At 36.3% G+C, this 288358-nt stretch overlaps 1 protein-coding gene, 1 long non-coding RNA gene and 1 pseudogene across 3 annotated transcripts; 1 reads left to right on the top strand and 2 right to left on the bottom strand.

Annotated features, from left to right (window-relative positions):
- Positions 1–22720: 22720 nt before the first annotated feature.
- On the bottom strand, positions 22721–35908 carry LOC306670165. The gene is made up of 3 exons (XR_013766337.1): positions 35691–35908; positions 33954–34111; positions 22721–22849 (listed from the first exon to the last, which is right to left on the bottom strand). It is a non-coding gene; the product is annotated as an uncharacterized lncRNA (long non-coding RNA).
- A 49887-nt stretch (positions 35909–85795) lies between these two features.
- LOC306669789 (high mobility group protein B3-like) lies at positions 85796–87698 on the bottom strand (annotated as a pseudogene). The gene is made up of 2 exons: positions 87671–87698; positions 85796–86444 (listed from the first exon to the last, which is right to left on the bottom strand). The product of its transcript is annotated as a high mobility group protein B3-like (transcript).
- Positions 87699–105770: 18072 nt separating this feature from the next.
- TET2 (tet methylcytosine dioxygenase 2) lies at positions 105771–232106 on the top strand. Its single transcript, XM_079154728.1, is given in 32 exon segments — positions 105771–105984; positions 145300–145445; positions 188992–189530; positions 189533–190260; positions 190263–190398; positions 190401–190562; positions 190565–190732; positions 190735–190838; positions 190840–190867; positions 190870–190943; positions 190945–191075; positions 191077–191123; positions 191126–191157; positions 191159–191309; positions 191312–191547; positions 191549–191633; positions 191636–191704; positions 191707–191773; positions 191775–191914; positions 191917–192029; positions 192031–192178; positions 192181–192212; positions 192214–192431; positions 194226–194315; positions 195830–195923; positions 196712–196807; positions 196809–196921; positions 214303–214453; positions 215884–215973; positions 226586–226723; positions 228051–228405; positions 230462–232106. Coding segments are annotated over 30 exon segments (5976 nt in total). The 5' UTR covers positions 105771–105984; positions 145300–145445; positions 188992–189037; the 3' UTR covers positions 231949–232106.
- The last annotated feature ends 56252 nt before the right edge of the window (positions 232107–288358 follow it).

The raw sequence follows: 288358 nt of genomic DNA, 5'->3' as shown, positions 1-288358 counted from the left end.
CAGAACCACCAATTATATCAAGATTTTTCCTCTAGTCACCAAGAATCTAAGATAGAGACTAGAGGTTCATAAAAGACTGAATAGAGAAAGTAACCAAAAAGAACTGAGGCAATCAATGAGAGCGGATAACCAATGATAACTCATTGGTAATCAGGAGGAAGCACCCCATGTTACAGGGCACCAGCCTGCTGTAAAGCTGAGGCAACTGCAGAGGGCCCCACTTCACCCCAGGTCCTGCAATCATGCCAGAAAGATTTCAGGCATGTTATTCAGAGTGATAGACATGAGTTTATTACAGGGGATAGGAAAAGATAAAAGAGGACACTCCAAGGGAGAGAGTGGGTTCTCTCAGAAAGAAAAAGGACCGAATCTGGACTTTTTCTAAAAGGCGAAAAGGCATATGAAATTCAATTAATATAACAGATAAAGATGATTAGCCCAGCTCAACGTTAATCAGATCAAGGAGTTCACTTTAGTATCCTCCAACAGAAATTACCAAATCCTTCATTGGGTATATATTATTTATTTAAATGTCCATTAATGTTTTATACAAAATGTCTGGCATACATAAAGAATTGAGGCATTGGACCCATAACCACAAAAAATAAATAAATAAACATACTCAAAAAATATCACCAATAAAAATTAAGCCTCACAATCTAGAATTATAGACACAGTGAAATTTGTCTTCAAAAATTAAGGCAAAATCATAACATTTTCAGACAGACTGAAGCAAATAAAATGTATTTCCAGCCTACCTGCACTACAAATCTAATACTAAAGGAAGTTATTCAAGCTGGTGGAACATTATCCTAGATAGAAGAGTGGATATTCATGATGGAATTAAAAACATAAACAAGAGTTAATATCTGAGTTGATATAAAAAAAATTTCTTATTTATTTAAAAGAGGATTGAAGGACTGGGAATATAGCTTGGCGATATAGCACTTGCCTAACACACACAAGACCCTGAATTAAATCCCCAGCACTCAAATAATAAGTGAATAAAAATAAAAGAGCTTGAATGTTTAAATTAAAATGATAACAATAATGATCTGTTGTTGACTTTTAAACACAGAGAATTCAAATATATGACAAAAAAGCACAAAGAATTAGAGGTAGGATAAGTGGCACTATTCTGTATAAGGTTCTTATATTAGAGAAGTTGCATGACATTAATTCAAGGTTGATTATGTTAAATTAATAATTTATATTAAAATATCTATACTAATCTCTAAATATAGTCCAAAGACATAGAGCTAAAAGAATTTCAATGGAAAAGATGTAGTAGAAAAAAAGAATATACCCAATATAAAGTGTGAAGGAAAGAAGAAAAAAGGGGGGAGAAACAAATAGAAACCAAAATAGCAAGATGATATAGGTAAATCCATTAAACATAAATATACTAAAGATTCTAATTGAAATGTCATGATTGTCTACTGCCATAGCACCCTGAGAGCACCAATCGCATCTGATTTCAGAAGCTAAAATGTCATGGTACTACATAAAACTAATCATGTGTTATTTACTAAAGATAAAATTTAAATGGAATAGAACTGTATTAGTCAAGGTTCTCTAGAGGAACAGAAACAATAGGAAGTATGATTATAAAAAGGGAATTTATTAGATTGACTTATACAACCAGAAGCTGAATAGTCCACAATGGCTGTCTGCAGCTAGAGAGCTGGAGGAACCAGTAGCTGCGCAGTCCAAGAAGATGAAGCCTCAGAACAAAAGGGATCAATGGTGCTATCCCAAACGGAGACTGAAGGCTTCTGGAAACTTCCTGGAGAATCACTAGCTGAGTCTGCTTTGGAAGAGTGAAGGAGCGAGAGTCTGATATCCTTAGGCAATCACAATAGCAATTAAGAACCCATTCAAGGAGAATTTAGCTTGCATCTGCTGCTGCTTCCTTGTTCTTCCAACTTTTATTCCATCCAAGCCACCATACTCTTAGACGGTGCTGCCCACACTTAGGGAGAGTCTCCACTTCAGTTCATTTGCTATCCCACATGCCAATCATTCCTAGACACACCCTCATTAATACACCCTCTTTATCTTCAGCATCTCTTAATCCAATCAAGTTGACAATTCACATTAACCATTAAAAGAATAGAAAGGGGAAAAAAATATAGAATGGAAAGTGATATGCCATGCAAACCCTAATGAGGATAGTGTGGTTATATAAATGTCAAAATAGGCTTTAAGATAAAGACTTTTATATGACATAAAGAGAGGTGTTTCATAATGAAAAGTTAATTCATCAACAATACTTGAATGTGGGGAGATAGAGATCTATGTATGTGTCTAATAACATGATTTCAAAATTTATCAAACAAAAATTAATTTGAATTTGAAAGAAATAGATAACCCCAAAGGCATATTTGGCTATCTTAATACAATGCTTTCATAATTTATGTGTTAAACAAAGAAGAAATAATAAAGAAATAGAAGTAACTTAACACTATTTACCAATATTTAAACTTATGGAACACTATTCCAACACTATGTTCAAGTACACAAAGAATATACTGATAAGTTAAACAAGTCACAAAAAATTTTCATGTAATTAAATCATATAAAATATGTTTTTTGACTACACAGAGCTATGCTGAAAAATAATTTGTAAAGAAAATTAGGAAATCCCAAATTGCCCAAGCATAGTGGCACATGCCTATAATCTCAGTTACTCAGGAAAACTAAGAATTTCAAAACTAGCCTGGGTAAGCTAGTGAGATTATATCTCAAAACCAAAAATTTAACATCTGGTTATGTAGCTCAGTGGTGAAGGACCCCTGGGTTCCATCTTTAGCATTGCAAATATTTTTAAATAGATATGTATTGCATATATATGTGTGCGTATATATATGTAACATGTATATGTGTACAGATATGTATTACATATATATATATGTAAGAAATTAAGAATATCAACAAATTCACAAGTTGATCTTTGAAGGGAAAAAACATTGATAGATCCTGACAAGACCAATTACAAAGCAATCTAAGAACTGGGAGAATGGCTCAGTGTTAGAGTACTTGCCTAGCACGCATGAGGAATGGGGTTCAGTCCGAAGTACAAAAAAGAGATCAGGGGTGGGGATGACCCTGAATGTCTATAACAGAAGAGATAAGTTAATAAATCAATTCAGCTAAATTCAGACCTAAGAATACCATCACTAAGCAATAGCACATATTTATAAAGATAAGCATCCATGCAATGACATAGATAAATCTCATCATTATGTTTAGCAAAAGAAGCCAGACACAGCAGACTGTAAACTGTATGATTTCATTTATAGAGTTTAGTAACAGACAAAAATAACTTCTAAGTGAGAACAAGAATAGTGGTTTCCAGTGAGGAGAGGGAGGGATGGCTATTCACTGGAAAGAGCATAAGGGAACTTTCTAAAAGAAATAAAAGTATTATAAAACTTGATCTAGATGATTTTTGGCATTTACATGGGCTTATACATATGTGAAAATGTATCAAGCTGGACACTTATGATTTGTGAATTTTACAAATAAAAAGAAAATGGAACAACATTATTTAACATATATTAACTAATTCTTCTGTTACCAACTATGTTATGATGATTCTCTTCATTTTAAAATAAACTTCACTAGAAGAGGAATTTTTACTATTTCACAAATGTATCTTCAGTCAGTGACACACAATAAGTACCCAAACATTCAGGGAATGACCATTAAAAAAGAAAAAAAAAAAAAAACTGATGGGGTGTGGCATAGTGATAAAGCAATTATCAAGCATGCACAAGGTCCTGGTTTCAATTCTCAGCCCTGCAGGAAAAAAAAAATTTTGTTTTAAATAATGTAAGTGTCCATTTTAATCAACACTTCACACTATCTGATTACAAATTTTTTTTTTTTTAAGTACTGGGAACTGAACCCAGGACCTGGCAAAGGGTAGGTAACAACTCTTTCACTGACCTACATCCTCATCCTCCCTCAGTCCCAATAATTTTTTATTTTGTTTTATTTTGTTTTTTGACACAAGGTCTCACTAGGTTTTCCAGGCAGGCCTTGAACTTGGGATCAATCACTGGGATTACAAACATGTGCCACCACACCCAGTTTAAGCACAGTTTTTTCTTGAATTCTTTGTGTGATTGCTGTATCATTTTCCTCAAAGAAAGGTAGTTTCTAGAATTCCTTTTTCCACTTCTGGTTATACAATTTTAATCTTTTGAACCCTTGACTGGCAGATTTCACATCTAATTTTCTCTTTCCAAGTTGTGCTGTTTCCATTTTGAAGAGAATTTTGAAGCTGGATTTTATTTTTTAAGACATAGAACTTTTAGAACATGTAAACCTTTTTAACCAAATTGACTCATTAAATTAAAAATACTTAATAATAAATGACACTCTTGTACATCCTAATTTAAATGTGAAAAATTTTCTACCCGATTTGATTGTTATACGTACCTATAAATCAGTACTTGTTTAATCCACATACATACTATAAAAAGACTTCCTGTTCCTGTAAAGCAGTTAACACTATTTTTTCTTTGTGTTTTTGCTCTTTAATAGTTATGACAATGACTAGAGATAATATTTTGGAGCACTCTGTTAAGCACTGGGAGAAGAGTTTTACATACAGCTACCCAGTAACCTTACCTTACTACCACCCATCAGTGGTATCATGGAGTCTGCCCCATTAGTTCCTACAGGCAGGGCCTGCTTCATCACTGTCAGTGTCTAACACAAAATGAAAATGTGACCCACCAGTGACAGGGAATATTCCCTTCATACAGGCCTGACACCCAACCCACAGTAGATGAACAACCCCAAAAGATGTTCTCACTACCTGGATTAAGAGTAAGAGGCCCCAAGAGAATTACCCATTGAAAACTCAGGCTGGGAAGCAAATGGCCTACACTTTCCCTGCCTTGAAATGCCACAAGATGCACACCTGATCCTCACCAGCCATCGCGTGGCCAGTTGTTCTCCTCAAGGAACGATACCATATTGGAGGTTCACTGCTGGTATAGTTGCTGAAAGATCAAAAATTCGATGGTGACAGTAATAAGATTAGTTTTATGAAATGGGAATCCATTTTGCAGGTCTCAGGCAGAACCCCCATCCCTGTCACTGTGGCCACTTTTTTCACGTGCCTGCTGTTCTAGCACTGAGGTAGCTACTAACGAAATCCATTGGTATCAATCAGTCATTTTATTTGATCTGCTTCATTGGTTAGTCTCATGTGGTGATTGCTTTTTGGTAATTATTAATAAGTAATATGAAAGTTTTTAAACTTTGTGCCCACTTCCACGCTTCCATGCTCTACCTTTTTGTGCCTGAATATAGGATCTTTATCCTTAAGTTACTGACTTGACCATTCACCACTGTCTGTAGTTCCATATACTCCTCTAACTAAAGTAGAAGGCCAGGAACATCACCTGAACTTCTGCCTATTGGGAACATTTTCTCTCACCACTATCTTTCAAAACCAGCAAATAAGGCTAAACGAAGTTGCTATCTGTTTAAGCAGGAACTAACATAAAAACTAGATTGCTCATTCATCAACAAACTTAGGTTTTGTTTGCCTCAATTGTATTACTTTAGGGAATATGTCATTTAACTAAAATTGTGAGTTCAGGGATTTCTGAAATAATAATGGCAGATGAAATGAGAGTCTAGGCTACTTACATGACTGCATTTTGCCCTATGCTCATACTCAATTCCAGATGTACCATTCCATTTTACAATGAATTGCTGCTGGCCAACCAAACTGTACAGAGCCCTATTCGAGATGGACAATTTTGGACACATTAGATATCTCTTACATTGCCTAGTTGCATGTTTCTCAAAAGGCATAAAATTCCCTGGTTGACTTTGTTGTTCTTTGGTTTTACTGTGACACATTTAAATTGCCTCATTAAGGATTTGTTGAATTTGTTGAAGATATTCATCTCTTTCATTATTTCTAGAAAGATCTTGGCCATAATATCTTCAACTGTTTCTTCTGCTGTTTTTCTTTCTCTATTTCCCTCTCTCTTTTTTCTCTTGAAATTTCACTCATATATATAGACATACATACATGTTTGATCTTTTCTGTTTATCTGCCTATGTTTTGACCTATCTTGGATATTTTCTACCTTTCTGTCTCTATCTGGGCTGATTTCTAGATATTGTCTTCAGGTGTTTTTGTGAGTTTTTTGTTTGTTTTGTTGGTTTGGTTTTTGGTTTTTATTTCTTTGGTTTGTTTCCTTTTACCTGATTTACTTATTCTTTTTAGTTGTATAAAATCTGCTGTTTAACCAGTTCCTTAAATTTTAAGTTTTAATAATTAATTAAAGTTCTCATTTCTAGGAGTTCTGTTTTTGTTTTGTTCTTTTATAAATTTTTTAGATTTTATTCACTGAAATAAATGAGCATACTTTCATATTCTGTGTCCTGCTCTTCTAAAATGTTAACTTTGAGAATCTATTTCCTTTTTCAAATGGGATGTTTTCATTCCTTGTACTTACTGATATTTTCAAATTATAAGCTTCCCTGATACTTTGGAACTTCATAGAATATGTGCTGATGCCTGAAGGTGTTATTCCAGAAATAATTTCTCTTTGCTCCATTCAGGCATCTACAAATACTTCAAATTGAATTCTCAAATTAAGATTTTTGGTCATCCAGGTGGTATGAACTAAGTCACAAAACTGAATTGTGGTTACAAATATAAAGGATATGTTTTTTATTCTTCTTAATATCAAGGTTTGAATCTAATTATTTTTCATATAGTTTCCCAAAAAGAAAGGCAATCAGACTTACTTTTGGTTGATATGCATACTTAGTATAGAGTACTTTGTGATCCATTTTAGGTAAGGTTTTTGTTGGACTCTCATTTTAGATGGATTTCTGGATTTCTTTTTTCTCTTCTAGATTTCATAATCTCACAAAAATAGTGCTCAAATCCCCATGGTGTGGTTGATGCCCTCGGAGAAAAATAGCCTGTTTTGAATATTCTTTGCTCACTTATCTAGGTACCCTGGTACATCACAGGCTCTGACCTAAATAGTCCATACTTCTTGACAATTAGTAAATACAATTTTTCTATATTTTATCCAACATTTTATTCTGAAGAGGACAGGTAGTCTAGTCTTCCCTTTCTCTGGAAACTTCTTTTGTTTTGGATCCAGGCTCTTTTTGCCTCTCCGCTCAAATTAGAGTTTTGGTTTTTAATCTTCATTAGTCAACATGATTACATATTAACTACTGCCCCTTCAGAAGTTAGTACATTGTACAAGCAAAACAAAGCCACAAGGACAAAAGGCTGGGTCAACGAAGTTTGCCCCTTTTTATTAAGAAATAAAATTAACTTTGTTTTATTTCTCATTTTCAGAACTGAATTATGTGGCCACCCTAGAGCTTTTGATGGCAAGGGCACATAAGAATATCATGGCTGATTCAGACCAACCCAATCCATTTCCTGAAGCTAGGAGAGGGTTCTGCTTCACCTAATCAGTTCACCCTGGCTACCTGAATAAATGTGGATTCCATGAGCAGAAATTGTGGGTTAGAGAATGGACACTGGGTAGGCATTTGGTTACGTCTACATGACACGCCTTACTGTCTCAGCATCTTGTCTTTCCTATACAAAGGACCTTTTATGCCCCCTTCATCTTTTTACCCAGAGGACCTTTAAATCCAAGCTCAAGGCTACTTCCATTAAGGCTTTTGACACCATCCTCTGTCCATGGGGCTTGCTGCTTTCCATGTATCAACTGCAAATCTCTATTACATTTCCTCTGAGCACAATCATCTGCTGCTTTCATTATTCTTTTGTTATTCTTTCCACCTCCTAATCCAGAGTGTAAACTCCTTCAGGGTAGGAATCATGGTTCACATCACTAGCCTAGTGCATTGAATACACCATTCACACAATCGATCAGTGCTAATTCTAGAGAACTGACTGCCTCTATTACTCATGTTCTTCATAACTCCCTCTGCTTAATAATATCACACTGCGTTACCCTCAATCCTAATTCCCTGACCCTATGTCAAGTATTAATCTTACTGATCTTTTTGTTTTCAGATCCTAACTACTCTACCATAGAAACTGTTTTCTTCCTCATCCCTTGTTTCTGATGATGTGCTACCATTTACCTGCTTTTGTGATTCTGTATTATTCTAGGTATGCTTCTGTACTTCCAACTGTCACTTTTTTGATTCATTTGCTCTTTCCTCTTTCTATTTATTCTTTTTTTCATGTTATTCACTTTATATTTTTAACTATTTTTTTTTAATTTTACACACTGCATTTTGATTCATTGTACATAAATGGGGTACATCTTTTTGTTTCTATGGTTGTGCACAATGTAGATTCATACCATTTGTGTAATCATACATGTACATAGGGTAATGACGTCTGTCTCATTCCACCATTTTTCATACCCCCCCCCGCCTCCTCCCTCTCATTCTTCATCAGGGTTTTTGTTTTGCTGCCACTGTGCCTGTCTCTGATGTCACCCCTCTTTACCTTTTTTTTTTTTTTTTTTTAAGTTATGCAGTTAAAATTAGAAGATAAAAAGAGCTTGGTTAAAACCAGTTATCTAACTGGGGAATTGTTCATCTTTACATGATTCTAGTTTTTCTTTAAAAGAGAGCAGTAATTCCATCTGGATATTGTCCCTTTTGGGGGACTTTATGCCAGTGACAGGCCCCTAAATATGAAGAAAATTCTAATTATGTGCAGGTTGACTACCTCCAACAAAGCAGGTAATCTGGACTGATTTCTTTTTGGCATTCTAAACAAGTGTTCATATGAATCTTTTTCTTTCTTTTGAAGATTGTTTATTGTAAAAACAGGTTTGGTTTCTAAAAATCAGATTCATTTGATCCTAATTTATTTTCTTTCCCCATAGAGCAGAGATATTTCAAAACTGTTTTACTTTAATGGTTTTTTTTTTATCTAGACTAATCCCTTGTAAAAGTGCAAAGTGTCTGCATGCTAAAACAAATGTGCATTTGAATGCACAATTGATTAACCAATTTTCAAATAATTAACTTTTTAGATTTTGCATGTGCATTTGTTGCTCATTTGACCATATAATAATTAATTAGCCTTAATTATTATGGATTGCACTTTCAAATCCTGCACACATATTCTAATAGATGACAGCATTTCACATCACTTTTTATATTTTAGTCAAATAGACGAGCACTCACAAGTGAAATTTTAAGGTGGGGGGACATTTCACATCTGTGGAAGTCGACATTTTGATTAATGAAGTGTTACAATTGTTTTTAATGTATTTATTTGGTGGTGCATTCAGCAAAATTAATCCTGATAGATGAAATGTGTTTAAAGCACTGCTTACAAAATGAATGGTGTCTCTAAGCTAATAGAGTTATAAATGAACATAAGAAAAAATGAAGAAGACTTCAAAAATGAGTCAAGTGAAAATAAATGCCAGATTAAAAAACAATTTACTATGTGTGTCTAGAGAGCCAAAGGGAACTCAGCTGCGAAGAATTTGACTTATGGACTAAGTGAGCAGTTGAAATACTTAAATTTCAACCTGATGCTAATCAGACATAATGGTGGAAGCCTGCATTCAGTTGGGCTCCTTGCCTGCCTTTGTGGTATGTAAAGCTGAAAGGCAAAAACTGAAATCATGCCCCCTGGGGGTATATTAAGAGACAAGTCTTCTTTGCTGCTCATCAGTAATTACTAGAAGCCCCAGTGTAACTTGAAAAATCAGGGAAAATAGGAGCCACAAACAAAAAGTAGGCTCAGGCATCTGAAAAGCAACAGGGATAGTGCTACCAACGGGGCCAGCTCCTCCATGGGAATTTGTCCTCATCTCCCATTCTCGTTCAGAAAATTGAATAGGATTTCTTTAAAGCGGCCATCACAGAACAGACTATCTACAAAATTCTTTGTTAACAAACAGCTTCCATTTCATGAGTAATACCTTAAGTCTATGTCGGTAGTTCTCCCAAGATTTTCAAAATATATAAATAGCCATGTTCTCACTCTTGGGAAAGGTCAAATAAGTATAAATATTCTCCATAGAGGATACTGTAAGGCTTCAAAGAGAGCCATAAGTAGAAACTCCAACTGTATCACTCATTACCAGTTTGACCTTCAGCATGTTAAAAAGAAATCTCTGTGTTCTCTCATCTTTAAATAAAGATCAATAAAATGTTATTGTTTATTTTTAATAAACAATTACTAGAATTTACAACACCATTTTTATCGTGGTGTTTACTGATAGAACTCATGTGTTCAAAAAGTACGCGACACATAGTAGATGACCAGTAAATATTTACTCAATAAATAAATGGATATATACTTTCCACATTTTCTAATACATAAATGCTCTAAAAATAAATAATAAATTAAATATAATTTAGGAGAATATCTACTGATAAGTATAAACAAACTACAGCAGACCTACCCTTCAGCTAAAAGAAACTAAGATAATATCTAATGGCATTGAACAACTGCCAAAGCCACCAGACTTAAAAATGCAAGCATGGAGAAAAGAATTGCACAGAAGCAATGTGACATTCAGCATATACAGCTCTCCTATCTGTTATGGTTTGGATATGGTGTCCCCCCAAATCTCCAGTGTTTATACAGAAACATTAAGAGGTGAAATGAATAAGTTATGAGAGACCTTCCCTAATCAGCCCATCCTAGTTTGAACGGACAACTGGGTGGTAACTATGGACAGGTGGGATATGGCTGGAGGAGGTGGGTCACTGGGGTCATGCTCTGGAAGGGTGCCTCTTCCTTGCACTTGTACACCCCCACCCGGCTTCCTGGCTGCCATGAGCAGAGCAGCTTTACTCTACCTTGCCCTTCCTCCATGAAGATCCATCTTATCTCAGATCCAGAAGGATGGAACCCACCAACCACAGACTGAACCTCTGAAACCCTGAGCCAAAATCCAAAATAAGCCTTTTTTAATCTTAAGTTTTTCTTGTCAGGTATTTTGGTCACATAAGAAAAGATGAATAACAAATATCAAAGCCTGGAATGGTGCAATAAACTGGGGGTGAGAGGGGATGGTAAAAAGCCTTTTCTAAAAGGCAAAGAACCCAGCAGAGCTGAAGAAAATTCAAAGTACTAAAGAAACAAAGATCAAAGTCTGAGGTACCCAGAGTGATGAAAATCCCAGAGAGAGGTAAGGTTTAGAGCAGTGAGTTCAGTGTTCAATGGATTCCCTGAGAAACCAGGTAGAAAGTCACTGGAAAGGAGAGTGGACACATGGTCAGTCTTTCAATACTGAGGAAACAACCACTGGAGCTTAAAACTAACCTAGAGGGAGTTTTCAAGTAAATACCCAGGTCTTTAAGATGCGAACACTTCTGGGCTGCATTTTAGCAGTGGTGACAAGCCAAAGGCAAACCAAAACCTACCCAAATTGAATCTAACCTCCAGTCAATTCACCCACTGTCTTAAGGTGAGAGACCTTTATACTAGCTGCAAATGGATAAAGATAACACCTTCTACAAGGATGTGTTCTAAACATTCCACAATTTCTCAAATATGATGCCCATTATTAAATTTAAAACTTACCAGGAATTCTAAAAAACAAAACCAGCAGGTGAAAAGTATAATAGAAACAAACCCACAGATACTAGAGATATTGAAATTACATGTCCTTTAAAATAATTGGGATGAACATGTACAAGAAAATAGATAATAAGATGAAATTTCATCAGAGAAGTGGAATCCAGAAAAGAATCAAATGAATATTCTATAACTAAAATATTCAATAGCTGAAAGTAAAAACTGAGCAGAAACTCTTGGCAGAAGACAATGTAACTGAAAATAGGTCAGTAGAAAATACCCAAAGTATGGAGAAAGGCAAATGAAAAATTTTAATAGGGCATATGCAGAATATTCAACACATTGAAATATTATAAATAATGTGTCATTAGAATCTCATAGGATGAAAAGGAAGTATGATAGAAGGAAGTAATGTTTTAAAAAAGATTGTCAATCTGGGCATGATAGCACGTGCGTATAATCCCAGTGATTCCAGAGGCTGAGGTAGGAAGATCACAAGTTCAAAGTCAGCCTTAGCAAGTTAGTGATAGCCAGTCTCAAAGTAAAAAGTAAAAGGAATGAAGAGATAGCTCATTGGTTCCAATCTCTGGTACCAATACATAAATAAAATAGATTGTCAAGAATTTTACAAATCTAATGAAAGACATCAATTCACAGATTTAGAAAGTTTTATCAACTAAGCAATATAAAGACAAATAAATTCATCCCTAAACATCTCAGATTTTAACACACTAGAGCTGGGGTTATAGCTCACTAGTAAAGCACTTGCCCAGCATGTGCAAGATTCTGGGTTTTGTCCCCAAAACAAGAAGGAAAAAAATTAAATGCCAAAAACTAAACAAGAATATATTTAAAACAACTGGGAAGAGGGAACTATACATATCCTTTAAGAAAGAAATAATGATAGCTAAATTTTCAACAGAAACCATGGAAACCAGGAAACAGTGCCATGGTATTTTCAAAGTATTAAAAAATATATATAAACTAAAATTATACACACAGTGAAAATATACTTCAAAAGTGAAAATCAACAGTGTGGTGGTGCACATCTGTAATCCCAGTGGCTCAGAAGGCTGAAGCAGGAGGATCCCAAGTCCCAGCAACATAGTGAAGCCCTAAGCAAGTTAGCAAGACTCTGTCTCAAAATAAAATGTTTAAAAAAAGAGAGGGGACTGAGGGTGTGACTCAGAGGTTAAATGCTCCGGGGTTCAATCCCTGGTACCAAAAAAATAAAATAAAATAAAATAAGTAACAGTCCACATGGCGGGGGCAGGTTCCTTGCCAATAGACCCACACTATAATTAAAGTGCTAAGAAAATTTTTCCATCAAAAAAAAAAAAATTCCCATTGTAAACATGTGAAATGCTGGGAAGAATAAAATGCAACAGAAAGGTGTAAGGGTAGGTAAATTTCAGTAAATTTCAGTGAATTTAGGATTTTAAATACATGTAAAATTGACATAAATGATAGTAATTACACAAAAGATAGGAGAAGAGTAAAAGGAATTAAGGTTTTCCATTGTCCTACCATTGTTTGGAAAGTAAGATAACCATTATAAGAATTGGATGGATGCATATATGGTATATAAAATGCATTTCACATAGTATAAGAATATTAAATTTTGTGTATATAATATTTTAACACAACAATCAAAAAGGAAGCCACAGAGAAGGGAAAAAAATATAAAACATAATAGAAAACAAATAGCAAATGGCAGGTAATAACTAAATATGTGAGTAAATATATAAAACACAATAGACTAAGTGCTCCAATTAAAAGATAAAAGTTGACAATTCTCAGGAAAATTAAAACCCAAATACATTCTTCTTTTAAAACAGAAGCATTTTTAAATATAGAGATATAGAAAGTTGAATATAAGCGTTTTAGTTAGCTTTTTCGCTGCTATAACTTAAAGACCTGACTAGAACAACTGTTCAGGAGGAAGTTTATTTGGAGGCTTATGGTTTCACAGGTCTCAGTCCATAGACAGCCAGGTCCATTCCTTGGGGGTCAAGGTGAGTCTGAACATCATGGTGGAAGAGCATCATGGAGGGAAGCAACTCACATGATGATCAGAAAGCAGAAAGAGGGACTCCGCTTTCCAGATACAAAATATTTACCCCAAAGTCATACCCCTATTCCCACCTTCTCCAGTCACACCCCACTACTTCAGTTACCACTTATGTAATCCCTATCAAGGGAGTAAGTCACTGATTGGGTTAAGATTCTCACAACCCAATCATTTCTCCTTGGAAGCTTTTTGCATTTGTCTCACATGTGAGCTTTTGGGGATACCTCACGCACAAACCATAACAATAGGAAAATGAAAAAATGTTTATCATCTTAACATTAACAAGAGAAAGTTGATATAGCTCTACCGATATCAAAATAAGCAATGAAAAATATATTACTAGTTATAATTTACTAGTTATAGAGTAGAACATTTTAAAATAGTGTATTTCATGAAAGAGATAAAATTTCTAAATTTGGACTCTGAGGGGTGATTCAGTGATAGAGCACTTGCCTAGAATGTGTAAGCTCTAGCACCAAAAAAAATAAAATAAAATAACAAATTCTCAATCTATATGAACCCAATAACATTAAAATACATAAAGCAAGTTGGACATAGTAGCATACACGTGTAACTCTTACAATTCAGGAGGCTGAAGCAGGAAGATCATAAGTTTGGGCCAGCATAGACAACTTAGTGAGACCCCGTCTCAAAAAAATAGAACTGTAGCTCAGTAGTAAGGCACCCCTGGGTTCAAGCCCCAGTACCACACTCACACACACACACACACACACACATACACACATCTATACACATATATTTGTGTGTGTATGTGTATTATATACACACATGTGCATATATGTAAATATATATAAAAAACTATAGAACTTAATAGAGAAATAGACACATTCACAATCACAGTTGGTGTTTTTATAGCAAATTTTACAAAGATAAAAAAAAAAACCTGCCCTAATTTTATTTTCATTGTCAGATATCAAAACCAGGACTTGGTACATGCCAAGGAAAGTACAATTGAGCTGCACCCCAACCCATCCTTAATTAATATACCCAGAATAATAGATCTAACAACTGCAGAATATATATTCTTCCATATCTACATGTAAACTTTGGCAAAATTATCCTATAAATCATGTGTCAGAAATTTCAAAGTATTAAAATAATTCAGAATATGTTCCCTAACAACAGTAAAATAAACTAAATATCATAGAAAAATAATTAGAAAATTCCCCAAAGTTTGAAAAGTAAGCTATATACTTGAACATAAAATTATGTCTCAAAAAAAAAAAAAACCACAAAAATTTAAACTAGTTTAGCTAAAAGATAATGAAAAGTTGATATACTAAAACTTGTGGGATTGAGGTAAACAATTACGTAGCAATGGGTAAATTTAAGTATACGGTATTATAAAAGAAGAATGAAAGCAATGATTCTAAGTATTTATCTCAAGAAAATAGGAAATACAACAGTTAAATAAGTACAAAGGAAGCAAATGAAAAAGATAAGACTTTTAAAAATAGAAAACCTTAAAATACAAGAAATAAGCAATGTCCTGAGGTAAAAATTAAGAAAAGTTAGTTTGGGGGCTTCTGGTAATATTGTTCTTTTTGGTTTTATTTTTTTCTAATTACTGGTTATATGTGAGCAATTACTTTGTGAAAAATTATATTCAACACTATGGTTTGTGGCATCTTTATGTGGTCAAATTAAGAAGCACACACACACACACACACACACACACACACACACACACACACAATTCTGGCAAATGGCCAGAAATTACTTTTTTCAAGTTGCATCTAACCTATTCTGTGGCATATTTCCAGCACTTTCAAAAAGAATATAATGAGGCAGGCAAAGCCCATCTTTTCAGTCCTTGTCCTTCACCATTCTTTCTCCTTGCCTCTCCCATTCCCATATTTTCATCTCCCAAGACTTGCCTTCAAGGTACTCCAATAGCAAGGCTCCAAGAGCCCTCTGATATGCCTTACTACCACCAGAGGAAACCTCTTAGCCTATGCCTTATTTTGTCTCATCTTTGAAATGCTTATCTCATTACATAAGCACAATACTGCTGGGAAAAAAAAGAATGAGTTCTGAGATCAGAGATGTTGGAGGAAGGCAGAATATTTCCTATTTCCTCCCCATTTTTTTTTTTAAATATATAAATACTTTAATTTTAAAGGAGCTGGCATTATTTTCCTTTTTGTCCAACAAAAATACTCAAATATAGTTTGACCATACTCATAATTTCGATGTAATATTATCTCATTTTTCAGTATAGCAAATTACTGTGGCAGTTAGGGGACACTTTAGTATTATATCCTGGGCATTTTCAATGTCATTTTAAACTCAAAATATAGTTGCAATTAATGCATGTTGAGCACATACTTCAAAGTTCAAACTTAGCAGTATCTTGATTTTAATATTTTACCTTCAAAGAAATATTTTATAAAAAGAAGTGTTCACATCATGAACATAAGATTCATAATACACATTGTGTATTAAACTACCCAGTTAGTCCTGCAGAAGATAAACCTACTTATCTTTGTTTAACCCAGCATTTTCAAAATGAATTTTTTCACAGAAGTCTTTTTTTTCACATCATGACAATCCTTCATTTATTCAAATATTTATGGAGTGCCTAGTATAAGCCTAATACCATTTCTGCACTAGTGATAAAGCCATGAACTCCAGGAGTTTACACTACTAGTGATGAAGAGAGATAGTAAAGACAAAAATAAGATATGATTTCAGGAAATAATAAATGCCATTAACAGAAAGAAAGTAGGGCATGGAGATAAACAGTCGCATATAGGTGAGATTATAGGGTATAGGTGATAGAGGAATCCACAGGTTATAATTTAGGAACTTCCGCCTGAGGTGAGTACCCTTGTGCTGTCAGAGGTGATGAAGTTCTACGAAAAGAGAAAGTTTGAGAAAATCCTCAACATGTTCCTTCATTCCAATTAATAGATGAGAATAAGTGTGAAGATACTTATTATCTGATTCTGAAGATCAAAGTAATTGATGGGGATTAGATAATCCAGAAAAGAGGGAGGACAGTGTCATGGGAGGTATCCATGGGACTGAGAATCCCTCAATTATACTATGTAGATGGTACACAGTGAATGCACTCCTAAGGCAATTTTCCCTTCTTGTAAAATTAGAGAAATGTAATGTTTACAGGCTTTCTTGAATATCTCAGCTGCTTAATTTACCCTACACTGTTTCTCTTTAGTAGCTATTTGACTGGCATGATTTTTCCTTCCTACAGACATAGAAACGGGATCACTGTGGACCGTACTAGTCCTCATATCATAGAACAGGTTATTCCAAGAATTTTGTTTTGTTTGATACTGGGGATCAAATCCAGGGATACTTTACCACTGAACTACATCACCAGCCCTTTTAATTCTTTTTTTTTTTTTTTTTTTTTTTGAGACACGTTCTCACTAAGTTGCTTGGAGACTTGCTATGTTGCTGAGTCTGGCCTTGAACTGACTCCTCTTGCCTCTTTCTGAGTCTCTGGGATTACAGACATGTGCCACTGCATCTGGCCATACAGGAGATCCTGGGTTAGTACCCTAGCAGTGATTCAACCAAGCATTCAAGTTCAATTCATGTATTCTTCCATTCATTAGCTCACAACACAGATATGTATTATATGTACAACCCTGTGGTAAGAGCTAAGTATCACTGCATGCGTGGTACATGCCTGTAATCCCAGGTATTCAGGAGGCTGAGCCAGGAGGATTAGAAATTGAAGGCCAGCCTGGGTCACTTATCAAGACATTGTCTCAAAGTAAATTAAAAAGAGATATAGCTCAGTGATAGAGGACTGGCTAGCATGTGCCAGGCTTTGGGTTCAATCCCGAATAATGAAAAAAAAAAAAAAAGAAAGAGAGACTAAGTGTACAGAAGCAAATATGATCAAAGAATCTTATTCGCATATTGTAGTCAAAAGGTTAGGTATTTTCCCTTTGTATTTCCCAGCCTTTGTCTTAAGAAATCAGTAAAGGCTTCACGAAGAGAAGTAACTCGTTTGTTTGTGACTTTCTGAAGCCACAGAGAATACAATAATCAGGGTAAATGCCTGAGATATACTTAAAGTCTTCACCTGTGAAGCCCTTGGCACCTTTTAGGGTAATGATAAATAAAACTATCTCTTGCCAATCAATAGAAATACTATGTCATAAAAACAAACTTCTCCCCTTTCTTCTCACTGGGAAGGCACAATTCAGCAGCATAACTTCTGAACACTCATCAGACCCCAGAGGACACTCAGACCCAGTTAGGGCTATGAAAGCAGTGCTTCTAATTCACTACCTGAAAACATATGACTTATCTGAAGCAGAAGTAGCAAGGAACAGCTAGGCCATGATAATCTGAAATTATCATGAGCAGCAAAGAAAGTCATAATGATTGGGTGCATGAGTCATCTGCTAACTGTTTCTCAATCAGAAAAAAAAAAAATATGTCAAGGTACAGGTAACCAGGAGTAAAGCAATACCCAGAAATTAACAAGCAATAAACAATTTCCTTCTAGAATAATAGAAGGAAAGATGAAGCCTATGAGAAACTATCATAAGGAAACTGGGTTGATTCAGAACAACACTGAGCAGGCTGGGTGAAAACTGGTTTTACAAAACCAAAATATCTGCAGTAACTGATATGGGAAAGGAAAGGAAATCTATACTTTGGCCAAGCAAAGAATTGTAGGCTACTAATAGGTGAGTTCCAGTCAACCAATTTACTCTTTCCATTTGGCCTGCTGACTCAACTTGAAATGCCAAACGGCAGGAAAAGATCCTAAAGAGAAAATTCTAGTGAGGAAAGAGATACTGATAATGCATTTGAGGTACTCTCAATGCCTCCACACCCATTATTGCTTTCCTATGATCCACTCTGGTTACTAGAATAGAGAACTGGTCTGGATTCAATGGAACGCCCCCATCCACTGCTCTTGGTTGATACTGCTAGGTTAGTATTTTTCACTCTTGATTCATCTGTCTTTCTAGTAGATGGCAAACTCCTTGAGAGCAGAAGTATTAGCTTATCCAGTCCTGTCTCTCCAGCACCCAGCATCCTTTCTTGGACCAGAATAGGCATTTTAGAAGTCTTAATAAACCAAACCTACTTGAACAGCCTCTGATATTTCTTCTATAATTTGTCATCCTGTTTGAATATAAAGTTAAGACTTTGGTTACAATTCTTTTACAGAACCCTACAGAATTCCATTCAGATTCTACCTGCCTCGTTCAAAAATTCAGCTAACAGATGGACAATGAATGGATAGCCATTCATTCCATAGATCTTTACCAAGCACCTAATGTATGACACACATTGCTCTTGAGGCTTGGGCTATATTAGTCAACAAACTAGTACCTCTGTGTTTGTGGCATTACATTCCAGTGGGAAGCAGGAATAGAAAACAAGCGTAAGGAGATAAGCTGGTGAGTTACAAGATAAGTGCCATAGAAAAGGGGGAGGAGCAGAATAAGAAAGATCAGGAGTGATAGGATGTAGGACTGTGGGTGGGGCCGTTTGTAGCACTAAAGAGGATAATCAGGGTACTTCTCATTGAGAAGATTTGACCAAACTAGAGGAGGTGACAGGGTTAGCCACAGCCAGTTTTTCTCCCAGTTCCATAGAGCACTTTAAGCCATTGCCACCTGGGACTCAGAAGATGTGGTAAATTTGCCAAGCTGCCAGAGCTTGTGCTTTTGGCTCAGACAGTAATTTCAGTGAGTAAGATTTTGGTCATTTAGTGACTGCTGTGTGATGTGGGAGAGCAAGAACAGGAACAGAGAAAGGAGAAGAAGCACAGTACTTAATGGTGTGGGGGAAGGGGATAGGGACCTCCCCTCTAACCTGAGATCAAGGAAGTTTTTGGGTAGAATGAAATCAAAACCTAACCTAAATGTTCTTCTCTGTAATAAGTTTAAATTATTAAAACCTGACATAAACTCTACAGAATCTGTTTGCTGCCTCTGGTCTTTTAGGTGGTCTTTTTCCTTCTGTATATATTTCCACAGTGATCAAAAGAGAGCAATCCCAACTATAGTTTCTGATCTAGCAGAGAAAGTTCTGGTTTTATTGCTTTAATCCTAGCCCTGTAGTGCTCTTATTACATTGTATCCCTCTCTTCCTTGAGATTCTCTCAAAGAAGATATAACTAACCAAAACGTAGTCGAAAATTTATTCATCCAATTAAAAACATTTATTAAGTGACTGCTACCTTTCAGGTAGAGAGTATGTACCAAAGATACAAAGATGAGGAAGATACAATTAGACAGTAATGAGAAGTGATCTTTAATAACCTACTGGCACATTGCTATACCACAGCCCAGAATAGAATAACGGCAAGTTACGAGAAAATAGTAAAATAGGTTTGTCATCCTCTAGATACAATTCACGCAAAAATTAACTTTTTTCCCAGTGGCTTCTAAAGGGTGAAACTTAAGAAGAGTCATGTTCATTTTTTTTTTTTTTTTGAGTCATGTTCTTACTGATGATATTGTTTCATTGTTGTCATTGTCTTTCCCATAAAACTCTAAAACCCCAGAAAATTGAGCCCCTCCTTCTGGTTCCTGTTAATAAGTCTGTTTCACTGACATTTACCATACTACCATACTACCATTCTTCACGAAAGAGGAAGGGGGATGGAGACTTCGCAAAAATCAGTGAAGAAGAACTGGAAACAGTAAAGTCTTGAGGCAGCAACTAAGAACATGTCAAAGTACAGAGGATAATGGTGGTCAGGCTGATGGAGAAGACAGGACTTTATGGAGTGACTCATTTGGAGATCATGCTATTTCTGCTGTTGGCTCTCAATAAAACCTCACCATTTGGTGTCAGTGATGTTATTTTATGTAAGATGGAATTCGTTGCCAGAGAAATACATGTTTTCTTCATATGGTTAAAAGTACAACTTCTCCTAAAACTTAAATGAACACATAACATGTGAACCATATGTACCAGTGTTTCATGTCATATCTTGGAATGTTTTTGCATCAATGAACAAGTTGTTATCACTGTCTTTTCTGCAAAGAGAATGGCAGCTATGCAAATTCAGAAGAAAAAAAAATAAGCAAATCTCTCATAGACTACTTCATGTGTTTTATTTATTCACTAGACTCATCCTTCTAAGGAGGATTTTATACTGCTTTTGTTTGCTTGCTAGGCCTATCCTGTTTCCATTCCCAAATGAGGTGCTCCTGGAATTTAAGGTATCATTTCAGCAGCCTGGTCACAAATTTCCTGTTGTTTCCTCTGCTCGGCTTCCACCCTTGAATAATGCCTCTCCCTCTATATTAAATTCACTGTAGCTGTCTAGGACCCAGAGGAGAATACAGAGTTCTAAGCCCCTGCATATCTTCAAAATAGGAAAGACAGACCAGAAAAGCAATAAAATGACAGGCCCATTGTTTGAGACCAACGCTGGGACTTCCCCTTTTGTATAAGCTGAGTCATATTTTTCCTGTTGTCAACTTGAAGGCTGTCGGTTGATGGACGATAGGGCTATCTTGCTGATGTATAAAGCCTGGCAGACAGGTCCCCTTGCGTTTGTTTGCCTTACCTTGGACCCTTACCAATTAGAAGTTGTTCACTGGCCAAAAGAGATAAGAAATGGCTTATTAAAGCCTGGATACTACACTGAATGAACTAATTTCTGACATTTTTCTTCTGTTAAAATGCTATCCAAGGTTCCTGCCTTGTGCAATCTTACTGATTTTAACAGAGGTCTTTGGGGATGTATATGTGCATTTTATTCTTGATATCTATTCAGTTGACACATGCTTTAAAACCACAGATATATTTGATTGGCTGGCCAATTGTGAAAACAGGAAGTCAGAGGATGGAATCAACTGTGAAACAAACATAACAAGTGAAGCTTTCTACTTAAGTGCAAGGATGGGAATGCCATTATGAGAAACAAATAGATAAACAAAATGAAATGATAATATCAATATAATTCCAACAGGAAGAGCATCCAGATTGCACTAATTATCATATTTTCAGTGCCTTATAACCAATAAAATAGTTTTCAGATCTTAGTACATAATATTGTTGTTAGACATGATAAAATCTCCAAAATTAAGAGAGGGATGTGATGACATTTGCTAGCTAGGAAATATCTGAGATAATCTTTTTGCCTCATAGTCACCATCTGCATTGAACTTAAAAAACATGTCCAAATTGGTTGCTTCATTTACTCAGCAAACATCTACTGAGTGTTCGCTCTAGGACAGACACTTTTATAAGCATTAGTGTTAGGAAGATCATAGCAAATTCCCTTCTTGCACATAAGCAGTGCATGTTGCATCCAGACTCTTCATGTAATGGGTTTCCAAACCCAGTCCTCCTGTGATATTTATTTCTTCCCAGATGTATTTTCAAAAGAAGTTTGTTTATCAGCAGTGTGAAATTTTTTTTTTAAATACTCTCCTATCAGTGGATATGGGGAACACAGACAAATATTAGAATGAAATGCATGAGGTGAATTCTAAACAAATACCAGGAAATGCTAACTCTATAATGAATTTATGAAATTTATCACTTCAAAAATATCAGAAATGTAAATGGATTTTTAAAATGCTTGAGTAAATCTTGAAATGGGACCACTAAACAGTAGATGGGGAAGGACAGAGAAGGGAGTACACTCTGTACGGGAAATCTTTAAGAAATTTCTTTATTAGATTTACCATGTAAATGATGGCATGTGTCATCTATTCAGATAATTGAGTTTTTAAAATATGATCAATATCTCTCAAGGTCTGACTCTGCCACAAAATTTTTTAAAAATATTACAGTGGAACATTTTAATGTCATCTTATTGGAGAGAGAATAACAAATTAATAATGAAGACTTAGCACAATTCATAAAAGATTGTCATGATGCATATATCATCTATTTAACCTTCAAACAGAATTTTAAGAAACCATTTAGGAAGAAATACTTTTGAGGCAGTAGATACTCATTTCAGACAGTCTTAATTGGGTTCGAAAATCTGTTTCTAGAAATTTGGAATCAAAGCTAGGAAAAAACACAAAGACAACCTACTCTAACTTTCTCATCTTACAGATGAAGAAACTGAGGTACAAACCAACTGAATGACTTACAGAGGTCATAACATATGTACAGTGAAGGAGTCAGGCCAAACATAGGTCATGTAGATTTCAGAACTTGTCCCATGTCTTCACGTGAACTGGAAATGAAAAAAACTGCATCCAGCATGATCCAGTTGCCCTGTATCCCACATTGTCAAGTGATTGCCTCTGGAGAGAGAATCAGTCAATAATTAGAAAGGCACTACATTGACTTCAAGCTTATGAATTCACTTTAATAGGTGTGTTACTTGTCATCATACCCATGGAGCATTACAGAGCTGCTTACCAACCCTATATGAACACAAAGATCTTTTTTTATTGTTGTTGTGTAATAAAGGAGAAAGTGAAGAAAAATTCTAAGGAAAAAAGCCCTCCCAAAGAAAAATCCAGAGAAAATAGCAATAATAATGCAAAATATTCAACTATGTAATTTCCAAGACTTTCATTTATCTGGATAATCGAGTAACACTATTATTCATTTCACAGCTATAGATCAATTTGCTCATGTGTGAAACCTAAGAAATACAACCATTTTCTCTTCAGATGAGTGATCCTGGTTTGAGTTACCCATATAACTTGATCAAAATACATTATTCCAGATGGACTCCAGTTGCTGGGCAGATGGAAATATTTAAGTAAAAGTCTAAAAACTTTATTATCATAAATTAGGTGGTCTGGGATAAAAAAAATATGAGAATATATAACTGTAATCCAAATAATTTATAAGTTTCATGAATGTTTTAAAATTCTACTCTTAGTGGGGAAATTTCAAAAAAGAAAAAATGGAGACATATATAAGTTTAAAAAAATGTCCACTTTTAGTCAAATTGTAATCAATAGGTTGTAGCTATGATAAATATACTTGTCACACAGTCACTTTCTGTTCCACATCCTGAGTCAACCAGTTCATAAACCAAGCTCAGGTTTTTGCTTTCTCCTTCAGCTGACTGGTCAGGATCCTCCTACAGACACAGAAAGGTGTAGTCACTGGGGTGACTATAGTGTGTGACCTGCATTTCTGGGCTCGCTGTTCATGCCACTTATGTGTAATGTCAGTCATTTTGTGTGACATTTCTAGATGTACATTTCTATCTAATGATAGATTGCTGCTAGTCCTGTCCATATTTATGACTTGGCCAATTCAACAGAAAATAGCTCATAATGGTGACCCAGTTGACACCCCATGGTCAAGGGTTCCATCTCTAATAGAATTCAATGCTGCTCCAGGCCCTACTTTTCAAAGAGATGTCATGCTCTAGAACCTCAAAGTCCTGCCTTGACAGTCTCCCACCGGAGGTTGCCATAAACTCCAAACCACATCTTTTCCTACCATTATACATCTCCAAAACTACAGGGTCTGATGGATTGATAGCACTAGAACCCAGACCCCAATATATCCTAGATCTGTTACAGAGCCCTTTCCAGCTCTGGTAGCCACTCAAAGCTGCAGGGTAACCAGGTATATGTGGCAGTGTCTTGTGATCAGTATACAAGAAGTGGCAATTTAACTTTCACATTGGAGAGATATTCCATCATGTCCCTAACCATTGGAACTTCAAATACTTCACTAATATGGCAGGTTCCTGAAACTCACAAGGTGTATGTCCTATAGCCAAGGATTGGCAACTCTTACTATGGGGGAACATAATACCTTTAAATATTCAGGGATATCTATAGAACAAAATCCTCCAGTGACATCACCCCAGATGTCTCTATTTTGTGTTTTAAGACCTTAGACATTCCCAACCAGGATTCATAAGAGACTTGCCTTGGTTGAACATCTACATATCTCTGGAGCATCTGGAACTCTATTTATCAAGGCCTGAGTCTGTCCTTCACTATTCTATCTATTCACTATTTAACTTCAGGAGATAAGTGCCTCTTTGTAAGCTACCAAAGAGGTGCTCTGGCCCTCATGCTTAGGGTTTATGTGTTAATGATCCTCACTCATTTTCTCAGTATCCCACTGCAAAGTATCAATATAGCAGTAATAATCAGCCAACTGTTCTGTCTTTGTGCTCCCCACTCCAATATCTTTCAAATCCTTGACTCACTGCACTTGCAAGTGTGTTCTCCATGGAGGTGTTCCTGTATGTCATCATGGGTGAAACTTCCAATAATTAGACTGCCACCTTGCCTCAGGGATTATCTAAGCCCAATTTTCCTCTTGGGATGTGGTCCTCTTTGCCTGTCAGGCAGTGAGTAAGCCTGGCCCAAGCCCTATCTTACCACCTGATTTGTAAGAACACATTTGGTATCAACTGTGTCACTTCAGATCAATCCCAATACAGATGCCAAAATAAGATTACACATGGAAGATATTTACTGGGGAAAAACTCTTGCGAAAGATGAAAGTTGGGGGCAGTAGGAGTAGGGAGAACCTTCTGATCACAGTAAGGAATTGACACCTGAAAAGAAGAAACAAAGTTTATGATTCTGATTCATACAATTTATAACTCTGTACTGCTACCATTTCTATAACTTATGCTCATAACTTGTTAGTTGTTAGAAAAACTGGAAGTGGATATACATAGAAAAGCCTCGCTCAGCTCTCTACGGAGTAGGCCTTAGCAACTGTGAAGTTATATGTTCATTGCAAATAATAGAAAAATAATAAGCAAAGCCCCTGAGTGTCCTACAAAGAAATGCAGTGCCTCTTGTTTCCTGTGTTGACAGGTAGACAAGGAGGCTGCCCCCTCTGCATTTATAACAACCCCCACTTCTCATTAAAAGCAGGGTTAAGCACTCTAAATTTTAGAGAGCTCAAGGAAGGAAGCAGAATGCACTTATTACCTGTAGATATGGCCCCCAAATGTGTTGTGCCCTACAACTATTATTACTAACTAAAATGCTTCTCTCCCATTTGTTCTTCAGAAAAGAAGAAAAATAGGACTTATGACAGGAAGTAGGATAAAGCCAAGCTATGCTGCTCTGTGCCTACTATTTCAGCACTTTACAAATGTTTTCTACATCCTCACAACTCTTTGGGATAGTAATTATTACCCACCCTCAAATATGAAAAAAAATCAAGTTTATAGAGGTTAAATATTTTATCCATGATAATCCAGCTATCCAAAATGATCCTTGACTATAGAAACTTGAATATTTCATTTTTTCAGAACTTTATCTGTAAAGTGAACTTTACTTCAAGAATTCAAGAAACTTTCAAGTTGAAATAATTTTATTCCCCAAAAGAAAAAATCTTTTCTAGTGTTAAAAGTTTTAAATCTATAATGAATTTTATCCCTACCCTTATTACTACCGTATTGTTTTAGACAGTGAGTCGTTAGTAGATTTCTCTCTATTGAGGGCAGCTATCACGTCTAAATTGTCTCATCCCTAATCAATAAGAATGAGGCCTGAATGTCATATGCAGCTATATATGTTGAGCCAAATAAGAAAGACAAGCAACTTAGTTCATGGTTCTGCTAATTCTCCAATTATTCTGATATAACAACTTAGAATTCTACAGAGAAAAACACATTCTTGTTTTATCCCATGGGACCTACATCCTAGTGGAAAAGTCTTGCAAAATCTCTGAAGCTCTATTTGTTGAGCTTTTTCCTTGGTGAAAGATAGAGGTGGGTTATAGGAATCAGTAGGAAATCCTTACCTCATGATTTTCCCACTCCATGAAGAAATGACTATCAGAAACATAAATGTAAAGAGTGCATATTATTTGGGAAACAGATCATGAAAGATAACCTCAGGCAATATGACCTTGACAGCGACTTTCAAGGTTTACCTTGAGCATAGACTTTGGACAGTGATCAACCTTAGTTTGACTTCTGTTCATGACCCTAGAGCTGTGTGACCTTGAACAAGTTAACTAACCTCTCCAAACATGGTTTCCTTGTACATAAAACAGATACAATAACAGTGTGATTGTGAGAATTAAAAGCGAGAGCAAATATAAAATAGTTACAAGGCCAGCACATGATAAATACTCATTAAACAGGAATTCATCCTCATTATTATTTTTATTGTGCATGCAACTAGCTATTTCATGTGTCTGAGCTGAATGATGATAACATTTGGAAATCACAATTTCCAAAGGGAAAGCACCTTTCAGCTCAGAGGACCAAAGCACTGGAACATATTAATTCTTGTCTATTTTATTTATACTATTATAGGTAGGAGTACAAATAATGGCCTACCTATTTAAAAGAACTATGGTATAGAGCGTTAACTATACATGCACAAAATTGTAGATAAAACCTTAAAATCTAGGTCTCATTTTCTAAGATTCCTTGAATTAAATGGATCATATTATTTTTTTCCAGTGGCTAAATATTATTTATTGGAAGTGTAAATCAATGCTGCTGATATATTACTCTTTCGGGAAGTGTTTGGGGAATTTTTTTGTTGTTTTGTTTTTATGTTTTTTGTTTTTTGTTTTTTTGTCTTTTTTTTAAAGGCTCTCAAATTTTCTAAATGTGAATTTAAAAGTCTGTCAGTCTATGTGCCGATAACACAAAACAGATTGTAAATGTAACGGGATGCAATCAAGTCCAACAAATCCAATGAGAGCGCCAGAAGGCTTAATATTAGGACTGCTCCTGTTCACAGGCTTTGCTAATGACAGAACAATTGTTTGTGCTGATTTGTAGCTGGCATTGATATGCAGACCGCGACACTTTCATCTAAAATCCCTCTCCAAATTTTTTTAATCCTGTCAAAGAATTTGCTGTATCTGCAAAGAGCAACTCCAGAGAATCTTTCTAAATAATAAGAAATGGGAATCTTCAAGCAGTCTTTAATTCTAAAGCCAGACCGTTAGTTGAAATATACAATGGTTATTCTCTTTGTCATTGTTTTGTCATCTACCGGGAAGCCTGAATCTTATCCATCTGTATGAATTAATAACTAAACACAGTTTTAAAATATTGGAATTGGTCAGTGTGGAAGGGAAGTGGGTGCTGATCTGCAGAAGGATATTCCAAGATTCCAAACTTATCTAACATTTCCTTCACGAAACACAAAAATGTAAATGTGCTCTGACTGCTGCTGGCATTTACTGTGGGGACCTTTTTTTTTTTTTTTTTTTTTCAAGCAGCACCTGCCTCTCTATTCAGAGATGACTGCGTGTGAGGATTAGTGCAAACAACAAAGACTTGCACTGTGGCAGCGGCTGCATCATTTTCTTGGAACTTGCCATTATGTTTCAGGTCAGAGATTGAGGTTTGGTACAGGGAATGGAGCTTTCAATATCAGGTGAATAGATTTTTGTAAGAGGTTGGCAAGCTGTGGGTCTTACAGAGAAAAATGGTGCTTTAAAAATAGTCACATTTCTTTTGTACTCTAATTATCAGTGCATGACGAATCATTTTTTATATTCTGTTCGTGTGTGCAAAAGGAAGTATCTTCTATCCATCTCTGTGGGCTGGCCATTTTAAGAAATGAAAATGTTCCCATATTTAATCAGTTTTTTAAGAATATATAATTTACCTGGAAAATTGATCCCAAGACATTGCTTTTAAGGGAAGATGAAAAGGGGTTCAAATTCAGTAATTTATTTGGTAGGTCATTGTCACATTTCCTGTTTAAGCCTACCAGCTTAAATTTTGCATAAATTGGTGATTTTCTCATAATTTCTATTGGAAAAAAAGTTTCATACTGTATAAGTGAGCAAATGTCAGCTATAGGAATAATCACTCTTATTTTGAAAAATAGAAAAAAAAAATGATAAACTATAAAGAACAGTAACTTGAGTTGAGTGCAGCTCTGACATTGATGGCGAGAGTCCTGGCCAGTCACTTCATTCCGTTGAGTTTCCATTTCCTCATCTATAAAGTAGAAATGGTAAAGATTTCCTTCCCAGGGCTGTCACGAGCAGGAAATGGGAACATGTTTGTGAAGTACTTTACAAATGGTAAACATCATCAGAGCATCAGATAGAAAGGGAAGACCAAGAGGAATAATTGTGGTGATTACGATACATAACAACTATAATATTTAATATTAAATAAGACAATAATTATTATTAGCAAAAACAGTGAATCCTGCCCAGAAGAGCTGAAAATTGACAGATGATGCAGCTCAGACTATATTCTTCTTATGCTCTGGACTGGAGGTGAAGGAGACACACAGCCTGGGCCCTATTATCCCATACAAACAAGGGAGGTCTATTCTGAATGAAGTGGACCTTAGACTTACATTATACCTGTTCTTTGAAAGAATCTGCAGACCTTGAATTAAAGTCACATCTTTCCGAGAGCCTTTACAAAAAGCAAAAAGGTGGGCTGATACAGGATCATATTCTACAAAGAGCTTACAGGGTTTCAAATGACCTTTGCCCACAGAACAGGGGAGTCTTGTTGACTTGTCAAGGTCTTGTTTCTCTCTTAATACCTCAGTCACCCACATGTTTGTACAGCCTTCCTGAATTCACCAGTCAATGGCAAGTATTCACTACCATATCTGTGCTCCAGAATATACAGCTTTCCATTGTTAGAGGGTTTTAAGTAGGATCCTTAAAAAGTTATAGGAATTAAGGATGAAAAACTATTGTACATTTTTGCTTTTGGAACCAACCAACAACCCAGGACAATTAATCCATTGTTAACACTAGGTGCCCCACACATACAACTTCCCATACTCTGAATGTACTTTGTGAGGTGAGAAAGCCAGGCAACTTGTGGTCACTTCTGAGGAGTCCAGAAGCATTACATATCCTCTGATCAGAGATGGTAGAGAGATGCAACTGACATATAGAGTATCAATTCTTTCCTTCTTTAGTGGCTCTATGCCATTACTGCTTAGATAAGTTGGAACTACATTTTCCAGAATCTCTTCCCCTTTAGTCTCTTCCCTGGGTTAGTGTTGGTCACAAAAGAAGTTTGCATGAGATTTGGGAGAGGGAGTAAACCAGCAACCCTTATGCTCAGGAGATGATGGTTGCTCAAGACAGAGGTACCAGTAAGATCTGGTTTGTCCTACTCATTCTGATATACATTACTCCCACCTGACAGCCTGACCTGTGGACAAATAGCAACACCAGGCTACCACCAAACCCTGCTATGAATTCAGAGGTATTAACCAAAAAGACCCAGTAATGATCTGCAGACTTCTGTCCCCGTCCCATTTCTGATTCCATTCTAACAGCTGGATATGACTGGTTTCCTATAGATTCTAACTCGCTTACCCATTCTAGATCTCGTTTAAGTTGGGTTCACACATCAACACAATACAAGTCATTTGAAGGCATTTTGTATAAGGGAAATACACTGGCTTCAAAGTTCTCTAAATATCTGAACTCAGCTCTTCTAGTTTTATGACCCTAACCTTCATTTTGGAAGAAATGGGTAAGAAATACTGGCTCAACCTTAGGTAAAGAAAATGAAAATGTCTCCCATGAGAATTCTTAATCATAAATTAATCTTCATGTATTTTTGAGACTAGAATTCATGATACCTGGGTAAGGCATAAAAATTCCAAGCTGAGAATTTACTTTTAAATGACCCATGGTTTTTAGTGCCTCTGAGGTATCTGAAAAAAATAAATACAGAAAATTTCCAAAGGAACTTAAACACAGGACAAAAAGTTTTCCAAATAAAGTTCTAAGAAACATAGGCTGACCATAAAAGAAAAAAAAGGAAAGAAAGAACATCTCCCAAGGCATCAAGCCACCATTAGCAAGAGTCAGCAAAAACAATAACAGAACCTGATCTTCAAAGATTATAAATATTGAATTTAAAGTCAAATATTTATAGATTTCCTACTCTGTGCCAAACTCTATTTCTGAGTTTCTATGTATGGGTTCAGACTTATGAGTCAGCAAAACTGAATTTCTACCATTTGGGGGATATTTATTATCTATGTTTAAAAATATAAAGAATGTCTATATTTTTTTAAGAAATAAAGAGGGTGTTAAAATGCCCAGGCAGATTTGACAAAGAAACAAATAAACCCTGAAGAAAAAATAATCATCACTGAAACTAGAAACTCAGTGGAAAGGGTAAGCAATGGGTTTAAACAACCAGAGAAAATTCAATCATCATTTATTCGGAACACACACACACACACACACACACACACACACAGAAAGAAAGAGAGAGAGAGAGAGAGATGAGAGGGGATGGAGAACATGAATAAGAGGTTAAAGGATATGAAAAACAGAGTGAGAAGTTCTGACACACATCTAATCAGTGTGAGAAAGAGGCAATATTCTAAGAGATAGGTTGAGACTTTTCCAGAACTGAAAGGGAGCAATCCTCGAACTCAAGAAGCCCAGCAAAACATACCAGGATTAAGAACAAGAGAAAACAAGCTGTATTTGGCAAATAAATTTAATGGCGACACATTTCATAATATTGTGTTTAAGTAGAAATATATATTAAAAGATAGTATGAAATTTTAACTTCTGGGAATTCATCAGAAAGGGTGAGGCAAATGAGCCCTCACTCTTAGGGACAAGGGTGGGCTTGGTCCTCTCGGAAGCCTGGCAAGGAACACCTCCTTAGATCTGGTGCCCTGAGTGCCTCATTTACCTTGCCCTGGGCCTGGAACTTATACCAAAAAATCCACATTTATAACCTCATATCTGGAATTGTTAAATATTTTTTTAAATAAGCCAAGTTATATTAATACATTTTAATCTGTTATGATCTAATTTACATTCAATATAATGTACCCATGGTAAATGTATAGAGTTCATTAAATTTAACAATATAACCACCTTCACAATCAAGATGCAGAGCACCTCCATCACCCAAAAATTCCCCTTGGACTGCTTTGTTTCTACATGCCTCCCAAAGAACCACTGGTCTGCTTATTATTAGAGTTTAGGTTTCACTTTTCATAATTTTATATAAATGGAACAATATAGCATCTACATTTTGTTTTTAATCAAGATATGCAAAATATCAAAGGCAGCGCTTCTCTAAAAATGTCTCATAACAGATGTGGGTTATTGCTAAGCATGGAAGTGCATGCCTGTAATTCCAGCAGCTCAGGAGGCTGAGGTAGGAGGATCACAAGTTCTAAGTCAGCCTCAGTAACTTAGCGAGACCCTGTCTCAAAATTTAAAAAAATTAAAAAGGGCTGGGAAAGCCAATCCCAAAACACCAAAGGCCAATGTTCTCTCTGATATGCAGATGTTAACACATAATAAAGGGGGTAGAGAGGCAGGGAAGAATAGGAATACTATGGATAGACAAAGGGGAATGAAGGGAAGGGTGGGGGGATAGGAATAGGAAACCTAATAGAATGAATCAGACATTACTTTTCTGTGTTCATATATGAACACATGACCAGCATAACTCCACACCATGTGCAACCACAAGAATGGGAAGTTATGCTCCATGTGTGTATAATATGTTGAAATACATTCTACTTTCAAGTATAACTAAAATGAACAAATAAGAATTTTTTTAAAACAGTAAGAGTGAAGGGGGAGGGAAGAATAGAAGTTCAGTGGATTCAAGGGGAATGAAGGGAAGGGAGAGGGATGGGAATGGGAATGGGAAAGACAGTAGAATGAATTGGGCATAACTTTCCTAAGTTCATATGTGAATACTACAGTGAAACTCCACGTCGGGCACAACCACTAGAATGGGAACCTAATTAGAATAGGTTATACTCCATTTATGTATCATATGTCAAAATACACTCTACCAAAATGTATATATAAAAAACACATTTTTAAAGGGGGGGGCTGGGGATGTGGCTCAGTGACTGAGTGCTCCTGGGTTAAATCACAATGCCAAAAAAAAAAAAAGAAAGAAAGAAAGAAAGAAAGAAAAGAAAAACAGATATTTATATCATTAGCTGTGATAACTAAAAGAAATGAATTGGATATCTTTTGGGGTTTGTTTTCTTTTTTCACTTATTTTAGAAGTGCTAGAGAGATTTTGATGTGCTATAGTGAAACTGTGATTCTATTAACACAACTTTAAAATATTGTATAGAATAACTTTGAAGCAAATTAGCAGAATTATCATTTTTTTCATTCTTGATTAACTTGCATTTTACTTCAGTATTCATTTTGATTTTTGTCATGATCAACACTCTCATCATGGATAATAAACTTTAAAAATGCCTAAGAATAAAAAGAATTCTTTGCTCTGTGGTAATCAAAATCAACACCATGGCTAGAGATATTCAAGTAAGTGACTAAATTATAAATATAATCACCTCAAACCATAGATGTGCCCAGTAACTCAATACACTCTACATGACTCAAAGTAATCGGTTTTGAAAGGAAAAAAAATAATCACACCATTATTTAATTTAAACACTTATAAAACAGAATTAAATATTAATTTGTATTACCTCTAACTTTTTTAAAACAGAAACTTATTACCTTTGAAAAAAATCTGTGAACGTGACATCTAATAACGAGTTTTTTAGCTGAATGCAGTAGCACACAGCTATAATCAACTGGCTGAGGCAGGAGGATGGAAAGTTTGAGTTGACCCAGGCAACTTAGGAAGACCCTGTCTCAAAAATTTTTTAAAAAGGGGACAGGGGATGTAACTCAGTGGTAGTGTGCTCCTGGGCTTAATACCAGTAATACAAAAAAAAAAAAAAAAAAAGAAGAAGAGAATTGTGAACACTCAAGAAATCAAAACAGATACTACCGTTGCCATTTTTAATGTGGAATTCCCTGTAACATTTCTACAAACCTCTGAGGACATTCAAACCACAGATTGGGAAGGAAAAATTAATCTATGCTTGTAGGTCACTCATGGGTCACTAATTACTACATCTCATCAAACATAATCATCTCTTTTGTCAGTCACCCTCTTTGAACTCTGCAGTATTTTAGACCATTTATCAGACCTCTCCTTCTTCCTTGTAATTCTCTCATCTTTCATTTCAGGTCAACATAGTATTATCGCCACTCCAACTCATCTGGCTGATTTATTTCTGTACGCCCGTTGCTTCCTTCTGTAGAGCCACAACAGAGTGTAAGCCTCTGCTTTTCTCTCACGTCATGCTCACTTTCGTGTGTTTAATCCATTGTGCTGAGCATGGGGACATTTTCCCAGTTCCACTTTATCCTTCAGATTTATCCCGCCCCCCCTTCAGCTTACTCCATTTGCTTGATCCAAATGGAGACACTTGAGGAACAGAGAAGGCTCAGGAAGAAAGCTCTGAGGGAAGGTAGCGGGTAAAGAGCAGGGCAAGTCAGGATATTTCTCTCCCCTCCTCTTTCTGCCTGGGGTATCATCTCTGATGTCCTGACTGGAGCTGGATGTTCAAGATGGCTTCTCTTAAATGGTTGGCTGTTTATTCTATTGACTGGATTCTCCTCCCTGTGACTTCTCACACTTTAGCAGGCTAGACGGGGTTTCTTGACATCATGATGGTCTGAGGGTTTCATGAGAGCCAGACAGGAGCTGCAGGACCTCTTCTCTAGAGGTCCCAGAATTTACACAATGTCACATCTACACCTTCCATTGGTCAGAGAAAGTCATGAGGTCAGACCTTATTCCAAAAAATAAAATAAAAAGGAAAAGTAGACTTTGCTTCTTCATAAGAACTGCAATACGCCATTGTAAGGGGCATGGAGAAAAGAGATGTGGTTCTTTGTTTGTTGTTTGTTTTCCATCAGTAGTAGGGATTGAATCACAGAGCCATATCCCCAGCCCTACCTCACCCTTTGTTTCTTTTTTCTTTTCTTTTTTTTTTTTTTTTTTTTTTTTTTTTTTTGAGACAGGGTCTCACTAAGTTACTTGGGACCTTGCTAAATTGTTGTGACTGGCTTTGAACTTGTGATCCTCCTGCATCAGTCTCCAAGTTCCTGGGATTATAGCAACACCATGCCTGGCAAGATGTGGTTCTTTAGAAGCATATGTTTGTCCTGTTCCTAATCTCCACATTGTGTCCTATTTGTCTCTTTAGCTGTATTGCCCCCTATTTAACCCATTCCTTGCATTCGGTAGACTGCTGGATTCTATGTTCCTAGTTTGACCCTAGATATGCAGCTACTTTCTCATTTCCAGTGGCTCAAATCTGGATCTAAGGAGAATCTCTCTTCCAATTCAATCTCAAATCCGATCCTAAATTTCCAAAGGCCTTCAGGATATTTCCATTTGAATTTCTCTTTTATCACTTTAAACTTGGAATAACCAAAACTTAGAGTTCTCTCCCCACAAAAATAAACCTTCTCATTTTATCTATACTCATCAGAGGTCATATAACAATAGAAAGCAGCTGATGCACTACTGCCAGTCTTATTGAAACACAACCATGCTCTTTCATTTTTCTATCATCTGTGGCTGTTTTCACCTGGAGGAGCAGGACTGAATAATTGCAAAAGAGAGTGTATAATCCACGAAGTTCTAAATATTATTATGTGGTCCTTTATAGAAAAATCTGCTGACCCTTGCTCTAAACCTCTGATTCTTTCTCTTTCCTTTTCATGTAAAATCAGGGACAGTTCAATGCAGGCTCTCTTCATTTCTAAGTTATTTTTATATTATTTTATCTCTCTGTGTGTCTTCATATCTTTAGTCTGCATACCTCAGTTAAATTGATCAATGCAAAATACCATCTTAATTTTGCCACTCACCTAATAACAACTCCACAGTGACTTGTTATTATGTGTAAGATAATTACAAATGGAGTCTTCTACCAATGCACCTCAATTTACCTGCAAAGTTTACTTTGCACTTTTCCCAGACACCTTCTCCAGTCAGGTACATCTTCTCTTTCTTTCCTTACATGATTTCAGAGTCACTAATTATAGAAATACTGTCTCATTGCTTATAACTGTAGCATAGAGTGCAGTGCCTGGCATATTGGGAACAGGGAAGATGACAGAACGAACTTATTTTCACTTCTGTCACTTTCTCTACATAGGATACCCTCTTTATGTTTTTCCATCTATCCAGACCTTTCTGTTTTCTCTAATCCCAACTTCTCTCTGGACTGTCCTAAGATCTCTCCCTTAATTTAAATTCCTGACATTTAAACTCCCAATTTTCCATCTATTCATGGCCTCCATGCTTAGGAAGATACAGAGTTAGTCAAAATATTGATTCTTGAGACAGTAAGAACATACCTTCGATTTAAATATGCACTGTTTGTAGCATCCTTTCACAAATTTCACAGCTGTCCTTTGAGTTACTTCTTACCCTTGATTTGAGGAATTTCTTATTATTCTCTTTTTGGAATTTTTTCCAAAGTTACAGGTTTAATAAATACTAAGAGCCAGAATAACATGGCTGGGAGCACAGCTCAGTAGTAGAACATGCTTTGCATGCACAAGGCCCTGGATTAGATCCTTAGCACCAAAAGAAGAAGAAAAAAACAGAATAACAATCCAAATGCTAAATTTTTAAGTTCAAAGTACAAGCCAAATTTATAAGGCTTTATAGGAAATTTCAGGTGAATAGTGTAACATAAGGTTTTATTCCTTTTGGCAAATTCTACTCTTACAACAATATATTAATCTGTTCATAAGGTGGAGCACTTACGGCCTAACCGCCCATAAAGGTCCCTTTCTTGATACTGTTACAATGACAAATAAATTTCAACTTGAGTTTTGGAAGGGAAAACACATTTGAAGCACTGGCCCTCTCCCTGAAAACCAGAATTGTGAACAGTTCAATCACTTCCGTTTCTTAGAATCACGGTTTTGATCAGATAACACCCTTTGTACCACCAATAATTAGGCACTTCCTAAACCCAATCAGCTACAAAATATGACCTTGGACAAATGTAAAGGAAACTCGGATGCTAGTAAAGTAGGAAAGAGTGGGAGAAGGATAGCGGTGAAGGAGAGAATGAATAAGAAAGGAAATAAAAGAATGGCACCTTGGAGTGAATGAGTCTGTAAGAATTGAACTTCTGCTATAAATAGGGCTTCCTTGATGTTTTGAATCAAACCCAATACCTGCATTCGCCCACAATCCTTGTAGTATCTCAATGAGAAAATAGTGACACAAGGAAAATTATAAAAAGAATCTTTTATCACATATGCAGCAAAGGAAAAAAAAATTTCTATACATCTAGGCTCAGAAGAAGAAATTAATTTTTAATTCTAGTGTATCCTTCCTTTGGGAGAAGACCCACCCAGTGAATTTGCTAGCAGAAATAAAAATCCAAGAAACTGAAGGAGGAAAATGTAAACAATAACAAATGGTAAGTTATCCACCATAAACAACGCTTGCTGGGTCTTGAGAGTAGGAGAGGGAGGTGTACAGCTTAATTAAGAAGGGTCCTCCCAGAATACCAATGGCCTCCCAGATGCTCTGCTTAGTTTGTCATGGGCCATTGTCTTTCTCTGTAAATCTAAATTAGCATCTGCAGCCACTCTTTTAGAAATAAAGACTTCAGCTCTGTGCTTCATTTTAAACACCCACTGGTCTTGAACTAAATTTAAGTCGTGAATGGAGTATTATTTAAAGGTTGATAATCTTCATGCAACATCACTTCGGCAATGAAACTAAAACCCCTTGAACGGAATTCTGCTTTATAGCCAAGAGTGTCAAGCTTAGGTTCCATTTTAGTAAAATTGCCTTGCATTTGCAACTTTAAATGTCTTTAGGCATCTTTAATGTGCTATTGTAATCTATACAACACTGAGTGAAAGTGATTAGCTAATAAAACCTTGAGCTAATTTGTAGGTGGAGGGTGGATGATAGTGTCTCACGGGAAGTGCCATGGTCCTGCCCAAATTGGCGGAAGTGGGAGAGAGTCTTTTCTCTCTTCATCTCTAACTTCAAGCAAGAAGCAACTCTTCTGAAAGAAACACTAATTTCCCTGAGAAAATTCAGTACCAGTGTGACCACCATCCCAGAATCACACATCAGGGAGCAATCCAAAATGATGGCAGTTGGCAAGCTCTTGGTCATGTCTAACCAGCAGGGACAGCTGGTTATATAGGGTGTCACTGGGAAGGGATGGATAATCTTAATATTAGATAATCAAGTCTGCAGAGCCTTACCTAGAGATGGTATAGAATGTCCTTTTTTCAATTGTCCCCACCAAAGAAGCAAGGCAGGTTCTTGTAGTGTTTGGTTCCAGAAAGCTGTTGGGCCTACAGACCCGTCAGCAAAGGGCAAACACCTAGAATGTGAGACTATTGATGTTATCTGCTCTTGTGGGAGGGGAGAAAAAGAAGGGAATCTGTGGGTGGCAGGAGGACACACTCTGTCAACCTTTGGAAGACTAAGAACTATCTAGAGGGATCAAAGAAGGTTTAACAGAGAGGTTCTATTTCAGGTTTATTTTTTCCATTTGAAAATTTAGATAATGCAAATTGTATTAGTGGACAAATGAGCGGTAATGTCCTTGAAGCAAGAAGCAAACATCTCAACTCAGAGTAGACCTTGGGGCAGACAGAGGGGTTCACCTAACACGTTGTGCCAACCTGCTACCTGGTCCTGACATGTGAGCCTAACATGGTTGTCTCAAAAGTCTCCTCCAACAATCCCTGCATCTTCCAGATTGGGTACAAAGTAGATTGACTTTGTATCTAAACTTGTGAATATTAAATATCCTCAAACTACATTGTATCAAAAATTGAAGAGCTAGTGTGCAACATGGAATTTTCAAAAATATATGAAAAGTTACTGTGGTGATAACATCCCCATCAGCCAAAGACTCTATTGGCACAGCTAGGAAAAAAAGGGATCTTGCTTCTCTTTCAGCTTCAGTGGAAAGTGATAATTTAGTAACATAAATGAGTAGTATGGTGGCCACAGGGGCAATCCAGGAGCCAGTGTTGTCTTATATTCTAATAACTTTTAAGTAGGCCACCAAATTTTATAATAATTGAAACATTTGATAACAATCTAGACTCAGTCTTATGTTCTAAAATTCATTCCTTGCTGGTCATATTTAGCTTTGATCTTGTCTTTGTGGAAGTGTTGATTTTAAGGCTCAGTCACTAAACATTCAGCTAGTGTCTGTGACTGTTAGAAGTATATTTTTGCATGTATTAACATGGTGTTCCTCCTTTCTCCACTCTCTCTTTCCCTCTTCCATTTTACAGGCTTGGGTTTCAGTTAGATTTAATTTAGCTCACAGGTTATGGGATATCAAGATAGGATGTACTGAATCTGGAAAAATTAAAGTCCCCCAGATATAGATGAGGAACTTTTGTGAACTGGGGTTCCACATTTTAGGGAAATAGATAAAGCTTCACTAAGTGAGATATGTTAATTGGAAGCAATGGAATAGCATCATGTTTACAGATGTGGGTTAAGTGGGAGCAAATTTATATCTAAGGCCTAGGGGGAAAAATACTAAACAATATTACATAGAAAATATATATGTGAAAAGTGCATGCCTATAATCCCAGTGATACAGGAGGATTGTAAATTCAAGGCCAGCCTCAGCAATTTAGTGAGACCCTAAGTAACTTAGCAAGACCCAGTCTCAAAATTTAAGAATTAAAAATAAATAAATAAATAAATAAAAGAAGGCCTAGGGATGTGGCTTAGTGGTAAAGCATCTCTGAGTTCAATCCCCAGTACCAAAAAATTCACTATTCCTACTTCAGTTTCATGTGCAAGGTAGAAAAAAAGAAATATTGAAGTTAATTGCTGTGTTGCCTTCAGTGATATCATCTTTGATCTTCCCTCCAAAATAGCAAAGGAATGATCACTGTAATTGCAAAACAATACATTGGACTTTATGAAATTTAAAACTCTTATGTGCTATGAAATCTCATAATAACCCTGTGGGAAAATCAAGCTACCAGAGTAGAAATACTAACATTAAGAAGAGGAAGGATGACATGTCCAGCAAAGCTTCTCTTCACTAGATGACTTTGTTCTTTTTGTTTTTCTGTTTCCTGTAATGCCCGTAGTAGCTTTTAAAAGATAACAGCTATATCTAAAACATGAAGAAGAAAAAAAGAGAAAAGGAAGGATGAAAAAGAAAGAAAAGGGAGAGGAGAAAGTGGGGGAGAGAGAGGGAGGAAGGTGGAAAGCTGCCTACCCGATTCTTCCTGTAATACGATGTCAGTCTTAATCCTAATTATATCCCCAAATACCCCTATCAAGTGTTACAAAGGTTAAGATCTTTATACATAGTTCTTTAGATTCCCCAATAAGAATCATTCTACATATTCTAAGTAATAATATCATCATCACCAATCTCAGCTATAAACTCAAACATGAAGTGGAAGCTTTGGGAAAAAAAGTAAGAAGCAGTAGGATCACAGCAAAGCAAAAAGGAAAAGTTAGTGAGGAAAGACAGAAAAAAACTGCAAGTACTAACTTTCTCCAGCGCTTTCACGATCTTTCTACATGAAGCATGTGTAACTAAGTGGTAAACTTTCATTAAAAACAGGATGCGTAAAAAGTGAGTGTACTGTAAGAACACCTCTCCAAGCCTGGAAGGGAAATCCCTCCCATTTTGTCCTCAGTTCAACTCCCAAGATCCCCACCCTCAGCCTGTGAGTCACATTGCAATTGCCCATGATATGCATCTGCACCGATCCCTTCTGCTTCAGCAAGGAATTTCAAGCCCCCGCCTGCTATAATGAAGGAGAAAATCAGTGCAACAATGTGTCCGGATGCTGAAAAGCTGGCAGCCAGCAAAAACAGTAGTGCATTTGACTAATTTTCTTTTCTAGGGCTTTTTACTATAAAGAAAATTGGCCTCCCTCGGATTAAGGGAAATTCAACATTTGCATCCCTCTCTCGAATTTGATCTCTTTGTTTCCATTTTAATGTGTCGCGGGAAGTTTCCTGTGAATACGTAAACAAGCTTTGTGTTTATTTTAATCACTTTTTTTCCCCACCTATGTCCAGGCTCTAGACAACCCCTGCCTTCTTGCTTACACACTAGTGGTTAGAGTAGAACACAACCAAGTTGTGACCTTAGTCTCCTTTTGTAAGAGGAAGTGGAAGGATAAATAAAAGGTTGGCATTTCCTAAACTAGTGGAGACTCCTATTCAGTGGCCAAGGAACTAACTCCTCCATAAAAAACGAGTCAACTGAAGTAGCAATTTAGAGTTTTGGAACCTGAATACCCACCTAAGAAATCATCTCTCCAGCTGGGCGAGGTGGTGCATGTCTGTAATCCCAGCAACTTGGAAGCCTAAGGCAGAAGGATCCCAAGTTCAAAGCCAGCCTCAGCAAAAAAAACAAGGTGATAAACAACTCAGTGAGACTCTGTCTCTAACAAAATACGAAATAGGGCTGGGGAGGGATGTGGCTGAGTGGTCAAGTACCCCAAGTTCAATTCTAGTACCAAAAAAAAAAAAAAAAAAAAAAGAAAGAAAGAAAAAAAAAAATCTCTCCTTTCCTTATATTCCTGAATATTATATCTCTGCTTTGTTTCTTAGCAAATCACCTGGGAAGTGTTGCCTCTAAGTGTTTCTGCTTCCTCTCACCTGATTAATTAACCCACCGTAATCCAGCTGCCCTCCTTACTACCTTACTGGAATTTACCAACACACAGGTCCACGTTGACCTAATTATAAATACAGTGCATATTTCCTAGTGCACATTCTTCTGAATTTCTCTGGTATTTGAAGATGTAGATAACTCTCTCTCCTGAGAATTTTCTCTTCTTTCATTTTCATGACATCCTGCTCTCCTAATTCTCTATGTCTTAGACCATCAATTCTTCCTTGTTCTCTCAAGAACAGGTATTATTTTATTTTCTCCACCTCATCTTTGATGTTTTCTTTCATTCCCATGTTTTCAACATCACCTCCACATAATTTTTACATCTGTAACTCTGCACTAGACCTTCCTAAATCCTTTCTTCTTCATGTGAAAAATAGCATCTAAGATTCTTCCATGTCTTTTCGTGTCTTCATAGCTCATTTCTTTTTAGTGCTGAATAAAATCCACTGTGTAGATATGCCAATTTATTTATCCATTCACCTATTGAAAGACAGGTTGGTTGCTTCCATGTTTTGGAAATTACAAAGAAACCTGCCATAAACATCTATATGCAGATTTTTGTGTAGACACAAGTTTTCAAATCCTTTGGATAAATACCATGCATCATGATTGCAAGATTGTATAAGAGTGTATTTCGTTTTATAAGAAACTGCCAAACTGTCTTCCTCAGTAGCTATTTTTGCATTCCCACAAGCAATGAATGAGAGTTCCTTTTGCTTTGCGTCTTCACCAGCACTAGGCGTTGTCAATGTTTTGGATTTCAGACATCATAATAAGTACGTAGTTGAAGCTCACTGTTGTTTTAATTTGCATTTCCCCAATGATGTGTGAAGTGGGACATCTTTTCGTTTCTTATTGATATCTGAATTTTTTTCCTTGCTGTGTTGTCTACCCAGGCTGGCCTTGAACTTGCAACCCCCCTGCTTTAGCCTCCAAAGTAGCTGGAGATACAGATGTATGCCAGCACACTTGGCTATGTATATCTTCTTTAGAGAAGTGTCTCTTAAGACCTTAGACTTGCCAGGCATGATGATACACATCTGTAATCCCAGCAACTGGGTAGGCTGAGGCAGGAGGATCGCAAGTTCTAGGCCAGCCTTGGCAGCTTAGCAAAACCCTCTCTCAAAATAAAAAATAAAGCCAGGCTCAGTGGCACACACCTATAATTCCAATGGCTCAGGAGGCTGGGACATGAGGATCGCAAGTTTGAGGCCAGTTTCAGCAATTTATCAAGGCCCTAAGCAACTTACTGAGACCCTAACTCAAAATAAAAAGTAGAAAAGACTGGGAACATGGCTCAGTGGTAAAGCACTCCTGGATTAAATTCCCAGTACCAAAATAAATAAAAAGAGCTGAGGATGTAGCTCAATGGTAGAGTACCCCCACACCACCACCACCAAAACTCTAATTTTTTTCTTTTTTTCAGTGCTGTCAATTGAACAAAAGGCCTTTCACATACTAGGCAAGCAGCAATCAAGCTATCAACCACTGAGCCATGCTCCCAGTCCCTTACCCATTTTTTAATTGTGTTCAAGTTCTTGTTTCAGGCTTTGCCTTTAGGAAAACCAAAAGGTGATCAGTACCAAAAATGGTAGAGGAAAAAAAAAAAAAAACTTAAAATCAGATTTTACCACAGGATTGTCTTCATTCAGTTGATAACCAATAATGTAATTGCTGGTGAGAAGCAAGATGGTGAGAATACCGAGCAAGTTGTATCATTTGATTATTAATATTCTCACCTATAGTGGGTGTAATAAAGAGAAAGGGTAAGTCTTGCACTGACTGATCTTGGGCAATGGAATCCATGATCAAAGGATCATGGAATTTACTGACTTTTGTTAAATGCCTCAAAAGTTTTGAAAAAAATAGAGTATAGAATAGAAAGAGAATAATAGGCTTAGGTCTACTGTCAACTAATTGCACACTGTGAAGATCAGAAGGCCTCCACAGAAAGTTCAAAGTGATCTTCTCCTGTAATCAGGGCAGTGTCTGTGGAAAGCCAGGTCAAATATTAAACCTGTGAAGAAGCTGAACATGCAGCCTGGAGAGGCTTCAACCTGGAGACACAGCTTTTTAAGGAAGTAGCAGAACCCTGAGTCCTAACATGGGGATACCTGTGTTGAATTACTGAATACAATTGAACCTCTAAGTTCTCCTGGACCCACCAGGCTGGCATGAGCAACAGCTTTCCTCTGCAAGATAGAAGTCTCTTACTTGAAGATCTTTCAAGACCTTACATGAAGCAAATACCTCACAAGATGAGATTTTCTCCTCCAGACTCATCATCAGCTTTCCTTATAGACTCCAAGTCAATAACTGAGGTCACAACTCAGTTAGCTGAGTAGGGAAATCCTATCACCACTCCAGAAGGAAATAGCTTATGAACTGAAAATGTATCACCAGCTTGTATGCTCTGGAGGGAATGAATAGGATATGTGTGCAAGTGGATTTTGAAGGTTAAATCGAGGAGGTAGTACATAACCCTAAAAGGCAGAGAGAGTTGATATTGGACTCAGGATTGGTGTCCTGGCAAAATTACCTGGACCCCATTCTAATACAGAGTCAGGGACCTCCTTAAAGCTTAGTCACAATCATGGCTTATAGCAATAAAGGTAAATATGCTGGAATTGCCTCCAGAGTATTGGAGAAGGATTTGGAAGGCTCATGGAACTGAGAGAAAATTCATCTTGACTAGGTTCTTCAGGAAGGTCCAGAGGATACTGCTCTTACTAAAATGATAGGAAAAAAAAAAAAAAAAAAGCTTTTTGTAGAAGTGTAGCCAGTTATATCTTTAAGAGTATCAGTAGTAGGTCTTCTCTGTGGCCAGACTAGATAGAAGGAAATGATACTATGATGAAACTCATTTCCATTATGTCAGTGGGCATGACAGAATTCCAAAAACGTAGAGACCAGGTTGTAACATTCAACAGTCAGAAACAAGGTGAAAGTGATTACTCTAACAGGGAGCAAATCTAGAATGGCAATGAGACTACCTGGACCACCTTGTACTTAGGGGTAAGCCAGTTGGGCAGCTGACTACAGACAAAAATCAGTGACTGACCAACAGAAGGCTGACACCAGCCCCCACAGTTACACATCACAATTATTCTACCAGGTGTAAGATCTGATCCAGTTCTTAGACAAAGAGGCAACTATTAAAGATGAGAATGACCTCCTTTAAGGAAAGCATATTGTATATGCTGCTCCAACAAATATATGTAATAAACATATCCTAAATTTATTACCAAAATGACCAGTAGCCATATAATAGAGTAAATTTTGTGGTAGGGAAAGAAGAGGACTCTAACTTTTCAAGAACTTTTAGTTGCACTCCTAGGCCAACACAAATACAAAGAGTCATGGAATGCCCTCAGTCCCTGAGGATTCAGTTAGAGGGGGCTTTTAAAGTTCAGCTACATCCTGACCAAACACTATCTCGCAATGAGTCTAAACTAAGTCTCTTATTTCCCCATCACTGAGTGTAGAATTGGGATGGATACACTTAGCAATACCAAACACTCACATGATCTCCTGAAGTATGCAATCAGAACATTATGAAAGGCCAAAGATAAGTCTTTGAAACTACCCTTACCCAGCTAAGATACTAAATCAGAAGCAATATTGCACACCATGAAAATATAAGTTTTATGCTTCAATCAAGACCTAAAAGACATAGGTATTGTGGTCTTTGTCATAATCAATTATGATAGGTAACCATGAAATTATCAAATGAAAGTCACAATTATATGTCTGTATCAGATGTAGTATGTTTACAAGAGCTGATAAAAAAATCACTTGATCAAGTGGTGACATTTGGTATGTAGATGCTAATCTGGCGAGCATGTTCTTTTAAATCCCCATCAATAATGAGAATCAAAGCCTCGCACATTTGTACAGAAAGGACAGCAATGAACATCCACTCTCTCATCCCAGGCCTTTGTAATTCCTCCTGTTTTCTGTCAAAATCTAGTACAAAGAGACATGAATCATCTTGGCATTCTACAGAACATTATGTTGTTCTCCTATATTGATGACTAATGAACAGGAAGTAGTAAGTAGTTGTATTGCCACAGCAAGACCATCTATTCAGTGAGTCATAGATTAAAAAAAAAACTACAGAGATTCAGTACCTCTCACATATTTTGAAGATTTTTAGGGAGGCAATGATCTGGCAATGTTGGACATGTCCTTGTGCACTCTAAAATGAAGGACAAAACATTGTACCTTCCAACCTTGCTGCTAATTAAATGTCACAACATTTGGTTGTGGCTGCAACCATTGCTCTCAGTTCCTTGTACAGAACACTTTCCATTCATGTGCTTATAAGGCCTGACTTCTTATTACCAGCACTATGATTTTTGCTTGGGGGACCTCTTTCTGGAGGCCAGCTTACAGAGAAGGGCAGGTAATTAACATTTCCCAAGATTAACCTTCAACTAGTGACTAATAAGATTTGGTGAATACTCCTTTAGCTCTGGGATAAATTCTAAGCCCTGTGTTTCGCAAAATCTACATGACTTTTCTAATGAGATTTTTTTCAGTTGCCCTCAGTGATAACTTGCTTGAGAATTTCATCTTCATGGGATGCAATTCGCAGAATGTTTAGGAATTTGTAGCTGCAAACACCTACATTAAAAAAGAGAAAGATCTCAAATCAATAGCCTAATCACCCACCTTAAGAAACTAGAAAAAGAAGTACAAACTAAGTCCTAAGCAAGCAAAAGGAAGGAAGTAATAAAAGTTAGATGGAAATAAATGAATGAGAGAATAGAAAAACAATATATAAAATCAACAAAATATAAACTTGATTCTTGGAAAAAAACAATAAAATTGACAAAACCTTAGCTTCAAAAAAAAGGAATTACTGAAATGGAATAAAAGAGGAAACTTGCTATCAACCTTAGAAAACTAAGAAGGATGTTTAAGAGACTACTATGAACAAATGTGAATCAACAAATTAGATAACTTTAAATGATATCTACATCTTCTTAGGAAGACATAATACATAAACTGCTTCAATAAGAAAGAGTGAACAGACCTATAAGAAGAAATTGAATTAGCAATTTTTAAACTTCCCACAAAGAAAAGCCGAGATCCTGAGGACTTAGAAGAGAATTAATACCAATCCTTCAAAAATCTTCCAAAAAATATAGGAGAGAACATTTCCCATCTTATTTCATGAAGTCAGCATTACCATGATACCAAAACTAGACAAAAACAATTAAGGAAACTATTATTATAGATGCAGAAATCTTCAATAAAATACTAGTAGACTGATACCAAGAAACATTAAAAGAGATAATATACCATGAACAAATGAGATCTATTCCTGAGATACAAGACTATTTTATGTCTGAAGGAATTTAATTAATGTGTTACCCAATATTAATAGAATAAAAAACAAAACCAGGTCCGGGAGCATGGATGAAGCCCTGGGTTTGATCCCCAGCATCAAAAGAAATTTTTAAATAAAAATATTACCATCATCACCTCCCCCTAACCATCATTTTAATAACAGCAGAAAATGCATTTGACAAAAATCTTAACACCCTTTCATAATAAACATATTCAATAAATTGGAATAGAAGGGAATTCCCTTAACTTGATAAAGTGTATCTATGAAAAAAATACAGCAGCACACTTACTGTGAAAGAGTGAATGTTTTTCCCTTTGAGATCATGAACAAGACAATAATGTTTACTTCTGTCACTTCCATTCATCAAGTACTGGAGGTTTTAGCCAGGACAATTAGGCAATAAAAAGTAATAAAATGTGTTCAGATTGAAAAAGAAGAAGTAAATTTTATTTAAAGTTTATATGATTTTATGTATAGGAAATCAGAGCAAATAAAAAACTATTAAAAATAAAAAAGTTTAAGATTGCATGATATAAAATCAATATAGAAAAATCAATTATTAATTATTCTAGCAATGAACAATATGAAAGTGACATTATTAATTCCATTTACAATCACATCCAAAAAAATTAAATGCTTAGAAATAAATCTAGAAATACAAGACATGCACACTCAAAACTGAAAAATCTTATTGAAAAAATTAAAAATTAAATGAGAGACATTTTATGTTCCTTGGTCAGGAAACTTAATATGTTAAAATGGCAGTATTCCTCAAAGGTATCTACATATTTGGCAAAATATCTATTAAAATCCTAGTTGAATCTTTTGTAAAAATTGACAAACATTATCCTAAAATTTAAAGGTAATGCAAGAACTCCATAATAGAAAAAGTAATTTGGAAAAAGAACAAAACTGGAGGACTGACATTTCAGTTTCAAAACTTGTCATCATAGGGTTTGGGGATGTAGCTCAGTGGTAGTGTGTGAATTTAGCATGTGAGGCACTCTGGGTTCAATCCCCAGTATGCACATACGTGTGCACATATGCACACACACTTATCATAAAGCTACAGTAATAAAGACAGCATGGTTCTATGAGACTAGACATATAGATCAAGTGGACAGAATAGAGAGTCTAGAAATAAACTTCACATTTAAATTCAATAACTTTGTATCAAGGGTACAAGAAAATGTAATGTGGAAAGAACAATCTCCATCAAAAGGTGTTGGACAACTGGATATTCAAATGCTAAGGAATAAATTTGAACCCATACTTCATGCCATACATAACAATGAACTCAAAATGATTTAAAGATATAAATGTAAGGGCTAAAAATACAAAGGTCTTAATGACAATTGTGATGGTTAATTTTTTGTGTGATTCTGCTAGGATATGGTATTCTATTCAAGCATCAATCTAGATGTTACTGCAAAGGTATTTTTTAGATGTGATTGATATTTAAATCAGTAGATTTTGTGTAAAGCAGATCTCCCCCTTCATTTTGTGAACCTCATCCAATCAATTGAAGAAAGCTTTACACAAAATACACAGTCAAAGAGTGTGAAGGGATGACCTCCAAATGACCTTCCTATTCAAGACTGCAATAGTAGTTCCCGACAGGATTTTCAGCTTGACACAGCCTGCCCTACAGATTCCAGACTTGGTTGGCCCAGAATGATGAGAACCGATTCCTTAGAATCTCTAAGTCTGGCATGGTGGCGCACTTCTGTAGTCCCAGCTACTCAAGAGGCTGAGGCATGAGGATCATGTAAGCCCAGGTTTCAAGACTAGCCTGACGACACAGTGAGACCTAGTCTCAGAAAGAAAAACATTATTCTCTCTGATATGTGGGTGTTAACACATAAAGGTGCGGGAGTATAGAAGTTCAGTAGAATAGACAAAGGGGAATGAAGGGAAGGAAGGAAGGATAGGAATAGGAAAGACAGTGGAATGAATCAGACAAAACTTTCCTATGTTCATATATGAATACACAACAGTGAATCTCAATAATGTGTACATCCACATGACTTGGATCCTAATTAGAATACATTACACTCCATGTATGTATAATATGTCAAAATACACTCTACATTCATGAGTAGACATAAGCAAATAAAAAAAGGGATAAAAGAACTTCAAAAAAATCTCTCCATAAATATATTTTTCTTCCTCCATTTTGTGGAAGACCCTGACTAATACATCAATCTATGAAATGGAAGAAAAGTATTTTTAATTAAAATATTTTTTTATTTTTACAGATACATTTTGATTCATTGTACACAAATGGGGTACAACTTTTCATTTCTATGGTTGTACATGATGTAGATTCACACCATTCATGTAATCATACATATATCTAGGTTAATACTGTCTGTTTCATTTTACTGTTTTTCCATCCCCACCCCTCCTACCCCTTTTTCCTCTATATCATCCCAATTTCCTTCATTCTTCTCTTCCCCCCATCACCCCCACCTCATTATATATTGTCATGCACTTATCAGAGAGAACATTCAGCCTTTGGTTTTTTGGGCTTGGCCTATTTCACTTTCAAACTTCATCCATTTACCAGCAAATGTCATAATTTTATTCTTCTTCGTAGCTGAGTAATATTCCACTGTGTATATATACCACAGTTTCTTTATTCATTCATCAATTGAAGGGCATCTAGGTTGGTTCCACAATCTAGCTATTGTGAATTGAGCTATGACCATTGATGTGGCTGCATTACTGTAGTATGCTGATTTTAAGTCCTTTGGGTATAGGCCAAGGAGTGGGATAGCTGGGTCAAATGGTGGGTCCATTCCAAGTTTCCAAGTTTTCTGAGGAATCTCCACACTGTTTTCCAGAGTGGCTGCACAAATTTTCAACTCCACCAGCAATATATGAGTGTACCTTTTTCCCCACATCCATGCCAACACTTATTATTGCTTGTGTTCTTGATAATAGCCATTCTAATTGGAGGTAGATGAAATCTTAGGGTGGTTTTAATTTGCATTTCTCTAATTACTAGGGATGACAAGCACTTTTTCATATATTTGTTGATCATCTGTATATCTTCTTCTGTGAAGTGTCTGCTCATTTCCTTAGCCCATTTATTGATTGGGTTCTTTGTATTTTGGGTGTAAAGTATTTTAAGTTCTTTATAAACTTTGGAGATGAGTGCTCTGTCTGAAGTGTGTGTGGAAAAGATTTTCTCCCATTCTGTAGGCTCTCTTTTCACATTATTAAGAGTTTCCTGTGCTGAGAAAAAAACTTTTTAGTTTGAATCTATTCCATTTATTGATTCTTGCTTTTATTTCTTGTGCTATGGGGTTCTTGTTAAGGAAGTCTGGTCCTAAGCCAATGTGATGGAGATTCAGGCCTACTTTTTCTTCTATTTGGTGAAAGGTCTGAGGATTAATTCCTAGATCCTTGATCCATTTCATGTTGAGTTTTGTACAGGGTGAGAGATAGGGGTTTAATTTCATTTTACTGTGTATGGATTTCCAGTTCACCCAGCACCATTTGTTGAACAGGTTATCTTTTCTCTATTGTAAGTTTTTGGTATCTTTGTCTAGTATGAGGTTACTGTACTTATGTGGATACCTCTCTGTGTCTTCTATTCTGTATAGATTGTATAGAGCAATCTACCTGTCTATTTTGGTGTCAGTACCATGCTGTTTTGCTAATATTGCTCTATAGTAGAGTTTAAGGTCTGATATAGTGATACCTCCTGCAACACTCTTCCTGCCCAGGATTGCTTTGGCTATTCTGGGTCTTTTGTTCTTCCAGATGAATTTTGTGATTGCTTTTTCTGTTTCTATGAGAAATGTCATAGAGATATTAATTGGAATTGCATTAAATCTGTATAGTGCCTTTGGAAGTATGGTCATTTTGATAATATTAATTCTGCCTATCCAAGAACATGGGAGATCTTTCTATCTTCTAAGGTCTTCCTCAATTTCTTTCTTCAATGTTTTGTAGTTTTCATTGTAGAGATCTTTCACCTCTTTGGTGAGATCAATTCCCAAGTTTTTTTTTTTTTTTTTTTTTTTTTTTTTTTTTTTTTTGAGGCTATTGCGAATGAAGTTGTTCTCCTCATTTCTCTTTCAGATGTTTCATCACTTATGTATAAAAATGCTTTATATTTAAGTGTGTTGATTTTATATCCTGCTATTTTTCTGAATGCATTTATGAGGTCTGGAAGTTTTCTGGAGGAGTTTTTTTGGATCCTCTAAATAGAGAATCATGTCATCAGCAAATAGTGACAGCTAGAGTTCCTCTTTTCCTATTTGTATCCCTTTCATTTCTATAGTCTGTCTAATTGCTCTGGCTAGTATTTCAAGTATGATGTTGAATAGAAGTTGTTAAAGAGGGCATTTCTGTTTTGTTCCCATTTTAAAAGGGAATGCTTTCAGTTTTTCTCCATTAAAAATGACGTTGGCCATGGGCTTAGCATAAATAGCCTTTACAATGTTCAGGTATGTTCCTACTATCCCTATTTTTTCTGTGTTTTGAGCATGAAGGGGTATTGAATTTTGTCAAATGCTTTTTCTGAATCAATTGAAATAACCATATGATTCTTATCCTTAAGTCTATTGATATGATGGATTATATTTATTGATTTACAGATGTTGAACCAACCTTGCATTCCCAGGATGAACCCCACCTGATCATGGTGCACTATCTTCTTAATATGTTTTTGGATATGGTTTGCCAATATTTTGTTAAGGATCTTTGCATCTATATTCATCAAGGATATTGGTCTAAAATCTTCTTTCCTTGATGTGTCTCTGCCTGGTTTGGGTATGAGGGTGATATTAGATTCATAGAATGAGTTTGGGAGGGTCCCCTCCTTTTCTATTTCCTGGAATACTTTGAGAAGTAGTGGAATGAGTTCTTCTTTGAAGGTCTTGTAGAACTTAGCTGAGAATCCATCTGGTCCTGGGCTTTTCTTGGTTGGTAGGCTTTTGATGGCTTCTTCTATTTCATTGTTTGATATTGATCTGTTAAAATTGTGTATGTATCCTGGTTCAGTCTGGTAGAAGCATACGTCTCTAGAAATTTGTCGATGTCTTCAATATTTTCTATTCTGTTGGAATATAAATTTCCAAAGTAGCTTTTTATTATGTTATGTATTTCAGTGGTGTCTGTTGTGATATTTCCTTTTTCATCATGAATTTTAGTAATTTGAGTTTTCTCTCTCCTTCTCTTTGTTAGTGTGGCTAAGAGTCTGTCTATTTTGTTTACTTTTTCAAAGAACCAACTTTTCATTTTGTCAATTTTTTAAATTGTTTCCTTTATTTCAATTTCATTGATTTCAGCTCTGATTTTGATTATTTCCTGTCTTCCATTACTTTTGGTGTTGTTCTGTTCTTCTTTTTCTAGGGCTTTGAGCTGCTGTAATGTTAGGTCATTTAGTTGTTGACGTTTTATTCTTTTCTTGAATGCGCTCCTTGCAATGGATTTCCCTCTTAGTACTGCTTTCATAGTGTCCCAGAGATTTTGATATGTTGTATTGTCATTCTCATTTACCTCTAGGAATTTTTTTTTATCTCCTCCCTGATATTTTCTGTTATACATGCTTCATTCAATAGCATATTATTTAGTCTCCAGGTGTTAGAGTAATTTCTGTTTTTTATTTTGTGATTGATTTCCAATTTTATTCCATTATGATCTGATAAAACACAAGGCAGTATCTCTATTTTTTTGTGTGTGTTTACTAAGGGCTGCTTTGTGGCATAACATATGGTCTATTTTCGACAAGGTTCCAGGTGCTACTGAGAAGAAAGTGAATTCACTTTTTGATGGATGGAATATTCTATATATGTCTGTTAAGTCTAAGTTATTGATTGTGTTATTGAGTTCTATGGTTTATTTGTTTAGTTTTTGTTTGGAAGATCTATCCAGTGGTGACAGGGGTGTGTTAAAGTCACCCAGAGTTATTGTGTTGTGGTCTATTTGATTACTGGAATTGAGAAGGATTTGTTTGATGTACACGGATCCACCGTTGTTTGGGGCATAAATATTTATAATTGTTATGTCTTCCTGATTTATGGTTCCCTTAAGCAGTATGAAATGTCCTTCTTTATACCTTCTGACTAACTTTGGCTTGAAGTCCACTTTATCTGAAAAAAGGATGGAAACCCCTGCTTTTTTATTGAGTCCATGTGCGTGGTAGGTTTTTTCCCATCTTTTCACCTTTAGTCTGTGGATGTCTTTTTCTATGAGATGAGTCTCTTGAAGGCAGCATATTATTGAGTTTTTCTTTTTAATCCATTCTGCCAGTCTATGTCTTTTGATTGATGAGTTTAGGCCATTAACATTCAGGGTTATTATTGAGATATGATTTGTATTCCCAGTCATTTGGGTTTATTTGTGGTTTTAACTTGACTTGGTTTCTCCTTTGAATGGATTTTCCTTTAAGGTAGTTTCTCCCTTTGCTGACCTACATTGTTGTTTGTCATTTCCTCCTCATGGAATATTTTGTTGAGAATATTCTGTAGTACAAGCTTTCTATTTGTAAATTCTTTTAACTTTTGTTTGTCATAGAAGGATTTTATTTTGTCTTCAAATCTAAAGGTTAGTTTTGCTGGGTATAGGATTCTTGGTTGGCAACCATGTTCTTTCAGAGCTTGAAATATGTTGTTCCAGACCCTCCTAGCTTTTAGAGTCTGGATTGAGAAATCTGCTGATATCCCTATTGGTTTCCCCCTATATGTAATCTGATGCTTTTCTCTTGTAGCCTTCAAAATCCTATCTTTATTTTTTATGTTAGGCATTTTCATTATAATGTGCCTTGGTGTGGATCTGTTGTGATTTTGTGCATTTGGTGTCTATAAGCCTCTTGTATTTGATTTTCCATTTCATTCTTCAGGTTTGGGAAATTTTGATATTATTTCATTGAATAGGTTGTTCATTCCTTTGGTTTGTATCTCTGTGCCTTCCTCAATTCTGATAATTTTTAAGTTTGTCTTTTCATGATGTCCCATTGTTCTTGGAGATTCTGTTCACAATTTCTTACCATCTTCTCTATTTGGGCAACTTTATTTTCATGATTAAATATTTTGTCTTCATTGTCTGAGGTTCTGTCTTCCACGTGGTCTAGTTGTTGGTGATGCTTTCCATTGAGGTTTTAATTTGATTTATTGTTTCCTTCATTTCAAGGATTTCCATTTTGTTGTTGTTGTAGTTTGAGAATCTCAATCTCTTTGTTGAAATGAATTTTTGCTTCCTGCAGTTGCTCTTTCAACTGCTTATTGGTATGATCATTCATTGCCTGCATTTGCTCTCTTATCTCATCCTTTGCTTCACAAATAATTTTAATCATGTATAATCTGAAGTCCTTCTCAGACATTTCTTCTATCATACTGTCACTGGATTCTATTAATATAGAATCTAGATTTGTTTGGATCATTTTCTTCCCTTGTTTTTTCATGTTGTTCATGTATCTTCCCCTCTAGCAGTGCAGATCTGGGATACTGCAGTTTCCCCCCTATAGGCTTATAGTGACCCGATAGGTTTCCCAAACTTTTCTTTTTTTTTTTTTTTTTTTTTTTTTTTTTTTTTTTTTTCGGTACTGGGGATTGAACTCAGGTCCTTGTGCTTGTGAGGTAAGCACTCTACCAGCTGAGCTATCTCCCCAGCCCCCAAACTTTTCTTTAAGGGAGAGATCCGTATTAGCAGTGCCCAGTTCAGACAGTATGCAACCCGAAACCAAATAGCCCCTATGAGGATGTTAACAATATTGTCATAATAAACAGAATGAGTTCAACTTATCTTCAGTATAACAAATAGACTTGTAATAAGGTCTGCAGTTTCTAATGGAGGACAGAGAGGATGCAGAGAGATCTAGGATGTTGCTTTAATGGGATAAGAATATATAGAAGTTCTAGATCATAGTAAGAGTGAGAGTGTAATCAAAAGAAGTTGGTTGTTAGCCTGAAAAAGGGAGAAAGAGACTCTGAGGGAACAGGTAAACAAAAGGAAAAGAGAGTGAGAAAAGTAAAGCAATAAAAACTTAAAATTTTTCAATAAGGAGAAAAAAAAAATCTACACTATAACAGTCATATAGTATTCAAATCTCCCAGTCTTCAGTAGTCTGATGTATGAGAAGTACCTGACAATGAGCTTCCAGTCTCCAGCAGGCATCTCAGGATGGGATTTGCCCCACCTAAAGATGGGAGATACAGCTTCCAGGATTGCCCAAGATGGCCGCTCTGGCTTCCAAATATGTTGGCAAATGGGGAGCTGCAGCTTGGGGTGTGGGTGTGGTTAGCTGGAGGTCCTGGAGGCAAGGCGGTTGGTCAGGCAGGCTCCTGGAGGGGGGGTGTTTTCGGTCTGGTTGCGGGATCCTGCAGGTACTGTGACAGTGAACTTTCAGGCAACAGCAGGCAGCTATTGCTCCACTGGTGGACTGTGGTGAGTCTGCTAACTGCTATTGGATGATCGGACCATCAGACGATCAGGAGGTGAATCTCGGGTGGTGGGGTGATGGATAGGTGTAAGGCAGGTGATGGACAGGCAAGCAGCAGGCAAATGGCGGATGGTAGGTGCCAGACAGTGAGCAATCTGCACACAAAAAGTAGTCAATATGCTGGCAGACTGCAGGTGATCACAGTAGACAAATGGGGTAAACAGCAGGGGATTGATAAGCTGCAAAAACTGCCTCACCAAGAAACAGATATCCTCTACTTGAAACCCAAGTTATGGAGCGACAAGGAACACAGCCTCCTTCTCAAGAAAAGTATTTTAAAATCATCTATTTAACACTTTTACCTAGAATGTATTTTAAAACTCTTGCAATTCAAAAAGACTACCCTATGTTTTAAAATGAGTAAAGGATTAAATATACATTTCTCTGTAGAATTTAACTGACTGGTCAATAAGGACATGAAAAGATGCACATTATTGTTAATCATTAGGAAAATGTGAATCAAAACCATCATAAAATGCTACTTCATATTCACTAGGTTGATAAAATTCAAGAAGTCAGACAAAATAAGTACTATGACAAGCACCTGTATTCCTAGACACCCAGAAAGCTGAGGCGGCAAGATCACTGGAATGCAGGAATTTCAGACCAGCCTAGGCAAAATAGCAAGATTCTGTCTCAAAGTGAAAGAAGAAGTGAGACAAAAACAAATGTTGGTAAGATTGTGGGAAAATTGTAGAATTTGTGTATCATTGGTGGGAATCTAAAATATTGCAGCCACTTTGGAAAATCTTTTGGCAGTTGACTTTTAATGTTAAACATAGCTTCATCATATGACCTAGTAATTCCTTCCTGAGGTATATAGACACAAGAAGTAAAACCATGTCAAACAAAAATTTATAAATGAATATTCATAACAACATTATTCCTATTAGTGAATAAGTGGAAACAACCCAAATATCTACCAATAAGTAATGGATAAACAATATGTGATATATCCATGTGATAGAATATTTGACAATAAAAAGGAATGAAATTCCAATACATGCTACAATCTGGATGAACCTTGAAAATATTATGCTGCCTGTATGCGGTAACATCTAACTGTAGTCCTAGCCACTCAGGAGGCTGAGACAGAAGGATCACAAGTACAAGGTTAGCCTTAGCAACTTAGCAAGGCCCTAAGCCACCTAGAGAGACATGTATCTAAATAAAAAAAAAAAAAAAAAAAAAAAAAAGAAGTGGGAATGTAGCTCAGTGAAAGCACTGCTGGGTTCAATCCTAAGTACTAGAGAAGAAAGAAAGAAAGAAAAAGAGAGAGAGAGAGATGAAGAAAGGAAGGAAGGAAGGAAGGAAGGAAGGAAGGAAGGAAGGAAGGAAGGAAGGAAGGAAGGAAGGAAGGAAGGAAGGGAGTGAAGGAAAGAAAGAAAGAAAGAAGGAAGGAAGGAAGGAAGGAAGGAAGGAAGGAAGGAAGGAAGGAAGGAAGGAAGGAAGGAAGGAAGGAAAGAGAGAGAGAGAGAGAGAGAGAGAGAGAGAGGGAGGGAGGGAGGGAGGAATAAATTATGCTAAGTGAAAGAAGCCAGTAACAACAGACCAAACAGTGCACTGATTCTATTTATATGCCTGGAGCAGGGGATATAGCTCAGCACTAGGGTACATGCTTAGCAAGCACAAGGTCCTGGCTTCCATTCCCAACACCAAAAAGAAATAAAAAACAACATTTATATGACATGTCCATATTAGTCATATTTATAGAGACAGAGTTGAAGAGTGGTTGCCAAGGATCAGGTTAGGCAGCAGAGGGAGAAGTGTAAGGAATGAAGAATGACTGCTGTTGAGTTTCTTTTGGAGATGATGAGAATGTTCCAAAATTAGATTATAATGACCTCGGGCCATCTTGCTTACCTTCTAACTTCATAAATAGCCCTGCTTGTGTTTTTGCCACAGTTCATTCCCATCCCTACTTCTACTTTGACCCTTCTGTTTCTCTTGTTTCTTCTCTTTTTACCTAATAGACCCCCCTAGGCACAATAACAAATTCTCTGTTCCCAATGTCCTTGAACCCAATATTAGCAACTGTAAGAACCACTACTTTCCCAGGGTCCACCAAAGCAGCCCCAACTCCTATCTGTATCTGTGGATATAGATATTTGGAGTTTGGGATATATATCTTCATTCTATCGATGGGTAGTTTCTGGGACTCACAGAAATTCTAAACAACCCAGATGTGGCCACAGTTCTACTAAGATTTAAGTTATAGACCCCAGGGTTTTTTACATTTTAATTACAGGGAACTCTAAGGGTGGGGAATCAGAGGGAGAGCAGCTTCTGCACTAACCTGGGAAGATGGTTCTCGTGACAACAGCCATCTGTATACTGTGTGCAGTTTTCCAGAGAGCGTACTTCCAGTTGAGCTGAAAACACAAAATGGCACATCCAGTCATCATTCCACATAACAGATGAGCTTACACAACAAGAGAAACAGTTCTAGTTTCTAGTTTCAGAAATTTTGTGAAAATTTCTTACGGCATATAAGGAACAGGGACTTATTCTCCATCTAGGCCCCATATTCTCCATGTGTTTCTTAATCTATGTCCCCACTTCAAACACCAAACAAGGTAACAGTGGTTGACACTGAAAGTGGACTTTTTGATGTAAGCTAACGAAAGGCTGACTTTACCACCTGCCCTTTATCTGCTGGCCATCATAATATTGACTGTAATATCTGTTAACCAGCTAATGGACAAAAGAGAAGAAGGAACAAGGACATAAACCTGCAAAAACTAGAAGACAAATGAGATACACAAGGCAACTGATTGAAGTCACACGAGCCAAGAAATAAGTTCTATGCTACGTCACCATGTGTGTCATTCAACATAGAACACTGATTCCTGGAACCGAAATGGGGAAATCCGAGCTGGCTCCGTGTGGCTGAGCAGTACCAGCAAGACAAGAAACATCTGGGGACCTGAATAGTTCAGAGAGCTTTGAAAACTGAAAAATAAAAAACAGTTTATCACTCCATTAAAATATAGGTTGCTAGCCAGGCATGATGGCTACTCAGAAAACTGAGGCCAGGCTGGGAAACTTAGAAAGATCCTGTCTCATAATCAAAAATAAAAGGGCTGGGGGTGTAACTCAATGGTAGAGCATGCCTTGGTTCAATCTCCAGTATCACACAAAGAAAAAAAAAATTGTGTGCAAAAACAACAAGAGGTCAATGCACAAGTGTGGGGAAAACTAGTGCAAAATTGTATAGCTCCTCTCTGGCTCCATCTCTCGTTCAATCCCTGATAACTATCCCTGTATAAATATTAACACCCCATACCAATGAGTTGTCTCTCCCTCTGGAGAGAGCCCACATTCTCCCTTAAATGCATATTCTTTGCTTTACCCCAAAGGTATCTTTCTTGCGGTTACTTCAATGCTTTCTTGCCTATGTATCTAGTTTCCTAATAAAACTCTTCCTATGCCTTTTTTTAAAAATTATTCTTCCTATGCCTTTGACTGACTAGTGCTGAAATTTTTTCTGTCACATATGCCAAGAACCTCTCTGGTTCTGAGTCAAGCCCCCAATTCTCTATGGGAACTCCTCCGACCCGTCTTTGGAGACATCTCTTCTCTCATGACAAACCCAGAGGCTTTTAGCAAATCCATACATATGAAAATTGCCTCACTTGCTGCAGAAGGAGATGTAAGTCAAACGTCAGGATTGAGATGTATTTCCTCAAAAGTCAGCCAAGGGTAAGGAGAGCAGGCTTTGTGTGTTTTTTGTTGCTGTTGTTTTATTCTTTTTGTGTTTTTAAATAAACTACCTTCCAAGAGTTCTAAATTCATACAGCACCTGCAGTTCCAAAAATACTTGATAAAAAACAAATACTTCACATGTCTTTCATCAATGCACAGAGATTTTGGAAATATTCAGATTAAAAACAGAATGTGGGCTGAGGGCATGGCTCATTGGTTGCACACTTGCCTACCATGTGTGAAACCCTGAGTTGGATGCCCAGCATCACAAAAACAAGCAAGCAAAACACAGAATGTGTTCCAAAATGCTTTCAAACCAGTTGACTGGAGTTAGGACACACATTTCCCCCTAAATCTACAGTTCAAGTTTCCAGATGAATTCTAGAAATTCTACTTAAATCATAGGCATTTGAAAATCTGGACCATCCAGATGTTGAGTACTAAGTCTCAAGTTTGTGGAGTCTTAAGTCACAGTAACCTTGAAGATAGGGATCAGAGGAAAGACAGCTTTTTTAGTAGTCCATGAATAGAGTTCTTCTCATGGCAAGACAGATGACAGAGATAGATGATAGATAGATGATAGATAGGAGGTAGGTAGATAGATAGATAGATAGATAGATAGATAGATAGATAGATAGATGATAAATTAGATAGGCAGATAGATGGATAAATATGTGAAGGGATACATGTGATAACCAAATCCTAATCTGACATATATGAACCTAAATTATCTTCTCCATTTCAAAAAATTTTTAAAAATTTAATGCCATTTTAAATACAATTTCATATTCAGTTACCTTTTTCTATCTCAATCCTATGTCCTTTCTAAAACTATAAAGTTCCAGTAGCATTTTTCCCTATAACCCAGAGACTTCATGAGAAAAAACAACTCCAATAACAATAACGAAAAGAAAAAAAACATACATATCACCCTGTAAACATAAGAAATCATCAGCCTTAATGTACCTTTTCCTCACAGAAGTTTTCACTGCTATGTCCTTTATCATTTCTCCCTTAAGAAACAGTTTCTGACAACTTGAGACCACTCATTTAATCTTAATGAAATGCTTAATGCTTGTATTGGGGTGTACCCCAGGTCTCTGCCACAGAGAACAAACACAATTTGATGCTGTTCAAAAATAAATTCTCTCAACAAAATTGTGGCATCACTTTACATGTTTAGACTCATACATAAGATTCCCTATATAATACTTTTATAATGATATGGGGCATAATATTTTGGATTTCTTTTTTCAGTGCTGGGGACTGAATCCAGGACTTTGTTCATACTAAGAACATGCTATGCCACTGAGCTATACCCCCAGATCCTAGAGTCTGGAATTTGATGCACTATCTAGAAGACCGAAAGAGAGGTTTGTGTTTTGGAATCCTCTTTCTTATTACTCTCTTTTTTTCTCTGCTTAGTTATTTTTCCCAGAACACTTGCTCAGCTCTGCACTTGTCCTAATTTGGATGCTTATACTTTATTTTATAAGCAAGGCTGTTTTTGAGATAAGACCTTGGCCTGCTTATGTTCTGACTTTGCTGGAATTACCTGCTATATAAGTTGCCTCCCAAAACAGCAGAAGGAATATTTTTGGAGGTGCCAGTGGGTTTTGTGCAAGATCTCATGCCAAGATGCTTGTGACCACTTTCACCATCCAGGTTGTCAGGAATATACATTTGTCAAACTCAGCTCAAAGTGAGTCTTAAGACCTTAGCACTAGCCAGTCTAAGAGGCTGGAGGTTTTCTTCATCTATAATCAACACACAGCTGAGAAGGAGGCAGGCAAAACCACCACCTCAGCCCAATTCTTCCAATTTTTTAAGTATCTCTTCCTTCTTGTCATAAGTTTAACACAAGGACACTACAGTGTCCTGTATTATTCATCAAGTACATTATCCTACAGTTCTTCCTTCTAGAGGTGTCAGAAACATTCTGGACTTTGATCATCAATTGAAATTATATCCCATTGTTAGGTCAACTCTGATTCACAGTTTACTTTGTATATCATACTGAAAGTGGAGTTTCTCTGCTTCTGCTGGCAGATAGGGTCTGTGTCTGCTGCAGACCTGTACAGCTGGGAAAGTCTATTTAGTGTTAGCATGGTAAGGTATGCCTGCTAACACCATCTCTGAAGTTTGCACCCAGCAAAGCCGAATTCTTCTCCACTACTATTGAGTGACATGTTGCAGTTCTTCGTGTGTCATAGCTCTTAATGGAGGATGAGACCCTCCAGTGTTGCTGCAGACCCCAGCTGCTCGCCATCAGGTTCTTGTCTCACAATTTGAAGAATAAAATTCACAGATAATGGAAAGCAAGAGAGAAAGGAATAAGATGTATTCAAATGGGAAGAAGAGAGAACTCTGACTGGACAAGAGGGGACCTGACAGCAGATTGCCTCTTGAGTGTGGTAGTCTAGGGGTTTATTCAGCCCTTGGGTCAACATTATTCATCCAAATATATGCTAATCACTTAGTACCAATGCTATTTTGTAGCTCTGCAATCTCCATTCAGTTCCGCCCCACTTCCATTTTCCTGCAGTTCATGGGGAAACAAGAGGTTGAGGACTAGCAATAGTGGATGGTTGGGGTTCCAGGCTGCAATGCTGTGTGGAGCAGACATCCAGCTCCCTGGCTTGCTTTGGCCCTGGCTCTCTGCACCTTGGGCCCACTGCACCTCATGCCCATGATGATAGGGTGGGCTCTGCCCAGTCACAGCCTGAACTGACCACCTATGCTCCAGCCAGCTCAGGTCCATGCTCTTCCATCCCACTGCCACTTTTGCAGATATTAGAGAGCTGGCTGTGCAGATCAGGCAGAGAACCATTTCAATATTCCTGGCCAAAAATTCAATTTTCTATTATACATGTAGTCATGGACAGCATTTAAGCTGTTCTTAGTCTTAATGACCTTTAAAGTTTATTTTAACTGGATACAGTGTTGCTGTAATCCCAGCAATTTGGGAGGCTGAGATAGGAGGATTGCAAATTCAAGACCAGCCTCAGCAAATTAGTAAAACCCTCAGCAGTTCAGTGAGACCCTGTTTCAAAAATTAAAAAGAACTCAGGGTATAGTTCATATATGTATATATTATACATATATGTATATTTCAGTCAGGGAGTGTGGTGCATACTATAATCCCAGCTACTCAGGAGGATTGCAGGTTAGAGGACAATTTGAGCAACATAGAGAGTCCCTGACTCAAAATAAATATAATGAAGGCTGGGGATGTATTACAGTGGCAGAGTGATTGCCTACCTATTCCAGGTTCTTGGTTTGATTCCCAGAAATTAAAAAAAATATTTAATAGCAATAACCATGTAGACATTGCTAGCACTCTAATAAAAATGATGACTAAATTCATGCAGTTTAATACTGTTTTCTTTCTTTTTTCTTTTTCTTTCTTTCTTTTTTTTTTTTTCTGGTGCTGGGGATTAAACCCCAGGGGCACCTAACTACTAAGCATTAAACCACATCCCAGCCCTTTTTGTTTTCTATTTTGAAACAGGGTCTCTTTATGTTGCTTAGAGCCTCGTTGAAGCTGGCTTTGAACTCATGATCCTCCTGCCTCAGCCTCTCAAGTCACTGGTATTACAAGTATGTGCCACAGTGACCGGCTTGTTTTCCAATTTAAAAAGAAAATATTAGTTTTAACTATCTCCTCTTTAACAGACACAAGGGACTTAATTCTGCACAGCAAAACACAATTCCAGAACCACAGATAATATAAACTATGGACAGAGTAAGAAGAAAGTAATATAGACCAAGCAACCAATATATAAATAAAATTTCCAAAACAAGTCTCACCAGGAATGGTTCATTCTCTTAAAATGGAAAATACAGTAACTTTGTGATATTAGAAAATTCCCAGTTTGAATTAAAGGTATTTGGGGGTAGCAATTGTCATTTTATTGACTGAGAAACAATTAAGAAATCATTCAAACCTATCTATGCCTCAATTTTCATTTCTGTGAAAAAAAAGAATGACATTCATGTTTGAGTGTCTTACGATCAACAGAGGCAGTGAATCATATTGGAAATATCCCTGGAAATGTATTGCCTGAGTTTGCAGTTCACTCTGATACCATCAGTAAATAACCTTAAAATAGTTACTCCAACCCTATACTTCTATTTTTTTTCTTTGTAAAATGAAAATGATATGTCAACATTCAGTGATATTGTGAAGTTTAAATTGGTGAATTATGTAAAATAACTAGAACAAGTCTAGGTACAAAACAGTAATTAAATGTACAGTAGGTCTGTAGCAATAGTCATCAAAGCAAGATTATTGTTTTAGAGCAACCAGAGGATAATAAGATTTTCACTGGTGTTCTTAACTTTTTGTGGTCACATGTCTCTAAGAATTTTATAATGATTTATATTTTTGAATATTATTTTCAAGGAAATGTTACATTAAAATGCAATGAGGACAAAATAAAAAATTTTGAACTAAGATTCAGGAGACAGGGTCCCTTAAACTTTGTCTGTCACCAACTAACTGATTGTGACTCTTAAGTGATTTGGACTTTCATAAAAAACTGAAAATCCCTAAGGCTCTTTTGGCTCTAAGTTCTCTTCTATGAGACTATTTGATACCATTGTCCTGAAATAGTTCAGAGGTCATTTTATAATAACCATTTTCCAACATGTATATTTACCTAAGTATGCTAAGCTCTTTTTTCTTTATTTAAACCTCAAGTTTAGATCAACCAAAATAAACACAATCCTATTATTGTTGAACCAGGGATATGACAAAATGCATTTTTGTATCATACAATCTGCTATTACACAGTATTCTCTAAGTGAACCTATTTTTAATAAAAATAAACTTCTGATTTAGAGCAATTAGGAGAATGAGAGCATGAATTAAGACTTACCAAAAGGAAAGAACTGGGAAGATGAGAGAAAACAAGAATAACTCTTAAAAGAGAATTTTAATTACACTTTGAACAGTGTAAAACAAAGAGCTGTCTTCACAGGGAGCATGTCATCCTGAAGGGAAATGCTAGAGTCAGAAAGAAGACAAATGGCACTGAGCCAACCATTTTTAAAATAGTATTATCTCAAGGAAACAGATGAAAGCTTACAGGGAAGGGGAAAAGATGAATAAGGAAAGGAAAGGGGAAAAGTAAATATAAAACAGAAAGTTGTCCCCAAAGTGAAAGAGAATAAAGAGCTTTCTAGAGAAAATATAGGAACATGCAGGGGCAAGGGGAGAGACATGAAAGAATGTTGTACAAAGAGTAAAGATGTCAAAAGTAAATTGAAGGGCTATGGGTACAGCTCAGTGGCAGAGTGCTTGCCTAGCATGCGCAAAATCCAGGGTTCAATCCCCAGCGCCACAAAACTAAACAAAACAACAAATAATAAGTACATTGATAGGTCATAAAAAATTCATCTTCCATACTCCAAAAAACTAGAGTAGTAAAGGAGAATCTACAATCTTTTAAAAATGACATAAAGATAAAAAGTTCAGTAAACTATCCTGGATTAAAGGAGACTAAAAAAAAAAAAAAAAACCACATAATTCTTCTTTTGGTACTGGAGATTGAACACTAGGACACTTAGCCACTGAGCCACATCCCCAGTCCTTTCTTATGTTTTATTTAAAGACAAGGACTCACTAAGTTGCTTAGGGCCTTGCTAAATTGCCCAGGCTGGCTTTGAACTCACCATCTTCCCAGCCCAGCCTCCTGAGCTGCTGGGATTACCGGCATGCACCACCACACCCAGCAAGAACACATAATGCTTGTTGGAATTCTGGATCTTAAACAAGCACAGGGGCACGTGCCTGAAAATTGCAAGTTTCAGGGCAGCTTAAACTACTTAGTGAAACCCTGTCTCAAAATAAAAAATTAAAAGTGTTAGTAGGTAGAGCTGCCCTGGGTTCAATCCCCAGTAAGAAAAAAAAGAAGGAAAGAAAAAATTCCAAGTTGTTAAAAAAACAAACAAAATTATAAAAGCATTGGGGAGGTTTGGGTATGCATTATACATTGGATAATAATATTATGCCAACGACACATTTCCTGAGAGTAAAAATATAGGTATTGTCGTAATGTGTGTGTGTGTGTGTGTGTGTGTGTGTGTGTGTGTGTGTGTGTGTGTTCTTATTATTAGAAGATACATGCTGCAGTACTTGGGGGTAATTAACATGCTGAGATGCCTGCAACTTACTCTTGACTAGCTCAGAGGAAAACATATTAAGAAAGAAAGAAAGAAAGAAAGAGAAAGAAAGAAAGCAAAGACAAAGTAAATGTGGCAAATTGTTGACAATTCTAGAATGTAGATGAAGCATCTACAAATATTCAGTGAATTAGTCTTACAATTCATCTATAGGTCTGAAGTTTTCAAAAGTAAAATGTTTCTCAAAAATCACACATAATTTGCCAATATGCAAGTTGGAATACTGGTTGAAAAAACAAAAATATGTAAGATACTGTTTCAGTCATACTTGTCATCCTCCTCCCCCTCTAGAACTCCACCAAAGGGAGAGTGTGTGAAAGTATGTGTAATATTTTCAATCGGTACTAATTATTAATCAGTTCTGCGAATAAGAACCCTGGTTCTTTGGAAGTTAGTGCTCTTCTTGCAATCAGAACCACAAGAGTTCTCTACTGCCAGTTTGAAAGAAGCAGTTACATTGTGGTATCTATTGGGTAACACCGAGAGAAAGAAAATGGGAACCTCTAAATGCAAATTAAGCTTGTGGTGAAAAATAAATAAAAAAATAAAAAGCTATAGACTTTAGTTAACCCAAGGGGATTTCTTTTCCTCAATTTAGGTGGGAATGTAATGTCTTAAGTGGACAAGCAGGGAGAGGATAAATAGAATCAGTGATTTGCCTCATATATGGCAGATATGGTGAAGAATAGACTGACTTGGGTAGTCTGTCTCCAAAAAGAGAAGTACTGATCACTGTGCATGATTTATCAAAACATTTACTTCTCCAGCAATCTGAAGTATGAAAAACTTTAAAAGGAATCTTCTCCAAAAGGAGAGAATTTTTGTTAATGAGGAAGCATTCTACCATCACATTAAGTTTAAATTATAATCAACAATTCTGGCAAGTGCGAAAAGAAATGGTACATCCCTACAATGCTGATGCAAACTGCTACAGTGTCTTTGGTAAAACAATTAGGCAAGAAGTTTCAAGAGTTACAAAAAATGTTCTTATCCTTTGACCATTTCTCAGAATGTATTCTAAGGAACAAAAGAGAAAGGAGTAAGGGGGGAAATGAGGAAGAAAAAGACAAGCTATATATAACAAGATGATCATTTTGGAATACATCTGGTAACAAGGGAGCAAGAGAAAGAAAATGCTTAACAATGAGGAAATGGTTACATAGTGCATTTCAATGTTAAGTATGTGTAATATTTTCAAACTTTAGGACTATGCAGGAAGAAGGGAAAATGCTAACACGATGCTATGTGAAATGCAGAGTATTAAAGATAACATCTACATTATGATTCAACTTTGTAAAAGGTAAGTGCAAGGAGAAGGTGGTCTGTTGGACTATGAACAGGATGGTTGATCCTTTGAGTGAGGTTTATCCTATTTGAAGATTCCCTTGCTTTTGTTACAGTTGTAGATTTTAGTTACTTGCTCTCTAAATAGGATAGGGCCTGGAGTGCAACAAAATCTACTCAGTTGAATACATCTTTTGGAGTGTCAATAAATATGAATTCTCTTTTCATCTCTGCTATAGACTATCAAATTATATTAACTTTGATCTTTCTTTGATTTTCCTTGATCTTTTCTTCTATGTGGTCATTATTGTTGTATATAGCTTGTCCTCTTTGCTTACTCTTTCCTCCCTACTCTTAAAAAATTCTTTTTAGGACACGACAACAATACCTACAAGATTAGAAAATCTTTATGTCCACTTGATAAAGGTAGTTATTACAGATTGCAGCTTCACAGTGCTGTCGTGGAACTGGAGACACTTCTATTTGTGGTTTAGAGGAAGTTCGGTTCAGAAGGGTCACAGTGTACCAGGAGTTATAAAAGGGGTTCTAGGGTAAATTACTGTTTGAATCTCTTTTGTGCTTTCTAGTTGAGTGTCCTTGACAAATTTTTTCAAATTTTCTATACATCCATTTCCCCCATCTGAATGGTGGGTACAAAAATCATCTACTTTATAGGGATATCATTATCTTTACAGAAATATCAGATCCCTACTTGGTAATGATACCTAGTTCCCTTTAGTCTACCACTTTTACACAAGCAGTTGGATCTCCGGGTGGTCAAATTAAGGCATATCTTTTAATATTATAGGATTTGTTTCTCTATTTAGACTTATTTCCATAATAGCCCAAATATCCAATGGGTAATATTCCTTGAAGACACCTTCAGTAGACCTGGGGGTGTATCTCAGTGGGTAGAGCACTTATCTAGTATGTGTAAGGCCCTGGGTTTAATAACTAATACCCACACCACCCCCTCACACGCAAACCCCCGCCCCCCCCCAAAAAAAAAACTTTCAGTGTCCTATTTCTGTTGCCATATAAGGTACTAGATAATAATGTAATAGTAGGGTGTAGGAGATTTTTGAGGAAAACCATGAAAATTTAAATCTAGACACATTTCTTTGTGAGCCCCATAGACTATATAGGGTTGAGCTGGGCACCATGGCACATGCCTATAATCCCAACAACATGGGAGGTTGAGATAGGGGATCAGAAGTTCGAAAACCAGCCTCAGTAATTTGGCAAAATCCTTCTTAAAACAAAAATATAAAAAGGGCTGGGGATATCACTCAGTGGTAAAACACCCATGGATCCAATCCCCAGTATTGGAAGAAAGAGGAGGAGGAGAAGGAGGCACAGGATTGAAGGCAGGCTGAAGATTCAATTTTGGTCTTTCAGAAACCAAACCTGAGAAGAACTGATTTCTGTAATGCCTCTTACCATATTCTCAGCATAGAATTTGACTACCCCAGAAGAATCTAAACTTCCCTGTTTCTACAGAGAAGTCAGTTGTAGAGTCATAGCAATTAATCAAAACTTCTTAGAGGAATTGATCTAATTTTCTAATCCATCCATAATTGGGAAGGCAAGAGTGGACCAAGTAAACCCCTTTGGAATAAGCAGAAAGAATCTGGTGCGAAGAAAGATTAGTAGGGAGCTCACATTCTGGTTTTACTCTCACCAAGCAATCTGACCAATTATAATGAACAAGGCTGTACTCAGACACAGTGTGGAAACAGGTGGCACCATCTTTGCTCTCAAGTATCTTACAGTTCACATGATAAAAAAAGAGATGCATGCGTAAGTAAATTACAGTGACCTGGTAAATGACCTGGTAAGAAATAGGGTCTTACCAAGGTGCAATTGTGAATAAGCTTTAAATCTCAAAAGCTTTATTCCAACAAGCTATATATTTGAATTCTCATTAGTTCTACCAATAACATGGGTCTTGAACTTTCAACACTTCATTAACTGGAAGAAGAGACTGCAGCAATCACTGTTGCAATCGCATGACTGCTATTTTTCCACTCTCGTAGCTACCAACTGATAGCAACAAAGCTGCATTTCCTAGAGATGTGTTGAGAGAAGTTCAAGGCACCACAGAACTCCCCCTCTGCTGTCAGGGGTGCAATTAGACATTTGATGTATCTCCCAGGTTAATTACAAAGTAAGCATCTCGTTGGATTAATAGATGCTGGGGTTGTTGCCCTTGCAAAGAGGGATGGCAGTAGAGAACCATTCAGCCCACTCTTTCTGGTTGGCACTCAGCAATGCTAGTTATTTGGCAGATTAGCATTGGATTATGTCATAAAAGACCACATGGGGCAACTGTGAAGCAGATCAGTGATCACAGCGCAAAGGTCACACAAAGAATTCTGTGCACATTTAATAGATTCAAGTATCCTATAATACAGAAGAGTTCTACCCAGATCTAAAAGAAAACGTATTTTCCATTTGTTTAATTAGAGAAATATTTTATTTTTGAGAGACATACCACTAAAAGTAATCTCCTAAAGTATTTCTAAGTTCCAAGAAATTGAATAATATGATGATAGAATAAGAGTCAATTCCTGAAAAATGTCTTTCAGCATATATAATCTATATCCAAAGTACATTAGAAACCAACTCTGAGCACAACAAAAGTGAATTCTAAGTAAGGAAAGATTTGGCACTTTGCTTTATTATGATCACACAAATGACAGTAAAAATTTCATCTTTGCTCTTCCTAGAACAATGTTCAGAAAAACATTTATTGAGTCAATATTTGGCTAACCTGGGAAAATAGAATTTGTTTGGAATTTAACTCTCATACTAATTTCTTGGGAATTTCTACAGGTATTATAGGGACAAATTTCGACTTTCAGTAATCTCATTCCTTATTACCCAAAGTATGATCCACAGACAAGCATCATTACCATAATCTGGAAGTCTATGAGACCTGAAAAGTCTCAGGTATGTCAAACAAACAAAAATAGTGATAACAAATATAAACATCTTAATGGGCCTTATTTGTTATATGCAATCAGACATTAGAGTCCATAAAATTGGCTAAGAATGATTTCACAGACAGAAAAGGGCTAAATAAAGCAGAAAAAAAAGAACAAAAAGTGAATTGTGTATTTCAAAGTTATTTTCCTTATAAGGTAGAGACAGAAAGATGGAACAATAGAAAAATAACTGGTCAACAACAGATTACTTAAAATTACTTTTTTTTTTGTAAGAATCAAAATGGAGGAAATTCATTATCATGCCATTTGAAACTGGCCTGTTTGAGAAATTAAGCTCTTATATCTCCTTATTTCAGCTTGGTGACATGGAACTGTATGAGTGACTCCTTTTGGAGTTTTAGTTGGTCTATTGGGGCCTAGTGTAGGAGATTAGTCTAAAATAATGGCCTCATATAATTTAAGTTTTATAAGTCTAATGAATCAGACCCACTGAGTCAAAATCTGCTCATTAAACTTCATGAAAACCTGTTTTGAAACAAGTGAAATAGTCTTAAAATAAATATCAAAGCCTGCTTTGAAGGGAAACACATGGAAAGTAAATCTCATAAATGGCAATGGAAACAGAGAGGACATTTGGAAGGTCCAAGACATGACTTGCATTTCTAGTGTTGCAGAGGCATGAAGTCAAATGGCTGTAGCCAAGTGATTGTGTGACTCAGGGTTAAGTTTCTGAACTCCTCTTGAAAATATGTCGGAGAGCCAAGGGAGAAGGTATATACTCCTTGTGTGACATTTATCTAGAAGTGCCCTGGGTTCTTTACCACAAATTAACAGGGGCATCTGTTTCACCCCACGTGGTTCCCTTCTGCCACTGCATATGCCCCTCTCCTCTCTTTTCACCTCCCTTTGACCTACTTTACTCTACCAGGCACCTGAGACATATGCCTTAGGCATTCTGAATGTTCTACCAGCCCTGTAAATATGAAAACAGCATTTATTCTGGAAAGTCCTTTGCATTTCAGATAGAGTAGAAACACACTTACTCAAATGATTTAAATGCATATTCACTTGATTAATGGGGCACAAAACAATTTTTGTAATATCCCCTCTTGAACACACACTAACATCTATTATACTTAATACTATCAATGGAGAAGCAGGCCAGTTGTCTTTTACTTTCATTCTCTGTACAAATTTTTATTTTTTATTAAAAATATTAGGTCATTTTCAAGAATACAAGCAACAATAGGTGTTGGCGAGGATGTGGGGCAAAAGGTACACTCATACATTGCTGGTGGGGTTGCAAATTAGTGCAGCCACTCTGGAAAGCAGTGTGGAGAGTCCTCAGAAAAACTTGGAATGGAACCATCATTTGACCCAGCTATCCCACTCCTTGGCCTATACTCAAAGGACGTAAAATCTGCATACTGCAGAGATACAGCCATATCAATGTTCATAGCTGCTCAATTCACAATAGCCAGACTGTGGAACCAACCTAGATGTCCTTCAATTGATGAATGGATAAAGAAACTGTGGTATATATATATATATATACATATATATATATATATAAAATGGAATATTACTCAGCTGTAAAGAAAAATAAAATTATGGCATTTGCAGGCAAATGGATGAAATTGGAGAATATCATGCTAAGTGAGATAAGCCAATTTCAAAAGACCAAAGGATGAATGATCTCACTGATAAGCGGATGATGACACATAATGGAGGGTGGAAGGGGGGCAAGAATGGAGGAAGGAGGGACTGTATAGAGGGAAAGAGGGGTGGGAGGGGTGGGGGGAAGGAAAAAAATAACAGAATGAATCAAACACCATTACCCTATGTAAATGTATGATTACACAAATGGTCTGCCTCTACTCCATGTACAAACAGAAACATCATGTATCCCATTTGTATACAATAAAAATAAATTAAATTAAAAAAAATTAGGTCATATATTACTTGTAAAACTTCATGAATTTCATTGTGACATTTCTGCACATGTGTATATTGTTTTAATCATATCCATTCTCCCTACTGTCGCTGGCTCTTTGCGGTTCCAAAATCCGTGGATATTTGTCACCGCCTGCAGCAACAACTTGCACGGGTCTTATGGGTGGTGGAGTGGAAACTGACACACTTCTATCTTTCTCTTTAGTGCACTGTTTTCTTGCTTGTTTATAGAGGATAGAGGAAATGAGGTTTACTTGCTTTGAGAGGAGAGAGAGAGAGACTTTGCTTATCAGAGAGAAAGAGACTTTGCTTAAGAGAGACCTTGAGAGAAGGACAGGCTTTGCTTACAGCTTAGAGGAAGAGAGACTTGCTACACCTCACTTAAGGTCTGCTGCTTACTGGTGCGTCCTGCATCCTGTGAACTAAGGGTGTGTCTACCTAAGGTGCCCTAGTGATGCGTCTCAGTTCTCCGTTCTGCGATCTGCCTTCCGCTGCTGCCCCTACTCGCTGCTGCCGCGGGTCTAGCTGCTTTTCTGCTAATGGCTGCTGTGTGTCCCTACTAGCTGCTGTGTTCTTCTTTCTTCTGGCTGCTGCCACCGCTTTTCCCTACTAGCTGCTGCCTGGTGTTTTTCCCTCTGGCTGCTGCCGCGCATGTGTCTAGCTGCTTCCGTGCGTGAGTCTTCTTCTACTGCTTTTCTGCTAATGGCTGCTGTGTCTCTGTCTCGCTTTGCCTACGCTTATATCACCTCCAGGAGGCGGAGAGCAGGGCCACGCCTCTTACGCAAAGATTAGGCGAGTCTCTCCAAGCAGGCAATTAGTGCTCAAGAACACATGTGCATACATTGTGTGCATGGACAATAAAATCACCTGAGTGTGTTTATGTCAATTAACCTGCTCGCTGCCGATGTGATCAACATGGCACAGCCCCCAACACCTACTATCCTTTCTTGCCCTTTCCTTTGATTCCATCCTTCTTCCCTAATAGATACTTTCAGGAAATATATATATATTTGTTTCCACATGTGATACTTGATACAGGTCTTTCAGGTCTAGCTTATTTTGCTTAATTTGATGACCTCCAATTCTATCCACTTTATAATTTCCTTCTTTATGGCAGAAAGATGTTCCACTATATATAATATATATAATAATATAATTACACATATGATATTTTCTTAATCAGTTTATCTGTTGATGGGCACCTAGGATGATTCCATAACTAGGCTATTGTGAATAGTGCTACAATAAAACATGGGTATGCAGGTGTCTCCTTTGTACTGATTTCATTTCTTTCAGGTATAAACCTAGGACAGATATAGCTGAATCATGTGGTAGTTCTATTTTTAGTTTTTTGAGGAAATTCCATACTGCTTCCTGTAGTGTCTATACTAATTCACATTCCCACCAATAACTTGTAGATATTCCTTTTTCTCTATGTATTCACCAACATTTGTTATTTTTTTCTTGTTCATTTGTTTGTTTTTTGTTTTGATAGTAGCTATTCCAACTGAGGTGAAATGGAATCTCAATGTAGTTTTCACTTGTATTTCCCTCATGGCTAAAACTGTTGAGCACTTTTGCCTATATTTATTGATTATTTATGCTTCAGAAAAATGTCTATTCAGATCCTTTGTCTGTTTTTTGATTGGATTGCTTGTTCTTTTCATTGATAATTTTTCTTGAGTTCTTTATATATTTGGGATATTAATCCTTTGTCAGATGAATATTTGGCAAAAATTTTCTCCCCTTCTGTAGATTGTCCCTTTATTCTGCTGACTGCTTCATTTATGTAGAAGCTTTTTAACTTTATGTAATCCCCTTTGTCAATTCTTGCTTTTATTTCCTGAGCTATTGGAGTCCAATTCTTACTTTTATTTCCTGAGCTATTGGAGTCCAATTCTTACTTTTATTTCATGAGCTACTAGCGTCCTATTCAGGAAATCATTGACCATGCAGTGTCTTGAAGTGTTTCCTCTATGTTGTCCTCTCATATTTTCAGTTTCAGGTCTTACATTAAGGTCTTTGATCCATTTAGAGTTGACTTTTTAAAATTTTTTTTAATTTGTTCTAATTTGTTGTACATAACAGGATGCATTTTATATTTCGATAGATCACACACAAATGGAGTATAAATTTCCCATTTTTCAGATTACACATAGTGTAGGATCACATCAGTCATGCAGTCACATATGTACATGAGGTAATAATGTCTGTTTCACTCTACTATCATTCCTACCACCATGCCCCTTCCCTTCCTTTCACTCCCCTCTACATAATAAAAAGTAACTATTCTTACCTATCCGTGCCCTCACTTATTGTGAATTAGCATCCACATATCAGAGAAAACATTCAGCCTTTGGTTTTTGGGGTTTGGCTTATTTTTCTTAGCATGATATTCTCTAACTTCATCCATTTACCAACAAATGCCATAATTTCATTCTTCTTTAAAACTGAGTAATATTTAAAGCTGATTATATATCACATTTTCTTTATCCATTCATCTCTTGAAGGGCATCTAGTTTGGTTCCATAATTTAGCTGTGGTGAATTGAGCTGCTATAAACATTGATGTGGCTGCATCATGTTTAAGGGCATCTAGGTTGTTTCCATAATTCAGCTATGGTGAATTGAGTTGCTATAAATATTGATGGGGCTGCATCATTGTAGTATGTTGATTTTAGTCCTTTGAGTATGAATCCAGCAGTGGGATAACTGGGTCAAATGGTGGTTCCATTCCAAGTTTTCTTTTTTTGTTTGTTTGTTTTGTTTTTTGTTGTGCTGGGGATTGAAGTCAGGACCTTGCACATATAAGGCAAGCACTTTACCAACTGAGCTATAGCCCCCCAGTCCCCATTCCAAGTTTTCCGAGGAATCTCCACACTGCTTTCCATAATGGTTGCACCATTTTGCATTCCTACCAGTACTGCTTGAGTGTACCTTTTCCCCACATCTTCATCAACATTTATTGTTGCTTGTATTCTAGATAATTGCCATTTTGATTGGAGTGAGATGAAATCTTAGAGTAGTTCTGATTTGCATTTCCCGAATTGCTAGAGATGTTTAACATTTTTTCATATATTCGTTGATTGATTGTATATCTTCTGTGAAGTGTCTGTTCAGTGCCTTGGCCCATTTATTGATTGGACTATTTGGTTTTTTGGTGTTAAGTTTTTTGAGTTCTTTAGCATGGTACTGGCACCAAAACAGACATGTAGACCAATGGTACAGAAGACACAGAGACAAACCCACATAAATACAGGTATATCATACTAGACGAAAGTACCAAAAACATTTACTGGAGAAAAGATAGCCTATTCAACAAATGGTGCTGGGGAAAATGGAAAGTCACATATAACAAAATGAAATTAAACCTTTATCTCTCACCCTGCACGAAACTCAACTTACAGTGGAGTTTATAGAGACCCTGCAAATATTAGAAGAAAAAAGTAGACCCAAATCTTCACCATGTTGGCTTAGGATCTGACTTCCTTAACCTAAAGACCCCTAAAACACAAGAAGTTAAATCAAGAATCAATAAATGGGATGGACTCAAACTAAAAAGCAAAAGAAACAAGGAATATTGTGAAGAGAGCCTACAGACTGGAAGAAAATCTTTACCACATGCACCTCAGATAAAGCATTAATCTCTAGAGTTGACTTTTGTACAAGTGAGATATAAGAATCTAGCTTCAATTTTCTACATGTAAATATTTAGTTTTGCCGCTTGCCGCCAACCAGCGGAACAAACGACACACATACTCTTCAGAAGTTCACGAAGCAGCTTCCGCTTTATTCAGATAACACCCTCAATATATAAGCAGTCTCATGCATATGCAATTGTAACCAGATATGTCCATTCAATCCTATTAAAGGTCAAGCGATCATGAGCTAAAGCATACATGTAGGATATATCTGTCCACACAGCCGCTAGGCGGCTGAACTAATTATCATACAGCCAATTGTAAACACTTCCTGCCTTTCTCAAGGCACATTCAGCACGCCCTTTGGCTCTCTGCCAGTCGCCATCTTAGATGCATGTGGTGTAACCCTGGGCCCCGGGTCTCGCCCACCACAAGTTTTCCAAGCACCATTTGTTGAAAAGGCTGTCTTTTCTCCAACATATATATTTTTGGAACCTTTGTTGAAAATCAGTTGCTATAGATGTGTGAGCTTATTTCTGGGTCTTCTAGTCTATTCCATTGGTATACATGTCAGTCTTTATGCTAATACGGTACGGTTTTTGTTACTGTGGCTCTGTACTGCATTTTTAAATCAGGCATTGTGGTGTCTCCTGCATTGCTCTTTTTGCCCAGAATTGCTCTGGCTATTCGAGGTCTTTCGTGTTTCCATATGAGTTTTAGGATTGTTTTGACTAGTTCTGTAAAGAAGGCCATTGGCATTTTGACAGCAATTGCATTCTGCGCATCACTTTTGGTTATATGGTCATTTGAGCAGTGTTACTTCTCCTTATCCATGAATATGGGAGGTTTTCCATCTTCTAGTGTCTTCTTCAATTTCTTTCTTCAGTGTTTTACAGCAGTCTTAATTAGGTTTATTCCTAAGTGTTTTTAAGACAATCATGAATGGGATTGTTTTCCTAATTTTTTATCTGCAAGTTTGTTATTAATATCTAGAAAAGCCACTATTTTTGTATATTTGTATGGTGTGTGTGTGTGTGTGTGTGTTACTGAGGATCAAACCCAGGGCCTCATAAGGCTAAGCAAGTGCTTTACCACTGAGCTGTACAACTCCAGTCCATGTACAAATTTTAAGGAAATCTTTCAATAAGAGCTATTTTATAAGGCAGCCAAGGTGGCATACACTTGTAATCTGAGCAACTCAGGAGGCTGATGCAGAAGGATCAAAAGTTTGATGCCAGCCTCAGCAACTTAATGAGGCCCCAAGCAAATTAGTGAGACCCTGTCTCAAAATGAAAAATGAACAAGTGATTGGCTGGGGATGTGGCTTAGTGGTTAAGTACTCCTGGGTTCAATCCCCAGTACCAAACAAAAAAAATTCTGCTGTTTACTTTTATTTTTATTCATTTATTGTTCTACTAACTTAATAAGGGGTTTCTAATGCATTTAAAGGGTATCCCAAAGAAAAGTTGCTAGCAGGGCTTTAAGGAATGTTAAAGTCTCTATTTATATCTGTCAAAGGATAAAATTATAACGATTTAGCTAAAGATCTTAATTGGCTCTGTTCACAATTTTAGAATCAGACAACACTTCATTCCAGAAAATAGAACAAGTATTTTAGTGAGCTGAGCAAAGGAGCTTAGTATTAGAGACAGAGACAGACTGAAGAAAGCAGAAGCAAAAGAACAAAAAAGCAGACTGGTCATTCAAAGTTACTTTCCTCATAAGGGAAGGATAGGAAGACAGAACAATAGGAAAATAACGGATTAATTAACATCAGGTTACTTCAGGTTACTTTTTTTAACGTGAGGATTAGAGAAAAGGAAACTTCATTATTATTCCAATCAAAACTGGCTCATTTGGGAAATTTGGCTGTCATCTCTCTAATCCTGATTAGTCAGATAAACAGCTTATTTTCAACTTTGCAACATGGAAATTTAGCATGAGTGATTCCATTTTGATTTTTCAGTCTGGTCTGTTCAGGAGTTTAATCTAAAATAATGTCCTCTAGCCGGGAGCAGCGGTGCACGCCTGTCACCCCAGCAACTTGAAAAGTTGAGGTAGGAGGATCACAAATTCCAGGCCAGCCTGAGCAATTTAGCATGACCCTGTCTTAAAATAAATAACAATAATAATAATAAAAGACTGGAAGTATAGCTCAGTAGTAGTGTGCCCCTGGGTTCAATCCCCAGTACCACAAGAAAATAAATAAATAAAAATTAAAATTAAACAATGTCCTCTTGTAATTTTTATTTAACACATCTCTGGAGTAGAGGGATACTGTATATGTGACATGATTTAAGTAAACCATTGCTAATGAGCACAGTGATTGTCAGCTGGTCAAGATTAAAGGGACAATGAAAAACATCTCACTCCTACCCTCTCCCCCAAAATCTACTTTCTGTTGGGACCTTCTGTTTGCTTAATACAAAGATGCTGAACTAGAAAGCTACATGATTGCAAGGTAACCCTGATATAGTGACTTAAAAGAACATCAAAATCTTGCCACATTTCACCAACTGGTGAAGTCTATTTTCACTCTCCTTGAATATAGACTCCCACCCCCACCCCCTGGCCCTGTCACAGACTTTTTTTTTTTTTTTTTGTACTGGGGATTGAACCCAGGGGCACTCTACTACTGGACCACATTCCTTTTGTTTTTTTTTTTTTTTTTTTTTTGAGACAGGGTCTTGATAGGTTACTTAAGGCCTCGCTGAGTTGCTACAGCTTGCTATGAACTTATGATCCTTCTGACTCAGCCTTCTTAGACATTGGGATTAAAGACTTTGACAAATAGATCCTGCCAAAAGTGACTATATAACTTTCAAGGCTGGCACCTCAGAGTTCTGTAGATTCTGCTATTGCTTGGAACGCTCTCTGGGAAGTGAGCTACCTATAAGGAGTACAATGACCCTGAGACTACCATGCAGGGAGGAAACCTCATGGAACCTTGTGGGCACTCTTCCTGGAGAACAGAAGAACCACACATGAGAGTTAAGCTTTCTTGTAACTTTCTTGTTAAATTTTCTTGCAACTTCCAAATCCAACTCAACCACTGTGTGAGTGCAACTGAGTATATGACACTGGCCAAACCCAGAGGAAGCAGAGGAATTGCCCAACTAAGCTCTTCCTGAACTTCTGACTCACAGAATCAGGAGCAAAAAAAAAAAAAAAAAAAAAAAAAAAAAAAAAAAAAATGGTTGTTCTAAAGTGATGTATTTTGGGTTAATTTGTTATGCAGCATTAGATAACAAAAGTACCTGGGGACATATGGCTTCCTCTATTATTACCCCCATGGTCTTTCTCCTGTGGTGTCTGTCTCTCCTTACCAGCCTGCTCAACTTGCTGTTACACCTTACTGGGAAGTTCTTGCAGCAATCTCCAGTCAAAATTCTGGAAGCAGAAAGACTGATTGGGTTAGCTCATTTTCTCTTCTGAACATTTCATGATTAAATCCTCAGTGCTTTGCATTAATCAATCATCCATTGTTAAAAAGGAAGACAATTCCCGTGCACATGAAACTACACATCAATTGTGTGAACTTTAACATGTATTAAAGGTTTCCAATAGGGTCTAGCAGAATCTGAGTTTTAATGTTGAAAAAGGAAGAGAGGGCCTAAGACCTTTATGAGCTTGATAGAGCCCAGGTGCTAGAAAGAAGACAACAAGAACTAAAAGGAAAGATTAGAGAACAGTGAAAGATAATTTTTCTTAGTTTTGCCTCAAGAAAGCCTATTGTTTATGGCAGTGTTGGCCATCTAAATAGAGACATCTAGGACTGGGGGAGTAGCTCATTGGTAGAGCACTCACCCAGCATGCACAAGGTCCTGGGTTCCATCCCCAGCATGAGGAAGGAAGAAAGAAAGGAAGGAAAGGAGATATAAGTAAAAGATAGGATTTTTCTATCTATGTGGGATCACTTAAAGGTTACAGGAAGGCATAAATAGGAACATAATATGGTGCTTTAGACTATGGGATGGAGACAGGCGCGGTGGTGCACACCTGTTATCACAGGGACTCCTGAGGATGAGGCAGGAGGATTGCAAGTTCCAGACCAGTCTCAGCAACTTAGCAGGACCCTGCCTCAAAATAGAAAAATTGAAAGGTCTGGGCTGGGGATACAGCTCAGTTGGTAGAGTGCTTGCCTCTCATGCACAAGGCCCTGGGTACAATCCCGAGCACCAAAAAAAAAAAAGGTATGGCAGTGGGGGTCGGTGGCAGAGTGGTCCCAGGTTCAATTCCTACTACCAACCCCCCCCCCCAAAAAAAAAACAAAAGACTGATGAAATGGCTGAGGGTGTAGCTCAGTGATAGTGTACATGCTAAACACACACAAGGCCCTGGGTTCAATCCCCAGTAACAAAAAGGAAAAGCCCACGTGATAGTAAAGAAAAATAAGCTGCAACCAGAAGATAATGAATGTAAACAAGAGGTTGTGCCTAGAAAAAGAGGAAAGGAATTTTTGAGAAGTTTACAAGTATAAGGTCCTAGAGAAGTTGTTCTCTGTATGTCCCTTTTTGGTAAACACTAATACTTAAAATCAGCTTTTTCATGCCAAGAATAGGTACATGGGTCTCATTGAATATGTGATGGTCTGGATGCTTCCAGAAGCTTTCAGAATTTTTGAATTGGTGCTCCTTTTATGATTTTTTTAAAGAATTTCTGATTTGAAATGTATATTATCTCAACCATCAAGGTTATTGATACACTGTGCAGAAGAGAGAAAAATCACCAATGGTGCAAGTCAAAGTGGCTTCTGAATGCCATTAGTTTCAAAATCATATGTTAGTTATTCATCCCTATGACAAAATACCTGGGATAAGCAACTTCAAAGGAGGAAAGACTTATTTTGACTCATGGTTTCAGAGGTTTTAGTCCATGGTCAATAGGCCCCATTGTTTCGGGCCTGTATCAAGGCAGAATAACATGGTAGAAAATACATGCAGAGCCATCTTACCTCATGATGTCTGGAAAGAAGAGAAAAAAAGAGAGGGAAAGAGAAAGTTTCCAGGCACTAGATATACTCTTCAAAGACACGTCCCCAGTGACTTACTTCCTTCAATTAGGCTCTACCTTCTACCGTTTCCATCACCTTTCAACAGATCATAGGCTGGCCACCAAACCTTCAACACATGAGTCTTCATGGTACATTCCAGATCTAAACTACAATAGCATACGTGTGGCTTATGCAAGATAAAATATCATTTGTTCTCTCAAGTTTTTAAAGAATGATTTTTTTCTACTATTAATTGGACTGAACTTTTTCATTGTACTCAGACTATACAATCATAAAATTTAGGGCTTTTTCAATGTTCTCTTTACAATGTTTCTGTTGGTTTTATTTTTGTCCTAGAGACTGAATTCAGGTGTGCTTCACCACCGAGCTACATCCATAGCTTTTTCATTTTATATTTTGAGACAGGGTATCACTAAGTTGCTGTGGGCCTTGCTAAATTGCTGAGGATGGCCTTGAACTTGTGGTCCTCCTGACTTAGTCTCCCAAATGGCTAGGATTAAAGATATATACCATCAGGTCAGGTCAATATTGGGGGAATTTTTAATATACTTTATGAAACTGTAAGCAATAGTGTATCATAGCACTCAAAATAAACAAAATAGCTGAGACAAATTTCAAATATAAGTCTTGTTCTCAATAAGATAAAATCCAAAAAAATCTGATTTCTATATGTTAACCTATAGAAAAAAGCATGAGATACCAGGAAAGAATACTTAAACCAGAATTTGATGAAGTGTGATTTTGAGGAGGAACTACCAAAAGTAATACTTAAAAAATTAATCACTTCAAAAAAGTCCCTTACTCACTTAAACCCTTCAATGACTTCTCATGCAATTAGAATAAATTCCAGCTGACATGATGGCTCGCATCTATCATCCCAGCAACTTGGAAAGCTGAGACAGAAGGATTGTAAGTTCAAGACCAGCCTCAGCAACTTAGCAAGAACCTAAGCAACTTAGCAAGACCCTGTCTAAAAATTGGAGCAGGGGTGGTGTGCTAGGGATGTGGCTCAGTAGTAAAACTGCCCCTGGGTTAAATCCCTAGTACCAAAATTAATTAATTAATTAATTAATTCCAAATATCTTTCAATGGTCTAAAGCCTTCTGCTGAGTTGTTGTTTTGGTTTGGTTTTGGGTTTGGGGGGATTTTTGTTGCATTGCTGGGATCAAACCAGGGTCTCACTAGTGCTTGGCAAGTGCCCTACATCTGAGCTGCATTCCCAGCCCTCCTGCTGATTTTTTGAGCCTAGTCTCTTTACCTTCTCTTCCTGCATCATAGTCCTGCTGGCCTCTTCATATTTCTTGAATACAATAATCCAGTCTAATACCCTACAATCACACAAAAGTCATTGTTATACATTAGCTTTCTTTTATTCCTTCAAAATACATAAAGTGCCATGAAATCAATATTAGCTTTCTTGTTTACTTATTAAATATCTTTCACCTCATCTTATATTAGACTATAAGCTCAATGAGGGAACATATAAGGTATTCAATTAATATTTAGTGGATGAACAAATTAATGCCTAAAATTACAGAAAGAATGTGTCAACAACAACAACAAAAAAAAGGTTTTAAAAAATCAAGTCAAAGAAATGTATCCTGAAAAACCATTTGACACGTCTTCTACTTGTCAGAACTGCTGTAGCTGTCTCTTAGAGACCTAAAGATAATTGCATAATATGAATTTCAATTTATATTTAGACTGTGGCAAAATGAAACACAAAAGATACAATTTACCAATTGGCAAGGATTCAGCTGATTATTTCGCTCACCTTTTATGCTGTCCAAACAAAATACTCCTCTTCATGGGATGGGGGAATGCCCTAACAAGTTTCCTATTAAATTATTCCACAGGTCAACAGTAGAAATTTCCAATCAATCAATCAATCAATCAACTCTCACTCTCAGAGTAAATTTTTCCCAGTTCATTGCTCTCTATTCACACGCTGAGCCAGGTCTCTCTGCTGGCCCCTGCAGTTCAGCTCCTGGTCTTCCATCCTCCTTTCCTTAGCAGGAAGCTAACCTGTAATTAACTGTTACTGACATTCTAACATCTTCTCATTTCTGGTGGGCTAAAGTCCTGTACTAGAGAAATGATGTGATATATGTATAAAGATTTTTAATTTTAATCACTTGATAAACATTGGGATTTTCTAGTAGTCACACCTTAAAAATTCAAAAGAAAACAGGTATTAGAAGAGTTTGACTACCCAGCAAGTGCGCAGTAACCACGTGGGTAAGCCACCGTAAGCGGCAGTGGGGTGGCCCAGGGGAAGCCCTGATACCATCACAGAGGGTCAAGAGTACATCTGGAATGTTTTCCCCTCGCTGCTGCCCTGTGGAGTCACCTCTGTCTGGCTTTGTTCTTCACCTTAAGGTCATGGCTCCCTTCCTCTCCAGGTGCCCTCCTCTCCACTCCTCTTTTCTTCTGGATCTGTTGTTCCCCTTTGTGATTCCCCTAGACTTCTCTCAAACATATACTATATCTCTCTCTTTTTTTTAATACTATATCTCTTTATTAAACCCTTCTCAAATCATGCTAATTTGAGTATGTTCTCTTTCTGGTTGGAACTCTTCCTGATTCATTTTTGTTGGAATTTTTGTAAAATATTTAAGACTTATATTCCTAGAATTATTATTTCAAGAGAGACCAATTCTTAGAATGCACCTATCTAATAATAGGGTAGTCTACCTTAAAAAGTATGTCAATAAGCCCAAAACATTGTTAAAATTTTGATAAAGTAAAAATTGATTTTTAAAAAAATTTTTGCATTATTGTGGACTGAACCCAGGGACTCATGCTAAAACAAGTTTTCTACCACCAAGCTACATCCCTGGTCCTTTTAAGTTTTTATTTTAAGACAGGGTCTCACTAAGTTGCCAGGAGCCTTACTGTTGTTCTTGAACTTGTGCCTTCCTGACTCAGCCTTCAGAATCACTGATATTGCCGGCGTATACACCACTGCACCCATCACTTTCCATTTTTTATTTTGAGATAGGGTTTTGCTAAATTGCCCAGTTTGGCCTCAACCCTAAGTAGCTGGGATTACAGGATGTGCCACTGCTCCCGGCACTTAATGTGATTTATAAAGTTACCTAACAGGGATTATCTTCTCTGCTCAATGACTGTTGTTCAACAACAACAACAAATTAGCATCATGGAAAACTTGCAAGGTTTTCCAAAAATTAAAACAGTCTAAAATTTCAAAGTCAGTATTTTTCCACGTTCCTGGACTTCATACCATACTTTTTAACAACAATAAAAACTCTGGAAATGCTGACAGGTCATACCTTTTATGGACCAAAATATCCTCTCAAAAAGAAAGTGAGAAACAAAATTAAAAATCCACTGAACACCAAAACTGTGTTAGTCTTATATGATTGATTTCTAAGGTTTTTCTTGATTTTGCAAAGAACTGTTAACTAGTTTTACAAGGAAAATTACATTAATATCTTTCTAGCTGGAAGTGGTGGATATAATGCCAGCGGCTCAGGAGGCTGAGGCAGGAGGATCGCAGGTTCAAAGCCAGCCTCAGCAACTTTGTGAGGTCATGAGCAACTTAGCAAGACCCTGACTGTAACAAAGTATTAAAAAAGGTCTGTGAATGTGGTTCACTAGTTAAGCACCCCTAGGCTCAATAACCAGTACCAAAAAAAAAAAAAAAAAAAAAAAAAATCTTTCTAAGCAGTGGTCTTCAGTACATATATTAATAAGAAAACTTACTCTGTGATAATTTGTGGAAGAGGAGAAATCTATCTAATCACAGATTAATCCCTTAAGTAAGCTTCTAAAAGCTATTTTTGACTTATGGAAACATATGTCTCTTTTATCATAAACTATGATCATGTTTTCAAATTTTTATGAAACAGAGAATGCACTGCTTTCCTCTTTTCTAAAGAAAACTAAGCATTTCAATAAAATACCTGCCTTTGTAGAGGTTCTTCTTGGCTAAAGTTGTTCATGACACAGATGGTCAAATCCAAGTTGAAGTGAAAAGTAATTAAGATTACTGGGCATGGTGGTGTTCACTTGTAATTCTAGTGACTTGGAGGTTGAAACAGGAGTATCACAAATTTGAGGCTAGTCTTAACAATTTAGAGAGGCCCTTAAGCAACTTATTATGACTCTGTCTCAAAATAAAAAAATAAAAAACTGGGGTGATGTAGCTCAGTAGCTCAGTGGTAAAACTCCCTTGAGTTCAATTCTGAGTATCTGCCCCAAAAAGTAATTGGGGTTTCAAAATTAACCTTAACCTAATGTCATGACATTTCTCCTCTAAAAAGTAAAATAAATAAATAAATAAAATGATTGCCTTTCTTCAGGAATCAATATGGCAGTAATCACAGTATTGCAAAATGTCTTTGAATTAGATTCCCAGAACCAAAGTAGAAACAAAAGCCCTTACAAAATCAGTTTTCAAGGCTAAACTCCATTTGTTTCATTAATGCCAACCAATGCCCTCCACATTTTGAAATAGTTGGCGAGTGTCCAGAGCACTGTGACATTATGAGTGCAGCCAATTTTCTTGTGGCTAAACTTATACTTAGATCATGGTTAAAATAGAGTAGGGAGTGGAGAGGTTTACTTTTTAAACTGTGGCCTTCACCTGTACATACGTAGATTCATGTTAAGAAACTAGGATTTTAAGAACAGTCACTAGTAAAACCACAAAAGGGTTATCCCAAGCCACAGCTGCCTATAACTGGAACTAGCCACAGAAACCTGGTTTTGAATTACCAACTCAAACAGTAAATTAATTAGGTCTCATGCTTACCATCCTCGGCTTCTTTTCTGCTCAAAGGAAAATCTTTATTTAGTCCTAGAATGTTAAGAGATTACCTCATTGAATAAACTTTCTCAAGAGGGGTATTCCTACACCTACATTTACAAATCATTTCCTTTCTTGAAAATGAGTACAATAAATTGCCCAAAATACTCTTGAGTTCATCATGCAAATATCTCTTGGTCAGTTAATCATTAAGCAAGAATTCACCTACCAAATGCATTGACCAAAATCTTTAGATCACTCTTCCACAGTAAAATATGTTGAGAATTATAAAGGAGAATAATGGTTGTTACTAAGAAGGAAATCTGTGGTTCTGGAGTATTTAGGGGTGGAAAGTAAGTTATAAACCAAAATATATGCATAGACTATTATTTTTAATATGAGCTTTGGTTTATATGTGTAACCATGAGGTCAGTCAGATATATGAATTCCTCAGGAATGATCATATCAATAGAGATTTATCCCAAGGAGGAAAATTTTCTCAATTATAAACTGATGTTATGCTCTTGTGTGGGACAGTGCAAGAAGGTTCAGAGGAGAAATGATTGAGTTATAAGTCTTAACCCAATCAGTGATTTAATCCCCTGATAGGGATTAACTGAGTGATAAGTGAAGTGGTAGGGATGGCTAAAGGAAGTGGGAATTAGGGTGTAGCTATGGGGTATAAATGTTTTTTAAATGTAATAGAGTTTATTTAACTTCAAAAATATTTCAGCATTCTAAACATACAAAAAATAGCATAATGTTGCATGCTGTATTTAAGTACAGGAGGTTCTTGATCTTTCATTGATGCAGTCGTCTTTGCTTTACTGACGATGAAGAGTTCTACAGTTCGTTTGAAAACAGTTTAAAATCTACTGTACTTAACTAAAAAAACAAATTCAAACACTTCCCATCCCAGTTGACCCCTGTTTTTCCCCAACTAAGAAAGGCAACAGAATGCTATGTCATTATGTACAAAAACAAGACAACCTGAAGCTAAACGGATGCCCACCACAAGGTCAACAGGTCCAGCCTCACAGCGTACACCCTGAGTTGTGGGCCCTCCAATAGGCATCTTCCCCACAATCTCAACGCCAGTAAGGAGCATCAAGAGTTTTTCTCGGTTGTTTTGTTCTTTTCACAGTCTATAGATACGTACAGTTGATAACTGAGGATTTCTAGCCAATAACCATACTGTTAACACCACCTTACAAATTTAAAAAGTGCCAGAAAGATCTTCAAATGCCTTGTCACACAAACAGCAAAGTGCACAGAGTGAGGAGAACACAAGAGTGCCTTTTCATTTTAAAAATGTTTGGAAATATGTACAACTTTGATATACTCAGGGTGCTCTGGACACCCAGGGGCACTTCATGTAAACCACTGACAATTTCTAGAACACTTGGAGAGACTACAATACGATCATGATCAGATTCTGTAACTGAACCTAATGAGAGAAACAGACACATCTCAAATGAGATGTGTCAATCACGGCACTCCCCTGCTCTAAAGTATTCACAAGGAGATGGATAAACAGTTTTTTGTTCCTCCTCCTCTTCTCCTTCCTCCTCTTCTCCCTCCTCCTCTTATTCATCTTCCTCTTCCACCTTTAGCAGGACCCTTTGCACCATCAAACTTTCCTTTAGACTAATAGTCAGAACATCCTTCTCATACTTCTCCTTCAGGTTTACAGCCTTGGTGATGTATGGCTGCTTTTCTCTGTCACTTAAGTTATTCCACATCTCTCCCAGCTTTTTGCCACATCTCCAATGGAGATCCCAGGATTTGTGGACTTGATCTTGGGGCGGTATTCTGAATAGAACAGGAAGAATCCAGATGGTGGTCTTTTGGGAGCATTAGGGTCCTTTTTCTTCTTGCCTCCTTTAGCTGGTCCATAATCCTTCATTTCCCAACCATAGCGCACTTTATCCGCCTTTGCCATTTCATCAGATTTAGATTTATCTTTCCCAGACATTGTCTTCCACCTCTCAGAGCACTTCTTGGGAAATTCTGCAAAACTGACAGGGACTTCTGGATTTTTCTTCTTATGTTCTTCTCTGCAAGTCTGCACGAAGAAGTCATAAGCAGACGTCTTGCCCTTTGGTTTCTTGGGGTCACCTTTAGCCACCCTGACTGTATTGTATGGTAGTCTGGGCAGTGCAAGGCACGACGTGTGGCTCAGCGCTCCTCAGCCTCACGCTAGCTGCCTCCACAAGAGCTGCCCTCTAAATTTTTCACCTTGGAAGTGGAAACTCTCTTCTCTGATTCTCAGTCATCACGTGAGCTGTTTCCCTCTGCCACCCTCTTCCACCATGATGTCCTGCCTCATCTCGAGCTGGAGGAACAGAGCCTGCTAGCTATGGATTAAGACCTCTGAAACTGTGAACCCCCAAATAAACTTTTCCTCCTTTAAATTTGTTCTGGTCAGATCCTTTAGTCACAGCAGTGAAAAAGCTGCCTAAAACAACTGAGATGGGAGTTTTTTTCTAATAATTCTTGGGCAAAAATTATATATAAGAGTGTTGTATGTACGAATCTACTTAAATTTGGCGACTTCCAAAAATTGAGAGACACCTAGTATGTGCTACAGTGGTGGTAACATTGGATAGGGAAAAAACGCTACTTACTTTTAAAGTTAAAACTTGTATCAGAATTCATTCCACAATCATACAAAGCCACTAAAAAACTGACTCATTTCTCAAAATGATCTTTCCCGAAAGTCTCCAATAAGAAGCATAGTATTGGGTTATGTTACAATTATCACTCACAGCAGTGTGACACACAGTGAATATCATTGGGTAAAAATTATTTCCACAAATTTCTCTTTGCAATAAAATGTAGATAGGAGAATTTTATTCACATCTAGATTCACAACAGCCTGTCAAGAAATTCTATATTTTTATTGATAGTTATTTTTCTAGCTATATACATTGAGTAAGACCTCAACTTTCAGAAATCTGTTTATGCAAAGCAATTCTTGAGTGTTTTGGGGAAAGAGATTTATATTCAGCAATAATATGTGTGCTTTTTACTAGAATCTCGTTAATCATTACTCATTAGTCTAGACCGCCATCGTATTGTATGAACACGTCCCCCAGAGTGAGGCCTCCCAGGTTTGCAGGCTTCCCTGGTGACATTGCTAGGTTCCAAAGCAGGAGTGTGAGTCTAAGTACACAGGTAGCTTCACCCTTCAATCATCTAGAGAAGTTGATCTGGGAGGCAATATCTTCTCAAGCTCTGAGCCTCTTTCCAGATGTTAATGTAATACTGGATTTCCCTCATCACATAGCCTTCTTATTTATCACTTTAGACTTAGCTACTACTCTTTCTTCTCTCCATTAATACTCAAACAGCTCCACCTTTGGAAGGGACATTAGGTTCAGCCATGGTGCTCAACTGGACTACAGACAGCAATAACTAGTCTAGCAAGGGCCTCCCCCTCAGTCCACTGCCATTTGCATAGGGTAATGTTACCCAGGTGCAGACCTAGTGGGCTATGATACCATCACTGATAATCCCACTTTTGCCAAGTGGGGTGGAGGCACAAACACCCGCATCAGGCCCTTGGAAGTTCTGTCATAAGATCCCCAAACATTGTTCTTTGCTGAAAAACCATCTCTTCTCTCAGCACTTACAGTTGTAGTTCTGATTCTGTGACCAGGGTAATCAGGTGGGGGAGGGGAGGGGGAGGGGCAGGAGTTTGAAATGGTATAGGAAAGAAAAAATAGTGATTACCATACCAGTACTTCTACCCTGGAGTCATACCAGCATCCTTCTCCACTCCCTCCTCCCCAAATCCACCAAGACAAAGGAAAATCTTACATCCTGTTCATGCTAAGTGTGAGCCAGCCCTTCAGGCCTGTATTTCCCCCCATTTTAGACAACCGTAGTATTAATTGCCCACTTCACTTCTCCCTTATTGCTCTGAGGAGGGTATCTCTGCCATTGTTGCCTATTATGGGCTGTATGGTATGTCCTCTGGCCTGAAAAAATGACAGTTGGCTGTTTATGTGATGTGCTGTGTCCTGCTTCTCCTATAGCACTTTGGAACAGTTGCATTTTCTACCAGCTAAGCAAAGCCCAGTCCAGAATTGGTGCCTACTCCTGTCAAGACCTCCAGAGCTGCTAACATCAGGTATCAGTTGCCAGCTAAGTTCAGATCTTCCCACCAGGGGGTCTGCCCCAGACCCATTGATAGTTGAGGTCTCTTTTGCTGGAAGGCAGTTCTTTTTGGCATTTCGTGACTCTGAGAGTACCAAGGAATGCCTGGATTCAGCCCATCAGCCTGGCTGCAATACCTCACATCGACTCATTTCATGGGCCCTGATGGCCTCCTTAAGGCAATACACAGGGCACCTGCTTGTCTCAAACTCCCAGGCTCAAGTGAGCCTCCGGCCTCAGCCTCCCAAGTAGCTGGGACTAACAGGTATGCAACCATTATTCCTGGCTTCTAGACTCTCGTTAAAGTGCATTCCTCATGGTAAGGTCTATTATAAAATGATACATTAAAGCACCGCCACTAAACACAATACATATTTATGGGGAGGAAACTAACTACCATCAAAACTCCTATTTGAAAAAAAGGAAATGGGAGCTGACATAGATGGTCATCATTCTCTAAAATACATACTATCTTGCTGGACAGGACTGGCAATGACTTCTTGTTCAGGCTTTAGGGGGAATTCTTGGTCAGCGCTTGGGTTTGCTCTTGGATATATTGAGTTGTTTGTTTGTTTGTTTTGGTATGACTTTCCCTGTTGTTTGCCCTTTATGGCCACAGCTGAGAAAGGTACATGGGGTAGAGTGTTACTTTCTGGTTCCCAAACCCTACTCATAGTGCTGCTTCTATTGTACAGATTTAGGATCCTGAATGAGTACTGCTGTGGGGTTAAGCAATCATAACTCTCAGTTTATGGTTTGTTTGGGTTTCTCTGGAAAACTAAGCTCCTTGAAAGTTTACTAAGCTCTACCATCTATTTGTTTCAGTAAATTCAGTGAGTTAGCAACAAAAGCCTGCGTTAGTATGGACACCCAATCCTTGCCTGTAAACTGCAGGTGTGTTTCTGTCTTCTAACAATTGAACCTGACAGTCTCTCTATACAGGGAGGAGTTTCCATTTTAGTTTCCAATTTCATTCTATCCTCCCCATCTTTGCTAGCACTACATTTAGATGGAGGCAGAGCGCTTGAATTTCCAAACATCTAACAGTAAATTTTTTTTTTCTGTCTTTTGGCTGGTTTGCCCATCAGGATAAGGGGTAAAAGGGCTACTTTTGGTGCTTTCACTGTTTGTAGATGAGTCAGCTTTAACTGCCGTGTCCTTTTTATGTAGAACATCACTAAACTTCACAAGGAGGAACCAATAGATTCCTGATTTCCTTCCTTCCTTCCTTTTCATTCCTTCTTTCTCTTTTTCTTTCTTTCTTTCATTCTTTCTCTCTCTTTATTTCTTTCTTTCTTTCTCTCCCTCTCCGTCCCTTCCTTCCTTCCTTCCTTCCTTCCTTCCTTCCTTCCTTCCTTTCTTTCTTTCTTTCTTTCTTTCTTTGTTTTTCTTCTCTCTCTTTTTTTTCCCCTCAAATACATCCTCTAATCTCCAGCCTCAGTAGGCACAGGGTCTGGGTCCTAAGATACAATGGGTAGCAGTTTAATCCAATGGTGTGTCCATCATTCAGCTAAATAAAGAGTGGTCTTCATTGCCACTTTCCTATCTGGATTCAACAAATTCTACATTTTAGGAAATTTCACTTATCATACTTCCAATCTTTATCATTGAAAAAATAAATAAGGGTTGGGGATCTAACTCAGTGGTAGAGCACTTGCCTAGCATGTGTGAGTCACTGGGTTTAATCCTCAGCACCACATAAAAATAAATAAAGGTATTGTGCCCACCTATAACTTAAAAAATAATTTAAAAATAAATAAATAAATAAATAAATAAATAAATAAATCATGACTCTTCCAGATCTAAATGACTAAATTTCAAACAGGCTTGCTTGGTGAGAGGAATGTACTGGTTCACAAATCTGAAAAGTTAGAGTAGATCTGCTCAATGATGATCACTGGACCCCTACTTCATCTCCCTGCTACACTCTCCTCTCTGTTGGTTATACTGTAGGAGAGACATTTCCTTCAGAAGTAACTTTTCCCCACTTGGTTTAGGTTGACACCCATGGCTCAGTAACCCCAGCAGAAAGAGAATATGTTTCCTTAATAATCTAAGCAAAAGGTTCAGAATTAGCCTTAATGGTTTTTATTGACCTGGCTTGGGTTTTATGTTTCCCTTTCCCTAGAAGGCTCTGTGTGCCTGTCCCTGGCATACCTTACCAGCCCCATTTCATTGTTTTCTCCTACTCACCCTTTGGGCTCCAGCCACATGGGCCTCAGGACGCACCCCTTTCTGCCATGAACAAGGTTCACAAGGCTTCCTTCCTTGTGTCTCATTTGGTTTTGTTTGTTTTGTTTTGATTTTGATACCAAGAATTGAACCCAGAGGCATTTAACTACTGAGCCACATCTCAGCCCTTTTTTATTTTTTATTTTGAGAAAGGGTCTTGCTAAATTGCTGAGGCTGGCCTTGAACTTACCTTCTTCCTTGAATTTGCCATCCTTATCCGCCCAAGCCACTGGGGTTACAGGAGTGTGTCACCTTGCATTGCAATTAACTTTTCACTAAATGTTTAGTTTTAACTCTTAGAGGACAAAATGTATGTAGAAATTTTAAAATAGTCAGGTGTGTGGTGCACACCTATAATCCCAGCAGTTTGGGAGGATGAGGCAGGAGGATTGCAAGTTCAAAGCCAGTCTCAGTAACAGTGAGGTGCTAAGAAACTCAGTGAGACCCTGTCTTTAAACTAAATACAAAATAGGGCTGGGGATGTGGCTCAGTGGTCAAGTGCCCCTGAATTCAATCCCCGATACCTCCAACCCCCAAAAAGAAAGATATTTTTTTAAAAATTTGGCCATGGTGTACTCCTGTGATTGCAGCAATTTGGGAGACTGAGGCAGGAGGATTGCAAGTTTGAGGCTAGCCCCAAATTTAGCAAGGCCCCAAGCAACTTTGAGACCCTTTATCAAAATTAAAAAATGAAAAAGAAGTAGGATGTTGCTCAGTGGTTTGGCACTCCTGGGGTTAATCCCTGGTGCCAATAATAATAATAATAATACTTTTTAAATTTTTTTATTTTTAAATTTGTTCTAATCAGTTATACATTAGAATGCTTTTTGACATATAGTAATACTTTATTTTTAAAAAAAATTTAGTTGTAGATGGACACAATATCTTCATTTTATTTAGTTATTTTTATGTGGTGCTGAGGATCAAACCCAGTGCCTCACACATGCTAGCTAAACACTCTACCACTGAGCCATAAACCCAGCCCTAATAATACATTTTTTAAATGAATAAATGAAGTGTTTCAGTCAATGGGGAAGCTGAAGGGCTATGTCATGCTGAAGACGTTTTTGTTTCTCCCATTCTATTTCTGGATCTAGTTTTCCTTCAACTCTCCCTTGTATACCAGTGCCAATTTCTCCCTATGCTATTATCCAGCATTGTCTAACAGAGAAGATAACTTTAATTGTATAACAAAACATTATGATGAGGGAAACTTCAATGAAAAACAATTTTTCAGTTAGATATTTTGGAAGACTCTGACATGATTCTCGGTGCAAAGTGTTCATACTCTGAAATAGACAAGCTAGTGCTGGTTCAGCCATTTACTAGCTTTTTGATCATAGGAATTTATTTATTCTCTCAGAGACTTTACTGAAGATAATGATATCTACCTTGCAGGATTCTTGTAAGAATATAAAAGTAATTTATGCTTCATGCCCAGCACATACTAGGCAAGCAATGTTTTTATGATTGTTCTTGGATCACAGAATTGTCACTACAGCAGCAAACCTGATAGAAATCACACCCATCATTGCACATCACCCAGAGGGAGACTCTTGTGCCACAGTAAGAGAGATGGGTGATGCACAGAGGAGACAGTGAAATGAATCTTTTAGCTATGTTAGTAACTATGGGCTATCCACTAATCCTGAAAAAGTATGTGGTAAGAATTCCCTCAGTTCTTGAAACTAAATCTATAACATACCTGAAACATAAAAAATGTAAAGAAAACCTTACAGTCTTACACTGAATGATTGGCCCTGCTTCTTTATCCTCTCTCTACCCAAGATTGTCAGCAGAGTGATTTATTTTATTTTATTTTACTTTTTCCCCATTGTTGTGGATCAAGCCCATGGCCTGGTGCATGCTAGGCAAGTGCTCTACCACTGAGTTACACCCCAACCCAGAGAGTGATCATTTAAAAGGCTCTATCTTTCAGAGACCTTATTCAACAAATTATCTTTTCTTCCTTTTAACAATCTTCCTGGATTTGCTGTCTACTATCAGCATTAAAACATAGTCAAGCCATTCCTATATTTTAAAACATCCTTTCTCAACTTACATTCCCTATAGCTACTTTGCTATCTCTTTCCTCTTTTCTTTAGCCAAACTTCTTTAGTTATCTGTATCCACTCTCCACATTTTAGGCTTCAACCTCAGGCAATCTGACTTCTATCATCACTACTCTTCTGCTGTAACTCACTTTGCCAGAAATTGTGAAGAATGGTCCACTGTATGTCCAAGTATATTTCTCATTATTTGTCTCTGGTGATGGCTCATCAGCACATGGCTCTGCCAACCAGGGTCTATGCCTCATGAAGCTTTTCATTAACCAGCCTCCCATAACACCTCACACCTCTGGTTTCCTCCTTTGGTGTAGCTCTTCTTTTAAACCTCAAGGATAGTATTTGCTATTTCTCTCCTGGAGTTCCATTTTCCCTCTCTTTCAGTGCATGAGGTTATCTTCCTCAAGTGTTTCTTTAGCCTGTTGATTCACAAATTTGCAACTCCACTGTGAATGTTTCCCTGAGTTTCATGCTTAGATAGCCAACTACCAATGGACATCTCCACACAGCTGTCTCTCAGGTGCCTCAAACTTAATTTCTTCATCACTACTTATTTTTTATTGCTTCCTCGACCCTTGAACTCCCACTCTCAAAATCTCTTCTCTCCTTGTTATGTGGTATTGCCAATGAAAGTCAACAACCATTTCACTGGTCATACAAGTAATGTGGGTGACATCCCTGATCCTGTCTCTGCCTTGCTCTGATCTGAGAGAGTTGCTCCATTCTTCTTCCTTTGCACACCCAAGGAGCTCTTCATTTCTCCCTTCAAATCTCTAATCTAAAGTATTCTATTTTTATCTAAGTGGCTTCCACTGTCTCCTCATAGCCTTTGCTAGTAGGTTTTCTCAATCTATTCTCCTTAATGCAACTATGGACATACACTGAAGTGAGAGTAGTGCAGTGAGCCATCACCACCTGTTTTAAGCATAGAATAAGGCAGGATATGGGAAATGCCACCACTCCTGAGAAACAAGAACAGAGAACAGAGGTGTCATTCTCAGAGTACCCTCAGGAGAGATGTTCTCAAACGGTATTTCCAACCACTCTGGATCCTTGGGTTGTGTGAGTTTCCTGGGCAGACCCCTCATGAGGATGCAGTTCCTCTCTCTGGTTACGGTCATGCATTGATTAAACCATCTATCTTTATGTGGAAATTGAAATGCAAATGACATGTCAGATTCTCGGTGCATCACCACAAGGTAGGAGAAACTAAAATTTCAGAATCGAGCAACCATTTATGCAATAGAAACTTGACCAACAACCCTTCATTTCTAAAGTTGTTTAAAAACATTTTTGAGATATCCTGACTTGGTTAGTTTTCACTCATCTCAAATCCCTTGGTAAGCTCTTCCTAACCCCTGCTAATTCGTGGCACAAACCTTTCAGGAGCAAAGCAATTCAAAAGGCTCCAAGTAGCCAGGTGGGTATGGTGGTGCATGCACACCTGTAATCCCAGAGATTTGGAGCCTAAGACAGTGAGATCACAAGTGCAAGGGTACCCTCAACAATTTTAGTGAGACCTGTCTCTAAGTAAATAAGTAAATAAATAAAGCAAGCACTGGGGATGGAAAGTACCCCTGGATTTGAACCCCACTATCCCCCCATGCTCATCTTTCGCATGGGCTGTCATCCATGAAGTCTCTAAAAATTCAACAGTAAAAACGAATGCTACCAGGTGAAAGAAGTATTGTTTCTAAAAGTCAACATTTTATAATAAATGCACTCAACATTTGCTTTGTATATAGAGAATATGTGGTAAAGTGTTATTGCTTGTTAAGTTGCCCTGTTGGAGGGCATTATTGCCAAAATTGTATGAAACTTGTCTTTTCATAAAATCATTTAGAGCAAAAAATTTCACTCATTTCTGTTATGTACATAAATACATATTTATTTTGGTTTCATTAGAAAATCTGTGAATTAGCTGGGTGTGGTGTTGCACGCCTATAATCCCAGCAGCTCAGGAGGCTGAGGCAGCAGGATAGAAAGTTTGAGGTCAGTCTCAGCAATTTAGCAAGGCCCTAAGCAACTTAGTGAAACCCTGTCTCAAAAACAAATAAGTAAATAATAAAAAAAAAAAGAAAGAAAGAAAGAAAAAAGCAAAGCAAAGAAAAAGGGTTGGGGATGTAGCTCAATGGTAATGTGCCTCCAGGTTCAATCCTCAGTACCCAAAAGAAAAATACAGAAAATCTGTGAATTTGACATTCTATTAAATACAGCAAACCCCACCCCCTCCAACCTTAATAAAGTAGGGAATATTTCAACATATTTCTTATGGTTTTTAAGCATTTTTTTCTCTCTTTCTCCCTTTTAAGTGTGAGTCTGTCTTCTTGTTTAGTTTCATCAAACAAGAATGTGGGCACAAGTGCACATAATCACACCTTCTTCTCTTGCATCCAGCTTTCTCAGTGGCTTGAGAGGGGAGAGAGTAAGGAAGTGCTCTGATACTTTATCCTCCATATCTTTCAGGCCTTTGGGCAACTTATTCTATCCATTAGACATTTATTTCCTAAAATAGATTAACTTTCTCTTTCTTTTTTTCTCTTCCTCCCTCCCCCGCCCCTCTCTCTCCCTTCCTACACTAGGGAGATGGAACCTAGAGGTCCTTTACCACTGAGTTATTTCCCTAAGTTGCCCAGATTGGTCTCAAACTTGTGATCTCCCCATTTCAGCCTCCCAAGTCTTCAGGAGTACAGGCCTGTGCCACCACCCTGGGTGAAAAAAGATTAAACTTTCACCTTACATTTAGAATAAACAGAATTCCTGCCACAGTGGACGGCTTACTTTTAAAAAATTAATAATACATTAAGGGATGGGGATGTAGCTCAGTCATAGAGCTTGCTTGGCATGCAGGAGGCCAGGGCTGGATCCCCAGGATGAGGTGGGATAGGCAGTAAGCTTAATTTTCTGACTTATTTCCCTTGTTGGATCACTGTCCTCAAACACAGGCAAAGAGTGAAATTGTATCAGTTTAGGATACAATGTCTCAAGCTGGTAAGAGCTTCTTTTCTACAGAAAGGAAGGAATTAAAGTTGACTCACTTGGTTTTATTTAAAGGAAAGAATACTGAAGAGAACTTGAGTCTGAGAATTTATTACCTGCTCTGTGACCCTAAACGAATTGCCTATTCTCTGACATATTCCTACATGTGTAAAATACACATTCCCTCATATTAAAAAATAAAATTCAACAAGATGAGGATCATAACAGTCTTACATATTTTAAAGACTACTCAAGGTCTGGGAGTGTAGCCCAGTGGTAGAACACTTGCCTAGTACATTGAAAGGGGGAAAAAAAAGTAAAGTTTTTGGTAGGTTCTTGGTAGCAAAGTTCAGACCATACTACTGGACCTGTCACTCACAGCAGACTGAGTTTAACACTTCCAGTTAGTATACTTTTTTCTCATTTTATTTCTATTTATATATATTAAATATATATTTTATATATATTATATCCATTTATATATATTTTATATATTTATATATTATATCTATTTATATATTAAATATATTTAATATATATGTTTAATTTGTTCTAATTAGTTATACATGACAGTAGAATAAATTTTGACACATTATACATAAATGGAGCATAACTTTTCATTCTTCTGGTTGTACATGATGTAGAGTTACATGGGTTGTGTAATCATATACACACATAGGGTAATAATGTCCAATTTACTCTACTATCATTCCTACCCCCATACACCCTCCCCTCACCTACTCCCTTCTGTTTAGTCCAAAATACCATTATTCTGACCCCACCTTATTGTGAATTAGCATTTGCATATTAGAGAAAACATTCAGCCTTTGTTTCTTTGGGACTGGCTTATTTTGCTTAGCATAATATTCTTCAGTTCGATCTATTTACTGGCAAATGCTACAACTTCATTCTTCTTTAAGGCTGAGTAATATTCCATTATGAATATATACCACAGTTTAATATCTATTTTTGAGTTCACTTTGCCATTATCTTTAACAGCTGTCCTCATTCAGCAAAATTATGACTTTATCCTTCCCCAAAATTTAAATCTAGAGAGACTCTTCTAGTTCTGGCTCTCTAGTAGATAGTGCCTACCGACATTTTGTGATTTAAGGGATTCAGTAAAGTTTTCTTCATTAAGATAGATGTCTTCACACTAGGATCAGCATGCACTAGATGACCACCAAGCCATGCTAAATATTCCTTCTCCTGTAGCTCTCACTCCCTTACATTTTCCTACACAACATAACTAAGGAAGGTGATCAGAAAAGTCAGAGGAGTGAAGATTAGGGAACCTCAATGAAATGTTCCTTTGGGATTTGTTTTTGATGTCCTAATTTATTGTGAGTGTGTGTGTGTGTGTGTGTGTGTGTGTGTGTGTGGTTTTGTTTTGAGGGTTTTTGTTTGTTTGTTTGTTTGATTTTCTTTACCTTATACCCTAATTTTTTTGTTGGGAACCCATGGTTTGTGGTTAATGCTTGGACATAATTTATTCTCTTGGGAATACAAGTCATTGTGAAATGAAAGACAACTGCCTAGCAAACAACCCATGTTTAACTTAAAGACATGCCTAATTACTGATTGATTAAGGGGGTTTTCTGCCAAATAGTAATAATATTGTACTCTAAGATATATAAAACAAGAAAACAAATTTAGCAGAAGTTGGTAGTACACAGATTTGTGGAAAACTACTTGGCTTCCCATGCTCCCATGGGCTCTGAGTTGGCATTGAATTATCTCACTGTATTTTTACACATATCATTAGAAAGTGTGAAAACACTTTAGAAGGTTTAAAGAAAATTGGATATCAAACAATGACTACTCCTTCCTTCTTCCTTCCTTCCTTCCTTCTTTCCTTCCTTCCTTCCTTCCCCTTTTCTCCACTCAGGAAATCTGTAAGAAAGGAATAATTTAGTTCATGAGAGTTTTAAATTAGTTTAACCTCTATAGATCTTCTTTCCAGGAAGAATTATATATATATTTTTCATAATGCAGTATAATACACTCATAAACTATTGCATGGTCATTACTTGTGGAAAAGAAAAAAATAAGTTTATCTGCTTGCCAGTATGACAGGAATTGCTTAAATATTTTAGAAAAACCTCGACACAGCTCAACTGATAGAAGTTCCTATATGAACAAAAACCTCCAAATATTACTCACCAACCAGAACTCAGGCAACTTCCAAAACTGCTTTCTCTCTACTGTTTTAGGATATAAGTCCTTCCACTTATGTTACTCCCAGTCTTTCTTCTCTACTCCATATAGTGAATACATCATTCTGTAGACACTAATGCATCTCCTCTTTGGAGAATTTTTGTATTATCATAAGAGAATTCAGAAGGGTTTAATCCACCTGAAAAACTACAAGAGAGTCAAAGGTAGCTTGCTGGATTTTTGAGGCTTCACCATACCATGGAGAGATACACATTATTTGCTCTTTGCAGTGAGATGATCTGTAAATTATAAAATTGTGTGTCTATGAAAAAAAAAACTTTTGGGGGGAATACTGGTACTGGGGATAGAGCCCAAGGGCATGGTACCACTGAGCTATATCCCCAACCCTTTTTATTTATTTATTATTATTATTATTATTATTTTGCCTTGCAGAGGATTGAACCCAGGGCCTTGTGCTTGTGAGGCAAGCACTCTACCAACTGAGTTATATCCCCAGCCCCCATTTTTATTTTTTTATTTTGAGACAAAGTCTCACTATGACTGGTTTGGAAATTGCAATCATCCTGCCTCAACCTCTCCAGAAATTGGAATTACAGACCTATACCACAGTGCCCACCTTCTATTAACTATTATTAGCAATTAATAAGCATAAATACCAAATGTTTTTACTGAATTTTCACACAGTAAGTTATCCCAATGATTTTCCAACAGTTATACATCTCATTGCTTGCAAGTCTTCTGCAAGTTATTATTACTTTAGCCATATCCCAGACCTTATCATAAGAATCCCCAAAAGACTGCTGGGTTAGAGAAGTGGAACCTAATTGTGTGTATTTTTCTAAAGCTCCCTAGAGAATTCTAACTCATTTTTTTCCAATTGTAAGCTTAAGTATGATACCATTCTGTCCATATATACCCAAAGACCCATGCCCTATTAACAATTTCAGTAGATGGCGCTCTTTCCACCTGCCAACTTCCTTGCTTGGCGGAAAGAACCCTAGGTGTTCATGGAAGTCAAGTGAAGATCCAAGGAGCAATTCTGTCCTTTTCAGTCATCTCAAAGTGTCAGTGGCCAAAATGAAGTTCAATCCCTTACTTGCGAAAGAAGTAAGAACCATAAAAGGCACTTCAATGCATCTTCCTACATTCACAAGATTATATGTCTTTCTGAAATATGATGTTCAGTCTACACTCATTGGAAAGGATGAATAATCTCACATTATGTAAGGCTGGGAAATTGGAAAACCGGTCCAGGTTTACAGGACTGGCATATTTGAATGAGAGCATCCAGGAAAGGTGAATGGCACAACCGCCCAGGTGGGCACTCACCCCGGCAAGATGGCTATCACTAGGCTGAAACTGAACAAAGACCACCCAAAACTTGGTTCACAAAACTTAGATTTGAATGCTTATCTTGTTTACATGCTCACATTTAGCCTCGATTTTTATACTTACGTGATAGGAACTATATTAAAAGGTCCTTAAACAGAAAGCCAAATTTCACCAAGGAGAGAAAAATAGCAAACGTAAGACAAAAGCAATTGAGAGGATGCGGGAATAAAGTAATCTTATATACAACTTCCATCAAGGACTACTAAAATGAAGGGAGAAAGATGCCATACCAATATTGAAAACAAATAGAACTTATCTTTGCAAATGATTTGTTAGTGTGGTAAGACTTATGTTTAAGTGGTTGAGGGGGAGGGTTATGATATCACATTTGTTTACTACACAAATGTAACCATTCCTTCAAAGAATTCAAGCAGGCCAACCTCCTAGCAGAAAATTGGAAACCAAAGACACAGGGCAGAAAGTAAACTAAGTAAAGATTTAGATACAAGAGTTTACGTATATTGGGCTGGGGATATATGGGGATATAGCTCAGTTGGTAGAGTGCTTGCCTCATAAGCACAAGGCCCTGGGTTCAATCCCCAGCACTGAAAAAAAAAAAAAAAAAAAAAAAAAAAAAGTTTACATATATATAGCAATATAGGTATGTATATATAGCTGTGTGTTTATGAAATGAGTTTTAGAGTCAATATAGCTTTAGAGTCAGATAAACCTAGACTTAGACAATTGTTCCAACTCTTTACTTCCAACCATGTTACTAAACCATTAATTCTCAATGAACTATTATTTACCTTACGCAGCTGCAACAGTCTTTAAATTAAAAGATAAAATTAATGTGAAACAATTGTCCCACTGCTTGGTACAGGCCAGTATTTAATGAATACCTTTGAAGTGTTAAGAAAAAGTAAATATAGATGCTGAGATTATTTTTTTATTTTTTTTTTTGTTGGGGGTTTTTTTGGGGTTTTTTTTTTTTTTTTTTTTTTTTTTTTTTTTTGGTGTCAGGGATTGAACCCAGAGGCATTCTACCACTGAGTTATATCCCTTGCCCTTTATATTTTAAAAATTTGAGACAGTGTTTCATATTCATGCCTGGAGTGGCCTCAAACTTTTGATCCTCCTGCCACAATCTCCTAACTCACTGGAACTACAAGTGTGCACTGGCTAGATATTAATATATATTTTTTTGAAAATAGAAAAGAATAACAGAAAATTATTGAGTTTTGAAGAGAATGCTCATTTATCATTCAGTACTAATAATCATGAGAGAAAGAGGGAAAAAATATAAGGTTAGCTTTGTAAACAACACAAACTTTATACAAAACAATCCTGAATTTGAGAGGTGTAGGTTATAAACTTGAGTGAGTCACTTAATCTCACTCTTCATACCTACAGGAATTAAATACCACTTTGAATGTGGCATAACTTGAATATTAATTCATAACGGTATACATAAATGCTTTAAAAACTATGAAGTTCTATATAGATATAAATGGTACTAAAGTAATTACTAATAGCACTATTGAAGTTCACCATTATAATTGAAAAATTTATTCTCTCAAAATAAAGTGAGATGTTAACGTGAGTTAGCAAAATTGGATTAGAATAAAAAGAATGATTACTGGATTGTGAAATTAGAATCTGTGAAAAGATGTTCCTCAAATTTAAGGAGATCAACATTAGCAACATATTTGCAATACTTTTGGAGGAATTCCCATGATGTTTGTCCCATTAATGATCTTTATATTCTCTTTACACTGCCTCTGGCAATACTTTAACAAGATTAGACTTGAGTTTCATTCTTTGCTGCCATTAAATCAGTACACAAGCTGGACACAGTGTATACTTCTGTTCCCAGAGACTTGGGAGGCTGAAGCAGGAGGATTGCAAGTTCAAAGCAAGCCTTAGGAATCTAGCAAGGACCCCAACCTCAGAAATTTACCTGTGATAAATTTAAAATAAATAAATAAATGAATAGAGTTGGGGATGTGACTCAGTCATCAAGTGTCCCCGGATGCAATCTCCAAGTAACAAAAACAAAACAACAAACAAACAAACAAAAATGGTGCATATGCTGGATAACTCCTGATTTGAGAAATTTAGGATTGTAACATTTACATCTACTCTTTAAAATTTTCTCAAGTAAGGGTAAACTAAATAGATCAAATAAGGAAAAAAGTAAGTAGAAATCATATTAAGAAAGGATACTCTATCAAGGCTCTCATGATAATAATTCCTGACTTTAGGCAACAATAGTTTTATTATTAATAATAACATACTAAGTTAGAGGGTTATATATGTTTTATCTATGAAATTAGCATTCTATGTTAAATACATATCTTCATATGTTATGCAGTAATATCACCAAACTAAAGAATCAAGAAAGCTCTTTCACAGCAATGAAGGCTATGCTGTTTGAAGGTCAATTGTCCTTTAACCATGCAGAGAATCTTTATCTTGTTATACTTCAGAAATATGTTTTCAGAGATGAGAAACAACAGGCCATGATTTATTGTTTTTGTTAAACCACCACATTTTTTTTTTCAAAGCATTATGCATCACATTTTTTTTTCTATTAAAGTAAAAATCAAGTCCTTAAAGAAAATTTCCTATTCTGCAGGTGGAAGGAAATTAAGAACATACCTATTGTTGTTGTTGTTGTTGTTACAATACCAAAAAAAAAAAAAAAAAAAAAATAAGGCATTGCAAAGCAAACTGCTGCTGTCAGCTCTTTAATGGACAGCAACAGACACCAAATTGCCTCTACCCAACAGACTGAGCAACTGAATTAGACAGCAGGTGCCTAGGCCAATCAAGTCAATTTTCTTACACAGAATAGTATGTCATGGAGTTTGTTCTATTAGTCTTATTTCTCCATAAAGGAAGCAAGAATTTCTCTGTGTGAAAACAGTGTTGCTATTTCTAGTTTAAGAAAAAAATGGTAAGGAATTTGACAACAATTGACTGTTGTTAAAACAACAAATTATCTTTTAAAAATAGATTATTCACACCTATAGGAGAAGAAATCTCAAGAATGCATATAATTGATAAAAGCTGGTTCTGAATTACTCCTACAAATGTGCGCTAATGTCCAGTAAAAAACTGATTATGCACACTATATCCCTTGTTTCCTGGAAACAGCAACTAAGAAATGTCTTTTTAAACTAACAAAACAAAACAAAAAAAATGGCAAATATTTTATATTTTAAGACCTTCAAAATTTTACTTCCTTTTGCTGTTGAAGTCACAGTGGCCAAAAGAATTAATCTATTTTCTTTTAAATTAACAAATTGCATGGTGGTTAAGGGTAGGGTGGGGTTGCAGAGAAAGAAGTTGGCAAGAAAATGTTCAGAGCCTCTTACAAAATCAACTGCCAGCCAAATATGACTCCAGATAGACAAGAACCACCTGTTACAACAGATATTTCGTTTTATTATTTTTTATGGCACTAGGGAGTGAATCCTGGGGAGCCCTACTACTAAGTTACATCCCCAGCCCCTATTTTAAATTTTATTTTGAGATAGGGTCTCACTATGTTGAGGCCCAGGTTAGCCTCAAACTTACAAACCTCCTGCCTTGACCTCCCAAGTTGCTGAGATTACTGCTGCACCAATATGCCCAGCCAAAAAGAGGTTTTAAAAGATAAAATGAAGCTGGGCATGGTGGCCCATGCTTATAATCCCAGCAACTCAGGAGTCTGAGGCAGAAGGATTGCAAGGTAGAGGCCAACCTGGACAACTTAATGAGACCCTGTCTCCAAATAAAAAATTAAAAGGGTTGGGAATGTAACTCACTGGAAAAGCAACCCTAGATTCAATTCCCCTCTACTGCAAAAACTGGGGGGGGGGGGGGGGGGGGGGCGGGGGGAATGAAATGACCTCAATATTCTTTTCCCAATTATAATACAAATAAAGGAACATAAGATACTTACATCAAACACATGTGTATATTTTCCATTCAGTATTAAGCATATTAAGCATAGATGTAATTACTTATATTTTCTTATAGTCAGTCAAAAAAAAAAAAAACAGTTGGAAGTATATGGTTTGCTATTGGTAATAACATCTACCTGAGCACTTACCTAGTGTCTTAGTCCTCACAACTACCCACTGTTCTACAGACTGTTAAATGGATGAAGAAACTGGCACAGAATTAAGTAGCAGGGTCAAAGTCACACAGTAAGAGATGGAATCAGTATTCACTCAGTTCTGTCAGAACTCCAAAGTCCATGCCTTCAATGTTTCTGCAGTATTGTGTACTATCTGTGTCTTGGTCTTGGGAAACCGTTCTTCCTAGACTTGAAAATATAAATTACAAGAAATCTTTCAAGTAACAAGTTTTAAAGTGCATGAACTATTGTCAAGACCTCAATGACACATTAGTGAATGGTTAGAAATTTAAATTTGCATGAAATGCTCAAAAAAGGAACATTTTTTTAGCGTATGCAAAAGCAGCAATTGGATTGTTTCAAAAAAGAATAAACAATGTTTCATTAGAACACTCACTTTAAGAATTTTTCTTAGTAACAATGTGACATGTAGAAAGAGTTCTCTCAAAACATTGCAAGGAGGAAATATTCTGATTTTATAAAATTAGGATAATACTTTTTCTTTCCTTTCCTTTTCTTTCTTTTTTTTTAGATGGGTCATGGATTGTGTATACCTGAGGATGGGATGTTCTCTATGTTGCCCAGGCTAATCCAGAACGCCTGGCCTCAAGCCACCCACCTACTTCAACCCTGAGAGTAGCTGGGAACTAATGAGGGTACCACAGCATGGATCAAGGCCTCACTTTTAAAGAAATCACAGGGGCTGAGGCTGTAGCTCAGTGATAGAACACTTGCCTACTGGCATGTGTTAGGTCCTAGGTGAGTGGGAGCAGGAGGGGGACGTATTAGGGTTAGGTTACAGACAAAAAAAAAAAAAAAAAAAAAAAAAAAAAAAAAAAAAAAAAACTGTGCTATACAAAATGGAATTAGTGTTGATTTAAGGTTATTATAATCACAACTGATCACATAAAAGCTGTACCCAAACCACTTATTTAAAATGTAAATGTCACCAATATAAAAACTACTTGAAGGGCATTTTCCAAAAACTACTATCTGATATGATTCATATGAGCTTTGTTTTTTTATCTCGTCTTCAAAAAAAAAAAGGTTAATGATTAGAAAAAGGAGCGTTAAATGAGAAGTAAAACTATTCAGCAATAGAAAAGGAAAACTGTCAGTGGAAGGGCGTTCTTACAGAGTACCGTAGGATACGTCAAGGGAAATCGAACGTTGGTCATTCAGAATTCAGGTCTTTATGGAAGTTTCTTCATTAATTGTACGAGTGGAAATTTCTTCAAAATAGAGGAACTTAACGGGAGGCAACTTAAACATCTGAAAGTGCACGTTCATTTCTTACTAGCGAGAAGTAGAGGGCTTCTGGTGAGAGACTCATCTTGGATCCCTGAGACTCCCTCCCCTTCTAGTCCACGTGGCCAGAGTAAACAGAAGGTGGGCCGGGGCGGGGAGGAACAGGACTCGGTCAATTTCCTAATTTGTCAAGTCTTTAAAAATACAGGCCCCTAAAGCACTAAGGGCATGCCCTTGGTGAAAATGAGGAGTGCTTCTGCTGAGCGAGACTAAGGAGACAGGGAAGGGAGGATGCCACCGCAGAAGCAAGTGAACCTAAAAGGCGACGGGCTGCGGGCTTGGGAGGGAAGGTGAATGGCACCAGGGGTGTGCGCGAGAAAAGGTGCAAGTGGGTGGGATGGGGAAAGGGGTCCGTAGGAAATCAGGGACAGATACTGGGATCGCTGCTACGACTTGAGAGTGCAGGCCGAAGGGGTGCGTGCGGGGGCGTGGGCGCGGATACTTCTAATGGGGTGGTGGAGCGCGGGACCAACCAAAAGTTTCAGGAAATTTACGATCTCACATGCCAGTCCTTGCACCCGTGCCACCTCTCCCTTCAACTCCACCCCGCTCCTTTTCCTGGGAGTGGAGACCCTGCCAAGAGTGGAGAGCGGGTGGGGGTGCCCACTTAGGCAAGAGACCCAGGTGGAGGCCCAGCCGAGGATCTTGGGTCCCGGGGAGCTGGACCCTCCCCTGCACCCCGCGCTCGCTCCCGCCCCCACCCGGCGCTCATCCGGGCGCACCGCTCCCCCTTCTCCCAGCACCGAGCGAAGGCAGCCCTGGCCTCGGCTGTGCACCCCATTGTACAGCCCCCAAGCCTTTCCACGGGACGCCTTGGGCGGGGGACGGATTCCCTGGGAGCTGGAGCTGAGGGCTCCAGGGCGGCGGCAGAGGCCGGGGCGGAGCTGGAGGAGAGCCGGGCGGAGGAGGAGAGCCGAGCGGAGGAGGAGGAGGAGGAGGTTGGTGCGGAGGAGGAGGCCAGGGCAGAGGAGAACCGGGAGCAGCGGCTGCGGCAGCGGCAGCGGCAGCGGCGAGAGCTCTGGCGGCCGCCGCCGCCTCCTCGCGAGCGCCGCGCGCCCAGGCCCGGCTCGCATGCGAGTCACGTCCGCCCCCTCGGCGCGGCCGCCCCGAGACGCCGGCCCCGCCGAGTGATGAGAACAGACGTCAAACTGCCTTATGAATATTGATGCGGAGGCTAGGCTGCTTTCGTAGAGAAGCAGAAGGAAGCAAGATGGCTGCCCTTTAGGATTTGTTAGAAAGGAGACCTGACTGCAACTGCTGGATTGCTGCAAGGCTGAGGGACGAGAACGAGGTCAGAGCGCTTCTCTTTTGCCGCGAAACTCTCCCTTTCCTCTCCCCCTCGCTTTCTCTTGGGCTTCCAGGGACTGGGGAGCAAACCTTGTAGTGTCACCCACAAATACCAAGAGGGAAGAGGGAAGCTTCACAAATTACTGGAGCTTCTTCAACATGGCTGACAAATATAGTTTTAATCCTCCCCCCCCCCCCTTTAAACCTGTAGTTCTGTGTTCTCTGCTCTCTTCTAGTAATGCTCTTACCCTCCTTACCCAGAAAACTTACCTTTGTACACCCGACCAGCCGGTTTCCCGGCCTTTTATCCTTAGGAAAGTGATTTTTTTCTTTGCTTTCCTTTCTAAAATAGTTCAGCTTTGGGGGACACTACTTTTCCCTTTAATCCTCTTCCCCTTTTCCCTTCGGGTAAGCCAAACGAGTCTTTGGTTTACCCTAAACCTCCCGGAGAGAACACTGACGGGGTGTTTTTGGACCCTTTTATCTGCTGTAGGGTTTGGGTCTGGGTCTGGGTTTGTGTCTGCTGCTTCCTACCCTCTCGTCCCCCTGTTGGGAAGTGTACTAAGCGAATGTCACGGGGAGCGGAATAGGAATACACCAAGTGGAGTTTTGCTTTTTCTTAAGTCCGCGCGTTTTGTTAGTGGCGCTGAGTGAGAGAGGAAAGAATAGTTTCTCTGGTCCCCCAAACAAGACGAGAACCCACTTTTCTCAAGGTTCATAAGCTCTGCGTGGGTTGTGCCCTCCAGTCTGGGAAATGTGTGTGAGAGAATTTGTGAGCAAATCTGTGCCCTGGCTTTGTGCTTCTCCCGAATCAGCTTCGTTCGGTTCCCTGGTAAGTGACAGGCAGACACAAAGGCAGGCGCAGGCCCGGGGAGGGGGGCGGGCGAGGGGCGAAGCGTTGAGAGTTGATAGACTGCAAGGTCAGGGGCGCCTAAAGAAATGAAACCCAATCCCAGTAGAGGAGTGGAGAGCAGATTTGTAACAGTCCCATCCAAATTTTCTCTCTTGGCTTCTCTTTTTTCTTTGGTCTCTATCTTTCTGTCTTCCTGTCTGTGATCTGGGTGTCCCTCTCTCTCCCCTCTTCCCTCTCTCCTCTTCCCTCTCTCCTCTCTCCTTTCTCTCTCAACACACACACTAGTCACTCACATCTTGCCGAGTCTTTTCTCTGGGACTGCTTTTCCAGTGTTACGAAGCTAACAGGGTTGCTGTGGAGAGACTTTTCTACCTATGACAAAATAAAGTGTGGCCTGAATCGACTCCTGGGAAGCTCGAATAAGAAATACGTTTTATTTGTTGGTTATTGACATCACCATGTTATATTTTTATTGCATTAAATGATTCCCCTCCCCATCTGATGTTTAGAATTTGAAACGAGTTATATTTAAATTGTTTAAATTTTAGTGAGATGTTTTTGTGTTTGCCTGTAGAATACATACATGAATTTAAATCTCAAATCACACATTGTACTTTTACCTCTCCGATTAGGGATTATACTGGCAAAGTCCAAATTTCATAAATAGTCATTAACAAATGATCCAATATAGGAAAAACATTTTATGTTAGAAGAAAAGATATTGGTGTAGTTTGGTTTCCTTTAAGACTGTGGGTATTGTTGCCTGGCTAATGAAATCATTACATTTGCATTTTAATGGAAAGTTGAAATACTAAAGGGGAGTTATATTCTTTTATATGTTTGCATGGTGTTTCATGATAGATTTGGAGTATACTATAAATTTCAATAAAATATTGATTTTTATGAAAAATGTTATTAAGCAGAGAAGCATTACTGGAGTGTTGGAGAGCCAAACTTAAGTTCAGGAGGCATTTATTAGATTGGCATTTGGTGGATAGAAGGAAAAGCACAATAATGGACATTGCTGTATAGATCAGATTTCCAAAACTATTTATCCTTAGTAATTCAGTTTGTAACTCTTTCTGTTCAGATCTTTGAAAAGTGGCTGTTTGCTTTAACCATTGATACTAGACGTTGTTTCACACGATTACAAGGGAAAAGCATTACTCATCTCTGTGGCGTAGAAGTGGTTCATTGGTTAGTTATTATTTGCTCTAAGTCAGTAAAGAAAACACTGAGGAATTCTAGCTTAAATGTTTACTGTTTGTTGAGAAAACTATGGTTAATTATTTCAGCCATTCAGAATTAAAAAGAAATAATTTGTTTTGCTAACAGACTAGTATGTAACTACTTTTCATGGACAACTTTTTAAATATTTTGATACAGTCTTCAAGCTTTTAAACTCATAATAGATACACTGTTTTCCACTCAAATCAATAAATAAGAGTATTCTCATCATTAATAATTTTGGATGTGACCATTATGATTTGTTCTTTCCTATTATTAAATTTAGTCTTTTTTGTTACTTTATGCATCCTACTTTTATACTGAAAATAGCTGCTAATAATGTTATTCTAGGAGTTTCAGTGAGTATAAGGAGGAGCTGTGTATATTATTTCCCAACCAGAATAAAATTAACACTTTATGTTTTGTTAGAAAGAGAAAATATTTGAAAAGAATAGGATAGTTTATAATTAAAGACATAAGCTTAGCTCTTCATTTATCATATGTGATAGTACCACTTGGGTGCTTAAAAAATTCCATAGAACTGTCTTGGTTCAGGAGAGATAACGACAATAACAAGATAAACAGCATTTCTAAATCTACAGTATTGTTTTGCATATTTTCTTATTGAACTGATCATTAATGAGAAATTAATTTGGAATGAAGGAAGTTCTTTGCTTTGTTTAAATTCACATATTTACTAATCTCTTCTTAAGGCTTTCATTAGATCTGTTATTGTTTTGGTCTATGCCAGGAACCAGAGGGTTTGATATGGTTTTGATACAATGGCATATGGTCCTAAGTATTGACAAGTCAACATTACTTCCAAAACAAGTGAAATGCACCTGCTGAACTTGCAATGACATGCTTCCAAAGTCCTTATTGGGCATTAGATTTGTGGTAGATGACAAAAACTGGACTCTGTTTTAGTTTCACTTGTTGAAGTTAGAATTTCTCTAGCAATTCTTCCAGGACTCCACCCACACACAGGATTGTAAGCCAAGTGTCACTATTGAAATGTATTTCCTTATTTGCTGACCTGATTAAGAAGTCCTTATGATTTACAGACACACCTAGCAGAAACTTTGTTTTCCATCTTGCCCTAAGTCCAAGTTAGTAAATTCTTATCAAATTACCTTGAAATAACTCAGGGTGTTGGCACACACCTGTAATTTTAGTGAATTAGAAGGCTAGGCAGGAGGATAGCAAGTTCAAGGCCAGCTTTAGCATCTTAGCGAAGCCCTGTCTCAAAATTTAAAATAAAAAAAGGGTTGGGGATGAAGCTCAGTGGTAGATTATACCTGGGTTCAATACCCAGTATCACAAAAAAAAGGGAAAAAAATTACCTTCAAATAAAATATATTTGAAAATTGTGGATGTATGATATTGTAGAATGTGAATATTTTAGAATGTCTAATATTTAGAAAATATTAGATTTGCTGTATTTGTTTTTATGCTGAATTTATTTCTAATACAAATTCTACTGGTTTTGTTTCAATAGAATTTCATAATTTTTCCCAGCTATCTCAAATTGCTGAAGGGAATCTTTTTTTGTAAATAACCTGGTAAACTATTTTAACATCATTGTTTCCTAACATAGGGACAGGCAAAAACTTTGGACCAGCTGTCAGTATTGGTTCATCAAAATAGCACTTTCTTAACAATTGTGGCACCATTGCATAGTAGTTCCTTTGGGGGTATAGGGGGGCGATTAATGGGGATTGAACCCAGGGCAATTTACCTCCGAGTTACATCCCTAACCCTTTTTATTTTTAGAGGCAGTCTTGCCAAGTTGCTGAGGCTGGCCTTGAATTTGAGATCCTCCTGTGTATGCAACCATGCCTGGCTGCATAGTAGTTCTTAGGGATAGCATTGGCACTGAAAGCAGCAGCAGGAAAATATCTCCCAAGCCAATTTTACAATTGGAGTCTTAACTGTGGGAGAGTCTATTTGCCAAGTGGAGCTGGTGGTTATCTTGGAAACTGTGCTGAAGAACACAACCACAAGTGATTTAGCCAAATACACAGCATTTACTTGGTCTGGGGCTCCAATTTCTATTTCAGCTCACTGCCAAAACTTAGTGAGTACTGTGACATTATTGAATGAGGTTATACAGTAAGTCTGTAGGTTGGTGAATAGAAGGGCCCGAAGGATTCCAGAAGGGGAGAAGATGAAGTGAGGGCACATGAATCATAGTGACCACAAACAAAAAAGATGTGTATGTACTTGATTATTTCCAGCATTATTCTGACTCTGTGTTGTACATTGCAGAGAATTCCTGATGTAGGAGAGTCTTCTCAATAAAATTTGATGAATTGATAAAACTGGTAGTGAATCTTTTCAGCTTTGATTTATATTTTCTACATGTTTCTTTAAATGGAGTTAAGTATGTTATGCTTCAGAAGTAGAAATAGTAGGTAGATTTTAAATTTTTTCATGGAAAATAAATTCAATGATAATACCAACCAATCTGCAGGTTTCAGAATTTGTTCCTTTTAAATTAAATTTCCTTCTGTCTGTTGAGAAGAGTTAATAGTTTGTATGTTTTTATATTCCCTAACAGAACATAGTGAAAAATAATTTCACTCAACTAGAAAATATGTAATTTATCTATCTATTTATTTATTTATTTATCTTTGCGGTGCCAGGGATTGAACCCAGGGCCTTGTGCTCGCAAGGCAAGCACTCTACCAACTGAGCTATATCCCCAGCCCACTGCAATTTATTCTTAAAGCAGAATAGAAAAATAATATGAGGTCTTAGTGATGGGGTGTTTTCCTTAACATAATTTCTACAGAGTATGGCAGTCACACCAGTAATAAAATTTCCCATTATAATCACACAATTTAATCTTGGGGGGGGGGTGAATTGAGCCTGGGGGGCTTAACCACTGAGCCACATCTCCTGCTCTTTTTTATTTTGAAACAGGGTCTCACCAAGTTGCTTAGGACCTCACTAAATTGCTGAGGCCGATTTCCAACTTGTGATCCTCCTGCCTCAGTCTCCCAAGTCACTGAAATTATAGGTAGACACCACTTCACACAGCCAATTTAACATTTTTTAATAAGTTTAAACTGGTGTCAGATATTTGTAGTTGAAATTTATTGATATAATTGTAGGTTCGTATCCAGTTATATAAAATATTGTAGAGAGATTCCATGAACAGTGCCCAATTTCTCCCAGTGGTAACACATCACAACCGGGATACTGATATACATACAGTGTACCAATCTTTTTTTCCCCCTGCATTGCCAGGACTAGATCCAGGAACTTGTACTGCTAGCCAGGCACACTACCACTGAGCTAGAAACCTTACTAATCTTATCAAGATTTTCTTAGTTCGAGTTATACTCATTTCTTAATATGTTCTGTACCATTTATATGATCATATATTTTAAGCCTTTTCCCCTCTGAAAACATAAGTTTAGCCCAGTTCTATTTCATCAATCATGTGATTTTGCTATTCTGTTCTATCAAAATGTGTGTCAGAATGTTTTTGCTTAATATTTTTTTGTATAGTATGGCTTATACATTCTAAGTATTTTAAGTTTGTGTACAACCATAGAAGTGGAAAGTTGTACCCCATTTGTGTACAATGAGTCAAAATGCAGTCTGTAAAAATAAAAGAAAAAAGAAAAGCAAATTTAAGTTATTCTGATGTTTTGTGACACTAAGTTGATGCCATTTAATTCTCATCATGACTCTAGACATAGGTAGTATTAGTGTCTCTTTGGGGATGAGGAAACTAAATCACAATGAGTTTAATAATTTGTCTTCATATGACCAATATGTGGTTTAGTCAGGATTTGAATTTAAGAAGTTTGCCTCTGAAGTCAGGTCTTTAAATAAGTATGCTCATTATCAATAATAAAATTGTAGCTATAATGTAGTCTGTGAAGGGAAGTCATGGAGACTTAAGATGCATACAGTGGTCCATGCAAAAACATGTACCCTAAAGTCCATAGTGGCATGCTTAATAATTATCAAAAAGTGCAACTGGATACGATGGTGTATGCGTGTAATCTCAGTGAATCAGGAGAGTAGGGCAGGAGAATCACAAGTTTGAGGCCAGCCTCAACAACTTAATGATGACTGTCTCAAAATTTAAAAAATAAAAATAAATGGGGGGGTAGGAGGGGGGCAAGAATGGAGGAAGGAGGGACTGCATAGAAGGAAAAGAGAGGTGGGAGGGGTGGGGGGAAGGAAAAAAATAATGGAATGAATCAAACATCATTACTCTATGTAAATGTATGAATATGCAAATGGTATTCTATTACTCCATGTACAAACAGAAACAACATGTATCCCATTTGTTTACAATAAAAATACATTTAAAAAAATAAAAAATAAATAAAAAGGACTGGGACTGTGGCTCAATTGTAGAGGACACCTGGGTTCAATTCCCAGTATTGCAAAAAAAAAAAAAAAAAAAAAATTACGAACAAAACCCAAATGATCATCAACTCATGAATAGATAAACAATCTGTGATATATCCATATAGTGGAACATTATTCAGCAATGAAAATGAATAAATTGCTTATGCTGACATAGCTGAACTTTGAAAGAAATAACAAAAGGACAAATGGTTTAATTCTATTTATATGTCATGTCCAGAAGAGACAATTCTAAAGAGATTAAAAATAGATTAGTTATTCCTGGGGACTGGTAAAGGGAGAAGGAGGAGTAGTTGCTAATAGATATGGGGTTTCTTTGGAGAGTGATGAAAATGTTTTATAATTAGATAGTAATGGTTGTATAACTCTATGAATATACAAAAACCCCACTGAATTGTATACTTTTAAAATGACAAATTTTATTTTATGTGAATTATAGCTCTATAAAACTATTATTTAAACATGAACAATTGAGTTAAGATATTTGATTTCCAGGAAGTATCTCATGTGTAATGTATAAGAATTGTAGGTAATATTTGAATAGAATGGGTCCAAGCATCTCTTTCTAGGAATATGGCACTAGTGAGTTGTCAAATTGCCTTTCTCATAAATGAGAAGGATACTTGATTGTACAAAAGTTCACCATTGTGTTTAATTTCAAAAAAGAGCCTGATGATTGCATAGATAAGCAGTAGAGTTGGTGACTTGATGAACAGGGCTTACTGTATAACTGTAGGAAGTTTTTGTAAATATCTTCAATTACCTTACCATTTTTCTGCCAGTCCAGGATAAATAACCCAGGTGTTAAATGTCTGTGAAAATTACCATCCTTTTTTAAACTGTTGTCAAATGTGTAGTTTAATCTAGAAATGAGAAGAAATCTCTAGATTGCATATTTCAGTAACATAAATAACTGGATAATTTTTTTGTGCATTGAAATGTCTTCTCTGAAAACAGTACAGCACTGGAGGACACAGAGAGTAGGCTTCAAATTTTTAATTTTGTGAACTGTGTGCATCTCAACTTCTTGTCATATTTCAGATCTTGAAATTAAAATGACAGTATTGCATAGGGTTTAAGCAGGTAATTCTGTTTCTGTATACTAATGCTGTGTCATGTTGTAAACATAAAATGAGGTTGAGGAGGAAATTGCAGCAGTGTTATGAGGCCAGGACAGAGCGGCAGAATGTCGATGGCTCTCATGTTCTGTTACACATGGCCAGTAGTGAAAGGCACCAGCAGAACTGCTGCACATTTGCTCATGGGTAAAATGAGTGCACGCTTTTAGGGCTAGTCCTTTGTGCTAGGGATTGCACCCAGGGATGCTTTACCACTGAGCTACCTTGTCAGCCCTATTAATTTATTTTTTTATTTTTGAGACAGGATCGTACTAAGTTGCTTAGAGCCTTACAGAGTTGCTGAGGCTGGCCTGGAACTTGCAATCCTCCTGCCTAAGCCTGCTGAGTTGCTGGGAAGACGTGTAATTTTAGATGCAGAGGGTTAATTACTTGGGGTTGGTTGTATTTGAATTTCTAACCTTATGTAATTCCAGATACCAGACATTCTTGTGCACTGCTTCTCTCCTGTTTTATTCTGATGAGAATAGTGGATTGCTGCCAACTTGGTCCCATAACTTGGGTCCATGACTGATAACTGGAGTAGGAAAATTCACTGATCTGGAATCACTCAGTTTTGCATTTCTGAGACATATTTAAAGGTATACATGTTATTATACTCAAAAAGGAATTATTTTGGCTTCATAAAACTGCTCTTATCACTTTTTCAAGGAAATAGCTATGGAAATGACACAGAATTCTACTTTTTAAGAGTGTGATCATAACATCTACATTCAGGTTTTCTGTGTATTTGTGACAAACAGAAGTTAAGACACCTGTTAGTTACCAGTCAAAAAGTTGGTGTAGTGATTTTTATGGAAAATAGTAGGTTCTAACCAGAGAAAAGAGTAACTTACTTGTCTTTACCCCCTCTTGTTTCTGTTAATACTTTTTGAATCACCTCAGCTGACAACAAATTTTTGTACCAGTATTTTTGCAGTTCTCAAAGCAAGTTTGAGTGTATTCCTCCATGTTTACTTAATGTACTTTCAAGAATTGTAATTTTTTCAAGCAAATTAGTATTTAGATTTGTTGTTGATATTTTTAAACTGCTTTTTTAAAATAAATAATGTCTATGGAAGATACTGTATATTCAAATGAAAATTTGGGTCATTATTTTTATTGTTGATGAGCTACTGTCTTTAGAGACTGTGGCCTATGGTCAGGCATAGTCAGGCAGTCTACCGTTGAGGTACGCCATACATGATTTTGATGTTTTTTATTTGCTACTTTTACTATTTTGAGATTTGTCACATTTGTTCTGTGGGTGCTGCAAAGTAATTATAATTTTAATTAGGATCATCATGTCTCATTAACCATTGCTCAAAATTGCCTTGTTTTCTTGTATTAAATCTAGTTTCTATGTCAGATAATACTTTAATGGGAACTATTACCCCCTTTAAGTGGGTTTTTATTATGGTATTTTCTCTTGTATTTTTGTCTCAAGAAATAAAAGAAAAACTGCTTAAGTAATGATAATGGAAGCCATATGATAATGAAATATCTCTGAGTTATTTCTCCTGTTTTCTTCCTTGTCTGCACTTAAAAACAAGATTGCCCATTTAAAAAAAAAAAAAAAACTTTAATTGTTACTTATGGTACTTCTAAAGTAAAGCACCAGAATCTGAAAATATTGCAATAATACCACACCTAGATTCCATCATTAACATACTTTCTTGTTCCTATTAATTTATTTTTTAATCTGTTTGTTCTTTCAGCATTTTCTACTTTTGTTTGAAGTCTCTCACTTTGAAGTTATAGAATTTTCATATTTGCCATTGGCTATAAAGTTCTCTCAGGTCTTTTATAACCTTTCATGATTTTTGCATTAAAAGGATCACTTTTAACCACCCTCTAATTAGTACAGATGATTATTAGCTTTTTGTTTGTTTTACTGCATACATTGTGACAGAACAAGAACCCATTTCAGCAAATAGAGTGACTGATAGTTTGTAATATTAGAGCAAGTATCTTAAAAAATGAATTAAATTATTAAAATGTTAATTCACTTACATTCCTATTTTAATGATGAAAGCAAAAATACCACAAATATGAGAGAAGAACAAATCCTCCAACTTAAAAATATGTACCACATAAATTGTTTCAATAAAAACAGAAGCAGGTACATCTTAGCAAGAAAGAACATATTTTAAAATTTATGCTCCAGGTTTCATTTATTTTTATTCTGATCTAATCATGTGAATTGTTATTTTTTTTTTTGTCCCGTAAAGTTATATCACCTATAAGTTGAAATTGAAACAAGGTTATATTTTAATTTTAGAATTTTCTACCACATTACAGTTTGTGGGAAAGCAGTGGCAGAAAACAAAAGCCCATAGACATCTTGCTGACGGCTTACCTTAGTAATGCCTATGATCATGTTACCACTGAATGTGAAAATTGGAACGGACACTTGGCTACCAACTTTGAAAGTAAATTTTCAGTATTCTGAAACAACCTGTCTACTCTTAAAAATGTGATTCTTGTTTCATATAGTAAATTTTATAAGCATCAACTAATTTTTAAACAGTTTTAAAACAATTCTACAAAGTATTTTTCTACTGCATGAGGGATATAGGATATGGCATTTTTAAATGATTTAACTACCCAAGCTTGAGAACTGGTTGAAGTAAAAATAATCGTAAAAACAGTCAGTTTTGCTTCATTTTTTTGCTTCGTTATAATTTGTCGTGGTGTATAATTTATATGGTGTAGTCACTTTGCAGAACATTTGCCTACTCAGTGTATATCTCACTTCATTTTTCAGTTCACATTGAAGTAAATGAGGACAAGTAAGTCTTGGACGGGAGGAGGTAGAGAATGCATTTGAAATGCATTGTCAAGATGGCAAAACTTGTCCCAAATTTAATTAGGTACCTAAACTTTGTCCCTATTAAAGAAGAAAGGGAATGTGAAGGGAAATCTTTGCGCATTTCGGTACAATTCTTCCTCATTAATTTTTGTTTTAAAAAAATGGAAAGAAGAAAAATAAATCCACTTTAGAGATAATTCCTTGACATCCACATGCACTTTGAGAGCCAAAGAGGTAGGTTTCCCTTTAGAACCTGACGCTTTCTTGTCTTCCAATTACACGCGGTCACATCAACATTTGACACGTGGGTTCTGTGCGCATGGCCGCGCTATTTACAAACACGGTCCCAGGATTCCAGAGACTCTTATGTAACAGCGGAGAGAGAGTAGGCTTTGTGTGCCCGTGGGCGGAGGAATCGGCACAGTTTGATTCACAGTCAGGGAGCCCTTGTCTGGTTCTGACGGGGTCATGAACTAGAGATCAAGGTGTCCAGGTCAGGATCTGCCCAGTGCGTAGTTTCCCTAGCAAAGGCTTTGACTGTACACAGGGTTAATCTTCTCGCCTCCTGCAGCCAACAGAACCAGTTATGCTGAGACTTTTGGAGGGGCGGATGATGCTTGGTTCTGGTTACAATTTCCAAGGGCCCGCGAATGAAGTACGGGCATGTCTGCCACCCAGCCTTACCAACGCCTAAAAACAAAAACAAAACAGCAAACAAAAAGCCAAAGAAGTATATCTTAATATTTGAAACTGCCGTGAAAAGTAAGAGAATTCATGATCCGACTTATGAATTAGACACTAGGTTCGGAGCACACCGAAGAGACCGGTGTCCCATCCTTCCTCCCCCTCCCCCTCCTGCATTTGCAATTCCCTTCACCAGGGCCCCCTCCTCTCCGCCCTCAGTCCTCCTGTTTTGTAATTCCACATCCAGACCCGGGGTTAAAACAACACAAACAAAGCTTGAAGTCTCAGTACTGAGGGAATTGTTCCTCTTTACCCACATTGATTTTTTAAAAGAGTTTTTCATTTGTACTTATCAATAAAAGAAAGTTCTGAGTAAAATAAATAAAGTACCATGATTTTAAGTGATGAAATCTAAATGTCTGGTGTGTATGTTTGGTGATATCTTTCATTAATTGTGTGCAGACTGGTTAGAATATTCAACATTTAAGCAAATTTTGAGTTCTTTTCATATCTAAGGTTAGTTTTAGGTAGATGCCATCATTGATCATCCAAAAGTAGAAACCTTTTTGCCTAACCAAGAGATGAAGTTAGATCATCAAAAGAGGAACTTATAGTTAATTGAAGGGTTGGTTTGTTTGAACCATTGTTGTGTAGAATTTTTTTTTTTTTTAGTTAATTGTACTGCCTTTCTGAAAACGGACAAAATTCGAGTCTTTCAAATGTGGTACTATAATTGAGAGAAAATAATCTTCTTAATAAAGATTTTTTCCCCAAGAGATAAGCCAAGCATTAAATCTATTTTGATTTAAGTAATGTTTGGTATACTTGAATATTAGGTCTGGAATAATTTAGAGATTATCTGCCCAAATCCATTATTTTACATATGAGATTCAAATTAAGTTTCAGACATTTAATATCTGAATTTGCTCTCATTGGGAAGAAATTACCAAAAGAGTGACTTATTTAACTAACACAATGAAATCCAAGAATGGATGTGTTTCATCTGTGTTTATGAGAAAAAATCTTCTGGATTTGAAAAGATATAACTTATTCAGTGTTTATTTGTTATAAATTATTATCATAAATTTGTAATACATTGAATTAAGATATGGCAAAATAGGTTAGACTTTAAATTGTTTTTTTTTTTAATTTGCTCATTTTATGTGCTTCCTTCTCATTGGTTTGAAGTAGAAATGGTGTATTTATCTTAATCACCCCATACCCAAATAGTGAATGCTTGTTTTAAATTACCCATGGGTATATTTTTCCTCACAGAGCACAGCACATCTGAACACTCTTGGGCTTTCACAGAATCATCTTGTCTTATATTGGAACATTAATATTTCCCCCTCTTCATTCTTTGTTGGATAGAAAAATCATATGAACATAAGCTAAAAATGTTCAGAAGTTCATTAAGACTATAAGTTAATGCATTTCTTCTAAAAGGGGGGTATTTAAATATCACTTGCATTTGACCAAGCTTTAGTTTCCCTTGAAGGGGCAAGTATGCAATAAACATTAATTTATTTGATGGATGGACTGTCTTTATAAAGACAAGAGTGGCAATTACGTGTATTATAAAATTTCAAAATGGTAGATTGAATATGAAAGGTGCCTACCAAGGAGCAGAACAAGCTGGCTAAGTTTCTGTCTATAAATACAAATGAAAAATACTTGTTCTATGCATTTTTCAAAATACCTTTTCAAATTTTTAAAAATTTGATAGTTTTACATGGCAGTAGAATGCATTTGTGCATTTTGATAAATCACACATAAATGGAGTGTAATTTCTCATTTTTCTGACCGTACATATTGTAGGATCACATCGGTCATGCAGTCATATATGTACATGAGGTAATAATGTTTCACTCTACTATCATTCCTTCCCCCATACTCTTTCCCCTCCCTTCACTCCCCTCTACCTAATATAAAGTAACTCTGTGCTTCCCTAGCATGCCCCCCCCCCCTTGTTGTGAATTAGTATCCACATATAAGAGAAAATATTTGACCTTTGTTTTTCTGGGTTTGGCTTATTTTGCTTAGCATGATATTCTCCAATTCTATCCATTTACCAGCAAATGCCATAATTTCATTCTTTTTTTTAAAAAAAGAATGAAAAGCTAATATTCTATCATGTATATATATTCTATCATATATATGATATACTCTCATGTATATATGACATATATATCATATTTTCTGTATTCATTCATCTGTTGAAGGGCACCTAGGTTGGTTCCATAATTTAACTATTGTGAGTTGAGCTGCTATAAACATTGATGTGCCTTCAAATATCTTAATGCTACCAAAAATACTCAAGTTCTTTTGTATAAATTTCTTTCTTTCTTACTAGGGATTAAACTCAGGGGTGCTTTACTAACAAGTTACTTCCCCATCCATTTTTATTTTTTCATTTTAAGACAGAGTCTTAATAAGTTGCTTGGGACCTTGCTAAATTGCTGAAACTGGTCTGGAACTGTATATACAGTATTACATTACACATGTAATACTGTACATGTGTTATACATTTGAATATGTTTTTATTTATTTACTGTGCACTTTTTTTTTCCCCCTGTGTGTCTAGAGCTTGGGATCAAACCCAGGACTTCACATATCCTTGCCCAGCACTCTGCCACTGACCTACATTCCCATTCTGACTATGTTTTCATGTTTTCTATATAGATATGTAAACTAAAGATGTTTCCAACTACTTACAAGGCATTGTTACTTGAATTCCTACAAACTTCAATCTAATTTTTAAAAAAGTCATCCATTAGATTTGCAAAACCGTAGTTCATTTCCATACATGGAATTATGGATAGTTACCAGTGGAAAGGTCTTTAGAGACTCTCTAACTCATCTTCTATATTTACAGATGAGAAGAAGAAAGAATGAGAAGGTAAAATCAGTCACCTCAAATTACTTAAGCTATTTGTAATTCTAATAATAGGCAGTGTTGACTGTCTACCACTTCTGTGAATTGAACTTATTTAGATTCTGGACATAAGTGAGATCATATAGTAGGAAGATCTAGTTTAGAATTCTGCCTTTCCTTTGATAAGTTGTGTCTTTATCATGTTGATTTATCCTCCCTGTGTCTGCTTCCCCATATGTGATTCTTACCTCATACTTTCCTAAGAGGATCAGATGAAATAAAATAAATAAGTATCTGGTATATTAATTGGTAAAGTTTCAGTGATTGAAAAATAGTTATTCACTCTTCAAATACATATCAAGAAAGATGTGACCATCATCTTTGCCATAGTGGAGTATACAGACTCATAGGAAAGAATCAATACTGCAATCATTTTAATATTACTAGCTAGAAACCAGAGGATTAATAGACAGGTAAATTGTGGAATTTCCCAAGATACTTCCAATTTTCTTGAAGATGTAATTTCCCTATTGTCTGAATGGCCCTAGGGTCTAAAGTTGGCAGAAATCTTTGAACGTTGGGACTTAGACTGAACAAGATTAACAGCATAGTCTCTGAAGAATGCTCTGAGGAGGAAGAGGTGAAGGATTATTTCCATCAGGATCAACTAGTTCATGGTGTCAGTAGCTCACTGTGATCCTTCTTAGGTACACTGAAGGGATACAAGCTTGTTCATAGAAATATTAAATGATAGCATGCCTGATTTCAAAACTACTAAGGATTACAGATATTTTGTGCTCTCCCTGTTTTGTATCCCACTTTTAGGAAAAGGAACTGACACCTTGGCACACTTGGCTCAAAAATGGATTGATAGCTTGGTTTGCTAATTCCAGAAGATTCCATGAGAATGAAAATTTCTGATTTTTTTTTAAGAATTCAATTAAATATTTATTGAGCAAATGCAGAATAAATGAACTGATGAGTGTTTTAACATAAGGATATGATGAGCAACTTCAGATATTCAGAGGTCTGTCACAGAAAGAAAGAATAACTTGTTTAGTGGAGAGGAGCGAGAAAATTCATTACATGGTTGTCATAGGATTTTGGGCCCATGTGAAAGCTGCTTTGGAGTATTTCTCAAAATAGTTAACAGTTTAAATATATATCAGCTATTTATGTGTCAGAAACTGTCTTTCATCCAAATTGAAGTTTCTCTGAGATCCAGAATCCTAACTTATGTGTATGTATCTCCTGCAATAATTAGCATCCAACCAAGTAAATAGCAGGTCCTCAGTAACACTTGTGTAGGTCACTTGCCACATGTTGGTTGGGGATTTGAGGGGGTAGGGGGAGGTACTGGGTGTTGACCAAGATGCACATTACCACCAAGCTAAATTCCCAGTCCTTTTTATTATTTGAGACAGGGTCTCACCAAGTTGTCAAGACAGAGCTTGAAGTGCCATCCTCTTTCCTCAGCCTCCCAAATTGCTGTGATTATAGGCATATGCTGCCAGAACTATTTTAAATATGATTGGAAGTATGTCTTTATGATTCTTCCTCACAGCAATACATTTAACTTTTAAAATTATTTATCAAAGCCATATTGTACCTTCCTGACTCCCCACTATATAACATTTGAAACAATATTTCTCACTTCCATCTGTTTTTTTTCTCTTCTGCCTTCTACCATCTCTGTATTCTATACCCTTGTTCTATATTGCTAAGAGGGCTTGGGATGCAGCTCAGTGGTAGAGTGCTTTCCTAGCATGCCCAAAGTCCTGTATTCAGTCCCTAACTCTACAAAAGGATTGTGTCTATAGTTAATTCTCTTGAGCTTTCTTAGTTGTTCAGTGATAGTTAGGGTAAAAACAAAAATCATTTACAATGTTGTGATCATAATAAATAGAATTCACATGTCTCTAAATAAAATACAAAATAGGCCTGGGGATGTGGCTCAGTGGTCAAGTGCCCCTGAGTTCAATCCCAGGTAGCCCCCCCAAAACAAACAAACAAACAAATAGAATTCACCCTGTAGCATGATTGAACCATAGAGAGAAGGAAGAGTGATCCTGACACTAGCAGTTGGTTTGTGTCAAAGATAGTATTTTAAACATCTAGGTAAACTGAATTTTCTTAATTTTTTTAATTCCTCAAAGTTATGCCATATTTTAGTTTCTTTCGCATTTAAGTTGTCAATGGATTTTTATTTTATTTACATGCAGTGATGAGAATCAAACCCAGTGCCTCACACATGCTGGGCAGCACTTTACCATTGAGCTACAGCCGCACCCCAAGGTTTCCAATATCTTAATTTTACCACTTGGTGAAAGAGGTGTGTGTGTATATATATGTGTGTATATATATATATATATATATATATATATATATATATATATATATATATATATCTGCTTCCTTCTTCTGATTTCTCCTTGAGCGTTATTGTTTATTAGAGCTGCCACTCTTTACCTTACCTTGTTTTCCTTTATAGGCTTTATCATCACTTGGCAGAATACTTCTTTGTTTCTGCTTGCTTTTAAAAAGTGTTTATCATTGGCTCCTTTTCTCCATCCCCTCCTATACCACATGTGAGTTCAGTGAGATCAGGGACATGATTTGGCCCTTTGATATTTAGCTTCCACACTTAGAACCATGGCTTGCATATTATAGGCAGTCAATAAATATTTGGTAAATATATAAATGAATGAAAATGGTTTATAAAACGGGGGATATAGGGCTGGGGATATAGCTCAGTTGGCAGCGTGTTTGCCTCATAAGCACAAGGCCCTAGGTTCAATCCCCAGCACTACAAAAAAAAAAGGGGGGGGGGAATCTATCTATCTATGTATATGTATATGTTTGTATGTGTGTGTGTGTATATATATATATATATATATTTTTTTTTTTTTAGTTTGTTTTTCTCTTCTAAGCTACCAATGTTGTGATTTCTACCTGAATTGTCCCCATTAAAAATTAAAGGTAGAGGGGGTTGGGAATGTGGCTCAGTGTTAAGAGTGCTTGCCTAGCATGCACAAGGCTCTGAGTTTGATCCCCAGCATCAAAGAAAGAAAGAAAGAAAGGGAGGAAGGGAAGGAGTGGGGAGTAAAGGAAGGTGGGGTGAGAGAAGGCATGGTAGTGCATACCTGTAATCCCAGCAGCTTGAGGGACTGAGGCAGGAAGGTTCCAAGTCAATTTAGCAAGATGCTATCTAAAAATATAAAGGCCTGGAGATGTTGCTCAATAGTAAATGCTGGGTCCAATCCCGTATACAAAAAGTAAGTAAGCAAGCACATAAATAAATAAATAAATAAAGATAGATAGATAAAATATCCACTGAGCATATGTAGGTGAAATTAGGCTTTCTGTCAATGTGGCATAACAATTTCCTAAGAATTTCTGAGGTAAAGTAAACATTTGTAGCTAAAATGCCAGTACACATTGGCAGCTATACTCTTATCCAATGTTATTATAATTGGATATTATTCCAGCTACTTTGTTTTGTTTTGTTTTTTGGTCCTGGGGATTGAACCCAGGGGTGCTTTACCACTGAGATACATTGATATACTCAGCCATTTTTATTTTGAAACAGGGTTTCACTAAATTGCTGAGAGTCTCAGAGTCACCAAGAGTGGCCTCAATGTGCTATCCTTCTGCCTCAGCCTCCTGAGTCTCTAGGATTACAGGCATGTGCCACCACATGTGGCTTATATTTTGTGCTTAAAAGAGATTTGTGACTACTTCAAAATATAAACAAAATTTGCAACACTACCCTCCAGTTTCAAACAACGATTTATAAGTGAACTGGAAGCTCAAATCTCTTCCAGGATGAGCACTGCCTGTATTCACCCTGCAGGTTCCTGTCTTTCAGTTGTGTCTCTACTAACTGCTCTTTCTAGGCTAGAAGAAATGGCCTCACCACCAGTACCTTCTAGCAACTGCTGGGGTGATATCTTGCAACTAGTATTTCAGTGCAGAATTCCCACATTTTTTTGTTTTTGTTTTTCACAGTGAAAAAGAGTTATTGGGGCTGGGGTTGTAGCTCAGTGGTAGACCACCTGCCTACCATGCATGAGGCACTGGGTTAATTCTCAGTACCACATATAAATAAATAAAAATAAAGGTCCATTTATAACTAAAAAATATTTAAAAAAAGAGTTACAGGTAGATTTGTGCAGGTTTTCTGCTAGTTTGAAATGTCTTCTTTATTATTTTTTATGTGGACAAAATAAATCATGGTATTTGGAGTATAATTTTCTTGCTGCTATATTGCTGGCTCAAAATCCAGAAGAATTTCAGTGTGATTTATAAGTTCCATGATGGGAGTTCCATTTTTGTTTTGTCAAAATATTATCTCCAGAGTCTAGCACAATGTCTGGCACATTATTAAGCTCACAGAGAATAGAGACAAATATTCTTAGAGAATTTTCATTCTAGCAATTTAGTGACCTAGAAAATTGATAACAATCTACTCCATGCTAGTGAAATTAGATTATTAATTCTTTTCAAATTTTTCTTCTTCCAAATATGAGAGACTTTCTGAAATCAGGAAAATTGATGCGAGTTTTAATATTTGTTGTTGATAACAATATTCAACCATATAACCAGATAACAGAAGCAAATGGTCCCTTATTCATCTTCTTTTTTTTTTTTTTTTTTCATCTTTCATTCTTTTTTTTTCAGTGCTGGGGATTGAACCCAAGGTCTTGTGCTTGACAGGCAAGCACTTTATGAACTGAACTGTATCCCTAGCCCTCATCTTCCATTCTTCAAAAAGTGATAGGAAGAGGAAAATAAGGTGAAGAATTATGGGTAATAAAAGGTCTTATTCAAAAAAACATACTGGCATATATTCTTCTTCTTTTTTTTTTTTTTTTATTTTTGCCTCAGTGCTGGGGATTGAACCCAGGGCCTGTGCTTGTGAGGCAAGCACTCTACCAACTAAGCTATACCCCCAGTCCCTGACATATATTCTTTTAATTCTTAAATACTGGTGCTACCAAGTTGCAACTGTTGAACTATAGGGGCCTCTTAGTGAAGCATACTTCTCCCTGCTAGCCATTCAGTATCTGCCATTTTCCCTTGAATAGGACAGTGTGGGACCTGGGATGGTGTAGAAGAAAAAGCAGCAGTTTTAGCTAGGGTAGACTTAAAGAAACAAAGAGGGCTGTTTCCTCCAGACTATTATATGCATTTTAAATCCTTCTTTTTACCTGTTTTGGAAGTCTGTTTCCTAATCTTTTTCCCAGGCTTACTATGTCCTTCATATGTCCACTGTATGCACTTTGTAGACAGACAAAACAGGATTTGGATGAATTTGGTAGGATAGCATACTATTTCTTCATCTATAGAATGAAGGATGTAAGCAAGATACTGTCTGAAATTCACTGAACTTCAGACTCATCTCTGTGTGTGTGTGTGGTGTGTGTGTGTGTGTGTGTGTGTGTGTGTGTGTGACTCTTTGCAGTATATCACAGACAATAAATATTTGTTACTTTTCATTCTATAATTGACCTTATTATTTCTGTTCAGGGAAAAATAGTGTTCTAATCAAATACCTTAAGCACCTTATGTTTATTAGAAACATTTAAGAATTATGAAGGTTGAATTCAAGGTTTCTTAATAGATTTTCTTCAGTGTCTCTCAAAATGTGAAAATATGAGTGGCATTAAGACTTGAAAGTGATTTAACCTAACTTAAAAAGAAAATCTTTCAGTGAGGAAACAGTATTCAACAGATGAAATTTTTGGTAATGAAATTGATGTAGGCAATTAGCAGCTTTTTCTAAATTGACCATGCTGCTCTTTCTCCTCATGCAGTGATATTGCTTTTCTGACAGAGCAGAAAGTAAAATTTCTGCAAACCAAACCTTAAATATCCTTTCAGGGAATAGGAGATATGAAGAAGAATCATCTTGACATACTTCTTAAAAACACAAATTTGGGGCTGGCCTGTAGCTCAGTGGCAGAGCACTTGCTTAGCATGTGGAAGGCACTGGGTTTGATCCTTATCACCATGTAAAAATAAATAAATAATTTTACAAAAAGAATATAAGCTTTGTTCTTAAGAACCAGTTCACACCTATATGGAATACAGAGAATAAAAAGTTTACCTACCCTTTAAGAGGAAAGTGTGCATAAAATTGTCCCTTACCATGTGCTATTTACCAAAGTGCTTACATTAATCTTTTAAGAAAAATTCAATCTTATTAAAAACTTAGAAAAAAAAAGACAATATGAATCATTTCTGTGAATAAAGGAAACAAAGAAATCATAGTTTTGAAAATGACAGATTTACTACAAAAATGCAAATGTGATGAAACCAGGAAATTCAAAGGAATTTGCCGATTTATTTTCTCTACTGCTCAGTGGATACCAGAAACAAGTCTGTTTCTCTACATATTCATTACATGGTAAATTAAAACATCTACCAATTCAGGCAAATATCCTTAGGAGAACTCCTATTAAAGTAACATAAACAGGATCATAATTTTATGGTGATTAATATTGATTACAAAAAATATTGAGACTTCTTCAGACTTAAATTTAATAAAATATTGATGGACAGTAGATGTATGTAAGAAATACAACATATTTTACCCATGCTTATAATAATGTATATAGATCTTAATTTTGAATAGTAATCATGTCAAAAGACCAGTTTCTCTGTCAGCATATGCATTGACAAAATAATTACAAAAATGCACTTAATATGCTAATCTTATTTTTACCCAGAATTTAAGTTTTTTCTATAACTATACTATATATATATATGGATAAAATTTTGTGGTTATCAAGGAAAGTTATAAAGGGAAGTAATATATATTTATATAAAATTATATATATAATATTTCAATAAACCTATGTCTTATGTGATACACCTTAAAAGACATTTCCTCAGTTCTTTTAAAGACATGTTTGTACATTGCAAAAATAATTTTTTAATACCGTTTTGAGAAACATTTCACCATGATCAAAGAATTTCTTGTCACTAGCATTTCCTAAAACATATTTGGGAAAGATAAGATATCTCTAGGATTACTTATGGTTGAAAAGTTACCGAAGACTGAGGGGATGGGGGAAAGCTCTTTAAAAAAGTAACGACAAGACTGGTTTCTAGTCCAGTGTCATGGAAGCGTCTTAGGAGTTATTACTACATTTTAACAAGAGCTGAATAAGAAACTATCAACTCTTCTTGGATCTATCAGAGAAGTAAGATCACAGGACAAACCACTGCCCCAGATATTAAACAGACAGACCTGTGAAGAGAAGCACAACTTGCCTGAGCAAAATCCTGCAAGGAGAAATCTCTGCATAACAATGACAGGGTAGAAAAACCTGAATCATAATTAACAACTTACTGGAGGCTCAATGTGAATGCTTTTGAGAATTTAAAACTACTAGGGAACTCTGTTATAGGGATGCACACTTTTGTTATCTTTACCTCCAGGAGTTCTGCCAGGTCCTCATAGTGATTATTGGGAGAAAATTAACTTGTGCTTCCAAGAGAAAAAGAAAAAAAAGGAAAAAAAAATTTTTTTTTTTTTTGGAGGGGGTGCCAGGGATTGAACTCAGGAGCACATCCCCAGCCCTATTTTGTATTTTATTTAGAGACAGGGTCTCAATGAGTCGCTTAGCACATAGCTTTTGCTGAGACTGGCTTTGAACTCACAATCCTCCTGCCTCAGCCTCCCAAACCACTGGGATTACAGGTGTGCACCACCTTGCCTGGCTAAAAAGGCAAAATTTTAAAATATGTCAGGGCATTTTGTTAAATTTATCAAGACCTGCCCTCAAGAAAAACTAAAACCCAAAGCCTAAACTTCTGGGATTTTTTCAGAGTCTAACATTGAGGAAGGGAAATATCCAACTCCAGATTCCTCAGTTCATCCTGTCCTGTATAACAGGGAAAAATAAATGAGAATCACTGGTGATGTTCAAGCCCAGGGTACAGGCTCACTAAAGGATTGTAACTACAGGACTGTTGGATGCTTCCCACATACACATTATTACCACATTTCTAAACACTTTCAGCAGTTCCTTTTACCCAGAATGTCACGTGTGCCATTCAACAAAAGATTATAAGGCATACTAAAAGGCAGAAGGAAAAAAAAAAACAAGCAAAGCACATAGTTTTAAGATCCCAAACAAGCATCAGAACTAGAGCCAGATATGGTGGTGATATGAGAACTATCAGAATGGAATTCTTTTAAAATGATGATTAATATGCTAAGGGCTTTAATATAAGTAAGAGACAACATGCAGGGACAGATAGTAATTGTAAACATAGAGATATAAATTCTAAGAACCAAAAAGAAATGCTAGAGATCAAAAACACTGGAACAGGAATGATGAAAAATGCCTTTGATGACCTCATTAGTAAACTGGACATTGCTAAGGAAAAAATTTCTGCACTTCAGGATGTGATAATAGAAACTTCTAAAACTAAAAAGCAAACAGAAAAAAGACTGGGGGGAGGTGAGAATGGGGGAATAGAACAAAATATTCAAGAACTATAAGACAACCATAGAAGGCATAGTATGCAATGGGTGTGCAAGGAGGAGAAGAAAGAAAGGAATAGAAGCATTATTAGACATAATGCCTGAGAATTTTCCCCAAATGAATGACAGACAGCAAATAAAAAATTCAGAAAGCTCAGAGAACATCAAACGGGATATTCTTACACTTACACTTACTATTATAAGGGACTTAAACTTACACACACACACACCTGAGACACTTAGGTGTATAATTTTCAAACTTGGAAAATATCAGAGATGAAGAAAAATATTGAAAGAAGGCAGAAAAATATTAACACTTTACCATCAAGGAGCAAAATGAGAATTTTATCTGACTTATGAACACTTAAAATGTTGATTGTAGCTCAGTGGGCTAGCACTTGCCTAGCATGCACAAAGCACTGGGTTCCATCCCCAGCAACACAATAAATAAATAAATAAATAAATAAATAAATAAATAAATAAATAATAAAATGTTGAAAGGGAAAGCATGGTAAAATTCTGAATCCTACAAAATTGTCCTTCAGAAGTGAAAGAAAAATAGTTTCTCAGGGAAGTATAGCTCAGTGGTAGACACTTGCATAGCATGTGTGATACCCTGGGTTCTGTACACAGAACTGCAAAAACAAACAAACAAAAAGATTCACAAACAGAAATTCAGGGAATTTGTTGTCAGTGAACTTACCTTGCAAAAATGTCAAAAAGTTTTTCAGAGAAAATCAAAATTGCATAGGTTAAAAACTTCAGTATACAGACAGCCAGAGTGGTACCTGCCTGTAATTCCAGTGACTGAGGAGGCTGAGGCAGAAGGATTACATATTTGAGGCCAGCCTCCAAAAGTATGGAGATGTCGCTCAACGGTAGAGCAATCCCCAGGAAAAAAGATAACAAGAAAGAAAAACAGAACAAAACTTTGATATGCATAAAGAGAGTATAAAAGGTGAAAAAGTGAAAGTAAAATGAAAACTTTAAAAAAATTATTTTTGTTTTGTTTGTGGTATTGGGGATTGAACCCTGTGACTCTGTACCACTGAGCCACATCCCAAACCTTTTTAATTTTTTTTTATTTTGAGGCAGGGTCTTGCTTAGTTGCCTGGTTGTTCTCAAACTTGTAGTCCTCCTGCTTTATCCTCCCAAATGGCTGTGATTACAGGTGTGTACCACCATGCCTAACAAACTTTTAAAAAATTCTTAAATGTCCAACAGGAAAGAGTTGTTTTGAAGCTATTATAGCAACAATGTATGTGATTGTGTGTGTTTTCTGTGTATTTTTTTTTTATCAACTTACATATATGCGAAATGAGTGATGGCAATAATATAAGGGATGGGATGAAGGAATTAAGAATATTTTATTATCATAAGGTATTTACACTTCCTCTGAAGCAGTATAGTATTACTTAAAAGTGGTCTTTTATTATTTGAAAATATATATTGCAAGCATTAGGATACTCACTCAGAAAGTAAAAAAAAAAAAAAAAAAAAAAAAAAAAAGGCAGTGTTAAAAAACAGAAAAATAGAGAATACTCAGCCAAAACCAAAACCACAAAAGACAAGTGGGGGTATAGTTCTGCAGTGGAGCGCTTGGCTAGCCTGTGCAAGGCCCAGTGTCCAATTCTTCACACTGTCAATCCATAAACACACATCACAGAAAAATGTGGAAGACAAAATAGGAAGAACAAACGAGGACAAAAATTAGAAAAAAGTTTACTTTTGGTAGATATGAATCCAACAGTATTAATAGTCAACTTAAATATAAATTGATCTAATATATGAAAAAGAGATTGTCAGAATTGTTTATAATGAAACTGCTTCTGATGAAAAGATACATATATTAAAAACTAAATGGACATATATTAAAAACTAAATTGTCTGAAGGACAATTTTGTAGGATTCAGAATTTTACCATGCTTTCCCTTTCAACATTTTATTATTTATTATTTATTTATTTACTTATTGTGTTGCTGGGGATGGAACCCAGTGCTTTGTGCATGCTAGGCAAGTGCTAGCCCACTGAGCTACAATCAACATTTTAAGTGTTCATAAGTCAGATAAAATTCTCATTTTGCTCCTTGATGGTAAAGTGTTAATATTTTTCTGCCTTCTTTCAATATTTTTCTTCATCTCTGATATTTTCCAAGTTTGAAAATGAGAGATATGCCATGCTAACACTATACAAAAAAAATAGCTCTGTTAATTTCAGAAAGAATAAACTTTGGGGCAAGTGAAGTTACAAATAAAACATTTGCTCTCTTATCTCAGAAATGTCTAGATCCAGCAAGGAGAAAATTAGTAAGGGAATAGTTGAACTCAGTAGCACAGTGGATCAGCTACATACAATTCATATCTATAAACTATTTCATTCTATACCAGTAGGTTACACATTATTTTTAAGAGAGCATAGAACATTCACCAAGATAAACACATTCTGGGATATAACACACACAAATTTAAAAGAATCAAATAATATCTGCTCTTAGACCACAATAGAATTAAACTAGAAATCAATAATGAAAGATATCAAGAAAATCCTCTAGACACTTGGAGATGAATCATGACTCAATGAACTCAAGAGAAATTTTTAAATATTTGCATGAAAGTGAGCACTCGTTAAATTTGTGGAGTAAATAAACCTCTAACCAGGTGCTAAAGTTTGGATATGGTTTATGTCTCCCATAAGACTTCATATATTAAATTTAGTCCTCAATGTGAGATATTAAGATGGTGAAAACAATCTGACTATGGTATTCAGAGGTTGGGTCCTTGGAAAGTGATTAGGATTATATATAAGATTATTAGATTGGAACCCCCATAGTTGAATCCTGGTGGCTTTGTTGAAGAAGAGGGAAAGAGATTCACATGTTGCTCCCTGTCTCTTACCACACAATGCCCTTTGTCACCTTGGAACTCTGCTACAAGAATGCTGTTACCAGATGCAACTCCTCCAACTTGCATTACCAGAACCATCAACCAAAATAAACCTCTATATAGCCTACCCAGTCTGTAAACAGAAAACATGCTAACTCAGGAAAATAGGGAGGACACCAATTGATAATACCAGAAATAAAAGATGGGACATCACTACAGATCCTATGGAACTTAAAAGGATGAAAATGTACACTATGAAAAAATGTGTGCCAGCATATTTTACAATGGACCTTGAAATTTCTTGAAAAGCACAATTTCTTGAAAGGCACAATCTGCTGGTACTTACTCAAGAAGAAGTAGACAATCTGTATATGTCTGTATCTATTAAAGAAATTGAATCAGCAATTAATAACCTTTCAGTGTAGAAGGAACCAGCCCCAGATGGGTTTACTAGTGAATTCTACAGAACATTGAAGGGAGAAGTTGTATCACTTCTTCACAATCTCGTTCAGAAGATAAAGATAAAAGAAATACTTCATAACTCATTCTGTGAAGTCAACAGAAACCTAATTTGATATTACCCTAATACTAAAAACAAAGTCCTCAAAAGAAAAGATAACTACAGACCAATGCCTCTCATAATCATAAATACAAAAATTCTCACCAAATATTAGCAAATCAGATCTAATAATGTATGAAAAGAATTAGTATGCTGCAAACAAGTGTGATTTATTTCAGGTATGTAAGTCTGGTTCAGTATTTGAAAATCACATCAAGAAGCTAAAAAAAAAAAAAAGCCCACTTAATCATATCAATAGATGTAGAAAAAGTATTTTACAAAATTTAGTACCCATTCATAGTTTAAAAGCAAAAGTGAAAACAATCATCTTAGCAAATTAGAAATAGAATGGAACTTTCCAAACATGATAAAGAATATTTACAAGATACCTACCTAACATCATAATAGTGAGAAACTATAAAAACAAGCACTAATAAGTGATTATAGCAAGGTTGTAGGATACAAAGTTAATACTCATACTTTATCATATTTCTATCTACTAGCAATAAATTGAATAATTTGAAATTAATAATGCATTACAATTTGCACGAATGATATGAACCTACATTGTGCACAACCATAGAAATGAAAAGTTGTATCCCATTTGTGTACAATGAATCAAAATGCAGTCTGTAAAAATTGAAAAAAATAAATTGTAAAAAAAACAAAAACAAAACTACAAAACCCTGATTAAACATATCAAAGAACTAATAAATGGAGAGGTATTCCATGTTCATGGATAGAAAGAGTCAATATTGTCAGTATGTCAGTTCTTCTCAACTTCAATGTAACAACAGAAAATATCACAGCAACTTTTTTGGGGATATCAACAAAGTAATTATAAAGTTTATGCGGAGAGGCAAAATTCTCAGAATAGCCAACCCAGTATTGAAGAACGGTGGAATAGAACTAAACTAAAGACTATAAAACTGGTAATCATGACAATGTGTTACTGGTTAAAGAATAGAAAAATAGTTCAGTGGAACAGAATGCAAAGCTCAAATAAACCACATAAATACACTCAGTTGATCTTTCACAAAGGAGCAAAGGCGATACAATGTAACAAAACAGTCTTTTCAATAAATCATGCTGAAACAACTGGACATCCACATGAAGAAAAACAAAAACAAAACCAAGTCAGAATCTAGACATAGACCTAACGTACTTCACAAAAAATTAACTCAAGATGGATCATAAATCTAAATGTAAAATGCAACAGTATAAAACTCCTACAACAAGGGAAAATCTAGATGATATTGGCCTGGCAGAAAATGATGATGATATGTCAATGGATATATATTGACAGGTCAGTTGTAACAAAAGCACCATTTTTGGTGTGGTATGTTGGTAGTTGGAAAGTTTTGGTGTGTGAAGACTGGGTATACATGAGAACTCTCAGAACTTTCTGCTCCATTTTACAGTGAACCAAGAAATAAAGTTTACTACTAGAAAAAAAATAGGCAATCTGAAAAATTAACTTATAAAAAGGAACTAGGTAATAAAGTTACATCCTATGTTTTATGGGTTGCTATACTGTTTCAAATCCAGTCCTCTGTATGACCTGTTTCCCAACTTGAAGTTAAGGAAAATAACCTAGTTTTCTTCCTAATTGACCCATAAGTTTATTCACAATAAACAATTAACACCAGTATTTCCTTAAAAGGTGAGTATTGGAGACAAGAGGGGATTTACAGGAGATAGTGGGTACAATTCAGGTGCCCTCCTTTGGGCTGGGATGTACTTCAGTGGTAGAGTGCCTGCTGTATTATAGCAGTGGACAAGGACCTCAGCTTGAACCCTAGCACTACAAACAAAGCAGAATGAACAAATGGACCCACTTAAACAGTTGCCTTCAGTCAATGCCTGTAATACTTCAGAGGCTACAAGCCAAATTTGTATATTTAAAAACTCTTTATTTTTTCAGAGAGTATTTAAAATAAAAAATTCTTGTTTTATTTTTGTGTGAGGATTTCCCTCCTTATCTTACTTCATTTGGGAAGTGAGTGCTTTTAATAGAAGGTTATTGGGAGTCAGCTGTTACACTTAGATGATTTATGACACCTCTGACCTGCTTTCTGATAATGCATGACTTCATTCATGGCAGTGGAGGTGACTGGTGTACCCTGACCTGGCATAACCTAGAATATTAAGTCATGTCAGTGGCACTTGTTGGAGGGAAGATTGACATCCCACTGGAAGACTGTCTGCAGAGAAGTCCTGTAGAGCAGTTGCATTCCTAGTGAGACATTATTGCATTTATCTTTCTATTAGGTTTCTTTGGCATTTTTCATCTTACCTAAGAGCAAAGAGATGTTTCTAATATGTAAATGATCTGGCTTTTAATGACTCCTGACTCAAATTAAGGTGTTTATATTCATAGTTCTTTGTTTGCTTCCTTTCTCTTATTTGTTCATTCTTGGAGGCATTGTTATGCTTCTCTGTTCAGCCAACGGTAAGTCAGTCTTAGAAATGAAAGTGTAAGGATTAGATGCTCCAGTCTTCATTTCGTTTCCATCCAAAGTCAATGATGAAGACTCTCAATATTGATTGTTCAAGGCCTATGAACCTCAGCTTTTCCAGACAAGCTTCTCTGAAGGCAAAGTCAGTGACTTCTTTTTTCCAAACTTTGCTTAGTATGACTTAAAAATGGTGATTTTATTATTTCATGGCCTGAAAATACTTTCCCACATTCCATTATTTTAGTCATTAATACAGAAGAAAAATACAAATTGTCACACCTCTTCTCTGCTCTCTGCTTGTATGCGTATAAAATATATGTAGACTTGTTTTGTAATTATTAAGCTCTTCTGTTTTTCTTTAACTTATAAAGAGAAATGTTCATTTGATTCATAGATGTGGAGGTTTCCATCCATGATCCATTGGATCCATTGCTTTGAGCCTGTGCTGCATATCACCGTGACAGCATGTGGAGAACCAAGCCACACACCTTATGGCTAGGACACTAAAGCCTTAACACGTGGGCCTTTGGGGGCATTCCAGATCCAAACTATGAAAGAATCCAATATTTAATTTGTTCCCCTTTTCCACACATTTCAGCAAATTTATTAAGCATAAATGTGTGGCAAGCACAAAGGATATAATAGTATTTTGAACATGAAGGAATGCTGTCTTTCATCAAGTGCTTTTTCTGCATCTATTGAAATCATATGATTTTTATCTTTAAGTCTATTGATGTGATGGATTATATTTATTGATTTCCATATGTTGAACCAAGCTGGGATGAAACTCACTTGATCATGGTGCACTATCTTTTTAGTATGTTTTTGAATGTAACTTGCCAGTATTATTAAGAATTCTTGCATCTATGTTCATCAGGGATATTGGTCTAAAGTTTTCTTTCCTTGATGTGTCTTTGTCTGGTTCTGGTATTAGGGTGATATACTAGCCTTATAGAATGATTTTGGAAGGGTTTCCTCCCTTTCTATTTCATGGAAATATACTTTGAGTAGTATTGATATTAGTTCTTCTTTGAAGGTCTTGTAGAATTTGGCTGAGAATGGGCTTTTCTTCATTGGTATGCTTTTGATGGCATCTTCTATTTCATTGCTTGAAATTGATATGTTCAAATTGTGTATGTCCTACTGATTCAGTTTGGGTAGATCATATGTCTCTAGAAATTTGTCGATGTCTTCGAGATTTTCTATTTTGTCGGAGTGCAAAATTTTGAAAGTTTCTAATTTTCTTCTGTATTAAAGGGTAGTTTTAACTAGAATATTTTTGAAATTTTTGATATAATTTTAAAGTTCTATAAATTTGGATATGGATACTTAAACAATATTCTTCTAATCCATGTGCACAATAAGGGAGGTGGCACTAGGGAAAGAAAGAGTTACTTTAGGTAGAAGGGAGTGAAGGGGAGGGTAAGGGGTATGAGGGTAGGAAGGGTAGTAGAGTGAAACAGACATTATTATTACCTCATGTACATATGTGACTGTATGACTGATGTGATCCTACAATATATACAATCAGAAAAATTAGAAATTACACTCCATTTCTATGTGACTTATCAAAATACATAAATGCATTCTACTGTCATGTATAACTAATTAAAACAAATAAAAATTATTTAAAAGAAAATTGTAACACACTGATGAAAAAATTTTAAAAAACCCAAAGAGATACAATGGAAAATAGAAATCTGTCCAATGTACCTAGATTAGAAGCTCTTCTGTTTTAAGAGACATAGATTCTTCCTTATACTAGGGAGCTAAATTATGTTTAATTATTGACTTCAGAACTCATTTTGTGTACTCCAGAATCTCATGACACTTCAATTCTCTTGAAAATATAAATATTCTCTACTGTTTCCTTCTATCCTATTATTACAAATAGTATTTCACATTCTAAGTGATGTTGCCTTTTTATCGTGCTTTATAACTCAGTTTCTCACATTTATTCCCCCATGTTGAAGTTGCTTTCCCTAGTCTCCTGTCCTAACTTTATCTTCATTCCTTGTTTGCCTCTATCAAAAAGGCTTAAAATAAAGCCCCAGATTCTATCAGTCATCATCATTATGCTCATCTTCATTTCTCCCTAGAATATTTTAAAGTCCTTAATAAGGTTTCCAGTTTGCAGATCCTTTTTCTAAGCTATGATCTCTGTACTCTTTGGCCATGTTTTTTGTCTTTTTTTTTTTTTTTTTTTTTTTTTTGAGATTGTGTGTGGGTGTGTATATGTTTCTGCATGGTAATTGAGGGTTTATAAACCCTCAATTCAGTCTCAGTTAAAATACCTGAGGAAGGTTTCCTTCTCCTGGGAATTTCTTGATGATTTTTGCTTTGCCATGTGATGAAGAATGTGTGTCCAGGCACCATCACACAGATAGTGTGTTTCTATTTACTTGCACTCTTTCATTTTAGAAGAGCTGGTGGTAGACAACCAACTCTTACTTTGGTTTCTACAACACAGAGGTTGCTAGGTGACTTTAATCCCTTTCAACAAAGGACAATCAACAACAACAAATTCCTGTTCTCTTAAGATTCAGATATTCTACTTAAAAGATCTAGCAAATAAAATAATAATTTAATACATTGTTTTAAAAAGCACAGACCTGTGTAAGATATTCCGACACCTGTAACAGTTCATGAATTTTTTTTTAAATTTATGCTGTTCTGTCTTGAACATTCATAAGAAATTAGTTTGTAAGTAGCAATAGTTGTACCACTTTTCCAGGAAATTTTAAGACATAAAAGTCCAGTTCAAGTATGATAATGATAATTACTTTTATGAAAAATATTTCATAAGTTTGTTACAAAAATATTTATTTGGACTTCTCAATCATTTATATAATTTGCAAACTCTGTGTGATTTAGTTTATAATTCCTATATGTCTTCTTTACTTAGGGAGAAATATATTTAAATTCTGTCATCTTGGCCACTACTTGAAAGTTTCACTTTATACTTCCATTTTTATGAAACTTTAATACTATAAATATGATAAACTTTTCTATAATTTGAAGGTATTAAAAATATTTTGTCTTTATATTTTCACCCACCAAATTTCCCTCATCATGTTGCTCTCTAGCTACTACCAAAGTTAATAGTTACATTTTTTTCCAACAAGTGGTAGATTTAAAAGAGACCTGCAGCAGTTACTTAATGCCTTTTTTAATCTCTTATTTAAGAATCTTGCAAAATAACCAGAGCTGATATGTAGCAGGTGCACAAGAGAGAGGCTGTGCTGATAGTCACTGAAGTATTTCCAAGGTAGCTGGTAAGCCACTATGCTCCCTTCCCATGATTCCCCTGGACCCCTCCACACTCCCCAAACTAAAATTACCTGTGGCGTGTAGGCTGCTTTTAGAGCCTTCTTCTAGCATTATGTCCCAGGCTTTGACATGCCATTCATTAAATATTTTGGTTACCACTCATATATGGTGAAAGAGACATTTATTCTTCTTAACTTGATGTTTCCTTAACTGCTTTTAAGAATACCTTAGAATACAAGTATTTTATGACACTTCCAGTTTGCATTTAACAATTCAGGTAAATATAACCCCTGAGTTTTCTTATGTATTCTGAAATATTTTTAGGAATTCTTTTTTTCCTTTCTCTTTTAAATAGGAATACAATTTGATGAAATTGGTCATTTAAATTTTTAGAATGAAAAGTAGGGCTTGGTGGTGCATGCCTGTAATCCCAGCAGCTCAGGAGGCTGGGGAAGAAGGATTGCAAGTTTGAGGCCAGCCTCAGCTACTTAGGGAGACTCTAAGCAACTTACTGAGAGCCTGTGTCAAAATAAAAAATGAAAAGGGCTGGGAGAGTGACTCAATGGTTAAGTGCCTTAGGTTTTAATCTAAAAGAAAAGAAAACTTTGTCAGTATTGTTTCTGAAATTAATGCTATTTTTAAAAAATAGTAAAAAATCAAATGTCAGCAGTTTTATAGTGTAAAAATTTTCATTTTATATAGGTTGTCATCTCATCAAACTAAAAATTTTCAGATTGATCCTTTGATGTTTGTATTGATAATATTAATGTAATGGCTTCAAACCTTAGCTCTTACAGGTCGTATGACTTACAGAATCCTTACCTGAAAATATTCTTTGGGTTGTGAATAATTTACAACATAATGATTTAAAAATTTATTCTTGGGTTGGGGATGTAGCAGAGTGGTATATGCTTACCTCGTGTGCATGAGGTCCTGGGTTCAGTCCTCACCACCACAAAAAATAAGCAAGCGAATAAATAGATAAATAATTCATTCATTTATTTCCTATCTGTCTTTAAGAAATTGGAAGGTAGGTTAATATAAGCCTAATACCATTTTTAAAAAGTAGAAAAAAATGAACTGGTTTTAAATGTCTAGGTTATTGTAGATTTGAAGCAGTTCTTAAAAGGCACTTAGGGTCTACTTATTGATTTTTAATATATGACTATTATGAATGTATGTAGTTAGTAATTCAGTCTAATTGAACCTTGGCAGCAGACTCATTACTCTAAAGAATTTAATACATTACTTTATAATATAAAAATGTCAAACATACAGGAGTACAAATGTACAAAAGTATCAAATGTATATGTTGTGAATTTTCTTTGGTCTCAATAATGAACATTGTGACTGTCAGTTACAGTTATATATTACAATTCACTGAGTATTTCTTGTAAAGTTTTAATATGCAAGTGTATATAAATTGGCAGAATTCTATCAATATGATGTTGCTCATGTTTTTGTCCCTTATCAATTTGTGCAATATTTTCCTTAAATATGTATTTGTTTCATCTGTATCCAATTGGACAGTAGGGTTAGAACAAAGAGAACTCAATCCTATATAGACTCCTTGTGTTCTCAGTTTGCTTAAGTAATCAGCCCAAGGTCATGAAGTTGTGAATGAGTAGAGTTGAACTTAGGACCTGAAATTGACTTATATTTTGGTATTTCTTCTACAGTCTATGTTCTTGGTTTGCTTATGAGTTTATGGGAGGTGGGGAGAGAAGGTGTTCTGAGAGTCAATGCACAACCTAGTTCCTGGTACAATTAGTGTCAGTGATATAGACACAAAAATCAATACATAAAACTCTTTAAATGAAGAGAAGTGATAGGTAAAACATTAAAATTAATTTAGGCTCCCTCTTTTTACCCCGTTACATCTCCTTCTAGAGGAGATCCCCAAAAAACTATATTAGGAAACAGTTCTGTTTTAGAAAACTACATATTCTATTTTAGTGAAGTAAAAGTAAATCATCATTTGCTGACTTTTCAGAGTTAAGACTTTGGTACCAGACATAGTAGAGCATGCCTGTAATCTTAGCCATGTGGGTAGCTCAGGTAGGAGGATCTCAAGTTTGAGTCCAAGTTTGGGCAACTTAGCAAGACTTCATCTCAAAATATAAATAAATAAGTAAATGAACTAATTAATTAATTAATTTTTAAAGGACTGAGAATGTAGCTTGATGGCCGAGCACTTGCCTTGGATATGTAAGGCCCCTGGGTTCAAATTCCAATACCAAAAAAAAAAAAAAAAGATTTTGGACATACCTTCTATTGGTGCAGTCTCTGACCAAAGAGTTAAAGTATTAACAAGTGTCTAAGTATCAGAGTGTCAGAAATTCTGTCTCAGATGCAGGAATTTGTGTAGACTTTTTATGTTTCATTTTTGTGTAATGTCTTTCTTTAATGTGGGCTCTCCATCTTGGTTTTTTTAATATACCATCTTGGATTTTTAATTATTTTACACCTCCTTCCTCATAATTTTTATTTCTGGAAATTATGTAAATTAATTTGTAATTTGCACACAAGGCTGGCTGAATTTATACATATACCTCTTACATTCCTGTGTTCTCAAAAAATCTCTATGTACATTGGAAATACTGTGCTAAACAGTTTATAACTAGTGGTTATTATTTTAAGTTTGTTTGGTAATTTTAGTTCTATAAAGACTGTCAACTAGAAACAACCTTGATGGGTTTTATTTGTTTTTATCTTACTGGAATTTGTTCTGCAAATGCTAACTGAATTCTTTGAGCATTATCACTTTTTGTATGTTAGAGCAGAGAGTATAAGTACACACGGTCTTTAATTTTCTTCTTAGAACTTCAACTGCTAAGTAGTGATTTTATTTTATGTTGTGATTTTTAAAGTATTAATAGGAGAACAGCCATTGCTGCCAAGTTGCTGACATGCTGAAATAGTGCTTCCCTCTGGGCTCTGTACATTTGAGATCATTTTCTTGCAGAAAGAAAGAGAGAAAGTAAGGGGAGAAACATTTTGTGGACATAACCCGCTGAGGTCAGTAACGTGGTATTCATTGCACTCCAGTCTGACCCCATTTAGACCTAGAGGAGAACTGCATTGAGCAGAGAGGTAGCCGAGGCAGCATTTCAACAGGAAGCAAACATCTCTTGCTGAGAAGCTTCGGAGACACATGCAAGGCAGGCAGACTAATAGCACAAAAGAAAAAGGAAGGACTAGATCCAGCATGATAAACATGGCTTCCTGTTTGTAACAGAAGTACTTGATGACTTTTGATTAATGATGGATCCATCTATTGAAAAAGAACACATTTAGTGTCCAAAAGAAAGATTCTTTTAGAAGGTGTGCATGGCTTTTATAGATGTGTACATGTTTGTAGTTTGAATGACTTGTTTTTTGAGATTTTTGTCCCCCCCCCCCCCATTTTTTAAAAGAAGTCTGCTTCTAGGGTTTGAAATAGAGAATAACTTATCTTTCACCAAAATGTAACATTTTCTTCCTTGCATCTCCTATACGCTTATGGAAGCCATGAAGCATGGTGGGTAAGAGGGCAGGCTCTGGAGGCCCTGGCATCTGCGAAGCATGTGCCAGTGCACACAACTGATAGTACTTTGAAGACTGAATGACTTAGAATGCTTCCTATAAATCTTAACTATTTTTATCATTGTTTTTTTAAAAATCTACTTTCTAGAAAGTATTACAGGAAGTAGATATTACCTTTTAAAACACAGTGAATAGTTAATACAGATGAATAAACAGAATAGGTTTCTGTTTAGGGAAAAATATAAGAGTTGTACTAACCTCAGAAAGATGACAACTTTTATAAAGTTTATTTCATTCAATTAAAACTGTAGACATGTGGGGGATTGAGAACATTTAAAGGTGCCCCCAGGCTGTCAGGTTGGAGTTCCCTGCACCTCCCCTGCCCTGCCTCTTACCTTAACTCTCTTCAGCATTTACCCTCATGTTTGTTCTGTTGTCTTCTACATGATGAGTTAGTTGTTTCTTTGTTTTAACTTGCAATATGTTAGGTCAGAGGGGAAACTTACTGTATAAGCTGGCTGACGATGTTTTACATTTTCTTCCACAATGTTCACCTCAAGATCCTGAATAGTATCATTATGCTTCTCTCAAAATAAGTAGCCAAACATGTGAGTCACCATTTCTTTATTTCTTGAATAGTATCATTTTGGAATCTTTCCAAACTTGAGCAAAGCCAGGATCATCAGTCATTGAGAAAGTATGTTCTCATAGAGACTGTTCTATTTGTTAGGAATGGCTTCTTTTTACTAAGGGGACTCTTTTGGGCACAAAACTGAAACTTCATTTTCTCCTTGATAGTTTGGCAGCATGAATTCCAGTAAACCCGATAATAGCTTACAGAGACACTTGGCTCTCTAGGACTCCTCATCTTGTAGCAGCCCTTGGAGGGCAAGTCCACTGAGCCTGCTTGTCCACTCAAGAGAACCAAAGGTACCACCATCCTGCAGAATAGATAAATATATGATACCAACTGAAAAGACTTACAGCTGAAGTTCTGATACTATTTAAATATTCTTTTACTATTTTAAACAAACAAACAAAAACAACAGAAAAGCGAAAGTTTCTCTGCCTTCCTCAGTGTTTGATTCATAAATTATTAAACTCAGTCATAGGAATCTTCAGCACATACATATAGGCAGTGACCTTCTTGCAGTCTTACCATTGTGTCTTGAACCTTTCTTAAAGAAAAAAAAATTTTCACTGGGTGTGGCTATGCCTTCCTGTAATCCCAGTGACTCAGAGGCTTGGGCAGGAGGATTGCAAGTTCAAGGCCATCCTTACCAACATAGTGAGGCCCTAGGCAACTTAGTGGGACCCTGTCTCAAAATAAAAAATAAAAAGGACTGGGGACTTAGCTTGGCAGTAAAATGGCCCTGGATTCAATTCTAAGTACCAAAAAAAAAAAAAAAAGAGAGAGATATTTGTCTCCACACCCGGCCTCCTGAACTTCATCTGCCTAATGATTATTTATTTGACCAACAAAGATTTCCCCTAATGTATTATGTCAAGGATTTATCTTTTCATTTCAGATTCCTTTCTGGAATGATCCATTTCTCTGATTTCTCTGACTCTTTTCATCTTACACATGAACTACTACAGTAAGCCAATATCTTGACTATTTACAGCACCTAAGCTTCTACCAATTTTTACTACTAGAAGGGATATCATTAAAAAGTCATCTAATAACAAGTGTTGGCCAAGAGCTGAAAAAATTGGTACATTGCTGTGAGAATGTTCAGTGATGTAACCACTTTGCAGTTTAGCAGTTCCTCAAAAGGTCAACCTAGAATTACCATATGACCCAGCACTTCCTCTCCTAAAAATTTTACTCTCAAGAGAATTGAATACTTGTCCACGCGGAGAGTTATGAACAATGTGTTCCCATGTTCATTGTAACTTCATTCATAGGAACCAAAATGTTGAAGGAACTCAAGTGTCCACCCATGGATGGATGGATAAACAAAATGTGGTACACACACCCACAATGACCTGTTAGTCATCCTTAAAGAGGAAGGAGATTCTGATACATGGTATGACATCAGTGAATTCTAAAGACGTTGTGCCACATGAAATAAGCTGGACACAATGGGCAAATTTTATGGTTCTATTTATATGAGGTACCTAGGGCAGTCAAATTCATAGAAATACAAAGTAGAGTGGTGGTTGCCAGGGTCTGGGAAGAGGGGAGAGTGATGAGTTTTTCTTTAGTGGGTATAGAGTTTTAGTTTGGGAAGATGAAAAAGTTCTCCTAAGATGGTGATGATGGTTGCTCAAGTGTATCCTTAAAACTACAGAGATCTATACTTAAATATGATTAGAATGGCAAGTATTATGCTACGTATATTTACCACAATAAAAAATCCCTTGGAAATGAATGTTCACATATGCATTATTTGTAATAATAAAAACAGAAGTAACTCAAAAGTACCTCAGTAATAGACAAAGAAAATCTGGTGTATCTATAATGGCAGAATGTTACTCATAAAAAGAAACAGTACAACATGCTTGAACTTTCAAAAACATGTTAAGGGAAAAAAAAAACAGACTCAAAGGTCAAATTTTACATAATTTCATTTGTGTAAAATGTACAGAATAGGCCAATCTATAGAGACAAATTGGATTTAGTGGTCACCAAGAGCCATAGGAGGGGTGAATGAGAACTGACTCCTAAGAGGGTACTGAATACGTTTGGGGGCAATGAAAACAATCTAGAATCAGGTAGTCATGATAAGCAAATTTTTGAAAATACTAAAATCTATTGACACTGTATACTTTGAAAGGGTGAACTTTATGGTTTGTGAATTATATCTCAGAAAAACAAAATCTTGACTTTTATGATGCCATGCTTCTGAAGAAACAGTGTATCCCAGTCTGAGGTCACTATTCCTAGGTCTGTGACTTTGAGAAAAAGTTGAGCCCTCCTTTCCTATGCTATAAAATGGGAATAATAATAACTACCTTGCCAGGTTTTCTGAGAGTATTAAAAAAGTAACATGTAGTTCATCTAGCATAGTGACTGACATTCTCTAAGAACCCAGTAATTTAGGAAAAGCCTCCAGACCCTGAACTTTAACATCTTCTAATATTATTCTGGATACTATTACAGAATATTCAAAGACTATTTCCAGATATTCAGGAAAATGGTTCAACTCCATTAGCCATTTTACTAAAACTCTTTGGATTTTATTTTGAATCTGTCTCTCCGAATCTTTCTAATGCTCCTTTAGAGAAATTCTTCAAAGTGATCTTTTTCATCTCCCTCAATTTCTTCCTGCAGGTGCATTTTTACCTGAAAACAGTGATCTCTTCTCATTCCTCTCTCCCTTCTTCCCTCCCCCTGCCTTCTGAATTTCACCCTGCCATTAGACTCAGTGGACCTCTCTCATGTTTTAAATTTTCTCCCTTATTTCAGTACATAGTCATCTCTACTTTTTATAGCACTCAAGGTTTTTACTATATATTTGATCAATGAAGTCTTACTTAGGTTATGTTTTTTAAAGTCTCTATCTTCTTAGGTAATCTTTCTAAAAGTGTGTCCAATGTCTCCCACTAAATTAAAGTCTCTGATCACAGGAAACCCATGTTATTAAGCTCTACCCATTCTACAGCATGTCGTTCATTACCTTGACATGGTATAAACTGAATAAATATTTACCATTTATGAGTTGAATTAGTGCTATATCTCAAGTAGAAGGGTGGAAACTAATGATTCTCAATCCTCGCTTCACCATAGAATTACCTGTAGTATAGGTTTCATCTTACCCAGCAGATTAGAATCCCTGAGCAGAAGGACTCAGCTTCACACCCAGATTATACTCTTAGCAGCCCAGGCTGAGAAACATGGGATTCAACAGATGAAATAATATAAACTACTGGTTCCCAAACCTAATGGATTATTGCAATCAAGATTTAGAGACCAAATGTGCTTTGGGCACTGCAAAATGTTCTCTACACATATTAGGCAATACTATTATTGGTGCTTTTGAGGGCATTGTTGCTTGAGAAAGATCCTTTAACCCTAAATATTGTAACAGCCAACAATGTAATGGAAACATCCAAATTTAGGGTTCTAAAACCCTTAACACTCTATGTCATATCTTTAATAACCGATGTATATGACTTGATTCTTTATGCAGACTTAAAAACTTTCCATCTCTGTCTTTTCTAGGCTGGCAAACATTCAGCAGCAGACCCTCTCAAGATTATCTACTTGCCCTTGCTCCTGTTGAGTTGCCACTCGAGGACACAGGAGATGGGCTCAGCAGTAGTCAACAGGACATGATCCAGGAGGAGCAGTGAGGGATAGAACTGCTGGTATGACAGTGGGCACAGTTGGTGCTTGTTTTGAAAATATCATTTTATTTCCAATTTAATGGTTATTCTCTCTTCCGACCTTCTGGGGTTTTTGTTGTTGTTGTTGTTGTTGTTTCTTTCTTTCTTTCTTTTGTGCCAGGATTGAACCCAGAGGTGCTTTACCACTAAGCCACATCACCAGCCCTTTTTTTTTATTTGAGATGGGTCTTACTAAAAGACTCAGGTTGGCCTTGAACTGTGATCCTCCTGCCTCAGCCTCTCACGTTGCTGGGATTACAGGCGTGTGCCACCATGTCTAGCTCCAACCTTCTAGTCAAAGTTACCCTCTCAAATACCTTTATTATCTATGCTTAGGACATATGGGATCAATTTTAAGATCAATGAGTTGACTAACTTTGTGTACTGACCTTTATATTTATCTGTATTTTTCTACATTAAAGGAAACTTTTATCAGATTCTTGATATCTAAGAATTTTTTAAAAAGAAATAATCATTCAAATATAACTATAAGCCTGGGGAATTGTGATATCTCTACTCACTTGCTATATTATTTCTCTCCTTTTTTAATCTACTTGTAGCCACTTTATCTCAAACTTCTTCAGGATCAAATAAGTGGCATTCGTATGTATTTGCAGGTCTGACCAGTAAGCATGTACAGAGTCTAGGCAGCTAGTTCATGACAATTTGGCAATAAAGAACTAGCACATAACTAAAGTGTGGAATGATGGATTCTTCATGAGAATTTCTGGAAATACACATACAGTAAGTGAGGAAAACATCAAACACTTTTTTTTTCATCAGGGTCTTAAAATTGATCTTAAGATCAGTTTGCTCTGAATGCCCCTGAACTGCTAATGAATGTACCAAGCTATGGGTTCTTTATCAAACCCTTTTCATTTGTGTGCATGTATAGAAGTAGGGAACAAACATAATTTTTTTCCAAAATATTTAAGAAGAAAAATAGTTTGAAACCTACCATATATACCTTTGACTATAGAGAAGCCAATTAAAATGATAGGGGCATTGTAGGAAGAAACTAAAGGTTAAGTAGAGAAAAGAAAGCATTAAGCATTTTTTTCCTTCTCTAACTTTTTTAAAAAAATTTTTGTGTTTGTTATACATGACAGTAGAATGTATTTATACATTTTGATAGATCATACATAAATAGAGTATGCTTTCTCATTTTTCTGATTATACATATTGTAGGATTACATCAGTCATGTAGTCGTATATGCCTTCTGTAACTCTTTCAGCTGTTAATTCAGCTTCAGTTTCCCTGAATCTTGTTTATGCATTGAGCATAACAAATCTTCTAAAAAGCTATGTAGTTATAATCTCTGCCCTCTTTCCAGGCGCCTGAGGATATAAGTATCCACTCTGACACTTGATACTTCTTAGAGACTGACCTGGTGTTGAGAAATCCTTTCCAGTTTGTCCTCATTTCAACTCCCATGAATCCTGGATGTTGCCATTTTCATAGGGCAAGTGCATCTGCCTAGATTACCTCTCTACTCTGGGAATTTTAAGTAATCATGAGGGAAAGAGAACTCAGCACAGTAGTGACTCTCAGAATGAAAATTTTCCCCTTGCATGTTAATATTTTTAGAGTAATGATTGTCACTGAAAATAGACTTCCTCTTTCCCCTCTCATGCTGGAAAATCTTAGGTAATCATGAATAAAGCATTCTTTACTTTTCCCCTCCTCCTTAATGATTGCTTTACTTCACACTGTGGGTGAAGACTGTGGCTACTCATTCTGTTCTTGTCCTTTACATGAGAACTGAGATGGAATTTTTATCTCTTTAGTGAAATCACAGCATTAGTCAGAAGATTTTTTTTTTTCTCTTCTTGGAGGTGAAGGGTGGGTAAGGAAGGAAGTGTATAAGTTCATGGAAAAATGTAAGATAAATTGCTAATAAGAAATTAAAATAATTCACTGCTTGGGAAAAAGATCTTATAAGTAGTTTTCTGAAGATTTCTTCTCCCACATCCCCCAAACATCTTATTTTACTTTTAGTTTATGCAGTTAGATTAGCTCAACTAAAGACTTATTTTCAGTAGTAAATAGGCCAAAGAGGTTTATTTTTAGTACATTTATTAGGGGTGTGTTCTTGGGGAAATTATTTAACTTCTTTAAGCCTTGCTTTATTTGGCAATGAGGGAAGTAACTAGTAAAAGGTAATAATGATAGGATTGCTATGTGGATAATATGTATAAGGCCTGACACAACTGAAGTCCTCAGTTTTATATTAGCACTTGTTTTGTTACTCATCACTATTCTTAATGTTTCTTTTGCTTTTTATTTTTTTATCCTTACTAATTTATTTTTTGTGTTGCTGGTATCAAAGCAGAGTCTCATGCATTCTAGGCAAACTCTCTACCATGGAACTATACCCCTAGTCCTCTTTCAATTTTAAAAATTGGAAAGTATTTCTTCACCTATCAAATACTAGGCAGTCTTGCAGAACTAGGGATGTATTAATGAGCAAAACAGACAAAAATAATGCTTCTTGAATTTAAAAGTTTGAACTAGGAGACAAAATCAAGATAAATAAATAAATATGCATTTTATAATAAATACTAAGAAGTACTAGACAAAAATATACATGAGAAAGCAGGGTGCTATAGCAGTCCCAGATAATCAGGAAGATAATATGGAAAGAAGAAAAGGAAGGAAGGAAGGAAGGAAGGAAGGAAGGAAGGAAGGAAGGAAGGAAGGAAGGAAGGAAGGAAGGAAGGAAGGAAGAGAGACAGATGGTGGCATTGAGGCAGTAATTGGAAATATAGTAGTTGCAAATGTTCAAGGGAAGAGTATACAGCTCCATCATATAATAACAGTAAATATTTACTCATATTCCCAAGAAAAATTATAATAGATGAGAACTTTAGACGTTCAAGGGAGGGTGCAGTCCATTTGAACTCTACCAGTTAGAGGAGGCTTCACAGGGGAAAGTGGCCTGGCAGTACTTACAGGATAGGAAGTATCTGGGTAGATGATAAGAAATGACATCCCAGTGGAAAGAAGTGGAGGGGCAAGAGTGTGAGATGGAGTGAAATAAGGATGTTAGCTTCGAGGTTAGGGGTGGTGACACTACCTTGTAGAGAGTTCATGTTGGCAGATAGAAGAAGGATGGGAGAGCAGGGTAAGGCCAAAGTTAGTAAAATCCCAAGACCAGACTAAAAGTTATTGCATGCTGTCCTGCAAATATTGGGAACAAATAGAGCAGATGAGTAGAGGATTCACATCTTTATTAATATTATTATTTTTAACAAATTTGGAAGAGCAGGGAGTGATTCAAGAGTGAGACTAAGAATATGGATTATGAGAAGAGAGATATGAATGAAATGGGAATGTAGATTTGATACTTATTTTAAGGAAATATCATGTGGACTTAACTGTTAATTGTATAGAGGAGATGAAGAAGAATCAAATATTTTTCTCAAAGTTCTAAAATAACCAATTTGGGCATTAAAGGAAAGAGGAATTTGGGGTACATTGTGAGTTTGAATTCTAAGTGAACGAGGAAAGACAATTCAATGTAGATATCCTTATGGCTGCTAAAGATAAAGTTCATGTAATTCTTGACATACAAACTGAATTAAGTTTCTAGGAGCCACTTTTCCCTGTGCATTAAAACCCAGGTGAATACTAACAGTGAAAAAAAAGCTATCTGTATCAAAATATATGTATCCAAATTCTGTATTTTTATTCCAAGGTGGGGAAATAATAAAAATGTTATTGATTGGAATCTAGTAGATACCACTTTGTTCTACTGAATCGTCTTATGGAAGGCGTCAAGGGTACCTAGAGATGTTGCATGACTTCTCTAAGTTCATATCTTTAGCTATTACAGAACCTGGTCTCTCCCTGGGTCTCCACACTGAGAATTTTGCCCCTACTCTCCAGCTGTCTTTAGGAAATGTTAGAGATTTGTATTATGCCAGCATGCTCATGGTAAATAGTATTAGAAGTTTGGTTTACCATTAGCACTGTCTTGAGCCATATTTCCAATTACTGTGGACATTTTAAACTTTTTGAAAAACTGTAACTTGTTTAGAGGTTTTGCCCTTGGCTTAATCACTTTTCTTCCACCTCTATTTATTATTGAAGTTTCCTAAATTAAAATAAGTCATCTTTCTGGGTCTTCAGTCATTTGAGAAGTAGTAGTTATTTCTAATGTTATACTCTTTTTCTGTTAATCTTTTGGGGGAGGGGAGGCTTTTCTTATTGTCCTGTAAAACTTATTGGTCTCTAAGAAAAATAGATCTAACTCTGTGCTAGAAGCTGTTCATGGTGGTGCATGCCTGTAATCTCAGTGACTGTAGAGGCTGAGGTAGGAGGATTGGAAGTTTGAGGCTAGCCCAGGCAACTTAGTGAGACCCTATCTCAAAATAAAAAAAATAAAAAGGACTGGGGATGTAGCTCAGTTATAGAGTGCCCCTGAGTTCCCTAGTACTGAAATAAACCAACCAACCAAACAAACAAAACCCCATCAAACTCTATGCCTGAGAGTCCTGATCTGGCTCCTGATAACTCTTCAAATTTAAATCACCATCTAGTCTTTAAGATTAAGACTTCAGTGTTTCTTCCTTACAAATCATTCTTTTTTTTTTTAAATGTATGTTTAGATGTTGATAGACCTTTATTTTATTCATTTATTTATATGTGGTGCTGAGGGTCGATCCCAGTGCCTCACATGTGCTAGGCAAGCTCTCTACTACTGAACCACAACTTCAGCACCTGCAAATCATTCTTATGAAATGATATTTATACTCATTGTTGTGTGAAGCCTGATGAAATAAATGTTATTTATTTATTTATTTAGTTAGTTAGTTAGTTAGTTAGTTTTAAGATGGGGTTTTTCTCCATTACCCAGGCTGGCCTCAAATTGTGAGCATGAGTGATCCTCCCACTTTGGCCTCCCAACTAGCTGGGACTATAGGTGCATACCCATACATCTGGCTGTCCCAGAATTTAAAACAAAATTAGAGCCTACAGTGCACCTAATGCAGTGCACTCTTCAAAGTGTTTTCCTGCTATCTTTTGTTATTGTTGTTTTAATTTTTAATAAAATGTATTTAGCAAGTTAGCAGAGTTTATTTAAAATATTTTTTATAATGATTTTGTGAATGGCAGCTAAAAATTAGGACATTAAGAGCAGTAAGAATTTAGAAAAAGAAGAGATCATTGGTCAGATGTGCAGTCATGAAAGTCTTCAAAGGGAAGAATGCATTCTAATATGGACCTTGTAGGATGAATAGTACTGGGGCAAGGAGAAAAAAAAAGAGTTCATCCCCTAGGAGCATAACTGAGTAAATCTAAAAACAAGAATGAATCCTAATTGTGCCCTTCTGTTTGTAAGAACTCTATAGTTCTTTCTGTGCATTTCTTTACTCTTTCTCTTACACATGCCACAGTCATGGCTGAACTAGGTGAAAGCAAAACTGTTATATAAGGTGCCTTGTGTACATGTTGAGGGCCTGAGTGGTCTCAGCAATCTGTTTACCTCAAGAGACTCAATTAGAGAAGACCATTGGCCTTCTCCTGGAATTCACCTGAGAACGTTAGCAATCCCTAAATTCACAAAGAGACTCTAGCATTTTTTGCATTAATAAGTATCCACAAATGATGCGTTCTTAGAATTTCAAACAAGTAAGTTATCCTAAAATAGACTGTACTCCTGAAAGTTATTTTCACCATTTTTGTATTTCAGTTTCCTCATCAAAAGGTGAAGTATCACTTGTCTCTAATGGTCTCATAGGATATTTTAAGCAGAAATGAAAGAGTCTTGGTGAAACACTTTGCATTCTCAAAGAAAGTTGGAATGCAAAAAAAAAAAAAAAAAAAAAAACCTCTAAAATGTTTACTCTCAAAATTGGAGATGTTAATCTATCCTCAAAACATCAAGATAGTGTGAGTTATATTAGATTTTTAACATTGAGAAGACTGGAAGAATAGTCATGATTTTCTAGTAGAGTTTGTGATCATGTGGTTAACCTTGTGTTTGTGTCTAATACTTTTGTAATTTTCAACCAAGGGCATGTACAGTCCTGGAAATTTGCTGAGGGTCTTGAAGGACATTTTAAAAATACCTTTGCTATTGTCTCAAGATTTTGAATTCTCAGGCTGGGGATGTAACTCATTTGATAGAGTGCTTGCCTTGTATGCACAAGGCCCTGGGTTCAATCCCCAGCACCACCAAAAAACCAAAACAAAACAAAAGCAAAAACAAAGATTTTGAATTCCCTTCCAATTGGCATGTGGGCTCATGAACAAACAACAAAACCTTCCTTAATTCTTTCCTCCAGTTGCTTCCCACTTCATTGAGAACATTGAACTTGCTGGGCAGTAACAACTACCTTTTTCTACTATCCATACCCCCAAATCCAGCTTAGATACACCTCTACCTATTTTTCTTGTCTTTAGAATCACCTTTTATGAATTATTTCCTCATTGTTACCTCTCCTCCTCCTCCTCTTCCTCCTCCTCCTCCTCCTCCTCCTTCTTCTTCTTCATCAGGAATTGAATCCTCCTCCTCCTTCTTCTTCTTCTTTTGAATCCTGGGTCACTTCACCATAGAGCCACACCCCAGCCCTCTTTATGCTTTATTTTGAGACAGGGTCTCATTGAGTTGCTTAGGGCTAATTTGCAGAGACTGGCCTCAAACTTGTGATCCTCCTGCCTTAGCCTGCAAATTGCTGGGATTACAGGCATGTGCCATCATGCCTGGCCTTTTTTTTTTGTTTTGTTTTTTTGAATGGTCAGTTTAAAATGCTCCAGTATGCTCATTCTTAAATGCACTTCTGACCATATATACCCCATCTTACTACCTTTGGATACCTACTTTCAAACTTTGTTAAAACTGTAGGATGTTCTCCCAAAGTGAATTTATCTGATCAGCACTGAGATGAATGAGATGAATGAGATGCAGGGGTTCTTACCCCTCTTCAGTGTCCCTGGATACTGAGGAATCTAAAGAACTCAGTTTAGAAGATCATTGGTTTGCAGGGAAAAGATCAAACCCTGTGCTTGGTATTCCTGACCTAGCTCTGATTCCTCTCCAGCCCCTTCATCACTTGCTGTCCTTCAGATCCCTCAGTCTGTAGGTCTTGAACAAGACATTGTATTCATTTACTGTGTACTCTCTGTTCCTCTCCTGATGAACTGCCCTTTTTCCTTAATGACACAGCTCAGGTTGCTCATCAGGAGCGTGTCATATTTGTGGCACAGCTGTTCCTCAAACTTCAGACTTCCTTTAATCATTTGTTTGTGTTTGCCTGCTCTACAAACTCTGAAAATCCTAGGACAAAGGCTGTGTCTTATCTTCTTATTCTTAATATCTTGCACAGTGTTTGGTTACATATGCTGTAGGTACTTTATCATGCCCTTTAAAAGAAAGAGTTCACTCTGTGATCTTTTTTGTATCTCTTATTTCTCTTTGCCCCTTGCTAAACCCTTCTTAAAATAGATATAGCACCTGCCCATTGCTGGGAGGGGTTGTGGGGTTTGTAGACTTGGAACTTCCAAGTGTCAAAGCATGATAATCTCATATGCACAGTTACATTATTTCAGAGCTTGAATCTCAGTTTACTTAATTATAACTAACACTTGCGGAATATTTGATACTTTAAATTTTTTTCCCTAAAGTATCCTACCAAAATTAAATTTGTTACAGTTGAGTTTATGTGGTCTCGGCTATTTTGGGAAACCTTAGGAATGTACTTAGTATTCAAATTTCACTGGTATTATAAATGTTTCTCTATAGGAAGAGAAATTCGAGAACTTTTTGGATAATTTTTGATGTCTAAGGGGTGATAATTTCTTTGTATTGTTTTGGGGGTGATGCTGGGAACTAAACCCAACCATAGTAGGCAAGTGCTCTACCACTGAGCTTATATCCCCAGTCCTTGGGGTGAATTTTTTTGATTAATAAATATACTCAAAACCTTCCTTAGTGAAAGCTGAATGTGAGAAATAATTTTAAAATTAAAGTTCATTTGATGACAGATTGTTTTACCTAGCAGTTTTTGTTTTGCCCTTTTTTTTTTTTTTTTTTTTTAATACTGGTGATTAAACCCAGGGCCTTGGACGTGCCAGGGTAGCTCTTTCAACTTAGCTACCATAGCCCTCTATTTTTTCACTGTCAGAGAAGGGGCATGTAGCTGTTGTCATAGGTCACGTGTTTGGATTGCTGTTCCCTTGCTTTGTGGTATTATGAGGATATAGCAGGGAGGAGATGTAAGCTCTAGGGAAGCAGGAGCTCTGTCTCCAGGGAGCACTTTAGGAGAGAGGGCAGAGTTCCAGGTTCACCCAACAAACAGTAAAGTGATTATTAAAACCTATAGCTATAGAGAATGGCAAATATACTTCCTATATCAAAAGCAAAATTTAATATTTGGGAAATTTAAGGGCATTTCGTAATAAAAAAATCATAGCCTTTTGTCATAGATTTAATAAGCATGAAAGTAGATGGTCTCCAAGAGGTTTTCTCCCTCCTTTTAAAGGTAGGAGATAATAGTTTTGCTTTGTTTAATTTTTAATTTAGTTGTTTCTTTTTTTTTTTTTCCAAAAGTTCTACCTTCTGAAAGTGAGTCACTTTTTAGACATGAAAATTTGAAATTCCTATGATGTTTATTAGTAAGTTTTCCTAGAGAAGCAAGGTGGAAAAGCATATCTGAATAACTCATATAGGACTTAATAAATATTTTTTCATTGAGGAAAGGTGCTGTTGTCATGTAGGAAGGAAAATAATATAAAAATATTTTAAAATTTAGTTTAGCATTTATTAATTATATGGACAGTATTTGTCTTCATGAACCTCAAGTTCATAAACCAGAATCTATCACAAAACATTCACTTCAAGTCTTTTTTTGAGTCCAGTTTAAGGAGACAGATGGGAGAAAAGCAGTGGCCAGAAAATAAGGATAAGAGAGTATTTCTTAAATTTATGAGAATGACTTTGTTATAAGTCTGCTATTTTTATCATCTGGGAGAGATTATACTTTCAAGAAAATGATCATTGCCTTTCCATACCATGTAAGACCCTTTACTGCCCTCCTAAAAAGGATTACTCTAGTATCTGAATTCGCTAACAATGATTAGAAACTCACTAATTTGGTACACTTTTAGAATGTTCTAATTATTTAGGACTATATTGAGCTCAGATCTGCCACCTAGGTCTTTTGCTTTTTATTAAAAAAAAAGTTGGGTCTATTTCTAACTTCATAGTCCCTAAAATAATAAAGTTAGGTATTTGTTATTATAGATGTGGTCAGATCCACATAGGCCTCCCTCTGGTTCTCTGGACACTGCACATCTATTCATTTTGTCCCAATGCATATATTTTTTTTTAACATTAAGAACATCCTTTGATCACATTGTCATTTCTTCACACAAGCTGATAAACCACATCTCTTCCATTCTTTACCATATGACTGTAATTTTCTAAATCCATGTTGGGGATTTTGATCTTATGTGTGTATATTGGGCAGGGGGCAGGGAGCAGGGGTCAAATCCTGAGCCACCCAGAGTCTCACACTTGCCAGGCAAGTGCTATACCACTGAGTTATGCCCCTAGCCCCTAGAGATTTTTAAGTTTTAATTCATTAAATTCCATCTTGTTACTTTTTTTCCCTTTAAAACCTAGGAAAATTTATTAAAATCTTTTCCCCATAACATATACATCCTGTCCTCTTTTTTCATTTCCTCCATATACGCTTTATAAGCATGACTTCCGTTTTTCTTTATTGATTAAAATGTTTAAAAATTGTCTTTGCAAAGGAGATAATCATTGAGAGATCCAGTTCTACTCTTTTATTTTTTTTTAACTAAAATTTCACTTAAAGAAACTATCATTCACCACGGCTTTCACCTCTTTCATTTTTAACTCTCGTTTTGCTAGACACAATTGTCATTTTACTTTGTGGAATAAAAAGATTTTACTTTCATGATATAACACCTTTTTTTTTTTTTTTTTTTTTTTTTTGGCGGTGCTGGGGATTGAACCCAGGGCCTTGTGCTTGCAAGGCAAGCACTCTACCAGCTGAGCTGCCCAACACCATACTTTTAAATTTTTATTTTGTTTGTGGTACTAGGGATTGAACCCAGGTTGCTGTGCCACAGAGTTATACCCCCAGCCCTTTCTGTTTTTATTTTGAGGCAGAGTCTCACTAAGTTGCTGAGGCTGGTCTTGAATTTGTGATCCTCCTATCACAGACTTCCAAGTCACTGGGGTTACAGGTATGCATCACCATGCCCAGTGCATACTTTTAAAACTTTAAAAGTTAGCTTTATATTTACAGCATAAATAGACAGTCTCCACAGACTGGAGGTTTTGAATGAAGGAAGGCATTTTAAAAAGTTTAAAATGTGCTATACCTTTTTTCCCCTTCCTCCAGAATGAGGAGCAAACATTGAAATAGCCTGGTCTTCCCGGAATGATTTTAAGACATTTGTTCTGTGGTTTGGATACTAGTAGATCACAAACTTAAGGATGAATTAGAAGGTAGGCTTGAACATGAAGAAACATTGTTTTTCTAAATTTCTGCTTGCTTTTATTTATAAAGAAATTCTCCCATTGCATTGTCTCTGCAGATGTTATTTTTATCTTTGATTCTTTAGTAGACTAATTTTCCACATAACCATTTTATCAGAAATAGCACATAATATACTTGATAATAGAAATGTGAGAATGTTTGGTTTAAGTCACATTAGAATATAAAGGCCACTGGTACCAGCAGAGTACCTGATTTTATATATGTAGAACACTGAAAAGATTTCTTTGAAAAACTGGTAGAAGCCAGGAACAGAGGAGCATACCTGTAATCTCAGCTACTCAGGAGGCTGAGGCAGGTGGATCACAAGTTTGAAGCCAGCTTGGGCCACTGGGCAACTTAGTGAGATCCTGTGCATTTACAAGGCTCTGGGTTCAATCCATAGTACCTCAAAAAAAAAAAAAAAAAAAAAAAAAAAAGGAAAAACTTAAAATTAATAAACTAAATGAATTCAATAAAATAGTCTTTAATTTTTTTTACAGAAATAGAAAAAATAATTCTAAAGTTGATACAGAACCACAACAGACCCTGAGAGAGATTAAATCAGTCTTGAGTTGAAGACTTCACACTTCCTTATTTCAAAATATATTCAAAGTCACAGTAATCAAAACAGTATGATACCAGCATAATGACAGACATATAGACAAATAGAACAGAATAGAGAGCTCTGAAATAAATCCATGCACCCAAGGTCAACTGATCTTCAACAAAGTTGCCAAGAACACACAGTAGGGACGAAATAGTCTCTTCAGTAAATGGTATTGAGAAAACTCGATTTCTGCAAGTATAAGAATGAAAGTGAACTATTACCTTATATAACATACAGAAGTCAAATCACAATTGATTACAAATTTAAACATAAGACCAGAAACTATACAACTGCTGGAAGAAAACATAGGGCAAATCCTTTCTGACACTGGCCTGGACAATAATTATTGCTATTGTTTGGAGGATTTGGGGGTTTTTGTTTGTTTGTTTTGTTTTGGTATGACACCAAAAACACAGACAACAACGAAAGCAAAAACTGACCAGTGAGATTGCTTCAAACTAGAAAGCTCCCACACAGCAGAGTGAAGAAATAGCCCATCAATGGGAGAACCTACTTACAAACCATAGATTGACAAGGGGGACCTCCAAAATACATAGGAAGATAAGTAGCAAAAACTCAAATAACTCAATTAACGAGTGGGCTGAGGACTTGAATGGAAATTTACCTAAATAAGACATGCATATGGCATGTGTATTACATATATATATATATATATATATATATATATGTATATGTATGTAGGAAAGTCCTGGGTTCTATGCCCAGCACCTTCAGCACTGCTAAATAAAGTTCCACTATTCACTTCATTAACTATTTCCATTTGGGAAAATCTCTTCCAGATATTTGTTTTGCAAACCTAGAAAAATATACATTTATGAAAAGTTTCTGTCACCTCCCTTCTGTTATCTGTTCACTCAATCATTATCTAATTTCCTTTTCACTTCAATCTCATTTGCTCTGTTCTTTATTAATTTTCCTCCCTTTCTGAGAACACTGCTTCTGCTTCCTGCTTATCAGTAAATGCAGTCAAAAGTTATATGTCTCTTGTGAATATGTATGTATTTATAACTCCCAGGTCATACTTTTTTTTTTTTTTTTTTTCTCAGTACTGGAAATTGAACCCAGGGAAGCTCTAGCCCTTTTAATTTTTTTAGTTGGAGACAGGGTCTCTCTAAGTTGCAAAGGTTGGCCTCTAACTTGGATCCTGCTACTTCAGTCTTCTGAGTCACTGGGGTTACAAGCATGCAAAACAAGAAAGAAAGGGCTGGGGGTTGTAGCTCAATGGTAGAGCGCCTAGTACATGTGAGGCACTGGGTTTTATCCTCAGCATCACATAAAAAATAAATACATAAAATGTAGCTATTATGTTCATCTACAACTAAAAAAAATTTAAAAAACGAGAAAGTTAACTTCAATAGTGAGCTTTTGTTTTATGTTCAAAAAGTTTTAAATTTTATGTTTATAGGATAATTATGTATTGAGATGCTTGATAATGTGATTGAAATCCATGTTGTTGAATCCCTCAACCCCTCTGAAAATTGAGGATTCCCTTTAAATTCAACTATTTATCTGAATTACTCAAATATTTAAAAATCAAGAATTTAACTTAGAAACATTAGGCTTTATATTTTTTAAGAAGTTGGGTTAAGTTTAAAACAATAAAGACACCATGTCTTCAATAAAGGCACCATTTCCCCTCAAATACATGATTGAGAAATTGCTTTCTGTTGATGGCTTATATTTATACATCTCAATTGCTTTATTGTTTAATACAAGATATTTCCTAAAACGTTTATGGAGCTGGGTGTGGTGGCACATGTCTGTAATCCGAGGGACTCAGGAGGCTGATGCAGGAGGATCTTGAGTTCAAAGTCAGCCTCAGCAAAAGTGAGGCACGAAGCAACTCAGTGAGACCCTGCCTCTAAGTAAAATATAAAATAGGACTTGGAATGTGGCTCAGTGACTGAATGCCCTTGAGTTTAATCCCCAGTACCCCCTCAAAAAAAAGTTATGGAAAGTGTAACTATTATTTCAAGCATGATAGTAAATAACACAATACATATAAAACAAAAATATAAGAGATGGTGCACTTGTGTAATGTTTATTTTTGTTGCCATTTCAGTGCTCAATTACTATAGTTTCTATGAAATAATCAGTTTAAAACATTTCAACCAAACATTAGGTAGTAGAGGTAATTCTTGATTGTGAGAGCTTTTTTAAACTTAATTTAACTGAGGGTTTTTCAGGATCATTAATTACACATTTTACCAAGCAAAATATAAATCAATAGGTTACCTCTAATTTGGCTAAAATTGATTTCCTGCCAATATAGGTAAAATACGGTTTCATTAATAGGACATCTCCATCCAAAATCATTAGATTATCAATTACTGCCTTCTAGGTTTGTGTGAATGTTAGAAATTACTGCATATTTTGCAAGATTACTGCCTGTCTTTATGTTTTTCATATTTCTAACATATTGGTGAACATGGATATATGTCCCATGAACTTGTTCCCTGAATCACAAATATACATAAATATGTCCCTATTGAGTTCTTTGTTATAGAGTTCTTAGTTCTTTGTTATAGAAGTCTTGTCAAAATTCTAGATAAACATCATACATTTATATTACTTATTGAGTAGAAGATGCTGAAAACAATGTGAAATCCAAGTTAATTTTTTTTCTACAAGCCTGTGCCTTTGGGAAACCTGAGTCTTCTAAAAGGTGAGATGATGCTTCAAGGTGGAGAGTGAATAATTGGGAACACTAGGTCTGTCTCTCAGGTTCTCTGGTTCCTAGTTCTCATCCCACTTCTACACATTACCTGGATAAGCTGTAATTCAGTTTTTCTTTTAAATCTCTTATTCTCATTAAAGAAATACAGAAAATAGTTTTTTTAATCATTCATTGTTGTTAGTACCTTTTTGGTGGTTTTTATCCTGAAATTCTGTTTTGTTTTGTTTTTTTCTCAAAGTCAGTAGGTTTTTTTTTTTTTTTTTTCCTCTTCTAAATAATAATGAGTGCTTGTATTTACATCATAACAATCAATGGCCACATTAAGCCCTCATTTTGCAATGTATTCCAACCTAATTTTCATAATTATTCTAGCCTTTTTTTATTATTATTTAATTAAAAGTGCCACTATTTACTCTCCATAGTTTTGTTGTGCAACTATTGTCATCGAAGTAGTAGACACAGTGTTAATACTATAAAGTTTTGTTTTGTTTTTTTGGTGTTGGGGATTGAACCCAGGGTCACTTAACTACTGAGCCACATGTCCAGCCCTTTTTAAAATTTATTTTGAGACAGGGTCTTGCTAAATTGCTGTGAGAGGTTGGCCTGAACTTGCAGTTCTTTTGCCTTAGACTCCCAAATCACTGGGATTACAGGCATGGGCCACCACACCCAGTTATAAAGACTTTTTTATTTTTTTGGAAAACAAGAAATGATTGTTAACTATCGTAGGCAAACTTAAAATGATAAATATATATTTTTCTGAAACAGGGCACAGAATGAGTAAATAAAAGCTTAAACAGTTACATACCGAAACAAATATTTTTAAGTATCTTAAGCAGTGTGATGGAAATGGTTGAATTACATAGTCATCCATGTAAACCAAAATGACCTGGTGAAGTTGAGCTGTGATGTCCTTAGACTGTTCCATTCTATTTTGTTCCTAAGCACTATGACTGGTAAACGATAATCAGTAAATGTTTGGTGGATGAGTAATGAATCATTTCTGTAGTGATCTAGGAGCAGATTTAGGTAAGTGCTATTTATCAATATCAAGGTAGTTCCTTTTGTCACAGGAGAAGAGATGTCTCAAGAGAAGGTTCCCAGGAGTTCCCAGAGGAACTCAGGACCAGTGGGGTTCTTGGCATATGTGACAGAAAAGAATTTCAGCCAGAGCCAGACAAAGGCATAGACAGAGGTTCATTTAGGAAGGTAGATATTCATTTAAGGGAGAATGCTGCTGTCTCAACAGTGAGAAGCAGCCCTGATATGTGCTGGGGGTCCAATATATAGAGAAGGGCTATAGATTCAGGGTGGAGCTGCAACAATTTTGTACCAGTGTTCCCTGTGCTTGTGGATTTCCCTCATTTTACAAGGGCATGGGCCAAGGGCATGGACCAAGGGTGTGTTGTTGAAGATTTACAGCCATGCTTTCTACATCTCAATTGCTTATGGGTGTTTCCTCTAATAGTCAATATTTCTCTCTTTTTATCCTAAATCCCTATCTCAATAAGAATATGTGCTCTGGGTCTAATTGCAGGAGAATAACTTGGAAAGTTGAAAGATTATTTTCTACAAATTTATTTAGGCATTATTTCTTGAAATAATTTTACTAGGATATATTTCCCTATGATACCAGTTGGTTTTTCTAGATTATCTAATTTATTGGTCTAAAGTAAATGGCATTTTACCATTAAAAAAAATATTTTCTGTATCTACAGATACAGCATTTCTGTCTACACTAATTTAGTTTATGTGGGTTTTTATTTCCTGTTTTTCTATTCACTAGATTCCCTAAGAATCTATGTGAGTTTATTAAGTTTATTATGTGTTTTATATTGTTTTTGTTAATTACTTTTCCCTTCTTGTTTTCCTAAGTTATTAAATTAGATTACTTAATTTATTTTTGTTCTATTTTATTTTATTAATAAAAGGATTTTTAAGGCTCTAATTAAAAATTGGATATAACCTATACATTTTTATAATAATTATATTAATTTTTAATATAAAATTATATTATTATAATAATATGTTATATTATAATTTTTAAAAAAGGCAAAATTCTTCAAAATTTAAATAAAAACGTTTAAGCAAGTATAGCCAATAATCTACCCATGTATTTTGTTGTTGTTGTTCAAGGATAACCCATGAATTTTGAGATGTGCTATGCTCATTAAGATTACTTTTAGAGTTTATTTCAAAGTTTTCTTTAAGCAGAGTTACTCAGGAAAAAAAAAAAAAATCTCTAACTTTGTTGACCTTGAAGAAAGTCGACCTAGTTGAGGACAAAGATGATTACATTTGTTTGGGGATAATTAGGATTGCAATCTGGGAGAAACAGATTCAACTAATTTTGAAAATGTGCTCTGAGGTTTTATAAAATGGTGGCTATATTTATAGCTTTAAACCTGAAGGAGGCTGGTAACTATATCATTTGTTAGTCAGGAATTATGATTCGTTTTAGAAGAAGTTATTTTATGAAAAAGGAATTAGGTACAGGTCAGCAGAGGTGACCAGCATTTCCAGGGTCTGAAGGAGAGAAGGGCATCTCCATTCAGTTCAAAGGTTTCATAGTGACTTGTCTAGGATCCGTTTAACAGTGGCCTCCATCTCCATTTTCAGTGCCTCAAACCAATGTTTCCCTATTTTATTTTTATTTTCTGATAGCTGGTTCCTCATTCATTTTATTATAAGTAGTATTGGTGTTTCTGGGGATTTATCTCAGAAGCACTCTACCACTGAACTATGTCCCCAGCCCTTTCATTTATTTTTTATTTTGAGACAAGTTCTTGCCAAGTTGCTGAGGCTGACCTTGAACTTGGAATCCTCCTGCCTCAGCCTCTTGAGTTGCTTTGATTACAGGAGTGCACTATGTCTACTGGCTTTTTCTTCTTTTAGTTGAAGTCTTTGTTCACCATAGGTACTGTGATATTATATTTATTTTTTGGTTTCCAGTCCACAACTCCTTCCCCAAGGCAGCCACAGAAACTAGAATTTCTTTCCCAAGATGGGTCTTAGAAAATCTCCCAATTCCTGAGGAATGTCAGCCCCCATGCCCTGGGGGAGGAATGCTGTATGGAAAGACCAAGAAGAATGCTGAAGCTGATAGGCCTTCTGGGTTTCCCCGCCCAGTCTATTAGTATTAGATTTGCAGTAAAGTCTGCAAGAAGCCTCGGAAGTGCCGGGTTCTAGAACTTCCAGCTGCTGAGCACATTGAGATTCCTGGAGTGTGGCACCCTGAAGGAGGTATGGAAACTCCAAGCCCCTTTTGTGCTTCAAATTATGCATCCCTTCATCTGTACCTTTGAAACATGCTTTACGATAAACCTGTACATGTTAAGTGTTTCTCTTGTGTTTCGTGAGTTGCTCTAGCAAATCTAATCTAACCCAAGGAGGAGATTGTAGGAACTGGGATTCATAGCAGATAAAATAACCTGAAGTTTTCAAGTGGGAGCGAAAGTGGAACAGGATCTGGGGACCAGTCTTGGTGCTAAGTTCTCAAGATCGGATGCTTTATATAGTGTAGATAGTGTCAGGAGTGAACTGAACTAGAACACCAGGCTGACGTTTGCTGCTGAATTGCTTGCTTGCTAGGAGGCAGAAATCTGCACACCTATAACTCTACGTTGGCTGTGGTGTGAAAGTGAAGTAGGCAATGTGTTTTTGCCTCGCAGATATCATTCAAGATTTGTTCCCCCTGTTCACACATCCTTGAAGGAGGGCTGATTCACCTACACCCACAAAAGTATAATCAGATCTTCTTAGAATATTCAAAACATTCTTTTTTTCATTGTGATAATATTTTCTCTTTTTTGAGATTTTATGTCTGGATTTTATAGATTTTTTAAAATTTATTTTTAATTCTTTATAGACCGCATTTTGATTACCGAACATTATGACTGGAAAGCTTTTTGTTATTTGTTCAAAATATTGCTTAAGAGATCAGTTTCTGTCTCTGTCCTCTGCCCTTTCTCCTTTTTCTTGCCCTGGCTTCTAGAGTTCAATCAGGTTCATCATTTAATTATTTATGATTTTTTTTTCTTTCTTTCTTTTTGTGCTTTACCCCACAAAGTTAAGACCTATTAAGATTCCTGCCTCTGCCTATGAGCCCTACCATTGTTAAAACTTGAGCACACTTGTCAGAGGGAATGAGGAGCCAGGGTAGAGAAGAGTCTTGCCACCCACAGGCATTTGGGGTGCTGCAATTGTACATAGGTATTTACTTTTCCTCCCACTGCCTTGTGGTTGAATAAAACCTGCCTGTTTCTCCAAACCTCCCCCACCCTTAGCCTTTGCAGTACATAATAGGAGGGAACCCCTTGGCTGGGAAGACAGCTTCCCTATATCAGAGTGAGCACGCCACCTGAGCGTGTCACTCAGTGGTGCCTTAACACTGCTGTGTTGAGTGTTTCCATTTCCTCCCCAGCTATGCCTCAGGTGCAGGCAGACAGGGCTCTCATCGCAGTCTACCTCTCCCCTGTTAGTTTTGTATGTCCTAACTCATGCTCTCCAAAGAAGGGGTGATAGAACCACCTGCCAGGGCTTCCTTTGCTTATTTTCCTTTGCTTATTTTCTACAGAACTTTATAACTGGCTTTATTGATATTTCTTTTCCTTTTTTTTTTTTTTTTTTGTGGTTGCCTGGATGGAACACAGGGCTTCACACATGCGTGCCAGGCAAGCCCTCTCCCACACAACCACATCCCCAGCCCTTCCATAACTGGTTTTAGAAGAGGAGATATTTCCCAATTTTTTAATAATTTCCTGGGAATAGGGAAATTATTAAAGTCTTGATTTTATTTTTTCTCCACAAGTCTTGACTTTATTTTTTCCATGAACATGATGGAAATTAGCTCTGTAACTGGATTATTTTTAATATTGGGTATTGAACCCAGGGGGCACTTTACCCCTGAACTCCATCCCCAACCTCTTTTAAGACTAGTTAACTAAGTTAACAAGGCTGCCTTCCACTTGCAAGCCTCAGCCTGTGAGTTGCTCAGATTACAGGTATATGCCACCTTGCCTTCCATAAATTGATTTCATATTGGGTATTGCTTTTGAGAAAATTTTAAAATAGAAAGTAGTCTTTCAAGAAGAAAGGATATTATATTGTGTATATACACCACAATTTCTTTATCCATTCATCTGTTGAAGGACATCTACGTTGGTTCCATAATTTAGCTATTGTGAATTGAGCTGCTATAAACATTGCTGTGGCTGCATCACTATAGTATGTTGATTTTAAGTCCTTTGGCTATAAACCGAGGAGTAGGATAACTGGGTCAAAAGGTGGTTCCATTCCAAGTTTTCTGAGGGTTCTCACATTGCTTTCCTGGATGGAATTGGAGGATATCATGCTAAGTGAAATAAGGCAATCCCCCAAAAGCAAAGGCTGAATGTTTTCCCTGATAAGTGGATAATGATATATAATGGGGGAGGAGGGGGGGGAGAGGAGAGAAGAATGGAGGAACTTTATATTATGCAGATGGAAATGAGAGGGAGGGGGGTATGAAAAATGGTGGAATGATACAGTATTTATTTTGTTTTTGTTTTATTTTATTTATTTTTGTGGTATTGGGGATTGAACCCAGGAGCATTCTTACTTTGAGTTACATCTCCCAGCTTTTTCAGCTTTTTTATTTTTGAGACAGGCTTTTGCTAAGTTGCCCAGGCAGGCCTCAAACTTGTGATCCTCCTGCCTCAGCCTCCTGAGCCATTGGGATTACAGGCAAGTACTACCATGCCTTCACTTATTTTTATTTTCTAATTCTTTTGTTTTGCCTTTCAATGAAGTATAAGAAACACAGAGACTAGATTTAATTTAATTTGTAATAAGTTAATAAACCTAATTAAGGCATCTTGATTTCATCACTTATATTGTTTCTATTTCTTGAATAGTTTTTTTTCCAATAAGAAAAGTTGCTGAGCATGTCTAACCATTTACTAGCTTACATAGCATCAAGAAGAGTTAAGTTGAAGTGGGTAAAGGTACCATGGTGAGTGGTAGTATTTCCAATTAATCTCAAAGTTTGGAAGTAATTTCGTATGAATTCTGTTCTTTTGCATCATCCTGCCGTAACAAAGAGGAAACAGCAGACAACTTGGTACTAATTAAAACAGCCTCCTTCCACCAAAAAACTCAACAGTCAGCAAATATAACCTCAAATTTAAATAGTGATAAGTATTTTAGGCTAAAAGAGGAGTAAAGGAACAAAGTTATTAAATTTTAATATTTATTGGAAAATAAAGTACATACCAGTTTTAGTTTGGTATTTAATAATTAATGAGTTAGCAGATATAAAAATAGGTACTTCCCTGGGTTCGATCCCTAATTCCAAAAAAGAAAAGGAAAAAAATTAAAATAAAAATAAATGTTTCATATGTGATATATGTGTTTGGGTGAGGGCTGCTTCCAGGCAAGCAGAATACACAGGCTAAGTGTCTACATGGGTATTTTGTGTGTGTGTGTGCATTCACCATTAGTTTTATTCTAGCTCTGAGTTATTCAATCAGGCTCATTAAATTTGAGTTTGATTAACAATATTTGAAGTCTTAATAGCATGATAACAAGTTTATGTATCAAAATGAGTCTTCACACAGGGAGGAAATCCAAATCCAAAATTTCTTATCTTAGGCTAACCAAGATGCTCTGGGTAAGCCAAGACAGGGTCCATCAGCTTTGGATCTTCCACTCGTTACCTAGATTGACTTTCAGACCAGAATATTCTGTGCCAGTTGACCCAAGTCTATAGCTGAGATGAAATACTTCCAATATTTTTTTTTTTTACTAAAATAATACTTATGCTGGGTTGGTTTATTACAAAAGGACCAGAAGTTCTTTTTCTTGTAGTGTGTGTGTATGTGTGTGTGTGTGTGTTAATGGGCACTAAAAAAAAAAAGACAAAAATTTATGCTAAATTAATTCCAAACCTCAAGGTTAATTGGAAACACTACATACTCATCATTGTGCCTGTGGATTCCAGAGACAATATAAAAAGGTAGAGCAAATAGGACACAGTGATTTGATGGGATGTTTGTTAAAAAGGAAGAAAAAAATTAAACGCCTGAGGATTCATCACATTATGATATGGAATATAGATAGATTTTAAGTAAATAACAATGAATTCCTTCTGGGATATGCCGAGTACTATGTTCAGTGTGACATCTAGGCACAGATTATTAGAGATAGTGGGAAATTTGAATGGGGAACTGTATCAGAGGCTGTAAGTAGACAATCTCTAAATTCTAGAGTTTTTAAGGCCCAATTTTGGGCCAGCCTCTCAAACTATTCAGTTGTATGGCTTTAAATACTATTGACAGACTGATGTAACTGAAAATTATCTCCAGCTTAGACACTGAGTCACTTACTTGTATGTGACTGCCTAAGATAGCTACTTGAATTATAATATATGTACCTCAAATTTAACTTATTCAAAGCAGAAGTCTTGATTTTCCCAGTAGTCCCTGTTTTCCCCATTCACTGTTGCCTCAGTAAATGCCGCTATCACCAACCTTGTAGAACAAGCAAAAACTCTAGGCATTTTCCTGGTTTCTTCCCTTTCATACATCCTCTCACATGCAATCCATTACCAAGTTGATTCTGCTTCTAGAATGTATCCTAAATCTATCTACTTCCTTGGATTATTGCAGTTAAACTTCATGTAGCTACTCTCTATGCCTTCATTTCTTTCTCTCTACAAAAACTAGAGTGATCTTTCACTTTTTAATTAATTTATTAATTAACATTTGTTTTTTAGTGATGCTTAGAGATCTAATTTAGGATCTTACAGATACTCTGCACACATTTCACCACTGAGCTATGTCCCCAACTCACTAAAGTCCAGATCAGGTATGCACTAATTTACATGTAATGCTCAAATGGCTTTCCATTGGGATTAATAATAATTTTAAACACCTTACTCCTCTAACTGTATCCCCACCACCATACAACCATGTCTTAAAACCACCCATTCCCTTGCTGACTGGGAATCAACAGACTGGTTTGTTTATTCCTCAGAAATTTCAAGCTAATTTATGCTTCAGTGAATCTGAACTTTTCCTTCTGACTAGAACAATCTTCCCTAACTCATCCTATCATTGACTTTTTCATTCAGTTCAAATAGAATTCAGCAGCTCAGTCTTTTCCCTAACTGCTCTTTCTGAAGAGTCCTGTTTTAGTCCCTTCTATTCCATCACTCATTTATTTCTTTCATAGCTTAACACTTATCGACCTGAAATGGTCTCATTTGTCTACTTGTTTATGTAAACTTCACTAATGAAGGAAACCAGACTGGCCTGTTCATCCCCTCCTCCCTAGAACCTAGGATAATGCTTGAGATATAGTTATCTGTTGAAGAAATGAAAACATGAATGAAGTTCAAGAGAAGACCGTCTAGGCCAGAATCCTAAAATTTCCAGCATTTAAGGAATAAGCAGAAGAGAAGCTTCAGGGAGCAGTGAATAGGAGTGATGATAGAGGAATACCAAGAGCAAGATGTCACTCAAGTCAGAGTAGTGCCCTAATACAAGCTGAAACAAAGTTTAGAAGAAAAGAGAAGCCACAGCTTCAAGGGAGCAGGAAAGACTGTGGAGAAAGTAGATTTTTAATTGAATCTTGGAAGATTGGTAGGGAAGTCTCATAAGGAATAAATGGAGGAACAGAGGTATACAGGAAGAAAATGCATGACTGGGGAACAGAGTTATACAATTTGTTTTTCACATATCTCACTTGTTAGTGTTAGTGTTGACACTAGATAGAAAGAGACTCCATCATGATCACACAGTGAGTGGAATGAAAGATTTAAATACAACTTGATCTGATTGAGCCTATTTACTCCATCTTAAGCCATTGTCTACAGGTAGCTTGTGTTCACCCTTCAAGTAATAGAATGCCCATGTTGGAAGGAGGTCTGAGCAAGCAGAGTGACAGTGAAGATGGTCTCTTAACTTATTCCCGTGATAGCCTCAAGGTAAATTGAGGATTAAATAACTATTACCTTTTTAGTACTTATCTGTTCTGAAATGAGAAACTTTATGTCAGAGTTTCCATCAAGTCAGATGTTTGAGAAGTTCAGTTACTCATAATCATAATAAAGAATACCTTCTTTTATCTTTATATTGTTTTGCTAAATGACTCAATGCACTTTTCACATTTAAGTATAGCAGACTTCCAAGATTGCATTTAGTCTCAAAAACTCAACTACTAAAACAAGTTTATACTAGTTATAGGTGTTGAGTCATTTTTCTTATGTATTTAATCTGATAGGTTGTTTACCAGTATTTGTAACACACGCGCACACACACCACACACACACACACACACACACACATTCATACATTGTAAACCAGAGTAAAATTGTGCATTAGTGCATACAAAATTACATTAGATGTCCCAAATTTTTAAAATCTGAAATTGTGTGCCACTGGCTTACATTTCTAACTTAAATAACATTAAAATTGAATTAATTTCCTATTTTTTTCTTATTCAAAAATATTCTCTGGTATACCCCTACTGATCCCCAAAGAACTCCAAGGAGATTTTGTTTTGCAAATGTATCTGCTCCTCAATTTTCTATTTATTTAGTCATTCCTACATACCTACATACGTACACACTAGGGATTAAACACAGGGTGCTCACTGAGCAACTCCCAGCCCTCCCCATTTAGTTTTTTATTTTGAGAGAGGGTCTCACTAAGTTGTTGGGGGCCCTAGTCTCCCAAATCATTGGATTGCAGGTAAGTGCCACCATGCCCAACTTAGTTTTCTTTCTATAATGTTCTCAAGTCTTTCCCTTCACATACAGTGTTCTTTTACCATTCACAACTAAAGAAATTCTAAAGAAGTATTAAGGCCCACTACCAAAATCTCTGATCAAACCTTTTTGAGAATTACCCATTGTTCCATTTTTTTTTTTTTAATGAATCTGTTGGCATTTGTCTGTTTAAAACTTCATGACCTACCCATAACTTAGGTTGTAAAGCTCTCTGAGAGAACAGTGACCACTCATCATTATGTTTCTTGAGGCACCAAATACAGGAGTCCGCTCATGGGCTCAATAAAGAATGAGTTTCAACCTCAGTTTTGAGAATGTACGTCAGAAAGTATCCCTTGAAAGTTTGTTGTCTCTAGTCCCACAGGTATGACACTTACTTTATACAAATGCCATGAGTCCTTCTTATAAAATGTAATTTCCTTCAACTGAGTAATACTTAAATAGAAAAGAATGGGTTATTTCAGTGTCTCTCTGTAATAATATCTTATGATCACTTGCCAGACCCATGAAATACATATATTAGAAAATTAATGAAAGAGCTTTTTAAGCTTTGTAACATTTGACCTATATTTATTACGGAAAAGTGTACGTTCTTATTCAGTGTATTATAATTTCAATTACTTGAAGTTTAATTTAGCTAGAATGTACTTTAGATGTTTTTAAAATTGGTAGCTGTGTGGCAGCCTTCCAAAGTTGGAAATGCCAGAGTGGGCTCTGAGGAAAGACTCAGTTTTGAAAATATTTTCAAAGAGAAACAGGAATACAACATTTTCCCAACAGTGCTTCAATAATGCCATTTTCAGCTTCATCTCAGCATCAACTGCAGTGAAAATGAGATCAGCCAGTTCTTCCCTGAACTGCACTAATTTCACCATCTCTTCATGCTGCACATTGCCACAAAGAGAATATTTAAAGACAGGAACAAGTTTATTTTGAATTTGAACTGGAATGCCACTCACTTCTGGGATTCTAACCCATCACCCCTTCAGTAGAGCAATGTTGAAGTAATAGAGATCTGACAACTCGAAGTTCAAGTTTCTTCACATGTGACTGAAGAGTTAACTTTCCCATTAAGAGTCTAATAACCATTTGCTTCTTCTACTCTCTGTTCTGTCCTCAAATCAAGTTAATTTAGTTTTCAGGGTGTTTTATGATCTTTTATAACTAATGGGATTTAAAAGACAGTGTGTAAACATTTTATGCAGTGAGTTTAAAGCTTGTATACTTGGTGTTCCTGGGGAAGAGAAAAGTGGACAGGCATAGTAGAAAGAAATAATTTTAAAAGCCAAAGACTAAATAAAACAGATATTTCCTATGTGTTTATTTTGCTGTAATTCTTTACATCAAGTCAAGGGAAATACTATTTTGAATATACTATTTTGAATTTAATTTCTTTTTCTTTTTTTTTTTTTTTTTTTTTTTTTTGTACTGGCTTTGAATCCAGGGGCACTTAACCACTGAGCCATATCCTCAGCCCTTTTAATATTTTTACTTTGAGTTATCCAGGACCTTGCTAAATTTCTGAGACTGGCTTTGAATTTGCCTTTCTCCTGCCTCAGCTTCCCTAACTGCTGGGATTACAGGCCTATGCCACCACGCCTGGCCTGTTTTGAATTTTAATCATCTCATTTCATGGATATGTTGTATTTCTGCTTATATTTTGGTAAACATTAAATTAATCTGAATTTTTTCTTCTTCAATATTTTGTGCTTATTTAATTGTATACTTCTCTTATGGTGCCCTCTTTATAAGACAGCAGTTAAGGCCAGAGTTCTTATACTCACTAAAAGAATAGATAGAAGGGGAGGGAAGGGAAAGCTACAATTTTTAGGTGTTGGCGATACTTTAGTGTATATTGCTTCAGATTTGCATTTTATATAAACATATTCAAGTATAATTGAAGTATAAAAGTAATGATTTGCCACAGGTTAAGACAAAGTTAATATAAATTCTTACAGACATTTTTCTCTAGAAATACTTTTTATTCTGTGAAAAATGCCTTAAATTTGAGTCATTCACTGATTAATTTGAAGTTGTTTCCAAACAAAAGCTAATTTATCTTTTAGCAGACATCTCTATAATCATGATAACAGATGTAGAGCTATGTATGTTGCACCAACTTGGGCAAAATCATTCTTAAATACATCCTTCAGTGACATGTGCATTTATGATAACTCATAAGCAATGCTGAGTTTATGTGGAAATTTCTTTACAGGGTATTAGGTTGTATTTTGAATTCAGTGTTATTTGCAATACATACATACATAGAATCACATTCTTTGTTTTCCCTGAATGCCTAGATTTATTGAGTTTGTAATACTTTTTCTTTCATTCATGATTTCTTCTCTTCATTCTTCACTTGATGAACTGTGAAGATATGTATCAGTGCTACTCAAAATAAAAAGTTCATCATTCATATTACCCTTTTTGAGCAGACCCTTCTTTTACTTCAGAAACATAACTTAGATGGTCTATTTAGATTATATTAGGGATAAAAAGCTATTTTCTGTATATCTTGCAAATAATAGAATTGCACATGATGGTTTAATATAAATAACGTTTCTACTGGGAATCTGAATTTTCCCATTTGACTTTTTAAATTTAATTTAGCTAAATTTATTTATTTTGTACCTGGGATTTAACCCAGGGATGCTTTACACACTGAGCAAAGTCCTCAACCCGCCTTATTTTTTATTTTGAGACTGGGCCTTGCTAAGTTGCTCAGGCTGGCTTTGAAGTTGTGAGCCTTCTGCCTCAGCCTCCTGAGCTGCTGGGATTACAACACTACCACACTCAGCTTAATTTAACTAAATTTAATTTTATTTGGTACTGGAAATTGAACCCGGGATGCTTTGCTACTGAGGTATGTCTCCAGCCCTTTATATTTTGAGACAGGGTCTCACTAAATTTCCCAAACTGGCTTTGAACTTGTGATCCTCTTGCCTCTGTCTCCCAAGTAGCTGGGTTACATGCCTGGCTCTAAATTTTATTTTAAAATTTTTATTATACATTAGGGTTGTTTTGTTTTCCACTAAATACTAGTACTGATGATTCTGTTCTATTTGATACATGGCATATTTGGGAAAGTTTAGAAGAATACAGGGGTTTTGTAGTCATGCTATAAAAAGTTTGTTCACTTCAAGGTTGATAGGAGAATTCTTTCCCTTTAATTTGTGAGCATATTGACATTTCCTTTTTCTTTTTTCTTTTCTTTTTTTTTTTTTTTCTATGCTCTAAAGACGTAAAGAGTGACATTTAAAAAATAACTATTGAAAGCTAAGTTTCAGGCTAGAGATGTAGATATTTGCTTGCTTGGCATGCACAAAGCCCTGGATTCAGTCCCCAGGAACTCAAATAAATAAAACTAAGGTTCTATACCTATTTTAGTTAGTATTACCCTTTACTGGATTCTTTATGCTAGTAGTTTCTCAACTCTGGTTTTATTTCTATTCTACTTTATAAACCTTATCAAATATCAATCCATAACATTTTCTGTGATCTAGAATTAGACACGTGGGAGTGATATTCTTTTTTAATATTTGGGAATGGGGGTGGTGAGGAATACTGCAGATTGAACCCAGAGGTGTTTTACCACTTAGCCACATTGCTAACCCTTTTTATGTTTTATTTATTTTCTAATTTCTTGGTATTGGGGATTTAACACAGGAACAATTTACCATTGAGCTATATCCCCAGCCCTTTTTATTTTTTCTTTTGAGATAGGGTCTCACTGAGTTGTTTAGGCCTTCACCCAGTTGCTGAGGCTGATCTTGAACTTGTGATCTTCCTGTCTCAGGCTCCCTAGCTGCCAGGATTATACACATGCACCTTCATGCCTGGTTTTATTTTTTAAGACAGGATCTTGCCAAGTTGCTTAGGGCCTGGCTAAATTGCTGAAGCTGGCCTGGAACTTTTGATCTCCTGCCTCCTTAACCACTAAGATTTCAGGCAGGTACCACAAGACCCCTGGCAGGAATGATTTTCTTGAGGTGGCATGTTCGAATGTGGAGATGACAAAACCTTTATAAGATTCAATCATACTGCTAAGTTCTCATCTATCTCTGAAGTTAAAATATGTATATGAAGAAAATCACTTTGGAGGTAACTAATTGCCACTCTTGAAGTTATTGAGAAAAAAGGTTATTATTTAATTATAATGTTAAGAATGATTCTTCCTGCCAGGCATCATGGTGTACGCAGGTACAACATGGAGAATGTGGCAGTAAGATTGTAAATTTTTGAGGCCAGCTGGGCAACTTAGTGAGACCCCAACTCAATTTTTTAAAAAAAGGGAGGGAGATTGGAAAACTTAACTGTAGAATACTCTTGAGTTCAATCCCCCAGTATTGAAAATAAAACATTGACTCTTTTAGAAATAGTATTTAGGCTTACAGTTTTATAACCACTTTGAATATTTTCATTTAAAAGAAGAAATAATTGAACTACAGGCAAGGCACTTCTATTTTATTTAATTTTCATTGGTGCATTAGAATTATGCATAATAGTGGGATTCTTTGTGACATTCATACGTGTGCATGACATAATTTGGTCAATTTCATCCCCTAGTTTTTTTCCTTCTCTCCTTTCCTCCCTTTCCTACTTTACTTGTCTCCCTTCAAAATTCATAAAGACTCCCCCACCCCAACATACTTTTTCTCCATTTTTCTCTCTGGCTTCCATATTTAAGAGAAGCCATACAACCCTGGACTTTGAGTCTAGCTTACTTCACTTAACATGTTGCTCTCATGCTCCATAATTTTTCCTTCAATAACATAACTTCATTCCTTAAGGCTAAATAAAAGCACATTTTCTTTATCCATTCACATGTTGATGAATACCTACACTGTTTCCGTAACTTAGCTGTTGTGAATTGCACTGCTATAAATGTGGGTATTCATATATCATTATTATAGTATGATAAATTTTTTAATTTAATTTTTATTAAAATTTTTTATTTTTACAGACACATTTTGATTCATTGTACAACTGATAACTTTTTTATAAGTCTTTTTGTTCTTTATGTATTCTAGATAGCCTCTGTTGGAAGACTAGCTTACGTAGATTTTATCCCATTTGGAAGTACGCTTTCTCTTCATGCTCTTGTTTTGTTTGTTGTGCAGAAGTTTTATGATTTGATGCCATTCCACTTAATGATTCTCTGTTTATTTTTATTTCTTGAGCTTTAGATATCTTACTAAGGAAGGCATGTTAAACAGTCTGCCTTTTCTCCAGTGTATGTTTTTTACATCTTTGTAAATGATCAAAAGACTGAATCTGTGTGAATTTGCCTCTGTGTATTGGTCTGTGTGTCTGTCTGTATGCCAATACTGTTCTGTTTTTGTTTCTATAGCTCAGTAGTGCAATTTGAGATGCCTCCAGCATCACTCTTATTGCTGAAGATTGCTTTGGCTAATCTTGGTTTTTATTCTTCCATATAAATTTAAGGACTTTTTTTTTTTTTTTTTTTTGGTGGGGGGGGGTTTGTAATTCTTTGAAGAATGTCACTGGTATTTCAATGGGAATTGCATCAAATCTGTAAATTGCTTTTGGTAATGTGGCCATTTTAACAGTATTAGTTCTGATTGTCCATGAACTTGAAAGGCCTTTCTAGTGTCTTCTTCAATTTCTTTCTTTAGTGTTCAGTAATTTTCACTGTAAAGGTCTTTCACCTTCTTGGTTTGACTTATTCCTAGGTTTTTTGTCTGTTTGCTTCCTGATGTCTTTTTCAGTGAATTTATTATCGGTGTATAGAAATTCTATTGATTTTGCATGTTAGTTTTTATATTCTGGTGAGATACCTTTCTAAGGAAAATATGAATAGTTAGAACAGCAATACAGTTGGAAAAAATATGAGAAGGAGGACAGTTCGTGTTTTACCAGCTTAATTTGAAGTTAAAGTAAGACTTGCATATGAACATGTCCATTTAATTTTAAGTGTTGAATTTATACTCTTCTAGTGCACAGGTTCTCTTCAATGCTTATATGATATGACTGTTCCAAAATTGTTTTCATACCTGAATTCATATACCTGCCCATTAGGACATGTCTCTAATTTGTGAAAATGACATTTACAAAGAGAGATTATGGACTTGTTCCAGAAGATATCACTTCGGGGTAGACACCATTGCCCAAGATCTATTCCTTAATAAAAAAAAAAAAAAAAAAAATTAACTTTTCCTCAAAGTTAATAGGATTGAGGGGAATTGAATTGGTATAACCAAACTCACATGAGATTGGTGCTTAAACAAAAGTATACATTTATCAATTAATAACCAATTTTATGATTTATGTCTTTTTTCAGGGTACTACTTGCATTAATTGAACTCAGTGTTTCTTGGAGGTGGAGCATCTCATGATATTTTATTGTTGAGACCCCAGTAAACATAGCTCCTCAATCATTTCTGCCCCATAAGAGAATTTACTTGCCTTGTGATTGACTTACATGTTCAATCTAAAATTCTTTTTCCCAGAAGAGGACTGTTTAAGAGCACCAAATTGCTTCTCTGTCCTAAACTGATCATCACCATCTGCTCACACTTTGGCTCCAAAGTTGAACAGAGTTGCATTTCGTATCTGCCTCTTCCTGGTATGAAATATTATCAAGCCCCTTTACTCTTTAAGTTTCTGTTTACTTACATGTAAAATGGGTTGAAAATTCTATCAGGCAAAATGTAGTCTCTGTGATGGCTTATGTCATCAAAGCTGCAATAGATATTTACCATTACCAGTTTTAGAGAACCTTAGAATTCAAGAACTTGGAAAGACCTTACATGTAAGTAAGCACAGTGATTTTCCTGCTCTTACATTATTGTTTTCTTTTAAAAAATCAAGACATGGGGAGGTCATGACTTGCTCTCAACTCCATATTTAGAACCAGAACTTAGTTTTCTTATTCTAAATAGCTGTTCTTCCCAATTACCTAAATAAAAATACTGAAAGAGAACATATTTTATACTGCATCTAGATCCCATAGGTTTTTTTCTACAAGAATGTTTATAAGAAAAATGTATAGTCTTTCTGCTTCTATTTTGATGCCTCCTAGAATAAGCACTATAACTTTGGATGATCTTAAAAAGGTCATCAGATCTTTTATGATAAAGCTGTGAGTAATCTTCATAGTACATAGGAACATGTTTCTGATGAATATGTGGTTGTATGATGCTCTTAGAAAGAATCAATGTCTTTTGCGTTTTTCATTTTACTGATATCTTACCCACTCCAGAATTTATTTTATATTATTTTCTTCTACATGGACTAAAAATAATTTTATTCGTGTTACAAAATGATGTTGGTAATTTTCTTTAGGACCGATACATCTTAAATCAATAGCCCATTGATGACTTTAATGGCATCTACATTATTCATCTTTAAGTATTAAGATTTAAGAATGCTCATCTTACCTTCAAGAATAACTTTGTAGCATCCTACAAGTTAACCAAGATAATATAGACACTAATTGTTCCAAAATGAGAAGAAGAAAATTGACTAGGTTGTCATAGTAACTGGTTGATTAAGATTAGATCAGTATGAAGATGGAGCTTTTCAAGTTTGTACAAAACTTCTGAGAAACACAGATGGCATGCCTTTTGAGACAGTGGTAGAGAACAAAGCATCTTTGAGAAAGAGCAGATTTCATGAATACAATACAGTGTATAATTGTCAAAATGTCTGTGTTACAAGTATCCCTGTAACGAAGTCTTACAAGAAAACATTAGATATTTTGTTAGTCTGTTTCACATTAATATTGTTAAAACTCCCTGGAGATGTAATGATTTAGTGATTCTAATTTAGTTATCTACATTTTGTTAGCTTTCTTTTTGCATTCTTGATTTTTAGGACTGAGGACATGACCCAGTACATCTAAAAATAGAGAACTAACACACTGACTTAAATTATCTTGGTTAATTAGAAGTTTAGTATGTAATTGGGTTATAAGACTTTGTTTGAATCTCACTATCTCAGTAAGAATCTGACTGTATAGTATTTAATGCTGCAACCTTCAGTCTTACCCTGATGTTCTTGAGTCCCCATAAACTGCCTTATTATTTATTTTTTTCCTTAGCACTCAACATCTTCTTCTCATACTACACATTTTACTTCCTTATTGTGCCTCTGTTTCTTCACTGAACTATCAGGTTCAAGAGGACATGGACACTTGCCTTTTTTTTCAGTGGTATATTGCTGGTGACTACAACAGGGTCTGACACCCAGAATCTATTCAGTTATTTGTTGATTGAAAGAATAAATTACCTTGAACCAGGCACTGTGGTTTTTGCCTGTAATCCTAGCAACTGGAGAGGCCAAAGCAAAAGAATCTCAAGTTCAAGGACAGCCTCAGCAACTTAGCAAGGTGCTGTCAGGAAATGAAAAACAAAAAGGGCTGGGATGTAACTCAGTGGTAAAGTGCCTCTGGGTTCAATCCCAGTGTTAAAAAAAAAAAAATGAATACCTTGAAGGGTTATTTTTATAACTCTTGTCATTGTCACCATGAAAACATTAAATGATAATGAACTCTGCTAGAAATTACATGAAGTTTCAATATATTACTAGAAATTACTTTAGTGGACTTCTGTAACAGTTTTATTGAAAACCAACATATTTCAAAGTATAAAAATGAAACTTTTCCTGTAATTGTTGTTCACATGTATAATAGTCTACCCTTATTCCATTCTCCTTCTGGTATCTTGTTGATCAAATTCTGTAATTTTTATAGAATCTTTTGGTTGTTTGGTTACTTCAGACTTTGAAACTCAGTCCTTTTCATTTTTAAACTACCCTTCCAGCCTGAGCCGATGTTCTTCCCCAGCACAGTCTTAAACTCCAGCTCCCACACCTGGAGTTGAGGGTGAGGGTCTCACTCTCAACACTTTCTCTCCCTCTCCCTGTTGAGCACCAAACCCTAAGAGATTAGGCAGGACTGAAGGAGGATGAAGAGGGCTTAGAGCTCCTTCTGCACCTGTGCAGGCTGCAGGACTTCAGATGTCACTATTTTTGTGTCTGACATTGACTGGCTATTGGATGCCCTCTCTGGGCTAGGCATCTACATTCTGGCTGTCAGGACACATGGGGGGCTTCCTGAGAGAGACCTAAAAGGGCTCTCACCACATGACTCCCTGACATGGGGGATCTGTCTCCCCTCCACCTCTCCTGTCACCATATCCATACCCATTCCAGTGGTGCCCACTCCATAGACTCTTTCTGTTGTGTTTCCTTGTCCCTTGGGAAAATTCTCAGATAGTATATCAGCATGATCAAAACTAAACTGCTTTTTTTTTTTCTGTAGTACTTTCTTTAAATTGAAATTTTAAAGCATTGGATAGACTATATCCAACTAAAGGTACCTGTATGGTGTCTCAATAAGGACAACCAGCTCTAATTATTCTAATGACAGGAGTGGAATTGAAAAACCTAATTTTAAAACAATTTACATTCTAAGTGCTTGTGACAATGTTTAATGCTTATGATAAAATTAATTTCCAATCATATTTAATGATCTCTTCCTTTAGTATCTATTAGTTGGTGAGGGTTAGAGGCCAGGGATAAACCCAAATTCAAGAAACAACTTCAGGATTAAGGGGATAATTGGGAATTGACAAGATCATTTCTATCTTACCAATTGGCAAACGTGTTGGTTGAGTTTGGTTGCAAACTGTGAGCAGATTTATTTCTGAACTTCCAGGTGAACCCCCGTCTTAAATGCATATCTGTAACTCTAAGCATCTTCTGCTTCTATTCATTAGTAAATTCTCATGAATTCTCCTCCCTCAGATAATCTATATACTATTAAATTTTGTCTGTACTGTTCATTTAAGATAAAAAAAACAAATTTTGAGATGTCATATGTAGGAATTAAATAATACCTATTGAAGATTTTGAAAAACTTAGTAGGAGCTTCCCTCTAGGTATGCAGCACACCACAGTGTACACACTGAGCAGCAGCAACTTGTCCAATGTGCTTTTAGATGTGTGGGAACTTTCTCAGAGGACTTTGACATGCTTATGTGTGCACTGGTCCTTTTACAAGTGATGCAAAGTACATCTTCATGCATTTCTTATTAAGATTGGAATTTCTCACAAGAGAAGAAATATTAAAGTCAACTTTGCCGTGAAAATATTAATTCATCTCATATTCTCTATACTTTTGGGGATGGGGGACTGGTGATTGAGCCCATGAGAGCTTAATTACTAAGCCATATCCCCAGTTTGTTTTTTTAATATTATTTAGAGACAGCATCTTGCTGAGTTGCTTAGGGCTTCAATAAGTTGCTGAGGTTGGTTTTGAACTCAAAATCCTCCTGCCTCATCCTCTCAAGCCACTGGGATTACAGGAGTGTGCCACCATAACTGTTCTCATATTCTCCATTCTTAATCCACATATGAAACACTACATTCCAGACTCAACATATAGCTTGGATACACATTTGCTATTGGAAATATATTTTGGGATTGATTGACTCTAATTTACTTTACAATTTTAGTTTTAATGTTAATGTTAGTATTAAGTAAGGAAGAATACTTTTTAATTTTATCAGCAACACCCTCCAAAAAAACTACAGTGCTTTTCTCAAAAGTGGTACTCAGCAGCAACTGATATTACAGTGTAATTAAGAAAACCAAACTAAATGGAGGAAATTTGATAGATGGTAGAAGATAGGAATTTAAAACAACATTTTGTTCACGGTTTAGAATACTCTATACAAGGACATTCAACAGAAATTCCATAATGAAATCCATTCTTCACACATCTTGAATTAAGTGTATGGTTCACACAAGTTATGTTCCATTTTGGAAAGAAGAATCTAAAATAGTTTGGAGAATATTGTCATCTATTCAAGAGTTGTAGTCTAATGTATCATCTTTCCTCAATGTTTTTCCATGGCAAGAAATAATTGTTAACAGCCTGAACTGCCAGTGGGGCAAAGTTTTTCAGTGGATGTGACAGAGGTATAAGCTGTAGTCCCCTGAGGCTAATTGCTGAAACACATCAACCTTAGAAGATGCAGTTCCCACAAGCAGCCAATCTCAAGCATTAACCCCCACTAAACAGATGGTATTTTATATATACTTAGTACAAGTATTAGAACTTGAAGCCAAAGGTTTTGTGTGTCTTTTTTGTTTGGTTGGTTTTTGGCAGGACTGGGAATTGAACCCAGGGGCTCTCTACCACTGAGTTACATTCCTGACCTTTTTACTTTTGGTTTTAAGAAAGGATCTTGCTAAAATGCCCACATTGGCCTTGAACTTGTGATCCTCCTGCCTTAGCTTCCTGATAGGTGTGATAGGTGTGTATCACAATACCCAGCTCAAAGGTTTTTTTTTTTTTTTAATAGGAAAAAAATTACTACCTTATAACAGCTATAAGATGTGTAAATTGACTATTGCCCTTCAAAAAAAGTTCACATGAGATTGAAATGTGTATTTTTTTTTTTTCTTAGACCAGGAAAAGGCATACCATCTAAAAAATTAAAATCAAAAATTAAAAACAAAAAGCTCTCTTTACAAATTTTGAGCATCATCTACAGCTTTATGTGGTGAGAGATGCAGCTACCATTTGAGTGATTCAAAAAGAGTCAAATGGTGTTGAGCTAAATGACAACCCTAAATGCATATTGGTGAAATGAGATGCTGATCCATTTGCACACTAATGTGCTATTTTTAAGTCATGCATCATAGTTTCTTCAAAGAGGACTGTCATAATTATGATGGATTAGACTGCAGAGTCAGTCTCAGATGCAGTAATTGTTTCACAGATGCTGCAGATGCGACTTGAATTTATAATAAATTATTGTCAGAGAGACGGGAGAAGGCATAAAATTAAATATCAAAAGAAAACTGCTGTGGCTAAAACCTGTTTTGGTCTTAGGAAACCAAAATGTTAGCTACTAGTCAAAAGGCCAGTATTTTCAACTGAGATAAACATGCTTCATAAATCTGTGCCTCTGACATAGAAGATAAAGGTCAACATAATTGGCATTTCTGTCAATCTCCCCACCACCCCCAACCCATGAAAGATTATTTTGTGGCATTAGCTGAAACCATGGAGTAGCCATAAGATAATCATTGCACATTACTATTTATGTTAAATTACCCAGTTATAATTTGACCTTTTTAATTTCCAAAAATATGGTGGCATTTATAACAGACAACTTTTCTCTTTGGTTCCTATGAAGGCCATGCTTGATGAGGGAATATTAGACTATTGGAATAAAAGGATAAGTAAAAATATGACTAGTGGGATCTAAATTATGTCATTTTTCAGTAATTTTGTTTTAATATCTGTCACTTAAGTGAATAATAATTTCTAAAATGCCTTTTTAACCTTTAAAAGAATGTCAGTGCTTAAAATTTGAGGATTGTTCTTCATTTATTCTTTATTTTGAGGGAGGGGGGTTTAACCAGGTGGAAATAGAACCCAGGGACACTTACCCTGAGAGACATCACTAGCCTTACTTCCTGAGCTGCTGGGGTTACAGGCATGCGCCATCATGCACAGCTATTTCATTCATTTTTCAAGTTTAATTCACCTTGTAGCTTTTTTGGTAAACCAATGAAAAAAGCCTATGCTGTACCACATAATCAAATCCTCTGTGTGTGTGTGGTTTGAATGATGAGATATTGCATTTTTTTTCTTTTTTGGGTGCTGGGGATTGAACCCAGGACCTTGTGCATGTGAGGCAAGCACTCTACCAACTGAGCTATATCCCCAGCCCAAGATTAACTGGGGTAACATTTTGATTAGCAAAGATAACTAGTGTGACAAAATAAATATGCCAAGTGTTTTCCTAGGTGAAGTGTTCAGTAATCAGGAAATCCATAAGTCATTTGCTGAATATTACTAGCTTTTTTTAATTGAGTATTTTATGTGATCTTTTCTGTGCATGATGATCACTGAATCAATGGATATACATTTCTACTTTATCTTCTGTCTCAGTAATGTCAATAGATATTTTGATCACAGTTCATTTTCGCCTTTTAAAACTAACTTTGACTTAGTGGGACACTTTTTTCTCCCTTTCTAAGGCAATAGGAAATGAAGTAGAATTTCATGAGTGATTTGGGTGGATGATATGTAGACATTGACAGCATTTCAAAATGATTTTCATGCTGGACATGGTAATACACACCTGAAATCCCAGTGACTTGGGAGGCTGAGGCAGAAGATTGCTTTTTCAAGTCCAGCCTCAACAATTTAGACCCTAAAACAACTTAGCAACACTCTCAAAATACAAATTTTTTAAAAAGACTGGAGATGTGGTTCAGTGCCCCTGGGTTCAATCCCCAGTATTAAAACAAACAAACAAATGTTCTTCCCTTCTCCATCTCTCCATGACATTTATACAGCCCTATTGCCTCAGTGTAGCAATGCATCAGGGCAGTGCAGGATGTGTCCATTTTACATTAGCTCCACTCCATACCACTTGCACTGAGGAGCAATTCAGTAAATGCTTGACAGAAAAGTGAATGAACTTATGTGTGTGAACCTCCAACTCTCTCATGACATCATCAGGGGAGATAACAAAGTCTTCATCAAATATTTCAAAGAAACATTAGCATTCCAACACAGTCCCAAGATTATCTGGAAAGGCAGCAAAGAAAGGGACAGAAAGTAACTGTGGCAACTTCAAATTCCATATCTTAGATGTTTATGTTTATTCTATTCCAAGCCATATAAAGAAATGATACCTTTTTGGAGACATACAATATACCTTGCGTTGTGTTAATAAACAGGCCAACAGAAATGTCCCTAAAACATTTTGTTTTTTTGAAGTATCAACGTTAACTTGCTAAAAAGTTTGAATGTTGGCAAAGTCGTTAGGGGCAGGGGGTTCTGGAGGTTGATCCTAGGGTGCTCTACTACTGAGCTACATCTTCAGCCCTTTTTTTATTTTTTGAGACCAGTTTCACAAGTTGCCCAGGCTGGCCTCAAACTTGGCAATCCTCCTGCCTCAGCCTCCACAGTTGCTGTGATTACAGGTTTGCCACTAAATGCAGTTAAAGTGTTGATTTAATAACAAAATAAACTTCTCTGAATTATGCCCTTCTTATTTTGTATTTTGTGATAGAAGAGCTTTAAAGAACTGCCAGAAGAGGTTAGGGCTAGCCTTATGTGAAGCACTATTTGATGACTAGCATTAGACAAAGTCCTCAGTTTTCCCACATATAGAGTAGGAAAATAGAACTAGGTCCTTTCTGATACTCAGAAATGTTTCATACATCGTTAGGACCATCATCGTCACATCACTTATATTTAAATGTCATTTTAAAATTCCTTAGCTTTTCAAAAGCTAAATCACTCAGTGATTATATGAGGAAGAGCTTTTTGTCCAATGCAATTCTGAGGTTGAAGAACATTCCCAAAATAATGTGGCATGTATTTTGTCTCCAGGAACTTGTTTTCTATCCCCCACCCCAAATAAAGAAAAAGAAAATGATTTGTCAGTAGTGTGCTGAAAACTCGCTCATGATAGTTTTAAAGAGATGAAGTTTGATAGCTTGACATTATCTATTACCCTGTTAAAAAAACATCTATTTATTTTCAAATTGTAACTAAATGTAACACCATGAAGAACACCCCCAGGAAACTTAACCAATCAGCCCTTCTAGATTTTCCCAAGGATTCTCTGCATATTACCTTGTATATAAACTTCATAACAGTTTTAAGAACAATAAGCACTTGAATTTTGATTGGTCTTTGTCCTCTTGGATGAATCATTCTAAAATTCTTTGTTTAGAGAATGATTGTCTATAAACACTATTATTTGACATATTTTACATACAGTGAATTACCATGTATACAGCTCCAACATTTAAATAAAACTGAGTATTTTTAAAGTGTTTAAATGTGCAGTTGCACAGGGAATAGTCTTGATTGGTATTGTACACTATATGTTCTATGGTGTAGGAAAACTAGGAGTTTGATTTCAGTATCAAAAGATTAATCATGAGGGCTGGGGTTGTGATTCAGTGTCAGACCACTTGCCTCACATATGGGAGGCACTGGGTTTGATCCTCAGCACCACATAAAATAAATAAAATAAAGGTATGGTGTCCATCTACAACTTAAAAAATATATTTAAAAAATCAGTCATGAGGCCAGACATGGTGGCCTGTAATCCCGGCAACCTGAGAGCCTGAGGCAGGAGGACCACAACTTAAAGGCCAGACAGAATTAGCAGCTTATTGAGGCCCTAGCTTAAAGTAAATAAAGGGTTTGGGATGTAGCTCAGTGGTAAAACAGCCCTGGGTTCAATAACAAGTACTTAAAAAAAAAAAGTCATGAGGATTCAAAGTGTTTCTATTATCAGTCACTTTTAACAGATACGAATGAATAAACTCTTTCTGTTCTTAGTCTCAGATAAGTAAATGGATTTTTGCTGTGTTTTTTTCCCTTGCAAAACTCACGTTCAAGTTTAACCCTTATTGTGAGGTAGTGGGGCCTACAGGAGTGATTAAGATTAGCAAAGGTCATTGAGTTTCTCACCTTGATGCCTTGTGCTACCTCCAGACTTGGCCAGAAGGAAGGCATTCAGATGGAACCACTCAAATTTGGAATAGAACCAAGAGTTAAAATAAGCCTCTTTATAACTTGCCAAGTCTGTAGTACTATTATTAGCAACAGAAAAAGGACTAAGGAATATCACAGAAAAATAAAACCCAAATTTATATCCATCTGAAACTTAGTTTATCTTTGAAAAATGTTACCTTTTTTGCAATCATTTAAATTTGTAAATAATAATAATACCTAATCACGTTATTACTGTTGAGCAGGAAAATAGCTACAAAATAGAACTGCTGAAGATTTTGTTGTCTTATACAACAATTATCAACTTTCTCAGCTTGAAAAAACTATGAATCTGCAAAAACTAGAATACAGGAAGCTTTTTCACTCTTTCTACAATAAGCAAAATGAACAAGTCTCATTTTTTTTTCTGTATTATGAAAATAATGCTTTATCAGTATCAGTATAAAAGTAATAGATAATTGGAAGAGCACTGTGCCAATGGTCATGGAATCATAGAATATAAAGGTTAAGTATACCAAAAAAGTGTAGGTTAGGACACATAAGTCAAGGAAAGCACTGACTTCTTTATTAAAATGACAGTTTAAATTTTCTGAATGAGATTCATAGACAAATGGAACTCAATGACAGATAATCTTTATCCTAAAATGGGAAAAATGTATAATTTTCCTACTTTTCCTGGAAAAGTTAACCACCATTTCAAAACCAGTGGTTTTACTTAGGAAAGAAATTGCTGCCACAAATAGAATTCTATTGATAAGTTTATAGTAGTATTTGAAAATGACTATTATGTTTAAAATTCTGCATTGAAATAAAATTTCATCATAAGTCACCTTCATTTCTTCTTAGGAGCTATTATTATATTCATAAAGAATTTGCAAATTCCATCTATTAAGACTTTGCCTTTGATACTTTAAAGCTATCCAAAATTATGGAGAATGGATCATAATAGAGAATAACATTGAGTGCTTAAAATATTTTACACCTAGAAAATCATGTAGGACAACTTGCATTGAATAGAGTCTATAATTTTATTTGTGTAACTTACCATAAGTTTACACATTTATGTAGATGTAAATACCTTTTCGGTGGTCTGTATATGAACTATTTTATAGTTGCCAGAAGAACTTTATATATATGTGTGTATTTGGAGAGCTAATCAACCTAGAGTTTATAGAATTTACCTAGGCTTGCTTCTGGGCTTCTCAATTTGGGGAAAGGAGTAGTGGCCACAAAGGCCCTTATGTCAAAGAGTACAACTTTCCATGCTTCTAGAACCTACTCTTTATTAGAGGTTATTGATGATTAAGAGTTTTATTCTAGCCCAAATCTATTGAACAGAATTCTTGTGCAAGCTATATATAGAAGTGAAAACTTCCTAGTATTCACAAGTAAAAAGAAATGGAATTAATTTAATGATATATTTATTTAGTCCAATATATCAAAAGTAGTAGTATTTTAATATGTAATGGATATTTTTAAAAATTAAGATTTTTTTATTCTTTTTTCACACTAAATCTTTAAAATCCAGTGTTTTACATTTATAGTAGTTCTCAATTTGGATTAGTGACATTTCAAGGGCTCAAAAGCCACATGTGAACTGGTGACTATATTGGATGATGTATACTAGCCCATCTCTTAACATTTGAAAGAAGTAGACCAAGCAGAAATAAAGGCATCACTTTATTGCTTTTATTTTTTTGCATGTGAAGTAAGAAAAATAATCCATTTAATAATTACAGTGGTGTAGCACAAATGTTGCAGTAGTAATAACTTTTTCAATTTCTGTTTTACTTATTAAGAAATACTCATGCTTACAATTTATTTTAAAAAGAATTAAGAGCAGTCTCCCTTTCAGTGCAGTTCTTCAGCTGCTTCTTTTTCTTGAAGGCAAAGTAGTATGATGATTTTTGTTACATATTTGCCATTATTTCTTAGTAAATGTATAGGTTGTAACATTCTTCATGGCATGCAATAGCAAAAGTTTAGGAAAAATTGAAGTGTTCATCAGTAAGGAATGTATTTATGGGACAGCGACAAAATATAATGCCATGTAGATGTTAAAATGAATGAGGCATTACCCGTATTTTCAGATGGAATATCTCCAGGTAATTAAATGAAAGTAAGATATCTATAGAACACTAGGAATAAAGTACATTAAAACACTAGGAATAAGCTTGAAAAGAAATTTGGAAGACTTATTTGAATAAAATTGTTGCCCCACTAATTCCCATTAAAGTTCTCTTTCTGAATATTCCTAACTCTTCAGTTTATTTTTCCACATGAAGTTTAGAATCAGCTTCTTTCATTCCTCGAAATATTCTGGTAATATTTTTATTGTGAGTACACTAATTTGACCCTTAACCAAGAATATAATGTAGTTTCCCCTTGTTTTGTCTTTGTGTATGTTCCTCAATATTGTTTTAAAATTTTTTTATGCAAATAGTTTTCCTGTTTATTAAGCCTATTCCTAGTAGGTTTAACTTTTTTTTTCTATTACATAACTGCAGTATTTATTCTGATACAGCTTCCAATAGGCTGCTGCTTTTCTTTATCTAGGTTATGATGTTTTATTGAGCTACTTCACTGAATTCTATCAGCTGTGAGTTTTTCAGTTGATTCTTTTGGCTGACCAGTGTACAATCTTAAAATCATCAAAAATTGGTGACTTTACTGTTGTTTTCCATTGTTTCTTATTTCTTCTTGCTTCACTTGTTTTGTTTAATAAGCAATGACTATTTTCACAGAGGTTTATTTTAGCCCAGATGAAAAATAGTCTCCCACCCCCATTTGTATCCTTAAAATAAATGTATGAGAAAGACTGTGGGAAAATAATGAATGGGGAAGCATTCACCTTATATGGTGTATTAGTTTTTGAGTGCCTACATTCCCTATTATCCTATTACCCCTACATTCCCTATTATTTGGACTTTAAATTTTTCATCAGTCTCAAATGTGTTTGAAAGAATGACAGAAATCATAACATGAGTAAACATTGTGTACTCATTCTTTATTGGGTATAAAAATGAACAGATTGGAAACTCTTCTCTTAAGGAATTCAGTGAGGAATCCAGACACAGTACCATTGAGTGTTATGTTCAGTAATAGACCATCTGCAAGATGCGAAGGAGCATAGACATGGGAGTGATTGACTGTCTTAGAGCGCCAAAGAAGGAATTCTAGGCAGAGGTGATATCTGAGATAGAGTTAGAACTATGTGTGAGCCGTTGGCAGATGAATTAAGAAGGAATCTAGACAGAACAACAAAAGCACATGGTGAAGCTTTCCATGTTTGGGTTTTTAAAAGCTGTTACTGATGAAGTATGAACCAGGAGAGGGATTGGAAGGAAAGACAAACCTGCCCATAAAAAGCCATATATATTACACATGAATTCTCTATAGAACTGGGCAACCATTCCTTGTAGAGGAAAATGGTTTGGTTTTGGTGCTGCAGGTTGAATCCAGGGCCTCTTTCACGTTAAGAACACCATCTGCCACTGAGCTACGTCCCTCTCCTGAAAGGGCATTTCACTAACTACTCATGCATACTCATCCCATCCCCTTGGATACTGCTAATGCTGAAGGGGAGCTGACCTCACCTCTCAGGTGTGTTTGAATGAAAGAGTTGAAAACTACAAGGTGCCAGTAATGGTGAGAAAGAAGGCATGACCTCAGAATTATATTTTAGAACATCCCTTTGACATCAAGTTGAGGGGCTTTGTAGGGAAGGGTAGGCTGGACTAAGGGAGAAACCATTTTAAAAACTGTTACAATCATGAGCCAAGATGATGTATCTATGAGCTATGAAGTGGCAGTGATGATGATTCAGGGAATATATAAAACTAGAAATGATAGAACTTAGCAAGTGATTGCATAAGCAAAGCACTAGAGAAAAGAAGATTATCTATCTCTATTCTTAGTATTTTGACCAAAAATAATTACCTGAGCCTTGTTGATTACAGTGACCCACACCTGTAATTCCAGCTATGAAGGAGGCTGAGGCAGGAAGATTGCAAGTTCATGGCCAGCCTGGGCAACGTGTGAGAGCCTGTCTCAAAAAATAAGAAGGGTTGGGGGGGTATAGCTCTGTGATATAGCACCTCTGGGCTCAATCCCAAGTACTAGGGAGTGGGGAGAGACACAATTAATTGGGAAGGAAGTTAATACTAATAACTAATAAAATATGGATTTGTCATATTTGCTGATGACTTTTATCATCCTTGTTCCCCATGACTGTAAATATTTGAAAGTTGCTTAGTAGCTATTTGTTTTCACTACAAAAAATGAAAAATGAGGATCTGTATTACAGTTTGCTATATCCAGGGATTCCTGTATAATTTATATAGTTATTCTGTTAGCTGTTATGAGAGTTATATATATTCATGTATTTTGATTTTTTGTTTTCATGCTCTTTAGAATTCATTCAAAGGGCAGCCTTGTGGATGGCCCCGAAGCAAGCCTGATGGAACAGGATAGAATCAACCATGCTGACGGCAACAGTCTAAGTCCATTCCTGATTCCATCACCTTCTCCCATCTGCCAGACAGACCCTCTGGCCATAAAGCTCCAGAATGGAAGCCCACTAACAGAGAAACCTCATCCAGAGGTAAATGGAGACACCAAGTGGCAGTCTTTCAACAGTTATGGAATACCCCATCTGAAAGGTAGCCAGAGTACTTGCCGAAGTCCAGACTTAATGCCAGAAGACAGAGGGTATTCCAAGCACTTGCAAAATGGAGGAATAAAACGCACAGTTAGTGAACCATCTCTCTCTGGGCTCCATCAGAACAAGAAGTTGAAACTAGACCAAAAAGCTAAGGGAGAAAAAAATGACTTCGGGGAAAGCCAAGAAAGAAATCCAGGTGAAAGCAGCAGTCAACCAAACGTCTCCGATTTGAGTAGTAGGAAAGAATCTGGAAGCTCCATAACCCAAGAAAACACAGTTCAAGATTTCACCAGTTTTCAGCTCATAACTGCAATGGGTCTGAAAATCCAGAGCTTCAGATTCTAAATGAGCAGAAGGAGAAAAATGCTAACAACTACCAATTACTTCTTAAAAACAAGGCAGTGCTAATGCCTAATGGTGCTACAGTTTCTGCCTCTTCCATGGAAAACACACACGGTGAACTCCTGGAAAAAACACTGTCTCAATATTATCCAGATTGTGTTTCCATTGCGGTGCAGAAAACCACATCTCACATAAATGCCATTAATAGTCAGGCTACTAATGAGTTGTCTTGTGAAATCACTCACCCATCACATACCTCAGGGCAGATCAATTCCCCACAGGCCTCTAGTTCCGAGCTGCCTCCAGAGCCGGCTGCTGTGGTGACTGAGGCCTGTGATGCTGATAATGCCAGTAAGTCGATTGCAGTGCTAGGTACCTGTCCTTTCCAGAAACCAGAACAACTACAACAACAAAAGTCACCTTTTGAGATCTGCCCATCATCTGCAGAAAACGGTAACATCCAAGGAAACATGAAGGTAGTGTCTGGTGAAGAGTTCTGTCCAGGTCCCAACAGCAATATGCAAGCTCCTAGTGGCAGCTCTGAACAGTATTTAAAGCAAAATGAAATGAATGGTGCTTACTTCAAGCAAAACTCAGTGTTCACTAAGGATTCCTTCTCTGCCACTACCACACCACCACCATCACAATTGCTTCCTTTCTCCCCCTCCTTCTCTCTCCTCCTGCTGTTCCTCAGCTTCCTTCCGAAGGAAAGAGAACTCTGCACAATGGAGTTTTGGAAGAACACCATCACTACCCCAACCGGAGTAACATAACTCTTTTAAGGGATGTGAAAATGGAGGGTCAACCTGAGGCACCAAATCCCAGAGTCCTAATCCATCTATCCATGTATCCACCCCATCTCTGATGCTTCCAGAAGGGCCTCAGAATAATTGTGTTACTAAGAATGGCTTACTGATGCCAGGGACAATGACTGTCCCATTGTGTCCTGAGAAAACAAGACCAACATCAGAACATCTCAAGCTCATCCACCGATTCTTGGTAGCAGTGGGGATTTACAGGATCACTGCCAGCAGTTGATGGGACACAAAGAGCAAGAGATTCTGAAGGATCGGGACAAGGAACATACCAAGATCTTGTGCTCCCAACACAGCAACTACATGAAACCAGGATGGATTGAATTGAAGTCCCCTCATTTCACCAAGGAGAATCCCATCAAAAATGTAATGAGGCATCACTGCAGTCCATTCTTCAGTATCAGTCCAAACCTTCTAATCAAATGACCTCCAAACAATACAACTGGAAATTCCAACACACCTGCAGGGCTCTCAGGCAAGCTTACATCCAGAAAACAATGCAGCCAGAGCAGAAGTCACAAATGTACCAAGTTGAGATGAATCAAGGGCCAGTCTCAAGGTATGGTGGACCAACATCTCCAGTTCCAAAAACTCTCACACCAGGTGCATGTCTCCAAGACAGACCCTTTACCTGAAGCTCATGTGCAGGCACCTTGTGCCTCTAGATTTCATTTCCACAAGAGCAGATACCCAAACAGAGAAATTCATGTCCCCATTGTTAAAACAGCCCTGAATCAACAGGCCTCAGAGACTGAGCCATTTTTCAAACTCACACCTTTTGCAACATAAGCCTCATAAACAGGCAGCACAAACACAACCGTCCCAGAATTCACAGTTTCCTCAAAACCAGCAGCAGCAAAAGTTACAAATGAAGAATAAAGAACAAATGCCTCAGACATTGTCTCATCCCAAGGTCACAGTGATCAGGAAAGAGAAGGAACATTCTTTCGCCAGATTAAAATGGAAGAATGCTATAGTAGTGAAAATCAGTATTCAAAATCAAGTGAGTTCCAAACTCAGAATGCTCAAGTGGGATTAGAGCAAGTACAGAATACAAGTAATAGAAATTCACCTTATGGCCAGATCTTAAAATCAAGTGCAAGCAAAGTGCATATTTCCTGTTCAAACAATACACACCTAATACCAGAGGAATAAAGAACAAGCTGTACGTGCTGAACTCTTTACAGTAAACAAGACTCCAAACTTGCATCACATGCAGTATTTTCCAAATAATGTGACCCCAAAACAGATATTCTTCACAGGTGCTTTCAAGAACAAGAGCAGAAGTCTCAACAGGCTTCAGTTCTACAGGATATAAAAACAGAAACCAAGATATATCTGGACAACAAACTGTACAACTAGCTCAGCAAAGGTACTGATGCAAAACCAAGCAAAGACTTCCCGGTGCCCGACCAGGGAGGAAGTCATGTTCAGACTCCTCCCCAGAAGGACATTCAGAAACATGCTGCACTAAGGTGGCACCTCTTACACAAGCAAGAACAGCAGCAAGCACAGCAAAACCACCTGAGTCGTGCCATAATCAGGTACACAGGCCAATTAAGATTGAACCTGGAACCAAGCCCCATGCCTGTATGCGTCCCATGTCAGCACAGCAAGAAAACAAAACATGGAAAAAAAATAACTAAGCAAGAGATTACATCTCCAAGCTGTGACAATGTGCAACAGAAGAGCATCATTGAGACCATGGAGCAGCATCTGAAGCAGTTTCAGGTCAAATCATTATTTGACCATAAGGCTCTTACTCTCAAATCGCAGAAACAATAAAAGTTGAAATGTCAGGGCCAGTCACAGTTTTTAACTAGGCAAATCACTGCTACCGATCTCGATAATCATACCCCAGGTTTAGAGCAGCATGCAACTTCAGAAAAGACACCAACTAAAAGAACAGGTGGTTCTCTTCTTGGTACTTTTATAGAGTCACCTTCCAAATTACTAGATACTCCTGTAAAAAATTTATTGGATACACCTGTCAAGACTCAATATGATTTCCCATCATGCAGATGTGTAGGTAAGTGCCAGAAATATCCGAAAGCACATGGTTTTTATCCAGAATTAGCAAATATATCTTCAGATATGGGATTTTCTTTCTTTTTTAAATCCTTGAATCTGGGAGCAATTCCTAAAGCTCATAAAAATCTGAAGCTTACATTTTTTTTTTATCTTTAAATTACAGTTGTTTGTGGTGTGCAGGAAAACTTCACTTACATGCAATGTTTTCCTCCCCAAATTTTTTTTAATAGTGCGCACATTTGTTTTTTTCTTCTATTCAGACTCTTCTTTAAAATAAAAATGTGTTTTAGATTAATTCACCTATATGAGTATTATCTACCTGGGAGACATATGTATAGTAAAAAAATCATTAATATAGAAAACTTTTTTTCTTGAGAAGTCAAGATTGAATATAGTAGTAGTTTATGTAGTATAATTATATAGTATATAGGCAACTACTACTACTACTGGATAGTTTTTCTAAAATTACTATTGGATTTCTGTATGATGGGACAATTATCTTTAGTGTTGGTGAGTTGGTGAATTTATAATGCTACACTCTGAGTACTAGTAAAGATACCCTTTTTCCATTTATACATTGAAACATTGTGATTTATATTGATTTGATTCCATTTTCTCTTTAACCTTTTTTTTCTTCTCTTCTTTCTTTCTTTTTTTTTTTTTTTTTTTTTTTTTTTTTTGTCTTTTTCTGATGCTGGGAATTGAACCCAGGGTCTTGCACATGCTAGGCAAGTATTGGACCAATGAGCTATATCCCCAGTCCTAAACTTTCATCTTTTTTTATAAAAATGGTATTTTCATTTCTTTTAAACAAATACCTTCTATTAACAATTCAGAATGTTTCAGGTCTGTGAGAACAAGGAAGACATTTTTACTGATAGATTCATGTAGATATGTGGCAGAGAAGATCCTAAGTTACAGCTAGTAAGCATGGATATGGTAGGAGACATTTGAAAAAGCAAATGTTGAATTAGTGTGGCTAGTGGCCCACTCACCCATGTTATTCCTCTTACTGGGAGGTACCCCATGCTTTGAAGGTTGATGGAGGGAGGCCCCACACTGCTCTTTTGTGTGTGGATATTGTTTCCTCACTTGGCTAAATGTTACAAGTGTCATAGATAATACTAGGTAAGTTATAATCATTTTCACTCCCTTATCACCCTGATCCTGGCTTCCTACTCCATCTTGGTTGTTTGCCACCACCCCTTCCTTTTACCTGACTCTTAGATTTCTCTCATCATAAATTGCTCTAATGTAAATTGCTCTAATGTACACACAAATGTGGGTCAGGTTGAACATTCCTATTTTCTAAACAGTAATTAAGTATGGGGAAACAAGCAGAAAAAGGGGCCCTTGGCAATAAAATGAGTATATTCTGGGGGTGGGCCAAGACAGGAAATTTATTTATGATCCTTTAATATCTAAATGGTAGGTAGCTCCTAGTTAGCTTTAAAAATTTTTTTCAGTTCAAAAAATTGAGTTTGTAGTTGATATTACATATAATACAGTCTAATATCTTTATTGTTGTCATGTTTCACTTATTTGGTTTAAAATGATTTCTTATACCATGTCTCTAAAATGTAACTTAATAATTTTTCCATTAGCCATCTTGTACATATACTTAATTATTTGGCACATTTTCTCGTAGATAGTGCATCAATTGATTCATTTTAAAGAAAAAAATTTTTAAAGTCACTTAGGGCCCTTACTGTGCAGCTGGGGGATAATCTTTGTGGATGTAGCCTTATATTTAGTATAATTGAGGTCTAAATAATAATCTTCTATTATCTCAACAGAGCAAATATTGAAAAAGATGAAGGTCCTTTTTATACCCATCTAGGAGCAGGTCCTAATGTGGCAGCTATTAGAGAAATCATGGAAGAAAGGTAATTAACGCAAGGCACAGGGCAGATTAACGTTTATCCTTTTGTATATGTCAGAATTTTTCCAGCCTTCACACCACAAAGCAGCTAAACAATTGTAACCGAGTAATTATTAGTAGGCTTAGCTATTCCAGCATTGCCAACACTACACACTGTGCTATTCACCAGAGAGTCACAATATTTGACAGGACTAATAGTCTGTAGCTGGCACAGGCTGCCCACTTTGAGATGAATGCCAGAAACCCAGGCAGGAAACAAGACACCAAGCCAGCCAGCCAGTCTGCCAGGCACAAGGTTACTGGCACAGGCTGTAAAGAGGGACCCCACTCCGGCTTTCCCACTTGATGATAAAGTTTCAGAAAGTGAAGAGAGAAAGTAGTATAAGAAAGGAATCATTGCATTAAATTCACCTTGTAAGTGAATAGTTATCTCTTGGGAAGTTTTTTCTTATGAGCAGAGAACCAGTGTGATGAGTTGAATAGAATTCCATTTGTAGACAGATTCCATTTGTAGCTCCTTTGTTTTGTTTGTTTGTTGTTCGTTTTTGAACAACTTTGGGCTTGAACTATGCTTTGAATGAGCTGGCTGAGAACAGCTGGACTTGAAGTGAGTTTTCTAAAAAAGTTTCATGAATGGTTTTCTATGAAACTATGGGGGATTGATCTCTCAGCCATCCCACTACCTTGAATACATGTATACAAGTATTTGCCTGTACCTACAGTTAACTCCTGGTTGTAAAGACCTTTCTACAGGGTGTCTTCAGCTGCTATCCCATTTGAGTGTCTTTTCATTAGAGGTAGACAGAGTTATCATGAAAATATATTAGGGTATAGTTAGGCACAAGGACATATTCTGTATCATTCTTGGTCTATCTTCAAATATATTCATTTCTAAATAATGTGTAGAAATTCACTAAATAATCACCCAGTGTCCTGGCAGAATTTATCTACATGCTTTAAAAAAAAAAAAAAAAATTAGCAAGCAGTGCACAGTGCTTCATCATCATAAAGGGAAATAGTCTGTTTCTAGAACCCATCTTGTATTTTCATAATGGCTGGATACTAATTATTGTCAGGTCCCTTTTTAAAAATGTGAGAGATTCAGGAACAGCTCCAATAAAATCTATAATGATTTCCCAAGTTTTAAAATAGCTCAATTTGGAAAAAGACAAAAATCAAATAGTGTATGTTTTAGAAGACTGAATTTAGCAAACTAACAAATTTTGTGCTTTGTGAAATTATACAAAAAAAATAAGCTTTCCCATTATTTTCACCTAACATGTAAATTGCAAAATAGTTTGTTGCATTTTTTTATATATTTTGTATGGAAGAAAAACAAGATTTAAAGACTGATATCTAGTTTTGCTTAGCTTAGACCTATTTTTTAAAAAATTAAACCATTCATTTCTCAGGATATGGTCATAGAATAAAATTATACACAAATGTTTCAAATATTTTGATTGCTGATTTAGTCATTTGCTAATTGTGTGTGTGTGTATTTCTATGGGTTTCTTTAAGGTATGGAGAGAAGGGTAAAGCTATTAGGATTGAAAGAGTCATCTATACTGGTAAAGAAGGCAAAAGTTCTCAGGGATGTCCTATTGCCAAATGGGTAAGTATGACTTTACAGGGCCTTTGGTCTTCGATCTTGGGCATTTGGATTAGTTAATCTAACCCTGAGAATTGGGATACCAGATTAAAGGGTCATGCCAGTTGATAGGAACATTGCCTGTTTTTGTTTAGGGTTTTTTGAGGGTTTTTTTTTTTTTTTTTTTTTTTTGTAGTTTTTTCACATTGCCTGCATTTATTTTATGATATGCTCTTCTTAAAGAAAAGGCAGATTCATTATAAAATCATGAGCAAACTATATTTATTGGATGAATTAAGTGGTGAGGTGGAGGTCTTTGCTCTTGCCTACATAAAAAAATAATGCCTCCTTGTGAATAATGGAACAAAAGGTTATTAGTCCCCTCCCCCCCCCCCCCCTGCAACAAGGAATCAACCCTCCCAAGCTGCTGGATTACAAGTAGGCCATCATGCCTGGCTGGTACCCTAAGCTAATTTTTTAGAGTGTCATTTATGAAAACCTTGATCTTTTTTATAGCTGTGAATTCAACTCAGTTGGACAGTTCCTTGCCCCCCATGCCCCTGCCCCAAACTGGGCATTCTGCTAAACATTAAGGGCTACTTTTGCTTCTCTCCCTTTTCTGACATCAGGTAGGCCCCACTGTATAGATGGGGAGTTCAAGCTACAGGTGTTTAATGTTGCCTTACTTTTGACCCAGACATGAAAAAATATACATAAACCAATGCTATTATCTACCACTAGTGACCCTTGTTTTTTGTTGTTGTTTTGGGTTTTGTTTTTGGTGGTGGGGTGGGGAATGGTGAACCACGCAGGTGATTCGCAGAAGCTGCCTTGAGGAGAAGCTCCTGTGTTTGGTGCGTGAGCGAGCTGGCCACACCTGTGAGGCTGCAGTAATTGTGATTCTCATCCCTGGTGTGGGAAGCAATCCCACTGTCTCTGGCTGACACACTCTACGTGGAGCTAGCCAAGACGCTGAGGAAATATGGCACATTCACTAATCGTCGGTGTGCCCTCAATGAGGAGTAAGTGAAACTTCAGACTTCTTCCCTCTCTGGGGCCAGTGGGAGAAAGGCCTTACTTTTGTCTTAAGGAAGACGGTTGAACTTGGCATTTTTAAAGTGGGGACTACTAATGCATATTTCACAGGGGAATTATTTTGCTAACATGAGTAATTTGAGATTATTTCACTAACGTTTTATCATTTAGTTTATACATTAGCAGCAGTTTACTGGAAATCCAATTATCTGTACCTGCATATGTCAAATATACCATGAACTTGAAAAAATGTGTAGCTCCTATGCTCCAGCTGACAGCTTTTTTCACACCTGGCTGCCACATTAGCAAGCACTCACACCACGTTCATGTTCTAGTATCTGAAATAAGTACATTTGGTGGGAGACTTTGGGATACTGAGGTCAAGGATTTATATATGCACATACCATATGTATCAAAAATGTAAGATTTGTAGAAGTTCTGAGGAAATTTATTTATTATTATTTATTTATTTCTGCAATAGTAATCAAAATTGCTTCCATTTTTATTGCTGCTCCTAAATAATTGGAAAATTACTGGCTATAGATTTAACATTATATTCCAGGAATATAGAAATCTGGAATAGGATAGCAAAGGTATGTGGCTAAATCTATTTTAGTGCATCCGTTTTTTAGTATTTGGTTAACTTCATCGACTTGGCAGGAAGTCAAAACTGTTTTACTTGAAAAGTTTCAGTTTTAATATACCTATGCTATATACTATTCCTACATAACACTAAAATATAGGTAAATTCTCGGTGCTACACTGAAATCAGTAGTTGGTTCAAAACTAATTTCAATTTTTCACATTTTTAAGTCTACCTAACTCTGCTTCCACCAATTTACAGATGAGTTAGCTGAGCTTATGGAAATACTCATTTTACTCATTGCAACAACCCATCTCTGACCAAGTGTGTTGTTTGTTTGTTGAGTATAACTATCTTGTATGGCTTTACTAATAATATGTTAACACAAGTTCTTTCTTTGGGTCATAGGGGGCAAATCAACAATTAGTAATGTGTTTAAGAAAGTTATTCTCCCAAAAGGATGACTTGGCTTTCTGTGATCCTGTGACCCCAAAATTTCATGCTGTGTATTTGACTGACATCAGTTTACTCTTAACAAATGATTAATTGGAAGACACAAGTTGCCAGCTCATAACACATGACTTGTAATCTGATGATGAACCACTTCAGGCATAAAATTCTATTTGATCTACACTAATTTCTTAGTCCTGTAGGAAAAGTGTGTGAAGATAACTTTAATCAGAATGAAAATAAAAGTTAAGACACCTTGGGCTGATACTGGTTAGTAGCATTAAGTTCTCAGGAATTCAGCAACACTACATTGTTTTTTAAAGCAGAGTCCTCTTAAACTTGATGGCTTTGAAGATCTGAATCATTAAAGAATTTCTTATGAAAATGACAGTTTGTGGTTTTATTTAAATTAACTGAATTTTTTTTGGGGGGGGGTATGAGGGATTGAACCCACGGGCACTAACCACTGAGCCACATCTTCATCCCTTAAATTAACTGAAGTTGATGCAAATTTTATATTCATTAGTCATTAATTTCATGTATCTCTGGTATTTTTTCCTCTGAAGATGTTTCTTTAATTTCCTATAAATGCCCTTTACCTGAATGGAATCTGACATATACAGACATGTTTTATGTTAAGAACTTTGGTAACTTGCATTTGGAAACCAAGAACAATGATTTTTTTTTTTTTTTTAAACTTAGACCATGAACCCAGGAGTGCTTTATCATTGAGCTATATCTCCAGCCCTTTTTTTTTTTTATTTATTTTCTTTTTTAATTTTGAGACAGGGTCTTAATAAGTTGTTTAGAGCCTTGCTTAGTTGCTGAGGCTGGCTTTGAACTTGCTATCCTCCTGCTTCAGCCCCCTGAGCCATGGGGATTAGTTATGCACTACCATGCCTGACTTCAAAAAGTAATCATTTTTGTAATTGCTTTAAATAATTTTGTATTTTGGTAAGAACAAAACTACTAAAAGATATACTTCAGGTCTGGGGTATAGCTCAGTAATAGGGCACTTGCCTACCACATGTATGGCCCTGTGTTTGATAACCAGCACTGAACATAACATATACAAAAAAGATAATGCTTCAAATATCAAGACATGTTGAAGGCCTGGCTATACACTTTTGTTTTTTTCTTCTTGTTGTATTGGGTAGTGTAATTACTAAGTGATGCTCAAAGTGGAGTCTTTGCATACTTAGAGCAATTTTTCAAAATAATTAAATACGTGATTGAAATAGACACTATCTAATGGCATTGGAGACTTCAACAAGAAAGACCTTCTGAAGTTTTGACTACCCCATGAGTAAATTTTATTTTATGGCTGTTAGAAGTTAAAATTATGCCCAAAACAGAATAATCTCTGGGGCTGCTGAATTAGTTCCATGGTTAAAAGATTTGTGACCCCCCCCTCATCACCAAGTTCTGATGATCCTGGTACCCACACATACCATACGCACCATAACCACCCACTGTGAGTCCAGGGAAGATCTCTGAGAGCATTTTGCAGTGGGAAAGTCAAAAAGTGATTTTTACATTTTCATTGAGCCAAACCAGCTGTTTGTCTTTTAAAAAGATTTCCCTTTGAGATTTCTATTTTATGACTAAGCCTAACCAATATTTTTTTGGCAAGTAAGAGTTGCGGGAGTATATCTGTCATCATAAGGAAGTCAAAGCCAAAAATGCCTTCTGACATGGTGGATGATGTGAAGCATTTTAAGATGTTTTACATTGTAAAATGATCAAACACCTAAAAGAAGACCGCTTTAATATCATTTAATATTCAAACTCTATTGAAATTCCCCAATAAGATCTTATTTAAACACACATGGGAAAAGTTAATGATTTAAAGAAAGCACCCACAGCTTGCATCTGATTGAAGCTCTTTTGAATGAAATGGTTCCAGTTTATGCTTGTTCTGGCATAATTATTAAATAGAACTTTTTTCTGTCTTGAAAGTGTCCCGGTTAGGATAATAAATTATATGATTCATAGGCTTCTTTTTATTTATAATAATTTTCCCCTCTTTTCAGGAATTTATTCATTAAATGACCAGATGGTTTTCTCTGTGAAATTTCCCACATTCTAGATTTGGCTGATTTTATCCTCATTCTTTTGCTTAACTTTCTCCTCCTTTGTATCCCAGTATTTTCTCCACACTGGTACTTATCTTTTAGGGGTGGGGGCATACTAGGAATAAAACCAGGGCCTGCGTGCATGCTAGGCAAGCACTCTGCCTCTGAGCTTCATCTCTAGCCCTTTTTATTTTGAAACAAGGTCTCACCGCCCCCCCCCCCATTATGTATCATCATCAGCTTATCAAAGAGATCATTTGGCCTTTGGTTTTTGGGGGTTGGCTTTTCTCACTTAGCATGATATTCTCCAACTGCATCCATTTACCTGCAAATGCCATAATTTTATTCTTTATGGTTGAAAGTATTTTTTTTTTTTTTTGAGTTCTTTGTATATCCTGGAGATCAGTGCTTTATTTGAGGTACACGTGGTAAAGATTTTCTCCCATTCTGTAGGCTCGCTCTTCACGTTATTGTTTCCTTTGCTGAGAAGAAGCTTTTTAGTTTGGCATCCATCCCATTTGGAGATTCTTAATTTTACTTCTTGCGCTTTAGAAGTCTTATTAAGGAAGTCTGTTTCCATTATTAATTTTCAAGCTGATAGTTTCGTCTTTTTTGGTGTTGTATACTTTGACATTAATGTATTTTGCTAGTTTTTCTAGATTGCATATATTTGAATACCATATCTAATTTTCATTTTAAAAATATGTTATAATTTAGAAGTCCAAATGGTAATTAAAAGGTTATAAATTTTTAATTAAATCTATTATATAGACAAACATTTTTATTATATTTACTAAATCATCATTTAACCATAAGCCAAAATGAGTTATATTAAAACTGTCTTGTTCTATTTCTAATCATATTTGAAAGACCCCTGATTGAAATTAAAATGCCTTTTTGTAGCCATTTCATGAGGGAAATCAACTTAAGGGTACTGTACCTTGTTATGGAGAGCTTTATGTAAAATGTTTTTAAGAAAATTCACATACCCATGAAATTCACCCTTTTCAATTGTACAGTTCAATTGTTATAATATATAAGCAAAGTTGTACAGTCCTTACCTCTCCCTGGTTCTGGAATGTTTTCATCACTCCCTGAGGGTGACCCATTCTCCCCTCCTCTGAGAGGCAACCACTAATTAACTTTTGGTCTCTATGGTGAATAGAATAGTTGTCTTGGTCTATTTTTGGAATCCCATATTAGTGGAATCATAACATTTGGCCTGTCTGGTTTCTTTCATATCCTTTAGTGTTTTCAAAATTCAACTATTTGTAATATCAGTGAGCAGCTTTTTTTTTTTCTTTTTATGACTGAATAATATTTCATTATGTGTATAAAGTCCATTTTCTTTAGTTCTTTAGTCCATGCATTAGTTAAGAGTTGAATTTTTTCACTATTTAGCTGTTATGAATAATGCTTCTATGAACATCTGTGTTCAAGTTTTTGCATTGACATCTTTTCAGTTCTCTTGTGTATGTACCTTACAAGTGACATTGTTTGTCATATCATAACTCTGTGTTAAATTTCTTGAAGAACTACCAGGCTTCTTTCCAAAGCAGCTGTAGTATTTTACATTCCTCCCAACAATGTATCCCCAGGAAAACTAGTTACTTATTATCTTTTTTTTAATATAACCATCCCAGTGTGTATGAAGGGTATCACATGATTTTAATTTCCATTTTCCTAATGTCTAGAAGCATTAGCATCTTTTCACATATGAATTGGTCATTCATATAGCTTCTTTGTAGAAAACTCTACTTAAATCTAAATTGGTTTGTGCTTTTGGTGTTTGATTGCATTTATTAATCTTTTATATGCTGCCAATTTTCTGTAGTAGTTTATTAACACAATGTCTTTTTGGTGGATTCCTTAGAAATTGCTACATTTCATAAGATCATGTCATCTAGAAATAGAAAGTTTTATTTCTTCCTAATCCAAGTTCTTTCACTTCTTCTTTTTTGCCTAATTACCCTGGTTAGAACCTCAAAAAAAATGTTGAATAGAATGAACAAGAAAAAACAACTTTGTCCCACCCCTCATTTCAGGGGAACATTTTCTTGTTCTCGATATTTAGTATGGTACTTAGCATAGGTATTTTTTAGAGTCCCTTATCAAGTTCAGAAGTTCCCCTCTAATACTGGTTTGCTGATAATAAAAGGGTCCTGTAAATTTCTCATGGTGTATCTGCAGCTAATGAAATGATCATGAATTTCTTCTCCAGTCTGTTAATATGGTATAGTGCATCGATTAATTTTGTACATTGGACTGATTACATTTGAAATAAAACCCACTTGGCCATAGTGTATACTTCTTTTTATATGTTGCTGGATTCAATGTGTTAGCATTTTACAAAGGATTTTCACATTTATATTGATGAGTTACATTGGTCTATAGTTGCACATGCAACTATATGGTTTTAGTATCAATATTATGGGGATTTCATAGAATGTGTTTGGAAATATTCCCTTCTCTATTATTTGGAAGAGTTTGTAAAGAACTGATGCTCATTTGTCTTTAGGTATTTGATAGAATTCACCAGCAAAAATCATTTACCCCTGAACTTACCTTTGTGGGAATTTTTTTTTTTTTTAATTAATAGAGGTTTTAAAGGTAGTTTAAAGTTCATAGCAATACTCAGTGGAAGTTAGAGATTTCTCACATAGTCCCTACCCTATATATTTATGAGCTTCCATCATTTGTTGTTAATTGATGAACCTGCATTGACACCTTTTTTTCAAAGTTCATAGTTTATGATAGGGCTCATTCTTAGTGTTTGGTATTCTGTGTTTTTAACAAATGTTCAGTGACTCCTTTCTACTATTACAGTATCATACGGAGTAGTTTTGCTTTCGGAAGACCTATGTGCTCCACCTGTTCATCTCCTCTCTCCCCTGCAGTAACCACTGATCTTTTTACTGCCTGTCTTCATAGTTTTGCCTTTTCCATAATGTCATGTAGTTAGAAGCATTCAACCTGGTTTCTTCCACTTAGTAATATGCATTTAGGTATTATTCACGTCTTGCTAATGTATTTCTTTACAAAGCTAAAACATATTCCATCGTCTGAATGTACTAACGTTTATTTATCCAGTCACCTACTGGAGAACATTTGAATTGCTTTCAAGTTTTGGCAGTTAGGAATACACTTGTTATAAACATCGGTGTAAGTATAAGCATTTATAACAGTGTTATAAGTATCAGTGAGTGAAATCCTAAGTTTTCATCTTCTTTGGATAAATACCAATCCATTTGCTAGATTTTTATGGTAAGAGCATGCTTAATTTTGTAAGAAACTTCCAAACTGTCTTCCAAAGTAATGATCATTCTCAACAGCAGTAAATGGTAATTCCTGTTGTTCCACATCCTCACTATCATTTGGTGTTGTCAGTGTTCTGAATTTTAGCCATTCTAATAGGTGGCATTTTAAAGCTGCTTGAATTTATGTTTTCCTAAAGGCAGAGGATGTGAAATATTTTTTCATATGTTTATTTTCCTTCTGCGTATCATCTTTGGGTGTCTGTTAAGGTCTTTGGCCTATTTTTAAAATCAGATTGTGTTCTTATTATTGAATTTTAAGTATTATTTATGTATTTTTGGTGATAGTCTTGTAGCAGGTATGTCTTTTGGAAATATTTTATCTCTGTCTTGTTCTTTCATATCCCTGATGGTATCATCTGCAGAATAGAAATTTTTTTTTTCCACTGCTGGAGGTAGAACCCAGGGCTCATGCTTTCTGCACAGGAACTCTACCACTGAACCACATCCCCAACAGCAGAATAGAAAATGTTAATGAAGTCCAATTTACCAGTTCTTTTCTTCCTGGTCCACATTTTTGTGCGCTGTCTAGATTTTCTGCTGTGATCTTCTAGGTGTTTTATAGTTTTGCATTTTACACTTAGTACTGGGATCTACTTAGAGTTAATTTTTGTGACAACTGAAAAGTCTGTGTATATGCTCACATTTCTTGCAAATGGGGATGTGTATTTGTTCAAACGCCATCTGTTAAATAGCAAAATATTTTTGCTCCATTGTATCGCTTTGGATTCTTTGTTCAAGAGCACTTAACTATATTTATATGGGTCTATTTCTGGCTTCTTTATTCTAATCCATTGATCAGATATGATGCTGAATTTTATCAAGTGCTTTTTTTTTTTTTTTTGCATCTGTTGATGGGAACCTGTGGTTTTTCTTCTTACCTTGTTGATCCAATGAATTGCATTAATTGATTATCACACTTTTAACCAGTCTGCTCTACTTAGGATAAATTTCACTAGGCTGTGGTATATTACTCTTTTTTGTACATTGTTGGCTACAATTTGCTATTTGTTGAGGATTTTTACACCCATGTTCATGGGAGATATTGGTCTATAATTATCTTGTGAGGACTGTGTCTGGTTTTGATATTTAAAAAATGCATGCCTCTTAAACCGAGTTATGAGGTACTTCCTCTTCTTATGTCTCATAAAAGGGATTGTGGAGAATTGTTATAATATCCTTCCTAAAGTGTTAAGTGGTTATCACTTAGGAACCCCTCAGAATCTAGTGCTTTTTGTATTAGGAGGTTATTAATTATTGATTTCATTTCTTTAATATGTAGAAGCCTATTCAGTTTGTCTTTCTTTTTGAGTATTGCTATCTTGTGTCTTATAAGGAATTGGAACATTTCATCTAGATTATTAAATTTGTGGGTATAGATCTCTTAATATTCTTTTACTATCCTTTTAATGTCCATGAAGTCTGGAGTTATCCTCTCTTTCATCTCTGATTATTATAGTGGAGTTGTATATCCCTTCTCTCATGTGGAAGGCTAGTGTGTGCTAGTGTTGGATCTTCCTCTTCCTGGTGATAAATGCACTGGTAAAACCCCTGCACATAACTCCAGTTAGTTTTTCCTTAAGGAAAACCTTAAAAACAAAATGGTGTGGCATTTTTCAGAATTTTTCAGAATAGTCCCTCTCTGTATGCATGGATGGAGGGAGTTTTTCCAGCATTCACTATGAGAACCAGATCTGTCTCCTGGAGGCAAAAACTCACAAAAGTATTATTAAGTCCACACTCTGATGGATGCCTCTGGAGATTTGAGCTCTTAGAGTTGTCCACCCTGAGCCTCTAGCAATTCATCAATTACATTTAAGCTTTTCCTATCCCAGAATGAGATCCCACAGAGGATTCTGCCTTGGGTTTCTTCTGTTTGCCTGTCTCTTCAATATTGGGGACAGTGATTTGCATTGTAATCTCACTTCTGACACATCTAAGTAGTGATTTTGTTTTTTATTTTCTTATAGTTTAACTCTTGACATATTAAGATAAATTGGCAGCTTTGAAATTTCCTCCATGCTGGACCAGAAACTGGAAGTACTGTCGGGTTCTCCTAATTGAGGATTCCATCTTTTTATTTATAGGTCAATTTAGACTTTATATTCTGGAGTCAGTTTTGTAGTTTGTGTCTTTCAAGGAATTTTTCCTTTTTATCTACAGTATCTTATTCATTGAAATGTTTGTTTTTTTATTTGTTCTACTTAGTTATACATGACAGTAGAATGCATTTTGACACATCATACATAAATGGAATATGACTTCTCATTCTTCTGGTTGTATTTGATGTAGAATCACACTGGTCATGTAATCATATATGCACATAGGGTAATAATGTTTGGTTCATTCAAGTATCCTTTCTACCCCCATTCCCCTTCCCTCCCTTCACTCCTCTCTGCCTAATCCAAAGTATGTCTAGTCTTCTCTAGCCCCCTGCCCCATTGTGAATTAGCATCCACATATCAGAGAAAACATTCAGCCTTTGGTTTTTTGGGATTGGTTTATTTGACTTAGCATGATATGCTCCAGCTCCATCCATTTACCTGCAAATGCCATCGTGTCATTCTTTAAGACTGATTAACATTCCATTGTGTATATATACCACATTTTATTTATCCATTCATCTGTTAAGGGCATCTAGATTCCATAGTTTAGCTATTGTGACCTGAGCTGTTATAAACATTGATGTGGCTGCATCACTATAGTATGCTGATTTTAAGTCCTTTGGGTATAAAGTGAGGAGTGGGATAGCTGGGTCAAATGTGGTTCCATTTCAAGTTTTCTGAGGAATCTCCATACTGCTTTCCATAAATAAGAGACCCAGAATAGCCAAAACAATCCTTAGCAAGAAGAGTGAAGCAGGAAGCATCACAATGCCAGACCTTAAACTATACTACAGAGCTATAGTAGCAAAAATAGCATAGTATTTGAACCAAAACAGACATGTAGACAAATTCTAAAGGATAGAAGACATAGAGACAAACTCACATAAATGTTATGTCATACTAGACAAAGGTGCCAAAAACACTGATTGGAGAAAAGATGGCCCCTTCAACAAATGGTACTGGGAAAACTAAAAATCCATATGTAGAAGAATGAAATTAAACCCCTGTCTGTCACCCTGCAGAAAACTCAAAACATATCAGAGACTTGGGCACTAGAACACAGACTCTACGCCTAATAGAAATGTAGTTTTTATAGTGTTCCCTTTAATTTTTATTTATGTAAAGTTAGTAGTAGTGTCCCATCTTTCATTTCTGATTTTATTTAAATCTTATGTTTATCAGTCTATTTTTTTACCAATTTTATTGAGCTTTTCAAATAACTGCCTTTTCTTTGATTTTTTTTTTCTCTATTCCTTTTTTCCCTATTTCATTAATCTTCACTGTAATGTTTAGTATTTCCTTCATTCTGCTTGTTTTGGGTTTATTCTTTTTCTAGTCTCTTAAGATAGAAAATTGGCTTATCCATTTGAGGATTTCTTGTTTTATAATATTTTTAGTTATAGATGGACACAATACCTTTAGTTTTATGTGGTGCTGAGGATCGAACCCAGTGCCTCATACGTTTGAGGCAAGCACTTTACCACTGAGCCACAACCCTGGCCCTGAGAATTTCTCTTTTAATACAGGCATTTAAAGCTATAAATTTCCCTGCATCTCTGCTTTAGCTTTATCCTATAAAGTTTGGGTGTGTTTTCATTTACCCCCAAACATTTTCTAATTCCCCTCCTAATTTTTCCTTTAATATATTGATTATATAGTAGTGTGTCATTTTATTTCTGTGTTATTTATGACCTACCCAAATTTGTTTCCGCTATTCATTCTTATTTTTAATTCCATCGTCATTAGAGAACATGACATAGAGATCATCCTGGAGAATGGTACAAGTGCACTTGAAGAATGTGTGTATTCTGCTGTTAGTGGGTGGAGTGTTTTACAGATGACCGTGTGTCTACTTTGTGTATATTACCTTCACAGCTTTTGATTTTTCTTTGATCATCTAATCGTTCTATCCATTGTTGTAAATGGAATTTTAGACTGTATATTTCTCTAATTCCATCATTTGTTTGATTTCATGTATTTTTGTGCTGTGTAAGGTACATATGTGTTTGTAAGAATTACATCTTCTTAATGAATTGACCTTTGCATTATCATAAAATGTGCTTGTTTCTGGTAATATTATCTTAAGGTTTATTTTACTTGATAGTAGTGTAGCCACTTCAACACATTTTTCTTTTTTGCAGTGCTGGGGATTAAACCCAGGGTCTTGTGCATGCTAGACAAGCATTCTACCACTGAGCTATATCAACTTTCCTTCAATTCACCTCGGCTACTATTTGCATTATTTTATACACACGCACACACACCCATACTAAGTTCTTTTACTTTACGCTATGTGTGTATTCAAAACTAAAGTGTTTATCTTTAAAACAGCATATAGTTAGGTCACTTAAAAGTCTCATGCCAGTGCCTCAATTTTAATTGCAATTTTTTCTATATGCATTAATATAAATACAAATAAGGTAGAATTTATGTCTGCCTTTTTGTCTTTGTTTCTCTTTTGTTTGGTTACTTCCTTTTCTATGTTCAGTAGATATTTTCTATTGTACCATTTTAGCTCCCTTTTTATGTCTTTTTCTATATTTGTTGGAGTCATTTTCTTGTAGTCTTGGAATTAACTACTGTCAGCTAAGTTTGGAATAATACCAACTAGTTACAGTAATATAAGAAAAACTTGTTCCTACATAGTGCCATTTCCTCTTTCTCTTTGCATTATCATCATGCAAGTTACTTTTCTTCTCATGCTGGAATTGAACCTAGGGACACTTTCCCACTGGGCTACATTTACAGTTCTTTTTATTTTTTGAGACAAGGTCTTACTAAGTTCTTGAGGCTGGCCTTGAACTTAATTCTCCTACCTCATCTTCCTGAGTAGCTAGGATTACAGGCATGCTTGTGCATGCCTGGTCAAGTTACTTTTTATATATCGTATACACATTAACATAGTTTTTTAAAAATTATTTTATGCGATTGTTTTTAAATAGGATAAAAAGTAGTTTCAAATACACAGACATACATACACACTCATAAACACTTATACTGTCTTTTCGATTTCCCTATGTAATTGCCTTTCCTGGTGTTCTTTATGTTCTTGGGTAAATTCAGGTTACTGCCCAGTGTTATTTCCTTAGAACCTGAAGGACTCTCTTAGGATTCTTTCTGGGGCATACCTGAAAACAGTAAATTCTGTCAGTTTATTAGAGTATGCCCTAATTTATTAGCCATTTTTCTAGATACAAAATTATCTAGTTTTTCTAGATACAAAATCCTTTGTTCACATTGTTTTACTTAAGCACTTTAATTTTAAATGATACATAAAAATAAAATTTGTACATTTTAATGGGCTATCATTTGATGTTATACAATGTGCAATGGTTAAATCAGGTTAAGCATATGTATAGACTCAAACATTTGTCATTTCTTTATGGGGAAACATTCACAATCCTTTCTACTAGCCTTCTGAGATAGATAGTATATTATTGTTATCTATATTCACCTTATTGTGCAGTAGTGCTACATAGTCCTATCTGAAGTCCCCTTGCTTTAATGTGTAATCCACTGCCTTTTGGTCTCCAATTGTTTCTGGTGGGGCGTCAGCTGTTGATGTTACTGAGACTACCTTATACATGACAGGTTCTCTCTTGCAGCTTCTGAGATTTTCTCTTTATTCCTGGCTTCCAGCAGTTTGTGATGTTTGCAGGGTTGTCTTTGAGTTCATGCTTCATAGAAATAGGTAAACTTGTTGAACATGTTGATTAATGATCACAAACACTGGAATTTTTCAGTCATTATTTCTCTTTTCCTTACTCTTGCTCCTATACTTTTGGGACTCCCGTGATAAATGTGTTGCTGTGTTTTATAGTGTTCTATACTCCTCTCCAAGTTTCTGTTTTATTTTTTTTTTAATTCATCCCAAGAAACCAAAAAAGAAAAAAAAAGTTTCGGTTGACCTAGCTTTAAGATCATTCCCTCTTCTTTTCTCCTGCTCAAATCTGCTGTGTACTTCTCTAATGAGTTTTTCGTTTCATTTATACTTTTCAGCTTCAGAATTCAGTTTGTTTTCCTTATTATTTTATCTGTTTCTTTGGGTTGTTTTTTGCCATCTATTTTATGAGACGGTTTCTCTACTTTCCGTCTAGTTATTGAAACACAATTTTCTTTAGTTCTTTGCACATAGTTGAAGTAGCCGATATAAATTGTTGGTCTAGTGGACTTCCTCAGGGATAGCTTTTGTTATTAACTTTTATTCCTCAGTATGGGCCATAGTTTGTTTCTTTGTATGTGCCTTATGTGTTAAAAATGGATGTTATTAAATAGTGTAACTATAGAAATATCACTATACCTCACCCCGTGAATTAGTTCTGGTTTCTGTTTATTTGCCTTATGACTGTTTTGAATTGTTTCTGTAAAGCTTGTATTCTCTGTCTTGTGTGACAATGAAGTCTCTGGTTAGCAATCAACTAATGGTTAGACAGTTTTTTAGGTGCCTAAAACCAGTAAGTCAGTTCACAACATTGTGTGTTAGCCTTCATTTCCTGCTTCTGTAGAATCTCAAGATTAGATTGTGATGAGGTTTGAGGGCTTCCTCGGGACTTTTGTGAGCATGCAAAGAACCCTACATGTGCATATGGCTTTCCATATTCCCAAGAACACATTGGAACTTTTCAAAGCTTATGAACACCTCATTTTCCAGGCTTTACTTTCTCTTTCAGTGCTGGCGATCAAACCCTGGGCTTTATGCAAGCTAGGTACACACTCTACCACTGAACTACACCCAACCCTCAAGCTTTACTTCTAACCTTTATGGTTACCTTCATTTTTTGCTTTGTTACTTATAATGTCAGGCAGTGTCAGTATTCAACTGTTGCTCCTGATTATTTTCAACAAATGTGTTCAGGTGGGAAAAAATTTCTATTCACATTAAGTGAGCTTTAAGTCACATTAAATAAAGATAACCTTATTAGTGAGTTATTCCTGGGAACTACTAAACAGGTGAAATGTCATCTCTCTGGGGATGGATCTTCAGAGGATATAGAACTCATTTGGTGATCTAGTGTTTGCCAGCCTGCTTGATTTTCATCATAAATGTGGGCTATTTTTAAGGCTACCTTGGAGCTGTGGGGAAAATAAGAATAGGTCAGGTTTAAACATCACAGAGCTGACTCTTGCAGAAATTCTGGTGCTTTTTTGGTTTTGTGAGACTGGGAATCAAACTTAGGGCCTCATGCATGCTAGGTAATGTTGGGGGCTGTGCCATGTTGACGGCGCCAGATCACATTGGCAGCGAGGAGGTTAATTGACATAAGCACACTCAGGTGATTTATCGTCCACGCACACAATGTATGCGCATGTGTTCTCAGCACTCCTAATTGTGCCTGCTCCGGACTTGTAGCATCTGGCCTAATCTTTGCGTAAAAGGTGTGGCCCTACTCTCCGCCTCCTGGAGGTGATATAAGCGTAGGCAGAGCGAAAGAGCGCGGCAGCTAGTAGGGAAAAGCGGTGGCAGCTAGCAAGGACAGCAGCTAGCAGATAGAAGAAGCACAGCAGCTAGCAGATAGAAACAGCAGCTAGCAGAAAGCGGTGGAAGGCAGATCGCAGAGTGGAGTACTGAGAAGCATCACTAAAGCACCTTAGGTAGACGCACCCTTAGTTCACAGGATGCAGGACGCACCAGTAAGAAGCAGCAGAAAACTAAGAAGACATAGATATCTCTGAAAGCAAAGTCTCTCTCTCTCTCAATCTCTCTCTCTCTCCTCTCAAAGCAAGTAAGCCTCATTTCCTCTATCCTCTATAAACAAACAAGTAAAAAAGCAGTGCGCTAAAGAGAAAGAAGTAGCTTAGTTTCCAGTCCACCACCCATAAGACCCGTGCAAATTGTTGCTGCAAGCGGTGACAAATATCCACAGATTTTGTACCGCAAAGAGCCAGCGACAGGTAAGCCCTCTACCACTGATTTAAAGCCCCAATTCCTATTTTTCTTGAATAAACACACTGTATGTTGCTGTAAGCCTTTTATTAATTTCCAGATTTCTGAAAAAGTTGATTATGATAATTTTTTCCAGTATTCTCATCACTTTTATGGAGGAATTTTCAAAGATCCTTATTCTGACATTTTTGTGAACATTCATATAGTGGTAATTTCTGCATATTTGTACAATTTTTCCTGCATTTATTAGCTATAATTCTAATAAATTAGTAGAAATAATAAATCCTAGTAAATTGAAAGAACTTTTCCTTTCCTGCTGTTGGGTTGGTTAGGGTCATTAATGACAAAATTCCAAAGGTAACCTATATTCATTTTATAAGAAATCATTTGGAAATCACAATATGTGCTCTTTTTTTAATTGAGATATCATTTTAGTGGGTAGACATATGAATTAATTATTTTTTTAGAAATAAAAGTTTTTTCTGCTTATCCAAGAACATGGAAGGTCTTCCCATCTTCTAAGGGTTTCTTCCATTTCTTTCTTTAGTGTTCTATAGTCTTCATTGTAGAGGTCTTTCACCTCTTTCGTCAGATTGATTCCCAAGTTTTTTTTCTTATTTTCTTTTTTTGAGGCTATTGTGAATGGTTTCCTAATTTCTCTTTCAGAGGATTCATCACTTATGAATAGAAGTGCATTTGATTTTATGCATATTGATTTTATATCCTGCTACTTTGCTGAATACATTTATTAGTTCTAGAAGTTTTCTTGTGGAGTTGTTGGATCCTCTAAATATAGAATTGTGTCACTGTATACAGTAAAATGAAATTAAACCTCTATCTCCCACCCTGCACAAACTCAACCCAAAATAGATCAAGGACTTAGGAATTAGACCAGAAACCCTGCACCAAATAGAAGACAAAGTAGGCCTGAATCTTCATCATGTTGACTTAGGATTAGACTTCCTTAACAAGACTCCCAAAGCACAAGAAATCAAAGCAAGAATCAATAAATGGGATGGACTCAGACTAAAAAGCTTTTTCTCAGCAAAGGATACAGTCAAGAATGTGAAGAGAGAACCTACAGAGTGGGAGAAAATCCTTTCCACACTCACTTCAGTTAGAGCACTAATCGCCAAAATTTATAAAGAACTTACAAAACTTTACACCAAAAATACAAAGAACCCGATCAATAAATGGGTCAAGGAACTGGACAGACACTTTACAGAAGAAGATATACAGGCGATTAACAAATATATGAAAGAGTGTTCAACATCTCTAGTAATTAGAGAAATGCAAATTAAAGCAACCCCAAGATTTCATCTTAATCCAATTAGAATGACTATTATCAAGAACACAAACAGTAATAGATGTTGGTGTGGATGTGGGGACAAAGATACACTTTTACATTGTTGGTGGAGTTGCAAATTGGTGCAGCCACTCTGGAAAGCAGTGTGGAGAATCCTGAGAAAACTTGGAATGGATTCACCTTTGACCCAGTTATCCCAGTCTTTGTTTATATCCAAGGGACTTAAAATTAGCATATTACAGTAACGCAGTCACATTGATGTTTATAACAGCTCAATTCACAATAGCTAGATTGTGGAATCAACCTAGATGCCCTTCAACAGATGAATGGATAAGGAAATTGTGGTATATATACACAATGAGATATTATTCAGCCATAAATAATAATAATATTATGGCATTTGCAGATAAATGTATGGAATTGGAGAATATCATGCTAAGTGAAATAAGCCGATCCCATAAAAACAGAGGACGAATATTTTCCCTGATAAGTGGATGATGATATATAATGGGGGTGTGGGGGTGAGAGAAGAATGGAGTAACTTTAGATTACATAGAGGGACATGAGAGGGAGGGTATGAAAAATGCTGGAATGAGACAGACATCATTGCCCTATGTACTTGTATGATTACACAAATTGTATGAATCTACATCGTGCACAACCATAGGAATGAAAAGTTGTATCCCATTTGTGTACAATGAATCAAAATGCAGTCTATAAAAATAATTAAAAAAACAAGTTTTTAACTCAAATCATGAGTTTATACTGTTTCTATCTCTAGTAAAGACTATTAGGTATTTACCATTTTCATATTGAAATTCTTTATTATTTACATTATAACCAATTATCTCTTTATATTACTATACATAGAGTAATGTCAAAATAACATTAATACTCATAAGAGTAAGTCCTGTTTTCTAGGTTGTTTTATTGTTTATTCTTTGTATTGTTTGTCCGTTTATTGTTATTATAATATATCTGACCAGGGCTCTTTCAATTATAATACTATGCTTTAGCTAAAAACTGTAAAGCACTCGAATGTCCATCAATGGTAGATTAGTTTGTGGTATATTCGCAAAGTGGTATTCAATGAAAATTAAGCACAACTACACGCAATAATGTGGATGATTAATTCACACATAATGTAAAAGCAGCCTGACACAAATAAACTCATAATTTAATATGTGTATGTATCAATCATATAAAAAGAAGCAAAGCAAATCTGTTGTAAAAGATATTACTCTTACAAGGACAGTATCTGGAAGGAAATAGAACATGTTAGTAAGTATTTTGTGTCTTGGTTTGGTGCTACATGCCTGGACACATTCCATTTGTGAACATTTACAATTATGTGTTCCTTTCTGTACATGTAGTAGATTGTAATACACAGGTTTAAAACCATGTTTTGTTATGTTGAGAACTGAACTGAGACCTCACGTAGCCAGTCACTCATTCCACCCCTGAGTTGCAAATCAGTGAGTTTTTTAAATTGTGTTTTAAAGTTCTGTTCTGGGTGTGATTATGCCTCCGCTTAATACAGTTATGTTAGACTTATTTTCAAATTCATTTTGTATACACATACCCAGATTGTGAGATTGGCAACCTAGGTAATGCTGTTCATAGTCTTGAACTTGGTCCTTTAATTTTTTAGGAGAACCTGTGCCTGTCAGGGGCTAAATCCAAAGACCTGTGGTGCCTCCTTTTCTTTTGGTTGTTCGTGGAGCATGTATTATAATGGATGTAAGTTTGCGAGAAGCAAGATTCCAAGGAAATTCAAGCTACTTGGGGATGATCCAAAAGAGGTTGGTTTATTGACTGATTATGAACTATTCTTTCTAGGGAATCGATGAGCATGGGTCAAGTATACTGTGAAGTATGTTGTTATAGTCTCATTAGTGGAGGGAATTTGATCTCAGGTGAATCAAAGGAACCTTGATTTCTTGTTGAACCGTTGTTTTTTTATCTTTCCTCAGGAATTTATATTATTGGAATATAATTTTGTAAATTAACATCAAATTTAGCATATTTGAGCCATCATGAAATCTGGAGTATGCTAATTAAAATATTAGAAAAACCTCAATATATTCAGCAGTTGAATGTGAACAGTTTTCCTTTCACTTTCTCTACCTTATCTTTTGAATTTTAAATACAATTAAAATACACACCTATACTATAGATTTTTTTAATTTAATAGTGGGGTGTTGTTATAATTTAAAATGTATTAGTATTTTTATTTGACTATGATACTGAAAATATAATTAAGTGTAAAATTCAATCATGGCATACTTTTCAAATGCTCATGTTTTTAATAATATATTGCTTACGCATGCTAGGCATCCTCTTTTGATAAGAGAATATGTTTATAAAACTTCATAAAACATGGCAATTTTCCACTTTGAAAAGTTTTTATCACTAGTTCATACATGTTTATCACTTTAAGCAATTTGCATGTAAATCCAATCTGGAAGATGGCTGAGAACCCACCTCCACTCAAGCTCTGCATAGAATCTTCCCCACCTTCTAAAGTTCATAGCTCCATTGGGTGTCTGTCTGTCTGTCTGTCTCTTTCTCTCTCTAATACTCTGAAATGAGAATTTCTAAGTTTGAATGAAATAACTGAGTATTATCACCTACCATTTTTAAAAGCATATTATTTGGAAAATCTGTTCTTCGTGAACAGGGGTGGTAGGATTATAATTTAGCATTTCCTTTGTAAAGTAAACTTAGTCAACTTTTTCCTATGAACCTCATTCAGTTCTGAGAATTTTATCTACATTTGAAGTGTCCAGTACTTTTTAATTCTTTAAAACAAAAGTTAAATTGCTCTCTTTATAGAGAGCACTGTAAAATAGGGATTGGAAATACAGTAAGTCAAACAAATTCTTTCAATAAAGAATTCATCTTCTTGGCAGGTAATTGGATGATGATAGTGGAAAAGTAACCTCTTTAAGACATCTTGCTTCATTAACCTACCCCTTCCCTCAGCATAGGCCTATATATGTAAGATATTAACTATCTACATGCCAAATAGAAATTCAGCTAATATTATAAAAATCCAAATAGCTAGTTATTTCACAGCACAAAAATAGGTGATGTTGGACCTGTACATATTTTTAAGATAAATTAGTTATTTGTCTTGTGTCCAGTGTTTGGGGCAATAATATAACTAATAGCATTCTCATGTGTAGAGAATAGATTTAGAGCTTAATGTCAAATTGTTCATTTTATACAGGAAGAGAAACTTGAGGCTTATTTTCAAAACCTGTCTACTCTTATCGCACCAATATACAAGAAACTTGCACCTGATGCGTATAATAATCAGGTAAGTTTAAACAGTTACTGCAATGATTTTTAATAGCTAGTTACTGTTGACCCACTTAAGTCTAAAAATAATCTTAGAGAAATGATTTTCCCTTATTTTTCCTCCTTTTGTTGGAAGTGCTGCAAATGTTCTGGTATGTGACCTATGGTTCAAAGGAGTTTTGATCTTTTAAACCTTAAAGAAAATGGGATTTTAAATGTGTCCAAATATGTTAGATTTTGCCATATTGTCTTCTTTTGTTTGGCCTTGGCTCCATAAACCATAGGGAAAAAAATTGGGGGCCTATTTTGTATACTAAACTACTCTCGTATGACAACTAGGTGATTTGGTCAAAAATTACTGATGAAGTAGGTCAGAGTATAAAGTGTCCATGGTTTCAATAACATCAACAATAGAAATCATATGCTAGTTATTCACTGGGGACATAAAGATAAGCAGTGCCTTCAAGAATTTCCTTAAGTGCAATAGAGACATGTGAAATAGCAATTGAAGGATGAAATAACAAAGGATAGTGGACTGTGAACATTTCTGAGGGAATAAAATGTAAAAATTTAATGTCCTTGAATGCCTACCAGAGGTCTTTAGACTTTATCCTACAGGTAAACATTAGGGGTGTTTCTAGGCTATCTTGGGTATGAGGGAGGAGGATGTCGTTTGTTATTTTAGAAAGATCATTCAACAAGACGAATTATGGAAATGGAACTTGAATCAGTGTAAGTTTAGCAAGAAATAGAAGCTAGTGTAATTGGGAAGAACTTTTAAAGGTCCGAAATCAAAGAAATGGCAAAAATGATAAAAGGAAATCAGAATATGAACTATTTCACATGGAATTTATCAGTCTTTGTGAGGAAAAGCAACAGAATTTGTAGAAATGGCTTTCTTAACTGGAACCAAAAATTAGTGAGGAGTAGTAAATTTTGGTAAGGAAAAGAGAGAAGGTATTTAATTTTTTTTACATGATTGGTTTGGCATGCTTTTAGGTTAATTAGGTAAATAATCAGGAGAACAATCCAGGCTAGCATTACTGATTTGGGAGTTAGGAAAATGTAGGAAGGAGATGGAGTTTTTTAATATAAAAGAATGAAAGAAATTTTGCAGAGTAGAGATTATTACCAGGAGAAAAGGTTGAAGAGATTCTACAACATTTATTTTTATGACACAGTAATTGTACATATTTATGGGGTACAGTGACACTTCAATATGTGTATAATGTATAATGATCACATCAGAATAATTCACTTATGTATTATCTCATACATATTTCTCTGTTGGGAACATTCAAAATCCTCTATTCTGGCTATTTTGTGGTATTCAGTTAATGAATGTCATCATTGTTATCCTACCATGTTAAAGAATGTCACTGCACCCCATGCCCCCTGTCCAGTCTCTCCCTCCTTCCCCTACACGCTTCCCAGGCTCTGGTTACCATGGCTTCTTTGAGATCAACTTCTCTACTTCTTTGAGATCAACTTTTTTATTTGTCATTCTGTGCCTGACTTATTTCACTTAACATGGTCCTCCCATTACATTGATGTTGTTGCAAATGACAGAATTATTCTTTTCATATCTGAATAATATTCTCTTCTGTATTTATATCACAGTTTATCTGTTCCTCCACCAGTGGACACCCAGGTTGATTCCACATCTTGGCTTCTATGAATAGTGTTTGAACAAACACAATAGATGGTGTAGATTTCTCTCTGACTCAGATTTTAATTTCTATGTGTGTACATACCCAATAGTGGGATTGCTGGATCATAGGGCAGTTGTATTTGATACATCAAGGAATCTTCAGAGCTTTTTCTATAGTGGTTGTACTAATCTCCATTTTCGCCCACAGTATGTGCGAGTTCTCCTTCTTCCACATATTCACCATCATGTTAATTTTTGTGTTTTTGCCAACTGGTGTGAGATATCTTGTTGTGGCTTTGTTTTGCATTTTTCTGATGTTCATCAATGTTGAGCATTTTGTTGTATATGTGTAGCCTATTTGTTTATCTTCTTTGGTAAGTGTCTATTCAGGTCATTTGCCCATTTTTAATTTTTTTTAAATTTATTTTTATTGTAAACAAATGGGATACATGTTGTTTCAGTTTGTACATGGAGTAACAGCATACCATTTGCATATTCATACATTTACATGGGGTAATGATGTTTGATTCATTCCGTTATTTTTTTCCTTCCCCCCCCACCCCTCCCACCTCTCTTTTCCCTCTATACTGTCCCTCCTTCCTCCATTCTTGCCCCCCTCCCACCTCCCATTACGTGTCATCATCCGCTTATCAGTGAGATCATTCATCTTTTGGATTTTTGAGATTGGCTTATCTCACTTAACATGATATTCTCCAATTTCATCCATTTGCCTGCAAATGCCATAATTTTATTATTCTTTATAGCTGAGTAATATTCCATTGTATATATATATACCACAGTTTCTTTATCCATTCATCAACTGAAGGGCATCTAGGTTGGTTCCATAGTCTGGCTATTGCATTTTTAAATTTTTAAATCAGATTTTTAAAATTTTGGCTGTTCCTTATTTCCTTTAGAAATTAATCTTTGTCAGATGAATTGAATAGTTTGTAAATATTTTCTCCCATTCCATAGTCTGTCCTTTTGCTCTCATCTTTAGAACTTTTTAGTTTGTAATTCCAGTTGTCAATTTTTGCTTTTTGTTACCTGTGCTATTAGGATCCTACCTAAAAATCTTTTCAAGACCAAAATCCTGAAACATTTTGAACCCTATATTTTCCTTTAGTACTTTCATAGTTGTAGGCCTTAAATTCAAGTCTTTGGTCTATTTTGAGTTGATTTTTATGTATAGTGATAGATGTTTAATTTTGTTCTTCTCCATATGGATATCCAGTTTTCCCAGCACTATTGTTTGAAAAGATTTTCCTTTTTCCAATCTATTTATGCAAGCAACCATACTATTCTGGTTACTCTACTTTGTACTATGTTTTCAAGTCAGGTACTATAACATCTCTAGTTTTATAAATTTTGCCCAGGATTTGTTCTGGCTATTCAGGATCTTTTGGACTTTTATACAAATATTAGGCATGTTTTTTCTGCTTATGTGAAGAACATATTTGGTATATTGATAAAGATTCCATCGACTCTAGATCACTTCAGGAAGTATGGACTACCAGTTGGCAGGGCTGGTTTGTTCACAGCTCTGGGCACTGGGTCTGACTGTGGATGTTTAGCTCCTATGGGTCATGTGAGGGCAAAGCCACCACTGTGGGCACAGGTGAGTATGGTGTGCCTGGTAGTGGTTGGTTGTCAGTGTCTGGCAGGTGCATGGGTGACTTTTCAGGTCCTCTGGGGGCCAAACTACTCAAATGTCTGCCCAGCTCCTTCCAGGGACTCAGGATGGGTCATATAACATTTCTGATGGGCACTGCAGGTACTTTTCATGTCACAGGCTGGTGGGTGCCAGTGCAGCCATGTGATAACTCTGCAGCACCCCAGACTGAGCCACTGGCTTCTCCAGCAGCAAATGCTTCAGGTATCCATGCAAGTGGGGACTGCTGGGAGCCTTCTGCCTTCCCCAACCAACTGAAGCTCCTCTTGGTTCAGGGTTGGTTTCTAAAGATGTGACAGTAGATGCTATGTTTAGTTCCCTTCTTTTAAGGTCATCGTGTGTATCTCCATGCTGCACAACATTTCTGTTCCTACTAGGATCTAACACTGCCTCAAACATGCCAGAAAAATAGCTGGGTTTCTTTCCCCCCAACCCCCTTATTTTGGTCCTTTGTTGTGAAGGGAAGTGCATTACAACATTTTAGTTGTAAGTGGGGGAAGAGAAGGCAGTCAAGTAAGTGCTGGGGGAGAGGTAGGAGAAATAGAGTAGAAAAGGTCAAAAAGATTCCAGGGAACCTGATAGAGGAAAGCTGGCAGTAATGAGAAGGTGTCAGCAGAGCATATAATAGCTAATAACTAGTGTTTTCAAGTTTACAGTACCGTCTAAGATGCTAATGCGATTAGTCCATACAGCAAAGATAGACATTAGATTAACTGTAGTTATCTTATATATAACGTTGCTTTTAGAAATGTATGTGAATACTTCTGAAAATTATTTTAAATGCTATTAATAAATATTGAGAGTGATGCTTATTTTACCACTTTATATATTTTAATCAATATCACAGAAAAGTATAAGGAATGCTTTGGTACTTTTGTAAAAGTTTAATTTTGGTTAAGATCTAACTAATAAATCAAGCTATAAAAAGAAGAAAATGAATTCAGTCTATCCTGTTAGATTTAAAGTTTGGCCATGTTCTAGTGAATTTTTTTTATAGGTGCTATTAATCAAATGGCTTCTGTTGAGGAAAGGGACAGAATAACAAAGCATTGTTCTTTTAAAACCCTTGATTCTTATTACAGACTGTCTCATACACACTTGGTTTTCTAAACATTTATATTCTACCATATTGCATTTTGTTTTGGAGAACTTCAAACTGTTGTATTTACTACCTGAATCTGGAGTACACAGAATATTTTTGACATTACAACAAAATCTTAAGACAATTAATGGTTGTGAATGGATAAGGTGTTTTATTTCACATGGTGGGTACTGTTGGCAATGTTCATCATTGTGTGTTGATATGTATAATCATTTGATCTCTCCACACAGTATTGTGTGAAGATCACTTAATGTTATGGTTTCATAAACTTGGCATTTGATCTTTACCACTTCTCCCCAGCTGAAATATTTCCATATCTCACATCTGAATGTTCTTCCTTGATTTCATAAAGTCTTATTGTATAGTTAAGCTTTATTGGATCATCACAGAATTTATTCTTTTAGGTCCATGGAACTAAAACTTGGATTTTATCAATTTAAATTTTTTAACCTATGTGATAAACATACTTAGGTTCTATCACTGTCTTACAATTAAACTTGAAATAGGTTCAACTCTCAAAATTGTACTGTCCATCATTTATTGATATCAACATATGATGTTCTCAGTTTATGCTGTTCAATATAATGACCATGTGTGGCTAGTGACTTAAACAGTTGATATGTGGCAAGTGCAAGTATTTATCAATTTAGCTATATGTTCCTGCCATATTAGCACATCTTGAGACTATCAGAAAGCTAGGCACTTAGACTTGTCTTCCAGACATGGAGGTAAGTTTCTAGTAATCCACACACAGATAAGCTACATGAACCCAATGACACATAATAATCTGCCAAAGATTTTATCATCATCTAGTCTTGAAGAAGTAGCTATAATTCATGATTCATAGTACTACGGAGGATAAAGTTTCCTTGAGAAGAGCTACAGAGATGTGTACTCTAGCCATCATCTGAGTCCTGGACAGGACTAACATGTGGAGAAACTACCAAAGCTGAGGACAGGAGCCATCAAAAGGAGGAGGCAGAATAATACCTTATCTTATATAGGACCTAAAATAGTTCTTATTCATACCTGCCAGAGAGAAACCACTTAAAACACAAGATACTGAGTATTCAAAATTCACTTGATTTGGCTGTTCTGGGTTCACATACAAACATTTAAGATCATGAGGTAAAGTAATTCAACAGCAGTGTAGGAGGAAAAAAAAATGTAAAGGAACAACCAACAAAGTAAAATTTACAATTTCCAACTTTCCTTCAAAAACTGCAAAGAAAAAGAAAACATGACCAACAGTGAAGGAGGCAGTAATTAACCAATAGAAATAGTCTCAAATATGACATAGGTGACAAAATAATTACATTCCTTGTGTTCAGAAAGTCAGAGGGAAGCGTGAGTTTGATGAAGAAAGGAAAATATTCAACCCACATCAAAATGCTAGTTATGAAAATTTTTAAAAGTTGACAAATATACTTAGATAAAATTAAACAGAAAATGAGTCACTTTGACAACAGCAATAGAAATTTTCTGATTAAAAATTGAATGAACAATTGAGGGGGGAAATTGCACTAATATGTGTGAAATTGGAATCCTAAAAAATAACCTTTAAAAGTAATGGTCACATTTTAAAACATTTGTTGAAAACAATAAAACCATAGATTCAAGAATCTCAAGTTCCAGAGGCTTAGGAAGCTGAGGCAGGAGGATGGCACGTTGTTCAAAGCCACACTCAGCAACTTGGCAAGATCCCATCTCTAGATAAAATAGAAAATATTAAAAAAAAAAAAAAAAGGACTGGGGATGTGACTCAGTAGTTAAGCACCCCTGGGTTAAATTCCTGATTTAAAAAAAAAAAAAGAAAATCTCAGCAAACTAGGGGAAAAAAGAAAAATACATAAAGGCACAATATAATCAATTGGCTTAATTGGTGATGCAGAAAATCAAAAAGATTACATATAGTGGGGAAAGTGATAAAGACATGAGATTTTGTCAGAAAAATGCAAGAAAGATAAATCCATCTTCAAAGGACTAAAAGAAAAAACCCTACTGACCTGGAAATTTATAACCACTACAAACAATCCTCAGAGGTAAAGAGAAAACACTTTTTCTTACATATGAAAGCTGAAAAAACTCACCACTAGCAAACTGCCATTTAAAAATGTTGTCCTTCAACAGAAATATAATGAAACAAGATAGAAATATATATCTACAAAATGGAATGAAAGGCATTCGAAATAATGAATATGTCAAAAGAACTTTTCCTGGGCTGGGAATATAGCTCAGTTGGTAAAGTGCTTGCCTCATAAGCACAAGGCCCTGGGTTCAATCCCCAGTAATGCAAAAAAAAAAAAAAAAAAAAAAAAAAAAACTTTTCCTTAATTTAAAAACATCTTCATAAGATAACTTGATATTTTAAAATATTCACAACATATATTGAATTTGCAACATACAGAATCTTGGGAATTGGTAATTTCTTATACTATTTATTATGCAGCTTGGTAAATTACTTGATCATAAACTGATAAGCTAAAAAGTATGTTGCAAACCTTGAGCACCACTAAAAGGTATAGTCAGCCAGTAAACAGCAAAAACTAGAAATAATCCTGAAACTTTAAAAAAAAATTATACGTATGTGTAAGTATGTGTGTGTGTGTGTGTGTGTGTGTGTGTGTGTGTACACATAGAGAAAGAGAGAAATATATAGGTAGAATAAGAAAATGTAAGACATTAAAAACAAATTTAGCAAGATGGTATATTTAAAACCAATCATATTAATGACCTTAATAAATATAAATTCTCTTAACACCGTATTTAAAAGGTAGTGCTGAGGAAATCCCTTTAAATATAAAGATGCAATTAAAAGGATGGGGAAATGCATCATGCTAACATTAATTAAAACAGCTGGCATGAAATAAATAGCAAGCAAGGTGGATTTCAAAGCAAAAACTAGTTCAAGGAAAAAGAATGTCATTTAATAATGATGAAAGGGTCAGTTCATCAAAAGAACATAATTTCAAATATTTGTGTACCAAATAACAGCTTCAAATTTTACATTAAGAAAAAAAAAAATCAAAGTTAAGATTTGAATATATATCTCTTTCAATATCTGATAGAAAAAAGAAGATACAAATCCTTTTTACCAACTTGATGTAATCACCATGTATAGAGCTCCCACCTAAAATCAGAATTGATATTGTGTACTAGACTTACCAGGTAGACCATATTCTGGTTTATAAAACAGTTATTAATAGATTTTAATGCCTCCTATATGTTCTCCGACTACAATGAAGCAAGATAAAAAATCTGTACCAGAAGGATGCCCACAAAAATACCTAAGTATCTTGAAACTGAGTAACATGATTCCAAATAACATATGCACCCAAAGAAGAAATCCCACAGGGTATTGGAAAACAAAATGTTTTGAAATGAATGAAAATGAAGAAATGATATTGAAATTTGTGGTATACAACAATAAAGAATTACTTAGATATTCATAGCATTAAACACATACTAGAAAAAATGTAAGTTTCAAGTCAATAATCCATACATCTGCCCTAAGAAACTTTTAGTCCTAAAATACAGAAGAAAGGAAAGAAAAATAAAGACAAGAAATAGTAATATATAACACCAAAAAAAAAAACCCCTCATCTGAAATATGAAAAACTAATACTTTGAGACAATTTGATCATCAAAAGAGAGAGAGAGATGGAATAAATTACCATTATCAATAATTGGAGCACTAGAATTTTAGGTGAGAGGTAAAGAGCTTGCTCACCAAGCATGAGTTTCTGGGTTTGATCCCCAACACTGGGGCAGGCCATTTGGAGAGTAGACATTACTAAAGATTCTTAGACACTAAAAGAAGAAAGAAATATTAGCAACTCCATACCTATAAATTGAACAAACTATATGAAAAAAATCCTTTAAATGCACAAATTGTGAAAGATAAAAAATGGGGGTACATGAAACCATGAATAGATCTATTAAGTACATTTAACTTATAGTTAAAACCCTTCCTTACAAAGAAAATTCTAGACCCCAAAGTCTTCCTTAGCAAAATTGACCCTTATTTAAGGAGGAAATGCCAATTCTACAGAAACTAGAAAAGATATAAGCAACTCCCAACTCATTCTGTGAAGCCAGAAATATGAATAGAACTAGACAAGGGAATTAAAGAAAAAGAAAATTAAGTTTCAGCGCTTTTAGAAATACTGATGTAAAAGTTCCTAAATTTTAGCCAATGAGAACAAGCAATATATAAAAGAGATAATAAAGCCAGATGTGGTGGCTCATGCCTGTAATCTCAGCTACTTAGGAGACTTAGGAGGATTGCAAGTTCAAGACCAGTCTGAACAAGTTAGTGAGACTGCCTCAAAATCAAGAAAAAAGAGGGTGAGGTGGCTGGGATGTCACTCAATGGTAGAGTGCTTGCCTAGCATGCCTGAGGTACTGGGTTCAGTTCCCAGTTAGGGGGGAGGGGACCATAGAAGAAGCATTTGGCAACATTAAACATTCATAGAAGGGAACTTTCTCTACCTGAAAATGGAGCATGACTTTAAAAAGCAACAGCAATTAATATTATGCATCATAATATCTAATACAAATCCTAAAAATATCTCCAAATGTGTTATATTTTTATCCTATGAATTTCAAGGATGAAAGACTGAATGCTCTCCCCCAAATATTAGGAATAAGAAAAAACATGTTTCTCGATTTTTAATATAAGCTGGAAATTTTAGACAGTGCCATAAAGCAGGAGATAGAAATCAACACAGACAGGAAGAAATAAAATAGTACTTATTTGTAGATTGTCATCTTGTCTGCAGAGCAAGTTTCAATCTACAGAATACTCCTAAACTTAAGAGTTGAACCAAGTTGAAGAATGCAAAAATGTTTTTTGTATACTAGCAATCAAAAATAGAAATAAAAATAACCAGTAACAAACAATAATATCAAGAATATGAAATCTTTAGGCATAAATTTGACAAAAATCTCCAAGATCTGTGTCCTGAAAACTAAAAAAGATTGCAGAGATAATTTTATAAAAGACCTAAATAACTGGAGAGATATACCATGTTCATAGAAAACAAGAGCAAATATTGTCAAGATAGTTCTCCCCAAACTGATGGGTTTAATAACATGACCTTTCTAAATCTGAGGTTCCCCGCCTCCCGTGTGTGTTTGTGTGTGTGTGTTGCTGGGGATTGAACCCAGGGCCTTGTGCACTAGAGCCAAGCTTAATTGAGCTATTTCTCCAGCCCCAAATCTGAGGGTTTTTGAAGGAATTGACTATGGTTCATTATGTGTGTGAACACACAGAACAATTTGAATAGTTTTTGTTTATTTGTTTGTTTTTAAGAAAGGCACAATTTTAAGATTTATCCTACTTGATTTTTTAAGATTTATCCTGCTTGATTTCAGGGTTTACTAAAAATCTGTAGTTAGTAGTATTAAAAACTTTGATAATAGCATGCGCGGGTACATGCACATACACACACGCACGCGCACACACACACACACACACACACAACACGATTATATACCAATGGATTAGAATTCAGAGTTTATTAGTAGACCCAATAAATACAGTCAACCAATTTTCAATGAAAGCAATTCAATCTAAAAAGTATAAAATCTTCTTCCAATGGTGTTTGAATAGTTGGCTAGCCATATGGGGAAAAGGTGACCTTAACCCTTAAATTCATACCATTTTTTAAAATTAACTGAATGGGATTCATTTAAAATACAAACTAATTTGTAGTTGGCAGAAAGCAGATCATAATTGTCTGCAAACAAAGCAGGAGGTGCAACTTCCAAAGGGGCCTGAGGAAACTTTTGGGAATAATGAGTATGTACTTTATTTTATTATGCAATGGTTACATGAATGTATGCATGTATTGAACATTATCAAATAATATACCTTATTATATATATGCTTCTTAAGATATGTTAACTGGGGTATAGCTCAGTGATAGAATGCTTACCTGGTATGCAGGAGGCCCTGGATTCAGTTCCCATCATGATCTCCAGCATGGCAAAAACAAATGATGTATTAATTATACCATAAAAACATCATAAAATAAAAACTTTACATCCAGGTATTTGCTGTTTATGTCATTCTATTTTCTTTCTCAATGTAAGGTGCAAAACATTTTAAACATGTAAATAATCTAAATACTAAGGAATGTTTTTGTCTAAGAATAAAACTAAGTATCTCTCCATTCACACATACACCCTTTTATTTTTCTCAGATCGAATATGAACACAGAGCTCCAGAGTGCCGTCTGGGTCTGAAGGAAGGCCGTCCATTCTCAGGGGTCACCGCATGTTTGGACTTCTGTGCTCATGCCCATAGAGATTTGCACAACATGCAGAATGGCAGCACAGTGGTAAGTATTACCAAGGCTGGCTTAGGAGCACCTCCTGTTGAAGGCACTTGAACATACTGTGCTGACCAAGGGTGGTGGCACTTCAGCATAGTACGTTTCTCTGCAGGTGTTGCTGAATGGCAGTTTTCACAAACTACAATTGCAGGGTGCCCTTTGGCATAACTAGCACTGTCAAAACAGGTTGGCACATTAGTAGAAAACCATTGACAAGCATGTGGGAATTTTGGAAATCTTCCTGCTAATTTAATTTAAACCCATGTCTATGCACTGCCATTTTCAATTAGCCACCAAGAACATCTTTTCCAAATTCAGTTACCTGGTATGTTATAAACAGTTAAGCAAAAAACTATTTGCAGGTCAAATTACCAGTCCACACTGCAGAGAATACAGATGCAAAATACATCATCATTGTCACAGTGTCTAATATGTCTAATACACCACATTCAAGAGTGCGGAAGAGCTCATTATGATTCCAGTGGGTAGGATGACTCGTCTTGTTTCTGGAGACTGTGATGAGGGGAGGGCATGGATAAGGTCCTCAGATGGAGCTGTGTTCCATACTGACAAAGTCCCATGTCTTGTCTTGCCTCTACAGGGGCAATCCACAGTGCAGGTAAATGGGGGGGAAAAATCAGGTGAAGAAATCAAAGTTATACATGAATCCACGTATATGTACCATGTATGTGGATTTGGGTATAATTAAGGAAGATGGCCAGTGAGATTTGTCTTAATAGATGACAGGCATTGAAGTCATTTTTAGGGTCAAAAAAAGCATGTAGGAAATAGCTGAAATAATTTGAAGAAGCTGGTACAAAGTTTCTGTTGAGCAGAGAAGTATACAGGTTTAGTCGTCTACACCAGAGATTGGAAAACTCTTCTGTAAGGGCAAGATGGTCAATATTTTATACTTTACAGTCACATAATATCTGTGACATTCTTTGTTTTGGGGTATGTTTTTATTTAACCCTTTGAAAATGTAAAAGTCATTCTTAGTTTGTTAGACATCTAAAAACCTACTGTGAAGCAGATTAGTCACAGGCCCTAGTTTGCCAAGTACTGACCTACCAACATCAGAGGGGCATTGGGTAGAAGCAGCTTTTAGATTTTAGAAAGAAACTTCATTTCTGTCCCATCTTTTCTGAAGTATGGGAGGCAGGAGATTACTTCATTTTATTTGGTAGGGCTGGCACTTCTTCCTCATAACAGAAACATGGCTTTATGGCAATATGCATGTCACTGATGAGCACAAATATACATACCGAGGAGAAGCGCACACATGCTTTTCTTGGGGATCTAGAACTGAGGCTGTAACGCCTGACTCTCCTAGGTCTGCACCCTCACTAGAGAAGACAATCGAGAACTTGGAGGACACCCTGAGGATGAACAGCTCCACGTGTTGCCTTTATATAAAATCTCCGACGTAGACGAGTTTGGGAATGTAGAAGGTCAGGAGGAGAAGAAACGATGTGGTGCCATTCAGGTACTGAGTTCTTTTCGGCGCAAAGTCAGGATGTTAGCAGAGCCAGTTAAGACATGCCGACAAAGGAAACTGGAAGCAAAGAAAGCTGCTGCTGAAAAGCTTTCCTCTCTGGAGAATAGCTCAAATAAGAGTGAAAAGGATAAAGTGGCCTCATCACGTACGAAACACACAGAAGGGGCAAACCAGGCCAAACAGTTGACAGGTAAGCTTAACTGGAAGTTTCCTGGGTATCTGTGATGCACAATACTTGGATTAAACATGGACCATGTCGACTTGGGAAGGTTGTAATCATCATGGTCTTGTTTCTACACCAGAATCTTTCCTGAAGTATTCAGGGCCAGGCTTTACTCATGGAAATGGCAGTAAGTTGCCATCAACCCCAGCTTGATGAGAAGTTTGGATTTTATTCTATAATAAGTAGCAAAGATTTTTCTTTTTTCTTTTTTTTTTAATAGTGATGTGGTGAAATTCATGTTACTTGAGCAGTGGCAGGTAGTCAACTTAAAATGTTTAGTGGTAGCAGCAAGAATGATGCAAGAAAATTCTTATAAAATGGAAAAAAAAATTAGATACATTGGGGACAAACCATTGGAATGAAGGATAAGAAAAATTTAAGGATGACTCCAAAGTTTTAGAAATAGACAACTAAAACTACTGATTGAAATAGGTTTAAGATGTGCCAGGTGTGGTGGTGCAGGCTTGTAATCCCAGCAGCTTCAGAGGCTGAGGCAGGAGGATTTTGAGTTCAAAACCAGCCTCAACAACAGCAAGATGCTAAGTAACTTAGTGAGATCCTGTCTCTAAATAAAATACAAAATAGGGCTGGGGATGAGGCTCAGTGGTCAAGTGCCCCTGAATTCAAGCCCCAGCAACCCCATTCCAAAAAAAGTAGGTTTAAGATGTAATTAATTGAGAGAAAGAGAAATCAATACTTTTCCTTAGACATATTGAGTCTGGTTTAGTTGAGGTCCTACATGTAACTATTCTAAAAAACTTACCCATCAGAAGAGGTTACATGTATAGTAATAGTAATAGACTATTAAACTATTATTCATCAATACTGAATTGATACTTTCTGCAGCCCCTTGCTTCATGTCTATAGTCTGTAGCATAAAAATAGAAAATTTTGGAAATGGCATTGATCTATTAATACCAACAAAAAAAGTGTCTTCAATTTAGTGTACCAATTTGCTTAGAACCAACTATCTTTGCTTTGTAAAGTCAAATTGCCTTAGTGATTCATTTCATGTCCAGAGAAACTATTTAGACCCATATGCTAAAGATGCTTAGTAACTGTTGACTGGTTGACTTTCATGTAAAAAGTCAATCTTATTCACTACCTGATATCTCCTTTAGGTTAATTTTAAAATATAATCAGATAAAACTTTTTCTCTGGTTCCTTCTGTTTTATGCAGATAATAATCAGGTCAGTTCTCAAAACTGTTATTTTCTGTTCCATTTATTTGTGTCCTTAACTTAGATGACTTTTGTAGAATAAGGTCCTGAAACGGAAATATGACTTAGAAGTTTCACTTACAAAGCTGAAAGTTCATTGAACTATAATTTACCATGATATAAATTTACTTTCTGGAATGCCTACTCATGAAATAGGATTGGGTAATTATATAAGATGCTTTTTACGTTTTAAGAAATGTCATTGTTTGTCTTCTAAAGTTGCTGAATTTTCCAAAACAAATTTTAATAATACAAGAAATTCTAGTGCATGCTAAGCAGTGTAAAAAAGAAATAGAATAAACATGTTCCCTTCCCTGTAGGAACTTGGCTAGTAGTAGAGGTGGGTGGGGGGGTGCTAAGAACAGATCTCTTATAATACATTGTCGTTCCTTCTTCATCAGACCCACATTTGCAGTGGGTTTGACAAAAGCACTGTGTGAGAGCTCAGAATTCTATCCAGAGGAAGGGATGACTAAAGTGGGTAGGGAGGAGAGTACATCATGCAACTGTGTGTTCAAAAACTCCAGAGGATATGATGCTTTCAGTGAAATGCTTTCAGATATTTATTACATTTTTCTTTACTTACAATATCATTAAGTTTAAAAGTTCTGCTTTTTATTTCCAGTGCATTATACAAAAGATTATGCCAGTGATGAGAACCCTGACTTTGCTCTAGTCCTTACTTCACACGGGTTTTTTTTTTTTGATCCTGGTGGGCTTTCTCTCATACATTTAAGTTTCCACATTAACCTTCATAAAATAATAATGAGACATTTGTTCCTGCTCTCTTGCCTTCTCCACAGAACTTTTGCAACTTTCAGGACCAGTCATGCAGCAGTCCCAGCAGCCCCAACCCCAGCCACAGCAGCGACCCCAGCAGCCCCAGCACACTCATCAGCAGCCACAGCAGCCCCGTCACACCTTGACTAATCACCCTCAGTCAGAGTCCATCAGCTCTTACTCTTCATCCGGACCCACCGGTCTATACATGAGACGGCCCAATCCCATCAGTCCTTATCCAAGCTCGTCACACACTTCAGAGATTTATGGAGGCACCAACCCTATGAACCTCTATTCCACCTCATCCCAAGCTGCAGGTTCATATTTGAGTTCTTCTAATCCCATGAATCCCTACCCTGGACTCCTAAATCAGAATAACCAATATCCATCCTATCAGTGCAATGGAAATGTGTCAATGGACAACTGCTCCCCTTATCTGGGTTCTTATTCTTCCCAGTCTCAGCCCATGGATCTATATAGATATCCAAGCCAAGACCACCTCTCTAAGCTAAATCTACCACCCATCCATACACTTTACCAGCAGAGGTTTGGAAATAGCCAGAGTTTTACCTGTAAGTACTTAGGTTATGGAAACCAAAATATGCAGGGAGATACCTTCAGCAGTTGTACCATTAGACCAAATATACACCCCGTAGGGACATTTCCTCCTTATTCCACTCATGAGATGGAGGGCCACTTCATGGGTGCTGCCTCTAGATTACCACCCAATCTGAGCAATCCAAACACAGACTGTAAAAGTGGTGAACATCATCCACCTTCTCACATAATCCATAATTGCAGTGCAGCTTCAGACATGATCAACAGCTCTCTTCATGCTTTGAATCTCCAAAACAAAGAGAATGACATACTTTCCCACACAGCTAATGGTCTAGCTAAGATGCTTCCAGGGCTTAACCATGATAGAACTGCTTCTGTCCAAGGTGTGTTACACAAATTAAGTGATGCGAACAGTCAGGAGAAGGAGCCTGCCACACCAGTCCAGGGTGTGGCTTCTACTGCAGAGGAAGATGATGATGTCTGGTCGGACAGTGAGCAGTGCTTTCTGGATCCTGACATTGGGGGAGTGGCTGTGGCTCCAACTCATGGGTCAATTCTCATCGAGTGTGCAAAGCGCGAGCTTCATGCCACAACCCCCTTAAAGAATCCCAATAGGATTCGCCCCACCAGGATCTCGCTTGTCTTTTACCAGCACAAGAGCATGAATGAGCCCAAACATGGATTGGCTCTCTGGGAGGCCAAAATGGCAGAAAAAGCCCGTGAGAAAGAAGAAGAGTGTGAAAAGTATGGCCCAGACTATGTGCCTCAGAAAACCCATGGCAAAAAAGTGAAACGGGAGCCCACTGAACCGCATGAGCCTTCCGAGCCCACTTACCTGCGCTTCATCAAGTCCCTTGCTGAAAAGACCACATCTGGGACCACAGACTCCACAGTAACTACATCTCCATATGCCTTCACTCGGGTCACAGGGCCTTACAACAGATACATATGATGTCCTTTTTGTTGGTAACCTTGTTTGAACAGACCACAACCACAGTTTGTCAGTAGCTTAGCTCTCGTGACATGGGCAGTGGGGAAAAGTTGCAGTATTCATGACAAATACGGTGGGGAAAACCTCCACTCACCAGCCAAAAACAAAACAAAACAAAAGAGGTCATCTTACCATAGCACTTAATTTCAACCGACTCCCAGGTGGTCACAGATGGCATCCAGGAAAAAGACCAAAGCATTCTATGCAAAAAGAAGGTGGGGAAGGAAGTGTTCCACAATTTACATTTTTAAACACTGGTTCTATTATTGGACGAGATAATATGTAAATGTGATTTTCTTTTTTCCCCCCTTATAATTTTACACATCTGTGACCACTTAATAATACCATGTTTGCATAGTCATGGAACACAAACAAGTACTGTAGTATTACGGTTGTAGGAATCTTAAAATACCATCTGGTGCTGAATACACAATGTACTGAAATACTGGAATTATGACTTTTTAACATGCAGTTTTTACTGTAATCTTATTAACTTTTATTTATCAAAATAGCTACAGAAAGTGTAAATGAATAGCAGCAAAACACTGAATTTGTTTGGATGTTATATGAAATGGTGCTAAGAAAATGGTGTCTTTAATAGTCGAAAATTTATGCCTTTATGTCATCAAGATGCTGTCAGTGTACTCCAGTGCCCTTGAAGAAGGGGCACCTTTTCATTCAAGTTTTTATCATAATTACTTGTTCTTATACGAGTTTAGTTTTTAAAATGTGGACATTTTAAAGGCCTCTGGATTTTGCTCATCCAGTGACGTCCTTGTAGGACAGTAAACGTATATATGTACATATATGCACACACCTTTGTATATGTGCACATACATGTATATGTATAGATATTTTAAATGGTGTTTTAGAAGCACTTTGTCTACCTAAGCTTTGGCAACTTGAACAATGCTAAGGTACTGAGACGTTTAAAAAAGTATAGTTTACTTTCATTTTAGTATGAAAAGTTGTTTTTCTTTTTTTTTTTTTAAGGAAATAAGGAAAGCTTTTAAAACATTTTTGCTTTTAGCCATGCATCTGCTGATGAGCAGTGTGTTCATTTTTAACACAGCCAGTTAAATCCAAAATGAGGCTTACTGGATTCAAGGGAATATATTAGTCCACAAAAAAACATGTGTTTTCTGGTGCTCATCTCACATGGTATACTGTAAAAAACAGTTTTACACAGAATCATATGACAAGTTCATTGCTCAAATATGTACAGTTTTAATGATTTTCTGTTAACTGCAGGTAACCATTAGCCGCATGCTACCAACTCAGCAAAGCTTGTACACTTCAACCTATGCTATTTTATGGATCTGTATGCTCTTCAGAGAACTGAATGGCAGTCTGCCTTTGTGTCTATAATTATGTACTTTGTGATGTTGTCTTTCTTAGCGTAAGTGTCCTCCTTTCCAGGAAGATTGAGTGGACTGATGCCTGTATAAGATGAATAAACAGGGTTAGTTCCATGTGAATTTGTTGGTTAAAAAGAAAAACAGGCAGCTGGTTTGCTGTGGTGATTTTAAAATCATTAATTTGTATAAAGAAGAAGTGAAAGAGTTGTATAGTAAATTAAATTGTAAACAAAACTTTTTTAACACAATGCTTTAGTATTTTAGTACTGTAAAAAATTTAAATATATACATATATATCTATATATATGGCATTGAAGCAGAATTCACATCATGATGGTGCTATTCAGCCTGCTACAAATATATCATAATGTGAGCAAAGAATTCATTAAAAGTTTGAGTGATGTTCCTACTTGTCATATACCTCAACACTAGTTTGGCAATAGGATATTGAACTGAGAGTGAAAGCTTAATAGCATTGTGTACCATCATTTTTTTTCCAAGTCTTTTTTTTTTTTAATTGTTAAAAACATACCTTTTTTTTCAATACTTGATTTCTTAGCAAGTATAACTTGAACTTCAACCTTTTTGTTCTAAAAATTCAGGGAAATTTCAGCTCATGTTCTCCTTATGCCAATGTGTCACCTGTGTTTATGTAAAATTGTTGTAGGTTAATAAATATATTCTTTTTCAGGGATTTAACCCTTTTATTTTGAATCCCTCCTATTTTACTTGTAAATGTACTGATGTAAGTAACTAAAACTAATTTTGTAAATCTGTTCCTCTTAATTGTAAAGAAAAGCATTTTTAAAAGTTTGGGGACTTTTGACTGTTTGAGGAGGGAAAAAAATAATGAAAATAGAATGCACTGAGCTGATAAAGGGAAAATTGTAAGGCAAGAGTTTGGCAAGTGGCTGTTGGCCATTGTATTTTAACTCTCAGTAAAGCTTTTATGATTTTGCAATCAGTACAGGTACCCACTCCATGAGGACTCCCCTAAACATGCCTGACATCTGGAGGTGTGATGTGCAATAGGACTGTACAATTGTGTTTCAGTCTAAATGCATTTTTGCTTATTAGCTTTTCAAATTCTTAATCAGTAGAGACTTTGGGTTTTATTGGTTAAACCTCTAATCAGTGGAGACTTTGGATTTTGTCAAACCTTTATGATTTTTGTCTTAAAAAATTGCTCAAGTGTTTGGACATGTCCAATATATAAGCATTTTAAAAATGTTTTCTGTGCACACAAATTTTTAATATTTTACATGTACCCCAATATCTAACCCAAAACATTTTGTTACTGCATGGGCATCTGGTGATTTTGAGTCATCCATCCCTAATGAACAAGTATTCTATGTCATCCACTGTCATTTGTCAAACTGCTGGCCAATAAGAGCAGTAAGAATATTTTGGGGAGGTTGGGAAGAAGTTAGGTAGGAAGAGAGAAAATTAAGTGGCATATTGTAAATACCAGATCTATCATTGTAAATATCAAACCTGCCTCAGAATGAAAGGAAAGCAGATCTACAATTTGCTTATATAGGAATATCAGGTTGACTATATAGCCATACTTGAAAATGCTTCTGAGTGGTGTCAACTTTACTTGAATGAATTTTTCATCTTGATTGACGCACAGTGATGTACAGTTCACTTCTAAAGCTAGTGGTTAACTTGTGTAGGAGATTTTTGCAGTTCGACACTAAGATAATGAACTTCTGTGTGCATTTTTCTATGCTTTATTTTTTTAACGTAGTTATTTCATTTTCATGAGATGTTTGGTTTGTTTATAAAATCTGAGGATGGTTATAAATACTGTAAGTATTGTAATGTTATGAATGCAGGTTATTTGAAAGCTGTTTATTATTATATCATTCCTGATAACGCTATGTGAGTGTTTTTAATAAAATTTATATTTATTTAATGCACTCTAAGTGTTATGTTGCTAGAGTTTATTTCCTGAAAGACTGCCCCCTCCCTGAAGTAAAAAGGAATGAGGAAAATCTTTTAAAAATACTTCTTTTCATTTAGCATTTGGGGGTGGGGGAGGTACTGGGGGTTGAACCCCGGGCACTTAACCACTCAGCCACCTTCCCAGCCCTTTTTATTTTGAGAGAGGGCCTTACTAAGTTTCTGAGGCTGGTTTTGAACTTCAGCGCCTGCCTTAACTTCCTAAATCACTGGGATTGCAGGCATGAGCCAGTGTGCCCAGCAGTTTGCAGTTATTATTAATGTTCAACTATATCTAAATTAATACTCAAGACCAGTGTATATTCCTGGTTAAAAAATCTAAATACTCACTTTTTCCCCCCAGCTTACTATTTAGTCACATTTTACATGTGTACATAATGTAAATCAAGAATGGAATAATTTCATGTCTGTGATCTTAGCCTCTGCTATCTAGGAGAGCTCTTAGCAGCAGCAGATAGGCTAGGATTGAAATTATATTAAAGATCTAAGACCAACTGTATTTCTGGGCTGTGCTTCCCATTCATGCCCACTCTTAATGAAACTTTTCTTTATGCCCATCATAAAGGCAGTTAAGTTTTAGGCCTCAGAAGTGATTAAAGGTAGCCTGGTAGGCATCAGGCAGGAGTATGTGTCCTCATCTTATCACATCACTTCAGGGAGCTTGAGGCAAAATTATCCTCATTTCTACCCATTCTGTCATGTGAATCATCCCCCCATAACACCAGTGCACTCTTCTGAATTACCATCTAGAACTAGATGTGAAACTTGATAGTTATGGCAATCTTCCAACCTTCCACCCTCCCCACATTAGACAAATCATTTCTATCATGCAAAAAGTAAGTGAATTCCCTTTTCCATATTTCTCTTTCTATTTAGGCAGGGCCAAATCTGATTTGATAGTGCCACCCAGGAAATGACTACCATCTACTAACCTTTGAGCTTATTGGGAGATTCCTACAGGACTCTGCTCCAAGCCAGATTATTATGAAAAAAAAAAAAAAAAAGCAACATCACTGCTGAAAAGCAATGAACTAATGACTTTTTTTTTTTTTCTTTTTAATTTCAACACTCTGGGCCTTGAGTCAACCCTCATTTCACCATCCATCATCTGGCTGAACCTTGGAAACCTCCTGTTCTTCACAGTTACAGTCTCCACTTGCCTAGGGCAAAGAGAATTTGAGAATGCAAGCTCAAAAGATTTTTCTTGTTAGGGACCCTGCCAGTCCTGATGTGACCAACCCAAAGGGCCTGGGGATGCTGGACTGCTACAAATGCAGCTGCAAGCAGGCCTGCTGCTTGTAAGACAGCAGCAGGAGACAGCTGGAAATGACAGATGAGCAGTAATCAGAAAGCTTTATTGGCCCCTTGCCTCCCCTAGAAAGAATTGCCAAGAACAAATCTTCTCATGCAGGCAGGGGTGCATATAGCTGCCTGTCACACTGTACCACTTGCTGCTTTGGCCTCTGATTGGTATACTGTAAAAACCTTCCTGCTTTGGAGAATTTAAGCCTAGCTGTGACTCCTGCCAATTTCTACCTCTGCACTCCTCAGCTGTGGAGAACCAGACTCCACAAGAAGAGTCAGTATTCAACAAGTCCTCAAGTCCTTGAGAATTTTTAAATTGGTAGTATTGTTTTAAAGGCCATCTGAAAGTGAATATCCAGCAAAAAAAGGTCTGGGGAGCATCTTCTCTTTCCATGTTTCAGGTAAGGCAGTGCTTGGCGCATTGAACACTTACTGACTTCAGCCACTCCACACATCATCCTAGGGTCAGGCACCTACCTGGCATCCCTTCCCAACCTGCCCTGGAGAGGTAACACTCCATTCATCGAAATGAGAAAAATGGACAAAAGTGATGCTTGGAAAAGAACCGCAATTTATATTACTTCAGTTTTACCAGAATAATTCAACTTCAAAGAACAAAGATACTTTTGTTCTCATGTGGAGTCACTTGCTTAAATCCCCTTCTCCCTTACCAGGTAATTTCTCACAAATTTCTTTGGTTATCTAGTCCAACATTCACTCTTCAAAGGAACCACTATTCCTTGCCTTGACCGATACGCTGTCTTCAAGGGCTTCTTTTTATGCTGTTTTAGGGGTTTAATGTACTCAATTTGACATTTTTCTAATCAAGTCTCAATTCAAACTGAAATGCTATTTCAACTAAGTGATTGAGTAAAATAGTAGTTATATAAAGACACCCTACAACCTCCCACCACTCAAGGATGAATTCAGATAATCTGAATTTAGAGAATTAAGGATTTATAGATATGTTCCACTGAGCATGTGATTTTAATACCTTGCGTAGCCATGTTAGAAATCTGTGTGTTGCTTGAAACATGGTATCTGGGGTATCCTGACCCTTCTCAAAGGTAGTTTCTTGATTTGGCTTTAAGGAATATGATGAAGATCATGTAGCAATGTAGTTGGTGCTACTGAATCTCATCTGAAAAATCAGTACCCACCTTAGGGTTGTGGGGAGAATTAAATGAATATGTAATAGGTTTTAGGTAGAATAGATGATAATTCTTACAAAGAGTTTTTCAACTCTTCTTCCCCTTGCTTTATGCTAGCAGGTTCCTTCTACTGACCCCATATCAGAGCCCCACTGTCTGATTCCTGCAGCCACCCTCCCCCCACCACTTTCCCTATGAACAGAACCCCTGGCTCCCTTCCCAAACAGAACAGGTTTACATAAAAACACATGATCAAGACAGATCATTAGACTATCAAAGCTAGAGAGAAGATGGTCACAAAACAAGTTTCCTGCCTGCAAATTCAAAGTCTGAAATTACTCTCAGATGAGTTTACAATCCCCTGGTGATAATGGAAACTCCAGTAGTTGGGTGACATCACAGTTTCTAACAAACCAAATATACATCAAAGATGAATGAGAAGCTCAAACCATTTAGGAGCTAAAAGAAAAATAAGTCAGGGATTTATACCTGTTTTTATTCCCATTATTTACAATGTCATCTACTAACAGGTTATATTTCATAAAATTAATGTTCACAGTATTCATGTCTAAAATATATAGTTGAATAAAATATTTTAAGGCAGACTGTTAAAAGAGAACAGAGACACTAGTTATGTTTTAAATATATCATTAAAGTGGGGGATTTTGTCACCTCATTTTCATCAATTATCAAGTAATTGAGACAAAATTAAAAAAAAAAATAGAGTTAAGCTATGCTATAGATCAAATGGACTTAATAGATATTTGCAGAGCATTGTGTCTAACAGCTTCAGAACATAATATTTTTCATCTGAACATGGAAATTTCTCTAGAATATACCATATGTTAGGTCACAAAACAAGTCTTAATTTTTTTTAAAAAGTTAAGATCATATCCTGTATTCTTTCTGATCACATGAAAGAAAAAGGAAGTCAACAACAAAAGACACTTAAGAAATTATAAAAATGCATGGAGACTGAACAACACACTTTTGAATGAAAAATGGATCATTGAGGCATTCAGAAGGGAAATTGAAAAATGATTTGAAACAAATAATACAACATACCAAAACTTGTGGAATGAAGCAAAAGTCATACTAAGAGACAAGTTTATATGAAGGCATAACTATATCAAAAAAGCAGAAAGATATCAAATAAACAACATATCACTGGAACTCAAAGACAGGAAAACAGAACAAATTAAACCTCCAATTAGTTCAAGAAATAAAGATCAGAGCAGAAATAAATCAAAGATTTTTAAAAAATGAATCAGTTCCTAAAAAAAAGAAAAGAAAAAAATCAACAAAGCTTTAACTAAAATAATGAGAAAGAACCAAATAAAATCAGATAAAAAGGAGACATTATATCCTTTACAAAGATCATTAGAGATTATTATGAAAAATTATCTGCGAAAACTTAGAAGAAATAGACAAACTTCTAGACACATGACTTACCTAAATTAAACCATAAGACATAAAAAAAAAATGAAGAGAACAATAACAAGTAGTAATGTGAACCAGTAATAAAAATTATCTTAACAAAGAGAAGCCAAGGACAGAATAACTTCACTGCTGAATTTTACCAAATTTTTAAAGAAGAACTAATGCCAATTCATCTCAAACTATGCCACAGAATTGAAAGGAGGGGAGCCTTCCAAATGTATTCTACAGAGCCTGAATTACCCTATTACTCAAACCAGACAAGGATACAACAACAACAATAACAAAGAAAACCATACCTATTTTTTTTTTTTTATTGTGCCTATTGTGGGTGGAACTGCTTTCATGATTTCTTTTTCCGCAAATTTGTTACTGATATATAGAAAAGCTACTGATGTTTTGTTTGTCAATTTAGTATCCTGCTACTTTACTGAGTTTTTCAGTTCTGATAGTCTTTTGGTGCTGTCTATATTTAGGTTTTTCCATATGTTGAGTCATCTGCAAGCAGGAAGAGTTTGATTTCCTTCTTTCTTATTTGTATGCCTTTTAAATTTCTTTTTCTTGCCTAATTGAGAAGAAAAAAAATATCCTGGATGAACATAAATATAAAAATTCTCAACAAAATAACTGCAAATTAAATTCAACAACATGTAAGAAAGATCATATAACATGATTGAACTAGCTTCATTAGAGGGATGCAAAGTATGGTTCAACAAACAAATCAATAAACATAGTATATCACAGAATGAAGGAAAAAATCATATGAATATCTCAAGATATAGAAAAAAGTTTGACAAAACTCAAAATTTGGTATAGAAGGCACATACACACATTAACATAATGAAGGATATATGTGATAAATCCACAGTAAATAGTATACAGAATGGGGAAAAGCTGAAACAGTTCCTCTAAAAGTAAGAACAAGACAAGGGTGTCCACTCTCACCACTTTTACTCAATATAGTTCTAGAAATTTTAGACAGAGCAATTTGGCAAGAAATAAAAGTCATAACATAGAAGAGAAAAAAGACAATTTGTTTGCAGATGGTATGATTCTATACATAGAAAAGCCTAGACTTCACCAAAGGCAGAACTCATGAATGAATTCATTAAAGTGACAATATAAAATCAACACACAAAAATTAGTAGCTTTTCTATACACTATTAATGAATTTGCTGAGAAATAAATCATAAAAAGTAACTCATTCTTAAAAGGCACAAAAAATAAAATACTTAAGAATAAACCTCGTTAAGAAAGTGAAAGGTCTCTACAATGAAAATCATAAAACACGGATGAGAGAAACTGAAGACATTTAAATGATGAAGAGACCTCCCATGTTCATGGAGTGGAAGAATTAATGTTGTTGAAATGTCCACAATACCAACATGATCTATAGATTTGATGTAATCTCCACCAAAATACGGATGGCATTCATCACAGAACTAGTAAAAACAATCCTAAAATTCATGAAGAAGCACACAAGATCTCAAATAATCAAAGCAGTCTTGAGCAAAATTGGAGGCATCTTGATTCCTGATTTTAAGATATACTATAGAGCCATAGCAACCAAAATAGCATATAAACAGACTCATAGAAGAATGCAACAGAATAGAGATTCCAGAAATACACTCATGCATTTACAGTCAACTAATTTTTGACAAAAGTGCCAGAAATGTACATTGGAGAAACAAATGGTGCTAGAGAAAACGGATATCCACATGTACAAGACTGAAACTTGAGCTGTCTTTCGCCCTGCACAAATATCAACTAAAAGCAGTTTGAAGACCTTAAACTTTGGCAGGGTGCAATGTGGCACATGCCTATCATCCCAGCAGCTTCGGAGACTGAGACAGGAGGATCACAAATTCAAAGCCAGCCTCAGCAAGTTAGTGAGGCCCTAAAACATTGAGTGATATCCTGTCTGAAAATAAAGAGATGGGGATGTGGCTCAGTTCTTGAGTGTGCCTGGGTTCACTCCCTAATACAAAAAAAAAGAAAAGAAAAAACGATCTTTGAAAATACCTTTTAAAAAAATCATAGGGGAAACCCTTGAAGATCTTTGTGCTGGCAATGATTTTCTGGGTAAGATCCCAAAAGCACAAAAATTGATAAACTAAAAGCCTTCTGCACAGTGAGCGTGGTGCATAGACAACCTATTAAAATGGAAGAAAATATTTGCCAATTACTCATCTGATAGTACCCAGAATATATAAAGGAACTAAAAAAAAAAAAAAAAAAAAAAAAAAAAAAAAAAAACTTAATAATAAAGCAAGCAATTCAATTAAAAATGGGCAAATGATCTGAATAGATGCTTTTTTTAAAAAATACAAATGTCCAACAAATATATGAAAAAATGCTCAATACCATTAGCTGTTAGGGAAATGCAAATCAAAACTACAAAGAGATTCCATTCATCCCAGTTAGAATTGTTATTATAAAAAAGCTAAAATACTGATGTAGAGGAAAAAAACACTCTTATACAGAGATAGTGGGAATGTAAATTAGTGCAATCACTACAAAAGTGAGTATGGAGATTTCTCAAAAGACTGGGAATGGAACCACCATATGGCCCAGCTGTACCACTCCTAGTTATATATGCAAAGGAATTGAAATCAGCATATCAAAGAGACACCTGCATGCCCATGTTTATTGTGGCACTCTTCATAATAGTTATGATATGAAATCTATGTAGGGGTCCATAAACAGTTGAATGGATTTTTAAAATGTGTCATTTATATACAGTGGAATAGTATTGAGTCATAAAGAATGAAATCCTGTCATTAGCAGCAAAATGTATGGAACTGGAGAACAGCAAGTGAATAAGGCAGACAAAGGAAGACAAGTACTGAATGTTCTCTTTCATATGTGGAAGCTAAAAAAAGTCAACCTCAAAGTAGACCAGGGATCATTGGAGATTGGGAAGTGTGTGTGTGTGGAAAGGTGGAAAACATATGCATATGATCACTGCATGCCACATTCATGTCTGGAAATATCACAGTGACTCCCACTGATGTACACAATTAATAGGTGTCAATAAAAAGTTTTCAAATAGCATATAGCTTAATGCCCAGGATAGAGTAAGTACTAAAGAGTAACTCTACCCAATTCCTTCCTCCTTCAATTCCATTTCAGGTAATCTGACTGAAAGGAGGAAAACCAGAATTCTGCCCCTTCTTCTTTCTTGTCACTATTAATACCAAAGCAATTATGTGCAAGTACCGTAGAATTACAGAAAAAGTACACCTGGCATCTGCCTTCAAAGTCCTTGGCACATAATCATGGAGGGAGACAGGCCTTAAGGAGTAGCTCCTGCTCCTGACTGATCGGTCCACTTCAGGGGCTTCTCCTTGCTCTCAGATTCAAGTTTAACTTCCTCACCAAGGTTTATGGGGCCCTTTGTGGTAGGCCTTGCTTTTGCCTCTGGTCCCATCTCTTTCTGCTTTTGTACAGTCTGCCCTCAATCCCATCTGACATCCTAGACATGCTGGATTCTTTTTAGTTCCTCCTCTGCAGCAACTCCTCCAGACTGGGTTAGGTTTCCTGCCCCCTGCATCCCTTTCATGACACTCATGAGGCTGAGCTCCTTGAAGTCAGGAACAGAGTCACTACAGGCCCTGGCTTTATACTTTAGCCCACTCTTCCATCACTTAATCAGTGCCTGGTACCTAATAGCAGTTTAAACGATATCGAATACTATTTTCCTGAAGTAATTGTGAGATTATTAATATGAGATTACCTAGACTTAAAGTTCACTAAAGACTAATGTTTTTAAGAGATGTGAATGGGAACTCAAAGAAGGGAGACATCAGCATGGGTTGACACAGCCTGGGAGGTGACTCTTGAGCAAACTGGAAAGGGCTTCTGTGAGTACTGATTGAGGGAGAAACTCTAGAGAAAATCCTTGGATTTGGGTGGGAGGAGATGGAATCCAAATGAAAGAGAATAGCTAGCATCTACAAAACCCAGAGATATGTTCTGCCCCATTCATCAAAATATATTTCCTGCTGGGTTTAGTGCCGCACACCTGTAATCCCAGCAGCTCCAGAGGCTGAGGCAGGAGTATCTCAATTTCAAAAACCAGTCTCAGCAGCTTAGCAGACACTAAGCAACTCAGTGAGACTCTGTCTCTAAATAAAATATGAGAAAGGACTGGGGATGTGGCTCAGTGGTTAAGTGCCCCTGGATTTCATCTGCAGTACCAATATATATAGATATATATTTCCTGGTACAATCTATGTTCAGGGCAGTTTGGAAAATAAAACACATGAGAGAACTGCCACCAGTAAAAGGTTGGTGATGGTAGGTAGGGAGTCACTGTTCTATGACAAACAAAATAAAACTGTCGGTAAGTATGTGCCAGATAGGTGACCAAACAGACCTCATGAAGCCCATTGGGAGAAACCACTCCCAAGGTTTGCTTGAGAAGATGCCACCTGGACAGGTTTAAAGTATGGAGAGGTTTGGATAGGGGCAATGGACAGAGAAATACTTACAAGAGGCCTTCTATTTTAAAAGTTCCCACCAACAAACCATAAGATGGGACCTCTCGGGGCTAGGGTGGTAGCTTAGTGGTAGAATGCTTGCCTAGCATGTGTGAGGGACAAGGTTCGATCCCCAGTACCACATAAAACTAAATAAACAAAATAAAGATATTGTGTCCATCTACAACTAAAAATATTTTTAAAGTATTAATAAAAAGAAAGTCTTTTCCTTTAGACAGTATTCTTTTATAATTACTAATGATGAAAATACTTGGAGGAAATAGAGTAGAATGGACAGTTTGACTTTAAATGATTTAAATAATTCCCAGCTCTCTGCTGGGGTGAGTTAAATCAAATTTTTGAAAAGATTTCTTCATCTCTACCAAATGGAAAGAATGGTGTATCTCCCCCAGAGGTGGCTGTGAAGACCACAAGGGCTAAACTAAGCCCAGGCTGTGCCCAGCAGGATGTCAGGAGCAACAGAAGTTTGGCTCTTACAGATAGATGATGAGGCTGAAGGGAGAATGAATTTGTACTTAACCACCTTACAATCATGAGACATGGGAAGCATAGCAGAAGAGGAGAGCCAGGGAAAAGGAAACTTTTAAAGAGAATTACATCATCAGAGGAAATAAGCTGCATCTGGTGAGACAACGCAATGTTAAGTACAGCTTTTGCTGGTGCCAAGTGGATGTCTTCATCCTTGCTTGGTTATAAAAATGGTTGCAAAAGCAAGAGCCAGTGTGAGCCTGTAGCATGAAAGACCTACAAAAATAGGAAAGGCAAAATGTTGGCACAAGGAAATCCTAATGACGGGGGAGGGGGAAACCTTGTCTTTTGGAATGGTGTGTTAAAAACAGCTGGGAACTAAACATGCTAAATCCCTGGCTGGGAGATTTTGCCTCTGGAGAAAAGTTCCACAGATGCAGCTCACAATCTGACAAAGGAATACCCTTCTCAACTGGGACTGATTCAAACCAAGGTCACCACCTCTTACAAAGAAATTAAGAACAGCTGGTGTGAACCTGACCTTTAACTGGGCCTGTGCCCTGTGACTGTTGGGACCCATAGATAAACAGGACGTGGATAGAGACAGTCCTCCCTGAATTCATCCTGAGGCCCAAATCTGTAAGACAAAGGCCAGGCCAGGCCCATTCCTCCTCTCCTTCTGGGCTCCACATCCCTGAGTCAGCCTTGGGCAAAGAACCCAAAGGAGTCAACATACACACAGTTCAAGGCAGCAAAAAGGCCCTGGGAAACTTGTTTCATGTGGTACAGATGGCCACAAAACAGCCATCTGTAAATTAGTACCAGCCCCACACTTCCTCCTAGTTTGTCTAAATGTGTATTTATTTAAAACAGTTAAAGGAGTCCTATGTGGGAAAGATGAATTTGAGTTGTGGTTAGAAAAGTTTGGGCATGATTGACTGGGGGATGTGGGTCCAAATGAGGGTGGCATCAGTTCCAAGTGTGTTTTTTACTTGCAAGATAGCTAACTTCTCTTTAAGTTTGTTTATCAATAAAATGGGGATAATGATACTTACAACTTAGGAAACTGTCAAGTAACAGCTTTCATGTATGTAAGTTCTCAGAAGAGTATCACAATGTGCTCAGAAGTGGTACTTAGTGGAGGTTATTTTTCTATAAATGTGGAATTTTACATGGCTTTGATTAATTTCAAAATTAAATGTTTCTATAAAGTTTCACACAATGTTGAACATAAAAGCCAACCACAAAAGAGTACAATGTTATTATTTAATCTTTATGAAGTCCAATGATAGACAAAACAAATTCATGGATTTTGGAAATCAAGGCAGTTGTTACTCTTTGGGGGTGGGAGGGAAGAGGCAGTTTGGTGGTCAGTAGTGATCAATAGCATGAGACAGGGAGATTTCTGCTTGCTTCCAATATCATCTGACAATATTCTGTTTCTGTATCTGAAAGCTGGTTACACAGGTATGTTGACTTGAAAACTTGCAGGCCTATATGACACTTTATGTATGTTATCCTTCATTATGACTTTCACTAGAGAATGTTTTTAAAAGACTACAAAGTTCTTATTTTCCCTCTCATAGGAGATGAGCTCTTCCCATTTATTTTTTGTATTTTTTTCTTTTTGTTTGCCATGCTGGGCTTTGAACCCAGGGCCTTGTGCTTTGCAAGGCAAGCACTCTACCAACTGAGTTATAACCCCAGCCCCTATTTATTCTTACTTCAAACACTTATTGAATAGCTACTATGTGCCAGGCCCATTGTAGGGTAGGCCAGCAAACAAGGGAGACATTTTGCTCTCAGTTGCAAAGGAATCTTCCATCTTCAAGAGGATAGAGTAGGTGAATGTTAGCTAAAACTCCTATCTATCAAGTCCTGGTTTATTCATGAGAGAAATGGACTTGATAAACATCCTACCTACTTTTCAGAGTATACTTATATATTCTAAACTCTATCAGGAAAAAAGAAATACTTTTCCCCTAGGATCTCATAAATAACACACATTGATCTTTTAAGAAATGCTTTCAATGATTTCCTCTTAGGAAACATTAGAAAGATTTTTTTTTTCTCCCCAATTCCAAATATAACTCTCTAAGTCCTCCTTATTTTGCTTTCTAGTAGGAGTTTCTAGTTACTTACATGGTCAAAATTAAGAAATTCAGAATAATACCTAAGAGAAATTTCAGTGAAGCATGCACTCAAAAATATCAATTTCCTTCAATACCCCAAAATATTTTCCCCCAAAAGTCACAAAATCTTAACTGATGCATGATGTCAACAAAATGGTAGGCTAGAAAATTGAAACCCTTATTTGCCCCATGAAAATATAAAAAAAAAAAAAAACTCTGTCTAAAATACTAAAATAACTTCATAGAAACACTAAGAAAAATCAAAGTTTCATAGAAATCGAGAGACTCCCAATCAAGAAAATGCACATTCAAAATGATAGGAAATATCACAGTGTCCCAAGTTCCCCTCCTCCCTTTCAAAAAAACATTTTTTAGTACACCTTCGCTCTTTCACCTCTCTGGCAAGGCTCAGTCTTGATCTGGAAAAGGCAACATTTCAGATTCCAATTCCCTCCTGTGAAACACAGGGGCACAGCAGAACTTATTTGCAAGGATCTAACCTGTGTGGCCAGTGTGTGAAGTGTGAAGGTCTAGCCTTTGTTTTGACTAACTTAGAACTCAGGAGGAGCAGCGGTTGCTGTTCATGAAAAGTACAGGTAGCTATATCAGCAGTTATCTAAAACAAGAGAAGTACAATAGGCCATTTAAGGCCCTGAGAAGGTGGCTGGAGATGGAGATTCTTTGGGGAAGTAAAATATTCAAAATAGCCTGGTAGGGCTCAGCAGGTGTTGAAAAAGTCATACACAGGCCAAGAAAAGACTTGTGCTCAGAAAAGACCCAAGACCACCTTAAGCTTTCAGTTTAGACTTATTTTAAGGCCTAGAGCATGCCCAGCTAATTTGTGAAGAATTTCCCCCAGGCAAAGTCATTCTATAAAGACTAGGAGAAATGGCCGTTTCCCAGTTGCTCAGTGTTTATTTATTTATTTAGTGGCTTCTAATTGTACTCAAATGCCCAATTTTCAACAGAAATTCACAAGGCATACAAACAAACAAGAAAACATGCATGGTTCATTTCAAAGAAGGTAAAGTGGCAGAAATTACCTGTCTCCCCATGATGAAAAAAAAAAAAAGCACAGGCATAAAATTTACTAGGCAAAGCATTTACAACAACTGTTATTCTACAAAACCAGTAATCAACCCAATTAAAAATGGGCAAAAGAATGGAATAGATATTTCACCAAAGAAAATACACAAATATGTCCAATAAACACAAGAGAAGATGCTCAAAATCATTAGTCATTAGGGAAATACAAATTAAAACCACATTTAGAGGTGATTTCACACCCATTGTCATGGTGAATTACCGAAAAAACAAAAAACAAAAAAACAAACAAAAAACCAGAAAATAACATTGGTGAGGATATGGAGAAACTAGAATTTTTGTGAATTGGTTGTAGGAATGTAAAATGGTATAATTTCAAAATAGAATTATCATATGATGAACTTCTGGACATATACCCCAACACTTACACAATGTTCATAGAAGAGTTGTTCACAATAGGTGGAAACTACCCAAATGTTGACAGTTAATGAACAAAATGTGGTGTGTGTGTGTGTGTGTGTGTGTGTGTATGGATATATATGTACATATATATATATATACACATTTTAAAAATATTATCCAGCTTCAACTAATGCTACAACATGAATGAAATTTGAAGACATTATATTAAGTGAAATGAGTCAGACACAAGAGTACTAACACTGCATGATTCTGCTTATTATACAAGGTAGCCGACTTAGGGAAATGCCTAGAAACAGAAATTAGAATGGTGATTGCCCGAGGCTGGGAATAGGGGTATTGATGGTTGTTGGGTACAGAATTTTAATTTAGGAAGTTGAAAGAGTTCTAAGAATGAGTGGTAGTGGTGGTTGCACAACCATGTGAATGTACTTAATGCCACTAAACTATACATTTAAATGATTAAAATACTAAATATTATGCTATGTATGTTTTGCCACAATTAAAAAGCAACTATCTTAAATTTGTTCAAAGAACTAAAATCAAATGGACAAAGAACTGAAGGAAATTAGAAAAATATATGAATGAGAATATGAAATAGAAATTATAAAAAGAACCAAACAGAAGTTCTAGAGCTGAAAAAAATACAACTTAAATGATAATTGTACTATAAAGGTTCAGTAGCAGATTTGAGCAGTCACAAAAAAGAAACTTTAACATAGGACTTTGTATTTGTCAAGTCTGAGGAGCAGAAAAGAAAAATAGACTTTTTAAAAAGGAACAGAGCTCTTAGGACTTATGAAATACCATACAGATAATATAGGCATTATGGGAAATCAGAAGTGGGAGGAAGAGGGCAGAGAAATTACTTGAAGGAGTAATGGCCATAAATTTACCAAACTGGTTAAAATACAAAATGTACAAATCCAACAAACTCAACATAGCTGACCAGTACCAAAACATTATATTCAAATTGTCAAAAGAGAAAATTTAAAATGGCAAGAGAAAAGTAACTTATGTAAAAGGGAAGCTCAGCCAAAACCTTGACTGTCAGAGCTGGGCATGTTGGTGTGTACCTGTAATCCCAGTGATTTGGGAGGCCAAGGCAGGAGGATTCCAAGTTTAAGGGCTCCGCAAACTTAGTGAGGCCCCATCTCAAAACAAAAAGGACTGCGGGGACTGTGGGTGTAGCTCAGTTCTAGAGTGACCCTAGGTACTGGGTACAGGAAGGAGAAGGAGGAGGAGGAGGGGGAGAGGGAGGGAGAGAAGAAGAAAAGAAAGAAACCTTGAAGAAAGAGAAAGAAAGCTTAGAGATCAGAAGGCACTGGAATGATATTTATAAAGTGAAATTTTAAAAAATAATTCAAGTATGTGGCAAGACTGCTATAAAATTGAGGGTGAATGAGCTACATAAGCTTCTTTTCTATAAAGAAAGGTTTTAAAAAATTAAAAATACATGAGAGAAATAATATTTCTTGATAAAAACTGGGGGAGTTCATAAAAGAAATGAAGACCTTCAATTTGAAATGGAAGGATGATAGATAACTCAAAGCTACAAGAAGATATAAAAGTCTGGTAAAGATAAAAACATGGACAAATAAAAAATAAGTATTTTTATAATTTTGATTTGTAACATTACTCTTAATTTTTTATGAGTTAAAACATGAGTGTATAAAAATAACAATAAGTCTATGGTAATGGGCACAATGTATAAAGATGTAATCCATGACAACAATAAAAAAGCAGGGGGAAGAAAAGTATAGGACAGCATTAGGAGTGTTTTTATAAGTGAAGTTGAGTTTGTACCAATTTAAAATGAATTGTTTTAATAGTAACATGTTGTATGTAACCCCCATAATAACCACAAGGACAATATCCATAAAGATATACTCAAGAGGAAATGAGAAAGGAATCAAAATTTGTCATGACAAGAAATCAGCTAAACAAAAAGGAAGGAAAAGAGGGGGGAAAAGACACGAAGAAATCCAAGAAAATGGCACAAGTCCTTCATAGTCAGTAATCACATTAAATGTAGGAAGATTAAACTCCTCAATCAGAAGACATAAATCAGCAAAATTGATAAAAATAACAGGACCCAATGCTATCTTGTATATAAGAGATTAACATTATATCTGAGAAAACACCTAAGTTGAAAGTGAAAGGATTTAAAAAGATATTCGACACACATAGAGAGTGGGCATGACTGTTAATATCAACAAAAAAGACTAAGTCAAAACTATCACCAGAGACAAAGTTACTATATTTTTACAGAAGCATCAACTCACCATAAAGATATAACTATTATAAACACATATATAGGAAACAGTAGAGGTCCAAAATACATGAAGCAAACACAGAACTGAAGAGAGAAATTGCCAATTCTACAATAATGGACTTCAATACCCCACTTTCAATATTGAACTGGACAACCAACCCAAGAGCTGTAATAGAGGACTTAAACATGATAGACCAATTGGACCCAATAGACATGTGTAGAACACTCCTTCCAACAACTGCAGAATATATTTTTCTCAAGTACATATGGAACATTCTCCAGGATATATCAAATATAAGGCCACCAAAATTACCTTAATAAATTTAAATTTAACTAATCTATCTTGGCACTGGTAATTGAATCCATGGGTGTTTTATCACTGAGCTACATCCCAAATCCTTTTAATTTTTAATTTTGAGACAGGATTTCTCTGAGTTACTGAGGCTGGCCTCAAACTTGTAATTTTCCTGTGTTTGGAGTCACTGGGATTACAGATGTGTACCACTGCTCCTGGATTTTAATAACATTTAAAAGACTGATATACAAAATCTTTTCTAATCACATTGGAATGAAGCTAGAACTCCACATTGGAAGGAAAAAATCAATACATTCATATAAATTAAACAATATACTCCTTTAGGAAGCCATTGATGACCTCGACAGGAAAAATTGTAGTGAACACAGTCTTATTTGGGAGGGATCAAGTGAGAGCAGAGTAAGTAGAGACATAAAAATGAAACAACTAATTTTTCTTTTTTTAAAAAATGTTATTAATGCACATACAATGCAGGTAGCTTTAAAAAAAAAAAAAAGATGAACAAATTTTATGTGAATCTATGTTTAGACCAGAGATCCAAAAGTGCTAAAACTTGAAAAGAATAGGCCACTTTTAAAGAGAAAGGGTGTTTTTTTAATCCTATAAAATTTTCCTTGAATGACAGCTTACATAGTTAATAAAAAAAAAAGAAAAAGTTTTCAATCTTTGTCTTCTGTCTTTCTATTCACACTTTGGTGCTTTCGCTCATATATATTTATTTTATGTAAGGAATAATTTCTGAAAAATCATTAAAACTATATTTTTAAGTATATCTTTCATATAATGTGGGACAGCCTGAGTGTTTAAAAAAAAGGAAAATTTCAACAATTGTAGTTTAAAGATCAAATTGTCTTTTATTAGTGATTCATGTGTCACTCAGTATTCTGTCTACAGAATGGAGGGAGCTCTGCTGGGTATGACAGAACAGTTGGTTTTCATAGGGTAGCTTGAGAAGGTCAAGGAAACAGCATAATACAAAAAAGCGAATTTGTTACATCAGCTTAGTTTTCTTGCAAGAGTCAAAGCTGAACATACTGTCTTATGCCAACCCAGAATGACTGGGCCAGTGTGTGTGAGTAAAAAAGAAAGAGCAAAAGAGAGGGAGAGAAAGAGAAAGAGAACATTACAGGAATTCAAAGCAGGTAGCTTAGTGCAAGATTATTAACATCTTCACATATGATACATGGGAACATATCTTCTACATATGGACAGTGATATTACTGACTGAATACATTTGCAATCTGGACATATGAAGCATACTTAAGCAAATATAATTAGACTATTCTGCATATGAAAGTATCTTGATACTATTCAACCTGAAGTGAATTAAAACTTCCTCCTAAAAATTTTTAATTTTTTGTTAATATTTTTTGTTAATATTTTTGTTAATATTTTAACTTTACATTACACAGTAAATCTAAACTATAGAAATTAAAAATTTTAAATCAGTGATTGACTCTTGGTAAAGTATGAAGTGGGAGTTATAACCATAGCAACAGCAGGTTGACAATATAATTTGTGCCTTGCAGTATCTACAGATTTGTTGTTTTCAAGTGTAGGGAGAAATCAAACAAAAAATGTGGATTCAGCTCACTTTCTTTACCTTTAAATTAATAAAAATCCCTTAAAAGTGATCCTAAAACCTTTAGAAGTTCTATGAATGCAAATGGTAATTACTGATTTTAAATCTTGAGTGAAATGTGTTTACAAAATTAATGTAAGTAGACAACATCTATATGTGCTTAAAAGACTGAACAAAATTCTGTCTTTTTCAATTTCCCTAAAATTTTGTTAAATCTGCAGCACTGTATAATCCAACAAATTGGAATTAGCATTTAGTGTTCTTGAAAGCTGAAGAACAACATTTTTCAGAAGTTTTGTTATAAGAGGGAGATGTGAAGAGATCAGTGATATGTTTGCTAAAAGCAATATTTTTTAAAAATTGTTTTAAATTTCTTTTTTGGTTGTAGGTGGACACAATACCTTTATTTCATACTTATGTGGTGCTGAGGATCGAATCCAGGGCCTCATGCATGCTAGGTAAGCACTCTACCACTGAGTCACAACCCCAACCCCAGCAATATATTCTTAAAAAAGAGATGGATTAAAAAAGAAATCAAAAATTAGGAAATGTTTTGAAGAAAATGAAAACAAAAGCACAACATCCCAAACTTACAGAATACAGAAAAAGTAAGTTTAAGTGGGAAATATAGACATTGCAGACACCTCCATACCCCAATTTCATGTGGTAACCTCCATGTTGGGACACTGGACAGGGCCTAGAGACAGCCACCTGCTGCAGCACCACCCACCACAGTGCTGCATCTCTGAGCAGGTTGCTCTTGGCCACTGCATGGTCCACCCCCATGGCCTTCCCTCACTGCCAATCTTTGAAAGTATTTGCCTCCATCTTGGAACACATCTGCTGCCATCTTGAGTTACCTCCATTGCTGCCACCACCATCTTTAATTGGGGCAGCGTTAATCATGGGACACCAACCGGAAACTAGAAGCCCAATATCAAGGTACATACAGGTTAGCTGCTGCCACTGCCACCAACTAAGGATATGGCCATGTCCATTTAGAGATAACAACCAGGGCCTGAAAGAATATCATTAAGGGCTCTGCAGACTTGATTACATCTGAGGTATCCCCTGCTGGGTGTGCTAATACCTACCATTTTTCTGCAGAGGCAGGAGTGAGCCTTGCAAGGGTTGGTAGGTTAGAAGAGGGTGTGAGGGCATTTTGATCCCAAATCACCCAGCCAATCAGCCCAGCACCCACTGGGATCTCAGAGACAAGTAGCACTTGCTAGAACCTGATATCAGCCTGGTCCACAACCTCCTCCCCAGTACAGCATCCACCAATTACCTAGTCCTGCCAGTTTGGCAATCAACAGGGCCTTCTGGCTCCTCAATTCCCAGACTCTCAACCATCGCATAGCCACCAACATGGCCCAGTGCTTACAGCTATGGGGCTGGCCCACAGCTCTCAGTGCCTGATGCTGATCTGCCCAATACAGAACCATTTTCCTCAACAGGTCCACAGGTCCCAGCACTCAGCCCCCAGGACATCCAGAGAGAGAGGTTCCTGATTGGGAAGTCAAAAGGGTGGAGCCAGGAGAGACACAATTCAGAAACTAAATTAGATACCAGAAACTGTGGGGTTCACCTGTAAGGTAAGGAGCTAAGTCCAGGTTCCTGCATCACAGGAGTGGATCACTAAGGAAAGTCCTGGGCTGCAGTCTTCCAGTGGGACTGGCAATTACTGGAACCTGATATCAGCCTGGTCCACAACCTCCTCCCCAATACAGCATCCACCAATTACCTAGTCCTGCTAGTTTGGCAATCAACAGGGCAACCCCTGCCTCCAGGAGTCCTGCCCCCAAGTCTAATCCTCCCACCTTAGTAACTTTCACCATCCTGAGGGTGGAGTTACCAGCAAGCTCCAGATAACCCCACCTATCAGAAGAGAAGGGAAGCAGAGAAGATATTGATCTCTAACAAACAATTGTTCAATTTTCCTTCAAGACTCTTCCCCTCACCCGCCATTTGTTTGTTTGTTTGTTTCCCACTCCAATATCCACAACAATTTTGAAATCAAGTACTTTTCATGCATCAGGCTACTGAGGATTGGGAGGTTTGAATTGTGTATTAGTTGGTGGTAGTTTTTTTTTTTTTTCATGTTTCTTTTTTCTTTTCTTTTTTTTTTACCCACTCTATTTTCCTCTTTTTATCTGTTTCCTCGGAGTCTCTTTCTCTCTTCTCTCCTGCTATCAACCAATTTCTTTTGATTTGTCTTTCACTCTCCCTATGATACAACACCTCTATATTCTCACCTCATTAACATCACAACCTACACCCCACCCCCATTCTCTCTACCATTAGAAATTGTAGACCTTATTGAAAACCTAATGTTTATATTGTAGATAATAATCCAATATGTCATGTCTGTTTATTACATCAAAACTGTTAACATATTAATAGGGGTTATTTAGTTTAAGGTTGCATATTATTTGCATTAGGTGCTGTTAATATTGATCTCCCCCTTAAAGATGAGATACTGGAAACCTGCAGGGACACTAAAAATTTCTAGGGTGGAAACTGTAATACCTCAGATCCACACTGCTAGAAGGGAAGATAATGAACACCATGAAAAACAAGGAAAGAAAGCACCCCCAAAAAACCAAGATGCTATACTAATAGAATCCATTGACAGCCCAGAAGAAATGTCAGAGAATGAGTTCAGAATGTACATAATTAAAATGATCTGGGAAGTAAAGGATGATATATGACAGTAAATGCAGGCAACAAAAGATCACTTCAATAAAGAGTTAAAAGAGGGGCTGGGGATATAGCTCAGTTGGTAGAGTGCTTGCCTTGCAAGCACAAGGCCCTGAGTTCAATCCCCAGCACAAAAAAAAAAAGAGTTAAAAGAGCAAATGAGGAAGCAAAAGAACTTCAGTAAAGACAAAGGGATTCTGAAAAAAAAAAAAAAAAAGACAGAAATGTTTAGAATGAAGGAAACAATAAACCAAATTAAAAACTCAACAGAAAGCATCACCAACAGACTAGATCACTTGGAAGACAGAACCCCAGACAATGAAGACAAAATAAGCTTGAAAATAAAGTTGACTACACAGAGAAGATGGTAAGAAATCATGAACAGAAACTCCAAGAATTATGGAATAAATGAAAAGATCAAATTTAAGAATTATTGAAATAGAGGAAGGCACAGAGATACAAACTAAAGCAATGAACAATCTATTCAATGAAACAATATCAGAAAATTTCCCAAACCTGAAGAATGAAATGTAAAATAAAATACAAGAGACTTACAGGCCATCAAATGTACAAAATTACAACAAATTCACATCGAGACACATTATAATGAAAATGCCCAGTATACAAAATAAGGATAGAATTTTAAAGGTCACAAGAGAGAAATATCAGATTACATACAGGGGAAAACCAATTCAGATATCAGCAGATTTCTTAACCCAGACCCTAAAAGCTGGAAGGTTCTGGAACAACATATACCAAGCTCTGAAAGCAAATGGATGCCAATCAGGAATTTTATATCCAGCAAAACTAACCTTCACATTTGATGATGAAATAAAAACCTTTCATGGCAAACAAAATTAAAGGAATTTACGAATAGAAAACCTGCACTAGAGAACATTCTCAGCAAAATATTCCATGAGAAGGAAATGAAAAACAACAATGAGAGTTAGCAAGGAAGGAACTACACTAAAGGAAAAACCAATCAAAGGAGAAACCAAGTCAAGTTAAAAACCAAAAATAAGCCAAAATACTGTGAATCCAAATCATATCTCAATAATAAACCTGAATGTTAATGGCCTAAAATTATTATTCAGAAGAAAGAGATTGGCAGATTGGATTAAAAAAAAGACCCAACAATACTCTGCCTTCAAGAGACTCATCTCATAGGAAAAGACATCCACAAACTGACAGTGAAAGGATGGGGAAAAACATATCACGCACACAAACACTGTAAAAAAAAAAAAAAACAAGGGTTTCCATCCTCAGATAAAGTGGACTTTAAGCCAAAGTTACTCAAAAGGGATAAAGAACGACATTTCATACTACCTAAGGGAATCATACATCAACAAGACATAACAACTGTAAATATTTATGCCCCAAACTATGGAGCATCTATATATATCAAACAACCCCTTCCCAATTTCAGGAGTCAAATAGACCACAACACAGTAATACTGGGTGACTTTAACACACCTCTCTCACCACTGGACAGATCTCCCAAACAAAAACTGAACAAAGAAACCATAGATCTCAACAACACAATCAATAATTTAGACTTAACAGACATATTTAGAATATTCCATCCATCAAGGAGCAAATATACTTTTTTCTGAGCAGCACATGAATACTTCTCTAAAATAGACCATACATTATGCCACAAAGCAACTCTCAGCAAATACAAAAAAATAAAGATACCACCCTCCTTTCTATCAGATTGTAATGGAATGAAATTAGAAATCAATGATTAAATAAAAAATAGAAGCTACTCCAATATCTGGAAACTTAAAAAGATGATATCAAATGGCACATGGATAACAGAAGACATCAGGGAGGAGATAAAAAAAATATTCTTAGATGTAAATGAAGTACCACATAAAGCTAAATAAACAAAGGCATAAAAAAAGAAGTAAACGAGAATATTGATACAACATATCAAAACCTCTGGGACACTATGAAAGCAGTACTAAGAGGAAAATTCATTGCATTGAGCTCATTCATCAAAAAGAAAAAGCCAACAAATATATGACCTAATATTACATCTCAAAGCCCTAGAAAAAAACAGATCAACACCAAAATTAGTAGAAGACAGGAAATAATTAAAATCAGAGCTGAAATCAATGAAATGGAAGCAAAAGAAACAATTCAAAAAATTGACAAAACAAAAACTTGGTTCTTTGAAAAAAATAAACAAAATTGATAAACCCTTACCCACAGCGAAGAGGACAGAGAAAACTCAAATTACTAAAATTTGTGATGAAAAATGAAATATCATGATGGACACTATTGAAATACAAAAGATAATTAGAAGCTATTTTGAAAATCTATACTACAAGAAAATAGAAAACCTCAAATACATGGACAACAAGATCACCCAAACTGAATCAGGAAGACATACACAATTTAAACAGATGAATTTCAAGCAATGAAATAGAAGATACCATCAAAAGCCTACCAACCGAGAAAAACCCAGGACCAGTTGGATTCTCAGCTGAGTTCTACAAGCCCTTCAAAGAACAATTAATACCAATACTACTTAGAGTATTCCATGAAATAGAAGAGGAGGGAACCCTTCCAAACCCATTCTATGAAGCTAGTATCATTCTGATATCAAAACCAAAGACACATCAAGAAAACAAAACTTCAGACCAATATCCCTGATAAACATAGATGCAAAAATTCTTAACAAAATTCTTGCAAATCACATACAAAAACATATTAAAAGGATAGTGCACCATGATCAAGTGGGGTTCATCCCAGGGATGCAAGGTTGGTTCATTGTACAGAAATCAATAAACATAATTCAGTACATCAATAGACTAAAAGTTAAGAATCATGTGATCATGTCAATAGATGCAGAAAGAGCATTTGACAAAATACAGCACCTCTTCATGTTTGAAACACTTAAAAAAAAATAAGAAGAAGAATAGTAGGAACATACCTCAACATTGTAAAGTCTATCTATGCTAAACCCAAGACCAACATCATTCTAAATGGAAAAAAATTGAAAGCATTCCCTCTAAAACCTGGAATAAGACAGGGATGCCTTCTTTCACCACTTCTATTCAACATCATCCTTGAAAGTAGCCTAGAGCAATTAGACCAAAGAAATTAAAGGGATACAAATAGGAAAAGAAGAACTCAAACTATCACTATTTGCTGATGACATGATTCTGTATTTAGAGGATCCAAAAAATTCTGCCAGGAAACTCTAGAACTAAAAAATGAATTCAGCAAAGTTGCAGGATATAAAATCAATACCCATAAATCAAACGCATTTCTGTACATTAATGATGGATCAACTGAAAGAGAAATTAGAAAAACTTAACCTATTCGCAATAGCCTCAAAACATAAAATTCTTGGGAATCAATCTAACAAAAGAGTAGAAGGACTTCTTCAATGAAACTACAGAACTTTAAAGAGAGAAATTGAAGAAGACCTTAAAAGATGTAAAGATCTCCCATGCTCTTGGATAGGCAGAACTAATATTGTCAAAATGGTCATACTACCAAAAGCATTATACAGATTCAATGCAATTCCAAAATCCCTACATCTTTCCTCATAGAAATAGAGAAAGAATCATGACATTCATTTGTAAAAATAAGAGACCCAGAATAGCCAAAGCAATACTTAGCAAGAAGAGTAAAGCAGGAGGCATCACAATATCAGAACTTAAACTATACTATAGATCTTTAGTAACAAAAATGGCATGGTATTGGCCCCAAAATAGGCAGTTAGACCAATGGTACAGAAGAGAAGACACAGAGACAAACCTACATAAATACAGTTATCTCATGTTAGACAAAGATATCCAAAATCATTAAATGGAGAAAAGATAGCCTCTTAAATGCCTGTAGGAAAACTGGAAATCCATATGCAGCAAAATAAAATTAAACTCCTATCTCTTACCCTGCACAAAACTCAACTCAAGATGGATCAAGGACCTAGGAATTAGACCAGAGATCCTGCATCAAATAGAAGAAAAAGTGGGTCCTAATCTTCATCATATTGGCTTAGGACCAGACTTCCTTAACAAGACTCCTAAAGGACAAGAAATAAAATTGAGAATCAATAAATGGGATGGATTCAAACTAGAAAGCTTTTTTCTCAGCAAAGCAAACAATCAATAACATGAAGAGAGAGTCTACATAGTGGTAAAAATCTTTACCACATACACTATAGATAGAGCACTAAACTCCAGGATTTATAAAGAACTCAAAAACTTGACACCAAAAATACAAATAACCTGATCAATAAATGGGTTAAGGAACTGAGCAGACACTTCACAGAAGATATATACAATCGATCAACAAATATATGGAAAGATGTAAAACATCTTTAGTAATTAGATAAATGCAAATCAAAACTACTCCAAGATTTCCTCTCACTCCAATTAGAATGATAATCATCAAGAATTCAAGCAAGGGGAAAAGGTACACTCATACATTGCTGGTAGGACTGCAAATTGGTACAACCACTCTAGAAGGCAGTATGGAGATTCCTCAGAAAACTTGAAATGGAACCACCATTTGACTCAGCTATTCCACTCCTCAGCCTATACCCAAAGGACTTAAATCAGCAATCAGCATACTACAGTGACATAGCCATATCCATGTTTATAATAGCTCAGTTTACAGTAGCTAAATTGTGGAACCAATGTAGATGTCTTACAATAGATGAATGAACAAAGAAACTGTGGTGTGTATATATATATATATATATATATACATATATATAGGAATATTACTATATATATACACAATGGAATATTATACAATGGAATATTTATATATATATATACAATAGAATATTACTCAGCCTTAAAAAAGAATAAAATTATGGCATTTGCAGGTAAATGGATGGAGTTGAAGAACATCATGCTAAGCAAGATAAGGCAATCCCCAAAAGTCAAAGGTCAAATGTTTTCTCTGAAAGTGGATGCTGATACATAAGTGAGGTGGGTAAGGGAAGATTGGAGGAACTTTGGATTGTTCAGAGGGGATTGAGGAAAGGGGGTAGTGGGGATGGGAAAGATGGTGGAATGAGAAAAACATCATCACCCTATGAACACGTATGATTACACAAAAGGTGTGACTGTACATCATGTACAACCAGAGAGATGAAAAGTTGTACTCCATTTGTGTACAATGAATTGAAATGCATTCGTTGTCATGGGTGACTAAAGAGAACAAAATTTTTTTAAAAAAAGAGGGAAAAGTATACCTGTAAATGCTTACATTTTTAAATAAGGAAGATTTCAAACTTTATATTTAAAGAACTAAAAAAAGAAGAAAAAACTAAACTAAAAGTTAGGAGAAGGAAAGAATTAAAGATTAGTGTAGAAGCTAGGCAGGCTGACATTCTCCTGTAATTCCAGAAACCCAGGAAGATGAGGCAGAATTTTTTGAGTTCACCTGGACAACATAGTGAGACACAATCTTGAAGGAAAAAAAAAAAAAAAAAAAAAAAAACCTCAGAAGATTAGAGCAGAGATCAACAAAACTGACAATAAAATCCTTAGCTAAAATGACTAAAAAGATAACAGTCAAACTGAATTAAATGAAAAAGGGAACTTTACTACCATTTCTATAGAAATAGAGAAAGATAAGTGATTGCCAGAGGTTAGGCAGGAATTAATATGTAGAGTAGGGAAGACTTTCTTTTTTTTTCCTTCTCCCCATCCCAAGGCCTGGGGATTCAAACTCCAGCCCTTGATTATGCTAGGCAAGCACCCAACAAGATGAGCTATATCGTCAGCACGAGAAGGCTTTAAGGGCAGTGAAGGTACTCTTGTGTGACACTCTAGTATTAGGTACATGCCCTAAAGCTTTTGTCCAACCCCCCAGAATGTACAACACCCATAGTGAACCCAGACATCAACTATGAACTCCAGGCAATAATTACGTGTCAATGAGTTTTATCCACAGTGATGGGGTATATGAATAATGGTGAAGGCTATTCATGTTTGGAGACAGATTACACATAGGAAATCTCTGTACTTTCCAATTTGTCTATGAATCTAAACCTGCTTTATGAATTGGACATTATTACCCCATGTGCATATATGACTATATGACTGGTGTAATTCAGGTACAACAAGAAAGATAAGTTATACTCCATTTAGGTATGATGTGTCAAAATGAATTCTGTCATGTGTAACTAATTATAACACATTAAAAAATTTTTTTAAATAGTATTTTTTAAAGGTAATAAGAAAGTACTATGAATAATTACATACCAATAAATTAGATAACCTAGATGAAATAATGCAAAGTCTTAATAAAAACATGCAAACTACTAGACTGAATCTTGAAGTAGAAAATTTGAATGGATCTAATAACTATTAAGGCAATTGAGTCAGTAATCACAAACCTCCCAACAAATGACAGTCCTTGATGAAATGACTTCAGGGTGACTTCTACCAAAGAATTAACATAAATTTCCCCAAAATTCTTCCTAATGAACTGAAAGGGAAAGAACATTTCTTAAGTCACTCCATGAAACCAGCATTACTCTGGCACCAAAGTAAAGACACTACAGGAAGAGAAAGACAAAGACCCAAATATGAATATTGATGTAAAAATTCTCAGCAAAGTTCTAGCACACCAAATTCAACAGTTTATTAAAAAGATACACTTCAATCAAATGGTACTTAATCATGAAATAAAGAATAGTTCAATCTAAAAAAGCAACCAATGAAAAAGTACATTTATAAATGATAGGGGAAAACATGCTCATCTGAATAGATGAATAAAAAGTATTTGACAAAATTCAAGACCTCTTCATGATAAAAACACTCAACAAACTAGGAACAGGAAATTTCCTCAACATTATAAATTCTATAATGAAAAATCCACACACACAAAAAAAGAAATCAAGCTCAATTTTGAAGGATTAAAAGTTCTTCCTTTAAAATCAGGAACAAGATAAGGATGCCTACTTTTATCTCTTTTTATTCAACATGGTAATGGAAATCCTAACCAGAGAAATCAGCCAGGGAAAAAAGGAAAGACAAACAAATTGAAAAGAAACAAAATAACCTCTATTAACAGATGATATGATCTTTTATTCTTAAAACTCGGAGATTGTGCAAAAAGTCACAACTCATGAATTCAGTAAATCTTCAGATTACAAAAATGAGTTACATTTTTACACTAACAATAAACAAGCAAAAAAGGAAATTTGAAAATAATTCTCTTTATGATAGCATAAAAAAGAATGAATACTTGGGAATAAATGTAGCCAAGGAGGCAAAAAATATACGGTAGAAACTATAGAACATTGCTGAACAAAGCAAGGATGACACCAGTACATGCTGATAAACAAGATAGTTCATGCTCATGGATTCAAAGACAGTATTGTTAAGAAGTCAATATTACTCAAAAGCATCTACAGATTCAATGGAATTTTTTATCAAAATTTCAATGATGATATTTGTAGAATCAGAAAAGTCTCTCTTAAAATATATATGGAATATCAAGGGATGCTAAATAGCAAAAATGATTTTGAAATGGAAGAACAATTTTTGAAGCTTCCTACTTCCTGATTTAAAAACTTATTACAAACCTACAAATATAAAAACACTGTGAAAACAGTTCTAAAAAGACATATAGACCACTGAATATCAATAGAGCCAAGAAATAAACCTTCATGTCTGTAGTCAAATGATATTTGACAGATGTCAACACCACTCGATGTGGAATGGAAAGTTTTTCCAATCAATGGCTCCAGAAAAAGCTGATATGCACATGCAAAAGAACATGGTTGAACATTTGCCTTATGAGATATACAAAAATTAACTCAAATGGATCAAACATATAAATGTAAGGGCTAAAACTATAATATTCCAAGAGAAAAAGATGAGGGAAATGCTTTGTTACATTGATTTGGTAATGGTTTCTTGGATATAACACCAAAAGCACAGAAGACAACAATAACAATAAAAAATAAATCTTCTTTATCAAAATTAGAAAATTCTCTGCATCAAAGGATGCTATTGGCGATCCAAGATGGCGGACTAAAGGGTGACTGCATCTCCAGTCGCTCCAGAACCCAGGATTCAAGAAGGGGAGGCATTGAGAGACTCGGACTAAAATAGAACCACGGGGTGAGTCTCCCCCACCTGGTAAAGCTCGGCCCGGGCATCAGGCCCGGATTTGGGTGGCTTATTAGAGCAGGGCAGGGCAGCTAGAGTCTTCCCCAGGCAGCCCTACGCACTCTGGTGGTGGGCTCCTCCCACACAGCCAGCTTCTCCAGCTTCTCGGAGCAGGCCCCCCAGTGAGAGCCTTTTTGTACACAACCAGCTCCAAGTCCCTGAGCCAGCACGGCGAGCTCCAGCCCCCAGGTAGCTTCAGAGACTGGGACAGGGCAGCCAGGGACTTCCCCAAGCAGCCCGGCACCCTCCGGTGAGAAGTGCCTTTCTAGGCTAGCTTCTCGGAGCAGACTGCCCAGTGAGAGCCTTTCTACACAGAGCCAGCCACAAGTCCCCAAGCCAGCAAAGAACTCTGACCCGCAAGCAGCCTCTGGGACCAGGGCAGGGCAGCCAGAGACTTCTCCAGGCGGCCCTGTCCCCTCTGGCCGCAGGCTTTTTCCACGGGGCGATCCAAGATGGCGAACTAGAGGGTGACTGCATCTCCAGTCGCTCTAGAACCCAGGATTCAAGAAGGGGAGGCATTGAGAGACTTGGACTAAAATAGAGCCACGGGGTGAGCCTCCCCCACCTGGTGAAGCTCGGCCCCGGCGGCTTATTAAAGTAGGGCAGGGAAGATAGAGTCTTCCCCAGGCAGCCCTGCGTACTCCGGTGTTGGGCTCCTCCCACACGGCCAGCTTCTCGAAGCAGGCCCCCCAGTGAGAGCCTTTACACACAGAGCCAGCTCCAAGCCCTGGAACCAGTAGCGGCCTAGGGGCAGCTTTCTTCAGAAGCACTGCATTATCAAGTTACTCCAAGACTTCAGGCTACTGAAGGTTGGGAGGTGATACACTGGAAATCTACAGGGACACTATAACCCAACAGAGGAAATCTGCAATATCACAGAGTCCCACTGACATCTGACCAATATGAGAAAACAAGGGAAGAATATGTCCCAAACAAACCTAAATACTATATCAATAAAACCCAATGACAGCACAGCAGAAGAAATGTCAGAAAGGGAGTTCAGAATGTACATAATTAAAACAATCAGGGAAGCAAACGAGGAGATGAAAGAGCAAATGCAGGCATTAAATGATCACACCAATCAACAGTTAAAAGAGCAAATACGAGAAGCAAGAGATCATTTCAATAAAGAGTTAGAGATACTGAAAAAAAGAAAAAAACAAAAATCCTTGAAATGAAGGAAACAATAAACCAAGTTAAAAACTCCATAGAAAGCATAACCAATAGGATAGAACACCTGGAAGACAGAACCTCAGATATTGAAGATAAAGTATTTAATCTTGAAAACGAAGTTGACAAAACAGAGAAGATGGAAAGAAATCATGAACAGAATCTACAAGAATTATGGGATATCATGAAAAGGCCAAATTTAAAAATTATTGGGATTGAGGAAGGCTTAGAGAAACAAACCAAAGGAATGAACAATCTATTCAATGAAATAATATCAGAAAATTTCCTAAATCTGAAGAATGAAATGGAAAACCAAGTACAAGAGGCTTATAGGACTCCAAATATACAAAATTACAACAGACCCACACCAAGGCACATTATTATGAAAACACCTAACATACAAAATAAAGACAGAATTTTAAAGGCCGTGAGAGAAAAGAATCAAATTACATTCAGGGGGAAACCAATAAGAATATCAGCAGATTTTTCAATCCAGACCCTAAAAGCTAGAAGGGCCTGGAACAACATTTACCAAGCCCTGAAAGAAAACGGATGCCAACCAAGAATCTTATACCCAGCAAAACTTACTTTCAGATTTGACGATAAATAAGATCCTTCCATGATAAACAAAAGCTAAAGGAATTTACAAAAAGAAAGCTGGCATTACAAAACATTCTCAGCAAAATATTCCATGAGGAAGAGATGATAAACAACGATGCAAATCAGCAACGGGAGGAACTAGCCTAAAGGAATAGACAAATAAAGGAGAAACCAAGTCATGTAAAAAAAAAAAAATGAGTCAAATGACGGGGAATACAAATCATATCACAATAATAATCCTGAATGTTAAGAGCTTGAACTCATCAATCAAAAGACATAGACTGGCAGAATGGATTAAAAAGAAAAATCCAACAATATGCTGCCTGCAAGAGACTCATCTCATAGAAAGAGATACCCATAGACTAAAGGTGAAAGGATGGGAAAAAACATACCATGCACATGGACACAGGAAAAAGCTGGAGTATCCATCCTCATTTCAGATAATGTGGACTTCAAGCCAAAACTAGTCAGAAGGGATAAAGAAGGACATTACATACTGCTTAAGGGAAGCATAAATCAGCAAGACATAACAATCATAAATATCTATGCCTCGAACATTGGCTCATTCATGTACATCAAACAAAACCTTCTCAATTCCAGAAATCAAATAGACCACAACACAATAATACTAGGCAATTTTAACACACTTCTCTCACCACTGGATAGATCGTCCAAACAAAAATTGAATAAAGAAACCATAGATCTTAATAACACAATCAACAATTTAGACTTAACCACCTTATATAGAATATACCATTCAGCAAAGAACGAATACATTTCCTTCTCAGCAGCACATGGATCCTTCTCTAAAATAGACCATGTTTTATGCCAAAGCTACTGTTAGCAAATACAAGAAGATAGAGATACTACCTTGTACTCTATCAGATCATAATGGATTGAAATTAGAAATAAATGACTGAATAAAAAACAGAAACTTCTCCAATACCTGGAGATTAAATAATACACTATTATATGATGAATGGATAACAGAAGACATGGGAGGGAAATAAAAAATTCTTAGAAGTAAACGAGAACAAAGACACATCATATCAAAATCTCTGGGACACTATGAAAGGAGTACTTAGAGGAAGATTTATTTCATGGGGCATATTCAACAAAAGAAGTAGAAATCAACAAATAAACTACTTAACACTACAGCTCAAAGCCCTAGAAAAAGAAGAACAGACCAACACCAAAAGTAGTAGAAGACAGGAAATAGTTAAAACCAGAGCCAAAATCAACGAAATTGAAACAAAAGAAACAATCGGAAAAATTAACAAAATAAATAGTTGGTTCTTTGAAAAACTAAACAAAATTGATAAACCCTTAGCCACACAACAAAGAGAAAGAGGGAGAAAACTCAAATTACTAAAATTCGGAATGAACAAGGAAATATCACAACAGACACGAGTGAAATACAAAACATAATTAGAAGCTATTTTGAAAATCTATACTCCAACAAAACAGATCACCTCGAAGACATCAACAAATTTCTAGAGACATATGAATTACCTAAACTCAACGAGGAGGACATACACAACTTAAATAAATCAATTTCAAGCAATGAAATAGAAGAGGTCATCAAAAGCCTACCAACAAAGAAAAGTCCGGGACCAGATGGGTTCTTAGCCGAGTTCTAAAAAACCTTTAAAGAAGAGCTCATTCCAATACTCCTCAAAGTATTCCATGAAATAGAAGAGGAGGGAACCCTCCCAAACTCATTCTATGAAGCCAATATCACCCTGATACCAAAACCAGACAGAGACACATCAAGGAAAGAAGATTTCAGACCAATATCCTTAATGAACATCGATGCAAAAATTCTCAACAAAATTTTAGCAAATCGCATACAAAAACATATTAAAAAGATAGTGCACCACGATCAAGTGGGTTTTATCCCAGGGACGCAAGGTTGGTTCAACATCCGGAAATCAATGAATGTCATTCACCATATCAGCAGACTTAAAGTTAAGAATCACATGATTATTTCAATAGATGCAGAAAAAGCATTCGATAAAATACAGCACCCCTTCATGCTCAAAACACTAGAAAAAATTTGGGTAGTGGGAACGTTCCTTAACATTGTAAAGGCCATCTACGCTAAGCCCATGGCCAATATCATTCTAAATGGTGAAAAACTGAAAGCATTCCCCCTAAAAACTGGAACAAGGCAGGGATGCCCTCTTTCACCACTTCTATTCAACATCATCCTTGAGACTCTAGCCAGAGCAATTAGACAAACCAAAGAAATTAAAGGGATACGAACTGGAAAAGAAGAACTCAAACTATCCCTGTTCACTGATGACATGATTATATTTAGAGGAACCTGGACATTTCACCAGAAAACTCTTAGAACTCATAAGTGAATTTAGAAAAGTAGCAGGTTCCAAGATCAATGCTCATAAATCTAATGCATTTTTATACATAAGTGATGAATCTTCAGAAAGAGAAATTAAGAAAACTACCTCATTCACAGTAGCATCGAAAAAAATAAAATACTTGGGAATCAATCTCACAAAAGAGGTGAAAGACCTCTACAATGAGAAATACAGAATACTAAAGAAAGAAATTAAAGAAAACCTTAGAAGATGGAAAGATGTCCCATGTTCTTGGATAGGCAGAATTAATATTGTCACAATGGCCATACTACCAAAAGTGCTATACAGATTCAATGCAATTCCAATTAAAATTCCAATGATGTACCTTACAGAAATAGAGCAAGCAATTATGAAATTCATCTGGAAGAACAAGAAACCCAGAATAGCTAAAGCAATCCTCAGTAGAAAGAGCGAAGCAGGGGGGGATCGCAATACCAGATCTTCAACTCTATTACAAAGCAATAGTAACAAAAACGGCATGGTATTGGTACCAAAATAGACAGGTAGATCAATGGTACAGAATAGAGGACATGGATACAAACCCAAATAAATACAATTTTCTCATACTAGACAAAGGTTCCAAAAATATGCAATGGAGAAAAGATAGCCTCTTCAACAAATGGTGCTGGGAAAACTGGAAAACCATATGCAACATGTCCGGAGCCCGCAGGTCACATGCCCTGCCTTGCCTCAAGGTCACGCGCCTTGGCTCATGGTCACGTGCCTTGACTCATGGTCACGCCCCCTGCCTTGCCTCATGCTGAGCTAAGATGGCGCCTGCCAGATGCTGGTGGGGCGTGCTTCTACTTGTTTACACACCTGTCAGACTATACCAGGTGCATCAGACTAGGTTGCGTGGTGCTTCATGATTGGACAACTACACTTCCTTATTCGAGTTCTGGCACGAGACTAGTCTTGCCTTCGCGTGCTTTCCTCTGATTGGTTTTTGTACTTTATATTAACTGTGTTTATTCCTCTAATAAATGAGACTTGATCAGGCTTTTGTCTTGTCTCCATTTCCTGTGTCTCTTGTCTCTCTCAATCCCTGCTCCCCCCTCCAGGAACCCAATGAAGTCCTGCGGGCCGGGACAGCAACAGAATGAAATTAAACCCGTATTTTCTCACCCTGCACAAAACTCAACTCAAAATGGATCAAGGACTTCAGAATCAGAACAAAGACCCTGCATCTTATAGAAGAAAAAGTAGGTCCAAACCTTCAACTTGTTGGCTTAGGATCAGACTTCCTTTACAGGACTCCCATAGCACAAGACATAAAAGCAAGAATCAACAACTGGGATAGATTCAAACTAAAAAGCTTTCTCTCAGCAAAGAAAACTATCTGTAATGTGAAGGAAGAGGCTACAGAGTGGGATAATATCTTTGCCACTCATACTTCAGATAGAGCGCTAATTTCCAGAATCTATAAAGAACTCAAAAAACTCTACACCAAGAATACAAACAATCCAATCAACAAATGGGCTAAGGAAATGAACAGACACTTCACAGAAGAAGATGTACAAGCAATCAACAGATATATGAAAAAATGTTCAACATCTCTAGTAATAAGAGAAATGCAAATCAAAACTACCCTAAGATTTCATCTCACCCCAATTAGAATGGTGATTATCAAGAACACAAGCAACAATAGGTGTTGGCGAGGATGTGGGGAAAAAGGTACACTCATACATTGCTAGTGGGGTTGCAAATTAGTGCAGCCACTCTGGAAAGCAGTATGGAGATTCCTCAGAAAGCTTGGAATGGAACCACCATTTGACCCAGCTATCCCACTCCTTGGCCTATACCCAAAGGACTTAAAATCAGCACACTACAGAGATACAGCCACATCAATGTTCATAGCTGCTCAATTCACCATAGCCAGATTGTGGAACCAACCTAGATGCCCTTCAGTTGATGAATGGATAAAGAAACTGTGGTATATATATACAATGGAATATTACTCCACCATGAAGAATGATAAAATTATGGCATTTGCAGGCAAATGGATGAAATTGGAGGATATCATGCTAAGTGACATAAGCCAATCTCAAAAAACTAAAGGACAAATGATCTCGCTGATAAGCGGATGAAGACATATAATGGGGGGTAAGAGGGCTTAGCGTTAGGGTTAGGGTTAGATTTAGGGTTAGTGATAAGGAGGGTGGTAATGGAGGAAGGAAGGACTGTATAGAGGGAAAAGAGGGGTAGGAGGGGTTGGGGGAAGGGAAAAAATAACAGAATAAATCAAACAACATTGCCCTATGTAAATTTATGATTACACAAATGGTATGCCTTGACTCCATGTACAAATAGAGAAACAACATGTATCCCATTTGTTTAAATAATAAAAAAAATTGAAAAAAAAAATAAAGTTAAGCATAGGAGTACGCAGTCATCTCTAGAGCAATAAATACACAGATAATATATAGAGATATCTAAGTGTCCTAATCTTCCAAAAATATCTGGGCTTGCCATCCCAGGAATCAAGAATGATGCCACACTGCTCATTTCTTTTCAATTAGAATGCAATCAGAGGCTCATATGAATATTGTTGAGGTAATCCAACATACTAAAGCAGATATTTTACTTGTATAATTTGCTAAATTTCAAAGTTGTCCATTGATGTTTTCTAATTAAAATGTCTACCTGGAAAAAAAAAAAAAAAGGATGCTATTGATGGAATGAAAAAGCAACCCATGAAAGGGAGAAAATATTTTCAAATCACATATCTGATGAGAGATTAATATCCAGAACATACAAAGAACTTTTAAAACAACAGCAGAAAACCAGCAACCCAATTCAAAGATGGGCAAAGGATTTGAATAAATGTTTCTTTAAAGTAGATACACAAATGGCAAGTACATGAAAAGATGTTTAACTTCAAAAAACAGTAGAAAAATTCAAACCCAAACCACTATTAGATACACGTTATACCCATTAGGATAGCAATTTTAAAAAGTAAATACACACACACACCAAAGCAAAACCCAGAAAATAATGTATTGGTGAGGATGTGGAGAATCTGAAAGTTGTGTGTTGCTGGTGGGAATACAAAATGAAGTAGGAGCTTTGGAAAACTGTACAGAGTGTCCTTACTTGAAAACAGCAATACCAAGTATTTCACTTCTAGAGTTTATCCCAAATAATTGAAAGCAGGGACACACACAGATATATGCACAATTTGTGTCCATAGCAGATTTATAATAGCTGAAAGATGGTAATAACTCAATTGTCTATCAACAGATAAATGGCTAAACAAAATGAAATAGGTACAATGGTGCTGGGAGCCACCTATGAACCATGTGTGAACTGAGTGATGTTGGATCCATAGGCAGGGAAGTCACTGTCTTGGGAATTCCAGGAGGAAATCCCCTGGTGTGAGACTGCCCACTTCATGCTGGCATCCTGACCTGCTGACTACTCAAGTTTAAGCACAGCCTCCCTGAGATGGGTGCAGCTTGCCAAATGTGAGTTAAACTATTTATAGCAAGACCACTGCCCCACAAAGAACCAAGCACTGAAAGAACACAACTCCCACACTGAAACCTTATACCTTCCAATTGCCTTTGACCTGTACCACTGTAAATAAAGCAAGCACAGGCTCCTTCCCTTGTTAGAGCCAGACCCTTCTGGACAGTTCAATTGGTCATACTCCTGCTCTTAAAGTAATTTTGCCTTCTGTCTTATTTCTCATAAATAAATTTCAAAGCTTTTATTTCACAGCCAGCCCATCCCTCCTATGAGAAGCCTTTCTCTCACCCATGCAGGAAGTGCAGGAGACAATGGAATATTATTCAATCTCAAAAAGGGAAGGAAATACTAACATATGCTATGGCATGAACGAACCTTGAAGATGTGTTACGCTATGTGGGATAAGCTAGATACAAAAGGAGAGAAATATTGTATGATTCCATTTATATGAGTTACCTTGAGCAGTCAAATTTACAGAAACAGAAAATAAGATGGTGGTCACCAGGGGCTGAGAGTAGGGGAAAATGGGGAGCTAGTGTTTACTGAATTCGAAGTTTCAGTTTGGGATGATAAAAAACATTCTGAAAATGAATGGTGGTGATGATTGCATGGCAATGTGAATGTACTTAATGTCACTTAACTGTACACTTAAATGTGGTTAAAGAAGTAAATTATATTATACACATACACACATATGAATGCATACCTACATGTATATATATATAAACATGTGTCTACACACACATAGATAATCACAATTTAAGAAAAAGCAAATAAAACCTAAATTGAAATGTAGTTCTACATTTGAATTGTAGTTCTACATTGAATTGTAGTTCTACTGTAAACTTTCAGTCGGTTCCTTTGTGTCCCCAAACACATTCACCCCCATATCCCTTCCAATGTTTTTTCATTTTTTATACCTTGTACAAGTCTTTAAGAAACATCGATCATGCTCCAGCCATTCTTCTAGACCCAGAAAACACAGTAATTCAAAAAATACAATGCCTGTGCTTACTGGGACACTTACATTACAGTAAATACAGGAATACCAGAGCTACTAACACCCCAAATCAACTACCATGACACAGAGAATCACTAAGCATGGTCAAGCATAAGTGGGATTTTCTGAAAAATTCAAAATCATGAATTCTCCATGCCAATTCCATTAAGCATCTTCAACATGTTGGGCTTCATGTAGAACTACAAAGAAGCCTGGAAATAAGGATAAGTATGACTGGGTCCCAATCTCTGCAACCTGCTGTTTCAGTGCAACTTCAGGTAGAGAACAGATCATAGGTGTGCTCAGGTGCTTTTGGAGTAGAATGACCCCCAAGCCTAGTGTTTTCAGGTCAAGACACAGAACCTTCCAAAGGCTTTGTTTTCTGAGTAGGCTGTGACATTACTCGTATATGTGTGTTTTGAACTAGAGGCTTAGTAAGGATATTACTAATTACTAACATCTATAGAGCATTTTACTAATCCTGATCTAAGTGCTTCCCATGTGTAACTCTCTCAATCCTTCCCAACCAACATTTAGGGGAATTACCAGTATCTCTAATTTATAGTAGAGAAAACAAACATAGAACTTCAATAATTTTCTGAAGAGCAAATGGCTAATACAAGTGACTCCAAAGCATGGCAGAAGGTAAAGTAGATGTGAAGAGCTGTTTTCACCTGGCCATTTGGGTCATGGGCTATGCCACCAAAATAGTCAGAGGCCCAGTAGGTCAGTCCTTTGCCCACCTAAGTTTGTTTTTTCTTTTTTGTGCTGGAGATTGAACCCGGGCCTAACCCTAACCATTGGATTCCAGTTTTTAATAGTGCTACCAGGTGGCCACACATGTATCAGCCTCATCTAGACCTAGCAGATCCCTGCGAACATGCCTGGCCACATTAGTGAACTGGCTTTTTCTTGGTTCTCTAGAAAAACCTTGTGTGTCAGTGAAAGCGTGGGTAGGAGGGAAAGACAAAAATGGCCTTGGCTCCAATGACACTGCTTAGGATGGAGAGCATATGCATCACAGAGACATTAAAACTCTCCTGGTTGGGTCATAGGCCTCTCTGACTCCGAAAAGCATCAGTGGAAAACATCACACCGTGACGCTACAGTGCCTGGCTCCACATTGTTCAGCAATTCCAGCTATGAATGACAAAACCAAAAGTGTGGGCGAATGTGGGTGTGTGTCTGGTTCCAGGCACACACCAGCAACTGATGTCACAGAGCCCCCTCGCCTGTACCTCAGTGTATTAAAGAGCGGTGAATCACGCGCTCTCAGGGTACCCATTCATAACTGGAACTTGATAAGAGGGAAATCCCCCAGGGCTCTACAGAATGATACTCTCCAACTGAAAGACAGAAGGACGAAAAGCTGCTGACTCTAACCATGAGATCTTTCAGAGAAAAGAGGACCATTCAGCTTTTCTGAGTCACTTCTCATGTGAGCCTCTGGAACAGAAAGAATGACTCAAGAGAGTGCGGCATATCCTGGAAGTGGGGTCAGCCCAGGGAAGGTGGGGGAAGGGCCATCGGTGATGCTGAAGTAGAGAGAGAGAGATGAGAAATGCGTTTCCTCGAATTAATGCTCCTCTTATTTCATGATGATATAAGGATTCTCAGGATGCCAGAGACTCAGAAGTGGCAGGGTTTCATTTACCTCACAATTCCAAGAGACTGAGCCCAGCAATAAAAGAAGTTGCCCTCACAATCCAGGGTGCACAACAGCTACATTTGAAATCAGGGAGAGATAAAACTGGGGTGAGAACAGTCCTCCACCTACTTTCTCTTTTATCTCACAGTCAGGCACTCAATAAACCAATTATGGCTTCCAGGATTAGAAGGCAGGAGTGGGAGCAGGAGGGGAGCTTCCATTCTCCTCTAGGAAGTGTTCCTAATGGGGAAGGAGAGTTACTTCTATTCCTCCTGACTGTCTCTTATTCTTGCTACTCTTAGAATGTGTTTCTACGTCTGACTCAGTCAATAAAAAGTTGTTGAAGAACTCATCTCTTTGGGCACTGATTAGAACCCCTGGAAGATGTGTCACTCACAGCTTTCTTGAGTCCTGGGGGAGAGACTACAGTCTACTGCATGAAGACAAAAGCCTAATTCCAAAGAATGACAAGCAGCCAAAAGATGGACAGACCTGGGTAAAAATTCTGGTTCTGCCATGTTGGAACATGAACAAGTTCCTACCTTAATGTTCTTAATCTGAAAAACTGGAATGACAATGTTAGAGATTGACAAAATTAAATGACATGAATTGGAAAGACAACACACAGTAAAAGTAGCTATTTTAGAAAGATGTTTCTTTTCCAATGTCAAAACTTCCTTTATCTTTCTGTCCTGCCTTCTGACCAAAGAACAATCAAAACCAAACAAAAAGTTCAGTCTAGGTTGAATTGCATTCATATTTTGATGTGTTTCTGGTTTGTATATATTTTTCCACATTAAGAAAAATAAAAAGTGATCAGGGAAAAGAAAGTTGGATATAAATTACATCTATTTCGACACATAAATGCAGTTCTCTGGGGCATTCTGCAGCTGCCTCAGAGACTGCCAGGCATTTTTCTCCAGGTATGTGAACTGAACGGATTTGATAAGAGGAAAGGAAATTCGTTTTAATTTCATTTGAGTCTGTGCATGCTTATGCTGACCTGTAATGAGATCATATTTCCAGTTCCTTGAAAATGATAACATGGATACAAGGGCATAGAAAGCACAGGGTCATGCCTATATGGTTTGGATATGTGGTGTCGCCCCAAAATCCTGTTTTGATACAGGAATATTTAGAGGTAAAATCATCGGATTATGGGAACTGTAACCTAGTCAATTCATTCTAGTTTGAATGGACTAACTGGGTGGTTGGAGATATGTAGGCTATAGCTGGAGGAGATGGGTCACTAGGGGTATGCCCTGAAAGGGTTCATCTTCCCTGAAGCCCCTTCCCCCTTTTTTCTGTTTCCTGGCCACCATAAGTGTGGCAGCTCTCCACCAGCACACTCTCCCACCACAATGTGCTGCCTCACCTTGAACCCAGAGCAATGGAGTTGGCTGATCATGGACTGAATCTTTCAGACTATGAGTCAAAACGAACTTCCTCCTCTAAGTTGTTATTATCAGGTATTTTGGTCATAGTAATGAAAACCTAACACAGCCATAAATCCAGTAGCCTGTTTCATCCTTATATTTTGGTTACATCCAGGGTTAACTTCAGGGTATGTAATCAATACAGTCATACAGGCCCCATGCTCAGAGAGGCTTAATAATCTGCTGTCACCCTCCTGAAATACTTAATAACTTTACTTTGAATTTGTATTTTGTAAGTGTAATCTGATGGGCAAAGGAAAATGTGGAACCTGGTTCATACCATGTCCCAAAGATGGATTCTGGACTGCTCAGTCTTCTCTTCATGTCCTGTGTCCATAACTACCCTCCATTCCTTGGAGGGAGTAGAGATAGGTTGAAGTCAGGCAAATGCACCAGGTGACATATCAGGGCAGAACACAGGGAGACTGGTTACACCCTGGACTGACTTCACCTAACATATCTTGTTAGCAGCTTACAAGAGTCTGTATTACAGCATGAACATCCCTAATTCATCTGTTTCTGATCTAGGTACCAATCCCATCCTATTGTGCAGGCTTAAAGTTCCTTGGAATGCTCCTATTTGTTGCAAGTTGGGATATGGGACCATAGGAAAGGGACATATGTGGCTGTTTTTTCCCAGATGCTGCCCCCAGTCAAAACACAGTTTAGCAACCTGGCTGCTGGTGAAAATTGAAACCTTCCTGCATAGTAGGTTATGATCTGCACGTATCCCTTAAATGCCCTTGTACCCAGGGTTTGCATTTGTCTAAAATATTGAATGTCGTTGTGTCCAGGTGCTCAGGGAGAGGATATCTTCCTTCTTCTAACTTTCCTGCATTAGTTTGTTTTATTACTTCTGTCTAGTTTTAGGCATTCATTGAAGGGAATTAGCCACAAATTTCAAATTGTGTAATAGTGATACTAGCGCTCAGATGCTCCAATATTTGCATTTTGAACTATCATTATACAATATAAATATGAGTGGAAAATTCATACTATTAATTAAAAATGTTAATTTTCTTAGAACAAAATTAAATAGCAAATAAAAAACAGCATGCCATGTAAGCAGAGAAACCATGGGAAAAGAGAAAGTTTATATAACCTTTAGTGGGCAAATATTTCCTGCTTTTTGAATTAAAATTCATTATTTTGAGCAGATTCTCATGATACACAAATTATGCAGCCACTATGATTAGATCATTCGATCAGCCAAGTACTGAAGTCTTTTTAAGTGTAGATATCATTCATTCAAAATCCCCTTAGAATGAAATAATACTTTTCTCTATGCCTCAGGGTAGCCCACTTGTATTTCTATATTTATTTATTTTAAAACTCTTATTTTGCCCTTACTTGATTATAAATTCTCTAAGAACAAAGACTATACCTTATTTATCTTTTATCTAATTCCTCTTAAATCTAGTTAATGCTTCAAACATGAAAGATTCTCAATTAAAATTTGCTGTATGCCTGAAAAAAATCAGAAAGAAGAAAATGTTTGAAATGCTCTCAAGGAGCTTAGCCTTTTGTTATGGAAATAAGACAGAAAAAAAGATAAATCCAAACTTTCTATGCCCAATTTCTCTCCTGAGCATCTGACACAGAGCTCCAACTGCTTGCTGGATAAGCATCTTGATTTTGATGCCCCATGGACATTTCAGATTCAACATGTCCAGCTTATCATCATCCTTATCTGCCTTAACCTCTATGCTTGCCTGACTCCTCTGGGGATTTTTAGCTTAGTAATGGCTCCACTATTCACTCTGTTACCGAAGCCGAATATTTAGGTATCATGCTTAACTCTTTCCTCTTTCTATTCACCATATCAATCAAATCTATTCATTTCACCTACTAAAAATCTTCCAAAATTAACTTTTTAAAACTCAATTTTCCTTTACTTTGCTACTACCCCAGTTCAGGAGACATTTATTGCTAGACAAAAACAAATGCCTTTGTGTCTCTCCACTTTTATTCTTTGCCCTCCCCATCTATCATTTAATCAATTTGATTTCTTGAAATGTCTCACAAGTTAATTCCAATCATATTTCATTATATTGCTAAACTGATAACAGTCCTATCCAAATACTGCTTTTATAAGTAAGATTCCTCAAAACCATAATGAGATCTCACTTCATACCTACTAACATGGCTATAATAACTTTTTTATATTAAAATGATGGAAAATAAGTGTTGACCAAGATTTGGGGAAATTAAAATTCTTGTGTATTTGCTCGTGGGAAAGTAAAATGGCATAGCCACCATGGAATGCAGTTTAGCAGTTGCTCAAAAAAAAAAAAGAAAAGAAAAGCACAGACTTACATGGTCTGGCAATTACTTCTATGTTTACACCCAAAAGAAGTGAAAATAGAGACTCAACTTGTATGCCAATGTTCATTTTAGCATTACCCACAATAGCAAAAAGGTAGAAACAATCCATGTGTCTATTTTGTCTGGAGAAACAAAATATGATCTACAGATACAATGGATACTCTTCAGTCATAAGAGGTAGTTCTGATATATACTATGACACCGATGAACCTTGAAAACATGCAAAGTAAAAGAAGCCAGACACAAGAGAATAATGTATGATACCACTTAAATATTAGAAAATGCAAGATCATAGAGGCACAAGTATGTAGAATTTACCAGGGGCTGGGGCAAGAAGAAAGTGAGGAATTAATCCTTAATGAGTACAGTTTCTTTTTGGAGTAATCAAAGAGTTTTGGAAACAGTGATGATGGTTATACAACATTGTGAATATAATTAATGTCACCAAGTTGTATGCTTTAAAATGATTAAAATGTCAAGTTTTATGTTATACATATTACTATAATAAATAAAAGTCTAAAAATACAATTCAGTGTATTAAATCAAATATTCTTTATATGGATTGTCTAAAATACAAAATTAGGTTAGCAAAAATTATTCTTGTCATAAGTTTATATGCTGTATTAATTCATTTATCTGTATTTTGATACCACAAAGGTTATTTGTTGAAAATATTAAAATTTTCATAAAACTATCTGAAATTTTCATTAGTATTAAATTTCATGATTAACAAATTTGAAGTTGTTACCTCTTTAAAAACTCTACCTGTGGAACCGTAATATCCAAAGCACTCTCTGTAGTACCTGCTAAGATCAGACCAATATTGAACTTTGCATTGAAATAGTAGATATGCCAGGTAAAATATTTTCACAGATACTATTTTTCTGCCACCCTATAGTGCTTGCTTTCTTCTTATGGTTTATTGATGAATTTTCCAATTAACCATTTTTTTAAGTACTGAAATTTCAGAAGTTTTGAAAGTTGTTAACCATTACAGTACCTTTGATACATATTTTTATACCAAAAAAAAAAAAAAACAAATTTGACACAATTTATCATCATTTTGAGTGTTCCATCAAATGTAGATTCTAAAAATCATAAGCCTTCACCATTCCCCACCATCCCAGCATGGAGCACTAATTTATTCAGTTAAAAACATCAGCTATATTAAAAGATTCTTTTGGGTAAATACCAAGGAGTGGAATAGCTGGGTCATATGGTGGTTCCATTTCAGTCTTCTGAGGAATCTCCAAGCTGCTTTCCACAGTGTTTGTACTAATTTGCAGTCCCACCAACAATGTATGAGAATACCTTTTCTCCCACATCCACATTAGTATTTATCATTATTTGTATTCTTGATGACTGCCTTTTTTACAGGTATGAGATGAAATCTGAAGTGTATTTTTGATGTTCATTTCCCTGGTTGCTAGGAATGTTGGACATTTTCTTCATATATTTACTGGCCATTGGAGTTTTTTCTTTTGCAAAATGTCTTTTAAGTTCTTTTGTTCACTTATTGACTGGTTTAGTTGTGGTGTTTTGGTGTGAAGTTTCTTGAGTGCTTTGTATATTCTGGTGTTAATTCCCTGTCAGAGGAGTAGCTGGCAAAGATTTCCCCCCATTCTGTGACTCTCTTAATGCTCTTGTATCCTTTACTGTACAAAAACTTTTTAATGTCACACCATTCCACTTATTGATTTTTGGTTTTATTTCTTGAGCTTTAAGTGTCTTGTTAAGGAAGTCAGCATCTGTGACAATGTTTGTGTTGACTCTGTTTTCTTCCAGCAGTTGCAATGTTTCTGGTCTAATTCCTAGTTCTTTGATCCACTTTGAGATGACTTTTGTGCAGGGTGAAAAGGATCTAGTTTCATTCTTCTACATATGGATATCCTTTTTCCAGCACTGTTTGTTAAAAAGGCTATCTTTTCTCTAACATGTGTTTTTGGCTCCTTTTTTGAGTATCAGATAACTGTATCTATGTGGGTTTGTCTGTTCTAGTCCATTGGTCTTCATGTCTGTTTTGACACTAATACCATGCTGTTTTTGTTACTATAGCTCTGCTATAATTTGAGAAAAATATTTTTCACTTTGGAAAGCAGTATAGAGATTCCTCAAAAACCTAGAAATGGAACTACCATAGGACCCAGCTAGTCCACTCCTTGGTATTTACCTAAAAGAACGAAAATCAGCATACTATAGTGATATAGGCATGTTAATGTTTATAGCAGTAAAATTCCCAAGTTATGGAACCAGACCAGGTACCCTTCAATACATGAATGGATAAAGAAAATGTAACATACACACAATGGAGTTTTACTCAGCCAAAAAGAGAAATGAAATCCTGACATTCGCTGGTAAATGAATGGAATTGGAGAACATCATGCTAAATGAAATAAACCAGACTCAAAGTCAAAGGTTGACTATTTTCTCATATGTGGAAGCTAGCACAAAATAAGGGGGAAAAGTGGGGGAACCCCATGAAAATAGAAGGGAGATCAATGGAGCAGAGGAAAGGGATTGATGCAGGAGGAAGGACAGGAAAGGAGGAACTACATAATGAAATTGACAAAATTAAGCTATGTACATACATGAAAATACAGTGAAATATGTGTGTGTGTGTGTGTGTGTGTGTGTGTGTGTGTATACACACATAGCACCATTTAGAAAACAATAAATACAAGGAAGAGTACTATAATAGAGGAAGGGGATAAGGGGAAGGAGAAAGGAAGGAAAGAGAGTAGTGGGGACTGAAGTGGATCAAATTATATTCAATGCCTTGCATGATTATGTCAAACTAAACCCCACATTTTCTTTGGGGGAGGGTACTGGGGATTTAACAGGAGAAATTTATCACTTAACTATGTCCCCAGCCCTTTTTATATTTTATTTTGAGACCAGGTCTAAGTTACTTAGGGCCTTGCTAAGTTGCTGAAGCTAACCTTGAACTTGCAATCCTGTCCTGGCCTCCTGAGCTACTGGGATTACAGGAGTGTGCCACCCAGCTAAACCCTTTCTTATGTATAACTATAATGCATTAAAAAAAAATTTAAAAATTTTCCTCACAAATTGAAGTACTACAAAGCAAAATTTAAAATTTCAAAATTTATTATCATGTATCACTTAAGTCCTCTTTATCACCATTCTCTCAACTTTTACAGGGATAAATTTCAATGCCTTTATATTTCTATTTTTCTCTTTTATCACAAATTGTCTAAAAATGTACACTTTTTGGTGTTCCATTTGCTACACAATTGCATTTAAAAATTCCCAAATTATTTTAAACAAAATTGAATCAGAAGTTAAAGCAATCATTTAAATGACATTTAGAATCACTACAGGGCACTTATACTTACTCACAAAGTATCCTTCAAAGGCTTAGACATTTCTACAATCAGATTTTGATAAACATAAGAGAGAAAATAAACAAGTTTTGCCATATAAAAGCAGTTTTGTTTCTTCAGCATTATATGCATTGTGAATTCCATTACAGATTTTTAATATGTTCCCTTTTTAATATATTAGTTTTAAATATATATTCTTTTAAATATATTTTAGTTACTCTGCAAATATATTAACATGTATTTAATTGGTAATAGCTTGTTTAGTAGTAATTATAAAGTATGCATACATTGCAAACAAATCCTAGTACATTTTAAATTATTGTTTTAAAATTTAGTATAAAGAAAATGTTTTAATCACATGTCTATACTTCACCAAAATTTATACTTGTGTTATTGCAAAATAATTTCTTGTTCAAAGTTGAACTTCCTCTCAAACAAAATTTCAGATAACATTCATGATAACACCAACCAAATAAACTTCCAAAAAGTTTATATTCTGAGTTAGATTTTTTTTAAATGACCATTATTGGAATTGACTTTTATTTGAAGTACCTGATAATACAGATAAGCTGGCATCAGTTAACTGAGAATTTCTCTTCTTTTAGGAGCCAATATAATAATTATTACCTCATTTTTGTATGTGCACTAGAAAACTTGCAATCAAACATGACTAGTCATGTTGCTCTAATGAAAAGTCATATTTCACAGACTGATCAGAAAGCACATTTTCTACATTGCACACATTGAATTATTGAGTCACACAGTTCTCTTATAAATACTGAGTTTTGAAATAAATGGTTTTTCAGAAGATCTGTCTTCTGGTTTTCATTTGGTTAACATTTCACTCAAGTTTTGTAATTAACATCAACTTTCTTAAGAATAATTCAATACATAATTTACACAAACATGTGCTTTTGATTTCTTTGAACATGTATCATTGGTGAGGGTTTATTGCTAAATAAAAGATCAGGATCAAAAAAATACAATAAACAATTACAGGCATAACACCTATGATAGGAGACAACTGTAGAAAGTACAAGCTGACACAGCTGGCTGTTATATCGGATAGGAGAGTAGTTTCAATATTTCTCCAATGGCTACTGGTGACCTGAAGGGCTTGGGTACTGGTACCTGCTGGGCTATTCTATCAGTAGTATCCTACATGCTCTCTTAGGTGCCTTTCAGAGTTAACCACAGGTTAAGATGATCTGTTTGCTGGCAGACACCTCAAACGCTACAAGAAAAAGGCCCCAATTAAAGCTAGAAATTAGAATTATTAATGTTAAAAAATGAAAAATCGAAGTGAAATGCTAAACTGAGCAGCACACTAGAACAGGTAAATCATATTTATTTAACCTATAATCATTTTCCATTGGAGCCCTAGTGAGGATATTGAAATATAAATTTGGTCTTGTCCTTTCCCTTTTTAAAATTCTTTAATTGTTCCTTATAAGACAGAGTTTGAATACCTTAGGAGAGTTTGCAATGCCCCTGCGGAAAAGTATACCCCTCATCTCTCACCATCCCCACCTCATACAATTGAGTCCACCTGCTTAGAAAAGGAAGAAAGATGGATACTGAGAACTAATTCAAATTGCATTTAATAAACCACCCTACCATGGTCTCCTTGCAAGAGCCAAGATCTCCCCACTGTGTGCCTGGCTGACTTCCTCTTCAGATTTCAGACTAAATGTAACTTCTACCAAAGGATTTCTTCTGAACTGGGAGTCTGGGTAAGGAGTCTGCCTTGTGTTTCCCTTCGTATTGCTTACTGCTCTGTTATAATACAGCCTGTTTTCTTGGGCATTGCAGTTCAACATACTTGCTTCCCATTGTGCCATCAACACTAGATTCAGTAGGCATGCTATACCCTTAAAATATTAAATACATAAATTACAATAAAGGACAGTATACAGTAAGTGAAGTGTTAGGAGTAGAGAGGTTATAACTGCTGCAATTAGAAAGGAGTAGAAGTGCTCTTTAACTCCATATGATTTCACTATAGGTATATTATAGTTTACAAGCTAACACAGAAAGGGTAAGGGTTAAGGTTAGGATTAGGGCTAAGGCTAAATAGGTTTGGGCTTGGGAAATACATGATGATTGCAGCAGTTTTTCTAAAGGATATAGGTAAGGTCTTGGAAAAAAAATAAAAATAAAAAAATAAAAAAAAATAAAAATAAAAAAAATAAAAAAGACCAAGGAGACCCGCATTATAGAAGTTCATAGATTCTAGTCTTAGACATAAGTTGCTTTAACTTGTAGACCTTGGGAAGCCATTAAAGGTTTGTCATTGGTTTGAGGTGCAGCTCAGTGGTAGAGCACTTGTCTAACTTGTTTAAGGTCCTAGAGTTTGATTTCCCAGTACTGGGGGAAAAAAAAAAAAAAAAAGGTGAGCTAGTGTTTCATAAAACAGTCTCCCAACACATGATGGTTTGACTTAAAATTGTTCAACTTTACAATGCTGCAAAAGTGGCACATAATCAGTAAAAAACACACTTAGAGTTTAGAATTTTGATCTTTTTCCCAGTTAGTAATATGTGGTATGATACACTCATAAGATGCTGGGTAGCTCCCCATTGGCCACCCAATAAGAGTGAACAATGGATACTTTACAGCATATTGTGTTTCCAAGCTGTAGTGTTCAGCAGTAGGTTAAGTATATTAAATGCATTTTCTTATATTTTCCATTTACAATGGGTTTATCAGCACATAACCCCTCATAAGAAGCATCAGTATAGCTTGCTGAACTAGTTATGCCAAAGAACTAACTGAAAGTCTTTCCACCAAGTACTTTCTTAATTTAGACTCACAGCTGGTCAGTGTTCCATAACCAAAAATCACAACACCCCAGAATCGCAATAAAACAGGCAATTAATTTCTGTGAATGCACCAGAGACTCTTAGAAGTTGAAGCAAACCATCTTAACCTTAAAAAAAAAAAAAAAAAAAAAAAACCCAAAAAACACCATAGTGTTAACAGATCAATAATTAGGGAGGGACTTTGAATCCTTTCACTAATGAAGTTTGATATTCCACATGGCAGCAGTGTGTAGGTTAGTTTCTCAAATATGAATTTGAATACTCTTGGTATGTAAGTATACACAGATGTTCTTATTTACCTCTTTCTCTCAAGGCTAACTTTATCAGTCGAATGGAAGCCAGCATTGAAATGTACAGTCGGTCTCTCCCCCGCCCCACATATACACAGCATCAAGCCACATGACTCGGAAGTGAATTATTGACTTAGTGCCAACCTGTCACCAGTCGTGTTATTAAATACAGTGCTCTAGTAATGACAGTCCCACTCCCTGTGCCTTGGTTCCACCTCCCATTGACCTGGCTGCCTTTCACTTTGAATTGAAGCACCCATTAAAGGAATCCAGGATGGTTCCTTCTCCATTAAAACGAGCATCATTTTATCACGTAATACTTGGTTGGTTGCCCCTATGTAAGTCTTTCCAGTCATGACACAAAAGCACATGTGGTGCATCAATCCTACACACCAGTGCACATGACAATTTGGGTGGTGTACACTTAGTCAATTCAAATGGCAGAGGGAACAAAACTGGTAGATTTCACAGTTCAGCAGTAAAATAATAATACCCTGTTATTTAACTGACATGGACAACAATTCTGTCTTCAAAATATGCATCTGAAATTTTCTCCTACACCCAATTCTCACCTTCCAGGAATGCAACTAATAATTTTGCTTATTCAGAGACAGAGCCAACAATTCTGTCTCCCATACTTTAGACTGACATTTTTTGGGGGGGATGGGGGTAGGTACCAGGGATTGAACTCAGGGGCACTCAATCACTGAGTCACATCTCCAGCCCATTTTGTATTTTATTTAGAGACAGGGTTTCACCAAGTGCTTAGTGCCTTCCTGTTGATGAGGCTGGATTTGAACTCGCCATCCTTCTACCTCAGCCTCCCAAGCTGCAGGATTATGGGTATGTACCACTGCTCCCAACGAACAATTTGTTCTTGAAGAAATAAAACTGATGGTATTGTACTCATCAGTCATCACTGCAACTTACCATAGTTAAGAGGTCACTTAAATATTTTCTCTACTTTTAAGATAGCAGGCTTTTCCGAAGAACTATTTATTTATTTTTTGCTATATTGCAATAAAAGAAAAAATATCTGGGAACATTTGGTTCCAACTACAAAAATGAATAATGTCTCATTGTATATACCAACTTGTTTTCATCAACTATTTTCTATTCTCACTGTTAGGGAGTTAGATGGTAGTTTATTTTAATGCAAAAGATATGTTGCGCATATTACAAGAATGAGTTCCATATATGTTAACAGGTGACTGTGGATTCATCAGAAAACCTAGTCTACTTTTTTTTAGAAAACATTCAGGACTGAGCAAGGCACTGAGGATATCTCTTGCTATGAAAATTCAGAATCCAGAAATTGACTGCAACTAGAAAAATTTAGTAGAAATTAAATCATGTACTATTAGATTTTGATTTTTAAATTTCCAAAGTAACAGACCTACCAGTCCAATGCAGTTCAGGAGATTAGATCTCTGTCTTTGAGTCTGTAGCCCTAAAGAAGATTATTGGCCATTGTCATCTTCTTGCAATATTTTATTTACAAAGGGAGGCAATTAGGTGAATGCAGGGTAGAACTATGTTTTTTATTATTATATACTCATGCTAATTCTTCCTCTGCACATAGAGGAGCTACATGTAAAACCAGAAAAATACTAGCAGATCAAAGTCAATGAGAAGCAGTTAGACACATAAGAAACTGTCCAGACACCTGTGATAAGTTTTGATCTCTCTGGCAGATGGATTAAATTCTAATAGTCATAATGCCTAGATGCTATGTTCTCTTTAAGAAACTTACGTAATCCAAAGCACTTTATTAGCCATCTTCAATCATAGCATGCACGAAAGAGCCAGATGCTCTTAAGAATACAGCCTCTGTAGGCGGACTTCTGACAAAGTCCTCCATCCTTTCTGGTTTTCTCTTTAACCCACTTCTTCCTGTTCTCTCCTGTCCTAGGAGGGAGTTTGGTTTTCAATGAATAAGTCTGCTTATGATGAACAAAGGAAATGAAGGGTTTCTAGCCTTTTTCTCTTTTTCATGGCATCTTCAGACAAGGACAGCTGCACAGCATCTGTAGGAAATGGCTTTATTAAAGGGATGCGAGGGCTTTGATTCAATCTAGTGGACAGAAGTAAAAATTAGTGAGATCCACATTGACGCCCTTACTGTTCCATACTGGGAACTCAGTCACGAGCTGCCTCACTCAGAGGCCTTGTGAAGGTGATGCAGGAAACCACAATTACCTCCTGAAGATTCTCTTAGCAGGACCGTAATTGGGCCCCACGTGTTACTCAGTGTTAGCCACAATGCTGAACAGCAAGCTTGTCACTGTGCAGGAGACATCCTGGAGCTAAAGGTCTGGGTGATTTTTTAATTGATTTCACATCATGTAATCAATAAAATGTTTCATTGTGACCCACCAAATCCTGCAGACATTACCAGGAAGTGTGAATGATGCCTTGCATTAGACTCTCACCTCTCCACAAATGAGCAAATGGAATTCTATGATTTTGCCATTAGCTAAACCTAGAGACGAGAAAGTGGGGGGAGGGGACAAAAACCTATCTCCACCCCCAGAATCGCCTTACTATACAACTAGGTTGCTTCTCTTTCTCAGACTGGATTTTATTTTAGTGGGGGATTCTACCATAAAAAAATACATGCTTCCATAAAAACATACCTTGATTTTATTTTAAATTTGGACCATGCGAAAGAATTAGCAGCATAAAGAAAATTGTGCAGCATTGTGCCTATTGTCACTTTACAGTTTAAGGAAAGAAAGCTCATATTTCTAGTGCTTTTAGCTTGCTTTCCCTGATCAAGTCCCTAAACGCTAATTCTAAATTTCTTAAGTTTTTCCTAGGAGAATCTGAATCCCAGACCAAAAGACAACTTAGAAGCACTTAAGTTGCAAAGGGTGATTAAGTTGTTATTTGTTAAATTATGAGATTCAAAGAATTAACTTAGATCACAGATCTTAATGTGTGGACTTTCCCCCAAACTAGCAAATCATGTTTTCCCCCTGCTGGAGGAAGGGCTTTGCAACTCCTCCTCAGTCACAGCTGAATTTACTAGAAGTGGTCACTTCACAGAAGGAAATGAAGAAATAAACTGAACACAATGAACCAATTCTCCCTCAAGAATATAAGCCATGAAACAGAACTGAATAAACAATATGATGGGTATAGAGTTGGAAGAAGGATCATGAAGAGTTGGACCACACAGCCATATTGGGCAGTGTGTTGAAACAGTTCAGTTTGGGGAAAGAGGTATTAAGAAGCAGTGATAAAAAAGAACATGCAGACTTACATGACAGAGAAGCACCTCAGTTGTGAATTTCCAGTCCCAGTTTCTGCATGACCTTCATCTACTTTGTTTTCTGTTCTTCATTATCCATGTTCTACTTTAGCTTATGTGGATTTTATTCCTTACATGCAAATAAACCTTTTTGAAAAATAGGGTAGGGGATATAACTCAGTGGTAGCAAGAAAAAAAAAAAAAAGTTATTACAGCCCCAAGTTACCAATTCACATGTACAGACATTTTGTGTTCTGAGTAAGAATGAAAATATTACAGAACCAAGAGTCAATAAAAAGTATTCTTCCCATAATGGGTGTTTTTCATTTTTAATGCACAAGGGAACAAAGGAAAGGCTCCAACAATATTTCCACTTTCTACCACCACTTTCCATCAGTCTAGTGTTACAGAACTTCTGGACTAGAGAGATTGTATATATTCTGTCTGCCTGTAAATTTCCTGGATTAACACCGTTATACTTAATTGTGCTAGTTGCAACTATCCAACTTCCTCCAGTGATTCCAATGAATCTTTGGATTTCTCAAAAATTTACCAACTTCTACTTTCATAGCCCGTATTAAGAAGAGTGACATCAAAGGAAGTTTTAGGAGTAAAAAAATCAAACTGAAACATGATCAAGATTGGCGGAGCCCTGGTTTTACATTTTTCTCTTTTTCCCACCTACTAACACATTTTTACCTTTGTTCATTCCCTTTGCAACACACCTCAGTGTGCTCATGAGCCACTCTCACTTGAATGAGCCCCACAGTGTGTGTGTGTGGCGGGGTGACATATCCTCTTTCACTTTTTCTCATTATGAAGCCCTGCTTGTTTTGTCTTCAATTTCTGTGTACTTCTTCCATTCCCCCCGCCTTGATGTTTCTCCAACACAGTCACTTGTATCCTTAAGTCAGTTTGGGATCCTCCATATTCAGTGATATTTAGGAAGGAGAACTGGGCTGAGGGATTGAAGGCATGTGTACCAATGCTGGCTCTGCCACCCATCAGCTGTGTGATCTTATTCCTTAATTTTCTCATTTGTGTACAGAAAAAGCATTCAAGTAGATGACCAGCAGGAGCCCTCTATTTCTAATGTTCTATAGGTTTATAATGTTATTAGAACTGGTGCTTGGAGGATGCTTAATGAATGTCTGCTTATTGGATTACCCCATCATTTATTTGTGGCAGGAGTATCAGTCATGTCACATTGTCATCAGTGTGGTGAAAGGAACACATGTGCCTTCCCCATAATTCCAGGTGACAAAACAACCTGAAAAGAACGTTTCCCATAGAAGGAAGAGTCAAACTAATAGAACCATACTATTATCTCCAGGGATTGTCAGATCACAAAAAGGGTCTTGTGTCAGAAGCGTGGGCCCTGAGGGTGGCAGAGTCTGACAAGTGGGCAGGAAAACTGGTGGTAGACTGTGGGTGTTATCTCTTCCTACAGTCCTTCAAATCTTAGAATAACTACTAAACTCTCAAAATCATGACTCATTGGACTTTTTCCATGGAAAATAAAGTGAAATGATGAAGGAGTCTGGGGTTGTGGCTCAGTGGTAGAGTACTTGCCTAGCATGTGCAAGGCACTGGGTTCAATCCTCAGCACCACATTAAAAATAAACAAAATAAAGTCATCGTGTTCATCTACAACTAAAAAAAAAAAAAATAAAGTGAAATGGTGAAGGTCTTCATATTAGCTGATGTCAGGTGGATTTATGATGGAATAAATTGTATTATTTCTATAATGTTATGAGCCAAGATGGATGATGAGTAGGGGTGACCATAAGAAAGTAAGCTTGGGAAGTCACAAATTCTATGAGGATTTGAAT

Source organism: Sciurus vulgaris (genome assembly GCF_902686455.1).
Source record: "Sciurus vulgaris genome assembly, chromosome: 9".
NCBI lineage: Eukaryota > Metazoa > Chordata > Mammalia > Rodentia > Sciuridae > Sciurus > Sciurus vulgaris.
Note: the sequence above shows the minus strand (reverse complement) of the source record. Positions and strands in the feature narration are given on the sequence as shown.